The 231612-nt window shown below is 42.1% G+C and overlaps 21 protein-coding genes across 40 annotated transcripts; 9 read left to right on the top strand and 12 right to left on the bottom strand.

The window, feature by feature from the left end:
- The first annotated feature begins 10811 nt into the window (after positions 1 to 10811).
- kif2c (kinesin family member 2C) lies at positions 10812 to 17769 on the top strand. The gene is made up of 22 exons (XM_069684942.1): positions 10812 to 10886; positions 10977 to 11071; positions 11235 to 11336; positions 11718 to 11763; positions 11845 to 11889; positions 12388 to 12528; positions 12660 to 12776; positions 13091 to 13185; positions 13302 to 13397; positions 13949 to 14003; positions 14100 to 14262; positions 14527 to 14617; positions 14719 to 14782; positions 14878 to 14969; positions 15061 to 15203; positions 15357 to 15570; positions 15820 to 15930; positions 16451 to 16518; positions 16636 to 16714; positions 16800 to 16880; positions 16985 to 17078; positions 17377 to 17769. The coding sequence occupies exons 1-22, from the start codon at positions 10826 to 10828 to the stop codon at positions 17436 to 17438; spliced, it is 2115 nt and encodes a 704-aa protein (XP_069541043.1). The 5' UTR covers positions 10812 to 10825; the 3' UTR covers positions 17439 to 17769.
- A 2016-nt stretch (positions 17770 to 19785) lies between these two features.
- selenot1a (selenoprotein T, 1a) lies at positions 19786 to 26867 on the top strand. Its single transcript, XM_069684944.1, has 6 exons — positions 19786 to 19964; positions 21959 to 22069; positions 23874 to 24000; positions 25361 to 25448; positions 25611 to 25774; positions 26348 to 26867. Exons 1-5 carry the CDS (start codon positions 19831 to 19833, stop codon positions 25730 to 25732), a joined length of 582 nt encoding a protein of 193 aa, XP_069541045.1. The 5' UTR covers positions 19786 to 19830; the 3' UTR covers positions 25733 to 25774; positions 26348 to 26867.
- A 1385-nt stretch (positions 26868 to 28252) lies between these two features.
- LOC138611252 (glutamate-rich protein 6) lies at positions 28253 to 31674 on the bottom strand. The gene is made up of 9 exons (XM_069684234.1): positions 31637 to 31674; positions 30983 to 31109; positions 30804 to 30896; positions 30552 to 30711; positions 29974 to 30158; positions 29429 to 29511; positions 29074 to 29232; positions 28711 to 28930; positions 28253 to 28558 (listed from the first exon to the last, which is right to left on the bottom strand). Exons 1-9 carry the CDS (start codon positions 31672 to 31674, stop codon positions 28292 to 28294), a joined length of 1332 nt encoding a protein of 443 aa, XP_069540335.1. The 3' UTR covers positions 28253 to 28291.
- A 10897-nt stretch (positions 31675 to 42571) lies between these two features.
- On the top strand, positions 42572 to 51161 carry LOC138612219 (schwannomin-interacting protein 1-like). Its single transcript, XM_069685537.1, has 7 exons — positions 42572 to 42702; positions 44807 to 44916; positions 48629 to 48746; positions 48867 to 49073; positions 49450 to 49573; positions 49713 to 49806; positions 49936 to 51161. The coding sequence occupies exons 1-7, from the start codon at positions 42673 to 42675 to the stop codon at positions 49985 to 49987; spliced, it is 735 nt and encodes a 244-aa protein (XP_069541638.1). The 5' UTR covers positions 42572 to 42672; the 3' UTR covers positions 49988 to 51161.
- Positions 51162 to 52369: 1208 nt separating this feature from the next.
- Positions 52370 to 54373, top strand: LOC138612099 (interleukin-12 subunit alpha). Its single transcript, XM_069685412.1, has 7 exons — positions 52370 to 52388; positions 52479 to 52630; positions 52751 to 52837; positions 52983 to 53024; positions 53496 to 53618; positions 53768 to 53812; positions 53984 to 54373. Exons 1-7 carry the CDS (start codon positions 52370 to 52372, stop codon positions 54113 to 54115), a joined length of 600 nt encoding a protein of 199 aa, XP_069541513.1. The 3' UTR covers positions 54116 to 54373.
- Positions 54374 to 56353: 1980 nt separating this feature from the next.
- Positions 56354 to 59199, top strand: LOC138612147 (zona pellucida sperm-binding protein 3-like). The gene is made up of 8 exons (XM_069685459.1): positions 56354 to 56752; positions 56925 to 57040; positions 57207 to 57310; positions 57474 to 57651; positions 57790 to 57907; positions 58047 to 58132; positions 58341 to 58612; positions 59093 to 59199. The coding sequence occupies exons 1-8, from the start codon at positions 56354 to 56356 to the stop codon at positions 59197 to 59199; spliced, it is 1380 nt and encodes a 459-aa protein (XP_069541560.1).
- A 3012-nt stretch (positions 59200 to 62211) lies between these two features.
- On the bottom strand, positions 62212 to 62826 carry arl14 (ADP-ribosylation factor-like 14). The gene has a single exon (XM_069685196.1). It carries the CDS (start codon positions 62815 to 62817, stop codon positions 62212 to 62214), a length of 606 nt encoding a protein of 201 aa, XP_069541297.1. The 5' UTR covers positions 62818 to 62826.
- Positions 62827 to 65536: 2710 nt separating this feature from the next.
- Positions 65537 to 75230, bottom strand: ppm1la (protein phosphatase, Mg2+/Mn2+ dependent, 1La). Its single transcript, XM_069685474.1, has 4 exons — positions 74346 to 75230; positions 70487 to 70661; positions 68466 to 68627; positions 65537 to 68232 (listed from the first exon to the last, which is right to left on the bottom strand). The coding sequence occupies exons 1-4, from the start codon at positions 74742 to 74744 to the stop codon at positions 67877 to 67879; spliced, it is 1092 nt and encodes a 363-aa protein (XP_069541575.1). The 5' UTR covers positions 74745 to 75230; the 3' UTR covers positions 65537 to 67876.
- Positions 75231 to 79424: 4194 nt separating this feature from the next.
- On the top strand, positions 79425 to 81236 carry otol1a (otolin 1a). The gene is made up of 4 exons (XM_069685434.1): positions 79425 to 79875; positions 79945 to 80034; positions 80179 to 80250; positions 80350 to 81236. Exons 1-4 carry the CDS (start codon positions 79425 to 79427, stop codon positions 81234 to 81236), a joined length of 1500 nt encoding a protein of 499 aa, XP_069541535.1.
- Positions 81237 to 85733: 4497 nt separating this feature from the next.
- On the bottom strand, positions 85734 to 90983 carry tal1 (T-cell acute lymphocytic leukemia 1). The gene is made up of 4 exons (XM_069685436.1): positions 90852 to 90983; positions 88987 to 89556; positions 88551 to 88639; positions 85734 to 87625 (listed from the first exon to the last, which is right to left on the bottom strand). The coding sequence occupies exons 2-4, from the start codon at positions 89517 to 89519 to the stop codon at positions 87102 to 87104; spliced, it is 1146 nt and encodes a 381-aa protein (XP_069541537.1). The 5' UTR covers positions 89520 to 89556; positions 90852 to 90983; the 3' UTR covers positions 85734 to 87101.
- A 1418-nt stretch (positions 90984 to 92401) lies between these two features.
- LOC138611249 (uncharacterized protein KIAA1614) lies at positions 92402 to 104792 on the bottom strand. Its single transcript, XM_069684231.1, is given in 9 exon segments — positions 92402 to 93347; positions 93568 to 93736; positions 93837 to 93953; positions 94487 to 94706; positions 95052 to 95205; positions 96039 to 97210; positions 100863 to 101015; positions 101961 to 102033; positions 103586 to 104792. Coding segments are annotated over 9 exon segments (3459 nt in total). The 3' UTR covers positions 92402 to 93153.
- A 2390-nt stretch (positions 104793 to 107182) lies between these two features.
- On the top strand, positions 107183 to 122291 carry rc3h1b (ring finger and CCCH-type domains 1b). 2 transcript variants are annotated; one of them, XM_069684101.1, is made up of 20 exons: positions 107183 to 107254; positions 108507 to 108928; positions 110250 to 110370; positions 112329 to 112568; positions 112701 to 112876; positions 113128 to 113328; positions 113534 to 113666; positions 113910 to 114028; positions 114240 to 114352; positions 114466 to 114711; positions 114875 to 115089; positions 115197 to 115603; positions 115717 to 115875; positions 115989 to 116144; positions 116920 to 117142; positions 117260 to 117356; positions 117499 to 117595; positions 117909 to 118121; positions 118238 to 118341; positions 118459 to 122291. In XM_069684101.1, the coding sequence occupies exons 2-20, from the start codon at positions 108698 to 108700 to the stop codon at positions 118613 to 118615; spliced, it is 3408 nt and encodes a 1135-aa protein (XP_069540202.1). In that variant the 5' UTR covers positions 107183 to 107254; positions 108507 to 108697; the 3' UTR covers positions 118616 to 122291. The 2 variants fall into 2 exon arrangements, with proteins under 2 accessions (XP_069540202.1, XP_069540201.1); XM_069684100.1 differs by having other exon boundaries at positions 117257 to 117356.
- On the bottom strand, positions 122256 to 133019 carry LOC138611143 (glyoxal reductase-like). Of its 9 annotated transcripts, XM_069684103.1 has the most exons (12): positions 132986 to 133019; positions 132841 to 132895; positions 130681 to 132759; positions 130165 to 130337; positions 128408 to 128540; positions 124976 to 125083; positions 124576 to 124824; positions 124376 to 124477; positions 124132 to 124223; positions 123266 to 123448; positions 123039 to 123098; positions 122256 to 122904 (listed from the first exon to the last, which is right to left on the bottom strand). In XM_069684103.1, the coding sequence occupies exons 5-12, from the start codon at positions 128433 to 128435 to the stop codon at positions 122809 to 122811; spliced, it is 918 nt and encodes a 305-aa protein (XP_069540204.1). In that variant the 5' UTR covers positions 128436 to 128540; positions 130165 to 130337; positions 130681 to 132759; positions 132841 to 132895; positions 132986 to 133019; the 3' UTR covers positions 122256 to 122808. The 9 variants fall into 9 exon arrangements, with proteins under 9 accessions (XP_069540204.1, XP_069540203.1, XP_069540206.1 ...); XM_069684102.1 differs by lacking the exon at positions 132986 to 133019 and having other exon boundaries at positions 132841 to 132965; XM_069684105.1 differs by lacking the exon at positions 132986 to 133019 and having other exon boundaries at positions 130789 to 132759; positions 132841 to 132965.
- A 2317-nt stretch (positions 133020 to 135336) lies between these two features.
- Positions 135337 to 172593, bottom strand: camsap2b (calmodulin regulated spectrin-associated protein family, member 2b). Of its 4 annotated transcripts, XM_069684128.1 has the most exons (23): positions 171934 to 172593; positions 161387 to 161646; positions 154608 to 154787; positions 153606 to 153692; positions 149943 to 149975; positions 148140 to 148281; positions 146917 to 147056; positions 145410 to 145500; positions 145184 to 145288; positions 144609 to 144678; positions 144218 to 144499; positions 143390 to 144122; positions 143135 to 143281; positions 142820 to 143051; positions 142503 to 142686; positions 141690 to 142404; positions 140566 to 140702; positions 140266 to 140480; positions 139455 to 139554; positions 138638 to 138703; positions 137854 to 137969; positions 137656 to 137774; positions 135337 to 137231 (listed from the first exon to the last, which is right to left on the bottom strand). In XM_069684128.1, the coding sequence occupies exons 1-23, from the start codon at positions 172070 to 172072 to the stop codon at positions 136932 to 136934; spliced, it is 4593 nt and encodes a 1530-aa protein (XP_069540229.1). In that variant the 5' UTR covers positions 172073 to 172593; the 3' UTR covers positions 135337 to 136931. The 4 variants fall into 4 exon arrangements, with proteins under 4 accessions (XP_069540229.1, XP_069540231.1, XP_069540230.1 ...); XM_069684130.1 differs by lacking the exon at positions 138638 to 138703; XM_069684129.1 differs by lacking the exon at positions 149943 to 149975.
- Positions 172594 to 175106: 2513 nt separating this feature from the next.
- Positions 175107 to 177591, bottom strand: ticam1 (TIR domain containing adaptor molecule 1). Of its 2 annotated transcripts, none has more exons than XM_069684897.1 (2): positions 177378 to 177591; positions 175107 to 177188 (listed from the first exon to the last, which is right to left on the bottom strand). In XM_069684897.1, the coding sequence occupies exon 2, from the start codon at positions 177049 to 177051 to the stop codon at positions 175225 to 175227; it is 1827 nt and encodes a 608-aa protein (XP_069540998.1). In that variant the 5' UTR covers positions 177052 to 177188; positions 177378 to 177591; the 3' UTR covers positions 175107 to 175224. The 2 variants fall into 2 exon arrangements, with proteins under 2 accessions (XP_069540998.1, XP_069540999.1); XM_069684898.1 differs by having other exon boundaries at positions 177347 to 177389.
- Positions 177592 to 200438: 22847 nt separating this feature from the next.
- LOC138612123 (C-C motif chemokine 20-like) lies at positions 200439 to 201434 on the bottom strand. Its single transcript, XM_069685437.1, has 4 exons — positions 201271 to 201434; positions 201055 to 201163; positions 200851 to 200925; positions 200439 to 200747 (listed from the first exon to the last, which is right to left on the bottom strand). The coding sequence occupies exons 1-4, from the start codon at positions 201344 to 201346 to the stop codon at positions 200702 to 200704; spliced, it is 306 nt and encodes a 101-aa protein (XP_069541538.1). The 5' UTR covers positions 201347 to 201434; the 3' UTR covers positions 200439 to 200701.
- A 4797-nt stretch (positions 201435 to 206231) lies between these two features.
- Positions 206232 to 212147, bottom strand: LOC138611988 (C-C motif chemokine 24-like). The gene is made up of 5 exons (XM_069685272.1): positions 211994 to 212147; positions 208149 to 208277; positions 207944 to 208049; positions 206633 to 206707; positions 206232 to 206525 (listed from the first exon to the last, which is right to left on the bottom strand). Exons 2-5 carry the CDS (start codon positions 208222 to 208224, stop codon positions 206498 to 206500), a joined length of 285 nt encoding a protein of 94 aa, XP_069541373.1. The 5' UTR covers positions 208225 to 208277; positions 211994 to 212147; the 3' UTR covers positions 206232 to 206497.
- Positions 210627 to 216946, top strand: capn10 (calpain 10). 3 transcript variants are annotated; one of them, XM_069685269.1, is made up of 13 exons: positions 210627 to 210908; positions 211446 to 211620; positions 211805 to 211936; positions 212036 to 212232; positions 212343 to 212572; positions 212656 to 212797; positions 212932 to 213098; positions 213192 to 213448; positions 213522 to 213724; positions 214651 to 214906; positions 215156 to 215349; positions 215453 to 215498; positions 215878 to 216946. In XM_069685269.1, the coding sequence occupies exons 2-13, from the start codon at positions 211477 to 211479 to the stop codon at positions 215905 to 215907; spliced, it is 1998 nt and encodes a 665-aa protein (XP_069541370.1). In that variant the 5' UTR covers positions 210627 to 210908; positions 211446 to 211476; the 3' UTR covers positions 215908 to 216946. The 3 variants fall into 3 exon arrangements, with proteins under 3 accessions (XP_069541370.1, XP_069541371.1, XP_069541369.1); XM_069685270.1 differs by having other exon boundaries at positions 211367 to 211620; positions 214651 to 214801; XM_069685268.1 differs by having other exon boundaries at positions 211367 to 211620.
- A 178-nt stretch (positions 216947 to 217124) lies between these two features.
- eif4e2 (eukaryotic translation initiation factor 4E family member 2) lies at positions 217125 to 220896 on the top strand. 5 transcript variants are annotated; one of them, XM_069684935.1, is made up of 8 exons: positions 217125 to 217211; positions 218070 to 218181; positions 218266 to 218400; positions 218573 to 218677; positions 218775 to 218927; positions 219018 to 219154; positions 219661 to 219736; positions 219828 to 220896. In XM_069684935.1, exons 1-7 carry the CDS (start codon positions 217192 to 217194, stop codon positions 219707 to 219709), a joined length of 711 nt encoding a protein of 236 aa, XP_069541036.1. In that variant the 5' UTR covers positions 217125 to 217191; the 3' UTR covers positions 219710 to 219736; positions 219828 to 220896. The 5 variants fall into 5 exon arrangements, with proteins under 5 accessions (XP_069541036.1, XP_069541037.1, XP_069541032.1 ...); XM_069684936.1 differs by having other exon boundaries at positions 218263 to 218400; positions 219018 to 219158; XM_069684931.1 differs by having other exon boundaries at positions 218070 to 218400.
- Positions 220897 to 221398: 502 nt separating this feature from the next.
- On the bottom strand, positions 221399 to 225238 carry LOC138612174 (phospholipid scramblase 1). The gene is made up of 8 exons (XM_069685486.1): positions 225212 to 225238; positions 223550 to 223886; positions 223370 to 223450; positions 223075 to 223267; positions 222176 to 222287; positions 221995 to 222094; positions 221852 to 221910; positions 221399 to 221741 (listed from the first exon to the last, which is right to left on the bottom strand). Exons 1-8 carry the CDS (start codon positions 225212 to 225214, stop codon positions 221715 to 221717), a joined length of 912 nt encoding a protein of 303 aa, XP_069541587.1. The 5' UTR covers positions 225215 to 225238; the 3' UTR covers positions 221399 to 221714.
- Positions 225239 to 225998: 760 nt separating this feature from the next.
- On the bottom strand, positions 225999 to 231014 carry chrng (cholinergic receptor, nicotinic, gamma). The gene is made up of 12 exons (XM_069684229.1): positions 230951 to 231014; positions 229658 to 229794; positions 229534 to 229578; positions 229303 to 229427; positions 229064 to 229219; positions 227786 to 227883; positions 227516 to 227716; positions 227118 to 227232; positions 226924 to 227038; positions 226523 to 226790; positions 226294 to 226427; positions 225999 to 226214 (listed from the first exon to the last, which is right to left on the bottom strand). The coding sequence occupies exons 1-12, from the start codon at positions 231012 to 231014 to the stop codon at positions 225999 to 226001; spliced, it is 1674 nt and encodes a 557-aa protein (XP_069540330.1).
- Between the last annotated feature and the right edge of the window lie 598 nt (positions 231015 to 231612).

Genomic DNA, 231612 nt, shown 5'->3' with positions numbered 1-231612 from the left:
AATTATCCTTGAAAGAAAATGAGGTTAACTCATCGAAATGCACAAAACATGGGAAGGTTATCTATAATGAATTCTAAGCAGAGCATGCATGTAAATCCAGTGGCACCATTAAACTCTAAAACTGTCACATGAATTGTTGCCTAACATGTGGCTTCTTGTTTTGAATCCAAGATTTCTTTTTAAAGCTGCTTTAATATATTTTTTGTCTGTGTAAAGGTAACGTGCTTGAACTATAACAGGTAAAACATGCAAAGGAATGAGCTAAAGGATACTGGAACTTGGACTGGGCCAGGCTAGCTGCTTCCCTCTGTTTCCAGTCTTTGTGCTAAGCTAAGCTAACATGCGCCTTGATCTAGCTTTTCATTTAACGTGTAAACGGGAGAGGTATTGATTTCCTGATCTAACTTTTGGCAAAAAAATGAGGAAAAATAGTAAATATTTATTTTTTCCAAAATGTTCAGTCTAATGAAAAATGCCTTTAAGAATAAGAAGCTGGTGGAGCGGGTGCCCCATAGAGGCTACAGTCCTCGATGCACTGATCACAGGTTAGACTCCCTATCTGCCGATCATTTGGTGCATGTCATCCACCACTCTCTCCTCCCAACATGTCCTGTCCCTCTTCAGCTGTAAATTAACGCAAAAGCTCCAAAAAAGATCTTTCTTAAAAGAAACAGAAACAAGCATACCTTCCCTCCAATTAATGAACACTGTCGTCGTCTTTTATATCATGACTGTTTTTAATTGGCAAATAAAAGTAAGAATACTGTATGGTAAAAGAAAAGCAGTCAACACGGTCTGTGATTGAAGTGACAAATAGATGATCAGTCAGTCGCTCCAGGAAGTTGCAAAGTTGCTTTCCTGTGAATTCACGCAAATTCAACCAATTCCCGCAACTTTTTCTCGGCCTTGCAAATTTGGCCGATTGTCGCAACTTTTCCTGTTTCCTCCTGCGTGTGAAGTCAAAGTCACTTCTTTGACATTCATAGTTTTGATCCCCTGAGGTCTGCAATGTTGTAGAAGCGTTTGAGGGCATCTTGTACTGTATGTTTGTGTCATCACTGATTTTGAACAGTCATTGTACAGTGTACAGTGTTTTCCCTCACTCTCTGATCCATTGTTTTATAGTGCGGCAGCCGAAATAACAAGTAGAATAGCACAAAAGTATTAAATAACTTGTAGCTTCTCCTTGGCACATATGGATACCATAGAATGTGCACTTGCAGTAAGAAGTGAGCATTCCATTGACTCAAGTGTCAATCAGTTTGTACGCATCTAATTTGGAGTCCTGGCGCTGAAATCGACAGGAAGTGATGTCTGAAGACCAAAGATGGCTTTATTGGAGGGTTTTTCCCAGACGCTCACTTGTCGGATGTGTAAAGAAAGAAAAATAAACTTTTATTGCAACTTTTTAAAAAGCTGCCGCGAAAATCTGCCATTTTTAGCCGCAAAAACCCTGGAGGTTAGCAATACCTTCTGTTATCATGCTGGTCGCAGACTGTGCTTAACGTTTCTAAATGGTCTGCTGTCAAACTTTCGTTAAGCGCTCCATGCACATGTTCATTTCACTCATCTGATCCAACAATCATTTGCTCTCTCACTTCTCTGAGCCTGTAGGAGTCTCCTGTGGGAGTCGCGTTTGTGCGCTGTGATTGCACGCTGCGGCGGATTGTTGCTCCGACTGAATTCTTCTAATCATCTCTGCAGAAACAGAGGAAGAACCAGATCAATATTTACTGAGGAGGCACTTCAACATAACAAATGTGTTTGTAATCTAGCCTCCCTTATGTGTGTGTGTGTGTGTGTGTGTGTGTGTGTGTGTGTGTGTGTTTGATATACCTTGGCCGTGACCGGGCCTATTGAAGGGTGGCAGGAGGAGGAGGAGGAGGAGGAATACGGAGTTCCAGGCAATCATGCAGACAGGCGGGAGGGCCCGTATAGTGTAAACATGTTTTAAATAAACAGGAACCAGCGTAATGCCCTTTTAATTGATTCATTCTGTGCTTGGCTGTTTACAGAAGGGCCTAAATATGAGCCTCGTAAGGCAGAGGCCTTGTGTTTATAAGTGGTTTGTTTAGTTCAAACAATAACAGTTTGAACACCAGACGGAGTTGTGGATCAGTTGTGATGCTGCTGCGTTGCATTTTTTGTTGTGTTTTCACGTCCTTCCTCCTCCTCATCGCACTCCATGTGTGTGTTTTCATCTGAGAACTCCATTTTAGGGGAGAATAAAGGAGCTAAAGCGGCTCTCCACAGTACCCCACTGTCTCCTCTTTACAGGCCAGCCAGGGTGTGCTGCCGTGTGTGTGTGTGTGTGTGAAGTTTAAATTGTAGCCACAGTGTAATGATATGGTGGCATGGCATTGAGGGGTACTCCAAAGGGAGGGCGGGGGTTGGTAATTAAACATATGCAGACACAGACACATACAGAGGGCGACACACACACACACACACACACACACACACACACACACACACAGAGGCAAAGAAAGAGAGCAAAGCTAAACACATCCAAGTGGGGTAGTAAAAGCTAATGAAGGCTCAGCGCTAGGCTGGCACAGACAGCCATTTCATGTGGTGAAGAGGAGAGGAGGAGGTGGAGGAGGAGGAGGAGGAGGAGGCCGCGGAGCAATAAGGCAGAGCGTTACTCTGAGGCAAGTTAGGCGAACCAGAGGATTAACTATAATTGACACCATGCATGAGTGGGTTTTCAATATCGTTTGTATTAGGGTCTGCAAAATGATGTGAAAGGGCAACAATGGCATTAACACTAACGATGAAAATACAGTGCACATAGCTTATTATAGCACTGTTGCCAGTTGCAGTGTTGGGTTTGCATTTGGCATGCCACATACTGAAACGACTGTGTCCCTTTAAGTTAATGTGCGACAGAACTATTTCTGTTTGCTGATAAATGTTTGAACTTTGCTGCGGTGTTTTCCTCACGTCAGATCTGTCACTGTGCCCGTGCCGCGTTTAATGCCGTGAGCTTTTTTACTCTGTCAGTTCAGCTTTCCTGGTCGTGCTAACTACTAATCTTCTACTTGTCTCAAACCAAAGGCTGCTTTTCCTTAACAAACAGCACAATACTTATCAAGAGCCAGAGCAAGTTTGCCAAAAAAAACGCGCAACCCAAACTGTTTTTGTTGCACAGATCATCAACGCGGGCCGAGCAAATCCAAGCCGAGTGAGTCAGGGGTTCACAAACTTCTCAGAGAGGTGATTCCAGCTTTAATTCCACAACGGATAAAATCTTTATCCTGTTATACAATTTTTTTGCTGAACCTTAAAAGTCTCTTTTTCTTAAAACAGATGATTTTGCAACTGCAGTTACCTCAATGTGTTTTCAATACAAGCAGCTTGTTTCAGGACTTTGGTAGAATTAGTTTCAGAATCCAAAAGGAAGACAGAGTCAGGCATCGCTGCACCGGATTAAAGAGAGAAAAGACACACAAATGTAGACTTTTATTTGTTAAACAAGCTGGATTTTAAAACCCTTTTTTCTTAATATAAGAAGTATTGCTTTTGTTAATCAATAATGGACACTAATGAATCGATAAAGTGAGTGTTTGAACTGCACCCGTCGCCGTGGTTTGGGGAGAAGCTTGTAAAACGGTGGGTGTAGGTGTAGTTTTGCTTGGAGAGCTGTGGGGTCCACATGTCGTACCCTGCACTGTGCAAGCAAACATATGACTTCTCTGTCGAGTCCCATAAAAAGAGAAAAAAAGAAACACTGGTGGGTTTTAAGGATTAATTTCAAAAGCACACTGACACATTTCTGCGCTATTCATGGTTTGTGGTTTCGATTGGTGTTCCCTTAAAGAGGCTGCGAGCAGGCCTGCAGGATCTCAGTCTTTATGGTTCGTATAAAGACGCTTATTGAATTCAAGAATAGAGTTTATGGGCTAATTTCACAGCGTTGAACAAAACAGTGTTTCAGGTGCATCATGAAAGTGAGTTTAATGCTTAAAGAACCTTTTCTGTGCTCTGAAGTATGACATGGAAACGTGATGAAGACTGACAGGGACAGTGTGAGTGACAGGACGGCCCTGTGGACGAGTTACTGACCAAATGTTCGAACAGAGAAACCAGGAGCTGCTCTGTGACCGAACACATGTGCGACTGTGGGTGTAAACTAATAACACTAATGGTAGTCAGTACTGTTACCCACCAAGGGTCCTGAAAGTGTCCAAATGTCGGAAGCCCTAAGCGGACATGCATCCGTACATTTTAATGACCCCGTTTTCCCCATGATAACGAGTTCTTTCCGGTTGGTTTCTTGAGATCTTGACTGACTTGACTTGTTATCTCGACATTGCACCACCGTAACGGCGGATGATCTTAACTCATATCCCCAGAGTTGCAAACTCACAAAACAAACACAGAAAGAGCCAAAGTTACCTCATTAGTGTTGGCAGTGGCAGCGTGGCTTGTCCTGGTGTAATATCACAAGTACCGGCCTGTTGATTTGTTTTGTAGATCACCAGAAAATGATCCCGTTATCACGAGAAAACCAGCTTCGTTATCTCGAGACAGTGAGATAAATTAATCCGTAATAAAGAGAAAACCAGCAGGCAGCAGAGATAATGTGATAACACCGGAAATGACTGGTTATCACTGGAGTAAATAAAACGTATGGATGCATGTCCGCTTAGGGCTTCCGTACTTATGCACAATTTGCTGAAGCAAGCCTTTTTTTTTAGATGATTATATCTTATGTGCTTTAACATTATGTAACATTGCATACACAACATGCTGAATCATGTGTTGATTTGTGTCCAACATCTGCAACATGCTGTGACCAACAGGCTGCAGACTTACAACAAAAGAAGTGATTATTGTCTGTAATGAAAGAACATGTTTAACATATTGAAGGTGGTCGTCTTAATCACAATCAAGAAAGTATTTCATGCTTCGTCCAAGCACCGCCCTGAGTGTTTCGACTTAATCACAACCGTAATAGCGCATTCTGTATTTTTCTTATATACGTTAACTTTCGTGCACAAATCTCCTTCTTCTTCTTTAGTGCTCCATTGAAATCCAAGGACATCCACTCCTTGAAAAACAACACAAACATTCACACAGTTAGACTGAGTATCAAATTAAAAAGCACGTTTGAGCATGACGTTTCTGATCCATTTAAATCTGACAATCCAAACACACAGCGCACAGTTTCTCTTCTCTCTAAACCTGTTGTGAGCAAAAGTATGTTAACATTCAGTCCAAATTTAGGCCGACCTCAGCTGCACTCTGGGGAAGACATTGTTCTGTTCAACGTGAACAATGACTTCTATAAATAAGAGTTATATTTTAATGTAAGGTTATGATTCATAGCACAGCGTAATGGTTTCCAAAGCTGGTTTGGGTTGGTCAGTGTGAGGTGCAGAAGTTACCTTTGTTCAGGGGTGGATCCAGAGGGGTGGCCTGGGCCCCCTTTGAAATCTGATTGGCCACCCCAAGGATTTGCCATTTGCCTCGTCAGAGGCGGGACTTGTGTTAAAATTGGGCTGTGTTGCAACAGACTGCTACTAGCTTGTGGCACATTTCCTTTAGTACTTAAATTGTTACTCTGACCACACATCTTCTGTTTGAGTCCTTAAAGAATTAAGCTTAGAATGAAGGGTTCATTAAATGCTGTTCATTTGCGTGTGTGTGTGTCAGTGTGGACACATACTTCATGCCAACTTTCAGTTGTGTTGTGAAACTTTTAATTTCCTAAGTTTGCAGACTATTCTCTGCTTCGTGCTGTAATATTAGCCTAACTTTTAAGTGACTTGTTTAGCTTGCAAACCATTATCAGAGTGTTTTCTTTGCATCCACTAAATTTAATCTCATTAATCAATATTATATTGGTAAATATCCGTTTAATTGATTGCCATCAATAGTTTGCACTGTAAGAATAACCAACCTGTGCACATAACCCTTCCTAGTGTATCTGCAGCTGTGTGTACTACCCTGACCACTCTTTACTGCAGAGACCAAATAAATAAACAAATTATAGCTGAAGAAAAAAGTAAAATTTGCCAGCTGGGCAAACTCGTGTGGCTGCTGGTTGTGTGCGGCGGCGCTCCGAGGTGAACAAACTGCTCACTGAACTGTTTCCCAGCCTGGACTGATGTGTTTGAAGAGTAAGCTCAGTTATATCGCAGCTTTTCTTAAATGATGGCCCGGGAACCCAAATGGGTCACTGGCATGTTTCAGAGGATCCCCACATGCCAAGAATACTAATATGCTTTAATGAGTGAATGTTCCAGACTCACTCACTGTTTGCTCAGTTTGGCTGCTTGGCTGCAGGAGGTTGAAATCCCTCTGCAGAGGTAAACTGTGCTGGACGCGCACGAAAGTTCAGTTATGAAACAATAAATCAAACGAGACATCAACTGGTTTACACTATAAAAAATACACACTTAGAAAAGTACATTTGTCATGTTGTCTCACATGTTTTGTGCTCTTATTGCCATGCCTCTGCTCTCTCAGTTTGCAGCTACACTGCCCTCTGCTGGACACGGTGTTCACTGCAACACAGACGTCCCAAAACCACAGGGGATGTGAGACACATTTTCCTTTACATGAGAGGCAAACTGTTTGTTAACATGAACTTCATAGGAATTGAATGATTAAATTAGATTAGTAGAATAATCATTCAATGTTTTCAAGCTTAGCAAAACATGTTTACTTACTGCTACCGCCCCATAACGTCGTATTAATGCAAACTTCAATGTGACGGCCCGTCCAAGTCTGTTGGGCCTTTATGAGCTGCTCCATGAGTCAAAATGACAAATGATGAACTCAGACCAAGCTTTTCTGAGGATGTAAAACATGAGTATGAAAAGCTTTATTTATCATAGAATAATGTAATTAAAACTACACAGAGAGTAGAGCTGCCACGATCCTTCCTTTTCTTCTTTGTTCCTCTCCTCGCCTGTCAACCTTCCTGGGTGGTTTGTAAATGTGCTAAGCTCACGTTCTGTATGCATGTGTGTTTATTTAGTCTGTATAGGGGAACAGAGCCACAGCCTCTGCCAATTTTCTTTACACTGAGAAAATATGCTGTTAGACAGATGGAAAAAGGCGAGCAGTTAAACAGACTCGGGGCCAACAGATACAAGACCCCTCGATTCCTCAAATCGACCGCTACCAAGCATCCAGACTGAGGACGGAGCACCTCAGAGCTGCGCTGCTGCTTTTCCATGATACCATTTAAGAAAATTCTTGTAACCCACTGAATTGTTTCCCAGTGAAATATTGAATTCTTATCTGCATGACCGAATCGCAGAGTCTTTTAAAGGAAAGGATCAGCAGTGCATTCTAAGACAAGAGTACACAGAGCAACGAGTGATACCAGATGAATGCACCCAAGCATTAACAAAATAAAAGCTTCAGCTGTTGTCAAAGGCTGCGACATTTAAAAAACGCAGACATGCACTTTGTTTTGTACAGCTGAGAGACATTAATTAATACCGTAACGTCTGTCATTTTCTGCCCCTGTGACCCTCCTGCGAGAAGCAGTGATGCGATACAGAGCGCCAGAATCCTCAGATTCAATAAGGACTAATAGGGACAGACATACACATGGAAACACTTTAATGACTTGAAACCAATAAATTAACTATGATTCATTATATAATTTCAAATACCATAGAGGTTCAAAGTGTCATAACAACATTTAAGGGTGAACAAACTTCCCCAGCTGATTCATCGCTCACTTTGCAATCTGTAATTTAAAACAGGAAGCTTTAGTTTCGATACTTTCCCAGATTTCATTGGATAAAATTTCAAACACGGATACAAAAGAGGAAAAACTTTGTTAAAAACTTGTGTAAGCTTTTAAGTTTCCTCTTTAACGTCTGAAAAACTCAAAAAAATGATTTTCCTGTTTTGTATGTAACGAAGAGGCAAAAATCCCTCCTTCATTACAGTATTTAATGACTCGAGGTAAGGTTCGCTGAGCTACAGCGCCCACATGGAATCATTTTAAACAATGTCATAACAATTAATGTCATTACAGAGCGGACACATGTACAAAAACACGCAGACAGGATCAAGTAAACACGCAAGATCGTAGCAAACAGGCGTTTAAAGAGGAGCACAGCGACTCAAGGCCGCAGAGGAAGTGTTCAGCCTCAGACTGAAGCTGTGAGAATGGATCGACTGACTGACTGGAGGGGAGGAAAAGGGGGGAGGAGCGCTTGGTGTAGAGAGTACTGAAGGAGAGAGAGGAGGGTGTAGGAGTTTGGGGGATGTGAGGAAAAGAAGGAGGAGGGGAATACCACCCACTAAGCCAGTTGTGGAGAAGTTCTGGGGGTTGGGCTGCTCACAGGAAACAGTTGTGGCTCCATCCCAGGCCTCACACCGAGCAGCCCTGGGCCACCCAGTCACCGACAGACAGACCCACCAAATGGCCTGGCCGGGCCAAGCCGACAGGGATTTGTTTATTTTTCATCCTTTGGTGGTGGGGGGGAAATTGTTCGGCATAAGCTGTTTATTAGACCTTTGATTTGTCATGTGTCAGCGTTCGCTTGCGGGGAATGTGTATACATAAGTCCAGCTTGTGTATAGTTAGGAGGTTTGGAGGCCGAGAGGGTGTGGGTATAAAGGAGAGGGGAGGCCGGGGGGCCGAAAAGAAAAGAGGAAAAATGGGAAGCCTCCCACGCTGAAGGCAAGGCTGAACTGCATTATGGGTCATTCTCCAGCCGTCCCTGATTGTTGATGTCACAGGGGACTGAACTGTTGTGCCTGGTTTGGTGTGGGTGTGGGGAGACGTCGAGCATGTGGACAAACACAGGAATGCTGTGGTCGCATGATGAAATGCAGGTTAATGGATCAGCACAACTGTGGACCGGTCAGTTACTGTGGAGGTATCAAGCCATGGTTAGGAGGCGTGTGTCATGTGATCTGCTATCACGGCAGAGATCATCTTAAAGCATGACATTCAAATATGTCTATTTATTGGACATTTGATAGAGAAGCTATTTATGATAATGTGATGAGTGATTAACATACCTGAAAAAAGTTTCCTCTTAAATTGATGCAGCAGCTCCATGAATGTAATACTGTCATAAAACAGGCCTGCTCACTGATCTGTGACACTGGCCTCAGTGACCTATAATCATGGACAATAGAAACAGGGATGGATACAGTGCCCTGTTACCTCTAACATTTGACATAAAATCGACTTACAGTTTCAATCACTGAAGCCTAAATTGAACTTACTTTTTAAATTAACTTTACTTACTTAACTTCAATTACTTAACTTTACTTACTTAACTTTACTTAACTTTTTTACATATTGAGGCTAAGTTAAAAAAAAGTACTGATCTGGCTCTATGTGTTGTCTTCTTCTGCAAATGTAAACTGCAAAATATGCACACACAGCACATGTAACTGAGTCAACAGTGCAACAAAAAGAGTACAACGGTGAAATAAATAAGGAAAAGCCACCTGTGAGGCAGGATATATTTTTGTTAAACTTAATACAATACCTCATCCTAGTCTGACAGCAAACTACTTTCACCTCTATAATGCCTGCAAGCCTTTCCTGCATGACTGATAAAGCAGGACAAAGTCCAAATCTTAAACCAGCAAGACAGGCCCATTTGTAAATTTACTGTTTTAATACATGCCCCCCTACCTTCAAAAATCATGGGTTAGTAATTGAGAGGAACAGGGAAATCAGACCTGAAGCTTTACATTGACTTTGTATTTGAGCTCTGTCAGCAGAGGAAACTAACTGAATTATTTGGCTGTCATAAATCATTTACTTCTAAGTTCATGGTTGGGACATTCTTCTGAAGCTTGAGGACTGATGTCACTGTGCATACTCTGCCATTATACTTATGCATACTTCATGTTCATCTGTAAAGGTGAACTTTCATTTTTAAGTATGTTTCTTTATATTGCATTTATGTAGCCTAATAATCTCATAAAACTGTCTTCCTGAACATGTTTCAAAGTCAGTTTAAAATTCAAGACGTAGACATTTTTGTAAAAATATTAATTGATATGATTTCAATCAGCTTAAGCTGTACTTTCATGAAATAAACTGGGATCTAATGTCAGTATCACATTACTCCGGTATCTTAAAAAGGAGCACATTTGGAATATACAATTGCACAATTGCAATTTTTTTTCACTTAAAAAAATAGATACTTTGTACAAGCGTGTCATCTTGTTTTAATAATTTGTTTATATTCTGTATGTAAGTTTACTGTATGTTTACTTTTATCCATAGTTTTTTGAATGCATTTTTGCAAATTCCTCGTTATGTGCAAATGACCTGGTAATAAATGTTAATCTGACAACAATATGTGGTGTTTAACCAAAGATTTCAGCTGTAAAATGCACTTTAGTGTTGTTGGAAATCGTATTACTCCATGCAGGAGCTTATAGGCTTTCAGTATTTAACAGTACATTAAATTGTTTGAAATCATCATATGTCCAGCTAGGGGCAGTATAACGCCAATTTGGATTGTACGCAAAAAAAAGCCATAGAAGAAGAAGGACGCGGATGTGTCATGACGAGGACCAATCAGATCCTTTAATAACCGGAAATAACACCAGTTTAAATATTGGGCGGCGTTGAATTTGGCACGTCGCTAGGTAAGTCATATTTTTATCTGGAGTGAGAAAGGATAAACAGACAAATATATGGATTTTATAATCACAGTAACATTATATAACTGTTAAGTTATCTATAAAAGTAGGAAATGTTACTTTTATAGCGATCTCAACGTAACTGGCAGATAGCGCGAGTTAGCTTGTCACTCAACGCTGACGTTACCTGAATGTTGATTTCTCCGTTCACCTACAGCACAGAGAAAAAGCTGCAATGGAGGCCAGTCTGTCCAGAGTTCTTGTTGGACTCTCTGTCCAAATCAGTCGAAGTGATGGTAAGATTAATTTGATTTCTATTGCAACCTTATAAATAGTAACGCTGTATGTCACGAAGGTTGACTTACCTTGGTGTTTGTGTGATCCAGGGCGAGTTCACCCGGCGACAGTCAAGTCCGTTGATGCCGTTAAGTCCACTGTTATGGTAGAGTGGCATGAGAGAAAGATCTGCCGAGGGAAGGAGGTCAGTATATCCATAAACACAGAAGATACTGAGTTACTTCTTCTTAGAAGTATAATATGAATGCCTCTTGAGATATCTCATTATGTATTTCTGGAAGTTTGACATCCAATCTAAGTTACATTAACTGCATTTCTCCTCTTGGCTGGGTGTGTTTGTTATTTAGGTTGAAGTTAACGAGTTATGTACACTCAATCCAGAGCTTTTAGACCTTGTAAACGCTGTCACCAACAAACCTGCTGACCCACCCCTTCCTGCTCCTGACAAGGTACATGTTTACTTATTATTTACACTTAATGAACTGGAGTAGCTTTTTGTCAATGTCAAACTGTTGCACCATTTTTCTAAGACAAGAATAATTACACTTTTAAATCTTTAACACCACAGTTATAGTCAAATTGTTCTGGCTGAGCTGCTTCCTTGTTTTGGCTGAAGTTCAACATCAAATTGGTGTCATTTTCTCAATAGATGACAAAAGAATGTCAAAGTTAATGTCTGCATGCAAAATGTAACTTTACTCATCTGTGAATTAAGAGACCTGGGTCATACAGTCCTGGATGTACAGAGATGGTCATTATAAAGAATTTAATTGACTAATGCAATGAGCAATTCTTCTCCTCTCTCTCTCTGTTTGTCTTCTACACTGAAGTATGAGAGTCGACTGCGCTCATCCAGGATTCCTGCCCCTGCCTCCTGTATGTAAATATATTGTACTAGTTGTTTTAGATTGGCATGTCCTGTAGTTTATCTCCTAACTGCTTGTTTTATTCCAAAAGCCTCTGCTCCTGTAGTCGCCAGAGCTGAAGAGTCAGGTCGGCAAGGCATGCATGTTCCTCTCTATTAAGCAAATGACTCATACTTATAATCACTCATAGTTGACGGGATCAGGGTGGCAGTTAAGAAAAATCTACAATCCTTGTAGACCTGATTATACACAAGTATCCTAATTACCTGCTATAGTTAAATGATCAGTTGCACAGGGATGCATCTGGACAGCTTTGGGTTTTGGGTCAAATTATATTATCAAATATTTGATCCCCTGATGTAGTGTTTGATTACTTCCTGCACTTTGGCTTGCACTCCTCTTTACCTGTCCTCCTGGCTCACTTCTCTTTCACTCTGCCTCTCTGGAGGATCATAAAGTGATGCTGTGATCACTCTTGTTTGACAGACTACTGTAATGTTGATTTTAACTTTCCATTGTACTGGAGTTTGGATAACATTCAATCTAAAAAATCCAATGCTTGCAATACCTAACAACACTCAGTTTAAGACACTCGTACTGCATCTGTTTAACTTGCATTTTGTCTTCCTTTTAGTTCGGTCACAGGTCAGACAAACGTGCATGTTCCAGCCCCCGGCTCCTGTTCAAGCACCAGTCCCGACCTCTGAGCCCTCTCAGAAAAGCCTGGAGACAAGTCATCCTGATCTCCCCGCTCAATCAGTCCTTACAAACTCTGGTTGGTACCGACCTTCAGAAATCACTCAAAGCGAAATTCACAACATTTTCCTAATTTTGTTTTCTTTGTTAAATAACTTTAAAACATTTGTCATCTTTATTAACATGAGTGCATTCTCCTGCCTTATCTAGCACTTCCTAATCGACAGCGTAGAAAGAATGAGGCCCAGCAGGCACAGGCGCATGTCCGTGAGTCAGTAAAGGAAAACGATGAACCTGAGAGAATGCCTCCTCCGCCTGTGCCTAAAGGTCAGTAACATTTTACAGTGACATAAAATCATGTGTATTCATTTTATTATTTAACTCTAAAGATGTATCCTATATACAAAGAGAGAAAGCTGTCTTCATTAATGTCACAAGTGTAGTCTCCCTTTCTCTCCTGTTATTGATTTTTTTTTTAACTCTATATTCTACGACAGAAGAACAAAGGGTTCATTTTATTAGGCTTGTACCTGTTCTGTGATTAAGTTTGTTGAATGCTGCACTGATTAACGAGATGTGAGTCCCTGGGGGTTTATCTGTTGACAAAACAAATACGTTTTCATCATCTCTATGCATTTCAGGCAGAAGAAAATCTGTGGCTCCCCAAGAGCTGAGCAAAGGCAAAAGGCTTTCGTGTGTAATAAAGCCCCCAGAGATGCAGACTAAGAGGGGGAAGGTGAGCTGTCTTTTTTTTTTTTTTTACTGATTCTGCCATGTTTATCCTCTTGGAAAAATAAGACGTGTGATAGAATCTGCCTCATGTTATATTTAATTTCCCTCTGTTTCCTTTAGTTTGGGGAAGGTTCTCGACCAAACCAGAAGTTCTATGAGATGATTCAAGACTTCAGAGAGACCTTGGAAATAACCCCCGTATCAACTACTGACCGTGTAAGCTGGACTTAAGAACCATGTCTGTGGTGGAAATCTATTTACTTTCTGCCACTAAAGCCCATACTTAAAGGGGCAGTTTGCCGATTTTCAACCTCGGTCCTATCATGCTATCATGGGGAGCTAATGCCATTATGGTAGTGGAAAAAGCAATTTCACTCTGTGCCTTTTGGAGGACGCTATCTGCTTCTCCAATGGGCGCTGGAAAACCTCCGCCAGATAACGCGTTTAACGTAGTCTGGCGGAGGCCAGGGAGCTTGCTAAAATACTCTTCCTCAATCTAGGACGCCCGCCTCCGATATCTGCAGTGTTTAGTCGGGGGAAAAAAACACAGCGTCTCTCGCTGGGCCGTTCCTTTCAGAGGGAGAGGCACAATGCACGCTTGGTGCTGTAGGAATGTAGAATGGGCGAAACCATGAGCTGTTTGTACAACTTTCTCCACAGCTATGGCGCCAATTTCAAATATTATTGCTTCTATTGATACAGAGAACACCAGCTTTGACTGACAGTGGCTCCTTCCGCCTTTTAAAGCACATTTTGTGTTTTTACAGATTGAACCACAGAGGATCTGTGTGTGCGTTCGCAAGCGGCCCCTTAACAAGCAAGGTAGGTTGAGAAGGATGTCTAAAATCCTTTTATACAGCATGATCTCGATGAACAGGAGACTTTTTTTAACCACTGACTTCCTTGTGTTTTTACCAGAGATTAATAAGAAGGAGATAGATGTGGTGTCTGTTCCTGGAAAAGGTACTCTGCTGGTCCATGAGCCAAAGCAGAAGGTGGACCTTACCAAGTACTTGGACAACCAAATCTTCCACTTTGACTACTCTTTCGATGAGACCTCCACCAACGACCTGGTCTACAAGTAATGTCCTCATTTTATTTGGAAACAAGATGGACCTGACTGCAGGTTTTTAAAGCAGAGATGGAGATGTTCCTAAGTTTCTTCTTGGGTGTATGATTTTAAAAAGTGTTTCATAGGGGTTTTAATTGTTCTTCTAATGAGCTGTTAACTGTAGTAACTGTTAAGTATAATGCCTAGAGAAGGAAAAGATACTGTATACTTTACTTTCATGCTTATATTGTCTCTTAATGAGTTCAGTTTCTGACAAAAGGTGTGTTTCTGTAGGCTCACAGCCAAACCTTTGGTGCAGTCCATATTTGAAGGTGGAATGGCAACATGTTTCGCCTATGGCCAGACAGGAAGTGGCAAGACTCATGTAAGTGTCTGCTTGCTGTCCATTGTTGACTTCTCTTGTAGGAGTCTCTCTGTTTGGAGAATTGAGGTATAATAAGTATTATTGGGACATTTTCTTCTTAGACGATGGGAGGTGATTTCTCAGGGAGGCAGCAGAACAGCGCTAAAGGAATCTACGCTCTGGCAGGTAGGACCGAAGCCTTCTTTAGCGGCTCTCTATGCATGTTACATAGGAGGAAGATGTTTATCAGGTTTATTTCATTTAATGTTTTTCCCTTTTAGCTCAGGATGTTTTCGCTAATCTCAACCACCGGAGGTATGCTAACCTGGATCTCTCTGCTTACGTCAGCTTCTTTGAGATTTACAATGGAAAAGTAAGAGTAACCTCACTTCCATGAACACGTTGGGAATTTTGACCTAAAATTAGCGTAAACAAGTTATCCTAAAATATCCTTTTTGATTTAGGTGTATGACCTGCTGAACAAGAAGGCCAAGCTCCGTGTCCTGGAGGATGACCGACAGCAGGTTCAGGTGGTCGGTCTGGAGGAGGTCTACGTGTCCACAGCAGAAGAAGTGATCAAGATGATCCAGATGGGCAGCTCATGCAGGTAAAGAATGTGTATGGTGCTACATTACTTTTGAAACTTAGATGTCTACGCACTCTAAAGATATTAAAAAAAGATATTAATCGTATTGTTTTTATTAAGTAAAAAAAATATCAAGGCAGCTTTCCCTTCACTTCCTTCCTACCTTCTCTCCAGAACATCAGGCCAGACCTCGGCCAACGCCAACTCATCGCGCTCTCATGCCATCCTCCAGATTGTCCTACGACGCAACGACCGCGCCACCACGCTGCACGGCAAGTTTTCATTGGTGGACTTGGCCGGCAACGAGCGTGGCACGGACGTCAGCAGCAATGACCGAAGCACTTTGGTGGAGACTGCAGAGATTAACCGCAGCCTGCTGGCTCTCAAGGTAATCTAGGGCTGGTTTGGAGGTGTGCACACAGCAGATACATGAGTTGCTGTGGCTGCTAAGCTAGAATAGTTTGTTTCCTCTCTTGACCCTCAGCTATGATGCTGATAAAGTAATGCGGGTTCTGTCGGATTAAAAAATGCTTCACTTTTCGTACATTTGCAGAACAGGTGTTAAGTGTACAGTGCTTAAAAGGGTTGCTGAAAATCATGCCTAACATGCCTGAATGTCTACTATTGTGTCTTTTAGGAGTGTATTCGTTCACTGGGCATGAACAGTGATCACATTCCTTTCAGGATGAGCACTTTGACCAAGGTCCTCAGAGATTCCTTCATCGGAGAGAAGTCCAGGACCTGCATGGTAGGTTAAATCACCAAGCTTACTCAGTTTGCCAAACAATGTATTATTGTCTGATTACGTCGTAAGGGATGATGTAGATGCATCATACAAGCTGAAATACGTACAAGTTTTTTGCTGGTCATGAAACGGACTGAAATTAATTCTTATTACTCTATATGACCTACAAAAGCAAACCAGACCATCAGCAACAAGACTGAATATTTCTTCATAGTTGTTTTTAATGCCTGAAACTGCTGGTAAGGGGGTAGGTGTCGCATGAAGCGATTAACCTCACGCTGCCTTTATTTACGTTTTCCAGGGTAAAGATTTAAATTGTGTGACACATATGAGTGTTAAAGAAAGCAGGATGAGATTGTTTGTTAAAAATCACCACTTAAGTATGAACAGGACAATTCAGAGAGGAGATAAGAGGTACAGCTTTGTCCACAGGGGGCGCCAAAATCAACACAACCTGAAAGTTCCTCACAGGAGCTTTAAGTACAGAATGTAACTACATATTTCCTCTTCTCTTATTCCACAGATTGCTATGGTTTCTCCAGGCATGGCTTCATGTGAATACACAATGAACACACTGCGTTATGCTGACAGGTACAAATTTAGTTTAGGAAGTTTATCTTTATTCCGTTTTTTTCTTTTTAGTGATGGATGATGATGACAATAATAATAATAAATTATTTCTTATTATTTTTTTCTGGTCTTTGGCAGAGTGAAGGAACTAAATGGCAATTCCAAAACCAGTGGAGCAGTTAAGGCACAAGAGCCCATGGACAGCTCCACAGAGGAGGTCAGACTGAACAAGAGCAGATTTATTTTAATAATTTTTATGTATAAATTGCAAAAATGTTGCAATTCACTTTTGTGTCTTGTAGGAGTCAGCTGTGGATACCAGTGTGTATGATGCCATATCCCAGGTGGCCGAGCTGGAGGAGAAAGTTTATGTAGAGCTCCAGGTAGTTTTCTTAAGCCTGCACTTCTTTACAGCGTACAAGTAACAGGCCTTTTCTTTGTTCAAGGCAGTATACGTCCTCACACTCTTATCACATTGCTTTCTCAGAGGTCAAATGAACTGGTCAAGGCAATGGAGCAAACCTCGTACAACATCGAGGATGGAGTTCACGACCTGGTGGATCACTCCAGGAAGTTGATGGGTTCGTACAAAGCACAGCTACATTTCGATTTTTTGTCGGATAGTTCAGCAAACAGCAAATTGTATCATTATTCTCTCTGCGTTTGTGGGATAACGAGGAAGTTAAGCAGCTTCGATACAAGTTGACTGCAACCTATCACCTTGTTATATCACTTCAGCTTTGTAGTAGTGTTGGTGCAGTGATACAGTGACACATGTCAATAAGTAAAAGGAGGAAACTGGGCTATATAAAGGACCAAAATCTGTATCAATGTTTGTGCTTTTCCTTATTCATTTAATTCTTTCTGTCATCCACACAGACATGGTCCTGGCGCTGCAGTCCTCTGTGGATAAGGAGAGAATGGCGAGGCTGAACCACTGAGACAAACCCACCAACCAAGATACACGTTTGTTTATTGAACCCTTTGTCTGTTTCCCGTTCCCTTTGATTTTATTATATTGACTCTTTAAATAAAATGAATTGTATCCAGACACTAACTCATAACATGTTTAATGAGTCTTGTAAGACACTACTTATGAAATTACCTGAAAATTGTATAAGGCAGCACTTCACGCTGTGGTTGTTTTTACGTTACACCATGACATCCAGCAGCCGGTACTAGATATTTTAAGTTTATCAGGTTCCTAAAACCAGGAGCAAAGTTTGACACTAACATGGAAATCTTGTTGAAATAATAAATGGTAATGCTTTCTATCAAGGTCCTTGTCATAGGTCATAAAGCCCTTATGAGATGCTCTTAACAATATTATGTGTTAATTAGACGTGGTAGAAGTGTCAATAGCATCATAAAATCTGCTCTTGTAACTGTTAAGCGCTTATATGAACTTAAGTTTCTTACAAGCGCTTAAGAAAGTCAATAAAGGCCTCATGAGTTTCTTATGATTAACAGTGTAAACTCATTTATTGGGTCTTACTAACTTACCTATTTTGTCATTGTTGAACCTTAACCAAGTTTCTTTTTAATTCATTTATTAGTTTTTAACTGTAAATATTAATAAATAATTTAGCTAATGGATCTAACGTGAGAACAATTATTAGGATTAATGAATCTTTTATTATGCACTTATCAGAAGATCTATATACAGCCTTACTAAAATTAATATTAATGAAGCACTTAAAAATAGTAAACTGTACTTTTTGCACCTACTGAATCTGAACAACAGAGAACAATGCCTTATGAAGTTAAATAAATCCCTTTTAACTTAATGTTTTGTTTTTTACAGTGAACTATGCTTTTGCAGCTCCCTATGGTAAATTAGGCATATATGTGATCTACAAAATTTGAATTAAAAATAAAGTTAACTTTTTTCGGGTAAAGCACAAAACAGACAGGTCTTAAAACATTTTATTATTTTAACATAAATAAATAAAATTGTACAATTATTCTATTATGTATGTTGTGAAAAAACATTTTGAAAGCGGCATCTAAACATGACTTATACAGCAACAAAAAATCTAATAATCGGTATAATACAATATACTGTATGTTTAGTGCTTCTCTGCTTAAATATTGTATTTGACCGTATATCAAATTTTCGTTTAATTTAAAAGTGGCTTTTAATTAATCAGATATTTGACAAGACAGACAAGAGAACATGCACCCCCATAAGTCCCAGTGAGAGTGGCATGTTACTGAGTTTAAAGGAAACACGATATTTAATGTTTAGAATCAAATAAAGCCACAATTGAACACTAATTAATACTGATAAAAATTGAGATGAATTATGGGAACAAATGTTCTGAAAGATGCTCATATTAAAATTGCAAGATGCTGCACTACAAGTGGAAGTCGTAGAACATACAGTACATGTCAACTAACTGGTGAGGTACCTTAGGTTAACGGTAGAGTTAAAAAACACATCCAAGTTTATATCATCATCAGGGTTAAAATATCACATGGGTGGAGAATAGATTTAAACTAGGAACTGGTTATATGGAGTTGAAGTATTGTGATCAACAGATAATTGCAACTCAAAGGTTGACTTGTGTTAGACTGAACTAAAAGTACAATACAATTGAGTTGTGCTTGTGGTTTGCCTCAGGGAAATATTCTTATGCTCAGAGTTAAAAAATATCTCTTGATGATTTAGATATTTCACTGACATTAGATGTATTGTCAGTAGCACAATGTATTTATTCTACTTGAATATTCTTTATTAGTTTTAGGTATAATTATGATGTTGTTTTTGTTTGCAAATGACATACCTATACTTACTCCAGCGTATCAGAATCAGGGTTTATTGCCAAGTAGGTTTACACATACAAGGAATTTGTTTTGGTGCAGAACAATTGTAACAGAACTAGAATAAGACTTAAATATAAGAAGATTAAAAATATAAAATATAAAAAACAATATGTATAGTACAAAGTATGTACAACAGGTATAATTTAAAAACCACAGATGTGCAGGATATTGGTGAGTGCAAAAAGCTTAGGAAGCTAAGGAAGTAATTCAATGCTCATGTTTCGTTCATTATCCATTTAATATTTTTTTTTATCACTTTAGTGTACACTATTATACAAACACTGAATGATGAAAAAGGCCCCCAGAGAGGAAAGTAGCTTTAGCTGATTATTTAAAGGTCAGTTGAGCAGCCACACCAGTGGGTGGCGCTGCAGCGTAATGCATGCTGTGTTAAAACTCCAAGATTAAAGCCAGAGGAAAAGGAGGGACCAACCAGTAACGAAATGTACAGATTAACCTCCCCTCTCCGTCTGACTGAGTGAGGAAACAAACCCTGAACGGTTGGCGATGAAGTGGTTACGGTTCTCGCTCCTCGTCTTGGGGGTCTTTTCGCTGTGCTACGCCACGTCTGGTGACAGCAGTGGCGTGAAGAAGATGAAGATGCAGTTTGCGACGGGACCCCTCCTCAAGTTTCAAATCTGGTAAGCAAATACAGATAAAATCTGGCGAGTCATTGTGAGCTAGCTAAACTCCGGCTAACAACGTCGTAGGCCGGACATCGAGGAGCGAACTAACCTATTAAAGGAGGAGCTTTCACGTGACGGTAGTTATTCATTAGTTAAATTAGCCAATTGCAGTCTAAACACACAGGGAGTATGCACTTTGTGGAAGTTCCTCATTTTCCCCGTTTTCATGAATGTTAGGTTGAAAACGTGGCTCCGCTTCCGCTGTCAAACATGCCTCCTACTGTCAAACCCAATCTTTCCTGTCAATTACTTTTTGTATACTCCTGCTCCTTTTTTATCTAATTTTAATGCCTTTATGTCTCGCATAGATGCCTTTGTTGTTGAAAGGTGCTTTAATGTACACATACACAACCTCGTGTCCGCAGGTGAGATTAACTCTCCTTTGTGTTTGTAGGGACAGACGGATTATTTCTAATCCCGACAAAGAGCTCAGTCTGTTGTTCACTTTGCCTTTAAGTTTCCTGATCGTGCTGGAAAGTTAAATCTGACGTTACTTTATTTAAAATCAACCCACAATAAAAGCAAATTTGGGCTTCATATGAATGTTTATACATGTTCATCTTTAACATTAAGTCGTTATGCTAATTTAGACGTCACGTGAAGAACAGGAAACAAACATTTGCAAAGTAAATAGTTGCTTTTCTGTTATGCAAACATGCTAAAAAAACAGGGGTTTAGAGCATTGGAGTTAGGGTCGAGAGATGTGGACAAAATCGTATCTTAACTATGTAGGATTTTTCATATCTCGATAATGATATAGTATATTTTCTGGTAGTTTAACAAATAATTAGTCTATATGAAATAAGCACATGGTAAAGCCTATTTTTGGATAATCCTGTATGAATTAAATACTTGACAAATAAAAAGTACTGAGTTTTCACTTGGGCTGAGCCTGAGTCGTTTTCTGCATGTTAATGTCCATGTTACTAAACAGCGCATCCCTCTATGCTTTGCTCCGGGTTCACTCCCACCTGCAAGGATTAGAACGTAAAGCATCGTCAGAATGATATAAAAATGGCAATAAATCAGTTCAGCCGCTGGTTTTGAGATATCACGATAGAGACGATATAGAAAAACACATACAATAGACATTTTCATGTTGTTTTAACGATATATATTGTCATGTTGCCCAGCCCTACTTCATATGAATAACAATACACGTTCACTCTTAAAGTCGAGCTGAAACGGTATTTCGAGAGTATCTAGCTTCCGTATCGTGACGTATTTCCGAGTGAAACGGGGCGTGCAGGCGGGACATATCATTAGAGGGATTTGATTTGATCGTTGAGAAGTGGGCGTAGACAGACGTTCTCCACAGCGCAGTAGCTAGCTAACTGAGCGAGCATTCTTGGTGCTCTGCGGCTAAATGTTGCAGATTGATTGGTTGAAATTGTTTGGTGCTAACTTACGTAAGCACACGTGAAATTTAGTTTTACCGGAAGAAAAGATTATCGGATTTTGATATAAGAATACGAAGAAATTGATTTTCTGTATTTTTTTCTGCATTTTCTTTTTTTCTATATTGTCAAATAGATGCACAATATTACGAGGGATGTGATCTAAAAGGATTAATATGACATTTTTCATTTCGCCTCGACGTTAACATCATTGTTACTTTGGGTGTCACGTGAAGAACAAAAGTAAAGTAAATTGTTGCTTATCTGTAATGCAAACATGTCACAAAACAGGGGTAAAGCATTGGCCTATATAGTATCAATTTTTAACCTGGCAAGTCTCCTGCTATCTGGAATTTCACACTGGCACGAAAACTTTCCACTGAGAGAGAAACATGATGTTCAGATAACTGTGGCCTTCGCATGTGCATGATCTCAAGGCTAACTTCACAATCTCTGCTCGAGATCGCCGTATTGTTGTGGCTGCCTTTTGTCTCTGCTCTCACAACCGTGTACAGTGTTTGTCCTTCTAACAGTGTGTTTGTCTCCTCACAGCATTTCCTGAGGGTACAAGCGGGTGTTTGAGGAGTACATGCAGGCCTTGTACCAGCGGTACCCAGACATCCGCATTGAGGGGGAGAACTATCTTCCTATACCCCTCTACCGGTAAGAGAGAGCGATTGTCTGCCTTGTTACAAGTGGATTATTGCCGGCTTTATTAAAGCAGCCCAAAAGCTGCTGGGATTAGCTTTGATTCCACCGAGGAGAAGGAATTCTCATGCTGCTTGGCTTATCTGGCCAAGGAGTTATTTCTGATTGGTTTATAAATGTAGACAGTACTGGCCCCGAAAATGGAAAAAGTTAGGTCTAAGTTGCATCATGTTATTTAGTATGTTTATAATAATTCATCACAGAATGTATTCTGTCATTTGTTCTAAATTAGTAGATTTGAATCATATTGAATTAGTGGGAAAAGTGTCAATTAAAAAAAATCATATGCGTACTTCCTGTATTTATTAATGTATACATTATATTGAACCAAGCGAATAACAAATTGTGCTGATATTGGCTTTATTGTTCAAATTAATGTGTATTAAAAATGGATTCGCTATTTCAACCCTGTAAAAGCAAATACAATTTCTTAAAATATACCACATTCTTTCTAATGGAGGATTTGGTATTTGCATATAAACTACATACGCTTTGTTGTGACTTCGTTAATGATCATTTATAAGCATTTGTAGAAAGATTTTAGGTCATATATAAATTAAAAATTAACATTCAATTATTTTAGCAAACTCAAAAACTTTGCCTTTGGGGCTGCATACATACCTATCGATCTTCATCCATACGGTAGTGCAGCCTGTATGATGATTGGGAGGCAAAGCAAAAGCTCAAAGAAGCATGAAAAGACCCTTGTGCTGCTTGTAATGCTCATAGATTTGATTGCACAGTTCTATCTGTTAAACTGTGTGAGGCAAAGAGATTTTAGTCAGAGGATCAATTTGAAACAATAAAAATAAAGGGGACAGAAATAGGACTTCAACAGTTGTCAATTTATTAGGTAGGTCAAGCTAAAGCTAAAATAGCTGTCTTGTAATATTTGTACCTTCATTAAGAGTATGAGTTTTTGTTCAAGGGGGGTGTTAGAAACATCCATCAGTACAACTCTGTTATTTTGTCCACCCAATAATACAAACAAGTGTGGGATGAGTAATAAACACCACTGTATTAAACGATACAATTTCACACCACCATAAACTGCAGCCTGTAGGATCTAGGATTCTGTGATTTCTAGCAGGACTAAAGTAATACTGCTAATGTATTAGTCAAGGAACTGTTAAAAATACAGACTTAAATTTGACTGATTAATTCTAAAGCATCGTTCATTCTGAAGCATCAGTGGCTATGTTTGGATTGGAGGTTGGGTCTCGATGTCAGACAGGTTTGTGCAGTGGTCCCTGGTGTTGTAGTTAAAGGCGTGATATCACTGAGACCCTCAGGTCCTCATCAGTTGAGCTCTTAATAAACACACCTGAGAATAAGTCTATTGAAGAAAGGATACAGTAAGTTTCTTATTCTACAGCCTGTGTTTTTTTTTTAATCTATCTTTATCTTTCTCTCCAAACACCGACGGCACCTGGTTCAACCAGTTACACATGATAAAGTTAGAGATAGTAAAAACAAGTAAACATTGTGCAGCTATTTGTTTGCTGTATGTTGACATGTGTAAAAGTGTTCGAGCCATAATCCAAGTTCAGTCACTGTTTAAATGGTTAGTAAATATTTGTACAGGAGGAACCAGTGTTACACCGTTGATTCTGATTCCTGGTGTTTATTCTACACAACAAAGCTGTTGTTTAATATTTGTTAAATTAACGTTATATTGTGAAGAGCCAGTAACCACATCTGCTTCATGTTGCCTTAATTGAATTGTATTAAAATCCAGTTTCTTGCTTTATCTCCTCAGACATGTTGCTTCCTTCCTGTCTATGTTCAAGCTGCTGGTGATTGGGCTGATTATTGTTGGCAGGGACCCATTCGCCCTCCTCGGTATGCAAGCCCCAGGCATCTGGGAGTGGGGTCAGGGAAATAAGGTAAGATTCACCTCAACGATTGATGTCATTTGTGCTCTGATCCCATGGGAGACCTCGCCATGAGACTTCTACAAGGGTGGAGTGAGGATTGTTAGAATGGTCTGGCTGAGAATTGTGTTGCAGGTTATCATTACGAATATCCCACATAAGCAAGGAAGGAGTTTAAATATGGAGGGAAGCAGGCTTTAGTTTGACTGTCTGCCAAGCGAAACACAAACCCAGGGGATTTCATTAGCTGATAATTGAGGGTGTTAAGGCTGTGTTGCTAAGTATTGTTTTCCTTGGATCTGTTGTCCCCTGGGTTACACACATGCCAAAGGCTCAAAGGGAGACCGGCCAATGACTGTTGACATCACATATTTGCAAATAAAACAATCTTGCACTATCAGATATTATCGTATTTTAACACAAAGCTGAGGCTGATACCATGTAGTGTGGTTTTGGTGTTTGTGCTTACAGAATCAGTACTTGGGGATAATATATATGAACTGAAAGTGTTTGTGCATTTAAAGGTGCTTCAGGTAAACTTTAAGCCCTTGAGGGTTTCTTAATCAAATGACTTAAAAAGGGAATTCAGTCTCATTGACTGTTCCCAGTCTTGTAATTTGCCCCTGCATAATCTGCCTTAATCCCATCAGCTAATTAGTAGAGCGGTTTGTGAGAAGGTGTGCCCAGGTCACACTTGTACGGTTCTTGAGAGCCCTGCAGACAGCGAGCAAAAATAATGAGTGAAGAGGCAAAAGGAACAAATGGAGCACTATGATGGGACAGCCTGATGATATAAGTTATCCTGTTTTTCCCCACATCCATTAAAATCCAAAAGTAGGTCAATGAAAACAACCAGTGTTTGGAACCTGAAGCGTTACTGCCACAATGTGTGTTTCAATCTGTCTAATACAAGTAGAGCCAGCAGTATGGGTTGTTTTTGGCTGTTAATAGTATGATTAATAATGATGAGAGTATTTGCTTGCTGATAAATGCTAAAGTGTGCTACTGAGATGTACAACAATGCTTACATACTGTTTGTTGCTGCTTTGGCCGATCCTGACAAAAACATTTAGCATTTGACTTTCAGTTGTGTTTTTGACCTAAACTAAAAGTTTGTCTAAACCTCATCTTGAGTTGTTGCTCCTCACTCTTCAGAAGAGTTTTTAAGCTGCTTCCCCTTAACCTGTCAACAAAGCACCACATTCATCCTTTGACCTTTGCGTGTTGTAGGACTTTAATGTGTCTTATTCAGTGCTCTGATCTCATGATTCATGAGGTTAGCATGGAGCAAGAAAAACAGGAGGGGAAAAAGTGGGAGATGTTCTCTTTCTGCAGAAGACTCCAACCTAAATGTCTCTCTTGCTTCTTTCAGATTTATGCCTGCATGATGGTGTTCTTCCTCAGCAATATGCTTGAAAACCAGTTAATGTCTACAGGAGCTTTTGAAATCACATTAAATGGTGAGTGAACCCATTAAAACTCTCAGTAACATGTATTGCTATTTCATATTATAACTTGAAAGAAATACTTTGAAAAGAGGAAAGTATTGTAACTGTATAAAATGAAACTAGTGATTTGTTTATGGAACAAAATTCAGAGAATGACATGTTGTCTTTCCGTAGATGTTCCAGTGTGGTCAAAGCTAGAGTCAGGTCACCTACCCTCCATGCAACAGCTTGTGCAAATCCTGGACAATGAAATGAAGATGAACGTTCACATGAACACAAAACCACACCACTCCTAACCCTACTGTTCACACCCTGGCTGGAGCTAAAAGCCCCTCCATGTAAGTACAGTAATGATCATAGCACTGTTTAACCACACTTCTTTCTGTTATTTAATATTAAAGTTGTAATCTCGAAGATCTTAGTTACGTTCTCTTTGGCGGCACTTTTGGCGATAAATGGTAATTGCAGGAGCATGTTTGCCTTCATCTGAGCGCCGAATTTTGTTTCTTTTTCTTTGGATTTTCACTTATTGTTGAAGTTGTATCTGTAGTCATCGATCTTTTCTTTGTTTGTTCAGCCATAGTAGATTACTGTTTACTCGCTCCTCCTACCCTCTCTGGCAGACCAACCACTGCTGTTTGATGGAAAACGCGTCACTAACTGGGCGCCGCTTTTGAATTTTTGTCCGTGAATGAAACCACAGACACCCAGTCAGTTATAATACTTTATACTGCAAATGTATAGGCTTTCATCAGTGGGCCATAGGCTCAATCACCATTGTGTTACCTCACTCGGCAGTAGATGGTGACTTAACCAACTTTAAGTCTTTTGTTGATCTTATAATGTTCTTTTTTCCTTACATGTGAGACTCATGGCTCACACATGTTTATTCTTTTTGTCTTCCTGTCTAGGTTTGAGGTGGGTCTCTCTCTGGGCTGTGAGGTGATGTTTATGAAGGTCTGCGCTGAAGGCAGGAAGACTGCTAGCACAGACTGGATGGCCCCATCACTCTTCACCGTGCCCCTCAGAGACACCCCGCCCCTGACGCCAGAGTGGGATCCATGGCAACAGTGCCGGCCATTCTGTCATTTTCTTGTAATATTCATACTACTGCAGATTTCATCCAGGTGACATCAGTGGTCCCGTAAGGAGAGATTTAACATTGATTCCTATAGTCTTTAACTTGTTGCATATAATTGAACTATGTGAATAAAACGGTGTAATTTGTACCACTGAGCCATATGTAGAAATTAAGTTAACTGTTCTAATAGTAGCTTAGCCGTGTAGAAAATGCAACACTTCAAATCAGTCATCACTGTTGTGAAAATAACATTGGGAAATTGTGTCTTGGTATGATTTCTGAATAATTTTTATATTTACATAACTTGGAGGAAGCTAAGAAGATTAATAAAACATATTGTAACTATTTAACTGTGAAGCTGTGGTGTGTTGTTGAGGTGTAAGCGTGTTCTCAATTATATCTTATGTGAAGTAAACAAGGGGAAACAATTGTACTTGAAGAAAAGATGGATTAAGAACAATAATGCGACTCCTATCAAGGTGTAGGTCAGGTTAGGTAACAAAAACCTGAGAGGATAAGTAGGATTCAAGTTGTCACAAATGCACTTTTCAGCCATCTGCTCAACGTTAATGTCATTAGGAGGGCCCGAGGGTCTGTACCGACTTCATTTAAAGACACAAAACAGATTAAGCTTGAGTACAATGGAAGACTAAAGCACACAGTGCCATTCACACTCGTCTGCTTTGGAATATTCCTGATGAGGGTCACATTATTAAAGATTTTAGCAGTAGAAAATATGAAACGTATATTTAATGCAGCTTCTACTTGTTGGCAATACAGTCCAGAACACACAGAAAGATTACCTTTGAGACAATGACCTGTGGGGTCTAAAGAAAAGTTCAGTCATGAAAAATATAAAATTCACCTTTTATAAGGAGTTGGCTTTTGTGATTTTAATATTTAGTTTGACTCCAATCTTAAATATTTTCTTGAAGTCAAGAGGTTTGCAATCATACCTCCTTAAATCCCATTAACTTGTATAGAAGGAACCAGATGCTTGCAAAATGTCTACCATCCAGATGCAACTTTTTGTCCTGTGATTCCATTTTGTTATTTTAAAGGGGGGTATAATGCGAATTTCAAGCTTCATATTTCACTCTGTGATACCTGTGGAGTAGCTTAGCATAATTTAAAGTTAAAAAAAACTCTTATTGTTCTCACACTGGTGCTCTGTGCAGGCCCTCATACAGCCTCTAGATGAAATAACTCAGTCAGCTCTGTCCCTTTAAGAAACCCCGCCCCTACATGCCCACTTTCTTCTGATTGGCCAGCTCTCCGAGGCCTGCTGAGGGGCAGAACTCAGTGTCTGAGGCACGCCTCCTACCCTTTGGCCGTGTTACAGAGTTCTCGGCAAAGAGTAAACTTCACTTTTTCGATCTGAAATGAACGTCTGGTGCTCTTGTCCTGCTGACTTAAGTTCTGCTGCGTCTCGGGCAGATGCCCAAATATAGAGTTCCTCCACTTTGTGACAACACAAAGTGAAGCGTCTGTCTGAAAGCAAGCGTTCACAGCAGACTGACACCTGCAGGAGATAACTTCAACATACTTTAATCTACAGATTTGAAACTTCACCCACATTTAGTCTGGACATCCAACATTGTAGCATTGTATATACAGTATGTCTTAAATGGCATAATACCCCCTCTTTAAATGTGAAACACAAAAATATTGTTCCCAAATCAAAACAAAATGTGTAGGATTGATGAGTTTTCGACCTGCTCTGTGTAGCACAACTAACATGTTTTTATGGCATAAAACAGCTGCTGTCATTGCGTCACAGAAAGTCCTGGAGGCACCTCTGGATGAAGTCTCTTTCACTCTCACTCATCATCACGACAGCGCTGACTTCCAGAAGCTTTCGAGCAACAACATGGAGGCGCTGGACTTGTGTGGTCTTCATCAGCTTGGGATGGGAGGGGGTGGTGAGGTACTGGTGAGGGTGCTGAATGGGCAGGTGGAGCCTGATTCTGGCTGCCAACACAAACAGCTCCTCCTTTAATACTGATGGTCCTGAAGAAGCCCCGCCTGTCTTGCATTCAGCCTGGGAAAAAAAGGTTTCACAAGTTACCGAGGCTCATTGTGTAGCCATGAAACAAACGCTGCTGACGTCATGGTTACTTTATTTTATTTTGACTCAAATAAATGTGTTTGTGCACACTACAGTCAAGATAAAGATAGACAACAATGCTTCACCTGAGCGCAGCAGGAACCCACACTGAGCTTCGCCTGTTGGCCACCTGACAGGAAGGAGACAAAGACCCGCTCCCTCGATAGAACTCGGACCCCAACAGCTTTGTTGAGGGACAGGAAGACAGGCTGCAGGGGAGTGGGAGAGAGGCCGGCCCAGCTCCACCGGCGGACCCTGGCCCCGTCCTCACCCAAACACTGACCGCCTGATCTGTTTAAGGTCAGCCTGCAACAAATACACACATGTAATTATCCCACATCACAAAACAATACATTAGATGCACCTATTAGCATAGAAACAGGATGATTTATATTTCTTAGAAACATTTTAAATATAAAAACATCAGATATAAACACTTGAATTTGTACCATATGTTTCCATTGCTGTGATAACATGTCGCCCTGCCATCAGACTGGAACATGGCTCTGATTGGTTGATGCGGGGCAGCGCTGTCCTCATACACAACACAGACCCTTCCATTCAGTTCAGTGACCACCACAACCAGAGCCAAACGGCCTGAGGGATAACTGTGACCATGATGATAAGGACGAGAACATCCACTGCAGAGTACATTTTTAAATTGAACATACACACTTACACACTTGAGGATTGCTTAAGCTTAAAGTTCCACATTGATCCTTTTGTTACTTTTGTACAGTCTCTTAGTGAAAACCCACTGAAAATCTGGCATGATTACACAGATATTAAATTATTAGTGGATACAAAACCTGAGCAGAACCATCAGCGAACACGGTAAGAAACTTCAAGCCATTGCCATAGTACGTCTGTCGACATTCTGTCCCATCCTGTGAACAATAAAGATTAAACAAAGTCAGAAGATGTTTAATGTTTTCATGTTTACGTTGCTTTTAAAGGGGCAGTGCATCAACTTTACATCTCAGAGTCAGTTTGAGATTGTAAACAACCAGGAAAAACAGTTGTATAGAAACTTATGACCTCTACTAAAGACCATTCTTTACTCACTCCCTGTTTAAAGGGCCAGTTTGCCAATTTACAACCTTAGTCCTATCATGCTATTATGGGGAGCTAATGTCATTACGCTCTGTGCTTTTGAAGGACGCTATCCGTATCTCCAACTGGCCCTGGAAAACCTCCGCCCTTTATGTATCTATCAAATACATCATTATTATTTTCATGGTCTCATCAGTATTATCAACAACAGTTACATAAGATATTTTCAGTACTGACTTTAATAAACAACTTCTAGGTGCTAAAAGGATGAAGAAAGAAAGCGTGACTGTGTGTACCTGATGACGACGACACATGCCGAACTGATGTGTCTTGTGGTCACAGACAGGCAGCAGCACCTGCTCCTCTTCCTCTTTAACTTTAAAGTGCTTCTCAGTTGCTCCAGCAGGACGCACTGCTGACCAGGATCCTCTCTCTAAAGCAGAAGAGAGCTGGAATCTGAAGACCTTTGATGTTGGGGGAACTAAACAACAGCAAAGAAAACACATTATCAGCCATACAAAGCCATTAAAAGTCATGGGTGTTTTGCTTCTTACCAATAATTTAAACAAAAACAGCTGATGTCTTTTACATACCTGGATTAACAGATTGAAAGCTGTGTGTGTGTGTGTGTGTGTGTGTGTGTGTGTGTGTGTGTTACTCACGGGATGCTGCGACAGGTAGATAGACTGAATAATCCTCAAAGCTTCTCAGTTCAGATTTTTCTCTAATAAAGCACACAGATGATTTTTTCCTTTCTTTTCATGCCGTATATTAAGATAACCATCGTACTAGCTTTGTGTTTCTGTGAGCGAAAAGTACCCAAATCCTGTCGGTAAGTCCGTGCTGAACTTGTTGTGATCGTCCATCTCCCTGCCTTGGAAGAGAAGCTCCTCCTCCTCCTCCTCTACGGCTGGGTTATCGTCTTCATCAGGTGATGCTGGAGTACCACCACTCCTGCCTTTAACCAAACATCTCTGCCTCTGGAGCGTCTCCCACAGCTGCTGCCAGCGGGCACAGCAGAAGAGTGGGGCGGTCTAAGAAGGACACAAGAAGGGAAGCATGCAGGTCAGCGGTGCATCAGGTATATTAGTGTTATTTGTTTTACTACACTCACTTTCTCCCTCACCTCAAATCCCTGTACCCACATTAAGTCCACAGAAGGTTTTGCGTTTCCCCCACAGTACTCACACTTCAGAGGGTATTCTGTCAGAGGCTGGGACTGGACAACAAAGAGTTAAATTGCACTAGTTAGTCACATAATTAGGTGGGAACTTAAAACAGCAGGTAGAAATGTGATCTGAGTACCTCTGGAAGAATGGTTGTTAGGTTTCTGCTGTTGTTGTCAGACTCCCGATTGTACCTCAGAACTCCTGCTGCTCTGATACAATAGGCGGGCGGGACACTGACAGACTGTGGACACACCTCTGGTATCCTGTGAGAAAACACACAATACAGTTAAACAGAGCATACAGTAAATGTGACATTTATTGATTAAAGAAGAGAACTTACAAGAGACTTACATGGTCATCCAGGATGGATAATTGCACGCACAGATCATGCTGTAATGTCGATGCACCTGCATTTGAAAGCAAAATAAAAGAGTTAAGTTAGGAAATAAAAGATTTACCTTTGCAGTGAACTTTGAAAAACAACTTTACTTTAATGATTTACTGATTCACAGGAAAAACAGGACCTCGTATTTTTGTCTGTCCCTCTGAATGGAGTCAAATCACTGCTTATTAGTCCCGGGAAAGTTGATTCACTGCCTGTGTAAGGTTTGGCTGAAAGAATACATATTGTAGTGAGATTAGGAAAACACTCACTTACAGGTTGAAGCAGAATCAGTTTCACGTTTTCTCAAATATATAAGGAAAAGAAAACAGAGTCCCAAAAGATTACATTGTAGGTTTTAGATTGTAGTTTTGATAGGTTAAAAAGAGCACCAGGTAATGCACTCACCTCAATGTGTCACACTTGCCGGTGTTGTCAGTAACCATGGAGATAACATAACAAGATGTCAACGTAACAGCACCTAATTTTGGCTGCAGGCTGACTGGTTTTAACACCCACAGATATTATGAAACACAGTTAAAGTATAATGTACAATGCAGTCAACGTGCTGACGGTACACTCCACAATTTGGTGTGCGGAAAAGGAAGTCCTAATATTTGATGTAGCTATGTTTTATGTCAAGGCTTCATCTGACAAAAAAAATAGATAAAATCAGATCTTGGTAGCTCAAATCTGGATCTGTGTTTGAATATTTCTAAGTTAGATTTTTCTTCATATGTGAATTCTTCAGTTCTTGATTTTTGACCATCATCAATGCTTAAAAGTCGATTTAAAGACAAAAAGAATCAGTCTTACCTCGGTGTCATTATATAGTTGGTTTTCCTGAGCATCTTTGACAGATGGAGTTTGTCCTGTTGTCATGGATCTGTAGATATTCAAAATTAATTATTTCTTCACAATATTGAAGTATCGGGCTTCAAAATCAATTCTTTACATTTGAAACACCAGTTTACAAAGAAATCTAATCATAAGGTGCATTTTAGAGCTGTTCTTGAACTTGTGATAATATCGCATCATCTTCAAGGTTACATATTTTACCATTTGTGAAAAATTCATGTATCAGGTCATGTGCTTTTTCACCCTGTGTAAAAGCAGTCTCTAACAGACTTTTTTATGCTCTGATGTTTTTGTTTAAGTTTTCCAAAAGATGTCAGAGCTGTTGTCATCTTGGTATTTCTTACTTTGCTGCCGTTGTTCAGAATCAGCCTCTCTGATAGGCTACTTTAAAACACTCTTATATTAACCGGAAATGACTTCACCACTCCTACTCCGCTGTCTGCTGACCTCAAGGTAACCCCGACTCAGCACAGGTGGAACCAATGCCACATGATGATCAATTAGCCCTCCTCGTGCAGCTCCTGATTGGTTGTTGCAGCGCCTGTTTACACCCTGAGATTAACGTTACAACTCAAATAGGTGCGGAGAAATGGTGATTTCCAGCTCTTATCATTTCCAGGAGTCACAACAGAATGATGCGAAAAGGAAGAAGGAAAAGTGCCACTTTTTACTTGGCTGCAGCTGTTATCCTCACGTGTTATTTGGCGCAAACGATAGACTGCTATCGATTAAAGAAAACGGAAAGAAGAGAAGGGCGAAAAGAAGCACACGCAGCCAAAACAGTAGCCGCCCAGGACGGGAAAATACTGTTCGGGAGAGTTTTTGAGAACGGGTCCGGCCTTGAGGTTGAGGTCATAGATGGGACCAAGTCCTCAAACGCTTCTGCGGAGGATGAAGCGGCTTATCAAGCGGACTTTGCAGGTAGAAATCTTATTATATTCCACTGCATGCTAGTTTAGTAACTAGCAAGCCCTAAAAATAACTTCAACGTGTGTAATGTTTTCTGTAAGGCTGGTCAAAAGGACAAACGCAAGATACCAGCGCAAAAGAAGCATCATGGAAGCGCATGGCTCCCTCCCTGCAGTGTGGTGGGGACCAGCTGAAGTTCAGAGCTGTGGGGCCAGGAGTTTCAAACTTTGCTGTGGAACAAGGTAATTTATTGTTTATTCGCTTTACCATCTCTAGATAATCTGTCCAATGTTATTCTCACCTGTGACTGCATAGTCTAATTGAGAATGTGTCCACACAGGGAATGCAGCTCCAATGCCTCTGTCCCAGGTCCCCTCCACCTGTGGCTACACCATGCAGAGGAACCCCTTCGCGCTTGTTATGTTGGTCCCCTATGATGGCTGCAACATGGTTCAAGAGGTAATGTTTCCTTTAATGTGAGATATTGCTACTCTTTATTGTGCTAATGGTTATAATGGGTGACAATTTGTGGATAAAACTGACATTTTGGTAGATTCAAGGTATGAGAAATAATTTGTCAAATTCAACTATTTTGATAATAATTAAATGGAGTAAACATGAGAAATTGGATGGTTTAAGCTTCTTAAATGTGACCATTTAGTTGTCCTTGACTATTGTATACTGCAGCCATTTCTAAACTAAAGAATGCCATGGCTCTATCTAAAATATAAAATCCCACAAAACCTAATTGTATAACTCTGTACAACACTTGAGGTCAGGATATGGTATTTTTGAAAAGCGTTTGTTAACCTTCATGAAAGTGGGCCTATGGGGATGCAGCGCAGATAAATAATCCATTCAAATAATTTACAATTTGAAAATAAACAAGTGTAAATATTGTCAATTTTAAAAATGTATATATTGTGAATGACCTCTGGTGGCCTTCATGCAGTACCGCTAAGGACCACAGGGGACTGCAGACCACACTCTAAATCAATGGCTTACTGCAAAACTGGTTTTGGATTGAACAAACTGGTATTACTTTGGGTTAATGTTTATTGACTTGTATAACAATATTTTTAGACCCCTTATAAAAGAATCTGTAATTCAGTAAAATACAATTATTGGCAGTTCTTGTATAATCTTTTACTGTTTTGTAATGTCCCGACTTTTGTTTTTTCTCTCCCAAGGGTGGAAATTACGTGCTCCCAATGCGATGGCAGGGAATTCCAGTCTCCCTCTGGTGTCCCAAATCTGCAGCAGCTGCACCCACAACTGCTGCACCTCAGACACCTGGGCAACCTCCATCATACCCTCAGGTTCCCCAGGAGCCTCTTTTGCCACAGAACGGCAAGAATCCAGATGTTTCAAATCCCAAAATTCCCCAGTCCTATTTCTATCCACACTATCTTCAGTACCCTCAGTACCCTCATCACCCTTCAGGGCCGGAACCTACGAAGGCGACGACGACTACCACAACTGCCGCCAAGAAACCAGCTGCGCCTCAGTATCCACAATACCCCCCTTTCCCCTTTTATCCCTACGTTCCTCCTCCTCTTCCAGTCACTACAGCTAAGCCGGCCACTACAGCCGCACCAACAACCGCCAAACCAACTACGACTACAACCACCACTACAAAGCCAGCAGCCACAGCTCCTCCCCCAATGTTTCCTTTCTTGCCACCTTACTACCCTCCCTTTCCTTGGCCTTACCCAGGAGCTCCACCAGTCACAGCTGCACCTACAACTACCACCACAACTACCACAACTAAACCTCAGTCACCTCAGTTCTCGCAGTTTCCACCATTCATGTTTCCTCCCTATCCTCCATATCCTCTTTTCCCTCACTTTCCTCAATATCCTCAATATCCAATCCCTATGCCAGAAACGACAATACCGACCACAACACCCAAGACAACGACGACACCCAAGACAACGACGACTACCACTGCAGCCAAAGCGATTGATTCACATGTCCACATTCCTCCGTATCCATTCATGCCCTTTCCCCCACCTTACCCCCCTCCATACCCCCCTCCATACCCCCCTCCCTACCCCCCTCCTCACCCTCATCCTCACCCTCAACCTCAAGTATAATAACCGGCTGAATATGTTCTAATAAATGGTTTAAAAAAAAAAAAGTGGCATTGTCTGGTCCTTTGTATTTTGTTAGTCTGGAGAATTGTAACAATATGGAAAAGTTAGCACTTCTGATTCTAGCCTTTCAAAGTGCTAGATGTGAAGACAAGGTGACAATCTATATAAAAAAAGCGCTTCACATGTCATTTTAATGTGTTAAGTGGATCAATAATTTTATTTCCAGAGGGTGAATGGTTAGTTACTACTGCTTGTTAACATTTTAAGCCAAACTTTTTTTTTTTTTTTTACAGCTTCACCTTTTGGTATTTAAGAAGTTAATCAAACGGCATCTGAAAGCCTGAGTTTGTTTCTACTTCTGGTAAGCCTTGAATCAAAGTTTTTAGTAGAGTATGAAAGTCCTCAAATGCAGAAAGGGATGGGTTCTTTATATTAACTGGGCGGTTGGGGGGAGGGCAGTATTTGGGTCACTAACAAATTTTGTCAAGAGTGGGATTATACAAACTCATTTTGAACATATTTGGCTTTTAAACAGTCTCATCTCAGTGAGGTTGTAAAGAGGCTGCTGTACACTGTCCACATGGTGGCACCATAAGGCTCATAGTGTGAGTCTCACATTGGTGCTATTTGTGAAAGAACCTTCCAGAGCTGTGCTTGTGTATGAACAAGCTCTACTGAAACTTTAATTTCACACTAACATTTCAGCATTTGGCTAGATTGAATTAGGATTTATTAAACTTTTTATACTATATCCATGTTTTTTTCATACTGGCAGTAAACCAAACAAGACTTACACCTTTAAGGAAATGAAAGAGTTTATAAAAAAAAATGTTCCTCCTTATAGCCCATTATTACACATTTGCCTTAAGGGGCTCTACAGTCTGATAACACACAGCAGCCTCTATTTTTATATCTTTCTAATTGTTATATTTCCTTACACTGAAACATACTAAGGTTACGCCTGCCAGACGGTCTTAAAAACTAGGTCTTTGGGCCACTCTGAGTCCTAGAGGTAAACAGCACTGACTATGAGCCGCAATGTCTTTGGCTTCAGTCAAGCGGTAAGTGAAGTGAGCGAATCAAAGAAAACTGAGAAGCACTAGAATATTTATACATTCTTAGTGTATTTCCACACATTGTTTTCCTTTCTTTGCATGTACTGCTGTTATTGTGTACTATCTTAATCCTCTGATCCACACTTTCCTTTCAGTCTTGGAACAATGGTCGAAATACCAGTTGAGTATTTTTGTGGTCTAAAATGATTTTTAAATTAAGATGTGAAAGAAAAAAAAGAAAGAGGAGTTTTGTTACTCCAATTAAATGTATCACCACCAACAGCTATTTGAGCAATGGCCTGACAAATACCGTGTCTCATGTTGGGTCTTTATCATTATTGTGTACAGTACACATTCATGCATGTAACACTAGATGTAAAATGGAACTGAGAAAAACTGTGAAAAGATACAAAATTTCCTTTAAATATTTTCTTTAACACACAAGATCAGGGACTTAACTCCAAATTTCACATTTCACGGAGCCAAACATCACAAATGCAAATGTAAATATTCCCAAAACTTAACTGAAAACTAACCTCAAAGGTAAAGCTGACCTGAGACAACTAATCGCACATCAAAGGCTCCTAACGAGCCCACCTGTTGCTTGTTAAGTGAACGCAGGTGGTAGCACTTCACTAGTTGATTACCTGTCACCAAAATAGGCCCAGTATTTAAAGCTGGGATTCAATTCTTCCTCCACAGCGAAGTGCTCTCCATCTGCTCCGAGCGTTTCTCCATTATGGCAGGTGAAGATGGAAGGGGACGCAGATCACGTCAAGCTGTGGCAGTCATGTTAGTCCTGTGCTTTTTGGCTCCAAGTTTAACTTGTTTTAGCTTGCGAGGGCTGAGCGAAAACGCAAAGCAGAACAAGGCAGTTAGTGAGGCCACAGTGATGGAAGTAAGGACAGGAAGCATTCTCTTCAATGGGAAAACGCTGAACTCCAAGTCTGGATCTGCCTCTGCTGCTGCCAAACGAAATGAGGGATTGCTGCATGTTGACTCGGATGTCACAGGTAAGATTTTTACTGCCAGGTTATCTGTTATTACTACATACTGCATGCAACTGCAGCTCACTCTCAGAAACCAAAGGCATATTGCTAATGTTAACTTTATATTTAAACTTCTTTACTCTGACAGAAATGTTGGGCCAGACATCACTACTGGAGGACGACATGGCCAATGAAGCAGCATGGCAGCGCTTGAACCCTTCCCTGCATTGTGGTCAGAAGAAGATGAAGTTCAGAGCCATGGGACCTGGAGCTGCTGACTTGCAGCTAAATCTGGGTATTGTGACATTCTTTTATCAGTGTATTATAAAGCTGAAACCACATGGCTGGTTAGTCTGGATTAATGCTCTCTTTGCTTTTTAGGCAAAGCACGCTCCCTGCCTCTGGTCCAGGTGCCTGTAACCTGTGGCTACTTGATGAAGCAAAACGCCCTGGGCCTCGTTTTGGTTGTTCCCTATGATGGCTGCAATGTGATACAAGAGGTATGCTCTTACTCTTGATTAAATGGCAAAAGCTTTATGTGATTGTATAGGTATGGTCCACTCTGACAGTATTTAAGTAAGTTTCATTCATTGAAAATCAATGCAGTTTCTACTTTTTATGGTAGCAGTTCAGAGATGTTAACATGAGCTTGGTAGATTAAGTTGAAGCCATCTTTTACAAATACTGAACTTCTGGTTAAGTGTGAAATCAGCTCAGCTGCTTGTTGTTTCAGGATGGAAATTATGTGTTGCCCATGACTTGGTTAGAGACTCCAGTCAAATTAACCTGCCCCATGACTGGTTCTGCCACAACACCTCCAACTATACCAAAGGCTGCTCGGAAGCCCAGAAAAATTCCTTTCCCTCACATGCCCTGGAGCCTGAATCGCCATAAGCGACATGCTATACAGCCCCAGTCCATGTACGATCCAAGTAATCTATACGCTTATATGTATTACTACTACATGCATATGATGACCACACCGGTACCATCCCCTGCTGATCCAACTACTGCCGAGCCTGCCACGACCACCGAGACAACCAAGGCACCTGACACGACCACGGCACCTGACACGACCACCATGACTACAAAGCCATCTACAGAGAAACCCAATCAAATGCCTGCTGGATATCCTTACTATCTCTACCACCCATATTACCCTTATTACAATTACTACCCCTACTACCCTCTTCCAAATGTCCCAGTCAAGACAACTGCAGCGACTACCACTGCCCCACCCACAACTGGAACTTCCACTAGTGGGATGACTACCACAGCACCGCCAATGACCACCAAGAAACCTCAAATACCTCCTCACTCCCATTACCCACCATATTTTCCATATTATCCCTACAATCCACCAGCTGGACAACCTTTGCCAGGAAGCCCTGAGAATTCTGACGTTTACTACTACCCGATTATCCAGCATTACTATGGAAAACCTCCCTCCATGCAAACTACTAAGCCTCCAACTACCAAGCCGGATGGCATGTCTCCCACTTCAACATCGAGTGAAACAGAGCCAACAACAAAGCCTACAACAAAGCCTACAACAGAGCCAACAACAGAGCCAACAACAAGGCCTACAACAAGGCCTACAACAGAGCCAACAACAGAGCCAACAACAAGGCCTACAACAGAGCCAACAACAGTCTATACTCCTACAACTGCTTCTACTCAAACTACAAGCCAGACAACCACACCCAGCGCCAACTATCCAGGTCCAATGAGTCCTTTTGTACCTTACTATCAGGGCTCCTACATGCCATACGTTATATACAAATCCAACAATGCTGGCAAACTCCCCGATGACCAGAAGTTCATGCCTCAAGCTGGCTACAAATCTGGACTCCAGCCTCGGGCACACCTACATCCAGGCTTCAACTACTGGCAACCTGGGCCCTGGTTCCCCCGCTCAACAGGCCAAGACGATCCTTAATTTGATTGGAAAAATCTTCAACCTGTTGACGACTAACTCCAAAGGTAAGGTTCCCTTTGATTAATGTTTGAATCTGTATTTTAAGAATCAAGTTAATTTAAGAATCTAATTTTTAATTAATCAACCATAATGTCTGTCTTTCAGGGTCTGGTGTCCTTGCAAACTAAGCATTCAATAAAAAACATTTTCCTTAGACTTTGGTTTCACTTGTGCTTAATTTGTTTTTGCAAATGTAATTTCCCACTTTTGCCATATTGTAGAACAAAGGGATTTCATGGTAGGACTTGAACTCAAAGATTAATTTTGGTAGTTGCAATGACTTCTGATTTAAAGAAATCTGCTAAAAAAAACCCTAATGTTCTGTATGATTTGAAGATGCATGAAGCTGGCTTGAAAATTCAGTCACTCTGAAGATGCACAAGCTAATGAGCGTTTTAGTTTACCAGAGAAATCTCTTTTTTTTCTTTTTTTTTAAATAAAATTTGTATAGCATTAATTCATAAGCAAAGTTTATCTCAAGACACTTTACAAAAAGAGCAGGTTTTAACAGTTCTCATTATTTAGAGACTCAACATGAAGCCACCATGAGCAGTACTTGGCATACAATTTTATAACCAGTGTTTTAACTAGTTTTAAGCTAACACTAGTCAGCCATGGCTTTTAAATGTTCAAATTAATGCTCACTATACTTGCCCTTAAAGAAGAAATATGTGGAAAGAGAAATCTGCTCCAAGCTGCAAATATACATCTCAAAGTCCCGATCTGTAGCATCCAAAATGGTGTAAAGTGCACAAATTCTGGGATTACTATTTTAGTGGTCCCATTGAAGCTACATGAAGTAGAGCAGCACACCTTAAGTAGATTCAGTGTCTCAGATGAAACTAGTTCATCATTACTAAAGTGGTTAAATACAAAATCCTAATCTTGCGTTATATTCTGCTGGTTGTGTCGATTGTGCATATATGCAGGTACTGTTCATGTATGTGGGACCATCTTATTGCTACAAAGAGGAACCATGGTTGTACCTGACAGCCAGGAGAATGTGAGGGAAAAGTATCAATTTTAGTCTCTTGGAATAAATTACTCTTTTAAAGGAACGAATAAAGCTTCTTTGCTCTTTTTTTTTTTTGTTGCCCTCTCTAAATGGTATCTTTGGGATTAATAAAGTTCTTTCACATAACTAGAAAACAAAGGAAATTAGTGCCAGATAGCTCCAAAAAAATTCAGAACAAATTAGAGAAATGCAAAAAAACAACTGAAAATAGTGTATAAAGTGTGTGGGTTAATGCGAAAGAGACAGTGCCTGATAGAAAAACAATATTACAATAGTTATTTACAGAAAAAAACCCACTACTATTTACACACACAAACCGCATCCACACACCCCCATTCTGTCCGTTCCTATATATTTCCACATGGTGCTCTCTCCTCTGGGCACCCAGTGATGCTGAACACACACACACAAATCTACACACTTCACTGAAACTGAGTTGCACGTGACAAAGAGACGTGTAAGCAATGATGCACGCCTGTATTTTTCCATTTCCCTTACTACAGTTCTTGTATTTTAGCCGGCTGGAATTATGGAGCACTGAGGTCGGGTGTAAGACCTACTCTACAGAGGAGCAAGACATCCTAAAATCCATCCGTTAGGTCATCATATAGTCTGTCCGGCAATGGGAAGCGTTGTCCTTTTATGCAATACTCTTATCTCCTTTATTTGAATTACAGTGTTTGATTTTAAACTTCTTTAGGGGCTGATTGAACTCTACAATGAAGGTGAGTCATATGTACAGCATGTGCTATATAGTATGATTTGAATTAGGATGGAAGACCATGCTAATCATTTGTAATTTAGTGAGTTTAGCAGATGTTATGTGATGTGATGCATGTTTAGAGTTGATAAGAATTAGCAAGAACTATAATCAGAGCATGAAAAATCACAGAATGATATAATAAATGTTTATGCCCATTCTTTAATCATATTAATCTAGCTTTTTTTTATCCCTCCAATCACAGGAAATTTTAGACATGAAGAGATTTTATAAAGAGGTCAACACAGCCAGCATTCAAGCAGTTGATTTCAGTGAGGTATCTGTGTCCCACCTCTGAATATCTACAGTCCATCTGTGGCCATATTCCCAGCCAAGCCACCGAGTCCCTCCCCCAGCCCTGACATTTGCTCCACACAGTTTGACACTATGGAGGACTATGATGTGGACATGTATGACGAAGAGGAGGGAGAGGTATTCACGGGAAAGACCACTACAGGCCATTGGTGGGAGGACTGTGGAGATGATGGCAACTGTGACACTCAGAACCAGAGAGGAGGAAGAGGCTGCATGGTGAACAGCCGCAGTTGGGCCGAGGAGCTCCAGGACATCTTTGCACAGGCAGAGGACTGTTACAGTGGAGGGCGAACGAGACTGTCCAGCATCTCTGTGAGTGATTGTCTCTCTCTCTTTTTTTGTCTGGGCCACACAAGCAGTGAATTACTCTTGCTGAGTCTGACACATTTCACTCCATCTCCTAACCACAAGAGAAACAGGATGAGACGGGGAGATAAAGCAATTGAAGTTCAGGGTTCTTCAAACTACTCAGAACAACATAAAAAAACATACAATCACAAGTGAAAATATAATTTAATCCAAAGCAGAACAGAGTATTTTCAATCTGAGGCTGTACATGCGCAGTACATGAATATAATGGTGTAAAAAAATGCCTTTAGAGGATTCATAAAGGCTGGGAATATTTGGCATCTGATGCTGAAGGATGAGAGAAAATGTTGTTTAATCATCCTACTGCTGCACTGTGACACAGCACTGTGGGAACTAACTGTGTGTATGTGTGTGTGTTTCTTCGCACGAGCGGGCACACTCGGCGCTTCCTCGTTTCTCTTCCGGCTCATCACACTTGAACCTGTGAAGTGGAATGGGGCTGGAGGAGATTCCTTTAGGAGACAAAACAAACAAGAGGATGCGCAATTCAAAATTCACTGTTGCGCTTTGAGCCGAGCAGGAGATGCAGACGCCATGTCAGTGCTGCTCAAAACCGCTGACATTTATTAGAGGAGCTGTTATTGATCAGCCTTGGCCCTCTTAATGGTTTTGTTTTCCAGGGTTGCAGTCTCATTTGTCAGCCTGGCCTTGTAGCCCCACTTTCCGCTCACTACACCATGCAACCAATTACATGCCCTTATTTCTGCACATCTACGAAGCCTGAGGATTCCTAGAAGCTGCTATGTTTTCCTGTCCTCCAAATTAAAAGATGAGGAGGAGAAGCCATGAGAAAGATAGCAAGCGAGGAAGATGGAGGAACAGATAACACATCAGGCTAGCAGTGGCAGCACTGAGCAGCTCCATCACTCCCCTCCCTCCTCCTCCGCTTCCGTCTCTTCCCACTCTTTCCTCTCCTGCTCCCACCATCTCCCCCCTCCTCTCTCTGCTGCCTCCCTCCCTCCCCTCACTGCTCTCTCCTCCCTCCCTCCCTCCTTCGCTCTCCTGCACGGAGCTGCAGTATATGAGAGGGTCTCCTGGGTCTAGCTTCACTGCAGTGTAGAGAAGGGCAGGGCGGCTGTTTTAGTGCGATGCGCTGAAGGATGGTGCACCAGGAGAAACGCGTTTACCAGGTGTGTGGATTTTTCATCGCATGTTTTAGGGATTCTGAGGCTGCAGCTCATGTAGTGTGATATTCACAGGTATACGTGATAGGTATCCATCATGCATGAGCTGTTGTGGATGAATCGGCCATAATGGACGAGGGGATGTGTGATTGCGGGGGGGCGTGGGTGTGTTCATATGTGATCTTTACCTGTTCATCTTCGTGGTTTCACATCTGCTCAGTACAATTCTAAATAATTTAATCCCTTATATAATGAATGTGTGTGTGTGATCATTTGGCATGCTTTTTTTAGTGTTTTATAAAACCTTTTTTCACAGAGACCAGGGGGCTTTTCCTACACTGCTTACTTTGTTTTCGGAGGGTCAAAAAGGTTGTGTGTGAATCTCTGAGTAGACATGCTGGTAAGGAGGACATCCGGCTGTCTGGATGAGCAGGAGGCAGAGCGATGGATGGACGAGTGAGGGCGATCAACTGTGATTTATGCTCTTACATCACAGCTTCATGATAATCTCATGATGCGTCACAACATAAGAGAGAGAGGGTGATGGGCTAGTTTTTGAGGATATTTTGGGAGAGAGAAGGATAACAGAGAAACATGTCTTATTTTGGAGGTGTTATTCAATAGTTACTTGTGAATGCGGTGTGTGTGTCACAGGCTCACACACACACACAGGCGGCCTTAGACATGTGAGCACTGAGCACAATCTCATGATATAAAAAATACCCTGACCAAGCCGCCAGAACAGGAGATCATGTCATGTTGTTCTTTGCAATATTTCCTGATAAATAAAAATGTAAGGTTTTGTCTTCCAGGAACAAACGCAGCTCAAACTACCCTAAAAATATCTCTAGTTGACAAGAAAGATAGAACAATGAAGGGCAGCTACAAAGGAAGCTGACACACAGCGAAAATGATTCAGGGACATTAAGGAAGAAGCAGAAGAAGAAACGGAGGAGTGGGAGGGAGGATAAAAAAAACTAGGACAGTGAAAATTCTGGATCCTGAGAACAAACGTTCAACATTTCTGGTCTAAAGGAAGCAAATGGGAGGATAGAAGAGAAAACGCTTTCACAGAGACTCGAGCCTCCTACATGAGAGGAGAATGACTTGGCGTTATGTTGTCTTGACTTGGACTCAAATGGACAAGTGATCAAAGCAACAAAAGATTTCTCTAATGCTGTAATTAGTTAAAAGAAGACTGATCTTATTGACTTCACATTTACGATTCATTTACAATAGTTTAGTCTTTTTAGGTCTGATGTTTAGACTTGTGTGCTGTGCACTTTCCTCCATGTTCAAACAGGAAGTTATCTGGGCAACGTTGATCAGGAGAGAAGCTGCCACATTCATTCATTCATCCATTCTCTATACCTGCTCATCCTGAGGCAGGGCTGTAGTCCATCCCAGGATGGTTGGCACTTCCTGCACAGGTTGTCAGCAGGCTGTCAGTCTATAACAGAAACAAACACATAGACAAACATGTCATAAAATGCTGGTGTCTGAACTGTTGGAAACAACCTGAATCCACCAAATGTACAAATGCAGTCCAGTATTTATTGTAGTGCTTGTAAAAGAGGACCAACAGGATGTTCTTGTTCACGTGGATGTCATGTGTTGTGTTACATCGATATTTCTGGCTTAATATTATTATTAGTCAGAACAGGAAAATGACAGGAGGAAGGTATCTGTTATTTAAGCTTATGGTACGGTAAAGAAAAGAAAAGGCCAAACAATAAATGTGTAAGCTGAGCTTTGAAAGTGTAGCAGGCATTTTCATATATGAGGCCACAGCTGGATTATCCTAATCTGTGAAAAGCAGCTAATTGGATTGTGCGACTGTGCTACATTATTTCTACCTTCTCCTCCATAATCACAATTTGTTCCTCCTTTCGTTCCTTTCCTTTCCTTTCCTTTCTTTCCTCCTCCTCTCATATTTTTGGGGACAATACATGTATTCATAGCTTTAATTCAAATAGCAACCTCCACACCAGGATTATTATTTCTTCTCCTGAATATGTCCCACTTGGTCAATCAAGCAGAGATGGACCAGCAGCAGCTCTTTTATTAATATTCTTTATATTCATGTGTGTCTCTCTTCTCTCTCCGTCAGGCCCAGAGGAACGAGAGAGAGTCCATCAGGCAGAAACTTGCCCTTGGCAGTTTCTATGACGACGAGCCAGTCATCTACACCAGCTGCAGCAAGAACGGCCCGTCCTCCCGGTGGGTTTGTTATCGACTGTGTGTTTGAGTGTGTCACCGTTTGATCAATGTAGCCTTTTGAAGCCTGGCACCAATATTTCTGTGTTTTAGCTTCCGACAGCTGACACTTTGGATCTTTAGATGTTCTCCAAGAAGATATTCTTGGCTGGTTTGCAGGGAAACAGTGAGATACGCCCCAGATAAGATGAATTATTGATTCACTGAAAACATTAATCTATTTTAATCTCTGAATAGAAAAGGAAATGTAGGTTTTGTAGACTGTATGTGTTGCCTGAATAAAGAACCTCCTCATGTTGGCAACAACTGGCCTATATAGGACATCTAATTACTCACCTGCTGGTCATATTTGTAAACCCATTTATCAATATCAGTCTAACCCCCTCTTGTGTATGTAATGATGTCTTTGTAGACGGCATTTCTATAAAATGAACACGACAAAGCAAGTTTTTTTCTTAATAAACAGGGCTGATTTTAAGAGTCGACATTTTGGAGATACGTGGTAATCACAACACAGTCGTGTTCTCAATTTATCTGAGTGGCCGGTTTTTAGCATCTGTAAGAGCTTGCACTCTGGCTACAAGTACCAGAAGAGGGAGCTGTCATTAACTATTCATTCATTCATACAAACCTTTATTTAAGCCTGGAAAATCCTTTATTTTGCACAATTAAAACCCAAAACCACAATACTCTATGAAAACAATTGAACACTGCTGTAATCTGAGAGAAACAACATTGTAAATCTTGTGCTGTAAACAATTCCACGTTTGGATCACAAACACTAAAGGCAGATTTCTTAAGCTCAGAGCCAGCCTGTGCGACTAGTAGCATTAGTTAAAGAGCGAACGTGGTAGGTCCCAGTGGTACAGTCCAGCATAGATTTTATATAAGGTGGTGAATGTCCAGTAAGGCATTTACAGATTAAAAAAAAAAAGATACAAGTGTTTATTATGCCTCTGTGCCAGAAAAGACCAACCAACTTAGTCATTCAAGAATTGAGAATTAAGAACAATAAGCAAAGAAAACACATATAAGAGAGACAGGACTTACTGGATTGGCTAGTTGGCTCGTGGCTGTCAAACGTTTCAGACATAAAATAACAGTCTTTTCAGACGGATTGAGTCATGTAGTACAAAATGCAACATGATGCAAAAACATGTTTTGCAAATACGTCAAATAATTCTGTTTCTGTTTGTTTGTGACTTGGCTCTTGGACTTGAGAAAAAGAATGAGTGACTCACATAATGAAAGGTTTCCCAGAAAGCCACAACGTGGTGCCAGTCCAAGGGAAGTGACATTCGACTAAACGTTAACTAGCATTAACATTAACAAAGGGGCCTGGGTACGGAAAGAGTAGGCACAGAGGAGGTAGCACGGTGGTTAACCTCTGTTGCATGTTACGTTGCTCAGACTGAAACTGAGTTATTCCCGAACTTCATGAGTCAGACAGACGAGAAAACTGTCACTGTGGGATCGAGCTTAGACAATAAGCTTCTGTTGCCATAATGAGATATTTGTCATTAAAAATTGTGGCCCCAACCTCTACAGTGGGTATTAAATGTAAACAGATCAAAGTATTTTTCATAATATGGATCCAAATTCTTTTTTTGGTTCTACATTTACATAGTTGTATTGTTTTGTTTATATTTTCACTGCCCTAATAGTTGGTCAATCACCTGCACAGCTTTATGACCTATACATAAGTCTATACTGTACATACATTTAAAATATGTCAAAGTATTTGTGGCAAAATTATTTTTATTAGTTGAATGTGTCATGCAGCAGGCTTGACGTATGCAACCAAAACTCTAATCATAAGTTAGGGAAATAGTTTTTGCCTAAAGTGCGATATGTCATGTTTGTGATTCAGGTTTTGGACACGCACAAACACACGTAGTGGAAAGAGTTGCATTACATCATAAACGTCGGTTAACCAAAGCCACTGCAGCTACAAACACACACCTCTGCTTTTTTTACATGACAGCTTTGACCTCTAGTTACTTTTTGCCGCTTTGAGTGTAGATTAGCAGGGGCGTTCACATCAAACATGCTGCTGGCCCTGTTTGAGGAAGTGCAGTTGTGTTGTGTGCTCGTGAAAGAAGAAGTGAAGCCTCGTACGAGTCTGGGGCTGTGATTAAAGTCATGTGACCTCTAATGGAGGTACAGGTGCGACCTCTGGGATGTGGAAACTCCAAACCTCATGAACACCGTCATGTTTATGAGGTGTTGTTGAAGTTATTGAATCATTCTAATGTAGTGGGAGTTTACTTTTTTGAATGGTGTTCTGAGCTCTTGGAAAAGCTGAGGTTTGAGGTCTAACTGCTGTGGAAGGGCTGATGTTATTTTTGTGGCTTTAATTGTTTCATTAAAGTTTTGAATTGCTTTTGTTTCTTTATTAAGTCACACACTGTGATGTCAAAACGCATCATGATCATGATGATGTACTTGGATACTAAGGGGACTAAGGGGCCTTGATCAAAGCATGAAAAACACCCTCAGATGAATGATACATAAAATTGGTCCTTTTAGTGTGTTTTACTAAAGAGCAATATTGATGTATTCGACATCATATAACAAATCCAGTGTTTGCTCTTGCCCATCCCTGCCATTGTTGCCATGTGCATTAGTTCCTCATCTTTAAAAAAGGGCTCCTTTACTAATGTGCTTAAGGTATAATAAGTAGGATTTTCCTAGATTAATAAAATATAGACTTTTACAAATATAATATAATATAAATCATCACTTATGGGCCTCTATACATGTGTGCTGGTGAGTGTGTGTGCAGACCCCTGTGAGACCCTTCCCTCTGCATCTATTCTGTTGTTTTGCTTAGCACGGGACGTTTTCAGGAGGGGTGCTGTTGTGGTTCCCTGAGACAATCAGCGTATAGGTGAGTGTGGGAGTGGTTCAAATTAGCAACTGGGCCCCATTCAGACCGGCAAACATGGCGAAAGAGCGATGCAGAGTTGGCCTTCTTTCTGTTGGACAGGTAGGTGCCTCAAACCGGGTAGGAAAAGCTAACCGGCGGTTAGCATGCTAGCGCAACGGTAACCGGCAGTTAGCATGCTAGCGCAACGGTAACCGGCGGTTAGCATGCTAGCGCAAAGGTAACTGTGATGCTGCCGGTGTTAGCTCGGCGGGCTGGGCGGGTTCTCGCACGAGAGAGTGAGCGTGAGCTTCTGGTGAAGAGCCCAGGAGGAGGGGCCCAGTTTGAATGTGTTACTGACAAAATGCAAGGAAAATGCTACTTATTATACCTTTAAGAGTGAGTAAGTCACAATTTTCATATGATAAACGTGGACGACTTTGGCAATGAAGATACATCAGCGCTCTTCAGCTCTGTTGTACTGTTGAAATGGAATCTGACACTTCATGTAGGGTGCTGTATAAAAAACATATTTGATGATATTTTAACATCACCTGAATTAAATGTGTTTTTATTATTCATTTTAGAATTCTGCAGATGTTGGAACCTTTAATCCAAATATTTCCTGGTCTTTCCACTGAACATTTCATGTACTAACGTGTATGCTCAATTTTGCTTCAAAGTGCACCAAGTGCAACATGTTGGGATTTATTTCATTAAAATGTTTTTTGTTTTTGTGTTTAAAGAATATTTGGAAAATCATTCAAATTGAGACATTTTTTATTGTTTCTTACTAAAGATCTAAATTTCAACACTCATGTTGTTCACTCTTTGTCTTTTCCCTCTCAGACTGCAGAGTGGGGTGAACCTGCAGGTGTGTTTTGTGAACGACAGCAGCAGCGACAAAGACAGCGATGCTGAGGACAGCAGGACAGAGACCAGTCTGGACACACCGCTGTCCCCTGTGGTACGCACATAGTCTCTGTGTTTCTGTTTCATCCCACTACTCTTAACTTTTGTAACACTCACGTGTGACAACCACAACAGCCATAACTTCATAAAATCACTCACTCTACTTCCCCCCCAGAGCAAGCAGAGCTCATCGTTGTCAGACCGAGACACTGCGGAGGAGGACTCTGACCCGTTGGATGACTGCAGCGGGTTCTGGCGGGTGCAGCGTAGGCTACAGGAGGAGGCCCGGGTGGCGCTGGCTCTGGCTCGACCCATGGCCCGCATGCAGGTGGAGGTGGAGAGGCAGATCCAGCTGCACAGACGTTCACCTGTGGCTGACTTGGTCAGTGAGAAAGTAAAACACAGTTCAGGGGGTTTGTGTGATTGCAGAATTAATTCCTGAAAATGTAATAATTTAACCACACGTGATGGGGGGGAAAAAGAATGGTGAAAATAGAATGACTGACCGTATGCTGCTGTTCCGGGAAACAAACACAATAAAAACCGTGTGAGGGACTTACATGGCCTGAACAGAAGGTCAGTCTTGGTTTGTAAGTGTGTTAGAGACTTAAGGGAAAACCCATTGATACTGGTGATAAACAAAAGAGCAGCATGTGTCACACAGATCAGGCATCCTGTTGACTTTTATCCACATTGAACAATAATGTTTTAGTCTTTATTCATATTATTATTTATTTGTTATGTGTGTTGACATGCAGCTCCCCCATATGCCCCACATCAGCGAGTGCTTGATGAAGAGGAATCTAAGGCGAGGGGACATGAGGGACATGAGTCTAGGACAGCTGCAAGTCATCACGAATGACTTACACTCACAGATTCAGAGTGAGTACACACACATTCACGAAGAGGTAACTCAGGCTTACAAAAGGAAAGATTCCCCCAAATCCTTTTTAAAATGATATACGTTCCCTCATTAAAATGTTGGCATTTTCTGACCTGTCCTCCCTGAAATCTAACACAGGCCTAAACGAGGAGCTGGTGCAGTTGCTGCTGATGAGGGATGAGCTGCATGTGGAGCAGGACGCCATGCTGGTGGATATAGAGGACCTCACCAGGTGAATCTCTCTTTTCTGTCATCTTTCTATCGGCATTACCTGTCAAACTCCAATTCCTCCTGTATAAGCTGTATTTGGACATGTGCCGTGTGTCCCGTGTTCGCTGACATCTTGTCTTTGTTGTGACAGGCACGCTCACAGCCACCAGAGGCACCAGGCAGAGAAAGCCATGTCTAAATAAACACCTCGTCGACACGTGTGTTCATCTGCACGCCATCTTACCTCCCGCTCCATGGACTGTCACCAGTGTTACTAATAAACTCCATGTGTGCTGACTCTTTCTGGAGAAAGTGATACACCGTATACTGTAATAACCACACACAAACACTCACATAACGTATTGTATCACAAAAGGACAGGGGGCTCAGCATCTTTAAGAAGCCGAGTCATCGCCTCTCTCTGTGTGGACAGTTTGTGCAGGCTTTTCACTTCCCACTGAGCACGATTAATAATGCAATGTTTCATAGGATCAGGGGACTCCTCTTCTTCTCGAACCCTGATTTACCCCTTCATGATTTTGCACGGTGACTTCTAGGGGCCACACCTGTCTTTAGTTTGTCTTTATATCAATCAAGAGGATGATTCTGTTCATCTGTAGACTTTTCTGTTCACGTTTCTTTCACTAAGAGCACGGTGCCATCGCTGTTTAACACTGGAATTCACTACTACTATTCACCACGTCCATTCACCTATCTACCATCTCAACTGTTGAAATGAAAGACGCTGATTTACAGCTTAGCTTCACAGCTGTGTTTATAGGCTGCAGCAGCTTCACTGAAGTCTTGTAGGGATCATTTAGACACTAAATTAGATGTAAGTCGATAGCTGCTACATTTTCAAACTGCTTTAAAGATGCATTTAGAGCCATACATTTGAACTTTATGGTAGTATTTGTATTGTAAAATCTCGGTTTAATGGACAAAATGAGAAGGGATGGGTTAAAACACTATTGGTTAATACAGAGGGCTCGAAAAAGCAAACATGGAGGCGTGTTGACGCGAGCAGCCCCTAAACAATAATATGCAAAGTTGGTTTAGTTATGCTCAATTTGCTAATAAAGGGTAACCATAAACCTATAATACAAATATATATGAATAAATCACAGCCTAAGCATATATATATTTTATCTGTCTGGAGAGTCGAGCTTTATGGACGTACTGTATGTAAATGTTGAAAGATAATCTATCAAGAGGATGAAGAACAGGCCGCGTTGGCCATGTTTAAATGTTTCACTCGCACCTTTTTAAGAATGTCAATTAACACAAACTTTCTTTTTTTATTGTACGCTTCATTGATAAATGTATTATGATTGTATAAAAGGAAAAAAAACTCCTGTAATAAAAGTTTCAAGTGTGTGAACTTAGTTTATATCTGGCTTGTTGCATAACAGTTGCTTTGTATTTCATGTGAATTTCAGGGGCATTGATGGAGCAAATTATTCAAAAAACACAAAGATATTGTGTCATCGAGTGCAGCTCGGGAAAGTGAGTCTGTCCTCATTCACACATTCAGTCTCATAGTTGGTTTATTCACACCTCTATTGACACTTGAGTGAGTTTCGTGAAGGATTACACAGAAGTAGGAGGGGAATATTTCTTGACTGTGGGCACAAAAACAAAACTCAAACACTCATTTGATACAGGTTAACGGCTAAATTATTATTATTATTAATATCAAAAAGATGACTTTTACTACACAAATCAATCCATCACTTCCACCTCAGATGGCTGCTCAGACATTTTTGATTTATTGGAAATGATTTGAAAAGTATAGGGTCGGCTGTGGCTCAGTGGCAGAGTCGTCTCTCTACCGGAAGGCTGGGGGTTCGATCCCTGACTGCTACAGCCACATGTCAAAGTGTCCTTGGGCAAGAGCCATCGGGTATGAATGGGCATAGATCTGATCGGAGATCGGCACTTTGCCATCAGTGTGTGAAAGGGTGAATGTGAAATGTAGTGTAAAAGTGCTTTGAGTGGTCCGAAGACTAGAAAAGTGCTATATAAGTTCAGTCCATTTAGCATTACCATCCATATAAAAACACGTTTCAGTAAAATAATAATTATGTCTATAGTAAGTATATTTTCCTACCAGAAGCCATATTTTTACACAAAAGTGTTAAATTCGATATGACTTAAGAGTTATTGAACAATACTTAAAATGATTTTTACATAATATATATAAAAAATGTTTTTGTGATCACGAATGATGAATTTGTGGCAGAGAGATTGCACTTTCAAATCAAATGAATGCAAATAATAAATAGCATACATGACAATGAATAATATGTGACATCATACTTTCACTCTGCTGTCTTTGGGAAAGCTAAATGAACAGTAATTTGTGCGACCTCACCACTGTGTGTGGGATGATTCCAGTTTCGCTTTAAGCATTTAGTGCTTTAGGGGGAAACATTGACATCCTTGACTTTGCACTTTCAATTTACAGTCAAGTGTCAACAAATTGCTTCACAGAGGGGAAGCCCCTTGTGTCAGTCTGGGTATAAAACACTTAAGGATGTCTGAGTTCAGTCAGTCACACCAAAGAACCTACAGTCTTATCCAAGATGGCCCTCGTCAAGCTCTGTGAGTATCGCACACCCTGACTGAACACTGTTTTCTTTTTGAAACTGAAGATTTACTTTCGGAACTGAGTTTTCTCTCTTTTTTTCTCAGACTTATCTCCTGCACTGCTGCTCCTGGTGCTCACCTGTCCTCTGTGGCAGGTCAGCCAGTCTATGTCAGTGATCAGCAAAGGACCCATGACGGACTCCTGTGTTTTCTACGCACGGACACTTCTGAAGAACATCACTGAAACTCTGACACAGGTAGCAAACAAAGTTAATTTTCTACTATATCACCTTAAATATGTCGTATTTAATTATTTCAAAAAAATATTATTTAATATGTCTAATTTATAGTTTTAAAACTCTCTTTCTGTGCCCTAGGAAAATCTGTTCCATGGGATCGACTGCCCTAAGCAGGGTGTAAAGCTGAACACAGAGACTGACACTGTGTCTGTGTGCTCACCAAAGGTTTGTCATTGTTATTGTTAAAAGCAAAATAACAGTACTGTATCCAAATGTGTTGCAGCCCATCCAACTCTGCATAGACACATTGAATGAGTTCTTTTCAGATGAGCCTCTGTATTATAAAACTGAACTGTGTTTTTACCAACAGGAATCAAAATGCTCAGGAACCCTGAAGTCAGAGTTTGATCAGGTAGGTTTTGCTCCATCTCTGTGACAAATACCTAATGTTGAAATGACTTTATTTATTGTTTTATTTTTCATCTTTAATTAATAATTTCTTATGAAAGTCGTATTATTTTGTCAGGCTATAAAAATGTACAGATTAAATATACCATAAGTAGAAAGAACGCCCTCTGACACACCTTTTGCAACTGTAATGTGCTAATAGTTTCAGGGTGGGTACACCTGTACAATCAGAAGCAATCCAATACAACTTTATTTTTTTGTTGACCCGGTCTTGGGTGTCTATCAAATGAAGCGGTTTAGCACTGAGGTCATAGTTAGTGATCAACATGTAGCTGTAATAACAGATGTTTGAAATTAAGAGACAGATGTTAAAACAGGTCTGTTGCACTGGACTGTGATAGATTGTACAGGTGAGGCTCGCTAAAGGGCCACTCAATGTATTTACACAGAAATATTTTGTCTTTTTTCCATCAAGGAGTCCTGCCTGACCAACATCGGGGAGGATCTGCGTCATTACTACAAATTTCTGGCTGCTCAGTGGGACCCCGAGAGTTTACTGGGCCAAACTGTTCTGCTCAGGCTCAGAGACCTCATGGAGGTAACTCATTATTAAATCACCTACAGTATTCGGATTCTGTGTTCATTTGCACCAGTGATATTATTATTTCCAAGAGCTGTAAAATGTATAGAAAGAAAAAATGAACCATAAAAGACAAGATGTTTATATGTGTTATTCCCTCTCAACAGAACTGCTTTAAATGGTCTCTGCCAACTGACCTGTCTTCAGAGGAGGTAAGAGATCTTCTAAGGCATAAACATTATTTATATATCTTTAAATCAACAAAATTATCTCTGATTTTAAACTTGTGGACAGAACTAAAAATTCCCAAGGCATGAAATAAAAAAACCTTTCTTTTGGAAGAGCAGTGTAATTGAATTAAATTATTGATCTGTTTCTTCAAGGCTGCTGCAGCGCATGAGAGCGACTTCGATAAGAGGCTGAGTCTCTGCAAAGTGCTGAAGGGCTTCCAGGTCCGCACCATCACCATCAACAGAGCCATCTCATACATCAACTCTGGTGAACACACTAAGTGAATCCTTGAGCTCTAACACAGCAGTAGTTTCAGAGAGCTATAAAATGCTAGTTAGATAAACTACAGTAACAAGTCGTGTTACGTTCATGTAATGCAGCTGTGATAGAAAACACTTTGTAACCCTTTAAGGGTACATATTTATTATTTTCATGTCATCATTACATGAGCTTATATTTGACATCAAGATGATGTGTTAAAGTACTTTTATAAAGTCTATTTACAGACTATTTTATCTATTTATTAATTATATTAGTTTTATTTTGGACTATTTATTTTGAAACTATTTATTACTGTGTTATTCACTTGGTTCTAAGAATCACCAAATAAATATATTTCCTGCATAAATCCTGCTGATGTATTGCTCCTTTATTCACTGATATTTACTGTTTTGCACTTTTGTGCGCTGATTACAGTAATATTATACTTAATTGTCTATAAAGTATTTGGTTTACAGGAAAACAATTCACTCTCAGTGACAAAAGTTCTCACTTCTGATGGTCCTGAAATCCTTAAACAATGTTATTTATTTGCACTTAAAATACCTAACCAACAATATTTTCCTGAAACCAATGCAGCCTCAGTGTGGGGACAATTATTCTACACCGAGTGATTATGTTGTTTGTTCAGACTGTATTTGGAAAGTCCTGTGTCCATTGAAAGCCTGACTTGACCATAATAATGTCCGTAAAGAGTCTTCTGATTTTCAGAAGGATATGAAAGTCACTCAAAAGATATTCTGTGTCTGGTTTGTGATTTAACAAACATTGGAAGTGGAGTCAGTCAGGATTTCCAATAATGGCAAGACTGGAGTCTATAGAAATTCTCCAGATATGCAGCGTCACTCTGTTGAATGTCTTCTATAAGTTAACAAAGGGCAGAGAATTTACAGTGGAAAGTACATATCCCAAGACTCTGATGTGTTCACTGGCTTCACTAACAGAACTCATTTGTTCAGTTCAGTGTTGGACTTTGTTTTGAGAATGATGTTTTGAAAGTGCAAGTAAGCTGTGGTGGTTATAAAGCCTCAGTGGAAATGAAATGTAGCTCTTTGTTTCAACCGTACATCCTCTGAGTTCACTAGAATTGGCACAGATGAGATTTGTGGCCTCTGGGGTTGAGAGAGACCTATGACGTCGTTGCCTCAGACAGAAAGAGAAGGGCCGCCGGTTTAGCTCAGTGGTTCAGGCGTGAGCCCCATGTACAGAGGCATATCATCCCCACTCTCTCTTCCTGTTTCCAACTCTATCCACTGTCCTGTCGAATAAAGGTCAAAAAAATCTTGAAAAAAGAAAGAAAGAGAGAGCAGGATATCTAAATACTCCTGACAATAATAAAACGTCTGCACTATACACACAATATGGGCTTTCTCTGGACACAAACCGTTCATCATACTGTTATTCCTTTGTTTAAAATGATCAACACTATACAAAATAATAAAGGCACAGTTAGAAAGCCTTTGTAAAAGGGTCTTTATAAAAGAGTATACGTTTGACTTCAGAAGTGGGGGGACAATGAAGTCAGAATTGCATTGAGTGAACATTTTTCAGCTGATGTTTAATTCAATTTAATTCAGTTAGAGAAGATAAATTATTTGACAGCCATTAAAGCTCCTGTGACAAACTTTCGGTTTGTGTTGATTTTGGCGCCTGATTTTTAACAAAAAGTCTCAACCTGCTTTCTTTAACAGTCATGTGTATCACTCACTGCAAATTTCTGCCCTGCAGTTAATCACTTTGTCTGACACCTACCCCCCGCCAGCAGTTTCAGGCATTAAAAATAACTATAGAGAAATAATCTTGTCGCTGATCGTCTGGTTTGCTTTTGCAGGTCATATAGAGTAATCAGAATTAATTTCAGTCTGTTTCATAATCAGTGAGAAACTCCTCACAGCAGCTTTAAACTGAACTTACTTTTTAGGGACGTACCGCCACCTAGTGGAGGATTTAGCTCATAGCATAAATAGCTCAGCTAAATGGCCACACAACAAAAGGTGTTAGCCGACAGACTTTGTTGCTACTGTTTTAAAGTTATTACATAGAGTAAAATTGCTAAACGACTTTCTTCGGACACATTTAATGTCATGATAACAGACGTGATAAGTAAAACAGGGTTATAATCAGTCAAACCCCTCGCCCAGGTGTGTTTGAGAAGTTCAAATCAACGGAGATTACTTACAGCTGCGGTGGTGTTTTCAGCGGGTGGACACCGACACTCCTTCCAAACCCGTCCGAGCCAAAGAATGGACCGAAACCTTCAAAGAAACAATTTTTGGTGGATTATCTTTCTTATAACAGTTTCAACACCCACAGAAAGCCGGTTAAGTTACAAGAAAGAAAGCTCTGGCACAACAAACTCCCACATGTTAAGCAGGACTCAAGCAAATATCCAACCTCAAAAAACTGACGTCAAACAGCAGGAGAGTACACAAGCTCGACCCGTGATGGTCATCTGTCACCCGGACTCCATGGAGGTGGTGGTGCAGGCTGACATGTTTAATACAGGCCTTCAGGTGGAGGGCGGACATCTCCACCTGGGCTCAGATTCAGAGAGTAAAGGTAGCGAATGTGGAGCAGTCCCATCAGGAGAGGCAGAATTCACCATCTGGACAAGCCTGATGGCTTGTGGGACTAAACTCTCAGTAAGCAGTATATTTCAATGAGATATATCACTCGTTTACTTTGTTTTGCTGTTAAAGTGACCACCTTACTCACTGACGGGTGCTTGGTGGATTGGTTTAGGATTTAAGTACTGTCTTGTTATATTGCCATGTTAAATTATATATTGTGACAGACTAACATTGTCCTTTCCAGTCCACAAAAGAGAAGATAATCTATTCTAATGTTCTGGTCTACTCACCTGAACCGTCGTCTGATGGTTTGCTTAGACTTGATGGAGCCACTATTCCAGTTGAATGTCATTATCAAAAGTAAGTGCAGTGAATTTTGACACTAAAGTTTTATTTTTCCACTTTTGGACCAGCTTCTTTGATTTTTATATTTTGTGTTCTTGCTTCTGGCCATCTTTAATGTTTAAAAAGCTCTCAGTATTAAAATTGAAATATTTCTCTAATTAGCGGTCTGTTTTTTTTTTAGGAAGTATGCTGTGGATGGCATTTCTCTTCAGCCCACCTGGGTTGACTTTGTCTCCACAGCCTCAGCAGACGATCAGATAGATTTCAATCTGTTGCTCATGACCGGTAATAAAAGGATGGCATTGATAAAGCATATTTTTTTATTCTCATGCTTCATCTTTTTTAGAATACAAGTATGCGACAGTTTTCCTGATTAAGTTGTACATTACAAAATAATTAAAGAAGTGTTTCCTGAGTGTTTGGATTTCTCATTTCTATCTCATCACAGATGATTGGCAGTTTGAGGAGGGATCTCATTCCTACTTCCTGGGTGACCCTATTCATGTCCAAGTTTCTGCCATTATCCGTCACCACGTTCCCCTGCGAGTCTATGTTGACCACTGTGTTGCCACTGCTACTCCTGATGCAGGGGCCACACTGAGATATGACTTTATTGAGCATCACGGGTGAGCTTAACAAAGACGTCCTGCAACCACAAAATGAGGATTATTTGTGTTAAAATGATAGTTATATAGAGTATCTTTGTGATTTCTTTTGAATTGAACTGCCTTCCAAGCCGTTCTCTTTGTTTGCTGCCCTAACAGATGTCTTGCTGATGCTTACCTGACAAACTCCAAGTCCCATTTCCTACCAAGAGTAGAAGAGCACAAGCTGAGATTTCAGCTTGATGCCTTCAGGTTCTACCAGGAGTCCAGCAATCAGGTTGGCTAATTTTTCCATCACCATCTTTCTAATAAAGGTCTCTTGTCTATAGTGCATGTCTATGTAAGACTTTTATTAGTTACATTATTGTGTTCTGCTGAAATCTTGCTTGTGTTTCACACTAAACTCTCTCCCACAGGTCTACATAACCTGCTACGTGAAGGCTGTCCCAGTCGGCTTAGCTGTCAGCTCTAAAAACAGGGCCTGCTCTTTAATTGAGAACAGGTATTCTGCAATTTTATAATCTGCATTCACCACATTTACACGGCAGCCATTTTTTTTCTGAGGTCACACTCAGCTGCATTTGAGCTTCCCCACCTGAGTGTGATGTCAGAGGAAAATAACAGCCGTGTGAATTGTCCACAAAACATGCTATGAGCTCCAATCATTTTAAGAGAAGGGAGTTAATTTTGTGAATTTCTTCCTTATCCAGATGGAGGTCCGTTGACGGGAACGACGAGGCCTGTAGAAGCTGCGATATCTCCCAAAGAGTTGAGGAACCTCCTTCCACAGAACCTCCTACAACCTCCATCAGCACCCAAGCATCAGCCTCCGTCACGCCACGGGAGAGTTTAGTCCAGAGCAAACCAGAACAACAGCCGGCCAATTATCTTCGAGTTCGTCCAGGAATGCACCAGAGCAGACACAACAAACTCCAACAGTCCTCTGCTGGCCTGATGAAGAGAGGAGCAGAGTACACAGCAGGTGAGTACAGCAGCTGTGTCCTACTTTTTTTTGTCATTTTTACATTACAGCAAACTTTATTGGCATGTCACATTTTAGCAAGTTTAAAGGCTCATCCAGTTTTAAGAACCACCACAAACAGGTCCTAATGAAGACAGACTGGGGAAATCTAAGTGATTATGTTACAGTATTAATGTTTATTATCAACCAGCTTATGCGCAGTAAAGGATGGATTTTATTTATCTTTTTGTTCACCAGGGATTTGCACATTAATCAACATTTCAGTTTACACATTAATCTTAATGTGCCAGACAGTTAATGAGCTTATTTTCTTCAGTAGTCTCTGGGCAGGTTATAACAAACAGTGTTTTCATTAATATAATACTACGTAAGAAGTATTAAAGTATCTGTTTTTTGTGGTAAGTAATTTATTAAACTTTTAGTGCAGCTGGAGGGAACCTTTTACATTTTGAAATGAGACCCATGTGATTTCTTTTCCAGAGCAAACTGTCCAGCTGGGACCCATTACGGTCGTCTCATCCAGCGAAATTGACTCAAGGCCAACAGATTCTAAAACCTCACTTTCACTGAACAACAAGGCCACCTGAGACTCCTGATGGCGTAGCGGAGACTGTTGAAGACAAAAATACAGATTGCAAACAAGCATGTTGGACACAACTTACAACCCATGTGAGTGCGGAGATTAATCTCATCAAATAAAAAGGTTATCTGTGAACTTTAATCTCAGCCAGCTGCAAACATTTCCATTTACTTTGTTACAGTCCTCTACTAATCACACACTATTCTCCAATAAATATTTTACATTAACTTGGGTTTTTTGTTGCACCTGTCAAACACAAAACACACAAGCATCTCAGTTATCTTAATTATTTGATATCTAGTCTTTACAAAATCCAGCATCCAGCGGTTCATTGCCAAGAACTTGATATCTCCCTAGCAAATAATTGAATTAGCATTGGATCATAAGCACTCAAAGTCATTAAGCAGAAACAATAGAAGTGGATGACGAAAGGATGCATTGTGTTTGTGTTCTCCAAAACAAACACGATGCATCTTTGTGTCATCCACTGTATGGATTCATCCAACATAAAACCACATAATTTGAACACTAGAGAAAAGCAGTAATGCTATTAGGGAGCACTTTCCTCCATTACTACCCGCAACCTACTCATCTTGAAGTTACTTTATTGATTAATCATTGAGAGCATCCAGCAAAAAATATTAGTCGGAGCGCTCTGCAGTAATGGCTTCTTTTGAAATCTGTGATTTTTGAACGGTTTTGGTCGCTGAACTTCTGTGATACTGTTGTGAGTAAAGAAGGTAGCACTATTGTTTTAGCGGTGTATTCGGTGCTTTTATTGATACTCCAGCGGAAGTCGTTGTTGACAGGGGCAGCACTCTGCACTTACATCAGCATATAGACTAAATGGACCAAGCATTGTAGCCTTTTAAGGAAAGGCCTAATTTGACCCCTTAATGTACACCAGTATTAATATTGCAGATGGAAACTCTTGGTGCTCCTGCCAACTACAACATTTAGTTACTTGGATTTAGTTGTGTCAGCACCTCGGACAGCGCCCCTCATTGTTCTCCTCAGTGGGCGTGTTGAGCGTTGTCCACGGTCCTGAAACATCTTACAGTGGCGTCTGCTGGTTTTAATGTCCCCTCCCACATTCACCATTTATCCCCGGTCTTTTCTCAGTACTTCTGACGCGACTGGTCGATTTCCTGGGCGCCCGTTTACTTCCTTTTCAAATTAATAAGACATTGTATGTAAGTCTGTGTTTACGATTAGCTGCATGTCATCAATATTCCTGCTAAGTGCAATAATAAATCAGGGGCTCATTATGAGTAAAGCTTTTTAGCATGCTCATTTGTTGCAGAGACATTCAGCTCTCTGCGTGTAGCCTCAATTTTAAAAACTAGTGCTGGCTGTTCAGTGCGTAAACTTACGGACATATTGTATTGTTTTTATAGTTCTTTGTCTTTTCTTAGTATGCGTCTTCTGGACATTGAGGTGCGTTCATGATGACTGTGCGTCAGCGTTTCACCCAACGCATCCTTCAGCGTATCATCCACAAGTAACTCGCCTCGCCTCGCACCCTGTTCCGAACCTGTGCCATCGATTCACTGGATGTTTTCTCCACTTTTAAAACACAACAGCGATGTCTTTCTACAAATCCCAAACGCTGACGGTTTGTACTGCTTGCTTTCTTCTTCGCACGGTTGTTTATTCCATCCGAAAATGCGGACAGGACCTCTGTCGGGATGACCAAGTGTGCTGCGCGCAGGGGAACAACACCACCGCCGTCACTTGTTGCAAGCAGTTCGTGGATAAGACTTACTACAACATCGCCATGGTCACCCGGAAACTTTCCGGGGTGCTCATTATGCTGCTTCTCTTCGCTGTGGGATACTTCGTTCAGCGCGTGTTGTGTTCAAGGTCCAGGCAGCTCACCCCGACGCACAGCGGACACCCAGCCGCTGCCACATCACATGATCCGCTGGTTGAGAGCTGCACGCCGGACGGCTCCATTGATGCAGCGTGTGGTCGTGCTGCTCAGCTGCCCTCATATGAGGAATGCAAACGCCTGCCGACATATGAGGAGACAATGCGGGAAGGGAGCAGAGGACGACCGGAGTTCAACATGGGAACAGCTACATGACAAGTCAGCTGGATTTATTGGGGCTTCACTATAAAGCTGGGCTTTTGAGACTGTATGTTATGTCTTTAGAGTGGACATGAAACACAAGACATTATCTGTAACCTGAAGCCATCTGAACTGTGTGCGTCTGACGGCTATTTTTGACCTTTGATGGACATTTGATCCAAGGAATGTTTAAATGCGGTTCCATTTTTTTGGCTTTGCTTGTTGCCATGTTGAGGAAAGATCCCCATTGGTGTCTGCTAATTATGCAGCGTAATTGCCCTTTTATTCAAAATGATTCAAAGAAAAAATAATTAAAAAACATGAAATATATTTGTTAAAACTTATCCGCATTTACCACTAAAAACAAGTGGATTATTGTAATAAAAAAAACCCCGCCACACTTAGAACTGCAGGCTTCTTAGAATGTAAACCCTTTTATACTACAAAAGTACAAACGCCAGCTAAAGGGACCAAAGAGGACCACTGGAGCAGGCTCTATCTCCAAAACCTCTCTGCTCTTCTCTTTATCTCGCTGAGATTGATGCTGTATCAGTGAGATCCCCAAGATGATATAATGTCAGCGCCCAAAGCTGTGAGATCATCAGCCTCTGTTTAATAATTGAAAGAAGATATAAGCTATATAAGCTGCACAGCGGTGATATCACGTGTACAGTGAGTTATTGTGAGATTGTGATGCTCGGTAATAGACTTCATTGTGTCTTTTGTTTCATATGGTAGTCATAATGTATTTAAAGAGTAGCCACTCACTCTAAAGTAACTTAGTGTGTGTAGTTCAAACTGAGTATCAAAGAAATGTACAGACTTAATTAACTGGTCTGATCTCTTTAAATGTGATTTATTGTTTGTATAAAGTTTCAATGTAGAACAAACATATTCAAAGTTCACTTGTCACATTGTCAGTGGTTAAAAATATCTCATAAATTAAACTCAATGTCTTCTAGTCGTTTTGAGGTGGTGCACTCTGTCCTTGATGTTTTCTTTCATCGCCCCAGGGTCTGATGGGAATTTGGCCAGCTGCACCACGCGCCTGAACACCTCTTCCACTCCAAATCCCGTCGATGCGGAACAAGGCTGAACGAACCAATCCCTCCCCGTGCAGACCCTCTTCAGGTGAAACGTGTCTTTGATCTCAGTGACTGTCAGAGCGCCGTTCACGTCCTGTTTGTTGGCGACGAGAATGAGCGGACGTCCCTTCAGAGGCTCGCTCCTCAGGGCGCTCTCCAGCTCCTTGCGCGCCTCCTCCATGCGCGCCCTGTCCGAGCTGTCCACAACGAACACCACGGCCGCTGCGTCCTCGTAGAAACTCTTCCAGTGCTCACGCATCTTCCCCTGACCACCGACGTCCCACATGGTCACCGCGATATTCTTCCGGTTCTTTTTCGCCTCGAACATTTCCACATTGAAGCCGATGGTGGGGACGGTGCTGACATAGGCGTTGTGCTTCAGTTTGTAGAGGAGAGTGGATTTCCCCGCGTTGTCCAGGCCCAGGAGGAGAACCTGGGCTTCTGGGAGTTTTGATCCTCGCAGTCCCATGGCGATTTGGAGCGATAAAGTCAGTCAGCTGAAGTGGGAAACTCACATATTTCTCTCACAGAGCTCTTTTGGCGCAGTGTTTGCTTAGTGCGTTGCCCAGAGTTTAATAGATGAGCCATTAGCTCCATGTGGACTGTAACTCTGCTCAGTGATAAGGCGCCACAGGAGAGGGCAAAGTTTATACCAAGCAGAGTATAGCCCTGTTTTATTAAGGCTGTATAAAACGAAGATATAACGCACATTATTCCTCTGCGTTTCGAGGAATAGAAATGTGCTTATCTTGTCATGCATATATGTTATACAGGATGTTATTTTCCTGAAAGACTCTCAAAAGCACATCGGATACATTCTTACTAAAAAACACGTGTCTAAATCATTAAAAGTGAATGAACTGTGTAATTTGTTTAATCATAGAGGAGCATGGATAACAGTACATGGATACAGGAGTTATATTTGCAAGACAAATCATGTTTGATCACATTTACATGTGGATCAGTGTAAACAACAGGTAACATAAGGAACAGTATCCAGACTTAATCCTCCAAAGAAAATAAGGCAGATCCACCATCAGCCTCCTCCGTGTAGCCCCCAAATAGAAAATAATAGTTTTCAAATGATTCATTTCAACATAGACTTCAAACAATCCACTTAGTCTTACTGTTACATCCTCTTAACAGAAATGTGAAACATTAAGTGGATGTTGGATTCCTCAGACGCACCAACACTTTCCTCAAACCTTCTCAGAGTTTCTCAAACACACCTCCAGACTCTTTCCTGCTGTGACACTCTTCAGTTACTGAGAGACGTTCATGGACAAATCTAAAAGTGGGTCAACTTTGACTTCCGCTCTTTTACATTCAAACAGCCATCAATGTAAACAAAAGTACATTTTAAAAACATTTCTTTGTGCTTTTACATAAAACACAGTAATAAACTGAATTCTAAGAAAGAGGATGGAGTCAAATAAAAAGGAAGGAAAAACAAATGAAGGTTGGTCAGCCATTAAAAGGATGCGCTTTGACGCAGCCGGCCAGAGTGAGCTGTGTTTACAAACCAGCTCTTTCATTCATATGGCAGAGCTGTTAGCTGATATCAAAACGTGTTTGCACCCAGAAATAGCTCCTCGTGCTGACTACACCAGTGCTCCTCTCTTTTATTTGTCTACTCCACATATTCATTTCAACTTACACATAAACAATAGTTCACAACAACTCTGGAAACGAAACACTTTGTTTCCAAAGAAAACACATCTCAGTGCGCATGACGCACGGAACTCTTCACCTCCTCGCATCATCGCCCTCTCCAGCAGTCTGACTGAATATAAGAATGTCTCATGTAGACTAAATCAATAAATAACAGTGATCAGTCCAGCCGTCTACTCCATGTCGCTGAGATGATGTAAATCCACCTCCACACGCTGCAGGATGGGTGCGCCACAGACGCGCACTCAGTGCAGGAACACCAAATCAGCTGCATCCTGCTGCGCTTAAGAAGCCAAAACTTAAAAGCATCCAGTCACGGTTTGCTTGACTTAACTCCACCAAAGACTTTGTTTGCATTAAAGATGTTATGTTTGTGTCATGATCTGGTCCATTTCTCCTCCGGCCTCACCCAAACTCCACCGGTCGGATTATCCATCACGTACACCAGCCCGGTGTCACAGCGGCTCTGGGACCAGGAATGGGGTGTTGTCTTCTCCAGTGAGCGGCTGGAACAGTGATGATGACTGCTCACCTTCTTCTGAATGCGGACAACGGAAGCTGGAGTCGAACACACGTCCGTTTTCTGGCACATGTCCTCCGTGCCATCGCGCTGGAAAATCACACGCGCTTCAATGGAGGACTTGGAGCCTTGTTGTCCCATATTGTAACTTTAAATTAAAAATGCTCCTTTGAAGGATGTAACGAACTGCTTATGCTTCTTTCTGAGTTGGCTGAACGACAAGTGCCTTCTACTGGTGCCAGTGCGCGTGTCTCACTTATAAAGTGCTAAATCCAACATAATTGGGGCAAAGAGTTCCCGCAAATGTGTTGTCTGACGCACTCGACTTTCTGGCTATTAGACGCCTGTCTCTTGCAACAAGAGTCTTGGCATTTGAATCAGACCATGTCTGCTATTCTGGGTCGCTCCACCTGGTCCAGACTGTCACTAAACTTGGCATCATCGAGCGCTTCCGTGCTGTCCGTGCCCCCTCCTGACGGCTGCAGCGGGGTTGAGTTACCCTGCAGGCATGGGAAGCTATTTGCGGTGAGATAGATGCATCCAACAAACACTCAGAAGACGTTACGTGTTTTCCCATAAACTCACTCTGATCTCACCAACCGATAATTTTTCATCAGTGATGAACTGATCCAAATTCCTGGCGAGGTGAAAAGGCAGAAAGAATCACTTTGCTTGCTCTTCTCTTGTTTGTGTTGTGCCCCAGTTTAAACACAGCTGCTCGAGTGGGCTCTTCAGCGGGGCCAGCCGCACGTGCCAATGTGGGACAATGCACCCAAATATGGTAAATGAAAAAGTTGTGGACGAATTACTTTTTTTTTTTTTTTTTTTTTCCTTTGTGAAAGGAATTTCTCTGAATTGCATTAAATTAAATTGATCCTTCAAAATAAAGTGTTTTTATTAGTGAATGAACTGATGCAGTGTACAGTGAGGCCGTGTAATAAGTGTCAGGCCTTTAAGATAATAAAGAAAGAGGAAACAGTCCAGTTAAGATGAAAGAGTTTGTTTAATACTGATAGTTTACATACAGTTTTATTTACATGTTGTTTACACTGAGCATCAGCTCACCATGTGTGAATCATGAAACGCTTTTCAAATCAAAGTGATGGATCTAAGTTCCTGTAAACTTCTGCTCATGTACAGAAGGACAAAAGATCATACAGTATGTCCTGGCAATCCCAAAACTCAATAAATAAGGCATTAGGTAAACGGTTAAATAAAAAAAGGCTTCTGTTTACTGATGCAAAGATTTAAACACAGTGGTCAAAGTAGTAAAACAGTAGTAAATTAAGTCTGGTTTTACTGTGAGCTGTCCTCGACAGGTTGTAGCTGTCTGACACCAGTTGTATTGCTTCACAAGCGTATCGCATATCGAGCTACGAGCATTCAGGCTGCTGCTGTACAGTTCATGTTGGGTCATCTTTTAGTTTCTCATGGAGGCGTGGAGGTCTTCTTTATCCCTGTTGCATGTGCTTCAAAGGTCACCAGCGTCCATGGATACAGAGCCTACCATGTGAAGGTGTAGAAGCTAAAGCACATGCCCTGATGCTGATGGTGTAAAACAACTCTGATGGAACATTGGCTCCATAAAATCGCAGTACCAAGAGGTGAGTGTCAGGAACTAAATCAGGTTCCACATACATGAAAACCTGTCCTGTGTTACTGAGGATATGCAGAGTTTACAACAGCTGATATGTAAGGATCTACCATTCCAAAACATAAACATCTGAAAAGTGCATTTCAAAACTGCTTGTGTGTGTGTGTGTGTGTGTGTGTGTGTGTTGTTAGATGAAGTAAAACTTCACCCAAAATCTCTCTTCTGAGTATCTCTAACCTTCTGCACACACGACAAGGCGCTGCAGCATTCTGCAGATTAAAGATAAGAGTGGCTTTAGTCAGGATAATAAATGCTGATAGCTATTACTAATCTGAACAGTAACCCGAAACCCTCCGTAACCTTTCCCGCCTACAGCTCATAGCTTGATTAAATTTCATACACAGTTGGTTACAGTGACATCCATCCTTAAATCCATCATTTAACTTGACTAAATGCGCACAAATCAACAGAGGATGTAAATGTAAAGGTTGCAGAAGTTGTGCATTCAACCATCCATCCATCCATCCATCCTCTATACCGCTTATCCTGCTTAGGGTCACAGGGGACTGGAGCCTATCCCAGCTGTCACTGGGTGAGAGGTGGAGTACACCCTGGACCGATCGCCAGTCAATCACAGGGCTGACACATAGAGACAGAAAACCTTTCACGCTCACACCTACAGCCAATTTTAGAGCCACCACACAGACCTAACTGAGCATGCCTTTGGACTATTGGACTGGAAGCCGGAGTACACGGAGGGAACCCACGCATGCAAACGCCACACAGAAAGGCCCACTTCGTCCGAATTGGGGTTCGAACTAGGAACCTTCTAACTGTGAGGCAACAGCGCTAACCCCTGCATCACTGTGCAGCCCATTTCCTGATTCCATCATGAAGATTTAAAAATTGAACGTTTATACTTTTAGAAAGGCTTTTAGTGACCTATGTTTCTGCCTTTGATATTCCATAATATTTCCCCTTAAACTACTTGTGTTTGCTTTCATTTAAAGCAGATATCTGAAGCAGTTTTCCATCTAAAAATGTAATGAAATCCAGCCAACAGACAGGAAGTAGCGTAATTCTGACTGCAGCCAGAGGATGAAACTACAAACGACTAACAGCCACCCGTCAAGTCTACAGCCGGTGAGTGTTTGATACTCAGAAGTCAGACTTAAGGTGCAGCATCACTTCAAGTCAAATACGGGCATGGATCCACTGGAGTCTTTTTACAGTCAACAACACCTTCCAGGTCATAAATGTAAGATGCTTACAATACTTGTGAAAATTGTCAAAATGCAGCAAGCGGGGTGTTTTTGTTTTTCTCGCGCATACATTTTTAGTAGCTTCCTGCAGTTGCACAGTAATTCTTAAGTAGGCACTAGTTGGAGCCTCCTCTGAAGAAGTCTCCAGTGGAGCTGTACCATCCATGTGCATGTACAGTAAACAGTAGTAACTCAATCACAGTCTAATGTGTGCTGGTTAGAAGAAAATCCCCTGTTTAATGTCTTGTTTTCATGCATCTCCACTGGTGTTTCAGTGTTTTAATGTGTTGGCAGATGGTTATGAGATATGTGTTGTGTTTAAATGCCCATATCTCAATCAGAAACCTACAAACAAAAATAATTTGTTTAACATGTTTTCGCATGTGTGTGTGTGTGTACAGTTCTCAGTGTCCTTTAACTTCCTCCAGTCCTCTTGTGATTTTACACTTGCTGCTCAAATCCTAGAAAACCTGACCCTAACCTAATCCCCCGCCTTGCTACTTCCCCCGGCTCCACTTTTAAACTTCACCACCATGACGGTGATGTTGTCGGGGCAGCCGCGGTAGAACGACTGCAGCACGATGCTCTTGGCTCCGAAGTGAGGCTCGTCGAGTCGCTCGCGCACGAACCGGACAGCCTCCTCGTTGCTGAAAGCGTCCCACAGGCCGTCTGATGCCAGGATCATGAACTCTGGCTGCAGTTTATCCAGGTCAAAGGTCATGATGTCGGGATCGGGGATGACGACGTTGAGGTTCTTCAGAGGGTAGTCACCTAGAGAGCGGGACATGGCCAGGATTCCCTGAACTCTCCAGGAGCCATTAAAACTGATGAAGCCTCCTGAAGGGGAAGAATAAATAGGTTTGAACATGCTTGATGGCTATTTGCTGAAAATCCAATTTGCATACTGAAATAATATCTAAATTTGACCCGGGACTCTGTTTAACAAAATGAAGCTCCTAAATCCTCCACCAGATGGCAACCAAGGACCCCAAATTCAGCCATCTGCGAGCCTAATACAGGTACATCTAATACATGCTTCATATTATCAGGCTGTTTCTGTAATCATGTACCTGCCCTCTTGATCCTCTTCCTCTCTTTGAGCTGATACGGCTTGTGGTCATGTGACAGTGCAACAGCGTTCCCATCTTTGTCACACAACACGCCACGAGAGTCTCCAACGTTGGCCACCGTGAGTTCTCTGTCTGACAGCAGCGCCATCAGACATGTCGTTCCTGATCGAAGAAGAAAGATAATAAATGTGAGGAAACAACTGATAAAGCTGTTTAAATGGCCTCTAAAAATCCCGTAGGTTTAAGCAGCTCTAAGTAAAAGAGGCTTGAATTATGCCCTGACATGTACTTGCAAATACTATTTGTGCCAGATTTCATGTATTAAATAAAACAAGATAAGCAGTAATTATAGTAGCTGTTGAAAGCAAATAAGAGACAGGCACTTCATGTTGGGTGAATGTAATATGTAACCCTTGTATTAGAAGGTTAAGATGACAGAGTCTTACAAAAATCTTGGACCAAGTCCCAAATATTAGCAGATATATCTCCGGGAATGAAGATGTAAAGAGAGCTGACAGCTGTTCTCTTGTACGATCATGTCTGACACCATTAGACTGGTATTAATGTTCCACTTATAATAATAATAATACAGTGGTAGAATTAAACCTGATCCCCAGAGCTGAAAGTACATGTACAGTCACATTGAGGACATACAGGAATGTCAAGGCGATGACGGTTAATAGTCTTGTTGACCTTTAGTTTAATAGTAAAACAAGAACAATGAATTATGACAGATAAAATTAGTCCTAAAGACAGGCAGCCATAAGTGTAACAGTGGGTCTTCTATTGTGTCTTCAAAGTGGCCAATATCGGATAGTCAGACTGTAGCCTCTGGGGAAAACAGTGAACATGTCTGGCGTGTCCAGTTTAGCCAGCGGTTAGCATAAACGACTTCCTTTTCCGCATACTGCATTGTTTACAGAAAGAGAACCCGTTTTTCTTGTGATTAACTTTAATGGGTCTTACCTTAACCGACATTTCAACATCATGATGCAGATTAGTAAAAAGTCAAAATAAAGCTTTGTCAGGTCTGTCATCAAGAGGAGAAGAACCTTTTAACCACTTTTAAAATGCGCGTTTGTTGAACGGAGGTCGGATCGATCATGATGCATTCGAGGAAGTCGGGAAATCTGAACACTAAGCGGCTTCCGTGACACAGCGTCAAGGGAATTTAACTCAAGTTCAGTTTTAGATTTAGAACGGATTGTTAACTGTTAGCATGCAGAGGTATGTTTATAGAGATTAATAAGAAGCTAAATCATCGTCAGATAGCCGCTGATGGTAGCCGGGATGTCATTACGGTGCATTACATTCCGCCTGCTTTTGCTCTGCCCGTGGACGTTTTTCATGCAAACGCCGCAGCCTGCTGATACGTGATTGGTCAATGTAACTCTAAAAGCGTACTACAAACGGAAACCAGAACACTAGCCATCATTTAAATCCACTTCCCTGCCTACAGATTCTACATTTCTATGTAGAATCTGTAAATAGAGATTATAAGGTGCCAAACAAATCAACAATGAAAAATAATAGGCCCCAAAAAAACGAGTGGAAATTGTTATTTGTACTAGTTGTATCAAATGTCATCAATCTGGAGTGTAGCTCTGAATTTTAAATCAGTGGAAAGAGTATCAGCTACACAAATGTCGATGTGCAGCAGCATAATGTTACAACACGGCGGCCCCAGTCACTAAGAATAATGTGCTGAGAGGATGTGAAACGGGAAGTTGTGGGATCTTATTTTGAAAGCTGTGTACATTATGAGGCAGAGAGCGTGAAAACTAAATTAAGGTACAGTTTTAACATCATATTTTTGATCGAGGCGAGGGTGCAGAGGAAGTCATGTACTTTGAATGTTGAGGTTTGATATATTTATACCTGATTTGTATGGGTGGAATTTTGCCATGTATTTTCCCAGTATATTTCAAATGGTGATTCTAATTTCCCAACCCTCATTCTGCTTTCCTGCTATTGTTCAGAGTCCAAATTCCCCCTTCCACCACCCTCCTCCCCCTCCTGACCTGCTTCATCGTGGTTGGCAGAGAGCTTGTCCAGCATCTCACGATCCACGGTCAGGATGCGCTGCTCGAGGATGCTGGCGTAAGAGAGAGAGCTCTCTCTCTTCTCTCTCTCAAGGGACTGCAGCTGCTGCTTCAGGGAGTCTGGCAGGTGGGCCTTCACATAGTCTGCTGCAGCCTGTGGGAGGGAGGAGGACACGGAGGGGGTTAGACAGTGGGAGGAAAGTGAAGGCAAAGCACAGAGCTGTGTCAGCACAGTAATATCAAGTTAGGTCTTTCATGTCAGTGATGCACAGACAACTGAAAAAGATCTGAGTGCATGTTTAACTCACATATATTATTTTTATGACATCTACAATGATGCATGGGATGACAACTGTATTAAAAAGTTAAAGTATAATAGTTACTTTCACTTTTTAATAGAGCTGACATGATCACTGTGAAGCATTTTCCTTCACCTAGACCGTTTTAAAGTTCCCTGTTTTGGCGCAAATAATCAAGGAAATATAGTCCTACAGAAGGGACTTATTTTATAATCAAAAAGCTCTGACTTTTGTCCACAATGACACCTTTATACCAAAGTATCACATAAAGTTAAAAGCTGTATGAATAGATATTCTCATGAGAACAACAGCTAGTGGAAAAGTTTTTGCCATTACTGACAAACCGACTCAGCAGTTCAGTTACAGAAAGTTTTGCAAGATTGAAAGATTTTATTTCACTCTAACTGCTCGCATAAGCAAACAGCTGCTTAACACGCTCTGATAAACCCACTGTACACTAGCAGCCTAGCACCAAACAGCACACTGGCACAGTTATGGCTTTTTTCTTATGACAGCTGAAGAGAGACAGGAAATGTGGGGAGTGGAGAGTAGAGGATGACATGTACCAAATGATCGGCAGACTGGGAGTCAGACCTGTGATCAGTGCCTCGTGGGGCACCTGCTCTACCCACCGAGCTAAACTGACACTGGAGCATTTAAACATGAAATATTTCCTTCAGGGGTTGGTGGAGACTAAAACTGAGCAAAAAGGACATAAAAATGTACGAGAGGCCAAAGTAGACGACTTTAAGTACATGCTGGTGTTTCTCAGTCTGAATATGTAAACAGGAAACTCTTGACTAACATGTTGGTCATAGCTTTATTAGGTTTGTATATGTGCATATGTTTATATCTATAAATCCTTTATTTTACACAAGTCGAGGAAACGTATTATTCAAACACATTTCATCACATTTCCAGATGAATAATCCTCAGTTTGTAATCAGGACAAAACATGTAATAGTGTAACGTTGTTAATATTTAGATTCAATATATGTTCCACACAGCTCTCATTTAGAGGAGTTTTTTCTTCATACAGCAGGTGCTCTTTGCTGAATTATTGAACACCCTCCTCCTCCTGCACTGACATATCTGCTTCTTCACTCATTTTCTCTGCCAAGATTTCCATTATGCTAATGCTGCCGAATCAAATCTAAAATGGGAACATTTCATACCATCTTAAAGCCCCAGTTGATACAGCGTGCATATTTCATATTCATGGCTACTATGGAAATTAGGGCAGTTTGGGCCGTTCAATCTGCATGATTCAGTGCTTTGCTTTCTGATGTGGTCATGCGCTTTCAAAGATCTACATCATCAGTATGACTCCTCGTGTGAATAAATATGAAGTTTACTTCAGTTGTGACCCCTCTGTTCTAAAAGGTCCCATAGGTATGATCATGCGTTTCAGTTGAAGTTAATACCTGTCAAAATAGAACCACAAAGCTGAGCAGTTTATTTATATGCAGCTAAAACCGATCGTGCAATAGTTTATCAACCGATAATGCTCAAAAAGAACCCCACTATAATATTCCTCTATTATCATGTTCCCAATGATCACTGGAGCGAAGCCCTCTCTCCCTGCAGCCCCCCTCCCCCTTCTCTCTTCCCCTTTTGCTGCATAAGTGTACTCCTTCATTATTTTAATTGGAGAGAGAGGCACTCACTGAGCCTTTATCAGGAAAAGAGCTTCAAGTGTAAATTTCCATTAGTCCTAAAGCACTCAAAACGCCCGGTCAGAGCAGTCACTGGCTCCATAAATGACTCAAATATTTCACTATCTGAGGGTTTTACGCGTGAATGTTAATACTGCATTAAAAAATAGTCCATTAATCTGTAATGTGGATCTCTTATTGACGTTTCTGCTTTATAAATCCTATTTGCCATTTGAGTCGGACTATAAATTCAATTTTACACAGCACAGTAGTAAAAACCTGTTAAAGTTCCTGCTTCCACAGCGAATGGTCTCAGTAAATCATGTTAAAAGAGGAGCAGCGGGCTTGTGCTGACTTTTAGAATTCTGTGCCGCAGCTCACCGCCTCGATAAGAAAAAAAAAAACAGAGATGTGTTTGTGAAGTTTCCTGCATATTTCCAGAGTCAGAAAACGCTGCACGGCCAGAGACAGCAAGTTATATGTGCACATATTTGGCTTGGCGCTTCGTTTGATATCAGTGGTTTGTGTGTGCACAAGCAAATACATCTCCATGGATATCAACGCATGCAGTAATTTTTCTGAAAGCACCATTAGCATCAAGGCAAGAACCGCCTTCACAAATGACCCTTAACAGTAGGCTAATTTACCATCTGAATATACTGTTGTGCGTAGCTTTTAAACTGGGAACTGTGTATGTTTTTCTATCTCAGGCTGAGGTTGATGTCAGAGTGACCCAGTCATAATCCTGTCATACTGCGACTACTGAAAGATTAAAGCATGCAGTAAAGTATGAATGAAAATCATAAAAGCAGGGGACAAACAAACATGAACGCACTTGTGCACAGATATAGAGATTTAGAAGGAGGAAAAGTGGAGACAGAGCACAGGAGAGAACCAGTGAAAGTGAGGGAGAAAGAGTGAGATGTCAGGACGGAAAGGAAGGATAAATATTTGTTTATGTGACAGGAATAGACAGAGCGATCCCCACGGGCAAACTCCCCCTACTCTCCGTGTGTGCTCTCTCGCTCTATGAAGGAAGCGACCCAAAGGCAACTCTTAAAATAATCGTTTCCAAAAGAGAACTGGCAGTTCCCTTAGTATTTTTCTTACTTAAATGTACAAGTATGGAAAGAGAGCTTCCAACTGTGGGAGCAACCCAAAAGTTTAACACTTCAAGCCTCTCTAATGTTAATATTTGTTCCTTTTCATAGCTGCTTATTAGCCAGTATCATCAAGTGAAATGTGCCACTGGAACCTCTGGGAGACAGTGGTGGCGGTGTGACAGATGGCGTCCAGGACACGTGGTCTGAAGGCAGCCATGAGAAACCACTGACCCCTGAAGACACAGGGAGTGGAGGAAGGATAGACAATACCTACACACACACATCTCTTTGTGATGAATTCCAAGTTGACTCCCTGATTGGCAGCAGGGTGGAGGAGGTGTTCACACAATAGAAGAATACAATGATGAAGGGAGGAGGGGAAGGGAGGAAGGGGGGTGTTATGTTTGAAAATGTGGTGAGTATGAAGTGAGTAGTTATGTTGTGTGTGCCCCTGTACATCTCTGTGGTTCTAATGGAGTTTAAAGTTGCCTATTGTGTTTAAAAATCTATTACTATTTCAATCAAATGTCCTTCCCTAGGATATTTTATGAGAGGCATTGATAATTTGGAGTTTTGTCATCTCCTTTAATTGCATGATGGTATAAAAGAACTTCCTGTCTGACTCTGTACCTGCTCTGAACCCACATCAACTCTCCTGCAGCAGTAGCAGCAGCAGCAGCAGCAGCAGCAGGTCTTTGGGACTCTGCATGACTCCACACAAACGCAGTGTAATAAAACTGGCCCGTGCACCCTCTCCCTCCCTTCCTCCCTCCCAGCCTACCTCTCCACCGTGACCGTCAAATATCCCGAATATGGACGGGTGGCTCTTGTTGGTGATGTCTGTGAGCACCTCGAAGCGGTCCTCCATGTGATCCCTCCTGCCCTGTATGGAGTACACCGCTACGTTGTTGTTCTTGAATTGCCAGGTTTTGGAGAACTCTGCATCCAGGATACTGAGGCCTCCCAACCGGTCATTCTGCATCATCTCCGCCACCTTCCCCTTCACCATCTTCACGGCATCCCGGCTGGATTTGACGATGGTTTTCACCTCGTCGGTATGGAAGAAGTAGCTCCACAGCGCCAGACTGATACACAGAAGAAACAACGTCTCAGGCCTGAGGAGAAAATAGCGCATGATCCGACCCAGAAGAGACAAGAGCGTCATTGTGTCTCCTATCATCACACGCGCCAAAGCTGCAGTCTATCTCTCCCCCCTTTTTGGCACTATTCACTCCATCCGCTCAGAGGACCTATGGAGAAATCGATTCACTACCACTGTGTCTGCCAAGGACTGAACATTTAAGGGGCCGTTTCTCCACTACCGCAGCATTCACGCGCAGTGCACGGCAGGCTGCCAGACACCGAGCCGGGAGACGCAGCACAGAAGCGGACAGGCCACCGTCATTTACTCGGTCCGATGTCTTGGTCCTATCCTCGGCTGCTGGAGGATTCTCCGAGTCCACCCGAGCTCCCACAGCCCATTGTTGGTTGACGGGATTTTTGGGTTAGACCCACCCCGGAGAGAGACATGGAAGTCACGGGAGGAGCGCGAGAGACGACGGTGTGACTTGGCGGTGTCCTCCTTTCTCCTCCGCTGACCCCGTTTCTTATTCACTCGGATATTCGGTCTTTTCAGTCTCCGCAATAACATTACATTTTTCACACACACGCCTCCATTCTTGAAATTTGTCAATCACAAGGGGAGAGTAGGAATAAGACCGGAAGTGAGCTACGGTGTTCTTAATAAATCACAACATTAGCATGAGCCGTACTCGTGCACACAACGGATGACTTCCTATTAAGGGCTTTATTTTGAAAGTCTTTAGCGGAAGTTAATTGTGATATTGGCAAACTTGTAACTGACTCGTTCTTTAAATAAAGCCCCTTCTGACATGACTGCGCAGCTGCGAGCTCATACGATGGACAAGCAAAACGTTGGAACCAATGACCGAGGCTGCGGATTCAGATGATGATGTCATCTAGTGTAATATGACATTTAATCACACTCTTATCAAATACAGATACATTATCTCTCCATATTATCTCCCAGTCCTCATGGAACATTTTATAGCTCTGTTGGCTCAGTGAGCAAAAGGACATCAATCAATGGGCCTCGAGTAGAGTTAATAGAATCCACACAAGCACATGCATAAAGTAGCTAAAACACACATGAAGCAAATGTTGATGCAAATAAAAATGGCATGACACGATAATAACTTATTAAAGATCATACCGTACACTGTTATTTCCCATGTTTGTTCAGATTTTGGTTACAGCAGTAATATCATTGACCAAACACTGCCCCCTAGCTGCTCTCTTGAGTACTACACCTCTGACAGCCCCGATATACAGTGTTACAGTAAGCAGATGTGTTTTCTTACTCATTTGTGAAGTCTCAATGAGATCAAGAGCTTCTTTTCCAGGAGAGACCTGAGAATGTTTTTGTTGTTAGGAGCCTATTTTAACATCTGTCCACGGACTACAGATGTAAACTAGCCTTTTGGCTAACTCTGGCATATTGTCCCTGTAAAATAATGATAATAATAATAATAATAATACACATAGAACACCATAACAAGGTTATTCAGTGACACAAAGCAGTCAATACGGACATGCATAAATTTAAAAAGTTATTATTAATATGCATATATCTTAAAAAATATTCCACTCTAAAATAAAAGTTAATTCAGAGTTATTAGGACATGTTTGTAACATTTGTTGTTTTTGTGTTTTGTTACAAAAGAACAAACAATTTTTAAAAGAGTATGACTATTAGTGTGGGAAGACCAAAACTGTGCAAAGCTCAGATCGTTACCAGTTATTAGGAGCTTATTGAGGAAAATCCCTGAGTTGGTCATGCAGGAACATTACACAGGCCATAATCAACAACCTGATCAACTCTATGCGAAGGAGCTGTGTTGCACTGCGTGAGGCAAACGGTGGTCACACCAGATACTGGTTTTCTGACCCCCCCGGACCCCCCCAATACAGTAAAACTGCACATTTTAGAGTGGCCTTTTATTGTGGCACACCTGTGCAATAATCATGCTGTCTAATCAGCGTCTTGATATGCCACACCTGTGAGGTGGATGGATTATCTCAGCAAAGGAGAAGTGCTCACTAACACAGATTTAGACAAATTTGTGAACAATATTTGAGAGAAGTAGGCCTTTTGTGTACATAGAAAAAGTCTTAGATCTTTGAGTTCAGCTCATGAAAAATGGGAGCAAAAACAAAAGTGTTGCGTTTATTTTTTTGTTCAGTGTATATTATTGCAGAACTAATTAAGTATAACTTCCTGAGAGAAGAGAGAAGACCTAAACGAGAAAGAGTGTCACACACTTCAGTTTGTTGTGCAGCTTTATTCTGGTACAAAGAAGTCTTGTGATGAGGCCTCATGGATGTTCACTTGAACCCAGCCGGGGAAGTCAAGTTATCAACTAAGGTTTGTGTGAGGTTCAGTGTGACAGCATGGGTAATGAATCAAATGTACTGTAGTACATTGTGGTTTACAGTTAAGGACAGCTTCAGGAGCAGATATCCATAATTCAGTGAAGAAATAATATTACGATACGATACCATACACTTTATTGTCCCCTTAAGGAAATTTGTCTTGGACTCCAATGCTGCACACACTTCACTTCCAATACAGTAGGATCAGTAAATTAAAGACAATAGAAACCAACACAATCCACATGTAGACAAGAGTACATGCCAGTGAAAGACCACAAACATGATTTGCACGTAACCCATATTGCACAGATCTATAAGGAAAGCATGAAGTAAGAGGGGGGGAAAAAAGGAATAAAAATATAAAAGTATAAAGGAACACAATGATGCTATTGCACAATCCACAATCCATATAACCTCAGGAAGCATTTAAAATTTTGATCGACGTGGGCACAAACACATTTTTAAAACGGTTTAGTTTGCATTTGGGGACTCTGTATCGTCTGCCGGATGGTAAAAGTTCATATTCCGAGTGAATATATATATTGACTGCAGGGAGGGGTTTTCAGTCCTCCCCACAATCTTCATGGCAGTCCATACCAGGTGAGCCAACCTAGACAGACCACTGTACCACGCTGACATCCCGTACCTAATAATGCTCTCTAACACAGCCTGATAAAACAAGAACTATCTTCTGGTCCACCCCAAACACTCGCAATCTGCGTAAAAAATACAGTCTTTGCTGTAACCGAGAACACATGAGTTTCCCAGCTTAACAGGTTATCTAGGTGGATGCCAAGACACCTGTAAGAGCTTACTTGATTGATTTCTTGTCATGTATAAGTACAGGGGTATGATCACCAACTGACCTTGGGTCCACTACCATTTCCTTTGTTTTAATGACGTTAATTATTAGGTGGTTGTCATCACACCACTGGACAAAAGTCTGCACCTCAGTAAGATATGGTGCTTTATCCTGTGCAGCAAGCTGAGAATGGCAGAGTCACCTGAGAATTTAAGAACTTTATTCTCTGGGCAGCTGTTGGTGCAGTCATCAGTGTATAATGTAAAAAGGACAGGTGAACTGACACAGCCCTGAGGTGCACCTGAACTGATAGACCTGGAATCTGAGAGTGTGTTGACCCTGACATTCTGGATTCTGTTTGTTAAAAAGGAGTAAAACCACTTGATGATAAAAGGATTAACCATCATCTGAGTTAATTTTCTAATCAGCAAGTGAGGCTGCAATGTGTTATATTATATATTATAATATACAATATTATAACAATATATATTTTAATCTGTTTGAAAGTTGGAACAAGCTCTGTTGCTGTAAAATAATCCAATTTGTATTTTTAGATCAGAGCAATTAATTGAACAGGCGGTTTGTTTAACCAACTTCTGTAGAACCTACAGCGCTGTACTGTCCCTTTAAATATGCATGATTTAGAGAAAGCTACCTAAATGATTTATAATCATGGTTTATCGCCTAGATTACACAAAATAGCATTTTTATAATAAGGCTCAATTTGTATGAAGCTACATCTATTATTTTGGCACGTACAGTATCACATGACTCCTCATCTGATTTTGTGTTGAACCTTTGCAACCAGGAATCATTCAGAGTTAATGTCAGCAACTGAAACTCCATCCAACACACCCTCTGATAAGTTTAAAGCTCAGTTCAGAGGGACCGGGTTTCTGTGAGGTTTACTGGGTGTACTGGGCCCTTTAAGCTCCGTTAGATCAAGGAAGTAAACGGTTAGATCAATGTTGCCACAGCGTCTGTTTTGGGACATCGATCCCTCTCACACTGGGATCCATTTTCTGCTTTGAGGTTCTGCCAGATGGTGTGGTCACTACAAGGGTTCTGCACTCTGTAACTCTAATATGAGATGTTATTCATCTCTGACAATGTGTGAGCTTGTGTGCATTCACTGTTGGCGTATGTGCACATGTGTATCTTTGTGTGTAACTTTATATTCCTGCTGTTTGTGTACAAAGCAGCAACACTTTAGCAGTGTGTGTATCTTTGAGGCCTGGAATCATATCCCCCTGTCACAAAGAATAAAGTCTTGCCTTGTAGACAACCTGCTTTATTTCATATCCCTCAGGAGTCATGTAATATGTTCCTGCCGGCCCACCTACCTCCTCATAACCCCGTGTGTTTTCTCTCCCTTGTTCTTGCGTTGGCTTAAAGGTGCAGAAGTTGGGCTACCAGGGCAATATAAGGAAGGAGGCAGCCTTCGTCAATCACCAGCTGGAGGACATGGAATGAAGAGTCAAGAGCATCTTTATCAGCAGGTAAGATGGACGTGTTTCTACACTGTTGCACCTGTGCCGTGTATCTTGTGCTCCCCATTTTTTCTCTCTTCCTCTCTCATACAGATTTTAAGGTAAAGCCCGCAGTATGCCATCAGCTCGTCCAGTCTTCCTCACCACCCTGCTTGTGGTTCTGATGGCCGTACTGACCTCCAGCGCCAGAACCACACGCTGGCCCAGACCTCAGAATACCAAGAAGCCTCCTCGAGCTGGGAGCGGCGGCGGAGGTGGAGGATTCAGGCGGACCACCACAACCACCATGTCCCCTTCCAGCATGCACACGGACGAGACAACTGAACTGATGATGGACGCTTACTCCCTGTCCCCCACAGACAGCACCACCTACGCCGGCGACACTTACCCCACTGATTTCCACACAGATGCCATAGCACCTCCCGGGAACACACCTGGAAACTTCACCCTCGACTACAACGAATGCTTTTTCAACATCTGTGAGTGCTGTCCTCCAGAGAGAGGCCCCGTTGGACCCATAGGAGAGAAGGGGCTACCGGGGCCGGCGGGAGAGAGGGGCCCTCTAGGTAAGGAGGAGAATCTTTACCTTTCAGAGGTCATAATGTGACTTTTTAAGACTCTTTGCTGTTTTCCAGGCTTACCAGGAGAGAAGGGGGAAGCAGGGCCCAGGGGACCTCCAGGACCAGCAGGACTACCAGGAGCCAATGGACTTAATGGCGACATAGGTACAGCGGAGCATGACAGCAGGAGAGCTTCTGATTGTGTGTCCATTTGTCTCCCTCTATGCCGCCCTCCGTTTTTGCACGCTTCTTTGTATACGTTCTTTTTGGATGTCACTTTGTACGCTTTATTTATCAAAACTACCACAGGTGAAAGAGGCGTTCAAGGACCGATGGGTGTTCCTGGTGCCCCTGGAATCCCTGGAAAACCAGGAGAGAGAGGTGGCTAGATGTTTTTTATTGTAACTTCAGTAGAAACCTTGAAAGTAAAATATGTAAATATGTCCTCCTATGTGAATATAACTTCTCCTCATGCTACAGGTGATCCCGGCCCCAGAGGAGAGAAAGGTGAACGTGGCTTCAGTGGTCTGAAAGGGGACCCAGGAGAAAGAGGCGAGCCCGGCCTGAATGGGACTAAGGGCAGCATTGGGCGAGAGGGGCCTTTAGGTCCCCCCGGGATTCCCGGGACAAAGGGTCAGAAAGGGGAACAGGGATTCACAGGTGAGCGTTTACCAGGCGAGAAAGGTGATGTAGGCGACCGTGGGCCCCCGGGTCTGAGAGGTGGGATGGGGCCTCCGGGCTTTAATGGAACTGATGGAGCAAAGGGAGCGAGAGGGGAGCCGGGGCCTCCGGGAGGGAGAGGGGAAACTGGTCCGAGAGGGCCTCAAGGAGTCCCGGGAGGGAGGGGCATGGCGGGGCAGAGAGGGGAGAGGGGGGCTAAAGGTGGGCGTGGGGCTCGGGGACCAAAAGGCCCACCAGGGGAGAGCGTGGAGCAGGTGCGCTCTGCGTTCAGCGTGGGTTTGTTCCCCAGCAGGTCTTTCCCTCCACCCAGCCTGCCTGTGAAGTTTGATAAGGTGTTTTATAACGGGGAGGGGCACTGGGACCCCACGCTGAACAAGTTCAACGTCACCTACCCGGGGGTCTACCTATTCAGCTACCACATCACCGTACGCAACCGGCCCGTACGTGCCGCCCTGGTGGTTAACGGGATCCGGAAGCTGCGGACTCGGGACTCCCTGTACGGCCAGGACATCGACCAGGCGTCAAACCTTGCGCTCATGCATCTGAGCGAAGGCGACCAGGTGTGGCTGGAGACGCTCCGAGACTGGAACGGAGTGTACTCCAGCAGTGAGGACGACAGCACCTTCTCTGGCTTCCTGCTTTACCCGGACTTAAAGAACAAACCTGCTGCTGTGGAAAACATATAACTGCGACCTTTGACCCTGAATGAGCTCTGATTGTTACTTCCTGTAGACTCAGCCTTCAGCCTCTTGCACTGCTCTGTCAGATTTATGTGTTTCAGCTAAATTCTGCCTCTGCTTGCTGACGTCATGCTAATCAAGGAGAATGCTTTGCTTGCTGTATTTGTAGATGGACGAGGCTTTATTATAGTGCTGCATGCAGCATTTCAGCTCTTTGTAACAATGCATTAAAAATGGCAATGCTTGAAATGGATGACCCTTGACTTTTATTTATGCAGAAGCAGAGCTGGAAGCTAATTTATACGCCATTAGTCATTACAATTAGAAGAGATAAGCTGTGTGTCAGTGAGGCCAATCCTCATTGGGAGACAAGCGAAAGAAATAATCCACGATTGCTTCCCTTTTGTTCCCACTAGAGGGTGTAAGGTGCCTGGGTTTGGTAAAGAGGGAGTAAAGAGAGAGTAATGCAGACATCAGGACAGAGAAAGTGATAAATAGGAAGTCTCCATTCACATTATATGAAGCAGACGCCCTATTCAAAGAGAAAGCAGTTTAAATAAGCACAAACACATTACAGTCAGCATGTTCTTGTACACATATCGACAGAAGAACAGCTTGAGATAAATATGTAAGCCTTCTATGCAGATATTTTTCTCACAACACGATCGAAAAGAAACATTTTAAATCTTTACTGCTAGCCTGTTTATTTGGCTGCTTTACCCGGCCTTGAGGGCACACACTACTGAAGCTGTGGGAAAAGAACAGGAGCTAAATCCTTGTTTCCCCCTGTAATTATCAGCACACACTAAAGGCGGTGTTAGAGGTGATTCAGACCCACATGAACACAAAACACTGATACGGCTTTGAAAAATCATCACCCAGGAGCCGATACAAGTAAAAATGATGCCTCATTGACATTACAACAACAGATTATCTGCCGTAGCGCCGAGCAGGGAGGATAACCTCTGCAGCACAGAGAGATGAATGCGCTATAAATTATAGCCACACTGTACGGTGAAAAATAGCTTTGACTTTTACAGGAGCTATATCTCATTAGACTCCAAACAGCCGAGACCTCTTTTCAGATTAAACATGATTATGACTCATTTTCCCGCTCAGAGCAGCAATCCATCCAGAGGGGAAAATATGCTATCTATTTTATGTTACACAGAGGTTAGGGAGACGTTTTTATGTTGAGATGTGTTTTTTTTAAAAGGCAGAAGAGAGGCGGCTTTAGTGTGTGGTAAATATAATGGTTACGTCACATTAGAGAAGCAGGAACAATCAGTCACTGAGGCTTGTCTCTGACTGGCTTTACCTGAAATCATCAGTAATTGGAACATAAATATTTAATAACTGAACATCTGTATTTTATCATTAAATGAGTGATTTCACTTTCATGTTGTGGCTTTTTCAACGATAGAGTGACAACGTTAAAAAATGTATAATCAAAGAGTAAAGCTGTGACTTAATCTGCATTTCTATTTAAATTGTACATTTAACATCGGAGTTGTTTGTGTAATATTTGTATCAGTATGTCCAGAGGATTTAAGTGACGACAAAGAGGGAAGCTCATTTGTCTTTATTATAAGACTCAGTGAGGATGTTTAATGTTATCTATTTAAGCAGTGGTGTACTCGGGCTGTTTGATGGGCAGGGGCAATAACATAAAAAGGGCACCAGCTGTGTGCCATGAGGCACCAGCGTGCAGAATGTTGCAAAGCTAAAGAGCGCATGGGGAAACCAAACTAAAATGCTATGTTATGTGAGCACAACTAAGTTATATGATTAGGATTAAGATACGTTTAAAGTCTACGTTATAACATGCAAACAAACTCCAAAATGGAGGTTTACTGGCTCCAACCCAAATGAGGTAGTATCATGCTGCCACACAACTGTTTGTAAAAGGGTATATTTAAATTCAACAACAACAACAGCAGGGGCATTTTCAACTATCGAGGCGTCCCATGAGGGTACATAATTCTAAGAATGTTCTGAGAATGTTACGTGCGATGTTCTGGTAATGTTTTGAGCGGGAAAGTGTTTATTTGGTTCCCAGAGTGAGAATGTTAAATGTAAATCACATTTCAGGAACGTTTTATAAATCACGTTCTGATAGTTCAGGCCGTACTAACACCCTGAAGAGATCCCCAGAATGTTGCAGTGAGCATGTCCTTAGTTTTTATGTAACATTGAGCAAATGTTTTATAAAAGCGTTCTGACATCCCAGGCCTCAATAACATCCTGAAAATATCTCCAGAATGTTGCAGCTAAAACGTTTCGTCTTTGTTTAAGTTTGAGCGTTACTTTATTTGAAATGATAAACATCCTTAAAAGTTTCTTTGAATATTAGATTAAAACGTTTTCTTTCAGACGTAATTAGAACTTGTAGGTAATGTTAGCCAATGTTACGGGAACGCTCCCTGCTAGCGTGGTTGTCTCACACATACTGTGGGCGTGTGAGGAGGCCAACTGATTATATCATTTATCTAATGGAAAGGCACCCAGAGGACACTTGATCATTTTTTATCTACTACAGGGGGCGTCCATGAGGGCAAATATAGGGGCACCAGGGGCACCTTTTTTTAAATAAAAGATGTATCTAACATTGACTACTGCTAAATTTAATGCTTTAAAATTTGATATCATATATGAAATTACTCTCTAAGTACATTTTGATTCGTATATTACATGAAGCAATACATTGGCCCTACATTTGGGAGTTCTTAACATCTTTTATTCTCATACGAATGTGCCTGTTTTCCTGATCACACACATAGTCCAGAGTACACTCTAGTTTTGTCGTGTGTGGCACATAATGAGACCATCAGTTACTGCAACATAACGTTACATAAAAGGACTCTTTCTATTCATGTCTAAATAAAAATTTACCGTCTGTATTTTTTATACATTTGTGTGTTTTATGAAGGAATAATCAAAAGCAGATGAGGCTGTTTCTTTTACTTTCACATACAACGTTTGAGTTGTTACCTGTGACTAAATATGTAAATGTGTTTTATATAATGTTTGAATTTAAACATGTTTTTTTTAATGCATTAGGCTACATGATGACTAAAAATGATGGCGACTGATTTTCATCATTTTGTACGTCTTATAACAAGACTGGAGCCGCGTCAGGGTGTTTCATAGCTATAGAGTTCCCTGATGGTTGAAGAAATTGCATTCTTAGAAGAAAAAAAGTTAGTTTGATTCAGGTTATGTGTAATATTTTCCAAACAGAAACGATACACTGAAAGTTGTTTAAGAGGAAAGCCCCGCCTGACACCCCCCTCTGCTGGTGAAAACATACATTTAGCACATATTTCCTTATTTAAGCTGCTGTCCCTGATGGTGTTGGTGTGTGTGTGTATGTGTGTTAAAATTATATTTTGCTTGTTTGTTTATAGGCCTATCTGTGCGTGTGTATGTGTGTGTGTGCATTTATGTATTTTCCACAACTCGGTGTGAAAATATAAATAACTACCTTGGCGGTGTGTGCAGTGTAATCTGCTCCCAGCAGGCTGGATTCCCACTGTGAGAAAGACAGTATATTGTTCCTGCAGCAGCGCAGATAACAACTCATTAGCATACTGAATCATTTGGCTGCAAGAGCCACTCTGCCACCCATCTGCACTGAGCTGATAAACACACACACGCCAGCTCCCTCACACACACACACACACACAGATCCATGCAGAACAAGCGCACACACACTCGCACAAGCCAAACACACAAACATGTACGCGGCAACAAGCCTCCTCTCCTTCCCTCCCTTTAAATCCCTCACATACGCTCCCCGTATCCCCTCTTTTTGTGTGTTTGTGGAGAGTCGGGAACAGTGAAGCAGGTAAATGTTTGGCAGGTATTAACCCCGAGAGGCCCTCAGTCGCTCCCAGAGCTGAGCACAGGAGGGGCCTCCAAACACCTGGATGTCTCTGATGCTCTCTGGAAGCAATTATAGTTTTTTAGAAAAACATCTAAGAGCTGATGCTGCTGCAGAAATGCTGCTGGAGTTATGGAAAATCAGCAAGCAGACATCAAATTAAAGTAGCATTCAACTTCTACTTTCTCATAAATAACCACAGGCCGGTAAACATAACTTTTCGATTGCGTGAGTGCATAGCTTGCGGGCTGTTCGGCTGTGTACAGACACAACAGCGAGCAAACGAGTGCAGCGGAGGCTGTCCAAACCACTTTCACAATGGCAGGATATCCTGCAGGTCACCGAGACACGTTAACCTCTGCAGGAAGTTGTCACTTGTAGGGAGGAAGTGAGGATTCCAGCGTTCATTGGGGGGAATTTCATGAGGAGGTGGTTTGAACAACTTACTCTGAACTGACCAAGTAGGAAAACAGCTGCATAGTGTGCTGTTTTCTTCTTCTAGGAATTTAATAAGGTCTGTAAAAATGTTATAATGAAGTGTGCCATAAGCAGGAGGCATGGATTGATTGATGGAGTTGAACTAATTAGACCCGAAACCAGCTTGATTGACAAAACCAGGCTTTCCTCTGCGTGTTTTATTCAGGGGTTTTGTATAAAATTCATCGATTTAACATTGGATATATTTATAGATACAACTATCATACAACAAATATGTCATTACCAAACGTACAATGTCCCTTTACTGCAATTCATAAAATACCATAGTTACCAAAGGTACCAATAAAGGCTACTAACTCCTGCTGAAAGAGCAGAATAACCAACAACAGTGAGCAATACTTAACTGCATCTGTGAAAAACTGCTGGTGTTCTTATGATATTAACATTGTGTGTGGAGTGTGTAAGCATGTGTAGGTGTGTGTGTGTGTGTGTGTGTGTGTGTGTGAAATGCGGCAATGAAGGGATTTATTTGTGTACCTTACTAAACTACAACTGCATTACAGTTAAAAAAAAACACTGACACATTCATATCAAAAGGACTGCGTGAGCTTCGTCATGATATAATATGACTCATATTTTGTACACTTGCATGTCTTGTACCTCCAATTTCAAACAGATATATTCAACCCAGGCAGTGAAATTGTTTATCCGTCTGTCGCCTTATTTGGTGTCATTCTCATCACCAAAGTGTAACAGAAGTAAATGGTACCACATTTGATGTACTACGTTCAGTCGCTTCACCTCGTGAGTTCATCTCTTTGCTCGTTTCTCGTCTCCTTTTTTTCGCCAGTAGACCCAGTGACAAACACACAACAGTACATCTTAAACCACATGACTTGAACTCCAGTCACTGTTGTTACATTGCGCAGTGGAAATATGATGCTATTTACAATACAACTGCATGGGTAAGATAGAGTCTGGTCGCTTTAATTACGGCCTCCAACTGAGGCGAACATCGAATTTACTGGGCATATTTTCAGGGGTTTATTCATTGATTTTTAATAACTTGCCGCACTATGCATGCACTTTGGATCTAGTCTGGCTGCACCACGCTGTAATCAATAGTATCGTTAGTGAAGCATTGGTCAAAACTTGGATAATATATGAAAAATCTTTCACAAGGTGTCTTTGATTTTTGTTTGATTCTGTTCGTCGTTTGGATGAACCAGTTTTTCAGCTTTGAAAATATAGACAGTTATAATCCGCAGGTCACTCAAAGACGTGAGACATGCAGAATTTACAAGTCTTTTGTCAGATCAATTTGAACCAATCAAAGCAAACTATTCATCTGCGCTGCCTCGGATGTAGTGTGGAGACAGGAACGTACTCATGATCCAATTTTGGACACCACTATCTCACTACGTGGGGCTTCATCTCCCTCCTACACTGACAACTCAAAGCAAACGGGGTCCTGAGCGTATCCTTCTCTTTTCAGTCCCTCTCATTGTCCTCTTTCACTCTCAGGTGTCTGTGGTCATTAGGCGTCAGCATCATCGGCGACTGGAGCCATCTATGGGGCGCCCGTTGCGCCTCAGGTCCCTCGTAGCGAGATGCAGCGGGGGCCCTCGTGAAGCCGAAAGAGTCCTCGGAGCCGGAGGCGAGTCCTGGTCCTCCATAAAGCTCTCAGGACTGCCCTCGGCATCGCCATCGGGCAGGCTTCCACAGCTCGAGCTCGGTGACATTGTCTCAAGAAGATCGTCCCTCGCCAAGCCCACCACCGTGTCCTGATGCGGTCCAACCTGAGGGCCCCCCTCGTGGGCCCCGACCAGCAGCCCCGTTTCCCCGTCAGTCGTGCTGCCAACGTTCCTCCCTCCGTCCTGGTCCTCCAGCAGGTTGGACAGGAAGCTGATGTACTTCATAGCGAGCCGCAGGATCTCGTTCTTGCTCAGCTTCTTGTCCGGGGGGTGAGTGGGGATGAGTTTGCGAAGCTCCGCGAACGCCCCGTTTACGTTCTGCTGCCGCCAACGTTCACGACTGTTGGTGAAGATGCGGCGGACGATCTTCGGCTGGCCAGCTAGGACAGAAAGAAAAAGAGTATAAGAAGAGGCTTTGATAGGAGACAGGGACACAGATAACATGAAATGCAGAGCTGAAACAGATAATGCAGTCTGTAAAACGGCTAAGGAATACAAGTGCTACAATAAAAATGGAAGAAGCAGCAGCAGGAAACAGATGCGCAAAGGTTCTGAGGAAAAATGCATACTGGATAAACAAAAAAAGTTCCTAAAGAATGAAGTGTCGGATTGTCCTCCATACAGCATGGTTTTAACAGGACTGAGCAGAAGCTTGCAAAATGATCACAATATGTCGTGTGCTAAATCAAATACAGGAATAAGGCTTGTGTTTATGACACGCCAAGCCCCAAAAAAGAGTGTTTGGTTGACTTGCTCTGTATTCCGAATTCTCTGTACTTTCTTTTTATGTAGGTTTGATCAAATGCCCCACTGCAGGTAGTCACTTCCTCCCTCCCTCTACAATGGTGTCTTCCAGGCTATTGTCACCCTTGGAACACACCCAGTCTATCTTAATCCTTCAGCCCACTCTGCAGTAAAACCTTGGCATGGAGGCAGCAGCAGCACCCCCATCCTCCACCCCTGTATGTGGCAGTGAGTGGGCAGCAGTGGAAATGATGTTTCAAATGAAATAAACCCCAAATCCGCCCGCGTACAGCTTACTTTAACGGCGTGCAGGTACATGTATTTGACATTCTGATTAACAGCACTTATTTATGCTATGAATTAAGATGTATTTATTCCTCTGGGCTCATTTTTCTTTTTGCAAGGAACCTTCTGCAACCATCAGATTAGGTACAGTACAGATCCCTGTCAGTGGATGGATGACAATGGGGATGAGGACGTTCAGGGGACTATATACTGGCAGAACGAGGACACAGCAGAAGTGCGTCTTACCATACTTATAAAGATCTAAAATGCGCCTACCCTCGTCGAGTTCAACCTCATAAGGCGCCGGACGGCGCTTTACCCTGTTGCTGGGGTACATGCTGTACTGCTCCGACTCCCCTCCGAGACTATGGCAACAGAAAGGAGACAAAAAGGTGTGCAGGTTTATGGGAAAACATGATCAACAATCAATTCCTTCATTGCAAAAGAGCTCTTAACATTTCTTGCACCAGGATACTCACATTCATAAACACACGCATACACACACACATTGCCTATAAATGCACAAACATGATAAAAATGTCAACAAAATATAAACTCAGTGTATTTCACAAGCTTTTCTACAAACTACAGCAGCTAAATCCTGCAGGCCACATCCACCAGCCATCAAACTTTCAATGAACACTCACACTGATCAAACAAAACGGGCGTTCATGAAACTGTACCATTCTTCTTCGTCTGTCTGAATCTTTACCTGTTGATGGCGGCGAGAGGCTGCGCCAGGTTGTAGAGCATGGCCCGGGCCGGGACAGGAAACGCGTTAGGGCTCAGTTGGACCATTCGAGCGTCGTCTCGTTGCGGCGGCGGCAGCGGCAGCGGTGGAGGTCTGCGAAGTTCCGTGATCGGCACCAAATGGCTCTCGGTCCTCTGCTCTAGCGCTTTTATAGCGTCCCTCCTGGAGAGCTCGATCACCGGCACTTCCCTTTTCAGGTCAAGGGCGTTGTGAGAGGCAGTTTCCTTGGCAACGCCGTTGATGATGATGCTGATGCTGGTCCCGTTGCTCGAGTTCTGCAGAGGAACGTCATCCGTCTCCTCAGCCCCCTTCAAGCGCCCTCCCCTCCTCTCCTTCTCCTCCCCCTCCTCCTCCTCCTCCTGCCTCCTCGGCTCCTCGTCCTCCTTGTATCCGTTCTGTCTGGAGATGATGATGGAGGAGTCCTCGCGCTTTCCAGGACCGGACTCTGCGTCAGGACTGCCCGGGCAGAGCTCCGGCTGCCGTTTTTCCATCATTTTTACACCGTCACCGAGCGCTCGAGCCCACTAGGTCCTGAGTAACAATGTCCTCGATTATTTTGTTGATCAGAAAAAAATGTGATTTCCTTTATTTTACTAGATACGCTTTTACTTTCCATGCAAGCATAAAGAGAGTTAACAATCCTTTAATATAATTGCCATTAAATGAGAATTAAATCACCTTTATTATCTATTATTATTGCTAGAATTTGTGTTATCAACTTTAGATTTTTGGCAAAACGGACAAAGACAATTGCGCTTCTAGTTCCTTCCCCGTATATTATACTATTATTACATTTCCTTAATTAACCTACATTTTTTAAAATCGATTTTTTAGAAATAAAAAGCACAAATTTGACATTTTTTTTCCCAAGATAACACTTAATACATGTGAAAACTACATTAAACCCGCTTAAATTATCGATGATTTTACCGTTTAATGAGAGCTGGTAGAGGTTAGAGAAATTGTCTCACTATTAAATGATACAGAATTTAGTGTTTTTATTTGGATTTGTCCTAATTAAGCTACAAATTTGGACTTAGTAATATTTTTTTAAATGTTAACTTGTTAATTAGGAAGAGCTTTATCTTCAACATGCATGTTTTTTTTCCTCCTTTCTATGAATCTCTTACCTAACGCTCCCCTGGCCTTCAGCGCCGTTTATACCGTTAAGCTAATATCTAAATGTGTTTAAAACACCGTCTGAGCTCTGAAGGAAATCTCATTACGGTGTATTACAAGCACATTTCTGCTGCTGTTAATTTAGAGCTGAAATGTTCGCCTTATTGGCTGATTATGGATGCCAGAACCACGAAGAAGAAGCTGTCATTCCTCGTCGAAATAAAAGATCCTGCCTTCACCAAAATCCAGAAATATCAGCGTAGAAGAAGAAAAACACTTGGACCTGACCGTTTCCGTCGGCAAAGATGTCAGAAACGGTTTTTTGTTTTATCGCAGTGTAGGCCATAGTGCTGTTGTTGTTAAAGACGAACATCAAAGGCTTGTCAAATTGAGTACAATACAGACCGGTAAGAGAGGCGTCTGTGTGTTATTAATTCGATAAACGTCCTTACGAATATCATTATTAACGAACAACAGACCGTATAAAAAGCGGACTTTTATTAGTGGGAATTCTCTCTAATAGGCCTCGCATCCGTTATGACATCCCGTACAGTCTCCACCAGCCGATCGGACAATAGCAGAAAAATATAGGCTAAATATTCCGCACGTAACACCAATAAAATCCAGACGAAGGCAATCCAATTAGAGCCTTTTAGAAACAACAAATATGGCGCTTTAAATAAAGAGATGTAATTTTTTGCACTCACCGTTCCAGCCGTGTTGTTGATGTTACTGTGTAAGTGGAGCCATTTTGTGAGTGGGTCATCCATGTCTGAGCTTTTTCTTTTTTTTCTCTGCCAGTTGTGGAGCAGTGTGTGTGTGTGTGTGTGTGTGTGTGTGTGTGTGTAGCTGAGTTATTCCTCGCCGCATCCCTCGCGCTCCCTCAGTATGGGGAGCGGAACACAGGCCGCAATGTGGCCGAGTGAGATAAGCGCACGGCAGCGGCCTCTTCATTCCCGATAAGCCCCTAAACCCATTATTTATGAAATGATTCATTATTATTTGGCTGTCGTGGGCTATATAGGCTTGTGGAGGGCAAAGCATTAAAAAAAAAGCAAACAGGCACAGCGTAACGGCCTGTAACAACGCGAGGTAGTGTATACTGTAGCCTGAGCTGTAGCTGAGGTGTTTTAATTTTTTTGATTAAAGAAACAAAAGCTCAGGTTAAGCTTTTGACCTATTTATATTTCCAACAAAGGGCTTTTTCGCTAAGCTCGTTTATCCTGCAGTAAGATACGTGATGATAGCAGTGGGTCGTCTGCCTTTTGTATTTTATTTTTTTTACATTTTATCCTAAAACGAGTATCCATTATCCCTTCCTGCGCCCTGAGGCTGCACGTGCTAGTGATACAATAGAGAGCTGAAATGACGAGGGTGTAATTATGATAACGATACCTTAATTGAATGGGGCTCAATTCTTTTATCGATTGATTGATTTATAAATGGATAACTGAATAAATAAATAATAGGGCTGTTGCGTGTCATTGCTTGTGTTTGGGGCCTTGCATGGTCGGCGGTTCCTCGGGGTCCGTAGGGAGGCATCATGGCTGCGGGAGATAAAAGCGAATCGCCTCCTGGATGCATCAGATAAAAGAGCCGCGCGCTATCAGAGCGCGTGCAGGACAGTTTAAATGATGGCAGGTACATCCTAATAACGGATTTTCACACCGTCCCCCCCCCCCATTTAAGTCAAATAAATTCATGAATTAAAATAATACCATGACAGTAGTCGAATAAAACGGTTAGATATATACATGTGTAGATAGAAAGATAGAGAACGTCGCGTTTTTTACGTTTTGAAGCCCTATAATTTAGAACAGTAGCGAGCCCCATCATCAGTCACGACCTTTAAACAGACCTGTTGCAGCAGCAGTCACGACCAACATCCTCCATCCTGTTCTTAACAACAGCAGCCTCACCATAATCCCTTTAAACACTGTTAGCATCTACAGGAAACTGCAGAGTGACAAGTATTTTTTTTAATAAGGGGCTCTCAGCGCTGCTGTGGGTCCCAATTAAAGAGCTAAAATTTGCAAATGAATTAGCCTTACTGGCCATATGTGGGTCTTGGAACTTTTTAATAAGCTCATCTGATATGTAAGTTAAAATATGTGCATGCTATTGACTAAATGTGTATGACAGTGTGATAAAAGTACAAGCTTTTTGTGGCGCAATGTGTTACATTCAACAATAAAAGTTTGACAAAATATTATATTTTTATTGAGAAGCAAACTGGTATCAGTTTCATAAAGCAATAGGTGATAACAGCACAGGGCAAAAGAGGGGATCGAAAAGAGCCCCAGGGCAACATAATTCATGAAAAAGAAGGAGGGTAGTTAATACATTTTTTTAAAATAATTTGTGATGCAGGTGTATTCCAGCGGAAAGTACCTTATCTTTTATTTTCTAATAGATGCTTATTAGTTTGAGACTCTCGTGGGACTAGATGACATTTGCAGCACATCCTTACACATGTCAATCATCTGAAATAATCAACCTGATAAAAAGGAGCAGATCTTTAAAAAAACAAAACATTTAGGCCTGAGAAAAAAATGCACCACCCCACTAAGTAACATAAATCACAATTTCAACATGAGGAAACTGTTTTTGTGGTTGTCACAAATACTAAAGTCAAAAATGAAAATGAAACTATAATTAGGCTATTCATTCAAATAATATGCATAGAAGCAAGTCATGCTGGATTTGAATCAGTATTTCCTGTCTTATAATATTAGAAGCACAATAAATACATTTAACAAACATATTCTGTCTACTACCTGATATGGTTTGCAATTGTCATTGTAATCTCTGTCACACTGTATAACATGAGTTTGCACCTATAGGAAATAAACCTCTAACCCTGTTATCCTGTGTCGGCTCTTTGATATGTGAAACTGCAGTGAACTACACGCTGCCTATCTGACTTCTACCACAGGTTGCAGTCCATCAGCGGTGTGTGCAGCGGCGAATTATAATCCATGGCTCCAGGAGACATGGCTCTGTGCCACGTCAGCGCTGGATGCGTCGAGCCGGCATGATCCGAAGAGAAGCCGTGCTCTCCCGGGTCATGAGCCGCGTCACCTGGTCCAGGCTGAGGCCGGCGACCACCTCTCCATTCACCTGGAGAATCTCATCGCCGATGCCCAGGAGGCCTATGTAGGGGCCCTCGCCACTACCGTCACCCACTTTCTCTACATACACGCCTGGGAGGGAAACAAGTAGAGGAGAACCCAGGTGAAATATAATGTGTCTGATCAAATTTGACCTTCTTATTAACTCATAAGATATTCTCTTTGTACTGTTTATTTTTAAGATGCATAACATTTATTTCAAGAAAAGCCCGGCAGTAAATCAACAAATTAAACTGCAAAACGTATCACTAAATTCAAAACATTATAAAGAGAATGTGATATAAAGAGTTACCAGTGTCTGGTCGACCTTTGCCTCTTGAGATGACGAAACCAAAGGGGCCATTTGGGGGTCTGACGAGCTCCAGCAGGAGGGTCCCATCAGGGAAAGCCTGGGTGACCCGGCCCACTGGACGCACGATTCTGGAGGCAAGTACATCTTCAACACTCAGGGCCCTGTGAAGCTCGATCTGAGGGCTGTCCGGGCTGTAAGGGCACAAATTCAGCTGTAGTTATAAGCAAAGTGATGGAATAAAATACGTTTCTCTCTACTTTCCTTGACACCTACCTGGGCGCCAGGCCGTACGGTATCTGCACCTCTCCTAGTATTGTTGAACGCTCTGTTCTTCTTTCTAAACTCTGCACAGACGAGGCTTTACGCAGTTGGGCCAGTGGCAGCACCTAGTGGCAAATTAATGGCACTGTTACAGTCTGTTTTTTCCATATTGGCAAAATTCACCAGATCAGACTTTGGAACTGGAAACTTTCCCTCCATAAAACAAGTTTGTGCGTTTGGCACCACACGCACGCACACATTATGCGAGTAGAGGTTGCGATTGGCTGGAACAGAAAGTTGTTTACATCTGTTTAGTGTGCTCTTACAGCTGCCAAGAGGACAACAAGGACAGAGAGTGGAAGGAAACAACCTGGAATGGATTATTTGTGCTCCAGAGTCAGGAGAAAGGTTGGTAATACTTCAAAGCCTCGGCTGGTCCACTGTGGCAAATAAGTAATGAAACGTACTTCAAAGCAGAAGTGGAAGTTTAAAGACATGTAAATAAGATGTTTTCCCCCTACGGCCTACTTTCTGACTTATGAAAAATAAAATCTATTTGATGTTTGTTGATATTTATTTGAAAGTAAACAGAAGACAATTGCAGGTTAGCGCAGCAGTCCTTGAACACATCACAGCATGAAAAGTGTTTGGTGCTGACCGGGTGCAGTGTCTGCAGCGAGGGCGTCCTCTGTATGCGGCTGGCAGGCGGCGGTCTGCGGGTGGGGCTTGGGGAAGTAGAGCCGGCCCGGGGGGCGGCGGGTATACTGAGCTGTTCCATGCTGCTGGAGCGGCCTCCTTTTACCAGTCGACCAACGCTGTTCAGACCGATGGAGGAGAAGAAGCGACGCAGGAAGAGCTTTGGACGTCCATCCACCTTTCTGTAAAGAGAGTTATGATTATTTCTTTGACACTAAAAATGTTTATTCAAGACAGAATAACTCCCCAAAGTAATATATATCAATCAGCAAACAGGGACGTTTTTAAGAGGAACTATAAAATAAATACTTTTTTTTACTTGAGCAGTAAAGCTCTTCATTACCAGAAGAGGGCAGGATTGTCTTCTTCACAGAATATTTACAACAATAACATCCTGTGGACTGTAGGTCAGGGTTTTAATCTCCTAAATCTACTAGTCTGTCACGCTCAAGCTGTTTTGGAAACGGTTTTGGAGGGGGCAAAGGGATTACATTCAAAGCTATGACATGAGCGTTGTCTTGGCTTACCTGGACCCGTCACAGTTCTCCTCCCATGTGGCCTCAGCCTTCAGATGTTCTGCTCTCAGCAGCTCTGCTCTGAGGTCCTCAGCCCGGGACAGAGCCAGAACGCGCAGGGCAGGACGACAATCAGGACCAGAACCGGGGTCTCCAGTGAGAACCGCTGGAAGAAGAGGAGACGCTGAGTGGATGTCAAAGAATATTCTGTTCTGTTCTACTCTTTTAATTCTGTTCTGGTCTTCTCTATAAGGTTTTATTATATTTTGTTATATTCTATTTTGTCCCGATCAACTCTATGATGGTCTGGTTGATTTTGCAATGTTCTATTCTGTTATGTTCTGGTTTATTCTATTCCATTATACTCTATAATCAGCTATAGCTCTATAATGTAGCCGTTTGTATTTGTATACGTTTTGTATTTCATCCTATACCACTCTATCATGAAAGTTATAGCCAAGGTTATGTGAACGACAGTCTACTGTCGATTCTGGTTTGCATGCCGGGTATCTTTTTACAATACTCATTTGGATATTGCTGATAAAACTTTTACTGAATTGAATGCACAAGTTTATACAATATCATACTGTAAGTATAGAGCTTACTGAGCACTTTTCCATCCCTGCTTTAACAGTATTATAAATCCTCCTAGATTAAAGATAAGTATATATAAGTAGTAGCGGGAAACTGTCCTTATCATTGGCATTCTTCTGGCAACTACTTGAAATAATTTGGCGTGTGTTGGTCCCTGGGAAGAGCGTGCAGCAGGAGGAGTCTTATCATGATTGCTGTTTTGTGTGGATGTTATTACAATGTATGAAATACAATGCTCACACATCAGCTCAATCAGACATTAAACTCTGGCAGTATTAGGTCTGTTAAATGTCAACTGATTTGGACATTTGTATTCCCACATGCAGCCCCTCCAGGTAATGTCCGACCATATTCAGGAGTACAGCGCATGTGTGAAAGGGGCTCACCTTCACAGTGACCACTCACCTGTTCCATCTGGAGTAGCATCCCAGAGTTCAGCAGATGGCAGGTCAGTGGTGACCCGGGCTGGGGAGTACCTGAGGGTGGAGGGCCTGATACAGGGCACTGCGCTGCTGGTTGTAGGGGTCCCTTGAGTTAAAGTGACTGGAGACTCCCTTCTCGTCTCTGGAGAGTCCAAAAGGGTCGGATGCTGAGATCCTCCCTCAGCTCCCTGATTTGAGGTCATTTGGAACTGAACTGTGGACTGCGCTGCAGCAGAGCGGTTTCTCGAACTTGACTTTAGGGCTGACTTTATAGGCAGCGATGGGGCAGGAGATTCCCGCAGTCCACCAGAGGCCTCCAGCAAACAGGGCTCCAGAGCGATGGGGCTACCCGGGGCGAAGGAAACCGCTCTGCTCCAGTTCACCCTGCTCCTGGGATTTGAGTTACGCCGCTGGGCCCAGGATGGACCGTAGGGGCTGTTGCCAGACTCTATCCGACTTTCTCCTTTCCTGCTCCTTCTCCTAAGTTTCCCAAACCCTGAAGATTTCCAGCCTGAGCTCTCTTTACTTTCCCCCAGCACAAAAGCTCCAGCGAAAGTGACAGTTAGAGGAGCTTTGGGACGAGTGCTCGCCTCCGGCTTGCTCGGAGGCACCCAGTGAGGAGCAACTTTTCCCCGAGGATCCTCAGGGTTACACGCAAGCTGCTGCTCGGGCTTCTGTGGATCTGATTGTGATGAGACTGGCTGAGGTTCCCTGACTACAGAGCCACATGCCTCACATTTCTTCACCAGCACTATTATCTCTTTTATCACTGTTTTTGGTTCACTACTGACGCCCACATCTTCTGGCTTCTGTGCATTGGAGACACTTCTATGGCCTCTGCTCCTATCTGAACCACTGCTGCTGGAATCTGTATTGCTTTCTTTACTCTTGGACTTGGGTGTCCCAGGCCTGCCTCGCTGTCTCACTCTATCCAAGTACCGAGACTCAGCTTCTTTTTCCGATTCATCCTCAAAGCGTACCCGCGTCGGTGAACAGCCGTACCGTCTGGATCGAACACCCTGGTCAGCGGGGGTTGTGTCAATTTTGTCTGGGATGAGGAGTGGAACGGATACAGTTTGAGGTGTGACGTCTTCTTTGGTTTGAACAGCTTCCTGCACTGGCGTTGGATTGGGAGGGTCAATTGGCTGCTTTTTTCTGCAGGAAATACAGAAAAAGTAACACATATTTGTTGGTGAGTCAGGCTCATTTTGAACTTATTTGGTGGTTATGAAAGTGAGGCAAAATGAAAGCATTAATGAATATGAAAGTGAAACTGTCAGTAATCTCTCAACAGATCAGGTAGGTTTCTGGTGTGGGCATGTTCATACGGCCACTTTCAAAATAAGAGATTTTTGGTTATTAACTTAACTAGTTACATAAGTTGCAATGCAATACATGTCGCTGTTTAAGGTAGAACTGGAACTGAACGTAGGATATAGTGCAAATATTTCTTATGTAAATGCTTCCTACAGATATAAAGAGAAATCGGGAACAAAAAGGTTTAACATTGTCAGCCCCGTGTTTGTAAAAACACATCACAGTTAATGACCAAAATTAAAGCCTTTACCGCATATTAGAGGTGTCAGAGACTGATAATGATAGTGAATTTTGTATCAAAAAATGTCATATCATATCAACTTTATTTTCTATCCATCCATTATCTATACCGCTTATCCTGTTCAGGGTCGCGGCGGGGTACACCCTGGACTGATTGCCAGTTGATCACATGGCTGACACACAGAAACAGACAACCTTTTCACGCTCACACCTACACCTACGGGGAATTTCAGAGTCACCAACGAGCATGTCTTTGGACTGTGGGAGGAAGCCGCAGTACCCGGAGAGAACCCACGCAAGCACGGGGAGAACATGCAAACTCCACACAGAAAGGCCCCCTTTATCCGAACCGGGGTTCGAACTAGGAACCTTCTAGCTGTGAGGCAACAGTGCTAACCACTGCACCACCGCACAGCCCTAACTTGTTTTCAGTTACACAAAATTAGCTTTACAAAAAAAGGCGGAGTGCAAAAGAAGGATACCAAAAAGCAGAAAGAAAGATAAGAGAGACTGAGGGACAAACAAATACAGGACACTAAAAGACAGAGAGAGAGCAATGGCAGCAATTCTACAGCAAATGATCACACCACTGACTCATATCCATGCAAGTCCTCCATAAACTACAATATATTCAGAACTCTGCTGCACGCCTCCTCACCTGCACTCGCTCCCGCGACCACATCACCCCCATCCTCCAACATCTTCATTGGCTCCCCGTCCCCTACCGCATACAGTTCAAAATTCTCCTCCTCACCCACAAAGCCCTCCACCACCAGGCCCCTTCCTACCTCACTGATCTCCTCCACCATCACACTACTTCCCGTAACCTACGTTCCTTACATGCCAACCTCCTGTCCCCACCTCACAGAACCAAGCACCGAACCTGGGGGGACAGAGCCTTCTCCATAGCCGCCCCCACCCTCTGGAACTCACTCCCCAGTCACATTCAAACCTGCACAGACCCATCAAATTTCAAATCCCTGTTGAAAACTCACCTTTTTAAGTTAGCTTTTAATCTGTGATTGTACTGTTGCTCTGTTTTGACTTGTTTGAAGTATGTACATTTGTCTGTTGTTCTTTTTTAGTATTGATTTTAAATATTTTACAGCGTCTTTGAGTCCTGAAAAGCGCTCTATAAATAAAATTTATTATTATTATTATTATTATTAAGTCTATACAGAACTGCACAATCAACATCTAACCTGTGAAGATGTTAATAATAATAATAATAATAATAATAATAATACATTTTATTTATATAGCGCTTTAAAAGGTGCTCAAAGGCACTTTACATAAAAGAAAGAACAGAAGCAACGTCATTTGTTAAAAGCAGATTTAAATAGGTGGGTTTTGAGTGCGGTTTTAAAGGAAGGAAGAGAGGGAGAGGTTCTGAGGTGTTGGGGGAGAGAGTTCCAGAGGGAGGGGGCAGCAGTGGAAAAGGCTTGGTCTCCCCAGGTCCAGTATTTGGTTGGGGTGAGAGGGGTGAGGAGGTTGGCATCAGTCGATCTTAGGTTGCGGGTGGGGGTGTATTGGAGAAGGAGGTCGGTGAGGTAGGAGGGGGCAAGATTGTGAAGGGCCTTGTAAGTGATTAGTAGGATTTTGAATTGTATACGAAATTTGATGGGGAGCCAGTGGAGGTGTTGTAGGACAGGGGTGATGTGGTCTCTGGTGCGACAGTGGGTGAGCAGACAGGCAGCAGAGTTTTGGATGAACTGGAGTTTATTAAGGATTGTGGAGGATGTGCCATAAAGAATGCTATTGCAATAGTCCAGTCGTGAGGTGATGAAGGCGTGAATGAGTGTTTCAGCAGCTGAGAAGGTGAGGGAGGGGCGAAGATGGGCAATGTTTTTGAGGTGGAAGAAGGCAGTTTTGGTGATGTAGTTGACGTGAGGTTCAAATGTGAGAGATTGGTCGAAAATGACACCAAGGTTGCGGATGTGGGTGGACGCAGGAACAGTGGAGCCATCAATACGAAGGGTGAAGTCGGGGCAGGATGAGAGAGGATGAGATGGGACCGATGATTAGGATTTCTGATTTGTTGCTGTTGAGTTTGAGAAAGTTTGCTTGCATCCAGGTTTTGATGTCTGTAATGCAGTCTGTGATGGTGGAGTGAGTTGCAGCAGTGATGGATTAGGTGGAGATGTAGAGCTGGGTGTCGTCGGCATAACAGTGAAAGTGGAGTCCATGGCGGCGTATGATGTGACCAAGGGGGAGCATATACAGGATGAAGAGGAGGGGACCGAGCACTGGGCCTTGGGGGATACCTTGAGAGAGAGGGACTGTTTTAGAGGTGGATTTGTTGATGCTGATAAACTGGTGGCAGTTGGAGAGGTATGATTTGAACCAGGAGAGGGCAGTTCCATTGATGCTGAGGGAGGATTCAAGGCGGGTGAGAAGAATGGAGTGATTAATGGTGTCGAAGGCTGCAGTAAGGTTGAGAAGGATGAGGATATTAAGGGAGTGGGTGTCGGAGGAGAGGAGAAGGTCGTTGGTAACTTTGAGAAGGGCAGTCTCTGTGCTGTGATGTGTTCTGAAGCCGGATTGAAATGGTTCATAGAGATGATTGGAGTCCAGGTGGGTTTTGAGTTGGGAGGCGACGGTGCGTTCAAGTATTTTGGACAGAAATGGGAGGTTGGAGATGGGGCGGTAATTGTTGGGGATGTCAGGGTCAAGGCCAAGTTTTTTGAGGAGGGGTGTGACAGAGGCCAGTTTAACGGTGGGAGGGACAGAGCCGGTAGACAGGGAGGAGTTGATTACAGAGAGGATGAGGGGGAGGAGAGCAGGAAGGCAGGCTTTGACTAAGGTGGTGGGGATGGGGTCCAGGTCGCAGGTGGAAGTCCTCATGGCAGATAGTGATTTGTGAAGTTCAAAGAGAGAGATCAGGGAGAATTGGGAGAGTGAGCGATCTGTAAAACGGGGAGTGGCAGAGTCAGGATCAGGATTAGGATCAGGATTAAGGGGGGAGGAGCTTGAAGTGGCAAGTTGGTTGTGGATTGAATCAATTTTTGTTTGGTAAAATGACATGAATGAGTTGCATTTGTCAGCTGTAAAGGAGTGGGTGGAGTTGTCCATGGGTTTGAAAAGTTTGTTGATTGAGGAGAATAATGTCTTGGGGTTAGCGGAGCCAGAATGGATGAGGGAAGAGTAGTAGGTGGAGCGGGCAGTGTTGAGGGCGTGTTTGTATTGTTGTATGTAGTCGAAATCATTGTTAAGAAATCATTGTCCACCAAAGTAGATGCAGCCAACTTACACAGTGGATCTCTGATCGGAATGGGAGCGTCTGCAGGGACGATCTCCTTTGTCGTGATTGGAGCGAGCTTTGAGTCGTGCTCGCTCCAGGAGACGCTTGGCTTGCTCGTGTCTCGGGCTCAGAGGAAGCTCATCGCTGATTACAAGAAGTGACCTGAGGATTAGGAGAAACATGAAAAAGAGTACAGAAATAAATCATTTCGGCGATGCAAGCTACGAAGCTTATTGTTTGTTGTGACATATTTGGTGACATCATGTTCCCCACAGATTGACTTAACATTGAGTGAATCCAGCTGTGTCTTCCTAAGCTATCTTATGTAATAACAGATAGATATACGGGGGGTGGCAGAGGTGGTGAGCAGCAGAGAGAAACGTCATTCATCCATCCCTCCGTCTATCCATTCATCCTTATGTCCAGCAGTTAAGCTACTTTGCATTGTACTTGTGTTTATCCCCTGGCCCAGTGATAAAGATAGCATGCAACAACAACCATGTGGATTATCCTTGTAATGGACTGAGTGTGATTCATTCTCTCCGGGGTGTGAAGAGGACAACATATTGTGTATAAATAGATTACAGTTGCATGTCAGTGTCTAATCACAACACTGACAAACAGTGTAATTAGCAGCCTGTTTTGATAACCCATATGCCGATATTTTATTCTGTAGTGTATAATGATGAAGGAATATAATGCATTATAATAACAATTAAAAAATGCATCTAAAATATTGCCACCATTGCAGAAAATGAACCTAAAACCCCTTTCACTTACCATAAATAACATATGACCACTTTGGGTATGACCTGAAGTATTTGTCTTGTCTCTCATCTACAGTAATACAAGATTTTAAGAGCGTATACCCCTTGCAAAGTGTCACAGTTTGCAAATCAGAGCTTCATTTAATAATCTTAGGCGGATAAAATATCATTCTCACAGTGTTGATATTGCAGGGGACAGCCTTTCTGACACTCTCACTGCTCTATATTCCCACAAGCGAAGCTGTAAGAGTGGAATTTATGGGGAGAGGATATAAATAGGACATAGGAGTTGTATATCACCATCTGTGCCAGGCACATAAAGAAGCATTGCATCACTCACCTCAAATAGGGTTCAAGTTCCTGAGCAAGAAAGGCTGAGTCGGAGACGTCCAAAACCCCCTGGGCACCTGAATCTGGCAAAATAGAAAAGTACAAATCTCAGCAACCAGATGGGAATTGAATTGAAAAGTTAGAGCATCAAAGTGCTTCAAAATGTTTCCCCTCTACTTGAGCTATAACAATATTCATAATATCAAGGTTTAAACTGGTATTTAGCGTCTTATTAAGTGCTTGCTGGGGCAAACGTTGCTGCCAAGAGATCCATCGGAAGGAATATGACCTGTATGGACATGAGGGTATTTAAATGATTGTGTCAGGGATTTTCATAAACCTTTACACCATTAGATTCAGTGGCTGTGTCAAAGGTTAGCCCTGACTGATCCCAATGTCAGTAAAAAAAAAAGTGTTATGCAATAACTGAGAGACAGAACAAGGAGGTTTACCAGAGAAATGAGTGGCAAATCACCTGTATGTCCAGCACTCACTTAGGCAGAAACACACTACACATATACCGTGCTGTAGTACTAATACATAGTATATGAAAACATAATCTGTCACCATACATGCATACAGAGACATCCATCAGCTCACAGATGGAGATGCAAAAGCAGGGACACTTCCCCCACCGCTCTGACTTCTAATAATAGCAACAGCTGCATGCACATCTGCACATCTGACATCTGTTCAAGACTGGAAATGAGCCAGGTTACATACACAACATCAGGGGCTTGCATAAGTAACTTTGAATGGTTGCAGAGGCTAGAAAGGTTATAAAGACATTTAGAACGTTTAAAAGCTGCTTTAGTTGACCATATTCACATGACTGCTATTTGCCTCTGAAATCAAGCTGAGGGAGGGAGGCTCAAATGCTGTTATAATGATTTAGCTTCGCTGTCCAGGTTGCAAATCATATAAATGCAGGCTATGGTATCAAAAAATAGTTACAATTTCAGCGCTTTTCAAGTGATGAAACACTAAAAGACAACTGATAGTAAAAATCTCATAAATTGGGCCATTTCAAGTTAAAACTATTTGGTGAACCCAAACGTGCTGATAGCCAAGTCACAAGAGCTAATGCTAGCATTCAAGCAGTTCCTAGCTAACATTACCACTGGCTAGCAAACATTACTGTTTAGCTGATATTACTGCTAGCTAGCTAGCTAATATAAATGTTGGCTCTCCAACTTTACTCTTAGCTAACTGTAGCATTACTACTAGGTAGCTAACTAACATTTTAGCTAGGAATTTATGCCTTTCCCATCTTATTGTGTAACACTTTGAAATGGTAGTTTAAGCTAGGAGGTGGTTGAACGCAAATGTTAGCTGTTGTCTAACGGTAGCTAATGAGAAAAATGTTGTTTAAACTTCAAATATAAATGTATCTCTACAAATATATCTATATGTTTATACAACTAGCAAACCTCCAACACAGTAGTACAACATTATAACAGCATTTTAGCTTACTGTACCACCTTGAGTGTGCTGTCAAATGAATATTTGGTTGGTTGGTAATTAATGTGAAGCTAACTACAAATGAAGCTCCCTAAAGTCAAAATTTTGCCTAATTTTGGTTATCAACTTTTTACATCTGACATTAAATACATTAATTTCCCTCAAGATACCTACCTGTACAATCGTCTCTGTATGTTATGTCTTCATAATATCTAGCACTTTCTTCTCCAATCTGCTCTCTCTCCACCATGTAGTTATGTTTTCTTTCTCTCAACCTTTCATAAGCCCTCTGCTTCACCTTTAGTTTCTCATCAGCAGAGAGCACCCCACTTTGTGAAGCCACGCTCTCTGAGCTGTCTGAACTGCACAGTCCCAAGGCTTCTGTCTCCTTCTGCTCACACCTGTCCAGAAAACACTCCACACTGTCCGAGTGTTTGAACTCTGCAGAAACATCGCAGTCATCCACCGCAACTCCAACATCGCTACTGATGCCTGAATCGTCTGGTTTAGACATCCCCTGAGGCTCTTTTGCTGCTTCTGTTTGAGTGTAGTCCTTCAAAGGGAAAGTGGACGGTATGTTGTTTGGACCAACACCATTTAGAAGCAAAGTTTCAGGGCGTGCCACTCTCCAGAAGCCTTTGGGTGGTGCCCAGCGTCTTGTTGATGTTGAAGAAGTGGAGGTAGAACTGGACTTTGTAGATGATGTAGAAGCAGAGGTGATGGCAGGAGAGGAGGAGAGTACAGGAAGAGGAGGAGGAGTAGGGGAAGGCTCATCCTTACTGCTGCTTGAGTTATCAGACAGAAGACTTTCCAGACTGGTTCCTTCCCCGAGCCCATAAGGCTGCTCTGTCAGAAAAAAGCCCCCGCCTTCATTTCTCTCTGACCTCTCTTCTTCAGTTTCCTCTTCTGCCTTTATCACCTGCTTTCCTTGTTTTTCAGGTGGAGGGCTGTGGATCTCCAGCCTGACTTGTACCTCCACCTCCTCCTCTTCATCGCTGCTGCTCAAGATCCTCGCAGCGCCTGATCGCCAGGAAGGGGCAGGCAGAGATACCTGACCCTTTCCTTTGGGCTTCTGTCTGAGAAGACCGTCGGAGGAGATCTGTCCGGCGGGGCCGCTAACTAACACGTCTGTGTCCAACCTTTCTCTTTCTTTCTCTCTGTCTCTCCCTCTTGTCCTCCTCTGTGTGAGGGACTTCACCTTGGTCTGTAATGCATGCACAGCTGAACTCTGAGGAGGAGGAAGTTGGGTGCTCAAAGAGGGTGCAGGGAATACAGGTACAGGAACCGGGCCAGTGATGAGTCCCCAATTGATGGGAAGTCCAGTGGGTAGAGGAGAGCTGGGTTGTGTTTGGATGTTATCAACCGCCTTCTCTTCCTCCATCAGCTGTTCCTGCACAGGAAAGTCCAGTCAGGTCCTGTAGATTAGGAAAAAAAAGATGTTTTTTTAAAAGCATGCAGAAAAAAACAATTCCCTTACACGTGTTTTACATCTCTGTTACCAACTACTCTCTATCTGATCTGCCTGATGAGGAGATATGTAATGTGGGTTCAGTCACGTTGCCTTATCCACAGATTACTTTGCAGTGCACAGGATAATCCTTTAGTATAAGAGTTAGCAACTGCTCCCTGCAACTGAACCTCGGCTCAATAAACAATATTATAAAGGTTTGTTATCAAGCAGAATCAACAATATACAATGAAAAAAGATTTTCTCTTTAAATCAGCAACGTATTCAATCAAAAAAGCTGAAATAATTCGCCTATTTGTGATTCTGCCAAAAGAAGCAGAAATATTTTTAAATTAAGTGTCGTAGAAAGTAGATTACATATGCACAACATCTCGCTAAAGGTTCATTTAACAAATATATCTTAACATTATGAATACAGCAAGCTTCACAACACATCATCTAAACCAGACTAAGTTACATAAAAGGGCTAAAACACAACAGGAATAGTGTAGCCTACCTGGATATTTGGCGCAGATGTTCTTTAAAACACAAATCCAGCGTCAACCATCATTAGAAAGTTCATCTGAATTCCGGTGCAACTACACAAATGTAGCCTAAATAACAATTCATTCTGAAACCTGCGCCGACCGTGCAAATATTGCATCGCGCATCCGCATGTCGGTCGGCAACACAAGCAAGAAGACGGAGCAACTTTCCCCTCCGGATAAAGAAGGAAATAACATTTTTCTCAATGAATCTTCGGATCCTCGTGCTGTGCTGACACTCACTGTCTACACAGCTCCAGGTCCAGGCAGCGTCAGGCGAGCCAGCGGCCTCTCAATCATGATTGGTCCGGTAATCCCTTCAGAAATCAGTGGGGATTAGACAAAAATGGAATACAAAAATGCCTGCTTTAATTTCGTCCTTGCCTCGCAAACCCGTTGCCGAGTGAAGCTCTTTATTGCGTAAGTACAGAGTACACGCACCGACTCCCTGCACACAGCTGCCTAATAAGGGAATAAAAAGAGAAAAACTAATACTAAAATGGCTCAATGGGCTTCAGTCTAAATAGGATGCCCCCAATTTCCTGCCGTTCCTACATGTCGATGGTTCTGATGTAAGAATACAAGCTATGGTGTAATCAAGAGAATATAGGCCAAATTTTGCATCGTAAAAACAACTGTCGGCTGATTCTTATTTGTCAACAGAGCTGATCCCTCCCTCTATCTCAATCAGTCACTGCTCCTTCTCTCCCTCTCTTTCAGCCTCTCTCTGTTTTTATACACACGATAACAAACACACTTACACGAAGGCTATGGAAGCCCATTTCCGCCACTTGGATTAAAAAAAAGGTGCTGTAAGTCATTATATACTTTATCAATATTTCGACTTAGTATCTCAATATAATGACTTAATATCGCAATAGTCATTATTTTGAGATACTAAGTCAAAATATTGAGATAATAAGTCAAAATATTGAGAAAAAAAATATTGAGATACTCAGTCGAAATATTGAGAGTTGAAATACTGATACGAAGTCAAAATATTGAGATAATAAGTCAACACATTGAGATACTAAGTCAAAAATATTTAGATAATAAGTCAAAATATTGAGATACTTAGTAAAAATATTGAGATACTTAGTCAAAATATTGAGATACTAATTTGAAATATTGAGATAATAAGTTGAAATATTGAGATAATAAGTCAAAATATTGAGATACTAAATCAAAATATTGAGATACTAATTTGAAATATTGAGATAATAAGTCAAAATATTGAGATACTAAATCAAAATATTGAGATACTAATTTGAAATATTGAGATACTAAATCAAAATATTGAGATACTAATTTGAAATATTGAGATAATAAGTTGAAATATTGAGATAAGTCAAAATATTGAGATAATAATATTGAAATACTTAGTTGAAATACTGAGATACTAAGTCAAAATATTGAGATCAAATATTGATTTACTTAGTCGAAATAGTACCTTTTTTTATTCATCCAAGTGGCGGAAACGGGCTTCCATACACATGTATGCTCTTGCGCACAGCCAGCCTAACTGGGACAAGGTTCTGCTGCCAGTTGTCACAATCCCCAGATGTGATCAGACTTTGGCAGATGCTGCTCAGTTTTGTGTGATGCTGTTAATGCGGCCCAATATCGGCAGAGGGCGCTATTACCACACGCGCGCACACACACACACGCGCCCGCGCCTAGACACACACACACACACTTCGCCCAGCTAGCTGTAACCGGCTAGCGAGCCTGTTGTCGAGTTGACACCTCCCCAAACCTCGGCAGCAGCTAAGCTGCACAGTCGACATGGCAAGAAAATATCGCAACAATTTCCTAAAGAAAGATGAAAATCTTCCAAGTCTTTTGGAATGAGTAAGTAGAATCGACAATAATAATCTATTTGTACTGATTGAACTAACAGACGAAGCTGCACGTTATGTTTAGTCACATTAATGACGCATAGCTGTCGTTGGTTAATGCTAACTCGAAGCTAACATGCTAACGGCTCCTAGAGGGAGGAGTACGGTCTGTTCTGTTAGCCTGCTGAGCCCAGTACGACGAAGAGAGTATCTGTGTTAGCTGCTTCTCTCAATGTGACGAAAACACACCTCTACTAACGCTATTATTCGGATCACAGGTGAATTAGTATATCTGTTGGAAATAAACACACTAGCAAGGCAGCCTGGTTGCTAAGTAGTTTCGGATGGTAGCGTTACATAATGTCGCTGTTGAGAGTCAAATGGCTCCACTTTCAGTGTGTCACTGTGGCTCTTCTAGCTATCGTTTCCTTCACCAACAAATGAGAACTAAATGTTCCTGTCAGTTTAATGAATTCATACTCATATTTACATTCACATATATGACTGTTTCATAACCAACCTACCAATGGTTTTAAGATAATTGAGAGTTTTTTAATAAGACGACGTTTTCTCGCGAGCCCTCCTAGCTAACTAGCCACCCTTAGCTTAGCATGCTAACAGTAAGCAAACTACCATTAGCCAGGTTACATTTCGCCTTATAAGACGTTAAACAGCAACTGGTGTAAAACGCATAACGAAAACGTCACTATTGAAAACTCAATCACCATAAATTAAATTGATGTAACCAGTATAATATTACTGTTGTATTAGCAAACGTTAGCCTCATAACAAGATAGATCTGACTGTTAGCCTCTTCAGGACCCTTTGTCCGTCGTAGTTTGTAACCAGCTCCTCAAAACAGGCCACACAGCAGTTGTTTTGGTACTTCGCCGTCGCTTGTTTCCTCTGTATCTTTTAAATATGTGCAGTGTCACCTTTTATTTCATTTTATTTACCTTTGTGTTATGACAGAACGATGCATACCGGCTAGTAGTCAAAGCCTCTGTTGTAGTTTTGTCTCGTAAAGTCTCAGCAGATAAAGCTACTTTTTCATCCCACTGTCTTTGATGCATTTCTTAACCACAGATGTACTCATACAAAATACGGCTATGCTTTGTAAAGGCACTTTGATATTATGGAATACTAGATTCCATATTCCATATTAGAAGTCTTATACTATTCATATCTGGCCTTTATGCTTAATTGTTCAAATTGGTGAATGTTTTCACAATGCACTCATCTCTGTCTTTTTTTCTCTTTTACAGTATTCATCACGCGATGTGATCCAAAATCCACAATGTGTGAGAACATTTAAGAACAATTGAGTTCGGAAGAAAAAATCTTGATTCCAGTGGAATCTTTCATATATATATTAATATTATTATTATTATTAGATTTTTTTTCTGTGTTGAATATTACATACATTTACACACACTCGTCCCATCAACATACAACCATGCCAGTGCAAGCACCACAATGGACGGAGTTCCTGCTGTGCCCAATCTGCACACAGACATTTGAAGAGACTGTTCGCCGGCCCATCAGCTTGGGCTGTGGACATACAGTCTGCAAGATGTGCCTGAACAAGTTGCACCGTAAGGCCTGTCCCTTTGACCAGACAGCCATCAGCACAGACATCGAGCAGCTACCTGTCAACACAGCCCTGTTGCAGCTGGTGGGAGGCCAGGTAAGGCTTGTGTCTGTGTTTGTACACTGGTTTGGCTGTGTTGTAATTCTTAATTCTAATGGATGTGTCTTGTATTTGAGTAGTGGTCTATTTTAAGATACCATTCCTATGATGACAGTATTATGTTTTCTGTAATTACTGTTTGTTGACTGTATTAGAGCGTTACGCACAGGCTGTTACATGATACACATGGCTTAGAGATTCCTGCATGAGTCACACTCCAGTCATTGAGCAATTACTTTAATTCTATTGGTTTACTGGCACAATCAGTAAAGCTGTGTTTCTCTGAGGCTGTGTTTGACCAGTAGGGTGGGGCACCTCTAATGGTGTTTTGTCTTTGTTGGCCAAGTTTCCAGCCATGCACTGTATAATATATGATAACGTCAGTGTATTGACTATAAGCCTGATGTGTGTCTGATGTAGTCATCACTGGGATGTCTTGTCTCTTAGCTTAGAGTGCCTGGCAGATCTGTGCTCATACAGGTCAGAAGGCTACAAGGTCCAATCAAAATATTATACCTGGATAGAAACAGAAGTTAAATAAGTTCCGTACAATTTTTTGTTCTGTAATTGAAATGAAATGCCCGAAGCTGCAGCTCAGTGTCAAAGCAAAAGGTCAAAACTGAAGATGTGTGTGATTTTGATTTGATTGGATGCCTGATAGTTATTTCATTTGGCCATTATGATGGATGATGCATCTCTCTTCTCTCTGTTTTAAATGTTATGTATAATCATCATCAGCCAGGGTAGGTGCAGTTCAACATGCCAAGACCTGCAGAAAATGAAGCAGAAGTCTCATTTCTATAAAACAGTTTTCAAAATATCAAATCTGACTGTTTTAAGTCAGTCATGGAGCAAGTGGAGCAAACTCAAGTAGCCCTCACCAAATTATTGTCTAATGGGAGTTTTAAAAACAAAGGACACAGACAAGATACATGATATGCTTCGGTTTACTTGACAGATCAGTTTAAAAGAAGATTGCATTTACTCTAAATTTCGTGCTGTCTATAGTCTTAACAATTTTGCATCTCAAGCAAATAAGTTCTGCACATTTTACCATACCTTACAACTTCACCATACCACAACTTCAATTTTTATAATTATCTGTAAAAATATACAAGCTTAAATGCACAAACAGGTATTTTGATATCAATTGGTACAGTCATCTATTTAAGACAGTAAATTAGAAAATGAAAGCAGAAAATGATGGTTGTGTTCCACTTTACACACACTAGCTCTCTGCTGAAAGATAATTGTTACACAGGCTTCAGCAGTTGAAATTGGTTGTCCTAATTCTTTCCCTCCCTGTGCACTGCTGCAGGTTCCTAAGGCTCAGCCAGTTGCCTTGATTACCAGTCCAGAGGACTCGCAGCATTATGAGGAGGCCAGGCAGTGTGTGGACGAGCTGGCCCTCTACCTCAAACCTCTCAGCAACACCAGAGGTACTTAACACACGCACACGCTCTACACCTTTATAATTTGGTCTACCTTCTCATGATCTACTACTTTAGTTAAACTCTGGAGGTTGTTGTCACCATGGGAAGTCCAGTGAACAATATTTTTGGCATTCATGTGGTGTAAGATGTGAGAGTGCTGTTGCTGGGTGACAGTAAGTTCCTTGTTCCCTTTTCAAAATGTATTCACGAATTAAGCTATCAGTAATTTCCAGAGGGACCAGCATTTTTACATACTCACATGTTACAGAAACATGACCAACATTTTTACAAACATAAGACATGTGCTTATGTTTTTACAGAAGCATGATCTTGGAGTTGTCTGAAAATTTCCACCTGTTTTGAATATGACACCACCAGGGTGTTAATGGATTCTTCTTGTAAATACAGTTAAAAACAATCCCTTGAAGGCATCATTACTCGCGTATTGATGATATGTCTGAACACGCACATTTTTAACTTTGCATCAGTTGAAAGTACTGAATGATAAGTGCTAGTACTATACAAAACTTCATCATTCTAAAATTCATGTGATGGGTTAAAAAATGGATATTGGAATGTTTTATTTGGCTTCATCTGTTTGAAGTCTTTTGCTTTAATGCTTAATCAGTTTGATTTAAAGTGTTCGTCTGTCTATATTGTACAGATTTACAGAGTTTTCATGTAGTAAGTGTTAATATATTTAATGATTCTGGGGCTTATTACAACTCTAAAGAAACATACTGTGATTGTTGTTCAGACGTTTGTCCTTATTTAAAACTGAAATTGTGTTTTTAAACAAACAAGGGCCTTTAATATGCAGTGTGCTCAATAATAGACCATAATTTACTAGGTCATAGTTCATAGTTTTTTACTTTATATTGATTTAACCTTCATGACAAAATGTCTTCAGATGCAGAATCACATTAAAACAGCTTCAAATGTACTGTTAACATTAGAGGTTAACTTTTTAAGCAGTTGCTTTAATCAATCATTTGCAGAGGTGAAGAAATCAAATCTAATTTATTGTGAGTTGGCAGAATTGGCAAAGGCTTCACTGATAATACTTTCAAAATCAAGCTTACTCATGCTGGTTTCTCACAGTCTTTTATTTTGATATGAGTATTATTCAAATATGAGTATCTACGCAATCACGAGTTCCCGGCTGAAAAAAAGTAAGCAGATCTCGTTTAAAGAGATGTTATTGAGAGGTGGAAATTATTTAAAAAAGGAAGTAGTCACTCTAAACTCTTTTGATGTAGAGGTGAAAGTCACTCTAGCTGATAAAAACACCCACATGTTTTGACATAATTTCCTACGAGTGTACCAATAATGCTGCACCAAATTAGTCATTGTTTTACTTTGTACTTGAAAAACAAGGAAAATTAATTTGCAAGCCCAATTTACATATCTGCTTTTACTGTACAGTTTGACGCAACCACTGTCACTGTGTCTGACACCAGTCATGCAGAGTGGTGCATGTGCTGTATGTAGGGTAAAGTAATAGTCCAGTGTGTGTAATTTTAAAATTGAAATTATAACACAATAGTAAATAGCATTTTTAATACAAATATTTATGAACTAGACTGTGACTCTGCTTTACAGAGTGGTGAATCAACTAAATGGTCCTTATTATGTGGTGCAGCTGAGTTGAGGTAAACAGAGAGGTGTATCTATTCTGATTTTAAGCAGTGAGTGTAGGCTAAACAACAGAAACACCTGTTTAGTTCTTTAGAATAACAGTCCAGGGAGTTTAACAGAAACACAAACTGCATCCTCCACAATGATCAGAAAATTGAATCATCGGCTCTCAAACTGTTTCAGCAGAATAGAACATTATAACCCTTGTGAAGGTGGGATTTAATTCATAGCTGTTGTATAACTCTTCATTAGTTTAAGCTGGGTGTACCTCACAAACTTGTACCTGAGTGAATATAACTCAACAAGTTGTTCTGTCTGATCCCTAGGTGTGGGTCTGAGCAGCACAGCCCAGAGCATGCTGAGTCGACCCATGCAGAGGAAACTGGTGACTCTGGTTCACTGCCAGCTGGTGGAGGAGGAGGGCCGTGTTAGAGCCATGAGAGCAGCCCGCTCTCTGGGCGAGAGAACCGTCACAGAGCTCATCTTGCAGCACCAGAATCCACAGCAGCTCTCCTCCAATCTGTGGGCCGCTGTGCGTGCACGAGGGTGTCAGTTTCTGGGCCCAGGTAGGTGGTTTTCCATTACCTGCAAAGAAAGATTGGATTGACACTTTTGAGAAGAGGCAGTCTGTGAATAAGTTTGCTTCTTGAAATCAGCTGTTTCTTATAGTTTTTATCTGTGTGTTTTTCCTCTCCCAGCCATGCAGGAGGAAGCTCTAAAGTTGGTCCTTCTTGCTTTGGAGGATGGCTCTGCTCTGTCCAGGAAGGTGCTGGTTCTCTTTGTAGTCCAGAGGCTTGAGCCACGCTTCCCACAGGCCTCTAAGACCAGTATAGGCCATGTGGTGCAGCTCCTCTACAGAGCCTCCTGCTTCAAGGTACGTCACTGACTGAGAACCAGACGAACATTTCTTCATTTTATTCATGATTGAAGAAAATTGTGTATGTCATGTGGTGCTGCTCCACAACAGGGACCATTGCATCAATACTAGCGCAACCATGACCATGAATATGTCTAAAGCAACACTGTTCAGTGTTTATGTTGCCTGTAAGTCATTTAAAAGTTGTTAAAAGACCTGTAGTGTATATTACCTCTTACTAACTCTTTTCTTCCTTCCTTCCTTCCTAGGTGACCAAACGGGATGAGGATTCATCCCTGATGCAGCTGAAAGAGGAGTTTCGTACTTATGAGGCTCTGCGGCGCGAGCACGACTCTCAGATTGTTCAGATTGCCATGGAGGGTGGGCTGCGCATCGCACCTGACCAATGGTCTTCTCTGTTATATGGAGATCAATCTCACAAGTCACACATGCAGTCTATCATTGATAAGGTGTGTCAAGTTTGTTTTTTATCTGTATCCCATTTGTTTGTTTCCTAATCTTGTGTCATATCCACATATCTCTTTGATGATTTATATGTTCCGGTATACATTGCAGTTTCTTAGCTCCTAACACTAAGTTTATTTTGCATAGCAAATTCTCTCTGTTATAAACCTGCCAAAGCATTTACCACCATTTTTTTTACTTCCAATATAGCTGCAGACCCCGGCATCTTTTGCTCAGAGTGTTCAGGAGCTGACAATTGCGCTGCAGAGGACTGGAGACCCAGCCAACCTCAACAGGCTGCGGCCACACCTGGAACTACTGGCCAACATTGATCCCAGTCCTGGTGAGAAACAACCTCAGGAATCTTGGTTTAGTTGTGATGTGATGAGTTAGTGGAGGGTCACAAGTTGCATGCAAATAATGACCTTTGCATCCTGTCAAACCCTCTCACCTATTTCCTACAGTTCCAGTATATCTTGTCTAATAAGTTGATTTGAAACAGTCAGAGGGGATAACTGCATATGTTGAATGAATAAAAAATTTCCAAGCTTCAATATTTTTCTCACATCTCCATTTGTTTCCCCAGATGCTCCCCCTCCCACTTGGGAGCAGCTCGAGAAAGGGTTGGTAGCAGTGAAAACAGTGGTGCATGGCCTGGTGGACTTCATCCAGAACCACAGCAAGAAAGGAGCCGACCCTCAACAGGTCAGTCTGTCCATTGGACTACTAAAAGCACTGGGTCCCATACATTGTATGTTGCTTAATAATCTCTTGGTAAACTCATGGGAGCTCGTGTTTAATATCACCATTATTGACATTTCAGCTCTGTGTGTTACATCCTTCTGTAGTGTTTTAACATATTGACACAAAATGTCATGTGTTCTCTATTTTTCAATAACACTTTGTTCCTCTTCAGCCTCCTCAGCACAGCAAGTACAAAACATACATGTGTCGTGACATGAAGCAGAAGGGCGGCTGTCCTCGGGGAGCCAGCTGCACCTTTGCTCACTCTCAGGAAGAGCTGGAGAAGTAAGTCAAATATCTGCATCAAGTGTTTTACTGTCTTTGAATCAAATCAAAGCACTTTTCACTCCAACACCAACATCTCTTACACATTTTGTAACATGTTACGCGTTCTTCAGGTATCGTAAGATGAATAAACGTCTGGCGGCTCGCCTCCCCGGCTCAGGAGGGCTCATGCCAGATGACGGCCTTCCTCTTGATGTAGCAGTGACACGGAAGCCTTCGCCCCTCACCAACGGCAGCGGTGCTCCCTCTTTGCCCCAGCTCATTCCTCGTGGCACTGACACGGTCTCGTACGAAATGCTGAGAAAACCAATGAAGATGGACGGAGGCAGTCCCAGTGCTCCAGGATCACCACCTGACCCGTGAGTATAGACTTCTCTTTGAATCAAATTTAAAGGCAGCCATTGGTTCTGATTGAAACCAGTTGATTGTTTTCTACGTTAACGGTGAGGGCTACTGAATGAAGGTTAATGGTTAGGATTAGTTCCGTTCTGTTACCTTTAATCTGATTTATATTCCTTTTAGCATGGACGCTGTGGCCAAACCCGGTATGCCTCTGCCACCTCATGCCATGGCCCACCAAAGGATGCCAGCAGACCACCTTTCTGGGGTGAAGCACATGCCTGTAGTACCCAGAGGTCTGCCCGTGTACCCCCCTCAGCAACAGCTCTCTGAGATGTGCTATGATAGTCGCCCACCACCCTCTGCTTCTCAGTATGAGCCTGCACAGTATGCCACAGGTAAAGGTATAGAAACTAAAGAATACAGCATGCTTTTCTTGTGTGTTTTACTACCTTTGATATAATTTAGAGGTGATGTTAACAATAGTCTGCCATTTATTCCTCAGGGTACCCCTATCAACAGCCACCGTATGTTCCTCGGGATTACATGCGTAACCCTCCTCCACCCAGTGAGTCAGGACCCCCTTACCAGGACCCCTATCCAGGCTATGGCCCTCCAGAGCGCCCCTACCAGGCCCCTCACTCTGGTCCACCATTCTCCTACCCTCACCCTCCTCACCATGACCGAGGTCGCCACGGGACCTATCCTGGTCCACCACCTCCCCCACAGCCCTACCCATCTCAGAGGGACGGCCTTGTCAGAATGAGCCCCGCCCCCCTGGATGTTCCCCCGCAATCAGCAGGACAGGCTAACTCCCTTTACCACCAGGAGCCCAGCGCCCGGGATAGATACCCTCCAGATGGCTACTACCCACCAGGAACCCAGCCTCCTCCCATGAGGGGTTACGTCAGGGTGAGTCTAAGTGAATCTTACCTCTTGTGCCTTATGCTCTTGTGTGTGGCCACCTCAGTTACAAAACACCCGGATGCTAGCAGTTCAGCAATATTTCTCTGCATTTTTCTTAGGGGCCGTCATATAGTGGATCCCAGCCGAGCTTGGACTACCTGCACCGACGTCGGCAGGAGCTGTTATCGCAGCTGGAGGAAAGGAAGGTCATCTCCCCTCCACCATTTGCTGCCTCCCCCACTCTTCCTCATCCCTTCCCCAGCGACTACCCTCCAGAGGTTAGCGCTATGTGAATTTCAACGATCTTTAGGACATGTACAGATGCTTTAAACTGTGATTGGCTGAATTACATGTAAATAATAATGACAACACTTTCTCTTTGTGTCTACAGTATGGGGAGGAGAGCTCTAAAACCATGATGAAATGCAGAGAGCCTGACTATGCAGGACAATATTCTCCTTGGTCTTGTGAAACCATCGGCTCTTACATTGGCACAAAGGACCCCAAACCCAAAGACGTCATGGTTCCTGGTACCATGGAGATGATGGTGAGTTCAGATGGATAACTCTGTTACTAATCATGTCAGTATTGCCCCATTTAGATGGACAAAACTTGAAGAGGAGTCTAATAATGATACAAGCTTAATGACCTGAGCAACAGCAACACTGGAAGCGTGGCGTGGCGGCTGTAGAACATGTTCATTTTCATTTGAAATGCGTGCCAAAAATGTAGAGAATGTTTTCCTGGAGTAAAAGTCACAGGCATGGAGAGTAAAGTAGGCCAACAACTTTTATTTTGAAGTGTTTCCCGGGCCATTGTTGTGTTTTTTGTTTAATTTGTGACTTTTCCAGGAAGTTGTTTGATCGATAAAGTCACTCACAGGCTCCTTATTGCGGTTCCTGCTTAATTTTCTTTGAAATAAAAACGTAGTCATAAGTCTCCTGCAGGCCAGACGTATACATGATGTTATTCATTTATTTTTACTAACGTAACTTGGGTGCGATCTGTCCCTCTCTCCCCCAGCTCACTCTCCATCTCGTTGTCTCATATGGTTGTTTCCGCTGTGTGTTAATTAAGGTCCCGTTTCTAATGTAAATAAGAGTTTTCTTGCGGACAAGGTGAGGACAGCGGAGTAGCAGTCAGTCAGTCAGTCAGTCAGTCAGTCAGTCAGTCAGTCAGTCAGTCACATACAGACCCATGTGTAGGGCTGACCCCGGCAGTCATCCAAAAATGGAACATGTTGCCCTCTCAGCCTCGTCCTCAAATCTCTCCATATTCTAACCTGGCCTCTCTACCCTGATCTTTCTTCCTCCCTCTGTCAGAATGTGGAGGCAAAGGGTCTGAGGGAACCATCTCTGGAGGCCCCTCGAAGGGGTGCAGAAGTAAAGGATGATGACCCTATTATCCCATTCGGCCCCCAGCCCACTGTTTCACGCTTTGGTGCCATCTCCCGCACCTCAAAGACGGGCTACCAGGCCGCCGGCCCTGTTCCGGCAATGGCCTCCACTCCCCAAAACCCAAACTCGAAACACATGGCCATGTCAGGTGAGAAACCACAACAACCCATTAATGACTGTGATTAACACTGTTTGTATCAGTGTGCATTGTTATCTTAATTTGAAAGCATTTCTGTTAACAATTTCATTACCTTGCGTACAGCAGAATACACATATGGAAACCAAGGAGGATGGGGTGGAACTTCATACCCCTCCCACCAAGCTGCCTCCTCTTCCTCCTCTCAGGGACATTTCAGTGAGCGGTGAGGCCTGCTTCTGTTTTTCATGTCACCTTTTTTTAATATTCACATGATGGTAATACTAAAAATGTTTTCAGAAAAAATCCAGGTTATGAAAGATTGTGCAGCAGTTGTGTAAATGTCTCACTGATTTTCATCCTCACAGCCTGCCGATGGCTGCCACAGACAGAGAACAGTTAAAGATTGAGCTGCAGCAGGTCAACCAGCAGATCAACCAACAAACCCAGATGAGAAGCATAGAGGTGAGAAAGATCTCTAACATACAGGAGGATTTATGAAGGGTCAGAAAGTACAGCAATTTAAACGATTTTGAAATATTTGAATAAGCCTTAAATTGATTTTACTTCCAGATGTGACACTTTTTTTTTGCTTTCTTTCCACACGACAATTTATGAAGTGAAAAATAAAAGAAGTTTTAAGTCTATTAATATATTAAAACTGAAATGTTTATTTAAAAAAACATAATTTCCATGTCTTGGTGTATTTCTTGTAATGATTGCAAGAAATTTCCAGAATTACTCACTTATCCTCCTCACTTCCTCTCTCCTGTTACAGGCTGCCAGTAACCCTTTACTGCTGCAGAGGGAGACCAGTGCGTTGGCCGGTCAGTCTGTGCAGCCCGGCCAGGCAGTAGCAGCCCAGCAGCAGCAGCAGCCCAAGTGGCCAGCAGGGGGAGCTAGTACAACATCTGTCTCCAGCGAACAGCTGAGCCTGGAGCTCCACCAGGTGGAGAGAGAGATCGGCAAGAGGACCCGAGAGATGGCTCTGGTAAGGAGGAGTGGAAACGCAAACAGAAAGGTGTTGTGATTAGCCGAGGGGATTATCTGGGCCTATGTTACGTCTTTAAAGGAGAGTGGCTGATGTGTTGTCCATTCCCAAACCAGGAAAACCAAGTAGCCCATGATGTTCAGCAGTATAAGATGAAACCTGCAGAGAATGGACAACCCGAGCACAAGACTCAGCTGGAAGAAATCTCCCTGGCTCGTGGGTCGGTATACACTTAATGTTTCTATCCCTTTTTAATATGCACGTTTCTTTATTTAGAGATTGAATTCCTGTGTTTCCTCTTCTAACTTGTGTTTTTGTTCCTCTTTCCTTAATTCAGTGAGGTGACCAACGGCTCCAGCAGTCTGCAAGAAAGTGCAGTGGGCGGGTCCATGCTGTCACTGACCAATAAGACGTCTGCGCTGAGCCTGTGCTCTGATCCAGGTGCCTCTGGTTCAGAAATGCAGAAGAATGGCGTCGTCCATTCCTGCTCCTAGGCAGTACACATTTACACACACACATACACACACACATACACACACATGCACACACTTAAGATGCTCATTTTAAAAGCATGCACAGGCACACATACACCCATTCTATTTAGAAGATGAGCAGTATCTGCCGTGATATGAATTTTCTTTCTTTTTGTTCTGTGAATGAGCTTTTTTTAATGACTTTCCTTGCCTGGAAACCAGGGCATATGATAACATTTCTCGTGTGTGTTAATTTTTTTTTCTTTTTCTTTTTTTTTGCACTGGGATTATTGATTAACAAGGCTCACAATAGATAATTCAGGAAGAGAAAATGGTGGTGATGTTGACAGGGGTATTATAATTTCATTAATAAAGCATACGCCTATTTCAACCCACATTTACACATAAACACAGTTAAGTATATGATTGATCCTCCCCATGTAAGATACTGTTGCAGCAGCATACGTGTAGATTAACGGTTAGACACAGAGGAGCACGCTCAGAAGCACTATCACGTCACATGCACTCTGAAGAACGTTTCAATCTGACGCTCCAAAGAAGGTATTGTAGGAAACAGCAAAGGTATTGCCGCTTGGTACTCACCCCCAGAATCGTAAAAAAGTGGTCGCCCAGATCTAGACGGTCTGAGGAGGGAAAATTAATTATAATATACCACAAGTATTCAGCCGAGACGGAGATGCAAGGTGTTTTAGAGATCACTTGTGCACCACACGCACGTCCTCGCCTGCCACGAGAAGTCTGATTTTATTAGTGCATTTTATGAACACATCATATGTCTGTTTCATACTTGAAAGCAGTATATTATATATTTAATTGAAGCATTCTGTTTTAAAGATTGCAACGAGTCTTTTTGATAACAAGCTTTCCACATGTTTTCTATAAGGGAATCTACTATGGTGCTTCTCTTGGTTGTGGTGTGACCTGATGTGGTTTGGTTGTAATGCCTTTTCGCCTGTGCTCTCTAGGGCTGCATTCAGGCCTAGCTGGTTATGTTGACAAATCCTTCACACCATACCCAAAAATAGTTTCAGCGCGGGGGTTTTGGGGGGTAGTGATACCACATGATCAGGATGAGAGAGAGTACATCTTTCTGCCTCAGGAGCCAGGTTACTCGATTATCTCGTAACACCAGGGTAACGGGGATTTCCCTCCTCAGAGCTTCTCGTCTGGCCACACAAAAGGCCTCCCCATTGGGATTATCTTGTCATTTGTTCTCCTAACTTCTATGAAGTTGCTTTCCCTTGTGTTTTTTTTTTTTTTTTTTTAATTTTGTTTAATTTTCCATGCTTTACGTTGTTACGATTTTGGAGGGTGAGGCCTACCTGGTGAAGTTTTCTCACTGTAATGAAATTGTTGACTTTTAAGCAACAGCCAGACTTAACTTTTGAAACCTAGAAAGGCGCCTGCTGTAGCGTTTTTAGCTGCACTGTGCTTTTTGAAATCATGTTTACAGCTGAGGATGTTAGTGTCGGTCACTGAGGGCTAGATAAAAACAACTTTTAACAATAGCTGTCCACAAATAGATTTATCAAAACAATAACAGATCACATAATAACATATTCTACTCATGCCTATTGTCATCATCACCACCATTACCACTATTACAGCTCTTTCTCCATCATGGCAATTGTTTACTGCTGACGCTCGACACGGAGCTCTTTGCCTTTTGTAAACAATTTGCATGATTGGCTACAGTTTTACAGCTCTGCTCGGAGCGAGTGAGTCCCTGTGTTTGAACGGTTGAAGGATAGAGGAGACGCTCTGCTTCTTAGTTGAACATTGAGCCTTTGTTTTGGTAAGAAGAGGGGTACTGAGAAACTGATAACGGATGAGTCAAATACAGACACGAATGCTTCTTGTGTCTAACATCCTCATCTGGGTCGTTTGATGGGAATCTCTTCCAATTTGTCAGCGCCATGATAGCGGATGTTCAGGTTTTTCTTTATTTCAAATTCTCCTACCACACTTCAAGCCTCTGGCTGCTCCTCGCTACATTTATTGTTTAGGTACACGGCTCACTTATACATATGAGTATGTATACATACATTAATATACTAAAGCACTATTAATGTGCCACCTCTTATTTTACTCGCTCAGCATTTATATTAAATGATCTCTACTTAGAATCAGCAAAATATTTGTTTTTGTTTCTGTTGTTTGATTTGTTTTCTGTCCACTGGTTGCCAACACAGACTTTATCCTTTCCCAGACGAAGGACTTCTGTGCGCATTGATGTGTGTTCACTTAATCTTTTGTGTTCAAACAAAGATGTTCTTTATAGACTATGCTTCCGAAGAAGACAAAATTGTGTACCTTTGGAAAACTTACAGAGACATTTTGTGTGTGCTAGATTGTATTGTAGAAAATGTACCCTAAGTTTTTTGTTTTTTTTCCCTCAAAGTGTGCTGTACTGGGTGATAGTGTTCAGCTATTAGAAAAGTGTTGAGGGTTTCTTCCCGCCCGGCCCCCCAAGAGGATATTCAGGAAGTCTCTGCTGAAAGGTTGGCCTTAAATCCTCTTGATGCTCCTCTTCCTGGTCTTGCTTTAGGAGAATGAGCTAATGTTGAAAATACAAATTAACACTGATTTGGAGTTAATCAGACGATCCCGAGTGGGTCGTCCTCCCTTTTGAAGAAGTCGTCATATAAAACAGCAACAATGCAAATTCTCAAGATTGGAAGCTAAATTTGTATTTGTATTTTTTCTTCAGGATATGTTGTTGACCTAGCTGAGTTTGTAGTTTTTTTTCTTTCTCTTTTTGTTTGTTTGTTTCTGCAATAGTTGATTGAATTTACTGACCTGCAAGTCTTACAGTCTTTGACCCATCAGCTGACCTGATGTGTAGTCAACAGCTAGAAGATGATCCAAGTGTTTTTTCTTCTGACATCTATTTACAACAATTTGGCCCTAAAATCTTTATTCTGCTGTTATAATTCTATGAATTAGAAACATTAATGGTTCAATTTTGTGTTTATTTTCTCTCTGAGTGCAAGTCAACCAAAAGTTTCACAAAGCTGATTCTACCTGACGGGTACCTGCAGGTCTGAATGAGCTGAATACGCCTTTAGCTTAGCAGAACTGACATACAGTTACGTACGGGGTGGTTTACTATACAGACAATAGCAAATATGTTCATTTCAATCTCCTGTGTGTTTTTGTTTCTGAGTGGAACTGCTGCCTCTAGCCCTCATTTACATAACCAGTTAACCCCTCCACTCCCACCCTTGACCACTGAACGCTGTTACTGCTGTTTGAGGCTCACATTTTATTCCCTGACTTTCTGGGGAAATCGCAAATGGCTATTTTATATGATTACTCCCTTGTAAAATATCTCTTAAATTAAGGTACAGGTTTGATTTCAGCAAGAAAAAAGAAGTTTTTATATGTATATTATACTCCATTAAGGAATGTCTAGAATTATCTTCCTCCAATGTGGATGTAGCCATTATTACGCCATTTTATGACTTTGTAAGAGAATTCACTGTGTGAAAATTGGTTTGCATTTTTGTATAATACAATCTGCTTTTTTTTTCGTTTGATACGAGAGGGAGGTCAAACTGGAAGTTTGAAGAGAGAAAAAAAATGAACCTGTGAAATTGAGAAAACAAAGTGTAACTTATGTACAACAGTGATTCTAAGCTGAGGGGAAAGATTAAATGATATTGCTAACTCAGAATCTTTGTGTCCTTGTTTTATTTTTTAAAGAGTAAAAAGTCAAAGAGAATCATCAGCTGTAGTTCAACATATCTTTTATTCAACTCTCTGCAATCATGTAAACACTAAGCGGCTGCTTTTCCAGTTTCTGCAAGTGTTGCGAGTAAACAGTAATCTACTATGGCTGAACAAACAAAGTCGACTCTCAGATGAAGGCAAACAGTCTAAAAAGGAAAGCGACCATCAAGAGTTACAACTGTAACAAAGGGAGCCAGCCGTGGACATCTGCTTATCTGGGACATATGCGCCCGTAATAACCTTTTATCGCCACAAGGTGCCGCCAAATAGAACGAAACAGAACTTTATGATCACCCCTCTAAATATTATCATCACATTGTAATGAGTGTAGCCCCAGCCCCGCACAGAAACATCATCAGATAATTTTCACAGATTCTTTCAAAATAAAAGAGTGGAACAATGACGCATCTTAAGCTGCCAAAAGAGCTGCTGAATTATTCAAGCTGCAAACATTCCCTGTGTTACTCCACATTTGTTGGATCCCAGGACACATGTCTCCCATCATGCAACTTGTTTATTGTCTCCACGTCTTCCTCTGTGAGCTGGAATCCAAACACCTAGTAAAAAGTGTTTAGAAGAAGGAGACAGGGGAAAGGGGTGTCAATAAACTGTGAGTAATCAGTAGTATATAGATTATTGTAATGGTTATTGTTCGTAATAGTATCAGAAAGGTTTTTTTTCCCCAACTCACCTGGTAGTTTTCCACTACACGCTCCCTTTTGGTTGACTTTGGTATTGTTATGGCTCCATTCTAAGAAGAATAAAAGACATAATAACGCTGAGGTGACGTTTAACTTACAAGGGTTTTACATGCTGATGCTGAGACTGTGCTCTGACATGTTTTCAGCAACACTAGAGCGAGAGCACTAAAAAAAGCACCAAACCTCGCAAACTGAAATATTAGTGCAAATGACTTACCTGAATACTCCAGCGGATGCAGATCTCAGCAGGTGTACATCCATACTTCTGAGCCAGCTGGATTATAGTGGGGTCACTTAGGGCTTGACCCTTGGCCAGAGGGCAGTATCCCTGAAACGCGATCCCCTCCCGGCGGCAGTACTCCATCAGATCACGGGGCTGCTGGAACGGATGGTACTCCACCTGATGGTGCGTGATAACATTACTTTGTATAGCTGTTGAGAGTTAACGTTGTGACTCATGACCCACATTCCCTCATAACCTCCCCTCTTTACCACCAGGGAAATGTCTCTCTCTGTTTTGTTTCAAAGGGGCAACATTTTTGTCCCGCTATTAAAGGGCCAGTTCATCGATTTTCAACCTCAGTCCTATCATGCTATTATGTGGAGCTAATGTCATTATGGTTTGAAAAAAAGGCAATTTCGCTCTGTGCCTTTGGAGGACACTATCCGCTTCTCCAATGGGCCCTGGAAAACCTCCTTCAGACTACGTAAAATGTGTCATCATGTCTCGTTCAAAATCGTCAGGTTTGAAATGCGGACCGCAGACTTGAAGATTTTTTAGACGATTCACCGGTATATTCTCATCATATTTCAGATTCTGTCCCGCTCTGAGCCGTTGCCTGCAGTGAAAACGTCAGTATTTCACTCCAGCGTCTCTCGCAGGGAGAGGGAGGGGCGCAATGCACGCTGGGTGCTGTAGGAATGTAGAATGGGCGAAACCACGAGCTGCTTGTACAACTTTCTCCACAGCTATGGCGCCAATTTCAAATATTATTGCTTCTATCGATTACAGAGAACACCAGCTTTAACTGACAGTGGCTTTTTCCGGGGGTGAACTGCTCCTTTAATGTGTGAAATACTCACTTGATTAACATGTGGTACCACAGTACAGTCCTGCTTTAACTGCTCCAGGTGGTGGATCATAAAGTTGCTTACACCGATGGAGCGACACAAGCCTGTGGGAACAGAGAGAGTTAAATCTCTTCATATAGTATGTTGATTTATAAACTAGTAATTTCCCATCAGGAGGTACAAGCTTCACAAAACAAATATTCAACAATCCTAGTGAAGAAAGTCTGAAGAAATGTGTATTAAACTTTATTTTTACCCTCTTGATGAAGTTCCTCCAAAGCTCTCCAGGCCTCGGCTCTCAGTTCTCTGTTAGAGCGACCAGGCTGCATCCCGCCGGGCCAGTGCAACATGTAGATGTCTGAAAAGGACAACATATACTTAGTCGGGGATGAGGCAAGAATGAACGAAATCTAATTAATCTGCATTTAGTATTTTAATACTGATGCATCCCCTCACCAAGATACTCCACTCCCATCTGGGTGCATGATTTCTGAAAGGCCATCTTGGCACTTTCATATCCGTAGTCCTCTGGCCAGAGTTTATTAGTCACCCACAGGTCACTTCTTGGTACCCCACTTTCTCTGAAAACTTCAGACAGCTGTACCTCAAAGCCATTATACTTTGACGTGTCAACGAGGCGTAAGCCACAATCACGGACTGCATACAGAACTGTGTCTTGTGAGAATCCTCCAATCTGGGATGTGCCTTAGAGAGAGGAAACAAACACAACTTTGCACTTACTGTATCGTGCTCATTTTCAGACAGTGAGTCCTTAAAGTGAGCACACATCTGGCTGGTTACATTTGTAATTATAGGCTTGATAATGTTCCAAAGACTCTGTTAAATCGATACTTACCTATTCCAAGTATTGGCATCTTTACCCCATTTGACAGTTTCACTTTGGGGCAGGTCCAGTCGTCTGTAGAGGACATGGTGTCTTTGAAGGCTGGAGCAGAGTGATCCCCTGTAAGTGAAGGCATCAAAATCCTTAAACTTGCACGACCCATCTCCCAAGTGGATGTTATCTTGCTTGTGAAGTGATTCTGCAAGGATCACAGCCCCTCTTATATGTTTCATCCCCCCACCTAAATTCACATTGTGATGGTAATGTTTAGAGAGCATCAACTTACTTTGAAAGCTTTTTTTATGCACATGGAAGCCGTAAAGCAAGAACTCCCCTGGGGCTTCGAGTCATTCCAGTGGCTGTGTATTTTACTCCTTGCATTAAATGGTATCTTACTCAAAGACTATCAGCTAACTATTCTTTCCCTTGACTACTTTCATCCCCTGTAGTTTGGTTTGGCGTTTGCAGTCTAATACCTCCCCACTGCTTCAATGTACGAGGTTGATAGTCATGTGGATTGAAGGAAGCAAGCTCCCTATAAAGCTGAGATAACACTGTTAGATTACTAAAGAGATGGTCTGGATTCCTTTCATCTGAGATCAGATTATAAATCCGACCCCATCCCTGATTCCTCATACAAGAGAAGCATCTTGATCCGTAGTTACAGAGCTGGGCTCCAAAGATGTATCCACAGTTACTGTACAGTAATGTTAGCTAGCTATACCCGTCCTACAGGCTGCATTTTTTCGGACTTAAAGTATAGGCGGTTGGCGAGGGCGCCACATTCTGGGGGGGGGGGGGGGGGGGGGCGCAGGTTTGAGACTCAAACATTTTTAATGAAGCCCCGATATTAAATTCAAGCATGCTACAAGATTGACACCTTCACTCCAAACCTTTCTCTCTGCTCTGCTCGTATTTACCGTCGCTCTGCCGCTCTCTCTACCACTCCCTCTACCACTCAGTGAGTGCGCACTTCCCAAAACAAGTTACAAGAGGGATGCCTTCTAGGTTGCATGTCCAGATTTTTTTTGACAGAAGTGGCCAAAGTCAATCCACATCAGAAAGGGTTTCCCTCACTGGCAGGGAGAAAATATGAAACAATTATAGCGAGCATTAGCTCTCTAAATGTACAAATCAATGACTTGTACAGCCTAAGGTACAAATGGGTTAGGGTTAGGCTGAATATATCTTTTTAGAGAGACACTTAAAGCACAAGGCCTCCAGATTGAACTGGTCTAACCAGTAAATCAGCCTCATCTCGTATCTGCAGTATTTGCTGCTTGTTTGAGTGTAACTTCACAAGAAAAAAACTTTTTTGCACGACAATTAAAAAACAGCAGCAAGGAAAAAGAAAAAGAGCCCGCACACTCGCTGAATGCCACATGAAGTTTAATAATTATTTTGATTTTAATTATTTAATTATTTAACTTTTTGTGGCACTGAGCAAGTGTGCAGGCTTTTCGTGGACTTTTAATGTAAAATCCAGGCAAAATCACAGTTAACTACATTAAGTCTACTGTTACATCACAGTAATACAATGGACATATAATGTAAAAATTTAACATCTCAGTACTGAAGAAGAGATTTCTAGTTTATCAACTTAAATCTGGCGTTTTACAAAGATGAACGATGGAGAATACAACAGATTGTCAATCTAAACCTTTGCAAGTTGTCTAGTTGAGTCAGGCATCACGTGACTCCCGCATCACGTGACCCACACTAAATAGCCATGGCGGCGCATTGTTCTGCTGGACTTGCAGCAAGACCAGGCACTAAGCTAAAACACTCTTCACATACAGGTAGACTGCCTGTATTAGCAGCTCCCAGAACTACCCTTGTCCCTGCGTAACGGACAAACAACTGACTTATTCAGCAAACATGACAGCAGCTCTCAGGTTGTAAAAGAAAGGGGCGGTGTTTGCGCCAACTGATGTTAGCGTGGTAGCTAGGTAAAGCTACCCGAGGAGAATCAACGAAATTTCGGTATAGACACATACAATTATAACCATATCAGATGCGCTTAGTGACACATTTACTAGGTACACCTGTTTTAATCCGGTGCAATAAAATACAGCAGTTCCGAAATAAGTTTATAATTTAGGTAAAGTTGCAGCAAATGTGTACATTAAATTGTATGTTTACTTTTTAGGTGGTTAAGTGAGGTATTTTACTGGAGAGGTTATTCAAATTTCTGACCTCAATATTTAGATACATGAGGAGGGGACAATTGGCAACAACATTTGTTATCATCTGTGCATTTCTGGCAGCAATAGCTCCTTTAAGAACAGGGACTCCGGTCAGATAGGATGGAGAGTTTAATCCAAAAGCACCTTAATGAGGGTTTGGATGTGTATGTGTGTGGTACTAAAGAAAACAAGAAAAAAATTACAACATTAGTAACTTAGTAACATAAAGGTCTGTAAATACATTAATAACATATGAATAATAGTATGGAATAATTTTTTTTAACTTATCAAATGAAACCTCAGCTTTCTTTCTTTTTTTATACATACAAAAAATGAATGGTATCTGTAGGAGCCAAGTTGTGTTGTGCACGTTTTTGCAGACAGGTGGCACTGTCTGTTCAGGTCTGTTGGGTGTGTCTACTTAGGTAAGTGGGTTAATCAGCGCAGGTGCGCACGCTGAGGAAGCCATACGGTTTTTGACCGTGCCATGGCATCTAAAACACCGCAGGTCAGAGTGTTTATTAGTAAATTGTGACAATGAAAAGTATTATTGGTCGGTACGGGAAAGCAGTTTGTTTTAAACACGTGTTGTGAGTAATAAATCGGCGAAACGAAAAAATTGGACATTTTGCTGTGTTTTGTGGATCTGCACCTATACACTGGCACGCGTTCAAGCCCTTCATACCAGTATGCGCCGATAGTGACAAAGGTACGCCACTACAGTATCTGTTATAAGCATTAGAGAAGACACAACAAGCTCCAATTGCTGGCCATAATGAAGAATGCTGTGGCAAACAGTGCCCTCTTGTGGCTAATAAGGCAACTGCAGTACTGAAAACGGTCACATGGCGAAACACCGCTGCTGTAATGAGGAAATGTGCTTATATAAATAAGTATCAAAGACACAGCAAGTTACCAAAACACAGAACATTACATTCACATTCCAAAGGTATGACAGTAATAACAGAAAACACACAGGTCCAATAAGCTATATTAGCAAGGGGATTGGACTGAACGCACACACCTGACATCCACTACTGCTCAACCATGGAAAATAGTTGAATGACGACAGATCACAGCAGGGACATAGATAAAATAATAATTTAACACATAAACATTAAGTATATACATACATACACATATTTAATACTGAACATCACCGCAGTATGTCATTTGAAGTATACAGTATACACTAAAGCATTTTTTTTATGTGGCCCCTGGCATGAGAACTATGGACATCCCTGACCCAAATATTCACCTGTCAGGTATTCCATGACAGACCACATTGTTCACAGGCGTACAGACTGACTTGGGGAACCCTCCGTCTCTGAGATGGGATGGGAAGGCATTGTGCCCGATTGTCTCCTGGTGCACAATGAAGTCTATTCCATCTGTTGTCATACCAACACAGAAGCCACAGATTATAATTATGTTGTTTTTGTTTTAATGACATAGAAACAGCAACATTGTGTGTCGTGACTGACTGCTGACTTCCAGACTGCGTCCAGCTAGTAGCAGTACATGTTTGGCTAGCTGACATGCTCTGGCAAGGCCTTCGATCTGCTCTTGACCTTTAATTTCTATGTAGTCTGGCCATTCAGGGACCAGTCCAGAGCCTACATAGTGGGGCCGCACAATGTGCTACAGTCAGGGAGGATAGGATAGACAGGATATGAAGGGTGGCTTATATTGTTTTCACAAGATTTTATAGAAATTAGAGATTAAATGTGCGGAGGACCATGATTTGAAATAAATACACTTATTGAAATTGTGTTTTTAGTCTCATCATAAATTGATTTTCACCCTACTTTAAAGTATTAAGAATCCTGAACTAAGTTGGCACCAAGAAACCTGGATGTCTCAGATGGTACTCATCATTAATGAATGCATGTGGAGAATATGTTTAGGATTTGATCCCAATGCCTTCTGCATTTTCACTGACGCTGTTACTGGAGACATTTTTGGCAGCCTTGCCAACCCTTTCATTTAAGGCTGCATGGAACCTACAACAACTAAATACAACACCCTTGGGTTTGGCTCGAGCGACACCTTTGTTGCTTCAAGTAATACAGGTGTTATTTTAGGCAGGCTTCTCCATCACAGTGCAGCATAATTATGTACAAAGGAAAATTATCCAAATACAGATCATTAGTGTGAAGGAAATTTTAACCTGTTGAATCTTATGTTTGAATTTCCTTATTATAGAGTCAATAATCATGGTATAATCAGCTAAGGTTAATTGAAATGATATGTATGGTCTACTCCTCTCTTCAGGGTCAACGTACGACAAAAGAACACCTCTTACCCCCCCCTCTTAAAAGAGAGTTTTTCCATCTGGACCTGAATGCATCTCTCCTCTCCTCGCTTGTAACTTGTTTTGGGAAGTGCGCACTGACTGAGTGGTAGAGAGAGCAGCAGAGTGATGGTAAATGCAAGCGGAGCAGAGAGAAAGGTTGGGAGTGAAGGTGTCAATCTTGCAGTAGGCTTTAAATTAATATCGGGGCTTCATGAAAAATGTTTGAGTCTCAAACCTGCGCCCCCCCAGAATGTGGCGCCCTAGGCAACCACCTATATAGCCTATCACATATGCCTTGAGCCGGCCCTGTGTACTTAAAAAAAAGTCACATAAACGCACTGACTGACGTGTCACGTGACCCACTCCGGTTTGGAACGGTTCAGAATAAAATTTAAAAACTGTTACTATACAACACTTTTGAAACGTCACAGATCAGAGCCCCTCTGCTAATAAGTGTGGCGGCACAAGGGTTGGTCGCTAATCTAAAGGCAACACCACCCTGGGAATTTCACCCAGGAAAGTATCACAGAAACACAGACAGATAAAATTTCACACTGGTTCGATCTATATACAGAGGAGCTTGAGACTTGTTTCACAATAAAACAATTATTTTATTATTATATTAGTAAAAGTATTTATTTTTGTTTAAAATTAGAAACAAAGAAGAAAACAACCATTCATAAAATGGGGAGGATAAAGGGGATGTGGCTGAGGCTCACCAGGTGCGATGGGGTCAAGGAGAGGGATCCCAGTGAGAAAAATCAAATGGAAAACACCCCAGACACGTGAAGAACCTACACACACGGGGAATAACTCAAATGGGGCCCACAGCACACAAGAAGGGAGGGAACCACCACCCAGATCACCAGCGCCGCCACCAGGCTCTCAGCCACTGAAAAAGAGAAGAGAACAAAACACTGTTAAAGGAACTGAAAACACACACTAAATAACTAAATCACACATAACCAAAATGAAATAATTGGCAGTAATCCAAAAAATAAAGATAATGAATCATCAACAGAAAGTTCTGAAGCTGCTCACAAATAACGTTAGATAACTAAACCAAAATAAACAACTTAAATAACTCATTCGATTGGCAAGCAAATTAACAAATTAGACTTATTCTATGGTTTTATGACCTAATCGGACCCTGCAATTGCCTTCACTGGAATACTTTTACGATTTGCCAGCACTACCGTCTGAGTGAGCCTTAACCAGCGTTACCACCGCCTCACCTGGCGTTTGTCTGGACGTCGGCGCCGCCTGGGTCCTCGTCCACAATGTGGGCCGGTAGGACATACATCTGCTACGTATGTGTCTGGCTCTTTCTTCTGCCTGCTCACCTGCCAGTGACGGGCTTGCTTCAATACTCGGCTGCTGACCTGCTCCGGCTGCGCTGTCACCTGCCTGGACCTGCGCCAGCGGCACTCCACCTCCACCCGGACATCACCTTCCAGCCCCGCCGGGGATACATCCACCGTGGGTCCCGCCTGAATTTCCACCATAACAGCTCAACAGCAATAAAGTCCTTCTGGTCCAGCGCTCCACGCCCTCCACGCTCCACCAGCCGGGTTGTTGACCACAGCGTGTTAGCCCGCCTAGCTCGGTCGTCTAGCACCACCACCAGCTGCGACAACACCCCACTCAATTTCGCTCTGCTCAGCATCCGCTCACTGACAAGCAAGGGTCATCTCATCCAGGACCTCCTCACCGACCGTAAGTTAGACTGTCTTTGATTAACCGAGACATGGCAACAGCCCAACGACTTTTCCCAGCTGAATGAATCTACTCCTAGTGGGTTTGTTTACATGTGTCAACCCCGTGGCTCCGGTAGGGGGGGCCTCGCGATAATTTACCGCGAGAAGTGGAAAGTCTCGTCGGTGTCTGTGCCCGTCTCCAGCTCGTTCGAATCCACTGTCTGCGAGTTGTCTGGTCCCACTCCAACCATCATTGCTATTGTCTACCGCCCCCTTAAACCGAATAGTGACCTTTTAAACCCCGTTGACCTTACAGCTGATGAACTCCCCATAACAGACCACTTTCTCCTCATTTACAGCGAAACTCACTCTCTCCATCTCCAAGATACGTCTCATTTCATTCCGAAATATAAAGAACAGTAACCCCGCCACTCACTTCAAGTATCCACTCCTCCTGCCTCCCTGACATTTCCAATCAATCCACCCCTGACAATCTGGTTTCTCATTACAACACTGGACTTCATAATATTCTCAACTCTTGCTCCGCTTAAAACCAGATCTGTTTCCTTTTCCGTCTCCGCCCCTGGTTCACCCCCGATCTTCGTCTCATGAAAGCCGAAGGTCGGCGACTCGAACGACTATACAGAAAAACTGATCTCACTATTCACAAAGAAATGTACAATAACCACATATCAGTTACAAGGACTCCATTGCCAGCACTAAAACCCACTAGTACTCCAGTATAATCACCGCAAATGATGGAAACTCCCTGCTTCACCCAACCCAGGACTCTCTCCCCACACCTTATGCAACTCCCTTATGTACTTTTTCAATTCAAAAATCAAGAATATCCACCAGCACCTTCGTTCAAACCCTCACCTTAGCATCTCAGCCGACTTTCACCCATGCACACACTCATTCACCTTCTTCCAGCTCCCCACTCTCAGAACTCATCCAGAAATCCAAGCCATCCACCTGTCAACTGGACCCCCTCCCTAGGCAACTTGTTAAAACCTGCCTCCTCTCTGGTCCCCCTCATTTCTGCGGTCATCCACTCCTCTCACCACTGGAACTGTCCCTACATCCTTCAATACTGCTGCCATTACCCCAATTCTGAAAAAACCTGGCGCTGACCCCTCCAACAACTTCCGTCCCATCTCCCAAATCCTCGAAAAAACAGTTGCCTCCCAACTCCATTCTCACCTATCCCACAATAACCTGTATGAACAGTTCCAGTCCGGTTTCCACCCACTCCATAGCACTGAAACAGCACTCATCAAAATCACAACACAAAGCTGCAGGGGCAGGCAGGGGCAGGCAGAGGCAGGCAGAGGTCCCACTTGTGAGGATGACAACCAGCTGCCGCGGGCGACAGCAGGGTCGACGTAGCACACCCTGCGAGCAGACAAACGAGCCAACACCACGGCCAAGCTGCGTCAGCAAGCCAACGCGGAAGCGGGAACAGGGCTCCTGCAAGGCGTGTTAGGGCAGGCAAAAAGGCTTGCAGGCCTGCAAAGCAGCAATGTAAACGGGAGGCAAACGTAAAGCAGGCAGTGTACACAAAACAGCAGTGGATCCCGGCTCTCCCACCGATCGGCCACAATAATTTCACGCTGCCTGGCAAACAGAAAGGCAATTTTTATTGAGAGCTCAATCATTAAGTTTATAAATAAATTAAACGCCCTTCGGCGTACATACCGATCAGGTGCTTCACTGCGCGAATGAGGGAGAGGCGTGCTTCTTGCTTCTAACGCTGAGAAATGCAAAATCACAAAATACAAACAATGGAGCACGCTGACGGACACGTTACATGAGGGCAAACAAACCGCTGCTGCTGACCTACCTGGATCGGTGACCACTAGGAAGTGAGGCAAACGGACCAGAACGGGTCCGCCCACCGAAGAGCAAGAGGGAGTAGAACAGCCTCTGCCTCCCTTTTATAGAGTGCCCCCAGGCGGCGATAGCCCAGCATTACAAAGGGGATGAGAAGCCGCAGGGCTTATCCTGCTACATAAGCTTAACAGCACATATTTAGTGCCAAGTAATCAGTTAGCCTACAATCAGTCTGAAAGAGACACGTACATTTCCTCAAATTTGGACAAATTCTTACAGCACCATGCCTTTCCTACACCTGGGTTTCTTGGTGGGTGCTTTGGGTACCAAAACTGTTAAGACACTTTGTAATTCATACTTCCAACAAGGCGATGAAGATGTAGGCAGAGTCAGAGATGAAGAAGACAACCCTGTACCTCCCCTCCCCTCTGGCCAAGATCTTGCTACAGCTAGTTACAGCTACAGGCCCTATGACAACAAAGAAGGACCATCACCAAGACCAACGAATAGGCCTATGTGTCACGATCCAGGCATGTACTTTTGCAAGTTTGCAAAAGGATTGAACAATTGTTGGATGAATTCAACGCTACAAGCTGCGCTAAACCTGAATGCCGTGCGACAAACACTAGCACACAGGTCCATAACTCGTTTAGCAGAATTTTCACCGACACATCATTTGCACGACTCTTTTTAGAGGCCCTCCATAACCCAGGAAAGACTTACCGTTTAAATGAAGTCCAAACGGTTTTGAGAGAATTAAGTCTCAAGCTGCCGCATATTCATTATTCACGGAATAATGGCCCACTTATTGGAATCATTTTTGCAGTGGTTAAATATGTGTGGGGTGCAATCAACAATTACTGAGAAAGAAGTGATCTGGTGTAGAAAATGTGAAATCCCTACACACAGCAGCGCAAGCCAAGGCAGCATTTATTTTCTACCACCAGCAGATGGACCATCCTCGATTGGCTCTCTTCTCACATCAGCTTTCAATCCAGGCAGAGGGCATTGTCATCACTGTGGTTCCCAAGTACAAAGCGAAAAATATTGGGACAGACCAGACATTGTTGCCCTTTATTTGAGAAGATCAACCGAAAATGGATCAGTGCAACGACAGAACGTGTCTCCATCTGAACTGATAACTATTTATGTAGATGAAAACAGATCAGAGATGTACAGCCTGTCTTCTGTCATCTGTCACAGCGGCCAAACAGCAAGCACCGGGCACTATTGGACATACGTGTTTTACGGGCCAACTATTGTAAAAGCTGATGATGAGAAAATAACAGCAGATGACATACGAAAATGGGGTTGTTTATTTTTATGAAAGAGTGCGCACTTAAGCTCCCATGAAACTTCCAAGTCTGCAGTCAGTGTAATTAGAGGAGAAGATCAACACAAGAACCAAGTGCAGTAACATCTTCGAGCAGCACGGTGGCGCACTACTCCACATTTTCAAAAGCCAACTAAAGACCGAGTTATCAAATATTCAAAAAACAATACCCTATAATTGTTTTGTTCATAGTATTGTGTAAGCCCGTGTGGGCTGGGGACCTTTTTGTGCAACGACACGACTAAATAAACTAAATATATATATATAGTCTGATGGAAGCTGATGGAACTTTAATCCCCACCATCCAATCATTCCTCTGAAACCAAACCTGTATTTATAAAACATTACCTATAACAGCAAATTAAGTTACTGCGCCTGTTAAACAAAGTTTGGAGTTAAAGAAAACTGCAATATAATTGACAAATATCAAGCAGCAAAACAAAAAGAGCCTAAACAATCTCCAATTTTGGGTGATCCTTATATCAAAGAAATATCTCTCTATAGCCCATCTCCAGTAGGCCTATATCTAGCAAGCTAATATTAGCTAATAAATGGGCCCAGCTGAGCTCTAGGACCTATAGAAGTTTATAATAGAGATTTTCTGAGCAACTCCATGTTTTATTTAATAGCCTGAAGTCTTTCATATTCAGTTTCTGCCTCGGTAAAGCCTCATTAGTAAGGACAAAATACACAGCTGCACTAAATAAGATGTTATAACACGATAAGTTGATCTCTGGCAGAGTTGGACTCCCTGCGATAGGTACTTCAGGTGTAAACTGGCACTTGGCATTTATGGAGCCTCCCTTGCCCTTCCAGCTGATTAGTGAAAAATGACAAAACCTCCAGGGGGTCAGACCCATTCTTTCTTCTGTGCAGCCCCATGCATTTTAAAATCCTTCTAAGTATATAATCATCCAACGTGCTCAAAACAAATAAGTTATCACGCTATAACATTATAAGTTTTATGCTATAACAATTAATGATAAGGCTTATAAACGTTGCACTTGAATCAAATGCGACACCATGAATACTGTTGATAGCTGGCATTTTAATAAAGCTCAAAGGAATAAAAAAAACAATAAAAACATGAACAGTTGAGCCTGTTTAGTAAATTAAAAATTGAATCAGAGTTGGGAAAAAAATACTATGCTCTTTTCAGTATACTTAATGGATTTCATACATGACCACAATAAAGCCTCATTTAGACTTTATATACCTTTCCTCATTAGTTACAGTTTGTTCTCCACACACTTCCTTCAACAGCTGTACTGCTTCATTAGTACGCACCTCCAACAGGTAAATGTCATTACAAAAAATACTTCTATATGCCAAAATATATCTGTACAGTGTCAAACACATACTGAAGGAACACATGATGAAATGTAAAAGTGAAGTAACAAGCAGGACCATCCTGAAGTGGAGACGACAGTGGACAGGGTCCTGACGTGCTATCATAGGTGAATCATTTATTTACACTTGTGGACGACTTTGAGGGTAACCAGGATCTAATAGTTAAGCCAATATCCACAATGAAGTGGCATTTTGAGCATCTGTTAGTTCCAACTGCAACATGGGCAACGGGGACTTCTTTAAATGTCTCTTTAAAATTGCACAGACGAATGACATAGTGAGGGATTTCCATCTATTCTACTACTGATGATAGTCTTATCAGTGACACTGATGAGTGATCGCACTCTTTGCATTTGTAGCACAATAAAAGGCCCCAAAGGACGACACACTGATACACACACGTGATAAATTATAAAAGCTACTCAAAAGCTACAAGCTGACTTGTTCATTTCGAATGGATCCGCCATCATATACAAACTACTGTAACTTATATACCTGAAGTATATCCTGTTTCTCTGAATAAAATCTAAGATGTTTTTAAAAGCATTATCAAAATGAATAAATTAAACATCTATTGCAGGTGCTTTCCAGAACTGTGTGATGGTTCTCCATATCCTAAAACATCCGCACCATGTCTTTTGGAAAGTATTTGCAATCACTGAGGTGTTGTCCTCAGTCTTATGGCACTTCACTGTACACACACAGACATACACAAATGTGAACTGTTCAGAAGCAGTTGCATGTAAAAAAAACAGAAAACATGCCTGTATAGCAGCAAATCTGTCATCAAAAAGGCTGCCTCCACCTGATCACAGATCAGTCAGACCACCGTCCTGGGCTTTATCTGGTGACGTTATCTGGACCTGTAGTTACACACAACCTCACCTGAAGCAGACTTTTTCAACAGGTGCTAACACAACGACACGGACACTCACAGCGCATCCATATGACACAAAACAAGCATAAGGCCACACATGATCAACTTAGAGAAACCAAACTGCCTCTTTCAGAGGCGTGACATTCACTGCTTCAGTGGTTCAACTATGTAAGGCATCGGTCCGCCTGTTGTTTTCTTCTTTTTTGGCACACGAGAACATCGATACACATGCTGACGAGTACACACTTGTGCCCCATTGAAGTCGTCCAGAGTGTAAGTCTCCTCTGGTCTGTAACAGCGTCTGTGAGGCCCGTTTGTGTTCTACATTCCAGTTGTGATTTCTTACAGTGGGACTTTTAATGATACAGTTAAATATACAAATTCTTCTGTCCAAGTCTACTTCGGGTGCAGTTTTTTGGGCGTCCCCTGCTTCTTGGTTTGCCACAGATGACTGGCGATGGTGATGGCGTCCACGCTGGCCGACATGGTTTTGGCAGGGATCAGGCTGAACTGCTTCCTGTCCGAGTTGTACTTGTACAGGCCCTCAATCATCTTGGTTGTGATGCTTCTCGGTCCGATGCCGGCCAGTTTGGTGATCTCCTCTGTCTCGGGGCAGTACGTGTACACGGACCTGAACTGGCATCCAGCGTCACGGAACAAAACCAGGAAGCTATTGGCTTCAGATTTCTCCATTTCCTGCAGAAAATCACACAGAAAGGTTACCTAGAGATTTCCCAATACCAACCAGATACATAGTCTTCAGTACCACTGATACAAGTGTGATAAAAAATGTATGGCTATACTACTAATCCTGTATGGAGGTGATATGATTACTTTCACTGTTGTATTGCCTGGCACAAAACATCAAAAGAATGCTAACTGAAAAACTAGCTAGGTACCTAGAAACAGGCAGAGCTAACTCTAGCAGCGGCTCGGCATGTGGCCTCTCTTGACCTCCTGTGTCCACCACTCTACAGATTTAATCATCTTAACTTCAAATCTTTAATTTTGTGATTGGAAACAACATTTAGCTAGCTTTGCCTAACGTTTCATTCTCTGCATTTCTTTGGTGCAAAATGTAATTTAATGCATAAGACAAAAACTTGAAAGGGAAGCATACATCTAGTATCTTGTTCTTCTGCCCCTCGTTGACCTTTCCAGCCAGGCAGCAGTGAGCCAGGGCGTTCTGGATGATGTGCTTGTTGGACTTAGCACTTGGCTCCTTGTATAGTTTGGGTCCTGTGGGAGGAAAGCACGGGCATGAGACAGGAGAAATGAAATGTATATTCGTGGTATACTGTACAGTTGTGTGTTATACCTGTGTACTCAGCGTTGGAGGGAGTGGACGAGGTGGTGGAATCATTTTCCCAGTCCTTCTCTCCGTTACGACTACCAGTCGAAGGACAGGAGGAGAAACCTTCTGCAGAGTCCGGCCTGGAGACGATCACACACAGACCAACAAATGACATATACAGACATTACAAAAAAACACGACAAACACGTAAAGATTGATACGCACAAGCATGAACGAAGTATGAAAACAAACACAGATGGATTGCACGACCAGACATGCAGACACAGATATTAAACGCACACACAGACAGAGATGAGGTAGAACAAGGTCAGACGCTGTGGCACAATTCTCCAAACCCTGCCTGTTGTCTCGCATTACATCACACTGCACAAACTCCAACTGAGCTGTGCAGTGAGGGACAGAGAGGCATGTTCAGCCAAGCAAAGCAAAGTCTCAGAGCGGTCTTTATGGTAAGAGATGGGATCAAGTACTCGTGGAGGAAACAGCAAACACAGTGGCGAAGCGCAGAGCAGCCGACATAAAGAAGAGAGCAAACAGCAGCCTGAGAGCAATACTATAGAAGACAGAGAGAGGATACAGCAGGAGAAGCGAGGCGGAAACACCTCAGCTGCACGGGGCCCATGTTACTTAATGCAGAAGCTGCAGTAATGAATAATGTTGAAATATTTCACTGTTGAAACATCTGTCTACTGTCTGCGTGGAAACAATGAAGCGTTTCATGGGACTATGTCTACATGGAGCCACATCCAGCATCTGTGGAAGCAGCGCCGCTCGGAGCATTACTGACCTGCCCTTTCTTTCTTTAGGAGAGCTTAAAAAGAACGGGATATTGGCAGAAGCTATTTTATTGCCTCTGAGGGACGCATGCAGGACAAAGAGAAAAGAAGGGAGGGATACAAGAGAGTCAAGTTCAGGCCCAATAAACCTCATCATTAAAACACCCAAGGAAATTAAAGTCGCAGAGAGTTTATAATATCAGGGTGGAACAAAAAGGGATGGGAGTTATGAAGGGTAAGGTGGGAGTTAGGAGGATGGTATGAACTAAACAGGAGGTCAAATGTACAATAACATAAATCATACTGTTATATAAACATACATAACGAGGGTGATACTGTGAATTTTGCACTTAAATATAATTGAATAAAATATGAAGAAAAGGGCATGAAATGGGACGCTGGAAAGTGAAGCCAGCTCGAAGTTGTTGGTTTTGGGTTCAGAACAGAGAGGTGGTTTGGCATGATGATAGAACTGAGGTGACTTTTATTTCCACTACTTATTCCTACAGTTTTTTTTTCTACAAACACAATCTGAGAAAGAATAAAAAGATTGACATTATGAGACACAACCAAACCCACCACAAGAGATACAAGTTTTAAATGAGGACGCAAAATACATACGTTGATCGATTTAAAATGAGCTATAACTTAATGGGATGAAAAGATGACTTTTTTTAACATCACAACTTAATTCTAATATATTTCTACCCAATTAGAAGTTCAAGTCTTGTTTAACAAGGTAAAAGTGAGACTAGGAGGGAGGACATATTGGTGTAATCTGGTGCAAGTTAAGATACTTATAAATTCAGGCTACAGGAAGAGTCTCACCTGTTGTTCTTCTTGTTATTCGGCTGGTCTCTGTCGTTGTCAGCCAGATTAAGAGACGCCAAAGAAACACTCGATACTGAGAAGCCTCGAGGACGTACTCCTGCAACGCAACAACATCAGGATCATTGGATGATACAGTTTTATTACATGCCTGTGTTAAACACTTGATTCTGATTGGTTAATTACAGCATTCTGAGGTTTGCTATTTCTTGATAACAGACGTTGCTATGAAGATCAGACCGTTGCTAGGGATCGGCTCTAATCCCACAATCCGGAGGACTAATTGTAATCTTATCGATCCACTGAAAGATGTCTGGTAAATTTAACGTCGGCTTGTTTACAGAGAAAAAAAAACTTGATGGATCCACAAAGGGAAATTTCATTAGTAGAAATGTTTGAATTTAAAGTGAGCAAAAACAGCCAGCTTAGCTCATTTAAAGAAGGCTCAAGTTAACCGTTGCTATGGACACAGCTCTCACTGAGTGTAACAGACTATTTATGAATGGATAACAGAAATATAATAATTTTTAAATGAAGACAAGACATGTCTTGGGATGGGTATCGTAAAGATTTTAATGGCATGACTACTCTTATTGATACTGCTCAACGATCTGATACTTTAACAGTATTTTTATCAGTTCTTTTTGTTATTTTTTAGGAGATAACAAACAAAAGAAATTAAGATCAGAATTAATCCCTAGTCGGGGTCCTACTCACCCTGTTGGTGTTCCATTCCGCGATAACAACCTGCTCACTATATATTATCCCTTACATATTGTGTGTTTGTGCACAGGATTTGTGTGTTGCTCACCTGCTGCTCTCACAGGGGGAGTAGACGACTCCATGACGTCCCTGTGGATAGACTTGGGCCGCGGTTTCTTCTTGAGACTTCCAGATCGGGGCTTGATGACCTCGTCCATGTCCACCATCAGCTTGAGCTGCTTCTTCCTCAAATACTCATTTCTGATGTATTCCCTCCTCGCCTTCTCGTCATCCTTCTTCTGCTGCTCCTCCTCCGCTTTCAACCTGGAGGAGAAAGTAAAGATTTATTGTCTGCCTGAAAAGTTTACATAACATGTCTATTTGATAAAGGTAAGAACGTCAGACGGACCTTGCAGCTTCCTTCTTCTGCTCCTGGTCCAGCTCCTGCTGTTGCTTCCTCTCCTGTGTCTCCTTCTCCCTCCTCAGTCTCTTCTCCAGCAGAGCAGCTTTCTTCGCTGCCATGTCCTCCTCCCCTTTTACATCATCCTGGTGTATGATGGGTGGAGATCAGAACATGCAATGTGAACTTGATTTTTGTCAATGAATCCAATGTACGAAAATAAGATAACTTATTATTTAGTAATCATGTGTTATAACCTTCTGTCGACTAAGCTGTAATATTGCTCTACAATCAGAGCTCTGCTGGTCGACCATGCGTCTTTGTTCTGAAGAGGTTTTTTTGTCCTACATTCATTCATGCATTGTCTTTGATCAGCTCATGGCTCAACAGGCACAGTTCAGCACATGTTGTTCCCGGCTCACACAGTATGAGATTCTCCCTGCAGCAGCTATCTTAATATAAGACCATACGGCTGTGTAGACTGCATTATTAATGAGAAGCTAATTAAATGTGTGTCAGTTTGTATTACAGTTTTACTGCTGTGGTCACAAAAGCATGGGGAGGGGAGAAACTGTCGAGTTAAATCACCTTGAATTGCCCCTTTTCACATTTTTGACCTGTCATTTGCAGGTGCAGCTAATAACATTATTAATCGCTGATTGTTCTAGTCACGGCGGCATTGTTAATGTTATTTGTACCACCTGTTCTTTTTGTCTTCGAGGCAAAATGTCTGTTGTGAAGTTGTATACCTGTATATACGTCTAGAAACAAGGGTGTTCTGATGCTAGCAAGGCTAGCTGGATTCATGCTAGCAGGTTAGCTAATATCGACAGGATGTTAACACTGTGGTAAACACACTTATTTGTTTTCCTGCTAGCTGAAAAGTCTCAGCCTTTAAATTCACACAAAAAAGGCAACAAAATAAAAAAATAAAAATGTATTTATTGCTAAGTAAATGTCCTGTTTCAGTTCATCTTAAACCTAATAAACCTACAGTTTTGTTTGTCCAGTTTGAATGCAGAATTCAAGTCAGACTATGGAGAAGTAATGACAGAATGTTTCCTTGACATTAAAAATAAATTGAAATTTTTTTAATCAGACTTTAACTATGATGGTATAAAGCTGCAGCTCACCTTAAAGAAGAATCCACAGCACATCTTTTGGTCTTCTCCATAGGTGTCTCCTCCTGCCTCTCCCTCTCCTGTCGTCTCCTGACCCTGGGTCGATCCTCCTGGAGGTTTCAGCTCAGACAGAGGCACCTCCACCAGGTCTCGTCTGTCCTCGGGGTCTCCCTTGACCCCGCTGCCTGTGGGTGCTTGGTTGTCGGACACGGGTTGACACAACACCTCTGACGACCTTGTTTGTTTGACTTCTCCCTCTTTCCTTTCCCCCTGCCTCTCGTCTTCCTTCTCTTTGGCTGCTTCTTTTGCAGACGGCTGAGGAGCGCCAGCACTCGTCTTTGCCACCGTCTCGTCTTTGTCCTTAGTGTTTTCTTTGTCGTCCTTGCCCTCTTGGTTATTTCTCTCTCCTGTAGCATTGTCCTGGCCCAGGTAGGCAAATGAGCTGACGTGTGACTGGCTGGAGGTGAAACGTCTCAGTCTTGGTAGGCTGTCCACAGAGGTGGGGGTGTTAAGCATTCGACTGAAGGGTGTGACTTTCAGATCATTCGGCCGTGGAGTCCGAGGTGTCCTTGCGTGGAAGGAGGCCGGCCGCCGCTTAATGCCAGCAGGGGAACGATTGGGAGCGTGGGGAGAGCCGGAGGAGGAAAGGATGGGAGACAAAGAGCCGACCGAGCCTCGGCCTGATCCCCGACCTGTTACACTGCTGCTACGCAACTCACGGAGCTGCCTGTGGAGGGCAAACACACGAGGCCATATAAGTTTTAGCAGATTGAAGGTAAAAGGACTTTCCCAGTAGAGTTATTAATATCTGTCATTGAGTGCTACCTGTGTGGAGAGGGAGCGGGAGGAGGAATGACCCAGGATTGTTGCTGTTGCTCCCTCATGGCCATGATCTTCTCCTGCTGCTGAGCCAAACGCTGCATCTCCGTCTGCAGGAAACCCAGCGACGTGTTCAGCCTCTCGATGGAGCGGGTGTAATCTGCAAGGTCGATTTCTCCTGGAGTCACAGCTGTATCAGAACGTCAGATACAAAGACAGGTCAGTTAGTCACCGGTTTGATTCTTTTATTTTGTCTTTCTAACTTTATTTTGAGAGGTTAAAAAAAAAATAGGTATGGAAGCAACTTTTCTGTAGTCACCCACCTCCGCCATCCTCACAGGGGGATTTAGGAGCTGCTCCGTCTGGCTTGCATCTCTCCGCCCGCTCCATGCTGCCCTGGCTGCTTTCCTTGGAGGATGCGACTGGCTCTGGAGAAGGAGTTTCTGCTCCCCCTGAACTGGGGCTGAGGGGGGCAGTGACTCCTTTTCTCCTCACTACATTCAGAAACGCTGTTCTGCCCATCTTCTGACGATGGCGGGTGAAAGCTGCTTCCACCTGGAGAATATGAAAAGAGAATGTGATCAATTATATTTAAAGCTATACGACTGGCTCTCTTTTTTTAGTCTAAATCTGTTTACCTTCTTCTTCTGGGCTTCGATGGCTCTCCGTTTCTCTTCCAGCTTCATCCTCAGCTGAATCATCTCTGTGGCTATCAGGTGGGAGGGGTCTCTGGGGGTAGGCGTGATTGGAGAGGGGGATGTGATTGGAAGGGGAGGTGTAGAAATCTAGAAAAAGATGCAAAGATCAATCACATTAAATAAACGCACATCATTAAAAATTAAATTTCTGCCTCTGCAACAAATATAGAGTCTAAATAAAAGGGAAGCACACACCTGAGGTGAAATGTTCCTCGTCTGCTGTGTGTACGGCACATTGAGGTCTGAACTCTCGGGCGTGGTTCCTCCGCTGCTCCTCCCCTCCAGCTTCCTGAACTTCTGCTCTGCAAAGCTCGTCATCCGGATCATCCCGCCTCCAGAGCCTCCGGAGGACGAGGCGGGGCTGGCTGTGTGAGATCTGGGGAGAGTGGGTACTGTACTGGGACAAGGGCTGCTCCTGTCACCTCCATCTCCTCGCCTCGCTCCTTCGGGGTCAGCATCGCGGGGTTCTTTCTGTCCTCCTTCTCTGCTCCTCTCTCTCTCCTGCTGCTCAGGCAGAGGGCACGAGCGGGTCATGGCCTCACAGTCTGGGTCCATGTCTGAATAGTCTCTCAGAGAGGAGGAGTCTTCATCCAAGCTCTGGATGTCCTCCGTCCTCACGTGGATGCCCGTGTCCACTTCATCTGTTGACAGAGAGTTGGGGTCGTGGTCATTGAGTCGAGCCTTAGCGGAACCCGGGTCGTCTCCTTGACCTTCGGCCCCTGGAGGGTCTGAAGGTTCGGCACCGTGGAGAAAGAAACCATTGTCTCCTTCCCCCACGCCCAAGCTCGCATGGGGCCTCTCGGTGTCGTGGATAATCTTCAGGGCCTCCTCGATGCTCGGAGGAGTCGATGGGCTGATGTGGCCGCTGTGGTTGCCGTGGTGATTGGTGGGGCTGTGGTTGCTGTCTGGGAGGACTCCATTGGAAATCCTAGGGACAGGTGTAGGTTAATCAATCATTGCGCTAAAGCCTATAAACAAAAAAGGACTATTTAGAGCATTAAAGATTCTACACATCTCCTGTACCTGCTTTGGTTCTTGAGTGAGAATGTGTTGTTCCGCCCCAAGGGTTTGTGGGAGATGAAGTCCTCATCCTCCTCTGGTATGTGTTTGCTCTGGCCGTTAACGCTGACAGGCACGAGTGAGAGGTGGCGCTTCATGCCTCCTCGGGACGCAAAGTGAACTTTGAACCCGAGACCGTCACTGCTGGCAGAGCGGGTCATACCGCGGAGGGCGGGAGCCTCACAGGGCGGGACAGTCGGGTCTCCGTCCAGAGGGATCTCAAAGGAGATTCCTCTAGAGGAGGAGCTGAAGGAGGAAGGAAACATTTGTTAGTTTTATAAGGAAACAACCGACTACTTCACATTTGTAGGTCAACAAATGCATACTGCTTTAATAGTAGAGGTTAGTTACAAACCGTTTTTCTTTGGGCCACGTCCCGACACAACCATCCACGTAGGACATGGAGGTAGACCTCTTCATTACACCTGTAACACACACACAGACACACACGTTTTTTAAAGTCTCTTACTGGCTGTCAGAACATATGTTGCTATACAGAGCTTTAGTTTCAGTAGCCACCCAGTTCAACTTGCAAGTGAGAGAGCCCCTCACAGGTGTTCCAAGCTTGTCTGAAGACCTGAACTGTCCTCTACACACTACGCACCCTCCTGGCTACTAGGCTAGGTTAGATTGTCACTAAATAACATATAATGTATAATTAATAACAGGTACATTTCCAAGCATAGGGCTTGATTGCGATAGAAGAGCATGAGAGCAACCGCACCGCTTTAGATCAACCACTAGAGGGCCTCTGATTTCAAACAGACATTCTTGCACTGCTCTGTATCCAGGCCTATGGTTACTTTGTATCCACACTTTACTTTGACTTGGCAAACACAAGCTATAAATATATTTACTTGAAACCCACTAGTTTGTCACAGATAAAAAAAATAGATTGTGCACATGCAGACTTGATAATGCACATTTTACCCTCTGCAGGGATGTCCTCTGGTCTGTCGGCTCTGTCTGCATAGCTCTGTTTGACTGGACTGGACACAGGAGCCATATTTCTGCAGGATGACACAGGCTCACAGGCTGCAGAGGGAAACAAGTAATATTCAACCTTGAGTTGTCAGAGTTAACATGCATGATGTGACGAAATTGCCATCATAATCGTAGTTGAGAAAAGCGTGCAGATATTACTGTGGTGCAGTACCGTTTGGATCGAAGACTCTGGGCTGCACAAAGGAGGGTTTCACCACTTCAAACCACCAGAAAAGCTCAGCCATAAACACCAGGTAGTTACTCTGCAAGACCACACACACACAGACACATATTTGTGGTTCATGTTACAGTCATATATGTAGTTATTTGTTAATTTAATCACCACAACATTTCTGTGTTTGCAGATACAGCTCCTTCTCCTTGTAACTCTCTAATCACAGCATTTTGACGGATCAGTGAGGTCACAACTTGCCAACTGTTGCTAAGAAACAGGCTCAGGTGTGTGTGTGTGTGTGTAGTTGAATATCAGTACATGTTTCATTGTCTAAGTGTTTTAATGTCAAACCCATATGTCTCATACAAACAGCCAAATCCACCATCTGGAGTTTAGTTTAAATGTGTCACATATGCACAGATGGATGCACAAAGCAGCGAGTGATAAATGCATTTAGGTTATAAACAGGACGTCTCCAGAGGCCTAAACAGATGATTTCATCTGGAGGAAACTTTTTGGTAAACACACAGAGACATTACTTTACAGCATTTCTATTCCCACAAACAGGCCCTTTGTTTTAGACTCAAAGGAATGAGCTGTTAATGCCATAAACAATCATTCTTTTTGTGCTATAAATTAAAGGAACACACACACACACACATGCACACACTCTGGTTAAGATTCAGTGGACAGTGAGTCTATGGTGAATGGGCGGCGTGCCAGTCTCTTTAACTGCTCTTTAGGAGTATTTTGTCGCTCACTTAAAGTAGCTCTATCAAACAAATATAAACAATGTAGTGAATGAGAAGGGAAGGGAAAAATACAGAGCAAAGAGTACCCAACAGTGAAAGCCGTGTTATACTGTGTCGTGAAGAATGGAAAGTCCCGGTCAGCTCGGACCGTGACTTGAATCTTGAATGTTTCGACCCACGCGCTCTGCATACTATTTACCCACACAAGCTCTGCTGCGTCTGGCGCCTGCATGGCACAGAGATGCTCATAAAGTTGTGCACTAAGTCTCTTTTTAATCAGGAACAAATGTGTGAGAAATAGGGGAGATCTGAGCCCGAGGACCGAGCGAATCAGCTGCTGTGTTATCTAAGAGTTCACAGATTTTGTTGTTTGATAAAAAACAAAGGGGATGTGATGAGGAGGAGGAGGGGGGAGAACAAGGGAGGCAGGCAGAGACGGGTCGGGACTGTGAATCTCCTCGGAGCAGGATCTGTCTCTGTCTGAGAGAAAGAGGGGGGTGTTTGGCCTGCAGTGGCTGTGCTAAAAAAGCACCAACACACACACAAAACAAACCCTGCTCACACACATTCATTATTTAACTTTTCCCTGCATGACTCATTTTTGCCTTTTTCTAATTTCGCGCCCTGCCTCTCCTTCTTCCCTCCCTGCTTTTCCCTCCTCGCTTTCTTTAACTAAATCCATATGACTAAAGTAGCTCGTTCCACATCCTCAAACACACCACAAAAATACACCTGAATGATCGCCTCCCTACCTTTATGGATGCATGTGCGTAGAGCATGTCCTCCAGGCTGAAGTGGCAGCAGTGGTTGAGGTTGTTCCTGCAGAACTCCTGCACCAGCTGGAGGTTGTACAGACTGTCAGCCAAAGACATGGTCTCCTTGAGGCAGATATCTGCTCAGGCAGGGGAGGGGTCAGGCCAACACAAACACAGACACAAGGGAGGGGGTGTTAGCGAGGGCCAGGCAGGAAGGCGAGGAAAAGATAAGGCGTAGTTTGTGTTTAAAAAAAGCAGCAGAAAATTACCCCACTTTTCTCACTAGTATTTGCAGTAGCTGATTTGAATCACTCAGAATCCTTCAAACAGTTCATGACACAAGTTTCAAACTTCTTCTGGATGAATCATCAGCATTTTTATCCCCTGACTAACTGTAAGGGCGGAGGGAGCAGATCAGAGACGCACAAAAACTGATGTCACTCTGTACTTTACTGTACATTACTGAGTGAATCAAGCTGTCAGCAAACAGGCCTAAATGAAGGTTAACTCACTCCCACATCTGGTCCACATGTGTGCGAGCTCCCATGTGAACTACATTTAATCCCATGAGGCTCCGACACAGGAGTTGTTTATCTTTGAAATAGCAGCCAGCTACTCCTCTAACGGTTCTCCGTCACTAACCCCTCGTGACCAATCACAGCCCAACCCAGGGCATTTTTAGAAACGAGGGCGCAGGCGAGCCGAGAGGAAACAAGTCTGTGTTTCTCTCTTGTGTCGCACTCTTTCTCCACATCTGTCCTGGCTCCTCTCTGCCTCACAGTGTCTTTCTTGGGTCAATATCCTGAACACAATCCTCCATCTATGTCCTTTAATGTACTAACAGAGGGTTAAAACAGGGTCCTTAATATCTTGATCATCTTGTGATGAAACTATAAAACATTTCCTGTAAATGGCTATTCAACTTTACTTACTTCTTTATATATTCAGGGGGCAAAAAAGCCCATAGAATAAAAGGCAAATTAAAAAATTTGTTTAAAATCCTCTACTTAAATGTTTGGTTGTAGAGTTGAGGAGCAGAAAAGCGTCCTTTGGGCTGCCCAGTTATGACTGAAGGTCATTGTGTGCCCTTTCTTTCCTATTCTTAATGGTTTGACTGAACTGACTGTATTCTAGTTTACTTTTTGAAACAATCATAATAGAAGAGGGCATGTCTGTTGAGATCAAGTGGGTGTGGTTACAGATCGAGAGGTTGATCCCACCTTCCAGTCTGACGGCCTGCGGACAGTAGAAGTGCAGCAGGGTGGTCAGGGCACAGCCGTCTGTGTTGTCCTTCAGCAGGTTCTCCACCAGGGGGAGCGACGGAGCGTTCCTCTGCTGAGCGTGCTCCTTCCTGTAGCGAGCCTGAAACCATGGCAACGGCACAAAGACATCACCAATATGTGTCATCGGGGCGGGTGTGTACAGTGGGCTCTGTGATTGTTGGTTGCAGACACACTTTTTATCTGCATGCACACCGGCGCTCACGCTCTGATCACACCCACTCACACACCCGCTGACAAGTGTTAATTAGAGGTGTTTCAGGGATAAGGTGGGCTTCAAGCTTAAGTCATAATAATGCAGATTAAATATATCATGCACATAACGAGACAACATGTAGAACTAAATAAGATGCATCACAAAGATGCAATCATAACATTGCAGCACTATAATGCTCCCTATGATTGCATGAGGTGCGGTTAGTACTCCAGAAGGAGGGGAACGAATGCAGGCTTTGTAGATCTGGTAAGCAGCGGGGGGTCTTAACTTAACTAGCAAAAAATGATACTTGCAACATGATTTAAAAGTTAATAATCACAGTAAAAGCATCCTTCATGCCTCCAGATTTTCTGTACGTCTCACGGGGCCTGTAAAAACCACAGAGGCAACACTACATATGTCTTCAGAGCGTCAGTGCTCCCAGTTTGCCCATTAACACACAGGAGAGGTGTCAAATACGCATTTTACAAGAGATGCGATGGAAGCTTGAATCACAGCAGCTGTCACCGTCTGACAGCCTCTCGGTCTGTACATGGAGCTCTGAGGAGCATAATGCTGTCCTTCTTTTTATTTGGTTTACATAAACAGGTACAGGTACTTTTTTCAGCGCAGCAAATTCAAACCACTATAGCCCCTTTCCCACTGTTCAAAAAACCCGCTAACACACGGCTTTTTTGCTTAATGGGAAAGGCTATAATCGGCATTCAGACCTGGATCAAATGACTCTGCAGTAGACCCAGGTAATTATCACCTCGGCTCCGATTGATGGGAAAATTGATGGGAACACAAAACCTGTGTCTCCTACCCCTTTCCAGAGCGATGCTATGCTCCGTCGGTAACTTCTGCGACTCCTCGTCATCTCAGCTACAAATTCCGCCGAGCAGCACTCGAACATCGTTCCAAATTTGTCAGCGCCGAGTTTGATAAACAGACTGAATGAGTAATAGACACAATAAACCACCGTAACATCTTCACTGTTTACTAACCCTGTTTTGGGCGCGTTCGTGACGTCAGACGGTGACACAGCACAAAAGAGACCGACAGGAGTATATTCCACTGACAACGGGAACAGAGACAATCGGCATCTATAAGCAGGTCTTCCCGGGCCTAAAGAACCGGCGTCAATGCTCTAAATTTAGATGGGAAAGGGGTATAATATAGAAGTTTCTACAGCACGGCACAGATGACACGGAGATGAAAATGAAATGGGGAGCCGACAGTGGCATTTGTTCCCACTAGCTGATTCCTGGTATATCTTATCTATGATCATGCTACAGTGCTTTACATGGTTTTCCAGGTAGAGCATCTGAACTGAGATGCAAGTTTAAAATAGCTGTAATATCATTCAATCACATTCATAGGAATGTGGGGACAACGGCTGCGGTGGGATACGGTGGGAGGCGTCTGACCAGTACATGAATGGGCTCATGCAATGACAAGAGAACTGGAGGGGAGGATGTGAAGGGGTGTATGCTTGCAGGTTAGGGATAAGATAAAGAGGAGTTCCTCAGAATGGTTGGACTTACAGGTACTAATCTCCAGTACCATTTGCTAGGAGACTTGATGGAGGACGATGACAGGAGAACAACAGGAGAGAGTGAGAGAAGTGTTAGGCTGACGGCAACCAATATAGTAGTGCTAGGACTGTGGGACAAACCCTCGCTTAACAGTAGAAAGAACTATATTCATCCAACCGCAAACTCTACTTAACGTCCTTGATGAAAGTGATGAAAGGAACAAATGTAAACAGATGTATGCTGAGGCTCCTGATTCACAACAGCTAGTGCTGGTACCTATGTAAAGCACAAACGTTTGCACAGTATCCACACACAAAAACGCTGGGATCTTAGTCATAAGACCAGAGTTAAAGAGTTTTCACACAGTCCCAGAATAGACGAGACGTACTGAGGAGTGTCTTGTGCTCATCCATTAGTGTGAGTGTTTGCGCAGGCATGTGTGTGTGTGTGTGTGTGAGTAGATGTGTGAAATTATCTCCTCTCAGTTTCTCCTGTTCAGTGAATAGACTTCTGTTGGGCCTGATAATGCAGAGAGGGAGCTCAGTGATGGAGCGTGGAGTAAGAAAGCAGCTGACTGACAATGAGTGCACAGCCCTGTCCCTCATTGTAACTTGTTGCCTTTGATAAAGCCTGGAGTGTCTATGAGAGTCAGTCTGGGATAGGTCCCTTACTATGTGTATTATCACTCTCACTGTAGAGACACAAAAATAGGAGTAATGAGAGGGAGGAAATTTGCCAAGAAACTCCCACAGCAGATAAAAGTGTCTTTTAAACTGATTCAGCCACTCGTGACATCCTGAAGCCCTCTGAAGTGACAGGGAACAGGGACACAGTCACCATGTGATACTGTACAACCATTTTACAACCTGCTGTATGTAAACAATTTATTATATGACACTGTGTGTTTAAAATCTTAAAGGGGGGTGTTATGCTAATTTCAAGCTTCATATTTCACTCTGTGATACCTGTGGAGTAGCTTAGCATAATTTACAGTTAAAAAAATCTCCTAATTTTTCTCACACTGGTGCTCTGTGCAGGCCCTCAGACAGCCTCTGCCTTAAACGACTCAGAAACCCTGCCCCTACAAGCCCACTTTCTTCTGATTGGCCAGCTCTCCGAAGCCTTCTGAGGCTGCACTTTGTGACGTCACAAAGTGCAGCATGTAGAAAAATCTGTGTCAAACCTGGCGTTCATAGCAGCCCGCAGACTGAGCTGAGAGGCCTGGGGATTACTCCATCATCTATTACCTACAGATTTGAAACTTCACCCACGTTTAGTCTGGACATCCAACATTGTAAAGTTATATATATGTCTTAAAATGTGAAACAGCCCCTCTTTAACTACTCTTACTTAAATAGTTATTGCTACATTAATTCATGGCCCCCTGATGATTAATCCTACTGACTTTTTTTGTAGTGCCAGGTTGTCATTTTAGGTTTTGAGTGAAACGTCTCAAGATTAAATTTACCACCATCAGGCTAAATTTTCATTTTGTCCAACATTTTGTTTTATGTAAAAATACCAAAAAAATCTGACAAGATTCTCAACAGTTTCAACTGTAAATTATGTAAGAAGTATTAGCATGCTAACATGCTAAATTAAGATGGTAAACATCATAGTTAAACATCAGCATGTAAGCGTTATCATTGTTAGCTTGTTGACATGCTAGCATTAGCATTTAGCTAAAACAAACCCCTGTGTCTTAAGGCAAGTCTTGTTATACGAATGTTAGCACAGCGGTTAGCTGGAGCTACTCTGAAACCACACATGGCCGTGATAACTGCCTGGTGTTTACACATTCAACTGAATCAAAGTTTCTATCAGTGTTTTGCTCTTTGAGTTGAATAACAGGAAGTTTATCTATTTCCATTTGTTATAGTTGTATTTCATTGTAGCCTTTGTTTCAAATTTTAAACTTTAACCTCTTGTCACTGTTTCCCTGGTGAGGGTCGTGACCTGATAAGTTACTGTGCTGTGACTTTATGGTTAAGTGAGTGGAAGAGGACAGTTGCTGACTGCTCCGTGTTTGTCCCAGAGGATCGACTCGTTGTGTCACACAGCCTTTACATAACACCGAGGCCCGCAGGATGACAACACTGTCCCTGTCTGTCACTGTCTTCTGCTACAGCTGACAAAGTTCCTGAGTGTCTCTCTACATGTCATTTTTCCCATTCCCCTCTCTGATTATTCCTCCTCACTTTTCTTCCCCCTCCCCTCCCCTCTCTCTCTGTGTGTCACCCTCTCTCCCCTTTTTTTCCTCCACCCCGCACAATTCTTTTCCTTTCTCCTCTGCACAGCAGTGTCGCGACTCTTGCCAACATTTCTCTGCAGCTGGTCTGAGACTGAGCTCATCTGTTCCTCTGATTTACTGAGCTCTGTGTGCTGCGCTGTAGGCTAAGTGGGTTCATATCATGTGTTTCTGCATGTGCCCTGTGTGGACGCAGACATGTATTAATGCTAAAAGTAGTAGTAGTAGACTTTATAAAATCAAAAAAACAGAAAAACAAATTACATATTAACATTAAAGGAATAGTTCAACCTTTTTGTGAAATAAACAAAGTTAGATGAGAATAAGTGATACTCTCATATTCACAGCTGTAGCCTCAAGTTTAGCTTAGCTTAGCTCAAAGACTGGAAACAGCTAGCATTACTTTCTTTTTTTAATGTATTTTTTTGGCCTTTTATGCCTTTATTCAGAGATAGAGGACAGTGGATAGTGGGGAAGAGAGAGTGGAATTGACACACTGCAAAGGGCCGAGGGTGGGAGTCAAACCTGGGGTCGCCGCTTCGAGGACTTTAGCCTTTGCGTATTGGACGTGTGATTTAACCGCTGAACTAAACCGGGGCCCCAGCGAGCATTACTCCAAAAATTTCCAAAATATGACTGTACACATCAGAAGCCCACTAATCACCAAGCTGCATCTCTTTTTGTTAACTCCCATAAAAATAACAATTTGAAGTTTTAGAAGGAGTTGCATGGTGTAGCAATTTACTGTAAGTCTATCAGCGCAGCACTTTGGACTTCTTTGTAAAGTGTGCTTGCTGCTAGCTACACATTGTTGTTTTTAACATTACTCTTTCACAGTGTAAAGATTCAACAACGAAAGTTACAATCTGTCACTTTGTGAACTTTAGAAAAGCTGTTAAATGAATTTTTAAACTTTTCACTTACTCCTAGTGTTTAAGCTAAGCTAAGCTAACCTTTTCCTGGCTTTAGCTCTGTGATACACAGATAAATCAATCTTTGTTTCTTTTTCTTAACTTTTAGCAGGGAAATGAATGAGTAAAATAAAAATGAATATTAACGCCAAAACCAAAATTGGCGGTTTCAAAGGGAAGTACGTACTCTAACAATTTGTTAGCAAACAACAGCTGAGCGCGGTGAATTGCTGTATTAGCTAACTCTATCAAAAACCACAAAAGTGTCTCTTTTACATTTCAGTTGGTATGAGGATCATAAATAGTGTGATAAATAGTTATTTAGTAAGCTGTCGACACATAGTTTGGAAGATTTTGGAAGCAGGCTAGCTATTTCCCCTTTTTACCAGACTTAAGCTGAGCTAAGCTAAGCTAGCTTAGCAACACAAATTGTTGAAATATTCCTTTAAAACTGCCTGCTGTTTTGGATAACTTAAAAAATGACAGTTTGAATAAATGTATGTGTGTTCTTACTTTATGTATTGTTGAGTTTGACTCAGGGTAGGAAGCCTCTCTCAGCTTTTGCTCTTCCACAAGGATGTCCTTCAGGTGTTCATTCACCTGGAGAGAGAGAGACAGACAGACAGGTAGACAGACAGGGAGAGAGATCAAGGTCAAATTTCAGACACGCATTCTGTGGACACTGAGACTGAATGGTGGGTCTGTGTTGGGGAGAGGACAAACTTGAACAGGAGAACAAGAGGCTACACACATCAAAGAAACTTTTCACCACCACCTCTGCCTATTAGCCACCAATGCTAAATATTACTGAAACCTTATATACAGAGCTCTGCTGACTTCCTACACAGGCGCAATGTAAAAAGGACTTCAAAGACGACGCTAATTATAGTATGTTTCTCTAAAAAAGCCCCCTCTTTTTACAGTTACTACTCTTCTGTCTTCAAAGGTTCTGTACAAACAGTGATGTAACAGTTTGGCCCGAGGACGCACAAGGTCGCATCGGCCAATCACAACCATGCCTGGCTGTATCACAGAGCTTCACAGAGAGCTCTGAAGTACGCTTTGTTTATGTGTTGGTGTCTGTAAATGAATCCTGCATGTGTGTCCTGCTGCCTTTGGGCTGGAAAAAGAGCAACAACAACACAAGCTTATTCAACGATGATAAAATATACTGAAGATGCAGACGCAGACACTGAACTCCTGCCTTTCAGTGCCTTCATGGTCTGACTTTACCCTCCGAATCTCGCTTTGGCGGACCAGAGGAGGTACATTTGAGTCTGTTATCGCTAAGCAATCTCTCACATGATAAAATGTGGTTGGTGCCAGTTCTTCATCTAGTTCTCTTGCAAACAAATCAGATGTTGAGCCAGCAGTGGAGAAATTGAGCGTGACACACCGGAGTAAAACTAATCTGTGTCTTTTGTTGTAAAATGCTCGAGGATGTGTTCAGCGGTTATCCTCTGAAATGAGAAAGCACATGTCCTTGTGGTTTTGTGCTCCTGTGTGTATGTGTACCTTGTTGATCCAGGTGGTGATTGCATCCTCTGTGTCATAAGGCAGCTCCTGGACGTGTCCGTCGCTGTGCGAAGGCTCGGCGGAGGAGTACCTGTTGATGCAGGACATCACCCTCTCCACGCTCACCATCTCCACAGTGTACGCCATCATCAGGGTGTCTATGAGCGCTAGGTGGGAACTCTGCAGAGAGACACAACAGCGTTGCAAGGATTAGCTTTCACACTCCGACTTCTTTCCACAAACATCAAACTGATGATTAAATGCTTAACTTTCCATTCTTCTCTGTGCTTCTGCACTTCAGACTGAAACTGTATTTTTAAAGAGCAAAGTTTGCAAAAAACTGTTAAAACAGATGTTTTCATTCAGCAGAAACGCTGAGACGATCATAACATTTGTTCTCTCTTAACAGAGAAGATGTGCCAGTATTAACCCTTTAGGTACAGCTCCAAAAGGCATCTGAATCAACATCTGCAAGACAGCATTCACGGTTAATGAATGTGTTATTTTTTACAGCAGAGAGAGAAAAATAAATACAGGGAAAGAGAGGAACAATCACTCTCCAATCACAATATCACAGCACTGAAATGTCATGATTAAGACTTTGATCCATATCTCCCTCCTCTCCAGATGATACACGCCTGTAATCTTTCACTTCTTGCCTTTTTAACAACTGACTTTGTATTTTTCAGCCAGCTCCAGCTGTCCACCACTGTCTGTGCTTCCTCTGTGTGAATCTGTGTTAACTTAACTTGGAGCTCAATAAAGCCACAATTGCAAGTTTCACACACACTTCTGATAGCTCAATGTGTATTAAATAGTCATGCTAAGTAACTGTACCCACAGTAAATACATCAGGCTTCAAACCAGCTCCGTCTTATGATAGAGGACGTTTGGTGGACACGGGAAAGATTTCAATTGAATGGTATCCTTGGGAGTCAGCCCCTCTTGCCTCATGATCTGAAACCACTTCGCACACTCTCTACATGTAGACCTATTTTTAAAGCACACACTAACTCCTCTTGACTCATTCACTTTATATGAGTGGTTCTACCAGCCATCAACACCTACACAAAGCTTGACATTCTGCTGGCCTTTCTAATCCCATTCCAGGCCGGTCAGACCAACAGACCTCCCTTTCCCTTTCCTGTCACACCACAGGTCCACTCATAAAAACATTACGCTCTCCCTGTGTGTATGTGTGCGTATGTGTGCGTGTTGCTTACCTAAGCATCTATCTGTGTTTCCAACCAAACTGAATAAACACCTAAAGTCAGGCGCTCCATGATCCTCGTCCCACCGGAGCCTGTACTGTCAAGCACAGGCCTCTCTTCATAACCACAGAGCCTCATGTAGCAGCCAGTGTGACCGAGTGTTTCCCTAAGAAACACAGCATCTGATCCAGTGCTCTGGTGCTCAATATCAGCGCTACACGTTCCAGTCAAACAGCCAGCGTGTACGAGGAAATATGGTCATTAGACTTAAATGATTCATCCATTTTGCTAATTGAATGTGCAATCATTGTGTCAGCTCTTACAGCTCTTGAAGACTTCTTCATAAAGGAGGGGAAACAAGAAAGCTTCATTGTACCAGCAATTTGCAGACACTGATTTTTACCTGACCTGAAAGAACACTCTGTACACTCTGGCATTATTAATGCTCCATCTGTGGCGTATTTATTGTGTCAACAGTATTGTTTGGACTGGCTCTTGAACAAACAGCAGCCACACTGCAGGAGCCTCATGCTGAACTTTTGTTTGTGTCTGCAGACGACACTTGTTTAGATTCCTGCATCTTCAGGATATTGCCAGATTTTTGACATTGCATGCATTCTCCTCCAGAGGTACAGCGGCCGAGCTGTTAGACAGCTGGATGGAGTGGCAGCAGAGAGACAGACAGACACACAGACAGATGGAGGGAGAGACAGGAGCTAGAGATCCACAGGACACGATTTCCATGACTGACTGAGCTTTTTCTGCAAATGAAGATTTCTGAGCTCATTTGCATAAAACCTCTAAATCTTTAATGTAGTTAAGAAGCTTTCGTAGGTGTGTGCGCGCGCATGTGTGTGTGTGCATGTGCAGATACCTCTCAGCCAAGAAGTCACGTGATATTAAATAGAGATGATGACAAATAAGTTGCTAATTTACATTTTATTAGCACACAATTTTGTACAGTAGGTAAAGTGGAATGCAAAAGTTTGGCCTTCACTTGACAAAATTGTTTTGTACAGTAAGAATATTGTTAGAGGGGTGTCATTAAAGAGGAGAATTATGTATTTTGTTCTGTTGCTAAGACAACAGTATAACATATATTTTGAGAGAGTATACTTTTACGTTAGCAGTATAATAGGAGTATTGTCTTGTGTAGCCACAACATATCGTTTATACATTTTAAACAAACCAGACAGAACATGTCGATTATGGAGCTTTAAAGATGCTGATAGGCTGATTTTTAAACTTTGAAGAGAACCCGGATTTCCTCTGTTTCCAATATTTCAGTCAGACTCACGTTTGTGATGGTTTGAAATGTTTATAGCAGCAGCAGAACATGCCTTGTGTTTGGCGTCTAGGCTTCTTCCTCATCACTCCTCGCTGATTTATTTTACATGCAGAAATTTGCGCCCAATCTGGAGGAAGTGTTTGTCAGGGGATTGAGGAGAATGACGCAGGTCAAGTGTGAAATCAGTGCAGCTCAGATTGCCTGCTTGAACTAGCTGGCAGGCGTCGCTCCATGTTTGCTAAGCTAATCTAAAACACACATAAGTAGCATCTATCTTCTGATACAACTTTGTTTGCCCAAAATATTAAACTATTCATTTAATAGTTTTATATTTTGACAATGGGGAGGGCCCTCATTTTTAAAAAAGGTAAACATGATGTTCACCTTCTCCCTAGATCTAAGTAATTACCCTACGGTCCCTAAGTGAAAATAAATGTGTTATTGTTATGAATCTAAATAACTTTATTATTGACATTTGTCAACAAAGGACCAATTTGTTGATGCTTCATCTACATGTTTTTTTAAGTATTTCTCACTGTGATGTGCAGGTTTGTTTGTGCCACGGTTTCTAACATGCATGTCTGTGTATGTGTTCGTGCATATAAGCAGTTTTGTGACCAAGTCTTCTTTGTTCAAGTCAAGTCAAGCCAAGTCACAGGTTATGTCAAGTCCCGAGTCAAGTCACTTTTTTTCAACCCAAGATCCAGCACTCTTACCTGTAGTATCTGGTGTTTATAAAGAGAAAACAGAAGGTATTAGTAGCCCGTCTAATAACGATATTATTGGCCAATTTATATAACCTGTTCAAAAAGTATGACAACGAATTGTATCTGTATTATAATTATTGATATTCAGTGAAATAAATGTAATCAAAGCAAAAACAAAGAGCTTATTTCTTTAATATTCCTCCCCATCACTTTTGAACAGTGAAATACTGACAGCTAGACTGTAACGTCAAACACAAAACTTTGTTCAATCCAAAAAATCTTCCCTTTCATATATATAAAATATCCCACATCAGGAGGGTCTTTTATGTTGCGTGTTGCCATAGCGAGGAGTTTGACTGACAGCCAGTCCTCCAATCATGACAATCACATACAGGGGAGATTTTTGAGTCGTCCAATCAGGATTCCCAGTTTGCGCTGCATACATACCTGATAGTTTGACAGAAATTTGACAACATTGAATTTGATCATTTTATATTTAACAGCTAACATTCAAACTTATGAACACACGCAAGTCAACCGAGTCATCATGCCTCAGGTCCAAGTTGAGTCTCAAGTCATTTATTTTTTGTCAAGTCAAGTCATCGAAACAGTGACTCGAGTCGACTTGAGTCCAAGTCTCAAGTCCACATCTCTGCAAAGAAGCAGACCAATGTTAGCGCAAGAGACAGAGAGGAAGACAGTCAGTCCTGCTTACATGTCCACAGACTCTTCTCGTATCCACTACAGTGTTGACACTATGGCATGGAATTAAAAGCCATGTGCTGTCTATTATCCCCTCACAAAGACCTTTTCGGTGTGTGTGTGTGTGTGTGTGTGTGTGTGTGTGTGCGTATTCAGACACTCATGGCCACAGACACGCCTTATAAGGCTGTGGAAATGGCAGAGACTGGTCATAAAGAGCTGCAGCGAACTCATGCACATTATCTAACACGAGCATCAACGTTCAAACCGACTACTGTTGTAGGGCTGTGTGCGTGTGTGTGTGTGTGTGTGTTTGTGTGTGCCCTTGATCAAAGGCATCTATAGGAAAGGACTTTACAGCTGAGCAAACAGATAGTCAAAGTAACCTCTTTCTCCTAAACATCACAAGTGTCTGTTCAGTGCAGGTACACATTATATGCGACCCAAATCTGAGCAACACAAATGTTTTTATTGTACAACTTTACACCCACATGTCTGGCTCTATTCAGATGCTGCTGATGTTTACGGTGCAATTGTCTAAAGTGCAACTAAAAATAATGATCACTCTTGCTATCTTTGTCCCACATGCATCCATAAAATCCTCCAAATCTTTCAGCATTATTCCGCAGAAAGCTTTTACACGAGGGTCCACGCCCCTCTGCAGGAAGATTCAATTACCGCTACGCCTCTCTCTCCTTCGTCACTTTCTCGTCTCTGTGTCTTAGCACCTAGAGAGCAGCGCGTGTGAGCATGTGCGAAGAGACAGAAGAAAAGACATACAGGAAGGTTAAGAAGCTAGAAAAGGGACACAAAGGTCTCGTGCACACTGCTGGAGGTCTGACGGGAGCTGCGTGTTCGTGTGTGTGTGTGTTCAGAGAGAGGGGGGTAAAAGAAGGAGGGGTGGGGCTGTCATTTGTGCACCAGACGTGCTTTGACTCACTGTGAGACCCCACCCTCCACAGTGCTGCAGTAGTGCACATCACGTCTTCCTCTGTCCTCCTCTCCTCTACTAAACCCTCGCTGCTCTTCATGTACTCCGCTCCTCTCCTCCCCCGTCCTACTCCCCTTATACTCCCCCCTCCTCTCCTCCTCCTCTTTCCAGATGGCCGTATTAACTTTGGGCCTTTTCCACTCGTTCTCTGGCGCGCACATGACATCCCCTCACAGCCACAAAGGCAATACCTAACCCTTCCTCCCCTCTCTTGTCTTCCCGCCTTTCCCCTATCTCTACACTTTCCATTTTCTAGACTTCCACATTCACCCTTTCCTTTCTTCTCCTGCTCTACTTTCCTTCTTCCTCCTGGATTGCAGCCAAATGGCAGCCCCTATTACTCCATCATCTTTCCCCCCTCTAAATCTATTCGCTCTGTGACAGACTGCCACGCTCCTCCTCCTCCTCCTTCTCTCTGACATGACTTATTCCTCTTGTGCACAGCATTTGGAAAACCATGAGCTCATCATTTTCTCTGCAGATATACCATAACCCATAATGAAAAGCCTCGACTTTAGCGTGACTGAAATTGCCCTGCTGACTCCACAAACGCACACTTTCCCTCTGCTTTTAAGAACCAGATTTCAGTGGAACAATAAGGACAGACAGATTAACAGATTGCCTGACTGTGTGTTACACAAATGAAGGTCAACAGTCAAAGGAAGGCTCCATTTGTCTATTTAACACTGTCACTTAAGCTGTCCACTAAATCACCTGCAACACCTCACAGAATCACAGACAAGGAGACACATAAACTGAACTACATGTGCACTTTTATAGGTGTTAAAGAAGTGGGATCATTAAGCCTTGCACCAAATCACTCCTCCGCCTTCATGACATCCTAAATCAATGAGTTTTGTAGCACGCAATCAACCGTAAACACAAAAACGTCCTTCACGTGTGACTTTGAAATATCCTCTGGAGCTGAAAACAGGGACTGCACGAGCAGAGGGGGAAATTAAATAAGTGCTACAACCTGAGAGGATAAGAAAGATATGTGGGTACTGGTGGGTTTGATGGAATATGCTTAAGCTTAAATTAAATATTCAGGAGATAACAGAGTCTCATTTAATCCATAAAGATAGAGTTAGGATGAGACAGACGCGGGGAAGCAAAGGCTAAAAAAGACCATGAGAGGAGGAGAGAGAGAGAGACAGGAGAAGTGAGACAGACGGAAAGAAGGAGTGAGAGCAGGAGAGGGAGGGAGGGGAGGGGGAGAGAGGGTGCACTGCAATGCAGACACCTTTCGGCGTCAGCAGAAGTGCCCGGGCTCCAGCCATGCATGTGCTTGCAGTGTGTCTGGATGAAACCGCCACAGAATCGCCCTCCTTTCATAACTTAAAAGCAATTAATAGACATTTTTATGGTCTATAATCTATATTCTCTCTCCTCGAGTCTAGTACAAGGTGACAGTATTATGATCTCAGTCTGGAACAATGAGATAATTAATTGATTTGTAAATCAGCAGGAAATTAAAGACATTTGTACGAAGACAATCGTACAAATAAACGTGTTGCAGCCTCTCAGATGAATGCCCACAGTATCGACATCACGGTACAAGAATATCTCCTGGTGGTGTAAGCTTAGGCATGTCATGTTTGCCCGGTGCTGTATAATGACACAGAGGCTGAACAGTGAGTAATGGGTTGCTATAGGAAACCCGTCATTAGCGGTTGTTTTTCTCTCAACAGGAAAGATCTTGGGGGACGGTCTACGAGGAGAACACATGGAGCGGTGCACAAAAAAACACTATCACATAACTCACTTATTAATTCCCATGAGGGAGTAGAAATGCACAACTCAAAATACCATCCACTGTTTTAGTCCAGAAACAATTATGGTTCTCAGTCCTGTACTCTGTCATGTGCATCTCCACTCACCATGTGTATGGGCGTGCTGGTCAGATCTCTCTCAGTGACCAGCCTGTCCTGGTCGGTGACATACAGGCCTTTCTGGGCCAGAGCCTGGATGACGGCGTTGTGTCCCAGTAAAGGTTTGACGGCATCACTGCGGAGGATCAGGCTTCCCGCCCGGCAGTAAAGCTCTGCAGACTGGAGCAGGCATGCCACCGGAGGCTTCAGGTGCTCCTGGTTGTACTGGTCCCTGTATAAAGGCTCGACCAGCTCCTCTGGTACTGCGTCTGAGGGGAGAGACAGGCACAGAAAAGAAAAGAGGTTAAGGGTTTGAGTAATATGCACCTCCTGTCCTCTCGCTCCATATCTGGCCTACAGGGAATGCATGCAGGCAATAAAAGAGCTATGCTACTCTTTCTATATTTTACTACCTTTGGTGTTGTTGCTATGGCTTCCTTACATTGTTGATTCAGAGCCTCATCCTGATGGCCACAACAAGTTTAAAGCTTGTTGCACTCATACAACAACTCACACACAGAATAGATGGAGTATACCACAAAACAGCCAGAACATCATCACTGAAAGTACATTTTCACGTAAAAAGATGGAAATGAGTTTCTCAGGCCAGTGGTTTGCAATGTTTTGGCTGAACTTTAGCCAAAAGGCTGTGGGGGTACCTTAAGCCGCTATACCCCCACAGCCCTGATAGATGAATTCACACACCCCTTAATTTCCAACTATAATATTCTTAATGTGTCACACTAAGGAATATACAAAAGTGGATAATGTTACAATATTTGACCCCATCAATAATTTAAAATAATAATTTCTGTAAATCCTAACTTAGCTAAATATTAGCTAGCTAACTGCTTCAACCATGCACCCTCTACTGTTTTAGGTAATTATTTAAACCATTAATCCATTACTATTAGCTTTCATTGTTCATTCTTTTGACTAACCAAATTAACTGTTTATCCATTACTTTAACTCATTACTTCAACCGTTAACTAAATGTTTCAGCTGTTTATCCATTACTTTAAGCTAACTACATGAACTGTTTATCCATTACTTTAAGCTAACTACATGAACTGTTTATCCATTACTTTTAGCTAACTAAACTGTTTATCCATTACTTTTAGCTAACTACTTGAACTGTTTATCCATTACTTTTAGCTATCTACTTGAAATGTTTATCCACTTCTTTTAGCTAACTACTTGAACTGTTTAGCCACTTCTTTTAGCTAACTACTTGAACTGTTTATCCATTACTTTTAGCTAACTACTTGAACTGTTTATCCACTTCTTTTAGCTAACTACTTGAACTGTTTATCCATTACTTTTAGCTAACTACTTGAACTGTTTATCCACTTCTTTTAGCTAACTACTTAAACAGTTTATCCATTACTTTTAGCTAACTACTTGAACTGTTTATCCACTTCTTTTAGCTAACTACTTAAACTGTTTATCCATTACTTTTAGCTAACTACTTGAACTGTTTATCCACTTCTTTTAGCTAACTAAACTGTTTATCCATTACTTTTAGCTAACTACTTGAACTGTTTATCCACTTCTTTTAGCTAACTAAACTGTTTATCCATTACTTTTAGCTAACTACTTGAACTGTTTATCCATTACTTTTAGCTAACTAAACTGTTTATCCATTACTTTTAGCTATCTACTTGAAATGTTTATCCATTACTTTTAGCTATCTACTTGAAATGTTTATCCACTTCTTTTAGCTAACTACTTGAACTGTTTATCCACTTCTTTTAGCTAACTACTTGAACTGTTTATCCATTACTTTTAGCTAACTACTTGAACTGTTTATCCACTTCTTTTAGCTAACTACTTAAACAGTTTATCCATTACTTTTAGCTAACTACTTGAACTGTTTATCCACTTCTTTTAGCTAACTACTTAAACTGTTTATCCACTTCTTTTAGCTAACTACTTGAACTGTTTATCCATTACTTTTAGCTAACTAAACTGTTTATCCATTACTTTTAGCTAACTACTTGAACTGTTTATCCACTTCTTTTAGCTAACTACTTGAACTGTTTATCCATTACTTTTAGCTAACTACTTGAAATGTTTATCCACTTCTTTTAGCTAACTACTTGAACTGTTTATCCACTTCTTTTAGCTAACTACACTGTTTATCCATTACTTTTAGCTAACTACTTGAACTGTTTATCCACTTCTTTTAGCTAACTAAACTGTTTATCCATTACTTTTAGCTAACTACTTGAACTGTTTATCCATTACTTTTAGCTAACTAAACTGTTTATCCATTACTTTTAGCTAACTACTTGAACTGTTTATCCATTACTTTTAGCTTACTAAACTGTTTAGCCATTACTTTAGCTAACTACTTGAACTGTTTAGCCAATACTTTAGCTAACTACTTGAACTGTTTAGCCATTACTTTTAGCTTACTACTTGAACTGTTTAGCCATTACTTTAGCTAACTACTTGAACTGTTTAGCCAATACTTTAGCTAACTACTTGAACTGTTTATCCATTACTTTTAGCTTACTACTTGAACTGTTTAGCCATTACTTTAGCTAACTACTTGAACTGTTTATCCATTACTTTTAGCTTACTAAATTGTTTATCCATTACTTTTAGCTAACTACTTGAACTGTTTATCCATTACTTTTAGCTTACTAAACTGTTTATCCATTACTTTTAGATAACTACTTGAACTGTTTATCCATTACTTTTAGCTAACTACTTGAACTGTTTATCCATTACTTTTAGCTAACTACTTGAAATGTTTATCCACTTCTTTTAGCTAGCTACTTGAACTGTTTATCCATTACTTTTAGCTAGCTACTTGAACTGTTTATCCATTACTTTTAGCTAACTACTTGAACTGTTTATCCATTACTTTTAGCTTACTAAACTGTTTAGCCATTATTTTAGCTAACTACTTGAACTGTTTATTCGTTACTTTTAGCTAACTACTTGAACTGTTTATCCACTTCTTTTAGCTAACTACTTGAACTGTTTATCCATTACTTTTAGCTTACTAAACTGTTTAGCCATTACTTTAGCTAACTACTTGAACTGTTTAGCCATTACTTTAGCTAACTACTTGAACTGTTTATCCATTACTTTTAGCTAACTAAACTGTTTATCCATTACTTTTAGCTAACTACTTGAACTGTTTATCCACTTCTTTTAGCTAACTACTTGAACTGTTTATCCATTACTTTTAGCTAACTACTTGAACTGTTTATCCATTACTTTTAGCTTACTAAACTGTTTATCCATTACTTTTAGCTAACTACTTGAACTGTTTATCCATTACTTTTAGCTAACTAAACTGTTTATCCATTACTTTTAGCTATCTACTTGAAATGTTTATCCACTTCTTTTAGCTAACTACTTGAACTGTTTATCCACTTCTTTTAGCTAACTACTTGAAATGTTTATCCACTTCTTTTAGCTAACTACTTGAACTGTTTATCCATTACTTTTAGCTAACTACTTGAACTGTTTATCCACTTCTTTTAGCTAACTACTTGAACTGTTTATCCATTACTTTTAGCTTACTAAACTGTTTAGCCATTACTTTAGCTAACTACTTGAACTGTTTATCCATTACTTTAGCTAACTACTTGAACTGTTTATCCATTACTTTTAGCTTACTACTTGAACTGTTTAGCCATTACTTTAGCTAACTACTTGAACTGTTTATCCATTACTTTTAGCTAACTACTTGAACTGTTTATCCACTTCTTTTAGCTAACTAAACTGTTTATCCATTACTTTTAGCTAACTACTTGAACTGTTTATCCACTTCTTTTAGCTAACTAAACTGTTTATCCATTACTTTTAGCTAACTACTTGAACTGTTTATCCATTACTTTTAGCTAACTAAACTGTTTATCCATTACTTTTAGCTAACTACTTGAACTGTTTATCCATTACTTTTAGCTTACTAAACTGTTTAGCCATTACTTTAGCTAACTACTTGAACTGTTTAGCCAATACTTTAGCTAACTACTTGAACTGTTTATCCATTACTTTTAGCTTACTACTTGAACTGTTTAGCCATTACTTTAGCTAACTACTTGAACTGTTTAGCCAATACTTTAGCTAACTACTTGAACTGTTTATCCATTACTTTTAGCTTACTACTTGAACTGTTTAGCCATTACTTTAGCTAACTACTTGAACTGTTTATCCATTACTTTTAGCTTACTAAATTGTTTATCCATTACTTTTAGCTAACTACTTGAACTGTTTATCCATTACTTTTAGCTTACTAAACTGTTTATCCATTACTTTTAGATAACTACTTGAACTGTTTATCCATTACTTTTAGCTAACTACTTGAACTGTTTATCCATTACTTTTAGCTAACTACTTGAAATGTTTATCCACTTCTTTTAGCTAGCTACTTGAACTGTTTATCCATTACTTTTAGCTAGCTACTTGAACTGTTTATCCATTACTTTTAGCTAACTACTTGAACTGTTTATCCATTACTTTTAGCTTACTAAACTGTTTAGCCATTATTTTAGCTAACTACTTGAACTGTTTATTCGTTACTTTTAGCTAACTACTTGAACTGTTTATCCACTTCTTTTAGCTAACTACTTGAACTGTTTATCCATTACTTTTAGCTTACTAAACTGTTTAGCCATTACTTTAGCTAACTACTTGAACTGTTTAGCCATTACTTTAGCTAACTACTTGAACTGTTTATCCATTACTTTTAGCTTACTACTTGAACTGTTTAGCCATTACTTTAGCTAACTACTTGAACTGTTTAACCATTACTTTAGCTAACTACTTGAACTGTTTATCCATTACTTTTAGCTTACTAAATTGTTTATCCATTACTTTAGCTAACTACTTGAACTGTTTAGCCATTACTTTAGCTAACTACTTGAACTGTTTATCCACTTCTTTTAGCTAACTACTTGAACTGTTTATCCATTACTTTAGCTAACTACTTGAACTGTTTATCCATTACTTTTAGCTTACTAAATTGTTTATCCATTACTTTTAGCTAACTACTTGAACTGTTTATCCATTACTTTTAGCTTACTAAACTGTTTGTCGATTACTTTTAGATAACTACTTCAACTGTTTATCCATTACTTTTAGCTAACTACTTGAACTGTTTATCCATTACTTTTAGCTTACTAAATTGTTTATCCATTACTTTTAGCTAACTACTTGAACTGTTTATCCATTACTTTTAGCTTACTAAACTGTTTATCCATTACTTTTAGATAACTACTTCAACTGTTTATCCATTACTTTTAGCTAACTACTTGAACTGTTTATCCATTACTTTTAGCTAACAACTTGAAATGTTTATCCACTTCTTTTAGCTAGCTACTTGAACTGTTTATCCATTACTTTTAGCTAACTACTTGAACTGTTTATTCGTTACTTTTAGCTGGCTATTAAAACCGTTTATTTAATACTTTTGGCTAATCATTTTAACTATTTGCCCATTACTCCAAGCTAATCTACCATTTATCTAATACTTTTATCTTATTTAAGGTCTGTACTTTTAGCTTTTCGTTTCAGCTGTTTATCCATGACTTTTAGCTAACTATTTAAACCGTTTATCTATCACTTTAAGCTAACTTACAACTGTTTACCCAATACTTTTTGCTAATCCTTTTAACTGAATACCCATTACTCTAAGCTTATTACCTAAACTGTTTATTTATTACTTTTAGCTATTTATTTTAACCATTTATCTAATGCTTAAGCTTATGTAAGGTCCTTACTTGGCTAATCCTTTGAACTGTTTATCCATTACTTTTAGAAACCTGTTTAAACGTCTTCTCTTGCTCCACAATATATAAGGTTCAGTTGTTACATGTAGATAGAAACATTATTTTATTCAGATCATAAATTCTATTCTTATTATTTGTGCTACTTCAGAATATTTCCTGGTACCTCCTTGCGTACATCTGGTTGGGTTAGGTCAGCTACTGGTGAAAGACAGCTTTAAGGCAGAATGAGACCTTTAGTCATGTGTATGTTGATGCTCATCTTATCCCAGTTCCACAGAGGACATCTCGTGAGCGCAGAGCCACAGTGTGTGTGTGTGTGTGTGTTTAGCCTAGATGGAAGTGTATGTTACAAAGCATTAGTACCTTCTAATCCTGTTACCTCATTCAGTAAATCTGATTTGAAGTAAATAGCTGGACACAACACACACACACACACACACACACACAAAGCTACACTTCCAGTACTCATTCACTCTGTCTTCTCTTTGTAGTATGTTGTTGTTCACATCATGTGCTGACTCAAACTTAAACTATTCTAGTCATCAGTCTGTCATGAATGACAAACTATATCTATGCACCTCTATCCTTCTATAGGACTAAGTCCTTTGTGCGTTTGTGTGTGTGGTGACACACTTTTAAAACACAGTGTGCTCCAGTAAGAGTGTGTATTCCTGGTGTGTGTGGTCATTTCCTCTCTGTGAATCACACTGAGGGAAACGAAGGACACTAAAGGAATCCGTCTTAAAGGTACAGCTTTCTGTACTTTAATCCTCTGAATTAACAGCACTGTGCGAGCAAAGAGCTCAACCAAACAACATGACAAAATTAAAGATTTAAAGCTCAGTCCAGAAGAAAAATCCATGGAGCATGTGATCAAACCTCAGCAGTTTTCCAGTGGCTGTGGTTGGTGCACGCCACCACAACAACCCCACACTGGAGGATGAAAAGATATTTAAAGCAACAGGCAGATGTTAAACCAAAGTTAATCACAAGTCCTCCTGCCTTCAAAGTTATTGAAAACGTTTAATCAGGTGAACTTAAAGGTTAATAAAACTTAAATAAACAGCATGACATAACAACATAGAGAGCAAGTTTTTCTAGAGTTCATGAAAATCTGCCTCGTCAAGTAAAAACCCCTCTCCTTTGTGTTTGCCATCAAAGAGGAAACAGACAGGAAGTAGCTGCTACAGGAAGTCCAGGCATGGAGAAGACTGTTCCCCTGGAGACCCCCGAGGATCATAGATCAGCAGCACAACATCACGTCAGCAATGTTATCTCTACTGGCTAACAACTCTATGTTGGAAAAGCAAATCCAGTCAGTGATGTAGGTTGACAACTGTTAATTCTTTCTGCTTTGTTCTTATTTTTTTTTTTTTTTTTTTTACAGTGATTAGATTCATAAATGAACACGGGGTTGTGTTTTTAATTAACTTGATCATAAAAACATAAGTTAAACAAGCAATAACACAAATGTTGGCTCCTTGGTGCAGTGGAACCAAATGTAAACACAGCAATAGCATATCATCCTCTTTTAAGCTAATTTGGCTAACATGTTAGCAAATATGTCCCTTTTTACACATCAAGCAGACACTCATGTCGCTCCACACAATGTGTGTCCAATGTCTCCAACAACTCTTGAGGGAACTACCTGGCTTTTATTGCTGCTTAATTCTGTGCAATGTTCACCAGCTAGCCATGCCTGTCTGTCCGTCATTTAGTACTTAGGAAATGAAATGTACTGCTGCTATGGACAACACGACTGTAATCAAACAGTAAAGCTGCGGGATGAGAGTCCAAAACAATGAGCTGAAAGAGGCTAAAACACTGACATTCGCAGAGTTGGGGGTTACTCTTGTATATGATAGCCGTCATACCAGCAAAACAGATCAAATATCATGTTGTGGAGATAAAAAATTTGACTATATATGATTCAATATAACACTAATTGTTGCTTTTGTCCGAAAACTACTTTTATGCTTTTTCTATGTATACATATTTAAGTGTTTAAGTTGCAATAAAAACTATGGACAGATGAGGCATCAAACTATTAACCCCAAGATTAACAGGCAAACCTCTCATCCATCTTAGCTAAACAACGCCACAGAAGGTTACAACTTATCTTCTCTTGTACTTGATATCTAACTCATATTTTCTTACACTACACGCATGTTTTCATTAACGCCAAACAGTACACCATCTGATTCCACTGATCAGTTCCCTTATAGCGTTAAAGGTGAATAAAATACTGTCTTGGCTCTCCATTGTGTTTTCTCTATGTTTAAGTGATACTGACAGAGTTAAAGAGCTTCTTTCCCATCCATCGAGGGGCATCGCCTGAATAAGCTGAATACAAAGTCAGTGTTGCTGACCTGTGGTGATGCTGGTTACATCACTGCTGTGATACAGCCAGCATCATTGATAAGGTGATATAACCCTTTGGTATAAACATAAGTCAAAGGTTGGCTGCAGTTACAGTAACAGGACATAGATTAAAACATTTCAAACATCATGTTCCCTCTTTTTGATTTATATTTAAACGGCACCACTTACTATGAGTGTCAGTTAATTTAATAGGTTCAGATTTTGTAAAATACTATTATACAACCACAAACTGCTGTTGAGTTCAGTAACAATGAACTGAAGTGACACTGAATAAGGTGAAGACAGAAGTTAAACAATGCCAGATGGTGACCACAGCTGTATCAGTCCCAAGAGAACAATACAAAAATCAATACTGTTCACGCATTGATTGACAAGTTTATTGAACTTTTTGTGGAGGGACCACATCAGACACAAAGCGAAGCATCTTAAAGCACGTCTGGTGGAGAAATTTAACAGCACTTGATACATTAGGCGAGCACTTAAGTGCTGTCGTTAAATCTGAGACGAGCCTAATTGGTCCTTGTTGCAATTTCATTTGATGACAACATGGAGACACAAATTTGAGTCCACATCCTTGCAATGCGTCTTAAAAAGTCCTCCAGATATGGGATTATTTTGTGACTGATTCCAGTAGAGATTTCAGAGCGGGATAAAATTCTGTGATTAACGATATGGTGGCCCGGGATTGACACCATTTAAAATCATCCAAAGCAATGTTTCTGCGGTATATGTTCTGTAGTTTTCTTTGGCTACAGCAAATCCATCTCTCTAAAGTCTCGATACAAACTTTTCAGCAGATGAGAGATTTGTTACATCGGAGCATCACCAGATTCAAACCATCGCTCATCCGTCCAAACTAGGCCAAACAAGGCTCTGAGGACCGGTTATGAATTGGGCCACAGTTCTCGGTTGGGCTGGGAGCTGAAACTGTGTCACTGGAGGGACGGGGGAAGAGAAACGGCGGCGGTACAGTATGTTAAGTCCCGCTGAACTAATAACGGCTTCCTTACGTGTTGCTGTCCTTGACTTTGTGCGTCTCTCCACCATTACGAGTTGATCATGAGCAGCCCTGTTTGGCGCTCACTGCTGGATCAATGGATGTGATTCATTGGTCTCACTGTCTGGGTTTGTCTGTCTGTGTTGTGGCTGCTCAGACTCTCAGAGTACTGTACATGAAGCTGTTTATAGCATTCATTAGCAGAATGAGTAAACCTTTGGGCTGAGAGCAGGCAGGAATTACTCTTAACGAGTGCAGGCCTCCAGAGCTGCTCCCAGACCTCACTGAGGACAGGAGACTGGTCAGATCTCAGATACATGTAGTCACGTATGAAGGAGAATTACTGACACACATATCTGTATGAAAACATCAACATTGTTACTGAAAAGTCGACTTTCTGTCAGCTGCTATTCTTTGTGCACTTTTTGTACTGTGCTTAGAAAGGAAAAAGTCAAGCTCAAATGCTAGTCTATAATGTGTGTGTAATTTTTAAGCAAAAATACAGATAATTCCTGAATTTTGTCTCTTCTTTGTCTTACATGATCATAAAATAAATATGTTTGGAGTGTTAGTCGGACAATACAATGTCAAGTGTTGCCTTCTGTTTAAGAGAAGTGTGATGAACATTAATAGACATTTTGATATGTATAGGAACATTTAGCTGGCCAGATAAAGGCCGGTCGCGTACGAGCAGTCAGATTACAAGGGAGGGCCAGTGTACTGTGTGTATTGAATCTTGAATGCATTTGCACTCTTTGCACTTGGTGACATAATGTTTTAAGGGTGTGAACAATTAAGAAGATTACTTAATTAACTCAGAAAATAATCAACACACTTATAATAGCTGCAGTCTTAAACCTTTAGTAAGTCTTTGCATCTGTTGATCCACCATCAGTAAGTGAAGATCTCTGTCTGACTGTTGCATAAGAGGTTTGTCCTGACTCCTGCAGTCAGGAATAATTAGCCTTAGCAACAAGTTAAATCAGTGAAACTGTGATATGAGCTGTGATTGGCCTTGGAACTCCAGGTAGAGACTGCAATATGAATAACACTGCAATATAAACAAAAATACACAAATGCAATCATTAAGCCTAAAGTTTCTTTTAATTTACATCCGATTGATAGGCCTAGTTATAATTCGGGTAAATAAGACTTAAGTTTTAATAAGACCAGTTTTATTAAATTGCTGCTACCTCATAGAAGGAGGACAACATTTTGTTGTTTCTTTTTAGCAGGAAGGAACATTTAAGTTATTGTGATTGTCAGTGACATTGAGTGTCTGTTTACAGGCTGCTGTTTACAAAATAAACCCTGTTCTCCAGCTCAACATCAGTCCACATTGTGACACATGTAAGATTATTATCTTCATAAGGTTTTCCACTGAATCTAAGCTAAAGATGACACGATTATAAGGCGCCACCACCTACCCGAGCCGAAAGCCTTGGCCACCAGCCACGTTAGGCTGCAGGATATCTTGGCCCTGGTGAAGTCGTAGTGATCGAAGCTCTTGATGGCAGGGACGATGAAGGTCTGTCTCATCCCTCTGCCATCTGCAGCATCTCCCATCTTTTCTCTCTCTCTGTGGATCCCCTCTCTACACTGTAGCCGGAGGATCAGTCAGCCTGAGGAATTCCTCCTCACTGCGGATGACATCCCGTCCAGAGGAATTCAATGCAGCAAAATTTCCCCTTATCCGGAAAAAAAAAGAAAAACTTTGGCCTGGGTGTTTGGAGAGCACGACGAGTTGGGTACAGAAAAGGCTCAAGCTTACGCTAACATTAGCACCATCCTTAGTTTTGTGCTCTTAATGTTTCAGTGATATCTTTAAACCCTGACAGTACAGCGCAGTTTAGTAGCAGGATTTCTGAAGATTTCCTCCCTGACATTTTTATCCGACATAACGGAGCAGCTGAGCGGCGGAGGAGGACAGCTGGAGTCCGGCACCAGAGGACGGCCTCACACACTAACTAAAGACGCTGTTTGCCTCCATGTTGTTCCTCCTTTTCTTTTCTAACTGTTTTCCTCCCTCCTTCTGTCTCTCTCTCTCCGCGGCGTCTTCCCTGCGCTTTTCCTGCCGCACTGTTCGGAGGATAGAGTGCAATGCGCATGCGCGATCCACCCACCCAGTCTTTTCAGTCCTGACAGCACACAAACCAAGGTGGAGTTAACTGGCAGGAGGATAAGTCCCAGATGTTGTTTCCATGGAGAAACTGAGGAAGAAATACACGTTTACTTAAGTCTTCACAAAATATATCTCTTGCTGTATGAAACCATGTGTCTGAAACACACAGAAAAAGCACAATGAAGTGTCTGTATTACCCCTTTGTTTCACTTTAACTTGGTCATTTACAATTAAGGATTTGTATTTTGTCAGATGATTGCACCACTATACTTCCATGACTTACTGAAACTAAAGGTCAATTATTTTAAATAAAATATTGATTTTAGTATTAAGGTAAGCTATGAGTGCCACACACAGACTGTTATGGACCAGAAACAGAAGGATAAAGGGACACCTGGGCCCCTGCATGGTTCATTTTCCTGAAATAGTCCTGCATCTAGTTGTATGAAAATCACACAACATATGTATAAGTCCAGGGTGCAGGCCTAACTAACATACAGAGGCAGCTTTGCCCCCATGGGATAAATAAACATGTAGCATTCTCTATGTTGTAAAAAAGTGATTAACCCACCACAGAAAAACATATGCTTCTTTTTTTGGCCCCATGTCACACCAAACTGACACTCAGGCCTCGTAACTGCCCCTCAGATGTAAGACTAGTCTAAAATTATTGTGAAGCAAGTTCACACACACAAGCTGCTCATTCATATCATGCAGCCTACATCCTGTGATAATATGACACATTGCTTCAGTTTAGATCCTTAAACTTGGATTCACTGTAACCTGTAGGAAGATTAAAATACATCATTCAAATAATGTTAACAAGTAAGTTATCCCAGGCTGTAGGCGGTGCAGATCTAGAGAAGGCTATCTGACTATGGATAGAATTTCACTACTTTCTGATGAATGAGCAACTGAAGGCAAAAATGAAATCTGATGAGACATAGAGGCCATACTTTAAAGTGAAACAACCAGATAACCTTTACGCTAATATTAGAGAACAGCTAATATTAGCATTCGACATTGCAACGTAGCGTGAGCTAGGAAGTAAATTCTTAGCTTAGGCTACATTATGTTAGCTAACGCTAGACGCTAGAAGTTAACGCCTTTCCTATTGTGTTGTGTAACACTTCCTGGCTGATTTTAGTTAAAAACTGTCGGAAAGATAACATTACACTTAAGCTAATGGGTTTCACTTATGTTGTTTTAACCCAAAATATGGCCAGATTCCCGTCCGACTTTTATCTGTTTCTTCTCTTTTTGGTTGGTGATAAATTAAGAAGCGGTTACATATTGATTTGTCTGATACCCTTATGTGACTTACACCCTGGAACACAGCTGTACGACATTACAACAGCAGAGGAAAATGGCCGCTGTGAATGAGGTAAATTGTTTGAAAGCAAAATAAACAGTTAGACGAAAAAATGTATTGATAAAGCTGGCACCTTCCAAAACAAGACAACTCAATACATCCTATAACAACCATTTTCATCTGAGATCATGCTCAGCGTGGGAAGCCCCAAAGCTTAAGTGTTGTACTCTATGTGAGGTTTTCAGGTTTCAAATGATGTAACAGTAACAAGTCTGTCAAAATGTTATCATTTCAACATATCTTAATTGATGAGCAACTGAAAAGAGAATTGATAAAATGTTAAAACATTTGTTAACTCAGTTCTTATCGACAGCTAACGTTAGCTTAAAACCACATGCTGTTAGCTTGCTATCTTGACTGTTAGCTAGCTGACATGACTGTGAGCTGGTAATGCCTTTCCAACCATATGGCTTGACATTATAAAACTGTAATCTAAGAGGTTGAATGCTAATGTTAGTTGCTGTGTGATGGTAGCTAATGGGTTATCAAAAATGTTTTTACTTGAAATATGGCCCAGTGTCCCTCATGATTTTCATTATCCACTGTCTTTTAAGCTGCTGATCAATTGAGAAGTAATGGAATGATGAAGATTTGTGATATTGCCTACACTGAAATGATTTAAAACACAGAAACGCAACATTATCACGGCATTTGAGCTTCCCACAATGAGAATGACGTCAAAGGGAAATGGCTGTTCTTCAACATGGTGAATAAATGAGGAAAAAACTACTGAAACTAAATATTTGTACACATTTTAAACAACAATAAACAAGTACGCAAAAAAGAAGTAAGTGTTATAACCTCATGTACTTTGTTTCTCTACTTGTCCTCATATATAACAATTACACATGTGACGCTGAACTTCAAAGTTCCTGTGAAATAAGCAGCAAATTGTTCAGCAGTGCCCCCTAGTGCCTAACGTAGCTTCTTACAGCTGTGGTGACCAGGACGTGTATTTCACATGTCAGTCAGTAGATGGCAGTCTTATGCTAAATACTGCTCTTAAGGCTTCTGCTCTGCTCAGCAGACTACTCTACAGTGTCCTTAAATCATTAAGATGGCACATAAACGCTCTTTTAAACACATTTATTATGTTTTCTGTCAGCTTTAGATATAATGACACAATCTGAATGAATGCCCTAAAGTGTGTGTTACAGCTTTGACATTTTAGTGTTCACAAAACATGATTATTGCTCTAATTTTTCACAAATACATTTTTCATTTTTATTGGTCATCATCATCCTCTTCTCTGTGAAGTGAATCATCTTGGTCTGCACCTTCAGCCAAACTCACAGTCATTCGAGAGTCATTACCGATCATAATGTACTTAGCATTTTCTATATGAATGTTTGGTTGTTCCAGGTTTGGTTGCCATCGAACCCTGCCGTCCTCACCGTCCTGCCCCGATGGCAAACCGTGGCCGAGAAGAAGTTTTTGTGCCAGTAAAAGGCCGAAGTTTTCTTTCTCCAGTAACTCTGCTGCTTTACTTTCTTTAAGCAGCTGCCTTTGGAGCTGGTTCGATTGTTTTAGCCTCTCCTGTTTCTTCTTCTGCAGCTTCAGTCTCTGCTCGTCAGCCCACATTTCCCTCTGTCTTTTAATAATTGCCGGAGACATCGCCTTTTGTAATTTTCTCTCAAAGTTCCGGTTCTCCTCAAGCTTATTTTTTGTGGCCAAAACCAAAGGGATGTCCTCTTTGGGCATGCAGTTCTCCCGTGGCATCACAGGGATGACAGTGTTGTATTTGTGCTTCTTGTGGATGGAGTTGATGAGTGCCGAGTCTGCCTCAACCTCCTGCATGGGGTTGTTGAAGTTGCGGGTAAGCAGCAGAAGAGTAAAGGCTGAGTTGTTGATAGCATCCTCCACAGACCTCAGAGTACTCTTTCCAAGGATGTCAAAGTCTTGAGATAAAATTGCGCCTTCACTACCAATGACTTTTTCCACTTTTTCCTTCATGCTCTCGGCCATATCTTCATCCTCTGGTGCATGCATGATAACAAATGCATAAAATGTTTCCTCTTCCTCCTCCACCATTATACTTTTATTCATTTCTTTTGCAACAGGCATCTTGGGCAGAAGGATGTTTGTTGCAGCAGGTAGTTCACATTTTGGTTCCGTTGTTGGTTTGTTGGTTTGGTTTGGAGTCTGATCGGTAAGACTGTCCAACTTCCTGCTCTCTGCAGTGAGTGTGTCAACCAATGAGTGTTTCTTTGCTCCAAACAGAGAAGCTTCAACAGATGTAAGGGGCCCCTCAGATATCTGAGGTGCATTTTCTGCTTTGATTTCACTAATGGGAAAAACTGTGTTGTTTAGTTTGGATTCCTCTGATGTTTCTGGAGTTATTCTGTTGTCTTGTAAAGAGATTGTTGGAGGTATACTGATCTCTAGATGTGTAGGGTAAGAGGGCATCGAGGAGCTCGCCTGCAGTGGGTTGGGCATATTTTGCAGTTTTTCTGACTGACCCTGAGACACACTCACTTTTAATGTTGTGTTTCCTTCAGCTAGGCTTCGAAGAGGATCACGGTAAGACCCCGACTTGAGATCCGTGGAGGAGCACATCCACTCTGCAAACTGAGGCCCACAGACTGCTTTAGCTTCCTCTCTGAGCTGATCATACTCCAGATCTTCAGGATTGCTTGTTCTTTGGCCGTCACAGGAAACGGCTCTCTTATACGCCAGATTTCTCAGGAGTGGATCACACAGTCTGTGTTCTGACAAAACCTTAAACATACGAGCCAACGCCGGCAAAGATTCTCCACTCAACTCTTGAAAATGATCACAATGGACGGCAAAATCTTCTACTTTACCCCCACTCAGCTGCCACTTTTCAGCCAGATGGTTAGCGAGGTGGTTGTCCCTCAGAGTCTGGAGTTTGTCCAGCGCCTGCGCCTCTCTCTGGAGAACGATGAGACACAAGGCGTGTATGATATTATCTTCAGGAGACTCACCCAGCTGGAAAGTCAGGCTTAACAGTCGCTCCGGAGTCGCTTTAACTAGTACGTCAAAGACGTCTCTCAGTCCTGTGCCCTGAGTTTCTTCTCCCCTGTGACTCATTATCAGTTTTATTGGCTACTCAAGGTCTAACTTATGACGGAGGCAGATAAGATCACATCTCATTTTCCAGCATATTCTTCTTCATTTCTTCAAGAATTGTTAAAGAGAGACGAGCAGTTTCATTCACATGTTTGTGTCTGCAACGAGATAAATCAACAAAGAGTTATGTCATCAACATGTTCCGTCACAATGTGAGGACTTTGACTGCATGTAGGAAAAGCAGCAGTATAAGCAGCCCATTTAACATTAAACTGACAAACTTTATGTATTATTTTTCCAACAAGAATAAACTGACCTTGGAAAAACACTTGAGGCCAATAACTCACCCGCATGGAGTTCTAAGCGCCATAACATTGAATGTAGCTTCCACTTCGAATAAGGAAGTCACCCAGAGTCTCTTTTCCAGCTCAGTTAGACTGTCAAAAACTTAAAAAGTTTTTTGTGCACATTTCAGATCGACCACGAGGTCTCGGTGGGTCTTTTCAAACTTTTGGCATCAAGATAGTCTGTCTGTAACCGTACCTGCCCCAGTTGTAGGCCTCTGCCAGCTAGACTAAACTTTTGCACAGCACAGTGATGATGTCACAGGTTGTGAAGTAAGGGAGCTCAAGAAGGACAAAAGACAAAAGTAGGAAAAGCTACTTATGAAAACTAAAAACAGCTCTCCACATTAGCAGAGAAGCTGAACATTTCTGAACAGATTCTACACAAACATTCAACAGAACTACTTCTCTCCTCTTTGACTTTATGACTCTTTTTATACCTAAATTTAAACAAAATTGCAACTCTGCAAGAAAAAATCAATAGTGATGAGTGTGGAAGTGTTTAGCTTCTTGTGCACAATGGGCGCAGATGTGAGAGGAATTTTGGCTTTTCTCCCTCTCTGCTGAGGAGCAAGTGTATTTTTATCCACAGAGGAAACCTCAAACCCTGTATTTACCAGGGGTGGGGTCACAGCAGGCAGAGTGCAAGCCAACGTCAAATCTCTCAATACAGTGCAGACAGAGAGCCTGTTTGTTGTGAGTGCAGAGTGCAGATTGATATGTTCACTGTATGACCACTTCTGAGGGATTACGGTAACTCTATAGGAGGTGTGGCTATTGTAACATTGCTGTGTATGTATGTGCATTTACAGAGTAAAGTATCACCATTTTCAGTTAAGCTATAAAGCACATGCCACCGGGACCACAGCTCTGTTGTAGGCATAAACCCATCTACAGCCAAAAATATGCAGAGGGTAACTTAGGGTCTGTATGCAAATTAATTTAAAAATTAAAGAGTTAATAAAAATCCCTATTATTAAGACTATGTTGTGTTTTTATTCAACTGAGTATCAAACTTAAGCCACAGAGATTCTAGTGCGCTGACAGCATGCGCACACATCACACATGACCACACATCACCACATATTTCGTCAATGCTCTGTGACATTCACCAACCCTGTCCTGACTCATTTTTCTTTTAGCTGAGATGAAAAACTGTGTTTGCTCCTCGCTGGGGGTGAGGGGGTGGGGGGGCTGTGTGCTTCAGCTGCAGAAGCAGTCGAAGAGAAACAACACAGTGTAAATCATATTAAATGTATCGTTCTGTTAATATCAAATATGAACGTAATCCAGCTGAAATGGTCGTTGCACTGATCAGATCACAGATGGGTTCAGAAAGAGTTGTAACACCGGTGGTTGGGTGAAGTGTAGGCCTTTTCCATCATGACTATGTTCTTACTTTAACATGCTGGATGAATATTTTAGCACGGGGACATTTGGACTGCACCGGAGTGTATTTAGCATTTTTTTCGTTGACGTTTTAAAATGTTTTAATAAAGGTGGGCAGCCTGGTTTAGTCAGTCAGTCTTGTTAACAGCCGTGTTGCTGCTGCATACATCACCAGTTCTTGTACACGCCTGTAGTGTGAGAAAAGAGACAAAAGAAAACAATTTCAGATATTGGAACATGGAGCCAAATCCAAAATGGAACTAGTTTTTGGAACCTATCCCTACACACAATTAGACTTTAGCTTACACATTTGTTATAATATCATCCGATTCATCCTTTTATTTGGAATCTGGAATCACAATATAGCTTTTATAGAGTGGCCGCATACTTAAAATGTTGTAATGCCTTACATACATTTTTCCTTCTAATGTTAACATTAACTATATTATTGTTCCATAAAGACTTTGAGGTTTTAATTTGAGTTCAAGTTGCACCAATTCAACACAGCTCTGTTTTATTTTTTGAATGCGTTTTTTGATCTTTCTCTTTCATAAAAGAGAAACGTATAATGCAGACTAGTAATTTTGCTGCGGTCCCTAAGTTAGCATAACATGTATGTTAATGCCCTCCCTTACACACACAAACATGCAAGCAGATGCACACATGAAAGAATTTGCACAAAAAAAGCAACACACACATCCACACAGCCTCAGGATCATCCTCAGTCGGTTACATAACGGGCTGCCAAACGTCCATCTTTATTGAGGTCACTTCTTTTAACGAGAGACACGCTCTCCCAGCAGCTGTGTTAGTCAGCCTGGCGGTAAATTTGCCTTCACCTTCAGGGGAAACATATAGTAAGAGGCTCTGTCAGCTCTGTGCGGCTTCGGTAATGGTGTTTGGAGCAAATGCGTTCTGACCTCTGCTTGTTTTCTGAAAATGGAATATTACGTTGTTTCAACACAAACGCATGAAAACAATTTTGCTTTTATAGCATCAACTAAAATGCACAGATGTGTGTTTGTGAGTGTGTTTTCTGGCCGTGGGAGAGAGCCTTGAGGGAGACACGCAGGGGTCACATATAAGAGGCTTTAGGGCAGACGAGTGAAAAGGAGGCCCTTTCTTGGACAGAGACTACGGATTAGGATGAAAGACGTATGGGTGGGGGATGCTCTCTGTTTTTATCTGTCTCACACGCTCGCTGCATCTCTCTCACACATTCTGCATCACGTCCATACAACATTAATAAGAAATAAAGAAGATGAAACAAAGATAGACTCATCTGAAGATGCAAAAATGGGTATAACAAAGCCAAATACATTAAATAATGCGATAGGGGCAGGGCAAAAATATGAACGGGGCCCTCGACAGATCGATCGCCTCTTTAGAATTCAGTTTGCGAGAGGCCGAGAGAGGCCATGCAACTCGCTGCTCTTTTCCCAGCCACTTGATTCGTCACACATGCTAAGAGAATTTAACACACTCGCTTCTGGCAGGCAAATATATGCTTCACACACATGTACATGTGAAGAGATACACAAATACAAGGCCATGCACTCATTCAATCGAGCGTCCACGCCCACAGTTTGGCCTCTATTGAAACGCTGAATGAAACACCTGCACTACAGCCACTGCTGCACTCGGCAGAGAAGTGGCATTTTCCTGCATTCTCTACAGTTTTGCTGAGCGAACACAAAGCAGCATATAGCTTTAAAATGTTACGCAACAGTGCGTTTTGTTCCAACAGACATTATATATGGATGGTTGCAGCTTTAGGTAGCCTACATACATACATTGAGTCTAGCTCAGTCCATGCGTGCGGGGTGTATCAAAGCAAAAATAACCCTCGCTATCACACACTGAGGCTAGTTTATGTTGTTGACAAAGCGGGCCAACAGATCTGAGTTAATGTGACAGTTAACTAGCATTAATTCAGGAGCAAAGGTAAATGAAGCGGGCCTGCGGACACGACAGGGGAGTGCAGTGTGGATGGGAAGACGTGTGTACTGTACCACACTGGACCATGCTTGGGTGAGCATGTAGGCCATGCCAACAACAATGCATAATACAGCCTCTGGTGATGGGGGATGCATATGCACACACACAACACCCCCACTTCACCTCACACACAAACACATAGACATACACATGCACAAACACACACACACAGGCTCACACGCATGCACAGACATTGACGGTGATGGGGCATGGAGCAGTTTATGCTCATATCAAGAGAAAGTCTTTGATCAGTGTGACAGGAAGGGCACTCGCCCCAGAGGAATTAGCTAGCTCTTGCCTTGCAAAAGCACATCCACAGTAAATCAGGCATGTTTGCATTTGCAACAGAGGAGAGAGAATGTCTGATATTTAACTTCATTAATATGCTAAATGTATGAATATGATTTGTTCCAGTTCAGTGTCCAGAGTAGCATGTCCAAGAGTGGCATGATAACCCTAAAGAGAAAGTGTGCAGAAATTCAGGTTGCATGTATAATCCTCTCAATTTAATAGGTTGTTAAGCTGCACAAGCAATTTAAATGTGGCTTTCAATCAGCACAAGCACGAGTTTTGTTACTGCCGTAAAAAATGTTTTTTCTGGCATGTAACAGATTTAAGACATTGCTTGTTTTTGCATTTGCAATCTGAAATTTCTACGCTTTGTCACAGATACAAATTAATAATGTTTAGTAGCACCTTAAACATCTTTCCCGATTCATAATCCTCAATCCGGTTGACATTCTGCCTGAAACTCTTCCAGCTATTGACTATAGAATTTATAAAATTGTAATATTCATAATGCATTCAGTTTCTGGAATAGTTTGACATGATCTAATGTTTTTTTATTTGCCATCTTGCTGACAGTAAAATGAGACGGTTGATACCACTCTCCACTCTGTCCATCATATATGAGGCTTCAGCCTGCACTTGGTTAGCATAGCTTCAAAGCACAGGAACAAGAAATAGTTAGCCTTACTCTATAGTCAAAGACATAACCTCCCAAAACAACCCCACACAGCTGTTAGTTAGTGAATGATGTGCTGGGAGGGATTTTGCTTCCTTTAAACAAGTAGCCGTTTCCTGCTGCTTCCATACTTTGTGCTAAACTAAGCTAATGTATCCTAGCTAACAAATCCTAGCTAACGTATCCTAGCTAACATCTCCTAGCTTTTACATCTCCAAGCTGTAGCTTCATATTTAACATACAGACATAAGTGGTATGGAGCTTTACAAACGAGGAAGTAGTTCTGATACTTTTTCTTGCTAGTTTATTTGTTAGGAACATTTTATCCCTTTTTCCCAATAAACTTGATTTGACGTCAAGTGTTAGTTGGCTCTTGTTTCGGTTAGAGAGAAAGGTTAATAAAGGTTTTTTAAGTCATCCACTCATTTATAGATTTATAAAGTGTAGGAGAAAGGAAGTAATAGAACAAGAGCATGGAGCAGAGGAGGAGTGCTGAGACATTAAAACCAGCATTGTACTAAACTAAAAGAATAAATGGACCCAATCTGGCTGCACTTGGCGTCAGAATAGCTGCCCATCCAAAAGCCCGTGCCCAATCCCCCATGTCACTTTTGTCCGTCTCCAAACCCTGCGGATGCTCCGCTTGTATAGCAGATGCACATAACCAAAGGATGTGAGGCATGAAAGCAATGGGAAATTCATTACATATTCCTACCCCCCTCCGTTCACCATAATCACCACAATTAGCAGACATCTGCAGTGACTCCAAAGCTGGGAGTGTATTCAGGCAATCAGAGCAGCTTCACCGACAGCACTGACTGCAGCCCCCTCTGTGATGGGCCTCATCCTGAAGGGAAGCATTCCATTAGAAACTCAGTGATTAATTGAGATGGAGAATTTGCTCTTGGCATCGAGCGAGAATGAAGCCCGACGGGAGGCATCCATGATGGCAGAGTTGTAGGCAGGGTTGGTGGAGGTGGTCCGGAGTTGCCGGGGTTTGTGCCATACTGTTGATTATGTGGAATAGGGCGCTCAAACTGTGGCTAACAATTGGCTGCATGAGAACGGTTACCAGATGGCAGCTATATGGAGAATTTCTGACCCATCAAGTAAACAAAACCTGCGTGTGTCCAGATTTTACAGCTATTAACATTCGAGACAAAAAAAAGTCGTAGCTGCTAGAGCCTGGTATTGCATAACTATATGCATAACTAAATATCAGATTGTTAGAAATTATGTTCTAACTCAGGTGAAGGGAGAAATTGAAACTACAATTTTTACAAAAATATTGTTGGTTCAAAATCAGCCTCTTTTATGTAAGCTAACTGTTAGCATTTAGGACACACTTCTTAGTGGGTCTACTCTTATCAGTAAGTTGTGGCTATTTTGTTATACAACGTATTAAACACTTATGTAACTTAATATAAGTCTGCAAGTAACACATAAGAAATGTCATTTTACCTGAGACGTTCTGTCCAGCAGACTTGCCGCTTATCGGTTCTCTTAAGGGCCGCTAGAGGATTCAACCTGTTTTGGCGCCACCATTTGCAGATAGTTATCGTTCTTTAGAGTGTGCTCCCATCGTTATGATTTTAATAAAAATGATTGTTCTTGGTAAGTATGTTTCTTATCTAAACTGTGTTCATTCATGAGCTTTAGAAGAGCTGTAAGGTGGATTCTGTTTGGACAGAGCCAGGCTAGCTGTTTCCAGTTTGCAGTCACTGTGCTAAGCTAAGCTAACAGGCTTCTGGTTCTAGCTTCATCTTTCTTATGGTACATTATAGCGTTTCTGCTTTCAACATGAAAGTGAAGAAGCATATTTGATAAAATGTCAAAACCTCCCTTAAACATTTCTGGCTGGTTAATACTCAGAAGCGTTGAGTGGCTGTAGTATGTACTCCATCTGTAGCGGATGACAGCATGTTAGACAGCTCATTACTGAAGCAGTTGGAGATGTCACTCTTACTAAGCACAACATGGCACAGCCATGATTTTAAGCCTCAGCTTAATACGTTGTCATGGAAATCAACAGTGGCACATCGGACACTTTCCACTTGTGTTGGGTCCAGGGCTGGCTCGTGTCTGGATCACACACATATGGACATGAGTGTAAATACACAAATCAGACTAGCTTGCACAGCCACACATTGGAGCGTATACAAAGCAACATAGCACAGCAACTTTTAAATTAAATAAACAGACAGACATGTTTTCAGAATGATACAAAAACACAGTTCATCGGATTTATTTTAAGATTCAGTTTCTACTTTTGAAATCTGTTTATCTATGACTTGCTAGTGTTAACAGTAGCAGAAGTACAGTGGTGTCATACAGTCTGTGAACAGACTCAGTTATATAGTACATAACAAGATCTAAAGTTTCCTAACATTAGCTAACATTAGCCACCAGAGGCTGTCATACCAGACCCTGCAAAACCGATTTATCCAAAATTGAGTGAAACAAGGGTGTGTGTGCTCTTAAATTAAAATTACATTTTTAGAAAAGTCTGTGAAATGACTCTAGCTGTGTCTCAATTCAGGGGCTGCATCCTTTGGAGGACGCGGCCCCAGGAGGATGACTCAGTTGTAGCCTGTGTAGACCGCTAAGGCTGAAACGAAATGAGACCATCTGGTCTAGGGAGGACTTCCTGTTTGTGTCACAAGCTGTTCCCGCCCTTGACCTTGCGTCCCCAAATGCAGCTCCTGGTGCCTAGCAACAGGTAGCTAGCAGGCTAACTAGCTATCATAACAAACGTTCCGCAACTTAACCTTTTATTTTAAAAATCATTTGTTTAAAGGCCCCTTATATCATTAGCTATTCAACTGGCTTGAAACCAAAAACTTTAACGTATAAATGTTTATTCCTCGGCGGTTAAAGAGTCCGCCATATCGTTTGAATTGGTGATACGTTGGGCCACCAAGGATTCACCAAATGGATCCTTAGTGGCCCGGGAAAAGGAGGACGCATCTGAAGGAGCCTTGGGAATGGGACAGCTTTCGACACGTCGCAAAGTCTAAAGTTATACCAACTACTGCTGTGGAAGCAAAACCCCTTGAGTGTTGAGTTAGACAGGGGTGTGTTTTTATTGATAATGAATTTAAATTTTCATTATTAAGAAATTTTTCATTATTCTTTCAACAATTGCTCAGTCTTGCTTCAGCGTTTAACACAGAATGTACCTATGCCTTATTGATCAGTTAAAAGCTATAAAGAGCACACGTTTTGCATAGCTGGGTTGTGTAAATTTCCATCAGCAGTTGTTGATCCTTTGTTCTTCGTAATACTGCAGTATTAAATGTAAGTCCTTTAACAAATGCTTGTGGCGTTTCATGCCTGAGATTTAAAGGTTAGTAAGGAAAGGTCATGACTTTTTTCACTTTCTAATACGGCTTTAAACCTGGAGTAAAATGTTAATAAGTGGTCACGAAATGGATCCTAAGGTAGTGTTAAAGGTCAGTCAACGTATTGACACCAGCCATAGGGCTTTTTGTCAACCTAGTCCTTATTAATAGTTTATGATTGAAAGCTTTAGTAAATGGTTTATTAACTATCCAAAAGTTACAACTTACAGATCTGTAATGAAGGCTGCCTTATCAGAAACTTGCACCCAAATCTTTAAACCCACAGAGAGCCACATCACTCCTCAATTAAAATGAAAACTGCGAATATGGAATTATAAGGTTTTCACATGATAGCAGTCACACACAAACTCCCACACGGTTCGATTTGTGAAAGAGCTGTGATTGAAGCTGCAGCTAAATTAAGAGGAAAGAGAGATTAGAAGCTTAAAGGAAATCAAGCCAAGGCTGTTGCTCTCATTTGGATGTTTGAAATTAGACTCAATGCTGAAGAAGTCTAGGTGCTGTACTTCTGAGAGCATCATTCCCACCAGCTATGCAAATTAGCCTTCAAATCCACACAATAATCAGATGATGTGCCGCTTTGTTGAGATTTGAGCGTGCTGTTTTATCGGTTTAACAGAGACAAGAGCTGAGCGTCTTCCAAAAAGAGCTAATTTGTGGTCGACGGCCTCTTGACTGTCGTAAAATTGTAGAGTCACAATGAAATGGGCGTGATCCTCCACTTTGGTGCTTCCTTCCTCCCAGTCCGAGGGTCTGGGCCTAATAAAGGCCTGTGTGGTGCGGCACAGACGGACCGCCTTTCTGCTGTGTGGAGAAATGTGTTCAATCACCATGGCTACCGGTCAGAGCAGAGCCCCCGCTGTGGTTATTAGGATTTCTCTGTCTGCTCACACACCGCCTCAGTATGCAGGTTAACTACTCAGTCTGTGCTATAGAGGTGAATCTGTGCGTATATCAGGAGGCCTGTAGGTCAAGGGTGATTTAGCCATAATTACCCCCCTACAGAAGGACAGGTGGAGTTTTTAATTCAGAGCATCATCTCCAGAAAGCACCTCAAATGGACTGCGATGGACTTTGCGGCCTCCTAACAGCAGCACTGATGTGAGAAGGGGAACATGAGAAAGCTTTGAGCGGTATTGATTCAGCCGAGTACTCTCACAGCGAGTACCAGAGGATCTGAAGAGAGAATTATCCATGCACCATTTCCTCCCTTACTCCTGTGTGGAAAATTCTGCAGTTCCAGCTTTCTCGTAGCCTACATACAGCAGAAACGCACACACACTCACAGGACGGCATGCACACTCTTACACAGAGACACACACATGCAGGGACACATTCATAAAGCTACACAGACTTTTTTTTTTTAGGTTTGATGTTGCAAAATAATTATTTGATTTATTTATAGTCGTTCCCTTCCATCTGGTTAGTCTAGCACATTTTATTTGGGGAAATTTTAACCTTAAAATAGGACAAGCACTGAAAGAAAAGCTAAAAAGAGAAGTATACAGCTGTAGTGGTTATAATTGGAGGGATTTCTTTATGTCACATCATTTTTTCCTTTCGGAAATTGCCATTTGGGGGTTATTACAGTGATCCCAGAGCCTATATTAAGCACTCTGGGGTCATTATGAACGCTAATAGCTACCACAGACACTCTAGGGTTAGCATCCGTGCTCCAATTCAACTGTTAGTCCATATGAAGAGATTATCGGATAAATCCTCCAATGAAATCTGAATTTCTGAGACACAGGGTATTGTCTGCATATGCCGCTTTGCCCTGAGTATCCTCCTCCTTCCTCCACTCCCCACCCGGCTCCTCCTGAATAATACACGACAGCGGCCCCTCCCCGCTGAACTCCTCGTCCAATGGCAGACGCGCATTTTATCAAGCTATCTCCTACCAGCCAATCCCGGCCCTCCCGGTGATCCCAGTAAACCGGATGCCCTCCCTCCTGCCTCTCAAACAGACGTAATGTGTGGATCAGAGAGGCAGGCGCTCAGTCGGTGGAGAGTTGGGCTCGGACGGAAGTGATGCGAGTGAAAATAAGCGACTGGGGCACACTTTGAAGAAATCGCATCAGTCCAAAGCTACAGATCAGTGAATCCCGCTGTTTGACAAGCAGGAGGTGAAGGAAGATTTTGTAAGTATGCCATCATGTGACGTAATTTGTCTAAAAACACAGAGAAAGTGTTCAATTTGGAACAATCTGTGCAAACTGGTGCTTTATTTTGAAGGATATTTTTTTCTTGTTTAATATTTTAATTTGAAGAAAGTAATGATATTCGGCTGAATGTGCACGTGGATTTAATATGAGCCTGTGACATTATGTGAGAGGGTCCGGGTCGGCGCTCTGTACCAATACCGCGTCTCAAAAATGAGCGCGTGTGGATTAAAAAGCGCCTCGTTCATCGCTCATTTCGTAAGAGCATCCGTGTGTCTCGAGGAAAAACGCGATTCCCGATCGGTGTGTTCAACCTTCTTCAACTTTTATACGGCTAAGCGAGACGCAGCGATGGTACACAGTGTACAGACAAACGCTGGTCCCTTCGCTTGGAAAGTTTGAACAGCCGGTGCAGCCCGGAGGAATCCTGGTGGGAGCCTCCCAAACAATATAACTTTGATTCATTTCACTCACCACACAGTCTCCTGTTTCTCTCTGCTCTGAGAGTCGGCGAACACTTGATAAATGGTGGCTATTATTTTTCAGCTGAACAATGCGCACCGGCTTTGTGTGGACCATCTGTCATTGTATCGACATTACAGCAGCCCCCCTGCCCCGAAGAATCCGAGCGAGACACCTGAAGAGTTAAAAAAAACAAAAAACACAGACAGCGATCATTCAGAGCCGCCACCCGTCTCTCCTAGCGCCGTGACTCATGATGGGATCCGTCTGTGTGTGTGTGGATGAAGGGTGCGTAACGTAGCCGGAAATACATAAAACAAACTAGTGCCATTTAAATATGTCATGTTTTAAGAGATGAAATGGGACAACATGCATGAATGTTTTTATGTTTTATAAATTCAAACATGATTTTGATTAGTGCATGTTAGCGCGTTGCTTTGCGCATCCTGAATTCTCGGAAACAGTCTTTGCGCATCTGACTTCCTCCCGGAATTTGGGCCTCCAGCACATGGCAGAAACAGCCAGACTGCCATTTTTAGGATGGGCAGCCTGAGAGGATGCACGCTGACCAAATAAACAGCATTGATCACAAGCCTAACATGCTCAGTTTAAGGCACGGTGGCATGATGTGGCACTCAGTTCTGACCCTCCAGGTAGTTAAACGCAGCTGAGACAGGCTTTCTTTAGCTGCAGCGTGCAGAGCCAAGCACTAATATGCCTTAAGGTTAATGAGGCAGTCTCCATAAATTCTTCTTCCATTTGGATATAGGAGGTCTAGACGCTTAGTGCAGCACTACTTTTTACTGGATTGTACACAGTGTGCTTTAATGAAAAAACTAAAAGCACGGCTTTGGATTGAAAAACAAACATTTCCGTAAAGCTGGCAAGCTTGAAAGTACCTTTACTTACATCATCCAGTATGAGAAAATAAATCTGTGCCAGGAGTTTTGTTGTAGAAAGATGCATTAAAGCACTGACAGTCGCTGATGTGCTGTGTTAGCCTCACTTCCGTCACTTAAACCCCCTCCCATGAAGAGAAACGGCAGCAACGTGCAGCGCTTCTCAGAGTGCGTTTAATTCACTTTCCACTTGCTCTCACAGAGTTATCAGGCTGAGCCCAGCGAGTGGAGCACAGCCACCGTCTTCCTGCTACCATCCTGTGGGCACAGTGGTGGCTAGATGTTGGTTTATCTTATCTCCTGCTGGAACTATGATCATCATTCCTGTGCAGCTCATTATCACATGCGAGAGTTTCATCAGCTGCACCCTGCCATTACGCCGAGCAGCAACCTGCTATCACCGTGGAGAGGCTCTCCACCGCAGATCACCATCGCTCCTCCACAGTTGCACATCATCTCTTTCAAACAGAACGGCTCAAATTAAAAAGATAATGCTCCTGTAGTTTTTGTTAGTAGGTGAAATTGTGGAGTTAATTTTAGCAGCAGGGAGGCTCATCACACTTTACTCACTGTCACATGACTTCCTGCTGAGGCCTGATTAATTCTTTCATTCAACATCGAAATGAGGAGGAAAAATGCTTCCACATGTGCCTCCGCCTCATTCTGAGCAATCAATCAAATACAATTTGCAAACTTGCTAATGCATTATTTCCCAAGACAAAACAAGATGCACATTTCAGGATTAGTGGTAAAGCTTTCTCCACATTTGACTTTATGGTACATCTACAGATCTAAAGTAGCTAATCTCACAGCAGCTGTAAACCACATACTCTCACATTGTGCTCATGCAGGTGACTGAAGTCAGGGAGAACGAGTTCACAGCAGCAGCAGGAACCCGTGTCCATATGTGCATGTTTGTGCTCCTCTGTGTGTGTGTGTGTGTGTGTGTGTGTGTGGTTGCAGTGTTGGGTAAATGGAGAGGTTTGGTAATGCACCCTGCCCCAGGCACAGCGACATACTGCCCATCTAGATGAGTGGACGACCTCTGACCTCTTGTCTAGCCAGAGGCTCAGGTCTGCTCGGGTCGAGCCAGGTGGCTTTCAAGAGAGCCTGTTGGCCCGCTCGAGAGCACATGACACTTGAACTCTTTCCACTTCAGGAGCAAACGCGTTCTTTTGGTTAATTAAGGAACTCTTACTTGTGTGTAGATGTGTGTGTGTGCGTGTGTGTTAGAGGTAAAGTTATATATTAGATAACACAAATTAAAGAGGTTAGAGAAACCTGTTATAACCGTCTAAAGTTAGAACATCTGCTCTGTGAAATAATTAGATTTCACTCCTCCATTGTGCTCTAAAAAGTCAGACATTTGTCCAACAGTCTGATGCTTCAGAAGCTCCTTTTATCTAAACATTCTCGCTATTTTTCATTCTGTAAAAGATGTGAAATAACAGATATTCCAGTGAGTTGTGAAGCACAGATTCAGGTCTGACATCCGGCTTCAGTCTCGGCTCACCCATGACATGTTCCAGCCGTTGTGAAGCCGCTTTAATCAAGAAGCGAACAATCTGTGTAAGACAAAAACACAGCATTAGTCCCGATCTCCTCACAGCTGAGAGCAAACAGCCTGTCTCAATTCTGTCCTAACATGCTCTCTATTGTATCCCCGTGCAAGAAACTCCCCATGGAAATTTTGGAATCTTTCCCATTGTTCCTTAAGGAAAGGGGGGCTTTCATATGGAAGTGGGGAACGCCAGGAAATGACAGGCATTCTTTGTGGACTATTTGAAAATAAACTTGTGGGTCCTCGCTTCCCTCTCGAACAGCTAAGCAGAAACTAGAAATAAGAAGAGGATTAAGAATGCCTCAATGCTGTTTTCACTTTCTTACATTTCCTGCTGCAATTTGTCCCGAAAGTATATGTTTGTATTCAGCACACTGGAGACGTGCCATCGCAGTTTCAGCTAAAAAAAGCTTTTGTCCGGGGCTTTTCACTCCTTTCTCGACAGATTCCTGAATGGGTGCGTTCGTATTTGTCCTTATTTTGCCTTATCTTTCTCCCCCCTTCGCTTTAAACACAAGCCCGCTGCTTGGGCTCGGCTTTATGAGGTGTGACAGTGAGGTCTGGATGCCGAGGCAGGCCGTGTGGAGTGGAACGTTAAAGCTTTACATTCACCCGGCTGCGGTCAGGTTTGGTGAGGACTTAAACTGACTTCACCCCTATACGGTACCTCGTATACAGGAACTGCCTTCTTTCTGCTGAGCTGGCATGAAAGCACAGAAGTGGAAGGAGGGGGAAAAAAAGTCAGACGGGCCTTCCTTAACCTCAGAGCTTTAATTGCACACATGCAGTTTCTACCTTTATAGTAAAGGAACTTAAAGAAAAGTAAAAACAGGTGGTCATGATATAGGTTTCTGGAATCATATATAACATTTATCCTCTTTTTTTCCCCCTCCCTTTGTACGTGTAGTTTGGCGCCAGGTGTTCACATTTCTCTCCTCTCCGTCCTTCTGTCTAATAACAGGTTTTACTCAACCGGCTCCTATGTTTTAGCCGGACCTCAGATTAACTCTCACACCTTATCCCCCCTCTCTGTCTCTCTTCCTCCTCCTCCTCCTCTTGTCGTTTTTCCCACCAGGCCAGCAGTAGTTCCCAGGTATTTGACCAGTGTAGCGTAGCCGGGAGGCTGGCTGCTCTGTCCTCTGTGAGACAAAGGCAGCGTGCCTGAAGGAGAGGGATGAAAGGAAACGGGGCTGTGCAGCCACTCCTTTTTACAATGGGAAACCTCCTTAGTTAGGTTGTAGAGCAAATAACAACCTTCTCTCTTCCTTTTTTTTAACAAGCACCGAGGCTGTGACAGTGTGTCTCTTTTTGTAGTGGGACGAGCCAAGCTGTCGTGTGTACGCGTATTTAGATGTGAGTTTGTGTGTGCGTGTAAAGAAGAAGAAAGGTTCTTTATGTTTACGGAGGCTTTCTGTTCCTTACACCTGCTTGAGCTGACAGATGGTGCTGCTCGTACTAAATGTGCTTCCTGAATTTAGATTTTTGTCAGTTGTGGTTTAAACTGTAAAGAAACTTTAAGAGATTGAGAGAGCGAGAGAGGGAGATGCATAGCATCTTAAAAGAAATCTTTTAATCGTGAAACTGCTTCTGAAGCAGATTAAAGGATTAAATTATTGATTTAAATCGATACAGGATTTTTTTTTTTGTAATACTTGCTATTTGAAATAATTCAGCGTGAAATATCTTGATGTCTTACATGTAAATATATTTTAAATCTTAACCTTTGAATCCCTGTTGGATCACTTTAACACATGCGACACATGTTATGTGATTTGCATGTAAAAATGTCATTCGAAAAATCAAGTATTTGCTGCTAAACATCGACCTGGTTGCTTTAGAAGTGCTACAAGATTAAAGTCCTAAAGTGACAGTACCTTTAAAAAATATCTGTTCCTGCACTTAGATATTTTTTTACTTTCAATTCCTAGTATTTTTCAGTAACATAGATTTAATACAGTGACGTTATTACAACTTTCCAGATGAGTTGATTCACACACACTCACACACACACACTTGTATTTTCTGTGTCCGTCTGCTTTAAACCCAGTGGCGCTCAGTCTTGTGTTATCATCTCGGGTGGGAGTCAGGGGGAGGGAGCGGAAGCCGCAGGAGTCTTTTATGGCTCCTGCTCCACAGACAACCTGTTCTCAGGCACCTCTCTTCTGGCACTTTTTTATGACATCATAAATTCCTCCATTTCCTCTGACCAGCCCTAGGTGGGTATAAAGGACATACCTGGCCAGTAATTGTCTGTCTGGCCCTCTCATCTGTCAGTCTCCTCAGACTGCTGGTGACTTCCTCTAGAGCCAGACTCTCAGACTGCCTGAAGATACTCGCATCTCTCAGATCTGTACAGAGGAGCAATAAAAACACGGGTTTATTTGACGAGTGACAGGGCAGAGAGGGGTCTTTCTGGAGTGTGCGTTTTCTTAGACGCCTTTTACTGGATCTTTGTTGGTCGTTTAGGTCAGCGAGGAGAGTCGGCCCTGCTACCCACGTTCTGCGTGCATGTGCACTTCAGTCCAACAACAACAGCCCACTCTCAGACCTGTTGTTGCCTTTTGTTTGTTGAAGTCTGAGGATGAAGAGCAGAAAGAAAGGGATTAGAGGAAGAAAGAGGAGGTTTTTTAGGTGAAAGGGGGCGTAAAGAAGAAGCCCTCAGGAACCTTCAGCGTACACATTCATCTGATGCACGGCTAGGACTCCTAAGGGAGGCTGGAACAATACACGCACCAGCACGACAACATTCCTGGGGGTTAGAAAGGTCAGGGGTCGCCTTACGACCCCTCCCTGCCAATCAGGCCCAAGGCACTAACTCTGCGCCTTTGTTTTTGCTTTATGTCTTCGCACTTGTTGGACAGACTCTGCACCTTGTGTTACAATGTGGCCTTTGCTCTGTAATAGACTGGATTGGCATAGAGCACTTTCACTGTTTGATTACGTCCATTGAGTCAGTTTGGGCTCAGGTGTCGATCACTACAATGGTGTAATGAAGGGGATTATAGTTTTCTTTTATTGTAGAGAGAAAACTCTGCAAATAGAAGCTGCAAAGACGTTCAAATGAAGTTTGACTCTATGACAATAAACTTATTTTAATTATGTCTGCAGCCTATGTCTCGTATAATATCCCAGCCAGATGTTTGGCAGACCCACATGCTACAAAAAGAACCTCTACAAAGCAGCCAAACTATAATTGCCCGTATTTTAATTTTATATAAATGGCCACTTTAAAAAAAATCAACCCACGTGGGTCAAATATTAGGCCGAGGGCGCTGCCGGTCCTACAAAGCCATATTTCTCCTCCCTTATGAAAATCCGGCTCCATTTCTTCTTTTTTAGTGAACACCACAGAGCACTTCAAATAAAGTCTGAAGGCTGCCATTAAAGTGGAGCATATGCATGTGTAGGCATGTGAGTGGCGTGTGAGGCCCCTGCAGGCAGGCAGACTGCAGGTCTGTTAGTCATTATGACTGAATGTACAGTATACACACGAGTGGACATGCAGCTACATTAAAGCCTCGCCCACGGCCACATCGGACCACCCCAGAGACACACCGCTGGCACTTCCTCCTTCACCCGCCTCCGTCGCTCAGCCTTTGGGGTCGGGTGGCGGGGTAGTGGGTTTTAGGATTTCCGGAGGATGCGCTGGACATTAATCGTCGGTTGATTAGGAACTTTCTAGCAAATTTCTGATTGTGAAGAGGGTCAAATGTTCAATCTCTAGTTGATTCTTTTCTTCATATTTTGATCTGCTTTTGTCTTCTCTCTGTAGGCTTCACATTGTCCCTCCTGATGTGCCAGAGAAGATCATTTCCATCAGGTAAACTGCACATCATCATTAAAACATCCTCAGTTTCTCTGCTACTGATTATTCCACATGTGCCACATTCTTTCCCCTCCTTCTCGGTGCTAAAGCATCACAGAGAGACGACTAAAAACCTCCCGAATTTTCTCCCGCACACTAAATCCGCTTACAGTAGAGGAAGGAGACGTCGCTCTGCAGTAAGAAATGAAAGCCTATCTGGCTGCAGCTGTGGAGGAGCTCCGAAAGACGGGGACGTTTATTGTCAGGAACAAATAGAGGCCTTTTAATTTTGTCTAGCAGCTGACGCCTCTCCCCACCCACTCCTCCAAAAACCGCTTTTGTCAGTAAAGTAGAAGCGGCCTGCTCGGGCAGGAGCGAGCGAGCGACCATGAGAGTTTCATAGCAGGAAGAAGGGGGGGAAAAAGTGAGGGTTTGTTGTTGAGGAGGAACGGCTCCGGCTGTTTGCCATACGATGTAATTATCTGCTATTTCAGAAGATTATCTCCCTCCATCAATATAGTGTTTAAATGTGTGTCTGCACTGTATATGTGTGTGATCTGATCTCTGGGTTGTACCCCCGGTGTAATGTTGAGACTCTGTGGCCTGCAGCTTGGCCCCCCATTTAAGCTGGGGTTAGCTATGATCTCCCCCCCTCTAACCCCAATCCCTCCCCCCGCTGTGATCCCTCCCTCCCTCCCTCACACACACCCACACACACATATATATACAGAGTCTCTCAACACAAAAGAAATATTCAGCTGGAGAGAGCGGGGGTCCCTCGGAGGGCGCGACATTGAACTGGGGGGGATTAAGGAGAAATGGCTGGCTGACACTAGGGTTGCCATGGTAAAGCCCCCACCCCTCCCTCGACCCTGCGCCTATTTTTCATTTTAGGTCTCATTGTGGGGTGAGGTGTGTGTGTGTGTGTGTGTGAGGGAGCAGGGAAGATGTAATTCAGCTTATGAATTTAGTCTCTTATCTGCTTCACCCTGAGAGAGAGGAGACTTCTGGTTCACATGCTGCGGCTCAGACACCCGAAATAAAAGCTCCAAAAAGCTCACTTTTTCTTCATTAAGCAGGCGCTTTGTGTTATTTCCTAAGTGGCTGTAAATATTTTACTACATGTCTGACAGCCTACCCTCTAATATGTCTTTTCTATGATCATACAAATTAATTTACACATGTTTGCATATTCATAAAGCATGCCATGAAAGAATGCAGAGGCTATAATTCAAATACTCGGCATACTCACAAGACAAAGACCAAACTGTCTGTTTTATGACCTTCTGAGTTATAGCCACAATAATAACGTGATGCATTACTCATCCATTGTAGCCGCCGTGTTATCATGCTAGCCTGACGTCGGCCCTCCCGCAGCAGAGTAATGGATGCAGGTCTGGTCTGCTGGATGACATCAGCAGGCTGAGTCGATGAAACGGGGGGCGATGAATGACCATAGATCAGCGTTCGCCATCATGACGTCAGCCCTCCTGTCGCAGGGACACTGTCGGCAGTTGTCCCCCCCCCCTGCCCCCCCCCAGTTATGTGCAGCTCTCTGACAATGGGAGCTCTCAGTCTGTGGCCCGGGCGATGTGCTGGGGTCTGGAGAGCTCGGCTGCACAGTAGGACATGGCTGCATTGTTCTGTGGACTGGATGTGTATGAGAACAGTGGCAGGCTCCAAGATGCATCTGTAGGCTTTATGTTGTCCTGAGCAATGTCAAACCACAGATGGATTTAATTTAAACTTTAAACATTGATTTATTTTTGTGTATAGTCTGTTAAATTACAAAACCTTAATTGAAACTGTAATATTGTGTTTTATATTTGGGTGTCCTTCTTCCACACAGAACAATGGAGGTAACTCTGGATTATTTAAAGCAGCCGGAACTTTATTTTTGAAGGACATGTTGCTGTTGAATATTTCAGATGTTGTTTCTCAATGTTGTCACCACTACAAGGTTATTACATTGGGGAAACAGCAGAAACCACACAGACAGACTTTTAAAAACCTGTGCAGCAGAAAGCACAAATTCGCTGCACGGTGAGACACAACAAAAGACACTTTTTCTCCATTTCCTTTGGTAATTTTTGGCGAACTGATCCTTTAAAGACGCAAGTACTGTGTGATATCAGTGCTAACAACTTCCTCTTCATGTGTGTTTCAGATTCTGTGGACGACTCTGCGCTGAAGATGACAGACTTGAGGTGCCTCTGATTAATCAGGTGGTGGTAATGAAATAAAGCAGATCTTTTATGTTTACGTTCCAGTTTAAACACACTACAGGATCATGTCACAGAGCCGTGTTTGCCCTCCGCCACTCTGGTCTAAGCGACGTCCTCCCCTCTGTCCCATGTCCCCTCACTCTTCGCCCTGCCTTCTCCGTCGGCTCGGCTCACGATCACAGTTTCTGCCCTGCTTGCCTCGGTGAACATTCAACGCTGTCGGTGAGTTTGGTATGGATCACATAAAAACCATCGACCGTTGACTGTGCCCCGCGGCTCGCTCTGACGACGTCAAGTATGAGGGGAAAAATGAACTAAAAGGGCAAGTGGGCGCATGCAAATCCAAATCCAAAGCCGCACACATGCACAAAAAGTGACACTCTGTTTCCACTGTACCCAAAAGAGCAAAGGTCACAATCAACATTCATTGCTGTCGCTGGGTTGGACTGTGTAGAAAAGCTCACTGAACAATGAGTGCAACTGTGGCCCAGATCTGCCTGACTCGTGTCTCAGCCAATCAGCCGACCGGATGTGAAACACTCTGATTTCTTTATTTATATACTTCTTGTTTTTCACTTCTATTTTCTCCCTCCCTGGCGCTGGGAGTCTTCAGGGGAAGAGAGAGAGAGAGAGAGACACAAATAGACTTCTGGCTGCTTTGCTTGTCCTCATCCTCCTCTTTTCTCCTCTAATTGGTGGTTATGTGTGCAGCAAGGGGGAAGGAAGCGGAGTGAATGTGTAATCATTTGGAGTCTCTTCTCCTTTAGATGTTTCATCCCTCTCTTTTTTGTTTGTCTAATTATATACCGAGCTCGGTTAACTCTGTGTTAACTGTGGTGGCAAGAATGAGCGAGTGACAAAGACGGAGAGAGAGAGAGAGGGCGGACGAGGGGAACAAAAAAGAAAGATGAAACTGTCAGCGTGAAGATGATCTAGTTCTACGTTTATTATGTGTAATATTCTGCTGCAGAAGTGCAAGCATGTAGGTAAATCTCTCATGTAGAAAGTAGATTGTTTTCACCTTTGTCACAGAGTGTGACTCATTATCTGTGTTTGAGTTTCATGAGAGACTGTCTGGTTTCCTGTCTTCCTCTGTGTCTGTGTGTGTGTGTGTGTGTTTGTGCACGTACGCCATGACAGAGGACCTGTCTGCTGCTCTCAGGATGCAATATGTTATTTTCTTTCTGTACTGGAGCAGACTCCTCCCTCATGGGAAAACACACAGTCTATAACCTTGTCTTCCTTCAGACAGTCTGGGACCGGCCTTGCTGCTGCCATTTCTCATTGCACCCGTGTGTAACAACTGTGTGACGCTGTGTTCTGTCTCTGTAATCCATTTTAAAACATTGAAATTGCTTACATTAAGTTTTTTTTTTAAGCTGATTCATTAAATAAAGTTTTTTCAAATTCAATGAATTATGTCTGATTATTTACAGGGAAACTTTTAATCCTGAGTATCCCTCAGACTCCAGTATGCACTTCCTCTGTCATTTAGTAACCAAGCCCCATGTCCATGTTCCCAGTCTCTCTGTATTATTCATAGAAAAGCACTCTGCACACTGGTGCAGAAGAGTGGAGGTGATGTAATAGTGGCTGCGAGCATGGCTCCACACATTTGGGATGGATTCATGCGACAAGAAAAAAGCGCTCATTTGTTCGTCTGTTCAGCTTTGTGTTGCAGGAAGATGCAGCTGATTGCTGGACACGAGGCATGACCCACATCCCTGGTAAAAGTATAATTTGTAGTCTGCAAATTCAAAATCTGATTTTAAAGTCCTTAAAACCTAACCGTCCTGAGTCCTTTTCATAAAGGTGAATTGTGCTGAATTAAATAGTTTGTAGATGCTACACATTAAGGTGTGATCTGTCCTTGAACATGATCATGCTGTGTGAGAACCCTTTTTCAATAATCAGCACTCAAACTCCAAAACTTATTCAAGTTTTGCTGAAACATTATTTCACAACACTTCGTTTAAGTCATAATACCGCCATCTAGTGTTCAGAGTATTTTTTTTTGACAACTTCATGAACATGTGCTCCGTTCATTCTGTAGTGATTGTTGAACTCGCATTATAACATAGCAGATACAATTATTCATAAGCAGCTAACTTGTTTTAACAATGTGACAAATTGTGTAAAAAGTGTATTAACAAAATCAGTTAAAGTTACTGGGAAACACAAACCTTTAATCATATTTTTTTTATTAATGATATCATAAAAATCTGTTTGTGGTTGGAAAAAGACAGAATTTACTAACCTATAGAACACTTCTGAACCATTAATCAATAATCAGCAGCAACCTCATAGACGGTATTCTGATGGCTAAAAGTGCAACAGTTCATCATGCTAATGTAAGAATTAGCCTATGCTTCCTGTTTAGCCCGCCCAAGTAGAAAGCAGCATTTTCACACTATCTCAAACACAGCACTGAGATAAGATGACTAAAGCTAAATAGCTTAACGTCAGTGTGTATATTACTTAATTAAAGTTCATTGTTGAAAAAATCCTACTTTTTTATTCTCCAATTGTTGTAGCCCCCCTTGACAAATGGCTTCCTCACCAATCTTAAAATAACTTAAAAATCCCCACAGTCTTTCAAAATATTTCACCGTTTCAATAAATATATAACTCTTATTATCTTTTACAAATAACAAATTGACTGATTAAGTATGTATTAAGTAATGATTAAGTCAGAGGTTTTTATACAGGCTTAGCTTACTTGTTTTGGTGTAGCTAGCTTTCTTCAGGTAATGTTAGCAAGTTTTAGCAAACTTTATGGATATAAACGGCTGTAAAAGAGCCAAAACAATTACTATAGTGTATTTAGTGTCACAGCCTTGGCTTACATGCTTTGGTGTAGCTGTTAGCTTTTGTTAGCTAATGTTAGCAAATTTTAGCGCACCTAAGATGACATAATGACATAAACCATCACCCAGTTCAAAGCAGGGTCGGTGCATGCTTGACCCTTTTTTGTGTGGAAACTACAGACAAAAAGGACAGAAACAACATTAATACACTGGATATAAACGGCTGTAAAAGAGCCATAACAATTACTATAATAGTCTATATTTGATGTCATAGCCTTGGCTTACTTGTTTTGGTGTAGCTGTTAGCTTTTGTTTGCTATTGTTAGCACATTTTTTAGCAAACCTAAGATGGATTAACAGCTGTAAAAGAGCAGGTACTATAATATATTTGATGTCACAGCCTTGGCTTACTTGTTCTGACATTGCGGTTAGCTTTTGTTTGCTAACGTGAGCAAAGTGTAGCAATCTTTAGATGCTGACGCAGACATTTGAGTCAGTTTGCAAACTTTGAGACCTCTCTCTTCCTGTGCTTCTACCCTGCTTTCGTTATCATCTAACCATTATTTTGTGGCCTAACGTATCTACAGTGGCCTCGAAGGTTGGCTTTTTGTCTTTTAATACTTTTTGTACTTTTCCATCCCTAAATTGATTGTATTTTTTTAATCATTTGATACTACAGCAGTATGGTGCTTCTTAAGTCCTTCTATTTTGTCTTTACATTATTATTCTAGGGTTTTGTAGGGTCATTTATGGTCTGTCTATGGTCCTCACTCTAAGATGCCTTTTCATCCACTCACCAATAAAGGCTGCAATGGTGCAATCAAAACACATGACAACTTTGGTTGAATATTTAATTAGTTGTAAGTAGCATGTAAATGCAATGTTCTGTTGTAACAAGCAGATTGTTATATTTTGTGTAGGTTAAATTGTAATAAAAGTGCTTTTTGAACCTGGAAACTAGAGCATAATCATTTAAAATATCATCGGGGTCTGACCTTTTGAGGTAAATCTAAATGATTTTCATTAGTTCTTCTAGAGATCGTTACAATGGCAATAGTTCCTTTAATAAAAGTTCATAATGTCCGTAATGTAAAAAAAAAGCATGACAGCTGAACCTGTCCTACGTGTTTCATATAAACAGATCTAGTTACTTCCTCCTGCTGATGTCACAGGACTTTCACCACTTTGTGTTGACCTATTTGCCAGGTCGTAATCACAGGACAGAAAACTTCCAGAGCTGAAGTTTGTCACGTGGAAAGATAAAGAACGAAGTTTAGATAAAAGGTGGTATGCGGCCGAGGAGGTGCGGCCCACATGTGTACTTTCAACCATTAACCTAGAGCAATGTTTCGGTAGAGACGCCTGTCACCTACATAATATCATATTATTATAATTTCCTAAAAAACATCCAAGACACATTCTTTATTAAGAGAACTTTATTTTTTTTTAAAACATGTACAAATACAACGTCTTACGTGAGCAAAGAATATAAAAATATAACTGTAAATGTACAACTGAGCTAAAAGCTGTAATGCATAAATTCACATTCTTTCTTTTCACCAACATGATTTCACTGTATTATAAAACTGTGAAGTATCAATGGTGACTGGATGGGAGGAGAAGCTGAGATAAAGAACAGTCAGTTTGCTGCAGGCGGGCCGCTGTATCTCGTCAAACAGCAGCGGAAAAAGTCCTACTTCTTCAACAGTGAGGCCTTGTGAACAACTTGGGCCTGAGTCCTGCAATGAGAATCAATAGAGTTACATTTTTTAATCTTTTAAAATACATTTCTATACTGTCTGTTAGTTATGTTGCACACTGCCATTGCAAAAAAATTCTTACCTTAAACGATTGACATATTCCATCACCCAGTTCAAAGCAGGGTTGGTGCATGCTTGACCCTTTTTTGTGTGGAAACTACAGACAAAAAGGACAGAAATAACATTAATGGATATTGGATGGTTACTGGATAAACACTAATGTATCACGTTTTATTTATTATCTGGTTGAGAAGGAGGAGAGTAAAATAATTGTATTAAAACTCACATGATGGCGCTGATAGGGCAGAACTCACTGCTCTTCTGGACTGAGTACCCCTTGATTGGCGGAAATGGTAGTTTGGTTTTCATGTAACGTCGACAACAGCCAGGACTGACTGTGAAACATAAAAGATGATGTGGTTAGATACTGGGGGAAAAGAGACAAGAGGGAAATACATCTGTTGTAATCCATACATCTATCTAATAAAAACCGAGTACAAACCTGCAGATGTGCTCGTGGCCAGCAGACAAAAAGTGAGGAGCGTGATCACCATCACTGTAGCTTTGATTGACACCATGTCTTCCTCTGTGTTCTGGCAGCAGTGACTCTGGGCTGAGCTGTTGTCTTGTCTCCCCTCAGGTGGAGTCAGCGAGGCTGTGGTGACAAGCAGTTGACTGCAGCCGCCTTATATATTCCTCAAAGGAACAGGAAACCTGAGCTCTGCATACAGAGGTATTACACCACCATAGAAAACCCCACTCACTTTCTCCATGCAGAAAAAGGGGAAGATTTGGGGGGAGATGCCACACACCAGGGGAAGTATTGTATTTTGATGCTAACATGTGGCGGTGCTTTAATAATCAACAGATAGTATCAATTTAAAAAACTCCGTAGTACGTAGGCTCACACATGCTGGATCTTCCCATCACCACACCTTTATACAACAAGTCCGTGGAGGTAGTTCAACATGGGAAGTTCCAAAGGTGTGGCGCTCACCCTGCACATGGTACTGTTAACAGCAGAGTATTTAATCAAAACAAGCTATTTAAACTCCACCTATATAAACCCAGAACCTAACATATTTGTATTTGTCCGTGAAGGGGAGAAGTCTAAAGGAGGTAGGGGGTTTTAAGCAGGCAAGGGGAGGAAAACTTGTTATTCCACAGGAAATAGTTTGCACTGACTTGAGGTCTGACATAGTGTTATACTCTGCGAGTCAGAGGAGAGTTTATTTTATTGAACTGACGGTGACCTGGGAGGACGCAGTGGAGAAAGCGTGTGAAAGGAAAAAGCATAGATATGCAGATTTGGCAGCAGAAGCTGAACAGCAAGGATGGAAGGTTACGGGTTTGTCCGGTAGAACTGGGATGTAGAGGGTTCATAGCACGATCAATTATCTCATTACTGGGAGAACTGGGAGTGTGCAGACAGAGTCGCCAAAAGGCAGTAAAGGAGTCAGACAAAGCAGTTAGAAGGAGTCAGTGGATTTGGATGAGGAGAAATAATGCCAGTTGGGGGCAGAAACAAATCCTTTCTTTTATGCCCTTCCTTTTTCGTATATCACCAACCCTGCTGATGTGCTGGCTCTCGTTGCCCGTCTAACTACAAATATGAGTAGTGGGGGCCGTTAAAAGCCATGTGGTAAGGTTGTCAGTACCTGGAGCTTGTATGAACGGAGCATGGGTCTGTTGAAGTTGGCAACGCAGCTTGGGTTGCGGTGAAGGGTCATGTGGTAGGTTGATTATACGTATTGGGATGAGGGCACAACGGGAGGTGTTTCTTAATTGAGCGCTTATCCTTATCATTAGGGCCCAAGTATCTTGTGTTTAATTCAGGTACAAAGGATAAAGTTTCACCGAAGACCTCCCTATGCTCTGACTTGATGTGGGACTCCAGAAGTAGGTTGCTCTGAGGTTGTACGGAGGTTGTTTTCTAGGCCAGAGGAACACTCGGTGCACGCTTAAGAACCATGCATCAAAGGAAAGATGTACATAGTTACCACTGAAATAGGTCATGATACAGAAAATGTCTTTCAAATTGTGCAGTATGAACTTTCCACCAAAGCCGCACCGTCTTTGAACCCCCCCCTCTGATTTCCTGCTACGGGTTTTTTTCTCTTTAAGTTTCAATTTTAAAAACCAGTATAGAAAATGTGAACCTATCCTTTAGGCAACAAGGTTCCTGTGAGACATCAAATGACACCTACTATCAGAGAGGAGGTTGAGGACGTTCAGAAGGGAAAGTTCAAAAGGCCCTTTTCACAGCCCACTCTAAACCAACTGGAAAAGAAGACCAAAAATGCAGACACGCACAAATTTATCATCTGAAATACTAAAAACTATTAGGCGGAAACTACTGCCGATTCAGATCTTCTCTTTAGAACGGTCGGTTCACATTTAATAAAAAGGTTTTATTATGGAAAATGTTTATTCAGAGGGCTTTTCACGAATAATACGAGCATAACTTTTCATGAGCCAGACCTGTAAGAGCACTTTCACATTATGTCTTAAAAAAGCACCTGATGATGATACAGTTAACAACAGTTCTGTTCTTTTCAGCTCAGTCATGACAGCGTGTCAGCATGCTCAGCACAAGGACCTGAAACAGAGTGAGCTGAATCTTTGATTCGAATTCTTCACACTCTCCTCGTGTGACTTGTGCAGATGTGTTTTTAAGGTCTGAACGACGGCATGAAGTGATGCCCTGATTAAATATGGTGCTTTGAAATAATACTAAACTGTAGCGTTTGAATGACAAAGATGTAAGAGGGATCCCTCATACTTGAAGGTCCCGTCTGCATCATTACTGCAGTACATTCTGTATTTCACTGTAATGTATACAAACCTTTATTAGTGATAGTTATGTGTAGTGTTAAAAGCAATGTCAAGTTATAGAACATATGTTTATAAATCACATTAAGCTGTAAGGAAACTCAATACCATGAACGATGTAATATCATAAATACAGACTATGATTCTCATGATGTTGTCTGAACACAGCAACAAGGTCAGCAGGATGTTGTGCTCTGGGGTTTTGGGTTGCTGTCAAGCCTCATATTGAACGCGGTGTGCTTCTTGTTCTCAGGTCATGTTTACAGATGCTTATCGCAGCATGACCACCTTATCATCAGTGGTGTAAGAAGGGTTCAGTTACTCAACGAACACACCTGCGATTTAACATAAACATAACATAAACACGATCTATTAAACGTAAAAGTACGGCATTCAAAATGTGACTTATTTAAAATGTATGACATAAAATATAGTTTGAAATGTAGTTGAATAAGTATTGAAAGCAGGAGTACTAGTGCAGTTATAATATAGTATTATTATCACCTTCCTTTGATACTATCACCAGGTGGTAGAGGTGCGGCATATTCCACCACTATATATACAACTGGGGAGTTTAACTTATTTATTTAAAATACATTTCATTGTACAAACTGATAACTTGTTTTGGGTGTGAAATTTGAACCTGCAAAGACTACAAATCACTGTAGTGGGGTGAACAAACAATATTTCTACTTAGAAAAGTAGCAATCTAAAAGCATAAAGTAACATCAAGTTATTAAGTAAAGTACTGAAACCTCATTTATATTTGAATAAATGTTTTTACATGCCACCACTGCTTATTTAATATAGTTGAATAACTATAACCCATTATTTAGAGCAGTGGTTTTCAACTGGTCTAGCCTCAGGACCCACCACCACCTCCTCAAAGGAGCAGTTCTCCCCCAGAAAGCGCTACTGTCAGTCAAAGCTGGTGTTCTCTGTAATCGATAGAAGCAATAATATTTGAAATTGGCGCCATAGCTGTGGAGAAAGTTGTACAAACAGCTCGTGGTTTAGCCCATTCTACTTTACTACAACACCCAGCGTGCATTGCGCCCCTCCCTCTGAAAGGAACGGCCCAGCGAGAGACGCTGGAGTGAAATACTACCGTTTTCGCTGCAGGCAACGGCTCAGAGCGGTACAGAATCCGAAATACGATGACAATATACCGGTGGATCGTCTAAAAAATCTTCAGGTCTGCAGTCTACATTTCAAACTTGAAGATTTTGAACGAGACATGACATTGGAGGCGGGCGGGCGTCAAGATTGAGGAAGTGTAGTTTAGCGAGGTTCCTGGCCTCCGCCAGATGATGCATTTTACGTAGTCTGGCGGAGGTTTTCCAGGGCCCATTGGAAAAGCGGATAGCGTCCTCCAAAGGCACAGAGCCAAATTCCTTTTTTCTCTACCAAAATGGCATTAGCTCCACATCATAGCATGATAGGACTGAGGATGAAAATCAGTGAACTGGCCCTTTAATGACGAACTGTGGGCCAAATTTCAAAAGATTTCCAATCATTCAAATTTATTTGACTAAAATTGTCAGCCAACATGACAAGAAGGTCATAAGAAGAACATATTCCCTCTACAATTCATTCAATGCACAGCCTCTCACGATTTAACGTTAACAAAAAGGTGAGGACCCAGATGCAGACTTATGAGTTAAATAACTGAAGGCAAAAATGTGTAAACAAAATCTCACCTTTTAAAAGGGTAACGAAACAGAGCAAACAAGAAGAATAACAACTCATGACATTTTCAACAGAAGTAAACTAAAAAAGTGCCACAAAAATGCAACTACTGTAGACTTGTCAAGTTTGAAGAATGTACATGTAACTATAGCTGGGATTACGCAATCAGCGGATAGGTGTGTATAAACTAAACTACTACTGCCCGCGCGTCAAAGGATACACTTCTTCAAAATAAAAGCGCACCACAGACTTTTTGCCACAACTTTTTTTTCCAAGCACACATACACGACCCACTGAAAACAGCTCTAGGACCCAGTGTTGGCTCCCGAACCCCCCGTTGAGAACCAAGGATTTGAAGTGTATCATTCATGATCTAGAAGCACGCATGCATGCCACCCACAGTCGAGGGGGTTTCTAGCCACTTTTTGTGGGTAAAATTACGCTATATGTCTCATTTCCTGCTTGACCCAAATACAACGTTGATGTTTCCAGTTAGCCTGCTCGGTCTATGGTGGGACACTACCTTTCCATTTAAAGAGTAATTAAACTTCACTGCTCATTTGGAACGTTTTGAGGATGGCAAAGCTTACTGTGTGTCCCCAAAATACTGGTGCTGTGAAAACAGTAAGAAAGACTTCAGCAACTATTTACTGAAACATGGTGAAACATGTGACCTAAGATCTAGATGAAAATGTCGGTTGTTTTGTTGCCAGTACTTTTCTAGATTCTGTTTTTGAATTAAAGTTGCTTTTTTTATACTTATTTGATGTCTTTGTTTATATATCTATATCTATATCTATATAATATCCCTTTAAAATGACCAGGACGTCACAGATCACTGCATCATTCAGGCTCTTCTCTACATGTCTTAACACGGAGGAATTGTTCATTAGAGACAAGTATTTTCTTTTACTATGAGGAGACAAAATCATTCATTGGACATTTTTTTATTTTTTAACAAAGCTTTAATGGTCTGCATGACAAACAGTGTAAACACAACATCTGATAGAAGCAGAGAACATAAAAATACCAGTATGCAATTCACATGCTGTACAACTGAGCTGACAGCTGAATGCGTTACAGCATAATTTTGTCAAACAAACGTCAAACAGGAATTGACTGAATTATAAAACCGTGAAACGTCACAGTTTACTGGATACCAAGCGGAGCTGAGATAGAACACAGTCAGCGTGCTGCGTTTTGGAGCTCTAGGTGTGCACCATTGTTGCTCTATCCCTGCAATCAGAATTGATCAAAATTTACTCTCCTGAAAACATTTCCCAGCCTGCAGAATTACAGGGTTTGTAAGTTATGTTGCACAATGTCTTTGCTTTTAATCTTACCTTAAACGCTTGACATAGTCCATCACCCAGTGCAAAGCAGGATTGGCACACACCATGCCCTTCTTCATGTGGAAACTAACAGGAAGTAAACAAAATGAACATTTTCGAGCATAATTAGCAGCCCAAAGATGGCTTGGAGATTGTTGTAAAACTTTTGTGCTTTAAAGACTTCAGGGAGAATTCACTAGAGGATTGCACGGCTTTTGCACCCGCTAAACCTGTGCAAATGACACAAAAAATCTCCACCTCATTCTTGAGGCTCACCAGAGGGTTGAATGCACCCCAAGGTGCACTGCACAGCAAACAGCATGTCTGTGCTCCGGTGCCGATGCAGACATTCGGGGCAAATTTGGACCCTTTCTATGCAAATGAGCCTTGTGACAAAATGCACCTGATTCACAAACTGCTTCACAAACTCCAGCGCTAATGATGCTAACAGCACCGCGCAGTTAGAGTGAAAATATTACTGTCTGCAGAGAGCTGGTGGTAGCTGCAGTGTTGTATTATAAGGGCTGTCATGCTCTGAGTTTCTTGTGATCATGACGACAATTCACCTTTTGTCTGTCAATACATTATTCTGTTAGTCATATATTGTTATTATTATTATAAGCGGAAGACCACACTGGTTTATAAAAACTGAAGCTGCGTTACAGACAGTGACAATAAACACCTGTTGAGTCTGGGCTTTACAATAAACTGTTAAAACAGCTGCCCCCTCCTCTCCCTGCTCATAATGATCTGTGCATGGAGTTGAGATCTGTCAGTGTGCTATCAACTGACGCCTGAGAGCGCAGCACCGCACAGCAGAGAGTGGAATGAATTGAGAACCGCTGTGCCTCATGTTTGTTTGGTCTGATTTGTTGTAGTGTCCAGAGGCATTTTGACTTGATCCTGCTAATAGTAACCCTTGGAAATTAAAAATAAACCACGAGGTGCCAGACTAACTTGCATTTGTGGATTTTTATAGCTTAGTCACGTCACAGATGTTATGGTATTTCACCTATTGCTCTTGCTTGGATTATTCTAGTGTTGACCTCTTTTGCAGAACACAGAAGTGCTTTTCATTTGTAGTTGTCTGAATGAAAATAAAATATGTTGTGGTGTTCCTCAAGGAAGCTTGTTTTAGTAAATTTAAGGTGATTTTATTTTGTTATTACTGATTTTGAACCTTGTTAATTATTTTTGTATTTTGGTGCCGTGTGAGGGACAAATTATTTCTTCGTTTGATGTGCTATTTTAGTGGATACAGAAAAGTTCACTTACCTTCTGATCTATACATGTGGCTTGTTGTAATAACATAATCATACTCACATGATAGCACTAATAGGGCACATACTGCCATTCTGCACTGAGTACCACTTGATTCGTCCAAATGGTATTCTTGCTTTCTGGTACTTTCGGCAACAGCTGCCAACAGCTGCCACAGGTACCAGGAAGAAAATTCAAGATTGAGAAATAGATCTTTATAAACATAAAGAGATTAAAGCAGGCTTCATAAAGAAGACCTAGTACATACCTGCAGATGTGTTTGTGGTCAGCACACAAAAGGTGAGGAGGGTGATCACCATCACTGTAGCTTTGACTGACACCATGTCTTCCTCTGTGCTGGCAGCAGTGACTGCGCAGAGCTGATGTCTTGCCTGTCCTAAGGTGGAGTCAGAGAGGTTGTGGTCACAGCAGATTTATATAATCCTCAAAAAAACAGGAAACTTCCTCTCAGAAAAGATATGCGTGCATTATAACAAAAGAGGGGGAAGTGAAGGGAAGGCGATGTCAAACAAACAGAAGTAGAACTATCTCTCAACTGTGAGAAAGATGAAGTGCAGAGTGGTTAATATTGTTTTGTTTAATATGTGGAAGTGTTTAAATTGATGGAGTTACAAAGGAAGCAATAAAATCACTTCTTTTTTCTACAAATGTAATGTAAATAAAAATGAGAAGATTGCATTATTATGGTTTTAACGCGCTGACAGTTAATGGATAAGTAGGGAAAAAAACAGAAAAGACCTTGAACTTAAAGTGTCCCTTCACTTGCAAAATATAAAAATACAAAATGATTCAACATTCAGAAATTGTAGGTGTGTGAGAGTCACACATGTTAGATCTCTCCATCAGCACACTTTGATACAACACAGTCCAGATGAACCAGTGCAACATGGCAAGTTACGGAGATGTGGCTCTTCCCTTAGTGACTTTTACAATGTGCACATTACTGTAAAGCACGTGCTGTATGAGTTGATTACTTTTAATTTATAGAAATGAAAACAACCTATTTGACACTTTTACATCAAATCAACGTTGGGTTTTGACATCAATCTGACATAGGGCTTCGACGTATTTCTGACATTGTGTTTTCACATCTAGCTGACGTGTTGACGTTAATCTGACAGGGGGATTTGAGGTCAATCTAACGTCCGGCTCGACACCTATTTGACGCTGGGTTTTGATGTCCCGTTGACGTTGGGTTTTGATGTCCCGTTGACGTTGGGTTTTGATGTCCCGTTGATGTTGGGTTTTGATGTCCCGTTGACGTCGGGTTTTGATGTCCCGTTGACGTCGGGTTTTGTCGTCCATTTCACAATGATTTATGCAGTCAATCTGACGTTGAATCTCACATCTAGCTGACATGTGTTGACGTTAATCTGACGTGGGGTTTTGACATCTATTTGACGTTGGGTGTTGATGTGTTGATGTGTTGATGACATTGGGTTTTTGACGTCAATTTAACGTCGGGTTTTAATGTCTATTTGACTTTGGGTTTTGACGTCCGGCTGACGTTGGGTTTTGACGTCTGTTTGACGTTGTGTGGTGACAATAACGTCAGGTTTTAAAATGTATTTGACATTGGGTTTCGACGTCAATCTGACGTTGGGTTTTGATGTCGGGTATTGACCATTTTTAATTCCAACTACTCATCAACGACTTTCCAGGTTGGCGGTTGAAGTCGAGCCGATTGTTATTTATAGAACTACAATTCAATGTCTCTCCGACGTCAAGTCAATGGGTGTTGGACCCAATATTCGTTTACAACCAAAATTCAACATCTGTCTAAGTTTAGGGTTTGATGTCAACCCAACATTGGGTTCATTTGTCAACCTGAGTTGCAACCCTATTTTCACAGTAAACCAACACTGAGCATCCGGTGAGTCCAACGTCTTTCTGACCTTGCGATGCTATGCTGGGTATACTCATTGATATGAAAAACAATAAGGTCATAATATTGGAACCATCACTCATTTAATGCAGTAAAATTCAAAACAGCACCACAAGCTACATTCTGTAAAATAACCAAAAAAATTTAAACTGAACATTATTGCGCTCATGAAGGTAGCAGGTTTGTATAACTGTTGTAATAAACTGCATTGGTTCAAACAAAAAATGAACCAAACAGCGACAAAGGAAGTTTTGAGTTACTTTACTTGAGTAAAAGAAGGGATAAAACACTATATAAAGTTTTTTTTTTCATGTGTACAGCAATTACAGTGAAGCTGTGATTTCCCTTAAATCTTAATTCTCTTAATTCTCAGACTCCATAAATAGAGGCAAAGTAAAAGTAACGGTAAAAATTAGAATCTACGACATGATTTGTTTTTTTAATGTCCTTAAGTTTTAGTTTGTTGTTAACTTTAACAGTTTTTTAGTTTAGTCTATTACAATACGTCCTACTTTATGAGAGAGCACAGAACTATATGTTCTGTATGTAAATATCAGCCTAATCTTCAAAATAAAATAACCAGCTATTGGAGAAATTAAGTGCAATCAAAAGTACAATATCTGATATGTTCCTTGAGTAAAACTAAAAAGAAAATTCAAGTCTTTTCAAACTGTAGCCTACTTACGTGCGGTACTTGTAAATGTACTTAGTTACATCATGTGCTTAATGATATTTTTCTCAACTACAGCATGGTCTACGGTGAGTGAACGTGCAGCGTGTAGTTCACCGTCCCGACAGTAGAGGGCGGGATTGTTCAGCAGCACAGGAAGGATTCACTTCATCAATGAGCTGCTGGATGTCAGAGCGGAAGGGACTTAAAGTGTTTTCACCATAGCAGCGAGATGTTCCATATATAACTGTTAGTCAAAACGAAATCCTTCACGCATTTCGATAAAAAGTGTCATTGTAGCTGTGATGTTTCTCACATCATGATACAATGACGCGACACGGAGATGCTTCATTTGTGCATTACAAGCTAGCTGATGCTAACGGTTAGCTAGCTGCTGTGTTATTATGAAGAATGTAAGCTAGGAGGGGAGAGAGGCTTCAAAGAGGAGAAGGGTAAGATACACAAACATGTCCAGGAGCCTCATAATTATTCTTACTCTGTTTATAACATTACATTTCAGATTGGATACATATTTATGAAGGTTTTCTTTATATTTACATGTTATAAAGGTTGTTATAAGGTAAATGTATGCCTGTAGTTAGCCAGGCGAATATCCACAAGGCATCAATTTCCACTAAAAGACACATTTACCTATATTCCTGCAACAGTGTAACAAACAATGTATATCCATTGTAGCATTGTAATAACTGTGGACTTCTAAGGGAAGAGGGACTTGGAGGGATAATTAACCAAATAACACATAATAATGTGCTATACAAATAAAATTCATTAAATTCAATATTGAACTAGTCACAAAACAAAACAAAAGAAAAGAGTAAAAAAAACACTATAAAGTCACAAATCTACAAAACCTCACAACTATATTATAAATATTTTGTTTTGTTTTTAGGTGTAATAGCAGTTAGAAATGTTCTTGGAGGCAGTGAGGATGGTGACAGCTGGCTGAGGTTCACACACTGACCCAGCAGGTACGATCGAGGTGAACAGGAAGCAGGAACGATGAAAGAAGAAAGCAGGCCAGAGTGCGGAGGGGAGGGTCTGTTTGAGGATCAGCACTTCCCCCCTGAGGACACGTCACTTTTCTGTGACAGGTCCACGCCCATTGCCAAGCTGCAGGGATATGTCACCTGGTGTCGCCCACAGGTAAGACCAAATGCCAAGATTGTATGAATTTTGGCTCGGGACCAACAAACTTTATCAGCTGTCACAAGTTCATTTGTTGAGCTAAAAATGGATTTCCCTCATCTGGTGTTGGATTTCATTATGACCAAGTCCTCTTTAAATCAGCTTATCTCTATCCTGCTTTTTGTCTATTTCCCACCTCCAGGAGATCTGCCAGTCTCCAGCGCTCTTCCCTGACAACATCAACCAGGCTCATGCAAAACAAGGCTTATTAGGAGACTGCTGGTTTCTCTGTGCCTGCTCCTTCTTGCTCAAGAACAAACATCTACTGAACAAGGTAGCCCTGCTTAAACTAAGGTGCCTTGAATAAGCATGTTGTAAGCATGTTACTCACCATATTCCCCACACTGCTGACACAGCCCTTGAATCTCTGTAGGTGTTTCCTCCAGATCAGCCCCAGTGGGGTGACAGCAGGTACAGGGGCTCCTTCCAGTTTTCTTTTTGGCAGCAGGGACGCTGGACTGATGTGGCCATTGACGATCGCCTGCCCTGTATCAACTCCACTCTCTGCTTCGCACGCTGTCACACCCCCACTGCCTTTTGGGTGGCCCTCTTGGAGAAGGCCTACGCCAAGTAAGTAACCTGTGGAATTTCCCTCTCATATCTCTCAATTGAACAATGCATTCCTAACATTTTAAGTAACGTTTGGAAATCCCAATCTCTGTCCCTTCTCTCTTCTTTAGGCTTCATGGCTCATATGAGCGACTGTGGGCAGGGCAGGTGTCCGAGTCTCTGGTGGATTTGACCGGGGGCCTTGCCGAGCGCTGGAGCTTGGGAGACTTTGAGTCAGAGCCGGAGCAGAGACCGGAACAGGACAGCGACCAGGTCAGGAGGAGAAAGCTGGACCTGAACCTTCTGTACCCAGTCAAAGAGGAGTGTGCAATCAGCTGCTCCACTCACAGCAGCCCCGGAGGTATGAAATATTTAAGTTTTCTTGTCGATGAAACAGCTTTGATCGAGCAGTACATCACATGATGACCTCCATGATTGTTCTAGGTGCCAGTGAGTTGGGTCAGTACCATGCGCTGACTGTCATGGAGTGGTTAGATGTGAAGACAGTGTCAGGGAGTGAAGTCCTGCTGCTCAGGATCAGAAACCCCTGGGGACGGTGCTGCTGGGGAGGGGCCTGGATAGAAAGGTAGGCATGTGGATCACCTTATGTGGGTCATAGTTAAGATCTGTCTGTATTTGGACAGCCTTGTTGGCACTCACATGTACCTGTATCTGACATTTCCAACTCTGATATGTAGGCCTGGTTCTGTTTCTCTGCAGTGGTCCCGGTTGGAGTTCTATTAACCCTGTTTCTGCTTTGGAGCTACAATCACGGGTGGCTGAGGGCGAGTTCTGGTTGGATGAGACTGAATTTCTGTCCCAGTTTGATGATGTCACTGTCGGCTATCCAATCAGTGAAGATGGCCACCTGAAGAGCATCTATACTGGCAAGTCCCTTATCTTTCTTAAGATTCTTTTACACTTAAAGCCACAGACTGTGACCTCCTCTGTGCCCCTTTTAACCCTCTCCTCTCTGACAGGAAATCTGCTGACGCACCACCATCAGCTGGCCGGCCGGTGGATGAAAGGTCACTCAGCAGGTGGCAGCAGAAACAGCAGCAGCTACAGCAGCAACCCTAAGTTTTGGCTCAAAGTGTGTGAGAGAGGAGAGGTGCTAATATCTCTGCTACAGCATAGAAAATGGAGACATACAGAGCAATATGCACAAACGCCACAGGAGGAGAGCGAGAACACAAAGCACCAGCACTACCAGGCTATCGCTCTACACATGTGGAAGGTTTGTGCCATTACAAAAACAATGTTTGTGCTTGTTTTGTTCCATCATGTCGCTGATTTGTTTCTTTCCACAGGTGGAGAAGAAGCGTTTTAATTTAAGCAGGATGTTGAACAAACCTCCTTGTGCTTCTTCTCACTGCCACGCCTACGAGAGAGAGGTGGTCCTCCATGGGCAGCTGGAGCCCGGATACTTCCTGCTGATCCCCAGCACCTACCAGCCAGGAGCTGAGGCCCGCTTTCTCATCAGGGTCTTTTCTTCCTCTTCCATATCCCTCAGGTGAGAACACAGGCAATGTGGGGTGCACGTTGCCACAGACACCCAGTCCATAAAAATACTTTATACTGCAAATGCAAAGGCTTTGATCAGTTGGCCGTAGGCTCAATCACCATTGTGTTCGGCAGTAGATAGTGACTTAACAAACATTCAGAGTGAAAATCTTCAACATTACTACTTTAAAGCTCCTGTGAGGAACTTTCAGTTTGTGTTGATTCTGGCGCCCCCTGTGGACAAAGCCGTACCTCTTATCTCTTTGCTGATTTTGTCCTGTTCATGCTTAAGTGGTGTTTTTTTACAATAAATCTCATCCTGCTTTCTTTAACAGTCATATGTATCACTCACTTTAAATATTTGCCCTGGAAAATGTAAACAAAAGGCAGCGTGCAGTTAATCGCTTCAACTGATAACTACCCCACACCAGCAGTTTGAGGCATTAAAAATAACTATATAGAAATAATCAGTCTTGTCGATGACGGTCTGGTTTCTTTTGTAGGTCGTATAGAGACATCAGAATGAATTTCAGTCTGTTTCATAACCAGCGAAAAACTCCTCACTGAAGTTTTAAACACGTGAGAAATCTAAATAATGTTTGTTAATTATTTGTTTGATAGATTGGTGCAGATGATTTATTAATGTAAGACCACAGTGTCTGAATATCTTCTCACAAACTGTCGTAGAGCCACGAGTTCCTATAAAAATGTATGACAGTAAACACATAGCGACATCTGCTGGTCAATTTGAAAAACACCTTTAAAATGAATCTAATCAGTAAAAGATGTTTCCTTTTCAAACTGCAGTAAGATCACTTCTGTTTTGTTGTTTTTTTTCTACTTCAAAGTTTCACCATTTAAAATGCTGAGATTATAAAAATGTATCAAGCTGTTTATGCTATCAAAAATGACAAAACAATTCTGTGTCCTCCTCAGTGCCCTAAAAAGCCCAGCACCTTCACTGCCATTAACAACCGACGGAGAGTGGGAGACGCTTTACTTCCGGGGATCGTGGGTGGAGGGCAGAACGGCCGGAGGAAGCAGGAACTTCCTGTCTCACTGGCAGAACCCGTGCTTCCCTTTTACTGTGTGTGATGAGTCAACAGTGACTTTAGGAGTTAATGTCAGGATTACCCTGCACCAGAGCCGCCCTGACACTGATCTGCACCCCATTGGCTTTCACATTTACAAGGTCAGGCAAACATGGTGGGAGAATACCAGTGTCATTTAAAGTTATGGGCCATTTACCTCTCTAATTTACTTAAATATTAGAGTTGAGTCAGTTAATACACGAGATATACAGATATCCAAACTAATGCTGCCCATGCAAACAACACTACTGCTGTAAAGGGAAGAAGCAACTTGGACATTAAAAAAGATCCCTAATATTGTGTATATTATGATAAAATATCTAACGATCTGATCTTCACTGTGTTTCCAGATCCCACAGGGTGAACCTGAGCAGACATTACCCAGAGACCAGGATCCTGTGGCCAGCTGTGTCCCTCACTGCTTCACCCAGGATGTCAGTCTGACCTGTCGCCTGTCTCCTGGAGCTTACACCATAGTGCCCTCCACCTATCAGCCCGACTGCTCAGCAGACTTCACTCTCAGCCTGGCTCGCAGAATACACAGGTGGGCTCTGTTTCCGAACGTGACCACGCAGCTAATAGCAGTAGCTTCATGTGTTGTTGCTGTATCGCTGTCAGAAATAATAATGGATGCGTGTCTCTTTCAGGAAAGTGGTGAAAAGTCAAGAAAGGCTGGGACGAGCCATACAGGAGGTCAGTTCACTGAGGTGTTATGTGGAGATGAATGTGTCCTTTTATACAGACACACCTTCAAAATAAAAGTACAAAACTAGATGGGTCATGAAATAGCATATACAAAACAAGGATATAATTTACTACCTGGGTGTATACGTATTAATACTATTTTATTGAGTTAAAAAAACTCCATAAATCTTTATAAGTGTAAAAATATTCTAACATCAAATTAATCATCTTGTTATACCTTCACCACACTGTTGGTGATGTTATTTGAAAGGTTATGTGTTGGATAAAGCCCACCTTAAACTCATATTGATAAGGTTGTGATTGTGGTCAGAAGATGGCAGCACTGAATAATCACTCTCTCTTGCTGTTGTGTCTCTCTGGGCGGCAGATCTCTCACATCTCTGTGATGCAAAGCTAGTTCTGTGGGACTGTTGCTGCTCCACTGACGTCGGCTCACCTCCCTGTGCCTCTTGGCCCACGATGAAAGAACCGGCTCCCCCGTCCACCCTCACTGCTGAGGCCTTATGTGTGTACATGTATGTGTATGTACTGTATACATACTGTCAGTGGCTGAGGAGGCAGGCAGGCAGATTCAGTGGGAATGTGTGTGTCGGGAATCCTGGAAACTCCTTTATCCTGAACCGCTGAGGCTCAGGACTGATGGGCAGCCACACACTCATCGGCGATTAGGACATCAGAGGTTGTCGGTGGGCTGGGCTGCTAATGAAGTATGACGGGACTGGCTGGTGTAAACAAACAGCCGCCATTGAAGAGGGCCGCCGCTGCTCTTGCTCATTCACTCACTGGTGCGCCTGCCGGCCCTGAACAAAGAGCTCTCTCATGAAGGTCCTCACTGAGGCACAGGGGGCAAGGGGCGAGGGGATGGTCTCCGCCAGCAGAGCCAACCAAACCACACCACACCATACGTGCCATACCATGCCAGAGCTATCCCACTATCCTTCACCACCCCCTGCAGACACTCTGCTCCTTACCTAGCCTGTGTTGTTTGACAGTTCCTCATCCCTTCTCACACGACTTCACAGCACTGAAGCTAGGCTGGACCTAAAGAAGTCCTCTCATTTCCTGACTCCATCCTCACCCCCTCAGCTCGCTTTTCATCCCCCCAGACTCGGTCCACAGCTTTGCTTGGACCTGAACAGAGCCGCAGTTTGATGTCGCCGCACGAACAGATTACAAGCGGCCGGATGAATGGATGAAACGAGGGATGCGGCACATCAGAGGAGGCCGGTTCATATGAAGGAGCTGCCAGTACTTTTTGTGTTGAGGCGGCGTATGTGTGGTGGTGTGTGTCTGTGTTGGGAATCACAGGGTTTCTGTTATTAATTGGAGCCAGTTTTAACAGACACTTTTACTAAGCTATAATTAACTCTAGAGTGGTACTGTACTGATTATTTATTATGTGTGAGGATCAGCCGAATGAGATGTAATGAATAAAATGTCAAAACATAAAATGTGCTGATGTGATTTTTGCTTCTGTGTATGTTATCCTCGCACTATTCATGTCTCAACTAAGTGTGGATAATACATTTGGTGAAGAAAGCTATGTCTCTCTCTAAAGCGCTGCACGCTCATCTCCGCGACCGAAAACACAGCGTGCGCGTACACGTGCAGTGCGCGCCTCCGTTCCTGCGGAATTCAGGAGGCTGTGGTTGGACTCCAAAAGGCTCCCACCTAGAAAATAATGAACAACAAATTTGACGCGTGAGTAATCAAAAGTTTCTGTGCAATTTCAGCCAGAGAGGTCTCCCCTTCGTGACTACAAATTCATGGGGGGGGGGAGCGTTAACGTTAATGAAGGCTGTTGCGTGTAAAAAGAGAGGTGTGTCAGCTTTATTGCATGGTCCTGCATGCTCTGTGTACGCTTATAAACCCACATGAGAGCACGGTATACACACACAGCTGCATTTTAACCTTATTGAAGTTACAACGGTGATTAAATTGTATTTTATAGTGGGCAATGTGCTGTAATGCTAGCTGTAGCTTAGCATGGCGGAAAGGCGGACAGGCCCTGAAGCCTCGGTGTTGTAGTTGTTTAGAGGCCGTAGAAGGTGCGCTCACTCCCGGCCCCGACTAGACTCTCATGGCCTTAAAGTAGGGGCAGATGGCTAACAGTGTGTTGTAGGATATTTATTGTCAGAGTAGTTTACGTGGAGATGTGTACGTGTGTATCTTTGCAGTTTACAGGGAAAAAAACACTAAGTTGACAGTTTATAAGGTGTACCTAGCGTTAGCTTTAAGGAAATACAGCCCTGCAACTCTCCATACATTCACGAAGGTTATAATGTTAAATTTATGTTTTAAGTGTTTCCAATTGTTTGCACAATCTATCTATATTAATGACAGTACACAATATAGAAACACCTTTCATTATTTCACAGTTAAAAAGCACCTTAAATGACAGCCTCCAAAATGACTATAAAGTTGCCTCTACCTTTCTACAACTGTAAAGCATTCATGACAGTATTCACGAGTCTATTGCAGAGCTGTTGTATAAGATTGTAAAATGAAATAAAGTCAATGCATAACACAAATGTTTTGCTGTGTTTCCCTAAAATGCAGTCTGAAAGATGATGACAGTGGAGACCACGACCAGGACCAAGGCTCACCGAAAGACGGTGAGAAGGAAAAAATTGAAGATGAGGATAAAGAGCAGAACTCCTCAAAGAAAAAGGCAAGTCCATTAAAGAATGACTCATATGTATGTGCAGCTTCAAAGTTAATTGTAGGTCTTAGTCACTGTCTTGTTGTTCAGCAGATGGTGGTGCCAGGAGCAGGAGAGCACCCTCTTCAATACAACTACACCTTCTGGTACTCCAGACGCACCCCGGGGAGACCAGCCAGTACTCAGAGCTACGAACAGAACATCAAACAGATCGGGAGCTTTGCTTCAGTAGGTTGATTCTCATGACCTCTTAAGAGAGGGCATACAGTACATAGGGAGGGGCCGCTGCCTGCTTTGGTTTATCACCCCAGCCAGACACAAACCAAATATATGAATTCAAATTTCTGCTGACTCACTCTCACACAGTTGTTGGTATAAAAATGTCTCGTCTTTTCCCTAGGTGGAACAGTTCTGGCGTTTCTATAGCCACATGATCCGACCGGGCGACCTGACAGGCCATAGTGACTTTCACCTCTTCAAGGAGGGTATTAAACCCATGTGGGAGGTGGGTATTCCTATTGTAATTCATTGAATATATATATATATATATATTTTATGTAAAATAAAAGGTCACTCTCAAACCCTGCATGTGTCATGTTTAGGATGATGCCAATAAGATGGGTGGGAAGTGGATCATCCGTCTGAGGAAAGGCCTGGCGTCTCGGTGCTGGGAGAACCTGATCCTGGCCATGCTCGGGGAGCAGTTCATGGTTGGAGAGGAGATCTGCGGGGCTGTGGTGTCAGTGCGCTTCCAGGTAACCAAAAAAACACTCGCTCAGATTTTCACCTTGTCACAGACTTCCAACTTCAGCATTCTCAGACAAGCTTTTTTTTTGCTTCTTCAGGAGGACATCATCTCCATCTGGAACAAGACAGCTAGTGACCAGGCGACCACTGCCCGCATCAGAGACACCCTGCGCCGAGTCCTCAACCTGCCCCCCAACACCATCATGGAGTACAAGACACACACAGACAGCATTAAGTATGTATGTCTCATCGTTTTATTATTTTCTCTTTATCCTCTCTCTCTTTCTCACACATAAATGTATGCATGCTTACAAACCTTAAAGTTTCTCACCCAGAACACAATTAAGGATTAACTGTAATGCATGAATATGATATAAAACACTGCCATTGATTTAACTGATCAGATTTTATTGTGATAATTTGTTTTCTTTTTTATCAAGAAGAAAAAATCTAAATGTTTGCAGTGTCCTTTTCGTCATATGTGAAGATTTGATGCATCTCTGTGTTTTTAGTCGTTCTGAAAAGCATATTTTAGTGTTTTGGACTTTTGGATGCAAAAAACAGCAAAAAGATATATAAACGATATAAAAGCCTTTTTTATTATGAAAAATGTTTTAGAATGAAATCGTAAATCTTTGTCAGAAACAAGTTAAATACTGATTTATTTTTGCAGTAAATTGCTAGGATTTTAAACGGCGAGTGTATATTACTGTGAAATACTGCATCTCTCTTTGTTTGCAGAGCCTGGGAAGACTTCCATGGACTGGTGAATGCTAGCGGCGGACGTTAGCCCCTCACACAGAACACCTCTGCGAGAGTAAGACATGTCTCTACAGTCGCTTGGAGAATAATAATAAGTATTTTTCTCTGTACTTTGTCGCCTGCTAATGTTTGCTTTTGATACGTAGGTGTGTGTATACGTGATGTGCTGAGGGGACGACAGGTCCAGGGCGGGATACCTCTGTGTGGATTGGCACCGTGTATGAAGACAGGAACTGAAGACCAAAAACTTCTCTGTTTCAAATTGGAAACGAACAGACAAGCCTGTCAACAGAACACTGAACCATGCCGAAGAGAGAAATATGCGTTATTTTTAATCAACCTGAAACGAACGAAGCCTCCAATTTTTTTATTGTTATCTTTTTTTAATGCAAGTGGCCACCAGAGGGCGGCCATCTTTGACTGGTGTTTTGCTGATCTGGTCATTAGCTGTTAACAAAGTGTACTTGACAAAATACAACAATCTGTTATGATACTAGATTTCATTGCTTAACATAACATCACACTTCCTGCTGTTTAATGCGTTTGTGTTCATCTGTTTCATTGGGACTCAAACAGGGTTGCAGGTAGATGTTATTTTATTACAGTGTTGTATTTTAACTACAATTCCTTCGAACTAGAAAGATTATTATTATTGTGTATGATATATTTGTAAATACAATCCACTTCAAAGATCTCTTAACTGAATCATCAACGATTCTCCATCTTTGACCTGGAATTTGAATCCCAAAGGATGAGGAACATCCTGTGTTGGGCAGAAGGTTGTATAACGGCATCTTCAGAATGGACTGCCAAGCTGCCTAAATCACTGTGCCTGGCCTCGAGCCCGACCCGAACCGCTTCTGTTTTGTCTTTTTACCCCGCCTTTTAAGAATCCAAGAGACGGGCTCTGCTTTAATCTCCTCATGAAAGGTGTACGGAGTCCTGAAACACTGACCCTCACTCCTTTACCATTTTGTAGTAAAAGAAATGAAACTGGGCCCAGGGTCAGGGTCTGTTACAGTTTTTATCCATTTTCTCGGGAGCATTTTTTTGGAACCGTGTTAAGAAAAAAACCTATAGTTTGTTGAAAAACTGTAATGCTGCCCATGTTTGATGGTGTGATGATGGATGCAGGTGTGTGTCAGGAGGAAACACTGCTGGATGCACACCTGATGGATTATAGCAATAAATGTCAAATATGCATATGCTGCTAAAGGTGGTTCAGTGTCACGTTCTTTCATCATTGTATGCTAAAACCACAGACTGTTAAAATACTGGACAAACCCGCTTTGATGTCACTCATTGGTTTGTGAACTGCATTTTCAATTTAAGGGTAAGGAATCTGACACTGCCCGGGGTCTTTTAGCTAGAAGTGACCATGTTTGCTTGAGAGGGTGGAGCCGGAGAGAAGGTTGGGGTTAGCAAACACTAGGTTGAGGAAGCTGTACAGTTATGCCTTAGGCTAATGCATTAGCTGGCTAACTAGTTAAATAGCAAGTCAGGTATGGGGAGCGCTGGAGCTCACACTACGTGGACGGTCTGTGAGTCCAATTAATCACACAGGAGTCAATTATATTAGTCAGAATAACACTCAAATTAGCTGAGATGATAACTTGCAGATAACCATTAATTATTCTCAAACACAGGTGAGATATACTGTATATAATATATTTAAAATCACCCCCTGTGAAGTTGTCAATGGTGAAATAAGCCGTACACCAAAACTGTTGTTTGAACTAAGCTGTAAACATGTTTATTTACGCTTTTAATTTTGGCCTTTTTACATGTAAAATGGGGGTCTATGGGGATCGACTCACTTTTGGAGCAGCCTCAAGTGGCCATACGAGGAACTGCACTTTTTGTTACTTGTGTATTATTTTATTTTTCAGCTCTGAATGGTTTGAGTAGCGACCAGCACCTACTGTTGTTCTCTAATGTAGTCGTTTGTATGAAGTGACCTGGCTGGTGGGCTTTATTAGCTGTAGACAACTTTTAATGACATCACTTGATCCAGGATTGATCCTCCTCATCAATCAGCTCATTTCAAAGAACATGTGATTCTGCAGAGAAAACAATGGAAGCAGATTAGTTCATCACTGAGTGACTTAATCACGAGTCTGTTTTCACAGCAGGCTTGTGTCATGGTCGAGACAGAGCTTCATACGCTTACCAACAAGAAAGTGGCTGATAGCAGCAGCAGTTTGGTGTGTGACTCCATGCTCAGTGGCACTGGAAGAGAGACATACTGTAGATTTAGAAATAAAACATTATTTGAAATGAGAATTGTGTATAAAAGTCTGTGGGATTACTCACCTTCCAACCCAAAATGTTCATGGTCCATATTATGCTGCTCATTGAAGCCCGGCCATTTCTTCCATATCGTGCCTATTTTCTCGCCAACGTTGGAGACAATCTGAGGTACGATTAAAAAACAAAGTTGCTAAATTGATAGACTCGCTTTGTTTTTAGTTTCGATTTGCTTAAATATTCCTACCTGGAATCTCTGGTTGGAGATGCAGCGGTTTGGACAGCAGGAGCCCTGGACTCTGATGCTGGATGCTCCCTCTGAATCACACACCTCCAGCAGAGGAGTGAACATGCTCCACCTGAAAACACAGTCAGCCAACACAGAGTAACTCAATATATTCCTTACATAACCCTGCAATAAGCATCCTATCAGACGCTCTGGCCAGTTCTTCACACACTGGGGCAGCTCGGCCTTGATGCTTGGTTGATCACATTTTCAGCTGTCATGATTCTGCAGCACCAAAACCATTGTTTGCCTGGTGTCGGAGGAGTTCAAACTGGGGCATGCTTTATTCTAGCACAACTGAGAGAATATTTATACCAAGTAGATCTCTGGCCACCCAAACCGCTGCCAGGTCGGCCTTAATTGGACGCAAGTTGATCGAGCGTTACTTCTGGAGAAATCTAAATCTGACACACACAAAGGAACCCCAGCTAACCCTGGAGTTAGATTTAGGCCACATGAAGGAGGATGTATTTTCGTTTGCTCCCATTAGCCAACATTCCCATCGGGAAAGATGTAGCATTCCTTTCCTTCGAGCCCAGGTCAGCTTTGCCGGTGTGTCTCCGTGCAGTCAGCTGTTTTGTGTTTTCAAACTCTCTCTGGCATCTAGACTACAACCCAGCTGGGCGGAGCAGTAGAGGCCCTTGCTGCTATTTACAGACAGGCCCAGGCATCTACGGTGGCTCAGAGTGGCTGGGAGTGACAGGGGAAAAGTAGTTCAGTCTGAGAGTCTGGTGCAGTGTTCTGATGGGGGGGGGGGGAATATAGCATAAAATAGAATATCCTATAAAGAACAAGAACCCTTAAATTGTATTGAAGTTCAGCTTAGTTATAGAATGAATCAGAGATTCAGACAATCCTACCTCTGGCATACAGTGCCTATGAGATGTTTCTGAGGGGTGTAGGCCCGAATCTCCATCAGGCAGCAGCCGAGGCAGCAAGCGTCCACCCTTAGAGGCCTTTCAAAATAAAAGACCTGCCGGCCCTGGCAGTCAAAACCCTGCAAGGAACAGGCTCGAGCTGGACCGCAACACTGGAGGCAAACACAAGAACTCTCTGACAGGAGAGAGAACAAAGACAGACTGAGAAAAAACACAGAAAAAAGTCTTTGTATGAGAAATGCAGGGGAGATGAATGTAGCCGAACAGGGACCAGTACCTTCCACAGCTACGAATAATGGGGAACTTCTGCCTCGTCCTGTGGTGATGCTGTAGACCCTCCTTGGAACACACTGTGGACCTACAATGAAGAAGCATTATTTGTTAAACAGATAGTTTTCTGCAGTGCAGTTTCTCATGTAATACACACAAAGACGCGGAGCTAATCCCTGTAGCTCACCCTGCAGCTCTGGTCTGGCAGTGATGTGAATCTGACTGACTGTTTCCAGCACAGACATAAAGTGTGATCCTCCACGCTGCTGCTCCTCCAACCCAGGTCTGTTCACCTTCCCCGGTGGCTGCATGTAGAAGATGTTCTCCACTTTCCTCCCAGGAGCTACGTCGGACAGCTGCTCGTCCCAGTCAGGAGGCGGTTGGTGGGGTTTGGGTCCAGGTGAGGGCTCACTTGAAGGCCCACAGCGGGTCTGGATAGCTCTGAAGATCATCTGAATGTGCTTCTCTCGCTCCAGGCCACCGAAGGGAAGAGGCTGATTGGTCACCGCTGACATGGTGTAAAACTGAAAATATGTTGAGAAGATATTACTTTACCTCCGATACATCATCAAATGTGGAATGATCTCTTTTCACACGGTAACAAAGAGAAATAAATGCATGGTGTGAATTGACCCAGGAAAAGTGCCAGAAAACGTGATCTAAAATATTCTCAATAGGTAGACGGATGGATGGGTATAGATGTCCCTTTTGGTTATAAATATGTATCATAAATATATTTCTTAATTTGGATCTACCATCTATTCATTACCTATACCGCTCATCCTGTTCAGGGTCTCGGGGGGCTGGAACCAATCAGCTGTCATTGGGCCAGAGGCGGAGTTACACTGATCACCAGTCAGTCACAGGGCTGACACATAGAGACAGACAACCTTTCAGCTCACACTCACACCTACGGGCAATTTTAGAATCATTAATTAACATAACGAGCATGTCTTTGGACTGTGGGAGGAAGCCGGAGTACCCAAAGGGAACCCACGTATGCACGGGGAGAACATGCAAACTCCAAACAGAAAGGCCCGCTTCATCTAAACTGGGATTGGAACTAGGAACCTTCTAGCTGTGAGGCGACCACTGCACCAGCATGCAGCCCCTAATTTAGATTTTTAAAAAATTGAATTGAGGATAAATCTTATTTTACCAAAGAGGATTCTGGGGCAGGACCGCATCGGTGGTTCCCAATTTTGTTGTCCGGTGACAATGAATACAAAGAAAAGTCTGCCCTCTGTCACAGTTGTGAGCAGTCGTTTTCCCTTCTTAAAAACATTGTAGATAATGATAACTTCACAGATTATGAGCTTAAACCTTTAGGTCATATAATCAATCTTGGAAATAGTAGAATGAAAAGTATCGTGGGGGTCCAAACCCCCCGTTTTGGAACCACCGGACAAGATACTTTAAAGTCAACGTACTATTTTGAAAATTAAAAACAGCCATCCTCACAATTCAAATATATTTTCTATGTTTTTATGAAACGAAGGCTTACAATTAGAGTTAATAATAAGAACAACTTTCCTACCACACGGGGCTCCTTACAGCAGCTTCAGGCAGTTATCTGGCACCAATGTAACATCCAACTCTTCAAACAAAGTGATTTCATCACAGCAGCTGGTCTGAGCCCCCTTCTTATTCACATCACACACTCTGAACTTGCACAGTGTTGTCCCATTCTGCTTGTAACACGGTATACTCCTCCGCAACAAAGATGACTATAGTCCCATAAAAAAGCTGAATGCAGGAGCCCAAACGTCTTCTACATTACCCTTCGTTATATATAATAATTATATATATTTTACAACATATGTACAACAGAGCATTAAAAGCCTCTTACCATCTGCGCTCAGCCTCCAGGTACAGACAGAAGTGAGAGAGCAGTCAAACATCCAGCCGTCATAATGAGGAGAGTCGAAGCTCAAACATCCTCACCACCTCTGTGTGAGTGTGTGAATATTCAAGATGTAATGTTTGTCTCTCTGAGTGTGTGTTTGTGTATGTGCGTCCTGCTCCCGTCCTCCCCTGACTCTGTTTCCATCCCAACCAGCCGGATCTGCCTTTTGTTGGGTTAGAAAGGCAGCGCTCAGCCATGTAATTGAAATCCTGCTTCCAGAGGTGGGGGGCTGTGCAGAGGGTCTGTGGGGGGTGTCTGTGCCCTGTATGCGTCTCAAAAAAAGGTGTCAAACACAGAAGCATTAAGAAATGTCTGAGTGTGCAACACAAGATTACAGTTGTACTTTTATTGATTAAAGCATTTATTTGTGTGATCAACAAATGTCTCGTTGTTTTACCCCGAGGGCCTTGAAACTGATCAGCAGCAGGTGGAGTGAACTTAAATCAAACAGTGAGCTGCTTTTCCAGCAGCATTTTATGCAAAAACATTTTCAACCTCAACAAGAAATCACAGCTGACCCCTGAATGCATCATCACGACTCAAACGTGGCATCAACACACCAGTGCATGAACAAGCTTTTTGTGATAGTCCACAGACCGACATTACAGAATGAGAACACACACACAGCTGTGTCTTCGCTCTCTGCAGCAGTCATGAGTGAAATACTGACGATTTCACCAGATTTCCACGTCAGTGAAAGTCATAAAACTCTGAAGATTTTACTTCTGTTTCACCCCAGAAAGTTTTCTTCAACCCCAGTTAGATCGGTGAGATTGTTTATTTGAGGTAGATACTTCTTAGGATCCCCGGGGAACGGCGAGGAGGGAGGCTGGTTGAAATGCCCCATCAGGAAGATCCCGATGGTGCCGATAAAGAACACAGACGCCATCACGATAAAGCAGACTCTGTCGATCACTCGGGCGACAAGGAACCACTCTTCATTCTCCTGTGAAAAAAAAACAGATATTATTACAGATGTTGATTTTACATCTTAGGAAGATTAGCGAATGAAACGTAGAGCGTACATTCTGGAAGTTGTTCTGTTGTCTTGCAGTCTCAGCGATGTGTTTGCAGGAGGCCACACACTGCCTCAGCGCCGGAGACGCCCTCGCTAGGCTGGCACTGAGCTGCTCCGCTGTGCCCCCCTCCAGCCCGTCATCTGTGTGCAACAGACAGCAGATATTCACCTGGTTACATGTGCAAAGAAAACACACTTTCAGTTGCACTTTATTATACATTAACTCAAATACTTACGCAGTTTCTCTAACACTGATTTCATCAATCCGTTTCTTTCTTTGAGTCTGGTGAACATGAGCTCAGATCGAGCTGTTCTCATCACATATTCCTCCGCCTTGGTGATGAGGGTCATGGAGCTGCGGCGTCTGCAGGGGACCAGGAACAGGCCGTTTCTGTCTGTTGCGTTAATGTCACCGTTTCCGCTTGTTTCTGAGGTGTTGTCCTGGTTTGGTGTCCAGGGTTTCATCTGCATCCTCAGCATCCGGGGCAGGACGTTTAGGAGGATCTTAAGAAGACACGAGGTCAGAGGGTAATCCAGCAGCAAACAGACCCATCTTTAGCTCACATCTTGCTCATACAGCAGCTTTTTTAACAGGAATTATACTTAGAAAAGGATTTGGTCCAGCCCAAAGTCTCACCTGTCTGACTTTGTCTGTCAATATGTGAGTGTTTGGGGTTCTCAGGGAGACGTTAAGGACGATCACACAGTTCATCACCACCATGGTGGTCACTGACATCGCAAACATCAAATACCTGCAGTCAAAGGTTTAAAGTTTATTAAATCAGCAGTGCTGAAACTCTGGACTTAAGTAGAGGGATCACATGAACTCACTTTCCAATAAGTGGCACTGCCTTGGAGGTCTCTGGAACCTTCTTAGCGATGAGGAACAGGAACACAGTCTGGCCCAGGAGAGTGGCGACGGACATGGTGCACTTCTGACCACCGGCTGCAAAATCAAACCGAGAATCAAGGAGAGTGGGGAGGTTTTGTGTTAATTAAAACAGAAACTAATGTCTTCTTGTGACGTTGTAGGTCCAGACCTTTGTCTTGTCAACAACATGAAGGTCTTAATTCCAGATATTGCACACCGAGTTATAGTAGTTCTGCTAATGTTTCCCTTTCCTAGTATCTTCGCTGCTCAAATTCTCCCAGATTTGTGTGAAGTTGATGTGACAGAGGACTGACTAACCACTGTCATGATTCCAGACACACAGAGTGAGGATAAAGACCTTTGGCAGGTAAGTAGAAGACGAGGAGGCAGAGGGAAGAGAAGAGCACACAGGGGGCGATGATGTTGATGATGTAGAAGAGGGGCTTCCTCTGGATGATGAGGAAGAAGACCACCTCCTGGTACTCCAGCTCATCCTTAGTGTGCTGACTGTTGATCAGCTTCTTAGCCGGCCGGTGTTTGATGACCCACTCTCCATTTTCTAACAACAACAAAAACGGTCTTAAAATAAAATATAAAAATGATAAAACATATTAAAGTGTTACTGTACCTGTGAAAGCCTCTGGGTCTATATCCACCCACTCCAGCGTGTGGTTATCCTCCTCTTTAAGAACCAGTTCGATCTCGTTGGCACTGTACGTCTGTGATCTGAACACAAGGAGAAGACATATGGTCCGTCACCACAACAGACACAACCATCCATTCGCTTTTACTAGACAGCACAGTGAAAAGGGACCATAAATACAGGCAGGAGTTTTTATGGTTTTGGATGCCACGGGTTCTATAAAAAACACAACAAAACAAAAAACCCAAATATAAATACATTTCTTTGTTAAAATGTCAAATTTAAACAGGCTATGAAAAAAGGATATAATACAGGTAACATAGGTTTTTGGTTGGGGAAAAAACACATTTATCTTTCATCATTTATTTATTAATCATTGTATCTAGTTAGTCTTTTATTAGTGATATAATCTCCACAGATTCTACATAAAAAATTTGAATCTGTAGGCAGGGGTGTTTTTAGTCCAGGAAGTGTTCTGGTTTCCGTTTGTACTACACTTGTAGTCCGAGTAGTATTGACCAATCACGTATCAGCAGGCTGCAGCGTACAGCAGCTAACTATCTGTTCGAGATCTAAAATTCAACTTGAGACAAATCCCCTTGATGCTGTGGCACGAAAGCCGTTCAGCGTTTCCCGACTTCCTCGAATGCATCAGATCGATCCGATTTACGTTCAACAAACGAGCATTTTAAAAGTTTTCTTCTCCTCTTGAGGACAGACCAGACAAAACTTCATTTCTACTTTTTACTTATCTGCATCATGATGTTGTAATTTCGGCAAACTTAAGACCCGTTTATTAAAGTAAATCACACGAAAAAAGGTTTCTTTTTCGGGTTCATACCGCAGTAGTTAGCCAGAGTGCAGCCTCTGTGTAACTTACGATTTGCAGTGAAACTCAGACTCACCAGAAAAAGATGAACGGGTGCTCCTCCCGGGGATTTAATGAACCAAGAAATGATGCCGTTAAGTTTGCTGACATACCTAGAGGGGCAAAATTCGCTTCACATTTGATCTGAACACACGGTCGCTTCTCAAGTTGCTAACTGGACTGTAAACAATGCAGTGCACTGAATAGGAAGTCTTGGCTGGAAGTTGTTTATCGCTAACCGCCGGCTAAACCTGACACACCCAACATGTTCACCGGTGTCCCCAGAGGCTATATCGTCATCAGACTATAGCCGATGGGTTCCGAGATTGTGTGGAGTACAACTTCACTGCTCACCAACCAACAATGAAATCCTGACAGAAGTCCTCTCCACTCACCGGAAGCTCATGGTGCAGTTCTGCCAGTCGAAGGGGAAGTAGTTGACAGTGATGGCGCAGGCACTGCGGTAGATGGCAGGAGGCAGCCAGTACACGCAGCCATTGGGAGACACCAGAGCGTTGCAGTAAAGAGCTACCTCGAACTGTCCGTCCACACTGTGCACAGGGTAGAACTGATATTAGCTGGGGCAAAGTGGTTGATGAATGCATGAGTGGTTCTCTAAAGGTTGTCGACTCACTTGTTCTCCAGGATGACGTCTGGCAGCCAGATGCTCTTTGAGGGGACTCGTAGCTCAGAGGTGATGTTCCCGTACAGAGCTGACCTGGGCGGCTGGTCCCATCTGAGCCTGTAGTCACACCATTGCTACACACAGAGAGTCTGTGGGTTTGATTTTTGACCATGTCTTGCAAATTTGTAACAATTCAGCTTGAAAAACATCCAGCAGATGAGTTGTGCTGTGTAAGGTTACCATTTCTATCCAGACGCTGGTGGTCAGGGCCTCCTCCTTTTCATTCTGAGGAGAGAGAGTCTGTCAGTAAGCGTCGTCCCTGAGGCCGGTAGGCTTCAAAAGCAACAGATTAAAGCTCACTCACCAGAGAGATCAGGTTGGTGAGCGTCATCTTGATGTAGACCTGAGTGATCTCACCGCTCTGCTCCATGGGCCGCACGTGCTTGTTGTAGCCCTTCATCAAGTCCTTGAACAGTTCCCCTTCAAGGTTGACGGCTGATGCTGCAGAGAAGAAGACACTTGGGTCAGAGAAAGTATTAAAGATAGAAACAAGTGAGGGCTCACTTTGATCAGTTTGGATGGTGCAGTGGTGCAGTGGTGCAGTGGTGCAGTGGTTAGTGCGGTCGCGCCACAGCTAGAAGGTTCCTAGTTCGAATGCCGCTTCAGACATAGGTGGCATTTCTGCGTGGAGTTTGCATGTTCTCCCCGTGCATGCGTGGGTTCTCTCCGGGTACTACGGCTTCCTCCCACAGTCCAAAGACGTGCTTGTTAGGTTATTTGGTGACTCTTAAAGTGCCCAAGCGTGAATGGTTGTCTGTCTCTGTGTCAGCCCTGTGATTGACTGGCCATCAGTTGCCTCTCGACCAATAACAGCTCCAGCCCCCCCGCGACCCTGAACAGGATAAGTGGATGGATGTTCAGTTTGCCCATTATACTATTCAACCTATGAGAAATGTCTCCCATGTGAGATTGACGAGAGCTCACCAAAGTTTAAAATAATAACCCTGATGATGTCATGATGACGTCAGCAGGGTTATCTTGGCTTGAGCTTGAGTCTTAGCAAAAAGCTTGCATTAGGAGATGAGAGGTTTGAAAGATGTGGACGCTTAGGAGGCAGCTGTGTCTGATATAAGATGCTGTTGATCATGGGAGATGTAAGATCCAGTGTTCTTGAAGTCCCCTCACTATTTGTAAGCGCAATACCAAAGTGAAATACATCACCTGTTCGCCCCTCAGGTAGACTACAGCATGTTTCTCTGATTTACAAGATTTAAAAGACTGCATTGAAGAACACATTCAACATGCACAACACGTCTAATTTGCAACTCTGCATAAACTCACTGCCAAATGATGCAGCACAGTTGAATAACAATATACATTTAAACAACTGAAGTAGACTTTCACAATCTGTGGGACTCAAACAGGGAGATTAATAATACATTAATTTAAATATGACCATCTAAGAATACATACCAATAGGGGAGGAGCCCTCTTTATACTGTTCCTCTGTCTTTAAACTAATAGTTTTAACAGTTGAATGAGCCAGAATTACATGTAAATAAGACAATTTAAAGGTAAGGTAAAATCAGACATCACACATTCACAGCAGACCATGCAAATCCTCCACATGATCTGTTTGAATAAGCAGCGTTCCTACCTGTGGCACAGATCATAAACACCCTCAAGAAGAGTGACAGAGCGAGCGGACGTCCAGAATCCATTAGTGTGCGTGTTTGTGCTGCGCTCTCCCAGACAAAGCTGTGATCACTAATCTGATACACATGGACACTACTTGATGGAGCTGCTGGCACTCGGCCTGGGTGCGTTTGTATGAATGTGCGTGTGTGTGTGTGTATGTGTGTGTGTGTTTCCCAGCAAAAGTCAGGGCTCGGGCTGACAGGAGTGTTGAGGTTTAGGGGCATGGTTTGGGACGGGGGGGTTGGTGGTTGATGATTGTTAGGGTTAAATCCAAGAGTGTATTTCCAGTACTGCATAGCCAGCTGTCACAATACACGCACACACACTGGGAACATGACATGCACATAGTTTAGGCATTGTACTAGTACATGGCTGCCCCCCAGTGTTACAGTCCATCATCAAAACACCAACTGTATTGTGAATCTGTTCACTGCACCTGGCTATTGTCATTCACACGTCCACGTGAACAAAGAGAAAAAACAGAAAGAGATTCTTGAGGGCAAAATTAGCTCGACTGTGATCTATAATAAGCTAGCTAACAGTTTTTTTCCATCAGCCCACATAGTTAAAAGTGTTCTCTGTAATAAAAAGGCTACAGACGGAGAGATTAGACGACAAACA

This window comes from Semicossyphus pulcher, unplaced genomic scaffold (genome assembly GCF_022749685.1).
Source record: "Semicossyphus pulcher isolate SPU_LCO1_2020_fin unplaced genomic scaffold, fSemPul1.0.p SCAF_7, whole genome shotgun sequence".
Classification (NCBI taxonomy): Eukaryota; Metazoa; Chordata; class Actinopteri; order Labriformes; family Labridae; genus Semicossyphus; species Semicossyphus pulcher.
The sequence above is the reverse complement of the archived record's forward strand: the minus strand, read 5'-3'. Positions and strand labels throughout refer to the sequence as shown.

Coding starts and splice junctions, on each gene's coding strand:
- LOC138612123 (XM_069685437.1), bottom strand. CDS start 201,346: ATGGTGTCAATCAAAGCTACAGTGATGGTGATCACGCTCCTCACTTTT. Junction 200,926..201,054: donor TGCCCTATCAGCGCCATCAT/GTGAGTTTTAAT, acceptor TTTTGTCTGTAG/TTTCCACACAAAAAAGGGTC. Junction 200,748..200,850: donor GAATATGTCAATCGTTTAAG/GTAAGAATTTTT, acceptor TTCTCATTGCAG/GACTCAGGCCCAAGTTGTTC.
- camsap2b (XM_069684128.1), bottom strand. CDS start 172,072: ATGGGAGATGCTGCAGATGGCAGAGGGATGAGACAGACCTTCATCGTC. Junction 154,788..161,386: donor CCAGCACGCCCATACACATG/GTGAGTGGAGAT, acceptor GTCTCTCTGCAG/AGTTCCCACCTAGCGCTCAT. Junction 137,970..138,637: donor CCTAAAGAAAGAAAGGGCAG/GTCAGTAATGCT, acceptor GATCGTCTCCAG/GCCGGACTCTGCAGAAGGTT.
- arl14 (XM_069685196.1), bottom strand. CDS start 62,817: ATGGGACTGCGAGGATCAAAACTCCCAGAAGCCCAGGTTCTCCTCCTG.
- rc3h1b (XM_069684100.1), top strand. CDS start 108,698: ATGCCAGTGCAAGCACCACAATGGACGGAGTTCCTGCTGTGCCCAATC. Junction 112,877..113,127: donor ACAGAGCCTCCTGCTTCAAG/GTACGTCACTGA, acceptor CTTCCTTCCTAG/GTGACCAAACGGGATGAGGA. Junction 115,604..115,716: donor CCATGAGGGGTTACGTCAGG/GTGAGTCTAAGT, acceptor CATTTTTCTTAG/GGGCCGTCATATAGTGGATC.
- ticam1 (XM_069684897.1), bottom strand. CDS start 177,051: ATGAGTCACAGGGGAGAAGAAACTCAGGGCACAGGACTGAGAGACGTC.
- LOC138612219 (XM_069685537.1), top strand. CDS start 42,673: ATGGTGCACCAGGAGAAACGCGTTTACCAG. Junction 42,703..44,806: donor AGGAGAAACGCGTTTACCAG/GTGTGTGGATTT, acceptor TCTCTCCGTCAG/GCCCAGAGGAACGAGAGAGA. Junction 48,747..48,866: donor ACACACCGCTGTCCCCTGTG/GTACGCACATAG, acceptor CTTCCCCCCCAG/AGCAAGCAGAGCTCATCGTT.
- capn10 (XM_069685269.1), top strand. CDS start 211,477: ATGAAAGAAGAAAGCAGGCCAGAGTGCGGAGGGGAGGGTCTGTTTGAG. Junction 212,573..212,655: donor CACTCACAGCAGCCCCGGAG/GTATGAAATATT, acceptor TGATTGTTCTAG/GTGCCAGTGAGTTGGGTCAG. Junction 215,499..215,877: donor TGGGACGAGCCATACAGGAG/GTCAGTTCACTG, acceptor TCTGGGCGGCAG/ATCTCTCACATCTCTGTGAT.
- LOC138611988 (XM_069685272.1), bottom strand. CDS start 208,224: ATGGTGTCAGTCAAAGCTACAGTGATGGTGATCACCCTCCTCACCTTT. Junction 206,708..207,943: donor TGCCCTATTAGTGCTATCAT/GTGAGTATGATT, acceptor ACTTCCTGTTAG/TTTCCACATGAAGAAGGGCA. Junction 206,526..206,632: donor GACTATGTCAAGCGTTTAAG/GTAAGATTAAAA, acceptor TTCTGATTGCAG/GGATAGAGCAACAATGGTGC.
- LOC138612099 (XM_069685412.1), top strand. Junction 52,838..52,982: donor TGTCTGTGTGCTCACCAAAG/GTTTGTCATTGT, acceptor TTTTACCAACAG/GAATCAAAATGCTCAGGAAC. Junction 53,025..53,495: donor TGAAGTCAGAGTTTGATCAG/GTAGGTTTTGCT, acceptor TTTTCCATCAAG/GAGTCCTGCCTGACCAACAT.
- tal1 (XM_069685436.1), bottom strand. CDS start 89,519: ATGATGGAAAAACGGCAGCCGGAGCTCTGCCCGGGCAGTCCTGACGCA. Junction 88,640..88,986: donor CCTCTCGCCGCCATCAACAG/GTAAAGATTCAG, acceptor CTGTTGCCATAG/TCTCGGAGGGGAGTCGGAGC. Junction 87,626..88,550: donor TGAGGTTGAACTCGACGAGG/GTAGGCGCATTT, acceptor TTTCTGTCCTAG/CTGGCCAGCCGAAGATCGTC.
- LOC138612174 (XM_069685486.1), bottom strand. Junction 222,095..222,175: donor TCTCCAACCAGAGATTCCAG/GTAGGAATATTT, acceptor ATCGTACCTCAG/ATTGTCTCCAACGTTGGCGA. Junction 221,911..221,994: donor TGAACATTTTGGGTTGGAAG/GTGAGTAATCCC, acceptor TCTCTCTTCCAG/TGCCACTGAGCATGGAGTCA.
- LOC138612147 (XM_069685459.1), top strand. CDS start 56,354: ATGGACCGAAACCTTCAAAGAAACAATTTTTGGTGGATTATCTTTCTT. Junction 56,753..56,924: donor CTTGTGGGACTAAACTCTCA/GTAAGCAGTATA, acceptor TGTCCTTTCCAG/TCCACAAAAGAGAAGATAAT. Junction 57,311..57,473: donor CAATCTGTTGCTCATGACCG/GTAATAAAAGGA, acceptor ATCTCATCACAG/ATGATTGGCAGTTTGAGGAG.
- otol1a (XM_069685434.1), top strand. CDS start 79,425: ATGCCATCAGCTCGTCCAGTCTTCCTCACCACCCTGCTTGTGGTTCTG. Junction 79,876..79,944: donor GGGAGAGAGGGGCCCTCTAG/GTAAGGAGGAGA, acceptor GCTGTTTTCCAG/GCTTACCAGGAGAGAAGGGG. Junction 80,035..80,178: donor TGGACTTAATGGCGACATAG/GTACAGCGGAGC, acceptor AAACTACCACAG/GTGAAAGAGGCGTTCAAGGA.
- ppm1la (XM_069685474.1), bottom strand. CDS start 74,744: ATGATAGGAGACACAATGACGCTCTTGTCTCTTCTGGGTCGGATCATG. Junction 70,662..74,345: donor TTGACGGTCACGGTGGAGAG/GTAGGCTGGGAG, acceptor TCCCTCCCACAG/GCTGCAGCAGACTATGTGAA. Junction 68,233..68,465: donor GAAGAGGATCAAGAGGGCAG/GTACATGATTAC, acceptor CTTCCCCTTCAG/GAGGCTTCATCAGTTTTAAT.
- LOC138611252 (XM_069684234.1), bottom strand. CDS start 31,674: ATGGTTACTGACAACACCGGCAAGTGTGACACATTGAG. Junction 30,159..30,551: donor GGAGGAGCTTCTCTTCCAAG/GCAGGGAGATGG, acceptor GCTGTTGTTTAG/TTCCCCCAACATCAAAGGTC. Junction 28,931..29,073: donor CACAGCAATGGAAACATATG/GTACAAATTCAA, acceptor TATTTGTTGCAG/GCTGACCTTAAACAGATCAG.
- LOC138611143 (XM_069684103.1), bottom strand. CDS start 128,435: ATGTGGTCTGTCATGGAATACCTGACAG. Junction 124,478..124,575: donor GATGGGAGTGGAGTATCTTG/GTGAGGGGATGC, acceptor TGTCCTTTTCAG/ACATCTACATGTTGCACTGG. Junction 123,449..124,131: donor TGGTACCACATGTTAATCAA/GTGAGTATTTCA, acceptor ACGCACCATCAG/GTGGAGTACCATCCGTTCCA.
- kif2c (XM_069684942.1), top strand. CDS start 10,826: ATGGAGGCCAGTCTGTCCAGAGTTCTTGTTGGACTCTCTGTCCAAATC. Junction 13,186..13,301: donor TGCAGACTAAGAGGGGGAAG/GTGAGCTGTCTT, acceptor TGTTTCCTTTAG/TTTGGGGAAGGTTCTCGACC. Junction 17,079..17,376: donor TCACTCCAGGAAGTTGATGG/GTTCGTACAAAG, acceptor TCATCCACACAG/ACATGGTCCTGGCGCTGCAG.
- eif4e2 (XM_069684931.1), top strand. CDS start 217,192: ATGAACAACAAATTTGACGC. Junction 217,212..218,069: donor ATGAACAACAAATTTGACGC/GTGAGTAATCAA, acceptor CCTAAAATGCAG/TCTGAAAGATGATGACAGTG. Junction 218,928..219,017: donor TGGTGTCAGTGCGCTTCCAG/GTAACCAAAAAA, acceptor TTGCTTCTTCAG/GAGGACATCATCTCCATCTG.
- chrng (XM_069684229.1), bottom strand. CDS start 231,014: ATGGATTCTGGACGTCCGCTCGCTCTGTCACTCTTCTTGAGGGTGTTT. Junction 229,579..229,657: donor TCACCAACCTGATCTCTCTG/GTGAGTGAGCTT, acceptor CTCTCTCCTCAG/AATGAAAAGGAGGAGGCCCT. Junction 227,233..227,515: donor CTTCTACTTACCTGCCAAAG/GTCTTTATCCTC, acceptor TTGATTTTGCAG/CCGGTGGTCAGAAGTGCACC.